Genomic DNA, 285,004 nt, shown 5'->3' with positions numbered 1-285,004 from the left:
TCCTCATACCTGCAGCCCAGCCTCGCACCCAAGGGTGCCAAGAAGCAAGGAGCAGGTGCAGAAAGGAGAGCTCATATTTTCCTTATTGCAGTTGTCCAGTTCCGTGTCAAAAACCACAGGAGGCCCAGGCCACTGCCCATGTCCTCCCAACAGCTGCCTCGTCTGACTCTCCTGCCTATAAGGAATGAGGAGTGGTTGAAATCGACTGTGCCTCCAGTTCTCAAAGCTCTCAGAAATGCCTGTCACAAAAGCAGTTTCAGCCCAGTGAAAGGGCAAGGCCCAGAGAGGTTAGCTGCTGCGCCCAAGGTTTCACAGCAGGCAGCTGAGATGCCTGCCAAGCAAGGTGGCTCCTCAAGTTGAGGGAAATGCTCTTGTACACTGAGGGCCATGCGCCTCTGGCAAGAGACCGGCCCCGTATTCACTCAGGCTCACACACAGCCCAGATGGGCAGCCACACAGGGGTGCACTACACCTCTGGATGCTTACCACCCATCTTCAGTAACAGCCTCCTTTCCTCCAGCTCCACCTTGGTAGTCAGTGGCAACTCCGGGAAGGGAGACAGGAAGTAGTGTTGGATACCTGCTCCCCAGGGCTCCCTTGAAGCATCCACAAGGCCCAGGGAAACACCTGCAAGGGGAACCTCAGAGGTGACCCCGGGGGAGAGAGTGGGTGACCGTATTAGATCCAGTGAGCCTTAGACCTACTTCTGGGTGCTGTGTGGGAGGGACTCAGTCTTGACATCCCCGCTAGCCTTGGACCCATGTCAGAAGGCTGTTCTGAGTTCTGTGCAGGGCTGGGGGCTGGGGTGTGGCTCCTTGGTAGAGCGCTCGCCTGGCATGCACCAAGTCCTGGGTAAACCCCCAGCAGCACATAATGCCTGGCCATGGTGGTGCCTGCCTGTAATTACAGCGCTTGGGAGCTGAGGCAAGAAGATCTGACGTTGAACACCATCCTACAGAGCAAATTAGCCCCAGCCTAGGCTACACAAGGCCCTGTCTCAAAAAACAAAAACAAAACGCACCGAGTTCTCTGTGGGTCTTGTGGCTTTTCTCTGCTCCCATAGCCCCAGTGCCCTGGGGTGCAAATCTGTGGGGTCCCGAGGATAAGGGAAGTGTGTGTTTGGACATGTGTGCAGTCTTAAGAATGAGCAAGGAAGACCCCAGCAGCCTGGGCCACACTCATGGCTCCTTCACCTGCTGCCTGGAGACAGGTTCCCTGGGTCTCTACCTGTGACAACTGAAGAACCAGGCAGGAACAAAGGGTAGGAGGCAATTCCAGTGATTTCTCAAAACTTGTGCAATCAGGGACCAGGCACAAGAGAGGGGCCTGTTTGTGCCCAGACAGTGCTGGGTGTGAGGGAGGCACAGCACCTAGAGACTGCTCAGAGCTCCTGTGCCTCTGGCCTCAGCCACTGGCCAGAGCATGCGGAGGAGTCCGAGGTCAGCAGCCATGCAGCTAAAGTCCACGCAGAGCAGGACACCTCGAAACGAGGTGACACATCAATCTCTGTATGCTCGTGCCCCTGTGCAGCCCTGGAAGTTGGGAAGACTGAGGGCCGTGGCAATAAGGACATTGCAGTCATCGCTACACAGGAGCCCAGACAGCGCCTCTGAACCCCAAGAGGGTGACATCCAGATGGCCAGTGTCAGCTGCCTCTGTCTTCCCTAAGGGCCTTCAGCAAAAGCGCCAGATGACAGGACTGTGTTGTGCAATGTGCCGGGCCTGTGGCCTGTGGGGCTGCAGCGTGCTGGGCCCAAACAGCTTGTGCAGGTCTGCACATAGTCAAGAGCCCTGAGCCGGCAAGAGGCGCCGATGGCCCTGGGCTCTTTCACAACTATCTCCTTTTGTTTTCAATTAGCAGAAGAAGTGGCGGCCTCCAGCGGGGCTGACAGCCAGAGGGGCTGTTTCCCCTCTTTCTCTCCATGATGCTGTGCTCTGCTGGCCCTGAGAAGAGGCCACTCCACAGACTCGCTCACTCGTTCCTGGCCACCCTGCTGAATCTCGGTCACTCTGGCTCTGATTCAGGTCACCCTTGGCGAAAGCCCGGTGACACTCCAGGTTTGACCTGAATGAAGCCAGGCAGGAACCTCTCGGCATTTGCCGACCTTCAGATGTGTATGTGGCATTATGAGAGCCCTTTACTGGTGACAAATGCCAGGTTCAACATAACAGAATGAGAAATCTCTGGTAGCGAGAGGCTCTGGGCTCTGTGTGATCACACAGTGCTCTGCCTCAGAGAGAGGAAGGGGGGTTGAGTGGGGTGGAGCCTGGGGCAGCCCTGCAAAACTGAGGGGCCCGCACTGTGTTGTCTGCATAGCCATGGCTAGGGGACGGAGACCTGCAGAAGAGAGGTCTCCACGGGAGCACCCCTCCAGGGGCTTCAGATGCTGGTCTCCCCATCATCTGGGTGTGTCCCAAGTGCCTGTGTATCAGGCCCTATCTGAGGGACGGACACTGAACACAAAGCTCTCTGGCATGCAAGGGAGAGCATATGGTGTCCACACACAGCAGCTGCTGGCAGATGACAAAGAGCACGGAAGATCTTTTCTCTGCAGTCCTGATGTCCAAGATGGAGCCATCAGGCAGGGCTCCGATGCCTCCAGGGCTCCTTGTCTTTGTCCCTGGATGCTGGGGCAGACACAGGGAAGGGGCAAGCCCCACTCTGAGAGGTTTTTTAATAGGAAAAATTCAAGCTATGTGCTTTCCTTGCAGATATCATCACTAAATGCTAAGGGAAACCATGGGAAAATAATCACTCTAACGAGACTGAGTCTTGCTCCGTCACACTGTTGCTGGGAGGGGTGTCTGGCTGACACCCCCACTTCTCCTCCTCCAGCCAGCTAATCACGGAAGGGACAGACGCCGATGAGCCCTAGAGTTCCTTCTAGGTTGGATAAGGTTGTGTGGACACTTAAGACATCCTGATTGATGCTCTGATGTGATGTGATTTCATTAAGTGGTTAATCAGAAGAATCGTCCCAAAGTCCATCAAATACATAGACCTAGCATAAGGAGCTTGCACATGCCTTGGAGCAGTGCTGTGGTGTGTCTGTGTGTGTGTGTATGTGTGTGTGTGTTTATGTGTATGTGATTATGTGTGTGTTTGTGTGTGTCTGTCCGTGTGTCTGTGTTTACATGTGTGTGATTGTATGTGTGTACGGTTTGTGTGTTTGTGTGTGTGTGTTTACATGTATGTGGGTTGGTACATGTGCAGACTAGAGGCCACCCTCAGGTATCACATGCTTCAAGCACCGTCTACCTGTATTTGTTTTGTGTGTTCTGTTTTGAGACAGGCTCTTTCACTATCCTGGAGCTCACCGAATACTCTAGCTGGCCACCAAGCCCCAGAAACCTACCTGTCTCTGCCACCCCACCCAGCCCCAGGACTGTGAGCACGCACAGGCCCCCATGCTTCCAGGCAAGCCCTGTACAGACTGTGACATCTCCCCAGCCTCCTTCTATGACTTTAACCTTTTCTAGTTCGCCACAGGGAAGAAAAACGAAGGTGAGCAGAATCTAATGAAGTGTTTTGTTTTGTTTTGTTGTTTTGTATTTGGTTTTGTATTTGTTTTTGTTTTTCGAGACAAGGTTTCTCTGTGTAGCCCTGGTTATCCTGTAGACCAGGCTGGCCTCTTGCTCAGAGATCTGCTTGCCTCTGCCTCCTGAGTCCCATTCGGCTCCTGAGGGGACTTAATTCCAAAGAGTGGCCATTCCCAACCTGAGTCAGGTAGCCTCCCTGGAACCAGCCAGTCCCAATTGAGGTCACACAGACACAGTAGGAATTCCCCTTTCTGGCTTTAAAAAAAAAAAAAAAAAAAGTCCTATGAGCTTCCCTGAGGGTCACCACCATTTTGTGAAGGTGGTGACCCCAGCATGCTGGAATTCTCTGCAGAATAAAGGCTCTTTGCTTTTCTATACAATTTGAGTCTGGGCCTTTCCTTCAGCCAATTCCAGACCCTAACACTCCAATAAAGTATCTTTGAAAGACTGCATTCATCAGCTGGGCGAGGTGACTCATGCCTCTGAGAAGCCAGCCTGGGCTACAAAGTGAGCCCAGGACAGCCAAGGCTGCACAGAGAAACCCTGTCTCAAAAAAAAAAAAAAAAAAGGAATTCAAAAGAAAGAAAAAAGAAAAGAAAGACCACATTCACATATATTTTACAGCATATCATTGCAATGTCCTTATCTTTGTGATTATTTTTAATTTCTCACAACATGCGCCTAATGTATTAAACTATACCGTGGTTCTGTTTTGTCTGCAGTTTTGAGCACCCTGTAGGGTCTTGGAACACGGCTGCACAGACCAAGGGTGAGAACTGTAATAGACAATTTTTTCCAATGGTACCTATAGCTCTCAGCCTTGAGACATCCCACCTCATTCTTCCCACCCTCCCGGACAACAGCTTGTACTTTCCTGTGCCTGGCTCAGGAGAGTTTGGAGGGTCTGGGCAAAAAAGAGGGGCTGCAGCCCTACGTGGCCGCTCACCACACTCAAGGCCAGCACACCACGCTCAAAGCCAGCACACACGCTCAAGGTCCAGAGGGCTTGAAAGAGGGGCAAGGGATCATAAAGATGATTTGATCAGTAAAGAAGCCGCCACGCAAGCATGATGACCCAAGCTCAGATTACCAGAACCCTTGTAAAATGCTGGGTGTGGTGGTGAATTTCTGTACCCCCCAGGGCTAGAGGGGGCGGGCAGAAGCAGGTGGATCTCGGCAGCTGGCTGGACAGCATGCCTACCCTGTGGGATGAGCTTCAGGTGCAGTGAGAAAGCTTATCAGAAAGAAAGAAAGAAAGAAAGAAAGAAAGAAAGAAAGAAAGAAAGAAAGAAAGAAAGAAAGAAAGAAAGAAAGAAAGAAAGAAAGAAAGAAAGAAAGAAGAAAGGGAATCAAAGAAGACACTCAGCATTGACCTCTGGCCTCTATACACTCACACGTGCTCACACTAATAAGAGTACGAAACACACACACACAATATACACACCTCCCAAAAAAGAAAGAAAAAAAGGGGGGGCGGTTGGTAGGATTTAAGGGTCTTATGCCAAAAGGACCTAGAACTCAGCCAAGGGACGTACAGGGACTTCTGGGAACCTCATCCCTCAGCATGGAGAAAGATTGAGCAGGGCCACGCAGGAGGCATGTCCACAGGAAGTGACCATATGTATCTGGTGAATCTGTGGAAAGCACGTCGGCTGAGCCTCCCAGGGCCTCTGACACCTCTCCATCAGGACGAAGGGAGCAATACAAGAGAAAACCACCCCACCCTGTGCACAGCCCCTTGGGGAAATCACACCAGGAAAGGGAAACCCCAGGACAGGCAATGTGGCCTTACTCGCATCTGGAGAAGTTGAGGCCACTAAGCAGGATACAAGCCTTTCTGCCTTAGAGCTGAACTCTGAATGCAGAGTACCAGGAAAAGGGAAGCTTTCTCTTGGCCAGCCAGAAACAGGGTCTGGAGACCATCTGGGATAGGACAAAGGGCCAGGGTGACCCTGCCTGCAGCCAACCCAGAGCCGGATCGGGTCAGTGTGCTGTTCTTGGAGCTGCCAGCCCTGGGTGATTGATGCTAAGCATTTGGGGCATTCAGGAAACGAGAAGCTACTCTGCCCTCATTCCAGGGGCCTCAGGAACCCATGGGTGTGGGTGTACATGTGTCCATGCCAGACCTTTCAGGAGACCCTGTCCTATGTCACCCTCTGCACCACCTGTCCTGTCCTCTGTGCGATTATTGGGTAGTGTATACAGCAGAGCTGTGTGGAAGCCAGAACTTTTTTTTTTTCCCCTGAGCTGCATGAGGCTCTGAAATTTGAAGACTAAACTGCGTTCTTTTACAAGGCAGCTGTGCAGGAACCAGGCCGGGCTTCCAGCCTGGAGCTCAGTAAATGTACTGCCTGATAAGAGCCATGGGCAGCTTGACCACCCCTCCAGTCCTCCCTGAGGCCACTGGCCATTCATCCTTCCAAATTCCCATCTGGCCTGGGCCTGTCTTCCTGAAATTGCTTCACAGCTGGATTCTCATCAAGGCCTTGCCACAAGTCAGACTCTGGGGTGAGGGAAGAAGCGAGGGCGGGGGGCAGCTCTAGGAGTTCAGGGTCTCCTAATCAACCTGCAGGAGAACAGCAGCATCTAGCCTGGGCAGGGGTGTGCCATGGGGTTGCATGTGAGACAGCAGAGTAAGACTCCATGCTGAGCAGCTTCGGACACCATAGAGGGATGCAAGTAAGTGGGCTGCTAAGGAAATGGGGCCGCTAGCCAGTCAAGGAAATCTGCCAACAGGATGAGGTAGTAAGGAGCCAGGTAGGGGGAGGCATGGGTGGTCTGGGTCAAGGGTCTCTTTGGAGACTCGGTGGAAAGTTCCGTTGTCACTAACTCCTCAGCAAGGACTGGGCTTCAGGAGATGGTGAAGATGGAAATGAACAGGGTGTGTTCCATGGTGAGGGTTGTAGCAAGGGGTCAGAGCGAGCAGATTTGGAGGGGAGAGGAATGTGGGCAAATGCCAGGGAGCCAGGCAGTAGATTGGAGGCTGGGAGGGCAGGCTGGAGCCAGGAGCACCAAGGGAACCATGGACATCTGTCGAGGACTCCTGGAGCCAGGTGGGAGAGAAGGGAATTAGGCACAAAGAGGAGAGCCTTAGGCGGTCTACAGAGCTGGAGGTGACAAGGAGCCAGCCAAGAGTCTTCATGGACCAGGCCAGGAAAGAGGTGGCAGCCGGAGTCATCCCCAAGAAAGAGCTGGGTTGCCATAGAGGGCAACTGAAGTGCACACAGATGCACCCCAGAACCTGTCACCGGGACAGCAGCAACAGGTTTAGCAGAAAGGTAAAAGCCGTTACAGAAATGCCACATCCCTAAGGACATTCATAAAAGCAAACACTAGGATTAAATTTCTAAAGCTGCGTTCAAAGCTCTGGGAAGTGTTGGTGAGGTGTTCAGGACCCTGGCAGGCATAACCTTGTTAAGCAGAGGTCAGGACTCTGAAGGCATCAGGAGAAGACGGGGACCAACAAGCCAGTCACACCAAAAGCATGCGTAGGCTCTGGCAGGCAAGAGCTATAAAATAAAGCAGAAAAGCTATATCCAGAGCCTTGTGCAATTAATAAGAAAAAGACTCCTCTGCGAAATGTAGGCAAAGCAAACCCTTGCCAGACGTTGCCTAACTTTGCAGCCATTGGCAAAGCAAGGCTTTACAGCAGAGACCAGCTCCACTGGCAGTAAGAGTGTCTAGCCTCCCGGCAGGTGACACATGGACCCACCAGCATTTTGTCACCTCTCAGCGTGTCAGATGACTCCAAGATCTGGGTCATCCCATACCAGGTGTCCCCCGACTCCTCCCTTCTCTGCTGCTGCCACCCCAAAGGCCACGGGCCCACGGTGCCCACGGTGCCCACGGTGCAGGTGCAGGATGGAGATCCAGAGGAAACAAGAAAGGAACCCTGGTCTTGTTTGGTTCTTTGGACTTTGAGGCTGTTTATTGAAGCTATTAGCCTAAATGCAGGTGATTAATTACTATAAGCACAGGAGGGGCCAGAGATGTAGCTTAGACGGTAGAGAGCCGTCGACCTCCACAAAGGCCTAGATTTGATCCCCTGCAATGAATAAGCAAAATGTGCTAGCATTCACCTGTAACCCCAGCACAGGCTGTGGAAACAGGACAGTGTTGGCTACATGGTGAGTTTAAAGGTACATAACCGTTTATGTCCCCCTGGCACTGTAGTTGTTTCTGCTTTGCTGCGTCAGGTGAGAGCGTCCACCTTACCATGTCATAGATTTTACTAAGAAATAAATTTGAATACGCTGTGTAGGGAAAATGCTTGGACTACATAAGACCCTGTCTCAAAACACACACACACACACACACACACAGAGAGAGAGAGAGAGAGAAAGAGAGAGAGACAACCCTACAAGAAACCAACAACTCTCAACAAAATAATAATAATAATAAATTGACTAAAAAGACACAAGTTTGCCCCACTTATATGAAGATTAAAGCAACCTTAATCTTTTATTTCTGTCCCAACTTCAATATTATTTAAAAATTATAAACACACGTGAAAACTGGTATCCCAATGTCCCATGAATGGACATATCAACTAGTAAACACTTCTAAAGAGTAACTTGACAATATTTTTTTCAAATGAAAATATGCGTACATTTGAATTAAGAGTTCTACTTCTAAGAATCTATTCTAGGGGCTGGAGAAATGGGTCAGTGATTAAAGTGCTTGTACACAAGCATGAGGACCAGGGTTCAAATCTCCAGAGCCCATGTGAAAGAAGAAGCATCAGCTCAGATCCCCCAAGACTATGTTCTCAGCACAAAGGAAATTAATTTGCCCCAGAGGAGCAGAGAACAGGGATAAGGGACAGAGACAGAAGATAGAGGGAGAGAAGGGAAGGAGAGTGAAGGGGTATTTATCTCAGAGGAGGACAAAAGACTGTCTCTGGATAGACAGAAGAAAGACACGGCCCATAGGCAAACGGTAGCTTATAAGAATAAAGGGGGAAACCCCACATCAAAATGAGGTGTTTACTTTTGATTGGGCATGTTAATTAGGTGAGTCAAAGAGAACTTTGATTACTAGACTTCAATACTGTGATAGCTGGACCTTGGTAGGCAGTCTCAGAAGGAGGAAGTGGCCAAATAAGGGAAGAGACCTTGAGAGCTAGCGTTAGGAATGTGATCTAACAGTTGTACCAAGGCAGAGGCAATCAGGGAGAAGGGCAAGGCCTGCCAGAGCCACGCCCACCGTGCTGGAGCTGGCCAGTCCCTCCACCATGTAAATCCCAGGTGGGTCTGGAAGCCTCACTGTAATTCAAGCCTCAGAAGGAAGAATCAGGGGATCCTCAGAGAAAGTTGGCTGGTGACACTAGGCATATCAATGAGCTCTGGATTTGACTGAGAAATGCTTCCTCAAAAAGTTGGAAGAGTAACTGAGTATTACTGACATCAACCTTTGGCTTCCACCTGTATGCATTCGCACGGGCACCTGCACACACACACACACACACACACAAAACACACACACATACTCACATACACACACATACATGCTCCGGTGCACAAAAATGAAAAAAGAAAAATCTATTCTATAGGCATATTCCCCACTGGTTATACGTACATGTATATACACACACACATACACATTCCTATAGATTGTGTGTGTGTGTGTGTGTGTGTGTGTGTGTGTTTACAAAACAAAAGTTCAAACAACCTTAATGGCCAGGAGCAAGGCCCCGTTTAAGTTAATGAAAATGCACTCATTCCAAAGAACATGTCAGAAACGACAAGAACCTGGATTCTGTGAATGATTCATCCTGTAGAAACCAGGCAGCAGAGAAGTTTTGCTGTGATCTACAATATGGACCCTGGGAAACAGGACAGTGTTGGCTACATGGTGAGTTTAAAGGTACATAACCGTTTATGTCCCCCTGGCACTGTAGTTGTTTCTGCTTTGCTGCGTCAGGTGAGAGCGTCACCTGAGAGATGGCTCAGTGGTTAAAAGCACACGATGTTCTTGCCGAAGACCCCAGTTCGGTTTCACAGCACCTACATAAGGCAGCTTGTAACCAAGTGTTAACTCCAGCTCCAGGGGATCTAATACTCCCCCTTCTGGCCTCCATGGTACCTGCACTCACGTGCACATACCTTCAGACACACAGAAGCACACATAATTCAAAGTAAAAATACATATTAAAGATAAAATATAGGTCATGTGAATGGGCTTTCTTAAACATACTACATGGCTATCAGATTGCATTGGTGTGAATCCTCTCACACTACAACCATAGATACAAGCGCATAATCGTAGACATATTTTAAAACTCTGGAAGTATCTATACTAACTATAAATCAAAACGCCCAAGGGAGAGTGCTCCAAGAGGGACACTTCTGAAAGAGGTGACTTTTTAAATTCCAAAGAATCCCCTGGACCTACAGAAGCACTAATATGTGAAACCTTGTCCTGAAATCTGGTTACACAGAAAAGCAGGCACAGGACCCTGAAAGTAGAACACACAGAAGGATGGGTTACACTTGAGATTAATGATATATCCAATGGGCTGAAATTCCTTTCTAAAGATTTCATGTTCATCTAAACCAAGAAGAATTTGGGCATTTTTGCAGGAAGTCAGCCAAGATTTCTATCAGCAAGTTTGCTTTTGTAGGTCACTTCTGTCACACAGTTTGGCTGGGTATAAAATTATGGGGTGTAGCTAATGTCTGGCTTGCTGTGCAAGACACAAGTCAGTCTTTACACAATTTCTGGAGTCTCCACTGTGCTGAGCACTTGGTGGCTCTTTGATCTGGAGATTTCTCTTCTTAGACTTTGATAAATGCCCATGATTATTCTTTCTTTTCTGGGATTCCTCTTTTGTCATGTGTACTCCCCTTTGATTTATTCCCTCATTTTTCTCTTGTATATGTGTCTTTCTGTTCTATTTTTTCTGGATGGTTTCCTCCACATTATTTTGGAAACTGCTATTATGCTTCTTTTTCCTCCTGCCACATAGTTTTGATTCTAAGAGTGCTTTCTTGTACTCTGAATGTCCTTTTTTGAGCATCCCAATATTATCTTCTGGGTATGTCTTTGTTTTTATGTTGCATCTGAGCTGTCTTGGTTTTTCTGCCCGGTTCTTCTTTCCCTGAATCTTTTTTTTTTAATTGTTTGTTGTTATTTCTGACAGTACCCCTCCTCCACTGCTCAAAGCTGACTGCCACTCCCTTCCTAGCAAGTCATCAGTGGCTGGTAGCGAGCTCTGTATGGGTGATGCATTTGTCCTGCTATGGCTTCTCTGGAGGATGCTCAGGTGCAGATTTGGCAAGCCTCTTGGGTGACCCAGCTGTTCATTCCACCAGTCTTTCACCAAAGAAGAGTCCTTCAGCTCTCTCCCTGAACTGCATGGGACAGATACAGTGTTCTAAGGGCCAGTATGATAAAAAAAATGGATGAAGGCATGGCCCCTTCTAGAAAGATTCGTATTTAATGCACATGCTTATAACCTGGGGCCAGTCCTCAGCACTGCTTGGTCCTCCTACTCAGAGTGAGATCTGCTTCTTCTCAAGGCCTGCAGAATCCATATCCTGGGGATCTGTGGGACCACAGCTGTAAGTGTATCTGTCATATGACTCTGAGGTCTTCCATTGAAAGTAGGGTTGCAGTCATTAATCCCAGTACTCAGGGAGGCAGAGGCAGATGGATTTCTGTGAGTTTGAGGCCAGCCCAATCTGTGAAGCAAGTCTAGGACAGCCAAGGCTACACAGAGAAACCCTGTCTGAAAGAGAGAGAGAGAGAGACAGACAGAGACAGAGACAGAGACAGAGACAGAGACAGAGAGAGAAAAGAAAGTAAGAAAGTAGGGTTGCTAGTCTCCCCTTAACCCCAACAGGTCTATGGTGGGGAAAAACAAGATACAGCAAAAGCAGGCCACCACAAAACTGAAGTGAGGTCCGACAGGCACACAGCAGACACCTAGAGGTGTGGGGTGCTCTCCACCCCACTGTGGGGGAGCCACAGCCACGGGAAGAGGCCATATCTGAGCTTGGAGTTCACGGTTGCTGCTGAACTGCCTTTCACCTCCTGTGTGAATCTCACACACAGGTGGGCCCCTGTGCTCCAGCTCTGGAGCACCCTGGATCACAGAGCAGGGAGCACAACAAATGCTTCTTCCACGCCTCTTGTTTGCTGTGCACCAACAGGAAGCGCAGCAACCATGAACTTCCTCCTCGCTACATCTTTATTCACAGTAGGTGTCTGCTCATGTGCATATGTTGTATCCCACATATGCCACACCATGTGGACAAAGACCACACATACCTCATGGACATCTACCAAATGCCACACAGCACCACACACTATACACACAGACAAAGATACCATATACCACACCACATGTACATACATACACACACATGCATACACACATACATACATACATACATACACACACACACATACATACATACACACATACATACACACATACATACATATACATACACACACATGCATACACACATACATACATACATATACATACACACACATACATACACACATACATACATACATATACATACATACACACATACATACACACATACATACATAGCATACCACATATCATACACACACTGCCTATCATATTCACACATGATGTACATACCACACTTAAACCACACGCCATAACACATCACACATACAATACACACCACATGCCTAGCATGTATGTATCACACACGTCACACAGTCATCCACCATACCATACGCAACACACATTCCCACCACACACACTCTCGCTTCGCACACTTGTGCACGCATTTCCCAAGGCGGAGGCTCCCACCAGCACACAGCTCTGTGTGTGACCACACTTCCCCTCCTCTGCTTTTGCTGGCCTGTCTGCTCTGCTGGGCTCAGACCTCCTGTCGGCCATGTACCGTGTGGTAACTCAGGCACGTGGGGAAGGTACACAACCAGTGTGCAGATCTTAGGAAAATATAGGGGGGCTCTCCATGTGTTTTTGAACTTGTGAACCTGGAGCCTCAGAAAATCTGAGACAGGAACTCAGGACATGAGTTTGCCCAATGCTACCCCTGAGCCTCATGAAGGGCAGCGGGGTCTTTTGGTCTGGGTAAGCTGTCACCTCTGGCTGCTTCTTGGCACATGGGGCCGGAAGCTGCTTTAGCGCACAGTGCTTACAGCTCACCCCTGGCTCACGGTGGAAGTCTGGTCCATCCTGTGACTACACAGTGTCCACCAGAAGCAGCTTCTCAGTGGGCCTCAGGAGGCTTCCGGAAAGCTGCAGGGTCTGGCTGGAAGGTGGGAGGACAGCTGTGACCTTTCAAAGCCAGGAATTAGCATAGGTGAGGTCTCTCTCGGCCACACAGCAGTGCCCACAGTGACCCAAGGGCTTGCCATTGGCTGGCTGGCCACCATGGTGAGGTCAAGCTAGGAAGTGGTGAACTCTCTGGTTTTATCACTGAGATGGGGACTCTTAGATTGAAAACAGTATTGCAAGTTCTCAGACCACATCATAAACCTGGCTCTCCTCAGCTTCTGCTCAGCTTGGGGTGACTCAGCAAAGCTCATCATGACTTCTGGACAAAACAACCCCAGCTCATCTCTCTTGACGGTGTCCTGGCCTCACTGGGAGAGAAAGCAGCCCACGTGATACTCAGTCGTTTAAGAGGTATGGAGAGGCCTTGCTGCAAGGCCCCCTGCTAGACTGGCTCACACATCCTCCACAGCCTTGAGACAAGCAGGAGAATAAAGAAAAAGCCAAGGTGGGGATTTGGGTCCTGAGGGCTCTAGGCTGCTGTGGCCACTTCCAGCCTGTGTGTTTTTCTCTTGGCCTCATGTTACCCCAGGTGGTATGACCCTCTCAGCCCTGTCGTGGTCTCTCTCACTGAGTGAAGGCTGATGTCTGGCAGCCTGTCAGTTCTTACCACAAGGAAGAGGAAAGAATCACATAGCAAGCCATTGGCCCCATTTGGCTGTTCAGCTATCCCGAGGGATATGCAGGGTTTGCTTCCAAAACTGGAATCTTGAGGATTCTCAAGCCTTAAACGCAGTGAGCCAGGGTTGTGCGTAACCAACACACATCTATTCTTCTTCATGCTTTAAATCATGTCTTTATTGTTCGTAATACCTTACCGTAACGGTTAATATTATCAGCTTGACAGTGTGTAAAATCACCTAAGGGACGAGCCTTCAAGCGTGTGTGTGTGAGGGGTTATCTGATGCGAGTCAGGGTGGAAAAACTAACCTTAAGTGTGGGAAGCGCCATTCTGTGGGCTGGGATCCTAGACTGCATAAAAAGGAGACAGTGACCTGGCTGCAGTGCTCTCTGTCTCCTGTGGACACAGCGTTACCAGCTGCTTCAAGCTCCTGCCATAGACTTCCCTGTACCCTCACACTGTGAGCCCAGAGAAACTCCTAAGTTGCTTTTGCTACCTCCATGAGAAAAGTAACTAATAACAAATACAATATTTTCTAGTTTCAGGGTAAGGGGACCACTTAGAAGCTGTCTCCATAAAAAAAGAATGTGGATTAACAAAGGATAGACTGTCTCAAAAAAGACCTTGGAGGTTACAAGTTGGATGGTGAGACGGCTGTAAAGTGTGGGGAAGAAGCATCAGCGCTGCACAGCAGAGGGAACAGAGAACAGCTTCAGCCCTGGCCACAGGAAAGAGAGGCAGAAGCTTCCTCCAAAGGTAAACCAGATGGCCCTGAAGAGAGACTGATGGTTCTGCACTCAGGACAAGAACAGGTTCTTGTATGTCTCCAGTCCGGTTGTAGGTTCTGGTGAAATGGGGGCTCCACCAGCATGATGGGTCAGTGATGGAAGGGGTGTTTGCTTTGTCTCAGAGGGCGTGGTCAGTGCCATCTTGATGGAGTGTCTATTGCTGAAGACTGGAGCACCCTGGAGGCCTGAGGGCAAGGAACAGTCCAAAGAGACAGGGACAGAAATACAAAGAGCCAATGAAACATGGAGCTGGTTCTTTGAGAAAATAAACAAGATCAACAAACCTCTACCCAAATTAACCAAAATATGGAAGGGGGTCCAAATTAACAAAAGTAGAGATAAAAAGGGGGACATTTCACTGGAGGCCATTGAAATCCAGAGACTTGTTAGGGAACACTTTGAAAACATATTCCAAAAGAGCTGGACAATGTAGAAGGGATGAACAAGCCTCTGGACACACGTGACCTACCAAAATTAAACCAACAGCACACCAACGACTGCAACAGGCCCATAAAAGCAAGGAGACTGAAGCAGTAATAAAAAGCCTCCCCACAGACCAAAGCACAAAACAGGAAGGCTGAATTCCATCGGCCGTTCACTCACTGTAGGCATACACACAAGAACACACATCGCACACACAGGAACAAACACATATCACACACATGCGTTCATGTGTGTACGCACATACCCACATATATACACACACAAGGACATATTTATGTATGTACATACCACCCACATACACACACAGAGAGCTATAATGAACATAGATGTAAAGACTGGCGATAAACACCAGCAAACCAAATTCAACCACATGTCAAAAAGTTTCAAAGATGCAAGGATGGTTCAAAATGCACAAATCAATAAATGGAGCACAGCAGCTAAGGAAACATAAGGTCTGACATCACATGATCGTCTCAGTAGCTGCAGAAAGGCCTTTGTCAGTGCTCAATGTCCTCTGAAGAAACTAGGACTAGAGGGAACATGCCTCAACATGGTAAGGGCACATGCAGCCCACCTGCAGGCAGCATGCCAATAAAGGGGGAAACAGCATCTCCTCTAAAATCAGGTGTCCACTCTCCAGGCAGCATGCCAGTAAGGGGGAAACAGCATCTCCTCTAAAATCAGGTGTCCACTCTCCACTGCTTACGTAACAGCGGCTGAAGTCTTAAGTACAACAATAGAGAGAAAGAGCCCAGAGAAGGAAAGGTAGAGCCACGAGCTCTAAACCACGCAGTCACTTTTTTAAATGGCAGGTTCTGGAACTGGAAACCTGACTGTTGAATATTATCCCAAGACAACCAGTAGAGAGCCTGGATTGAGCCAAACGCCAGTCCAGGCTGTCCTGGAGGTCTGTCGCAGCAGTGGTGAGACTGGCTCAGCCCGGGAAGAGGGAAGGGGACATTTTGAGGAGAGCTCTTTCCCCAAGCAGCAGGGAAGCTTGTGCTCTTGAGCTGCGCTAACCCAGCAGCCGCTAACAGGGAATCACCCTGACTAGGTACTCTTCCCAGGCAGGGCTAGTGTTTCTGCTGCCTCAACCAAGTACAGCTGTGTGTCAAAGGATGAAGGTCAGGACGCTTCCACAGGATGCTCCCACCTCACAACTACAGTTCCAGGTGAACACAATCCCCAGGAAAGACCCCAGGATTCGGTGTAGGTGAACACAATCCCCAGGAAAGACCCCAGGATTCGGTGTGGAAACCATGCATCTTCCATGGCTCAGGTTGGACCATCCTGGCTACGACTGCTCATTGCACAAGTTACCCACATATCCTGCAAGCCCCCAACCTGCTTAGAACCATAGAGGTCACCCTACAAAGTCTTTTCCTCCCTTCCTCCAAAGCCTGGCAGTGTTGGCCAGAAGCGTCTCTCCATCTTGATTTTGAGGAGGCCACTGGTTACATTGGTCCCCGTGGAACAGCCTTGAACATCTGGCCACATCAGAACCTTAGTTTGCCAAGGACTCCATGGAAGCTGATATTGAAGGTGTCCAGTTGCATGGAGCTGGCAAAGGGTAGGAAAGGAGGGTGGATACAGCAACTGCCTTCTGTTGAGGTTCAGAACCCAGCCTGGAGAGACAAAGCTGAGCTCTTCCCTGCTCCTCCTCCCTCCTCTTCCCGGTTCCCTCCTTGATGTAAACTTCCCCAGGGACCTCATGGATGGCGGACCTGCTGGGCAGCAGGCTTCAGAAGCATTTTTCACATGCAAAGGGTGGCTGGTGTAGGCCCCTGTCCCTGGCTGATCTGTCCGTCTCCTCCCACCCCACAGCCAGCCTTTAGAAAGATGGAGGGAAACAGAGAGCCGGTAAGTCTTAGGCAGTGTGGAGCACTGACCGGGTTTCACTGTATCCCCGCCCCCAACTGGGGACCACCACAGACTCAAACACTCACCGACCAGTCTCTCAGAACCCTCCTCTGAGGTCTCCTGGACCCTTGACCTCTGAGCAGAGTTAGCCTTGTTTGCCCCAGAGCCTGATCTGATGAAGGTGGAACTGAGCTGCTGCATCACACAGGGCCCTGGATCCAACACCCTCCTTCTTTGAAGAATCCCTGAGCCTGTCCGCTCCACTCTTTCACAGCCACGACGACAGCCTTGGCTCTTCTTGTACCAGTCTGGGGTGCTGGGCTCTGAAGCAGGGAGGATGCTGCAGACACTTCCTGGCCGAGCTGAGCATCCAGTCCTGGGGGCCCATGGCACAGGAGGTCGCCATGGGGTTCACAGCCTACCTGGCCGTGGCGTCCGGCAACCATACATAAGGCTAGGCTTGGGTGGGTATGGCAAGCTCACTGGGATTGACGCTCGCTATGGTTCAAACGCATGCCCAAAATCCCATATTGAGAACTCAGCACAAGACGTGAAGGTTTTGAAAGGTGGGTCCTTCCACCTTCCGCCATGGGGTGGCACAGCGTTCAGGCCCTCACCATAAGTATCTTGAGCCTCCCCAGCATCTAAAATAAAAATAAGTCTCAATTCTTTATGAACTGCTCTTCCTTGGGTATCACAAATGGACTACAGATAAGGACGCCTTGCTGGATCTAGAGAAAGACAGCTCTTTTCTCTGCATCCTCTTCCCTGTTGAGACCAGCCGTGCCTCTTTCTTCTGTCCTATGAGAGCCGCAGTCCAGACACCTCAGCAGGCCCAGTGGGGTAGGGTTTTAGTCAAAGAAACTGTCACCTACTCAAGCCACAGAGAGCTGTGTACCACCCAGAGGCTAGTCTTCTCTGTGTCTTGAGCTTGTGGAAGAAGAACCCAATCACAGCTGAAGATGGTCAGAGCGTTGGAAGTGTGTTTGCCAGGTGCCGGCGTGCCCCAGCCATGGGTTCGCTGCCCTGCTCAGGCCCTCCTCCAGATGACCCTGCCTAAGCTAAACAGTCTATTTTCCCTGTGTTTACCTTGGTTTTATGACTCCCAGGTCCAGGAAGGGGAAGGAGAGGAGGAAACTTGGGGCAACACAACCTTCTCAGCACAGACGTGACCACTGCCCCCACTGTCGAAGGCCTGAGCAAAACAAGTCTCCCCCGCCAAAGCCAGCAAAACCGAGCTCCGCAGCCAAACACACTCGCGTCTGGGAAAGGAATTGGTCTTTCACAGAAGACATTAGCAAACACAGCCATAAACTTGGAATCCACAGTCTGACATGTCAGGGGCTCACAAGAAAGCCTCAACTCCTGTGGGCCACTCTAAAACGTCATCTCTTGAACATCCAGAACTGAAATGTGGCCGGAGATGGCTGGGTGCCCGTCCCATTATGTGCAGACTTAGGCATGTGTGGTATGGTGTTTTCGCAATAAAACCTCTAACTCCAACCCGGCACCCCGGATAGAAAGGCACCCCAGATATCTCCTGGGGCTGAAAATAGATACACAGCACACTTCTGAATCACATCTATAAAGGGTACTGGATAATTTCTCAAGAGCCTGCTAATCGGCGGGTCACATCTGGGCACTTGTAGCTGCTAACTCTCATAAAGGCAATTTGAAGGGGGGCTTAGTAGACTGACCAGCACCCATGGCCAAGGCCAAAAACTAAGTAGGTGCACAGTTTTGGGCTTCTCCGTGTCTCAATTTTATTTGTGTACTTACGAACGCTGAGCCCCTAACAGTGTCTAAACTAGGCTGTCTCTTCTTTTATCTCACAAAGAAAACATTCACAGCTGTGGGTTGCCCTGTGATGGGGTACTTACAGCTCACTCCTGGGCTCCCATAAGCCCCCAGCTGTTGATACAATTGTCAGCAGCTGGACTCTGCAAAGACCAGAGAAACCAAGACTCGTACCTGTCCCCAAGGTGTCTGTAAACATGAGAACCGAAGGAACTCACCGCCTGTGGGAACAACACTGGACTCTCAGGGACTCAGCATGGTGGCCGCTTGCTTGTCCCTCTTCTAGTCCCTCGTGGGCCAGGGTAGATGGACCCTACTCCACACAGACGCTCAGAGCCTCTGGGGCCGGCAGATGTTTTGTTTTGTTGTTGCTGAGACAATACAGCCAGCTCATGAGCCCCTGCCTCAGCTTCCTCTGTGCTGGGATTACAGCTGGCTTTCAGACTCTCGTCACTAGGCCCAGAGATATGGGGAGAGAAGATAAAGGGAGACAGATAGCCAGAGTTTAGGGACCAGCCTCTTCCACCCACAGCCCAGAAGTGCATGGCAGCCCAGAGCCATGTCAACTGGCGGCTCTCAGGTGGGCGCTGTGCAGGTCAGCCGATGCCCATGGAGGAAAAGGCAAAGAAAGAGCGTGAACTCACACCATGTGCAAACACACTCCCCCTGCGTGTGAACACACCACACACATTACATGTGAGCTCGGCACTCATGCAGTGTGTGAAGCACACACCCCACTACACCATCTACGAGTTCACACCATGTGTGAACTGGTCCTTCAAATACACCATCTATGAACATGCCACTCGGGCCACATGTGAATGCACACGCTCCCACTGCACGAGAACTCAACATTGGTACCACACGTGAGCACACACGCATCATGTGTGAGCACTTAACACGTGTGACCAAACACTCCCACTCCTTGGGAATACACGCTCACAGCACCTGTGAACACACCCGTCACGGTGGTCTTGCAACCCCAATCCCAGTCCTCCGTGCTGCTTCAGCTGCTACCCCGCTCTTGCTTCTCAGAATCGTGAACAAATTTAGCAAGCACGTTTGTTTTTTTTAAATCTTTTACCAAGACAGCATGAATTGCAGAGCAGGCAGATAATTTCTCCACAGACAGTGTGAGGCAGGAAAGTGTTGTGTGTGTATGTGTGTGTGTGTGTTACCAGTCACTCAGTGATTGAGGCCACCCAAGGCAAATGTGCAATCCCCTGCAGACCAAATGTCAATATTTAAAGTCATTTCCAAATGTCCAGGAACAACTGCAGCTCAGGCCTCTCTGTCTGGCTCTCAGCACTGTTTTGAAGGGAGGAAGATGAGCCTGGGTCCGGTGTGGCAGGAGGCAGGTACTGTGTCCCAGCTGCGTTGAAGAGAAATTGAGCACACCCAAACCCCTCAGACGCTGGTACGTAAATGGTCAGTGGGCCCACACGCATTGCATTCGCACAGGGTCAAAGTTGAGCCACGTTAGCAGGCCGGCAGGATTCTGACTACCTGAAATACGTGATGGCTGTTTTATTCACTAAGTAGAATCCAGCCAGCAGGTTTCTGTCAGCCAGAGAGCTGAAATCGCACAACACAGCACGTTCCTGTTCATGGATGGTAGCTGAGAACTGAACTGCCCTGGCCTAGCTACCCGAAACAGAGAGCAATTTGGGTTGGGAATTTAAGTGGCTCATCTGCCCTGCCCAGCCTGCAGCAGTCGCTGGGATGACAGGCAGGTGAGGCTGACCGCTCCCAGTTTGCCTACTTGTTCCCATGATACATTGATGGCATCTTTTGGACCAAGAGGAAAGGGACACAGAACAAGCAGGGACTGTAATTTGCTGCCTTCTGTGACAGCAGTCACACAGCCTGGCCTGTCTCACAGTCCTCTATGAGGAGGCCAGGGAGCCTCAAGGCAAGAAACAGAGCCCAGGCTTTTCTCCACAGAGGGGTGCCACAGCAAGGGGCAGGGAAAACTGGCAGAGGAGATGGGAAGACTTTGAGAGCACAGTCTTGGAAAACAGAGACTTGGAAATGTGACTCCACCCAGTTGAGCTCACACAGAAGGTGAGGGAAATGAGAGCTGCTGGCTGAGCTATGCAGATCAGACCTAACACGCTACTTCTGGCCTAGTCCTCAACAGACAATTCAGCAGGATCGAAAAGCAGAGAAGGGAGATTTATGCAATGTGACAACACGGGGAAGAACACAGCGGTCCCATGACTCCCCGTGTCCAGCTTCTTCCGTGTTGACAAGGTGTGGTCCCGCCCATCATCATGTCCAAGCTCTGGTGTGACAGGTTGTCAGAACCCTGTGAAATCTCTTTCTGGGACTCTGGCTGACACCTTCAGCTTCAGCCTTTGCCTTCCTCAGGCACGAAACTCCTGGGGAAGTTCTAATTTCTGTGGGTACCATTGTTCCAAGGGTCTGATAGCTGAAGGAGGGGAGGAGTGGCAGCATCTCTCTGCAATAGCTTCATCCTTCCAGGACGGTTAGAGTCCAACTGCAGAGCCATCCTGTTCCCCACAGGAAGCACTGTGGCTTTTAAGGATACTGTCTAGAACCTACTGAGGTCAGAGCTTGAAAGTAGCCAAGGTCTGTTCTGTCCATGTGACCGGAAATGAGGCCAGGAAGTGAGACAAAGGCTACATATCTCATTAGTAATGTCTGTGTTGTCAATAGCAACATAGTAATAGAGAGGTAAACAAGCCCAGAGCCTAACATCTGCCCTCAGACTGACCTGCAGCCGAGGTCAAAGGTCTGATACATAATGACAAGTGCTTCAGAGCAAGAGGAAAAACTATACCTGGAGACTTTTTAGGAAGTGAGGTTTTTACAAGGCAGAGATTACCCAATAGCATCCTGCAAGGGCCAGTGCAAGTAGCCATGATATTGGTGATAGTGTGAATGGCACAGGGTCTTGTTTGTTTGTGACTTGGCCTTTTATCTCTCTCTCAGTCCCTTGGTACAGTCTCTTTCAGAGACTGTGAAAAAAACTGGTAGAAAGAGAACTTTTGGCCCTAAGCGCCCTTGCAACCCTGGAACAATAAGATTCAGAATCTGTAGTAAGTAGTGCTGGGGGTCACCTTGACAGACTCTAGAGTCACCTTGGAGACAGGCCTGTGGGCACTCCGTGGGAGAAGACTGGGATACTGTGGTGGCCCTGTTGCCCTGACTGGCATCCTGGACTGTCTAAAATGAAGGACATGAGCAAACCATTAGGAAGCATCTGCTTCCCTCTGCTTCTTGATTGTAGACGTGCGGTGACCAGCTCCCTCAAACTCCTGCTGTGACCGCCCTGCTGTGACAGACAGTAATCTGGAGTTGTGAGCCAAGTAAATCCTTTCGCCCTTAAATGGCTTTTGTCAGGGCATTTTATCACAGCAGCAGGAAAGGAAACTAAGACAGACTCCAAGGAGTACAGTCTCAAGAATGTTTCCCATCGGAGCAAAAAAAAAGGACCCAGCCACCTGTTAAGGGCTCTTCTTCCCTTCCCCACAGCTCCCCTTCCCCAGCAGCCCTCCTTGCCCCCCCCCCCCGCTTCGATTTTGAAAGCTACCACAGACTTGGAAAATGGCTTTAAATAATCACACTCAGTCAACTGCAAGCTTGCCTTGGGTGTCCTCAGTGACTGAGGACTGTCCCCCTTTCTGCCCACATGCCCATGATAGCACATGGGCAGAAAGGGGCCTAAGAGTCTTCCAGAAGAATAGCAACAGCCTTCAGAGGCTGGGCACAACATAATCTCTCTACCATCTGAACTTCAGCAAGGCAGCAGGCTCTGGCCTGCCAGGAAGCCAGTGGGTACTGGTTGTCAATACGAAGACCTCCAGTGAGCCTCCAGGAGCCTTGAGTAGTTCAAGATGGTCTCTAGCTGGTCAGCCTTGGGAACTTGGACCCTTTGCCATTACCTCTCCATAAAGGCTAATGTGTAAATGGGTGGGCCTGGGTCTCAAGGGTACTGTAGGCTGAGCCTCACTCCCCTGGAGCCAGGACAGGTACGGAGAGAACCAGCATGATAAGGATATCAGAAGAGGAAGAAAGAAAGATGGACGGAGTGGTGAGACAGCAGCTGCTCTGAGGATGAAGTCTGAAGAGAAAGTATTTCAGGCAGCCAAAGGGAATGTCACAGACCTCCGGCCTCAAAGCCATACACTTCCCTTCCCAGCCAAGGCTCGGTCGGACCAACGAGAGGACATTCGGTACAAATGCTGAGCTGTCAGCATGACCCTAAAAAAAGATGCCAGGTGCTGGCAACAGGGCTACTTAGAAAGCAAGGCTGGCCTGGGATGGAAAAGGAGCCCTATGCTACAGAGATGCAAACTGGTTGGAGCAAAATCTGCTTCTGCATGGCGAGGGTTTTGAGACAATGGCCAGTGTGACCACAGACAGCAGGCTACTGGAGGTAAGGCGTGCCTGGGGTCAGAGTGCGGCAGAAGGTGAGCATGCACACAGCAGCCCTTCCCAGAGCCACTCCCAACAGAACTTGTGCTGAAAAGCCACCTTCTCCTTTTCCTGCCCTGACCTTGCCTACTCCCGGCAGGGGTCCTGGGATCCCATGTGTGGTCGGTCAGCAGCCCACATCCCTTCTCCCTTCTTACAGCGTGAGGCTCCAGCCACACACTAGAGAGACCAGCCTTTCAGTAGGTTGACCCAGTCACATGAGGCTAGAGAGAAAGAGATTCTGAGTGGGAGGAGATGATAAAGAGGAAGGAATTCCTCGGCAGCTAAAAATGGCCGTGGAGTGGAGGAGAGTTGGCTGGGAATACACTGCGCAGTGTGGGCGCACACCTACACACTGGCATGCAAAAGAGGAGGCTGTTTGAGGGTGAAGAGAAGCCAGGTAACTGAGACTCTCCCACCCTTGCTGCCTGTGTCCTGGCCATGCCCCGCCCCAGGGTCTCATAGGACTGTCCTGGAATGAATGACTGTGTGCCTTTCCTCCAGACAGCAATGTCTGTCAAATAAAGAAACAGGAGTCCCCAGTGCTCTGGCAAAAGCCACGACCCTCAGTCACCTACTGACGCTGAAGACCTCAGGTCTTGCTCAGGGTGGCGGCAGCTGTTTAGACATTTCCACACTCACGTGCTTGCTCATTCACTCAATGAAGTGCTGCCCGTCTCCGCCAGGTCTGAGGGGGAGCACTGCCAAAGGAGGTCGGAGCCAGGGGGCTGAGCCACCTCAGCTCGACCCTTCAACACCTGAGGCTTTGAGGATAGTCCAAGGCCAAACTCTCAGAGCATGGTCATGGAAACCCTTCCTCTGGGTACGGACCACCGTGAAGGTCCCAAGATGGCACCTCTGCCGGGCACTGCAAGGTCCAGAGGAGCTCCAGGATGGAGGGCAAAGCTGGCAGAGAAACTTCCCTCAAGCCTTAACACTCAGGCTATGCTCCAGGCTCTCCTTATATGCCGAGGAAAACGTCAGAAACTTCCTTTAATGTTGGGTTTCTGATTCAAAGTAGGGATGTGAAAACTCTATCTACATGATTATGAAGGAGCCCCGTAGGTAGGCAATGAAGCCTAATGGAAGTCTTATTGGATGGAGATGAAGCCTATTGGATGGAGAGAGTCAGGTCAAAGTGAGGGTGGATGACCCTCCAGTCTCACTTCAGAGGGTGACAGCTCCCCCCTGGGAGCTCTGTTCATTGTCCCTCATTAGCCCTGAGGGTCTCCCTCAAATCACAGGGATGATGTGTGTAGGTTCTGCGTGCCGCCGAGGAGGTTCTGGGATAATGATGGGCACCGGGATGCCACTTAGCCCTTGCTCAGCATTACCATTGACCACACCCTTAGAGCTGCTGTCCGTGGGCACCCAGTGAAGCTCTGAGGGTTCGTTGTGGCTAGGCTGCTAATGCTGATGGCAGCTGCCAGTTCAAAGGAGGACATCAGCTACTCCATGTGGGAGCCAGGGCAACCCTCCCCCTGGGCTGGTGATTGTTCCTTACAGATGTGGCTCAGCAGGGCAAGGGCTCTGATGACTGCCCCAACTCACCTCCTTGATTTCTCTTGCTGTATAGTCAGTCTGCTGTTTCGGACCGTGGCGGGGGGGGGGGTCTTCATTGACCATGGACAGACCTTTCCCCTCATTCTGCCCTAGACTGTAAGACAGGACAAGTCTTCACTCCACATTAGCTGTTACACATCATCTAGAGATGTACTGAGTCTGCCTGAGCCCTCCTGGCCCCATCATGTTTCAGAAGCCCATCAGCTATCACTCAGCCTACAGCACATAAGCCTTTGCAGGAATAGCAAGTCCACACAGTGAAGACTCATGGTCCACCCACAGACATCATCTGAAGGGAGCAGGTCCATGAGGGCATGCCTTGTTCCTGACCCTTTCCTTGTGCTTCTGCTTCCCAATTGCCGTGAGTTAGATAGCTGTATCCCAACATGCTCTGCCCACCATGATGCTCAGCCTCGGCAACACAGCCAGCCAATCACAGAACAAGGCCTCATATCCTGTGAGCCAGAATAAACCTGCCTTCCCAAGCTCTGGCTCTCAGGTATTGGTCTGAGCCAAGGACCACAGCACAGCCAGCCTCTGGTGGACCCTATGAAAAGCAGACCATCCAGGGCGACTTGGGTTGTCTGTCTCCAGTCAGCCAGCAGCCGCTGGGTCTCTCCTGCCCCCGGAGAGGGCTCTGGGTGGCCCTGCACTACTTCTCCCTGCAGAGCTGTGGCTCTCCCGGTTGTTTTCAGAGAAGACTGCCGTCTGTTGTCAGCGAGGTGTCACCCCTGAAAACTGACCACAGCAACTTTCCCACACTCCTCCTTCCCACAACAAACACTAACAAAAGGGGAAGGGGAGGGGATCCCAGCCCAGGCTGTGGAAAGGAAGCTCTGGCCTCCTGAGCTCAATTACATTTGTTTCTCCTATTCAGAGCATGCCAAATGAATAATGGAAAGAGCGCAGGGTGGAGCCTGCGGGGAGTTAAGGTGGAGCCCGGGTTTTCTCGTGGATAATGGTGGGATTTGGGTCGAGGAGCTTTGACAGAACACCATGATGCTGGAAAGTCAGTTGCTATTTTGGGACACGGCTTTGTGGCCTGGCCTTCACTGCGGAGAACTATTTATATGCCTTGTGACTATAATTCCAAAGCTTTGCCCAAGAACATTCTGGGCTTTGTTTCCCATTTGTTAGCATTTGATCAAAGGCTGCTTCACCCTTGAGTTTGAAAACCCAGGGTGAAGATTCCATTTTAGATCCCATCTGGGCAAATTTTGCCCATAGATACAGATCTATTTATTTTCATGTTTTGATGCTGACACACTTCGAATTATGATCTCACCCACCTTTCCCTGCTGGAAATGGAGGCAGAACACAGACAGAAAAGGCTTGGCAGTCTTCATTTGTCTTAGATAGCAGGACACAGAATTTAAGAGGCTGCATACCAGAGTATTTTATTTTTGCTTAAAGACGTATGTGTGTGTGAGAGAGAGAAAGAGAAAGATGTGGGGGATCACATGTGTGGAAGGATATGTGTATGAGTGTCCATGAAAAGGAGACCAGAGCAACATCCAGCATCATTTTTCAGGTACTGTCTACCTACAGGCCACATAGGGTAGACTGGCTGGCCAGAGGCCCCCAAGAGATCCACCGGCTCCCCTGGAATTACAAGCATGGCCACTATGCCCGGCTTCCTCATGTGTGTTCTGGAGGTGGAACCCAGGTCCTGGCACTTATGTGGCAGGCACTTTACCAGCCAAGTGACTGCCTCAGCCCTTAAACATGTTCTCTAAAGTTTTTGGTAGTCGCAGTTAAAAGCAAAGAGAACATAAAAATCAATAAAGTAAAACAGGCAGGCCACACAGCTAAGAGAGATTTGACTGCTGCCTGGGACTCATGCCAGAGTTGAAGGTGTCAGAGACAGTGTCCACCTGTGTCCACCACAGCGCCCAGCATGACCCTGTTCGTGAGCATCATTGACCAGGATTGATGGTGGAGGAAACAAGACAGCGGTGGTTGTTTGTGCCTACAACAAACAAACAAACAAACAAACAAAAAACAGAAACAATGTCCTGGGGCTGAAGAGGTGGCTCAGCTGTCAAGAGCACTTGCTGTCCTTGCAAAGAACCTGAGTTCAGTTCCCAGCAACTGCACTGAGCAGCTTCCACCTGCCTTGGAACTCCAGCTGCAGTATATATGATGCACTCTTACAGCCTCCACGGGTGCCTGCACTCACGTGTACGCACTGAAACACAAACACGTGAGCATATGCATGTTTTCAAATAATAAAAAGAAAACCAAAGCCAATGTCCCAATAACGACACCTTCTGCTCACGGGATATTGCTTGCAGCGTAGACCTCTTAATTCCAAGAGCTGGATGACCCAAGAGAGTATATCTCAAGCTCTTTCCTGGTCATGATTGACATTTGCCATCATGTGAGTTAGCTAAGGGAGAGGTGTGGAGAGACCACACGTAGAGGTGCCTGGAACCCACAAGCACCTCTTCCCTCCTTATGCTGAAAAGTCTTGGGCAAGCTGCATAGCCCCATAGTTCAGCAGCTCATCGATCAAGGGGCCACAGAAAGCCATTTGGTGCCTATCAGTGGACATGAATTCCAAAGCAGTGGAAAGACAGGCTTCCCTTCTGGAATTCTCACCAAGGACACAGCCATCAGGGCCACATGGCACTGATGTCAACGTGATGGATTCAGTGTTCTGGAAATTCCAGAAAAAGACATAATTGAAAAAACAGAGCAGACAACACACAGAGAGATCACCAAGTCCAAATGCCAGGGCCCTCGCCAAGACACCAGGAATGTGTGTTTGCTGACATTGTCCCTACCGTTCGTCATTCCCTCCCTCAGCAAACACGTGTTTGGGTGTAGTTATCCACCACAGAGCAGCCTCAGAGCACAGCGTCACAGAAGACATGCAGCCATGACAGCAGGGGTAGCTGCCAGCGCCCATAGCTCACACTCTCCCCCATTTTACGTTCATAGGTGGGAGAATTGAATCCGGGTCATAGTCTGCTTGGCCAGGTCACAGTTGGCCAGGAGCATCTTAACACTAGAAGGCTGTGTGCAATGGTCAGCTTTGTGCCCTGTGAATACCTGACATGGGCTACCTGTTCATTAAAGAGGCTTTGCTCAGCTCTCTGTTCAATAAGGATTCCTGGTCCCAAGATGTCAGAGGATGCTGCGTCATGGCATGATGGGAGCAGGAGCAATTGGCTCCATTTAGAACTGGAGCAAAGATGAGGATCCCACCATCCCCATGGAGAACACCTCCCAGTGACCTAAGAAGGCGCCCCCTCTCTCTTGAGGCTCCCTCCCTCTGCCTCTGGAGTGCTGACATCACCGTGCCCAGCTGACCCACCTCTCAGAGGCACTCTGAGCCCCAAGAACCTTTACACACTGACATTCAACATCCCACACAGCAGCGTGCTTCCGCAGGCCCCGCTCTTCCCACCATGGGAAGCCTGCAATCAGGAAGGCCAGGGGACAAGAGGTCAGGAGATGCCATCACGGTCACGGGAGTCCCCTCTCTGCCTGGGAAGACTCAGGCAGGTCTAAGAATGTGTAGCCCCGGCTTTTTCCTTTGCAGGGTAGGGACATGAAACATAAGTTGGGTGACCAGGGGATTTACACACTGTGCCTCTCGGCAGCTATTTTGCCTTCGTTTAGAAGCCTGATGAGCTCAGAAGGAAGTGGCCATGACAGCAGGAATGAACCACAGGGCACAAGAACAGGATAGATGACACACGACAGTGGAAATGTCTATAGAGGCCTCGGTCAGAAACCAAGATGTCAGTAGAGCCACAGTGTCTGAAAGTCACCAGGTAGGACCCTCATGCCACTTCCTGGCTTCTGAGTGGTAGTCAGTCCATAGCATCCCCTTGCTCATAGATGGACACCTTCAACCTCTTCTTGTCTCCACACACCCCTTCTTCCTTTTCTTTTCTCGTGAGAATATCCGTTGCAACAGGTACCACCCTGGGGACCTCGTATTGACTTGATCAAGCCAGGTCACTTCCACCAGCCCTGCACAGAGGCAGGGATGCCCGGTTGCAGCTCTGGGGCCACACAGATCTGAGGATGCCTATGAATGTGGCCCCAAACACTTGTAGGTGCTGAGTTCATGTCACAGTAGCAAAAGGCTGGACACCCTGGACTAAGACATCAACCCATCCTCGGGGGAGGAGTAGCCCAAACTGTATCAGTAGGGAGTCTGCTGGCGTGCCTTGTTACTTGACAGACTTCAAGCCCCTCCAGGTGTCATTGGGTCCACAGAGGCCCCTGAGGGGGCAGGGAATGCCTGGGACACAACAGTTTATATTGGGTACTTGCCCATTGCTATAACAAAACACTCCCAGCAAAAGCAATTTAAGGATCCATTTGGCTCACAGGTCAAGGGTACAGTCCATCATGGGGGAGGGAGCCTGGGGCAGCCACAGTCATGAAGCAGAGAGAACACTGCTACTCAGCTCAGTTTCTCCCTTTTATCCTGTCTGGGACCCCGGGCCATGAGGCCATGTAGCCAACATCTGGGTCTCCCTCTTCAAATCTAGAAACTTTCTCACAGGTCCCTCGTGATTTTAAATCCTGCCGTGCTGACAATCCTAGCCACCACAGCATCTTTCCAAAGGGCGTCTCAGTCTTCCCCCATCCACTCTGTGCTAAAGGGGGACCCTTCCAAGGGACCTTCACCTTGTGGGAAGCCTTGGAGTAGGCCAGGACCCACTTCTGAGGACTGTGACCTGAACTTTGTTTTTCAGTCAAATGGCCTCTCTGAGGAACCCGCTGGGGTCAAAGAGACTAGGACACAGGCAAAGACAAAGCAGTCTTCCTGAGGTTCTAAATGCCAGACGGGGTCCATGGAGCCTGGTGGGTTTCCCCTGTGGCACTGATCTCCCCTCGGCCTTCCCGAGACATTGGTGCATCTGAACATAGCACGACCAGGCTGGAAGCAAGGGCTCCCCTCTCCTCACTCCTCACGCCCATCTAAGACGTGAAAATCAGTCCTTGCTATCAACAGGACTAGACTTCGAATCACCATGGAGACAAACAGGCATGTACCTGGGGGATTTTGTCGATGTGCTTTGCTGACGTGAAGGCGTGCCTCCCTCCTTCTGAAATCATGGACATTCCACAGAAGCCTGCCTGCTATTTTTCCATGTCCTTTCCTGCCCAGACCGTCCAGTAGCCTGGCTTAGCACCATCTGTGCACAAAGCTGCAATGGATGCCCTATACATGGCTGAGATAGACGGTCTGATGAACACTCCCAGGCCCATGTCTGCTGCTGCAGGTCTGGTCCCGGCAGTAGTGAAGGAATGGAAGGGACAACTTCCATAAAGTGCCCCCCGAGATGGTCAGTCTTTAAACACTGTAAACTCCCGGGGTGCCTTTCATCCTTGTGGACCGGACTCCATCAACCTAAGCTGCATCTCACGGGACCTTGGCCTCTGCCTCTGCTTCTTTCTCTTTTGCATTCATTTATAGCGAACAACTATATTGTTGTCCTAACCATTTGTGTGTCATAAGGATGACAGAATGTTCCCTGGCCATTTCATATTGATTCTTACATCTTTTTTTTTTTTTTTTGTAAGATTGATTGATTGATTGACTATATAGACAATGTTCTGACTACATGCCAGAAGCAGGCACCAGATCTCATTATAGATGGTTGGGAGCAACCATGTGCATGCTGGGAATTGAACTCAGGACCTCTGGAAGAGCAGCCAGTGCCCTTAACCTCTAAACCATCTCTCCAGCCCCGATGCTTAAGTCTTAAGCAGTGTATTTGTTCTTTGCATGGGTTATTGGTCACCCTTCCAGATGTACCTTCCTACTTTCTGGTTTTGGTTAAAGGCCAGATCCTCCCCACAAGTCACATAGCCAAAGCCTGAGGTTGCACCTGCAGACAAGAGAGGCCCCTTGATGCTTTGTTTGCTTGTTTGTCTGTGTCCCTGTGTGTCAGATCCAGCTTTCCTTCCATGCCAGGCAAGCGCTCTCTACCAGGTAGATCCCTGGCTACCCAAGGCCTCCTGCCTTGGGTAGAAGCAGCTGCCGCCTGGCAAGGCTGCAATCCCTGTGGCACCTGGCTGCAGACCCAGCCTCTTCCTCTTTCCTGTTCTGGATGCCCAGCTCCAGGAAGGCTGCCATCTGAGTCCAAAGGTTCCTGGGAATGTCTCTCTTCTTATTGGCAGGTTGCTGAGTTTTCTGAAAAGGAATCAGCTGTGTTGGCCTAGGATCGCGCTGGTGGCCGCAGGTGTCTGTGCCCCCGCTGAGCTGAGGGTTCTCCTCCGCTGCTTACAGGAAATGCTGAGGAGCCTCTCAGTGGTCCTCAGATGCCCCCACTGGTGTGAAGGAATCTGGGTGAGTGCTGTCCAGTTGGCCAAGCCACAGGATCAGTTCTGTAGACTGATGCTCCTGGCCAGAGTGGATGGTCCAGGCTGGCAGATCAAGGAAGTGTGTCTGCACAGGTAGGAGTGGCCAGAGCCTGCTCCCACTGAGCTCCTTGAGTGATAGCTTCCACGGCTCCTGGGAGCCTCCACTCAAGAGTGCACTAGGAGCTAGCTGCCAGAGGCCAATGGGCAAAGCAGAATTTCAGCCACTATTTGCCGAATGCCAAGTGGGGTAGAGGACACCTAGCCAGGTCCAGAGGGGAGGGGAGCTTGGTCCTACCCTAGGGGAAGTCACATGATAAGGGGAGTACCCGAAGGGAGACTGGACCAACCAGAGGCTGCCTTCGTGGTAGGATTTCCTGGGGCCCCGTCAGACCCGGTTCAGTGTCTGCCAGACCTACAGAGCCATACAGGAGGCCACCAGGCCCAGTCCTCCTGGAAGACTGCCCAAAAACAGCAGAAGAAAGCCATAGTATACGACTCTCCCAACACCGGGCCCCCAGGGCAGGATGACATCCCAATGGTCATTCCTCTCTATGAGCAGCAAACATGCATGAGTGTGACACACAGCTCGGTGACTGCAGAGGCTCATGCTGGAGTCTCCCACAACGTTCAAGGCTATCTCATGCATAAGAAACCCCATGTGGGGGCCTGGAGAGCTCCATGTATGTGACCAACCCACACTGATGTCCAGGCTGGTCTTTCCAAGGACAGGAGAACAGAGCCTCCTCTGACCCATTGTTCATATGACTTCAGGCCTCCCTAGAGGCTGTCATGGACAAGAAGGCATCTATAAGGAAAGCCCAGTCGTGCTAAGAAGAGGGGAAATCTGGACGCTGGATGGGGGACCACACTGAGCCTTCACCCTGCATCTCCTGTAGCTCCCTAATCTGTCCCAGAGTCCACTCCAGTCCCTTGGGGTTCTTTGTCCTAGACAGCAGACTGCATCAGAACGCTTTAACCTTTCCCCAGAGTTAAACTGTGGGCCACTGAGCTGCCAGAGAGGTCAGCAGGCAGGGAGCACGCCCGTCTCTAGGGCACTGGGCAGTTCTTCGTCGTGGCGTCATTCGGGCACATGTTCACAGCATCATGAATGGCTTTACTGAAAGTTAGCTTGGGCTGCAGCCAAACACACCAGAGTGCATGCTGGCAGACGAGCCCAGTGCCCAGCGGAAAGGGTTACACGTAAAGCCTTGGGTCCTGCTTGGAGCTAAAACAGCGTGCATCGCCGACAACTTGACGTAAGTCCTTACTGCCACATTGCTCTGAGCTCCAGAGAAAGCACTCACACTACTAGCAGGGGTCTACCCGCCACGTGGGGCTGTGAAAATCATGGAGCCCAAAGGGTGGGCGCCTACTCTGCTTCCACACCCCTTCATGCAATCGGTCAGTTGCCCTTCTCTGTGTCTATTAGGGTGACCATCTGGTCCTCTTGGCTAAAATGAATAGGAGGTAAACCCCAAGGGCTGTGTCCACCCCATGTTTGACTCTACATCCCAAACCTGGAAGAATGCAGCCACTGGACATGGTTGTTGGGTTGTCCTTCCCAACTGACATCCATAGCCAACCACAGGGTAGCCCACAGGCCGGTCCTTGAGCACCCCTCACCCCTCCACTCCTGGACTATCAGCAGGCTTCCAGCCTGCTCCAGGGACATCTTCAGACGCACCCCAATCCCCCCATCATTCAGCCCAGGCACCCAGCTGTACAGGAATCTTCCAAGTGCCTGAGACAGAGTCAGCCCTCATGGCTGTAAGTGTCCATTGAGAACAAACGAAATCCTTTGTCTGATCTTTAGGGAACATTCCACAGAGATGGCCAGTGCTTCTGGGGGCCACACGGAAAGAGCCGCTCAAACAGCCCCAAAAAAGCATAGCCCACTGGCTCCTTGTGCTCAGATCCTCTGTCGGTCCAATTGCTTGAGGTCTACATCCAAGCCTCTGTCCCCTTTCCTGCCCTCCTGGAGTGCTAAGGCTCCACTAGGTGCTTGGGGAAGGGGGCAGGTGGATTCATCAGGCTGGAAACACCGTCTAGCATCTGGAAGAAATGAGTGGGATTTCTGCACTGCCCATTCGGGTGTTCTTCCTTCTCATAAATATCAGGGCACACCTTGCTCCTGTTGAGTGCAGGATGTCGCTGGGAAGAACACGCGATGGGCCCTGTCCGCAAGGCTTCACGGCCCCTTGGGAAGAAATGCCGACGGATCCAGTGAGAACCGATGCACAGAACACACCCTGTAAGCACCCATCTGAACACTTCAGGGACTAGGAGAAGAGCAAGAAGGGGCTGGGAAGCAGAGATGGAGGATCTTCCTGCTAGATTAGGTCCAGATTAACTCTGAAGTTCAATGTGTGCTCTCAGAAACCATGCTGTGGTGCTCCACACCCTGAGCAGAGAACCCTGGGAGACACCCAGAGCAGGAATCCCCTGGCAGTCAATGTTCTTTCAGCTCTGCCCTCCTAGGTCAGGCCCAAAGGACAGACAGTCCTACACAGCAAAGTCAGTTTCTCCAGCAGAGGTCCAAAACAAGCTAACTTCAGACCTATACCTAAGGCTCCTGGCAAATAGCTTTTATTTTATATTTTGGATGGTGGGCAAGCCCTCGGAGAAGGGGAAGTGGGTGGAGGGGCTGCCATGCACTTTGAACTGACAGCATAATTATTCCAAGGAGAAAAAACACCCCCTCCAAGAAACAAAGATTCCCGGGGCTTCTGGTGCCAAGAAAGCTGCCTGTGGGGAGGTGGGGGAGGCAACGGCCTCAAAGCATCAGGTGGGCAGCAGCGCCCTCATCCATGGTAGGGGCACCTAGGCCCATTCCCCTCTCAGGTGCTTGTGCTGTCTGAGCAGAGGTGATTGTGAAGGGCTTAGAGGGCAGAGGGCTTTCCTTGGCCTCTTTTGCACCTTGTCAAACATCACAGCCCAACAAGCTGGAAAGACACACACACCCCCAACCTCACGCCCTCCTCCCTGAGCTGCCTGGAAAGAGCAGAAAAGCAGACAGGTGTCTGTCGTTTGCGCCAAGAAAGCAAGCAAGAGAGAGGGCCGAAAGCTGTGTTTACGGGGAAGCAGGGTTAAGAGTGAACTACAACCAGGCACCAGATAAAAATAGCGGCGGTACAGGAGGTCCTGCCAAAAGGAGGCTGTGCTCGCAAGCTCTAATCGCCTGGGAGCCTGAGGCTGAGACCTGGGCTGGGGACACAGCCGTGCCCAGGAAGCCGGGCAGCTGAGGGGCCTGCTTCCCCTCCCGGCTGAGTCTCTCCCTGCCTCCCACCAGGCTCCTTGGCTCCTTGGGAAGTTCAGCTGGGGCGCAGGACTCATGTACACTGCGGCCAGCCTTGTAAACAGCTGGCAGACCAGCTCTTGAGGACCACAAAGCAACATCTGGAATGTTCCACGCTGGGGGGTATCCCCAGCTGTGCGACCTTGACTCAGTCACCTTGCTCTGGGAGCCTCCCCGGGCAGCACTTCTCAGGATGAGGGGGTGTAGGGCCCTCAACACTGGCTCCTTGTGCTTCCAAGAAGACTGTTTACAGTGGAGCCGGGGTGTGGGCTCCTCCCATTAATCTCCAGCTGCAGTAGTCAGGACATCCCCACCCTGGCCTGGTGAGCAGAGCAGGCAGGGCGTCTAGACACGGGACCACCACCAGCCAAGGCCAAACACAGCTTGGGTCCAGGCAGGGAAACTGAGCCTGAAGGTTGAGCCTGCTTGTCCCAGTGATAGCTCTATTATGTCTGACAATTTAGCTGAGGGTTCTTGCTCTGCAGCTTGTATCCCCGAGTCCTTGTAAGCCCACTTGTAACTAAGCAAAACAGGATGTTCTCCCATGATTCTGTGCACCATCCACTTTCAGCCAGAAAGGTAATGAGGCCCTGCAGCTACCCCCGTTCTTTAGTGTTCTCTCCCTCCCCTCCCCCTTTCTCCTTGCATTTTAATTTTTAAAAGCAACGCCTCAACACATATCAAAAAGCATTCATCGCGTATGCAGCTCAGTTTGGGCTGCCTGAAGCCAAAATGTTCCTTGTGACAAGTGATGTATAGACACAGGTCCATGGTAGCTTCTGGGTGCCCATCTCCCCTAATTGCTGCTGGTGTGCTCCAATGGGAAAGATGGACCAGTGGCTTCCATGCACCTGTCTGCCTCCAGGGACTATAGGGAACCAAAATATGAACCCAACCCAGCCTTAAGGGATGGGTCAATTGAATAAAGTTACAGCTCACAGGTCCCTGCAGGTGGCAGAAACTTGAAACGTTCTCAGGCGGACTAGGGAGATGTATCCATCTGTTTCCTGTTGCTGTAACTGCAGGCCACAGACTGGGTGAGTTACACAGAAAAGACGTTCAGGACAGCATGCAGCTCCGTTGGTAGAATGCTTGTCTTGCACGCATGAAGCCGGCAGTTTGGTTCCCCCCCCCCCCCCCCAGCACTGTATACAATGGTGTTGCAGGCCCACCTGTGATTCCAGCACTGGCAGATAAAGGCAGGCTACCCAGAAGCTCAAGGTCGGTCTTGGCTCCAGAGTTCAAGGCCAGCCCAACATACATGTGACCCATCCCAAAAGCTTAAAAAATTCATTTAAAACATTTTAACCTTTTAAAATAAAGCTTTACTGCTTTCCAGAAACGTCCATGGGAGGAAGAGCAGGTGGAGTTGCTGGGACCCTGAGCAAGTGAGCTCATGGCATAGGGCTGTCTAGAGCAGATGGAGGGAGACTGGGAGGCTCAGGAGGTGAGGGTGCTTGCTACCAAGCCTGACAATCTGAGTTACTTTGGTCTTGTGGTTTGGGGATGCAGGTGCCTCATTAACTGATGGTCTAGTTGGCAGAATCCCAGCGCAGCCAGCGGATCTCAGGGTGAAAGACAGGAAGTTAGCATGTTTGTATTCTTTCTACTCTCTCTGTCTTCTTAGGAAACCACCAGTATCCCAACGTGGGTTTCACTCTAATGTCTTTATTTAATATTGATCACCTCCTAAAGGCCCATTCCAAGCTCCACAGACAGCAGGGACTCAATCCCAGCATGAGTTTCAGGGGAACAGCCCACACTCACACACAGAGGGGCAGGAAAATGAGTTTTGCTAGGCAGACTAGGAGAGCCCTTGGCAACACACCTCAGGACTTCTCCTTGCAACACCCTGTGAAGCACCTGCATGGGCTCAGGGGACAGGGGAGGAGCCTGAGATAGGTCAGAACCCACAATGGCAGGGTAAGGAGTGGAAGCCAGCCTTCCAGCAGGTACAACCTAGAAGGCAGTGTAAGCCAAAGATGCCTCTCCCAGAGCCAGCTTCTGGCAGATTTCTTGCTGAGGGCTGACATTTGCTCCCTGCTGCCAGGTCCAGGCCCAGCAGCAAATAACACCCAGCCCTGGGAGAACCTGAGAGCTGAAATTCTCCCCCACTAATTGCTGACATGTGCAAGACAGAGCAAAGGATGGAGCCACCAGGTTCCTGTTCAGAACAGAACATGCTGTATGCAGGCTGCATGCCCTTCACCTTGCCTGGGAATTCCTCAAGGCGCAATGTTCCCACAGCACGGCCATTTAGCAGCAACCAAAGCACTAGCCATTCTTTTTGTCTTGTTTATTTGAAGTAATTTTCAGCCTGGGACAAAAAGAGCAATAAATATCACAAATGCCAGGGACAGAAAGCTGTAAGAGGACTGCTTGGTTCATATTTATCCCTCTGCGAAATGCAAAGGCTCCTTCCACTTTGAAGGGGGGGCCCTCATCACATTCTTCTGTGACAAGTGTCATATAAGACAGGTGGCAAGAAGTCCAAAGACCACAACCACCTTTAATTTTTGTCCAGTGTTGGCTGGATGAGGACAGAATCTGAGGAAGATGGACGAAGCTCTGGCTGTCACCAGATGCTTGCAGAACTTCAGGGTACCCCCAAACAGAGACTTGGAGGACAAAAGAGGTAGAGAGAGCTACTGGCAGCACACTGACAGGCATGTCCAGAAGGCTATGAAAGGCATGGCCAGGCCCTCATGCTTGGCCACGAGGACCTCCTCGCAGCACCTTTGCTTCTCCAAAAGGTCACATCAGCACCACTTTTGCCCTCTCATCCTTGACCACCACTACTGATCTAATTCTTTTTTTCTCTCTTCTCTGACACCCAACAACAGCACATATTTAATCGACAATACTTGTGCATACTTACAGGATGTGCATTTAATAACGGCCAGCATGGGATCCTTGCCATTTCCATCCTTAAAGAGCATCCTTTTACCTTTAGAACCTTTGAACTCCCAACTTCCGGTTCTTTGCACAGTATTTCAAGAAGTTCTGTTGGGCCATGGCTCTCCACTTGTTGTTTAACTATACTTTGGTACCTGTTCTCAAGGCTCTGTTCCCCACCTCCTTACTCCTCCCAGTCTCCAGGGACTACTAGTCTCCTTTCTCCTTGACTAAGAACAACCTCACACAGAAAAAAAAATGCTTTGGGGCACACTAAAGAAGCCAGCGGAGAGACCACAATGCCTTGGACAGCCAGCCAGAGCCAGAGAGAAACAGAGAAACGTGTCTGGGAAGAAGGGACCACTCCTGGTCCCACTCTCCCAGCCCCTGGAAAAAGCTCTGGGCAGCACCCGGCCTTTCCCTTCTCTGGGTGCCACCCCCGAGAAGGCTACCACAGAAGGCCGCTGTGACTGTCACTGCAGTTGCTTCCGCTGATCTGGCTAGCAAGTGAAAGACTATTGGACTGCAGGGGCCTAGGGCCTAGACCCAACAGTCTTCTGCTTGCATCTGGCATGAGCCTTGGGGATCTTTTCACTTGGTTCCCATTTCTTTCCAAGTGTAAAGGGGTGCATGGAAGGGGCTGCCAGACACCCCAGTTCCAATCTTGTGTAAATGGACACACACATCCATCTCAACATTTCTTGACAGCAAGCACAGAAACCCGGAGCAGGTCTCACCAACTCAGCCTCAGCAGGTGTTGTCCCATTGGTCCCACGACGCTTGATAAAGGTGAGGTCTGCCTTACAGTCAGAGTTACGCAGCTAATGACCAACGGACCAGCCTCTCTCCTGAGAAGTCCCGGCAGCTGACAGCAGCTCCCCTGCCTGGTGCATTGCCCACTCTGTGGCTGCTGGTGTCATTCTGGTCAATGACTGTGGCTTCATGCAGCAGCATCCTACTTACCCACCACAAAAGGCTCCCAGGAGTCTGGCTTTGATCAGAACCTGTTGGAGTTGTCCCGTTGAGTCCTACTGAGTGTGCTGCTAGGACAAAATACTCCAAGGTGAGTAACTTACAAACTACATTTGTGTCCCCCCAACTCTGGACACTACAAATCCAGTATCAAGCAGCCACCAGGCGCTCTCTCTCTCTCTCTCTTTCTGCTTCCAATATGGTGCCCCACTGCTGGGGTGTCCAGAAGATAAACACTGTGTCTTTTTAGGGTGAGAGGGACAAGCATTAATAATTTTAAGTATCTGACGAGAAACATAAGGTAGGAATGACTTACTCTGACACTCAATTTGAGGGAGCTGCATTCCGTCCCACAGCAGCAGGTAAGGCATGTCAGCAGGGATGGGAGGCATCGCATTTGCAACCAGGAAACAGAAAGGGAATAGGAAGTGGGGCTACACTGTAAGACCTTAAGGCCCACCCCACTACCTACTTCCTCCAGTGAGATTCCGCCCCTTAAAGGTCCCACAACATTTCCAAAGAGCACCACCAGCTGGGAGACAAGTGTTGAAGTATGTGAGTATAGGGTGGGGGTGGGGAGCCACCAGGACAAGGAACAGGGGACCTATACATTTCACATTCAAACCATACCAGAGCAGAAAGGCAGAGAATGCACCAAGTTCTCTCCATCATGCTCTTCTTTAATGGCCATTAATCCCCATAAAAAGCTACCAAGAAGTCCCTCCTCCCATCATAGCCTAGGGGTTACAGGACTGGTTCTCAGCCTGTGGGTTGCGACCCCTTTGGGGGTGCTCAATGACTTTTTCTCAGGGTCATTGCCTAAGACGATCCTGCATATCAGATATTTACATCATGACTCATAACAGGAGCAAAACTGCAGTTTTGAAGTGGCAACAGAAACAGTTTTATGGTCGAGGGTCACCACAATGTGAAGAACTGTGTTAAAGGGTCCCAGCGACAGGAAGGTTGAGAACCGCTGCTTTAAGGTGCACATGCAAACCACGACGGGCAGCCTCTTCCAGGAACAGCTGACCTTTGAACTTGCTCTGACTGCCAATGAGTACCTGAGGTGAGGGGCTTTCAGAGTTCCACCCTGTGGTTCTCACTGAGCCCTGGAGGCCTTGCACCCTGCCATCTGGCCTCACTCATGCAGACTGCATGTGCACATGTGGCAGGTGGACTTGAACCAGAGAGTGAGGAGGCCCCACCCCACCGCCGGAACCTCCATGCTGTGGGGAGGGGCTCTGAGGTGAAGGGGGTCCCTAGCCTTCTCCAGTGATATCACCAGCATCAGGAACATCCTGGGGTGTGAATGGACAGCTACGGGTTCCTGCTTCTCCCCACCTTCCATGCCTGCTTCCGCTCTGTGTCTCTGGAGAAGCCGTGGCTCCACGAGGACTGAGGAGCAACAGGAAGGAAAGTGGCTGCCTGTCCGGCTGCCTCCTGAGAAGCAAGGTCAGCCTCCTGGCCTTGTCTGCCATACCCAGGAATCTTGCCTGTCTGCACTGCCTGGTGCTTCAGCCGTGTGCTGCCGTAAGGAAATACCTGAGGCAGCCAGCTTGTAAGGGAAGAAGGTCCATTTTGGCTCACAGCTTTGGTTCCTGGCTACGCTAGACTAGCCCCGTTGCTTTGGGCCTGTGGTGGGTACTTCACCATCAGAGAAAAGCTGTTCGTCCTTGCAACAGAAAAGCGAAAGGAGAGCTGAAGAGATGGCTCAGTGGGTGAGACCATTGTAACACAAGCATGAGAACCCGAGTTTGTACCCCCGTCACCCATATAACCAGGAAGGTACATCAGTGGTGAGAAGGTAGAGGGAGGAGGACCCCTGGGGATCGCTGGCCTGCCAGTCTAGCTGAATCAGCAGGCCCAGTGAGAAATCCTGTCTCAAAAAGTAAGGTGGGGGGCGGGGCACAGTCAGGCCCACAATGGTTTGATCCATGACTCAGGAGGCAGATGCAGGTAGAGCTCTGCGATTCAAGCTCATCTAAGTCTCCACAGCAAGTTTTACAGCAGCAGGACTACACAGTGAGATGCTACGTCAATGAAAATAGTTGGAGAGAAATTGAGGACGATGCTCGCTGTCAGCCTCTATCCTCTACATGTACACACACACACACCATACATACAAAGAAGAGAGAAAAAAGAGACAAAGGTCTCATAATAACCTTTGGAGGGCATGATCATCTCAGTGACCTAAATACCTTCCATGACACACTCCTCTCCCCAGAAGACCCAGTGCCTCCAAAAGCACCTCTATAGGGCCTGAGTCTCTAACACAGAGGGCTCTGGGGGACAGTCAGCCTCCACACCCCAGGGCCTTCCGAATCCCCAGCCAGCCCAGCAAGACCTTCTCACGACCTGGAGCCAACACAGGTTCCAGGACTTGGTCTCTGCTGTTTTGGCCTCCCAGAGTTAGGCAGGACTAGAGTGATTTGTGGAAATCCACCGACAGAAAGTGAGCGCTGATGGCTTTAAATGGACTGCTGACAGCTGAGCCCAGAACTGACATCTGCTTCCTGGAATCTTTGCATCAGACTCCTGCTCCGAGAAAGCCGTTCCCTGAATTGCTCCGCTGCCATGAGTCAGCCTGGCGCACTCCGATCTTGCCTTGAAGAACAGGCCTTCTGTAGGATGCCGCTCACTGTCTCTGTCACACTCCTGTTGAACCTCTCCACTCTGCTTGTTTGCAGTTCATGGCAAGGACGTTCCAGGTGATTTCGAGCTATCTGACTCTCCCCCTTCAGGAAGAACACACTGGAGCTAAAGAGACGGCTCGGTGAAGAGTGCTTGAAGTTCTCCCAGAGGACTAGAGCTCTGTTCCCAGCAACCACCCTGAGCGGCTCACAGCTGCCTGTAACTTTAGCCACAGAGGATCTGACTCCTTCTGACCTACAGAGAGAGCCTCGGATACTCACAAATAAAGATGCAACCTAAAAAGAAGAAAAAATGCAAACTGCTTTTGCAGGAGACCCAAGTTCAGCTCCCAGCACTCACACGAAGTGGATCGCAAGCAGGGTAACTCCAGTGCCAGGAATCTTTTTCTGACCTCTGATGACACTGCACTCAAACACATGCCTTCTATGTACACACACACACACACACACACACACACACACACACAAACATTTTAAAAATCGTCTCCAAAGAATCAAGACAAGTGAATATCCATCAGGCTACCATAATTGGGTGGGGACAGACCCTGACCCGATGTCAAAAATTAGAAGCAAAGGAACAACTGATGAAAGTACTAACCAGATGACCTGACTTGATCTCTGGAGTCTAGAAAAGAAAAAGAAAAAAGAGCAAATCCCACCAGAGTGGGTGATCATATCTATAAAGCCAGCATGTCTACGGAGACAGGAGACTCACCCAGAAGCTCACGAGGGTGTCAGTGAGAGAATGCTCAGTGTAGACACAGCCAGAAAGACGGCCTCCCAAAATTTGTCCTCTGACCTCCATATGTACAGTGCAGCACACACACGCAAACAACAGCAGTGACAATAATAATAATAAATTTATTAAAATGAGATCAAACTACCACACATGAGGCTCATAAACCTCAACCCACAAGCAGCTTTAAAGACTGAAAACTGAACTATAAAACAGGCGGTGAGTCCCTTCAAGTGACAGGGTAAAGAAAGCCACATCAGTGGCTCAGTACGTGTGCAGTTGGGTCAGTGGTTACAGGATCCGAGACGCACTTGGAGGAAGAGGAGAAAGTGCTGCCGTTCCTCTGTGAGTGTTCCCATAACTGTGCTCGGCCGCCCCGACTTCCAGACAGAGAGGCCTGGGCTCTTCCTGGATCTCATTGATCTACTTTCCCCACATCCAGGGACTGGAGAGCCAGGCAAATGCGTCTGTGCCTCGTCACAGGAAGCCGTGAGCGACAACGGTGCTGAGAGCTATTCTCTAACCCCATTATAGCACAAGAAAATTAGGCCAAGCTGCACACACCCGGGAAAGAGGGCCTGCCGTGTTCCATCTTTCCTCCCAGCCCCTTTCTTTCTCAGGAGAATTCCAAGCTCTGGGAACACCCTGGGGTGGCCCTCAGGGGCCAGCGTGTCCCTGGCAGGGTGCAGATGAGGATCGGATGGGCATGAGAGAAGCCCAGGCTGATGAGGAGACCTGGACCAGCCCGTAACTTACAGCTGCAGCAAGTGACCTCACCTGCAAAATGAGGACCCTGTAACATCCCCCACACCAGGAACCAAATTACAGCAATGAGCTGAGGGGGTTGAGGAAGAGAGCGGAGAAAAGGAAAAGGGGGAGAGACCGCCAACACAGGCAATCCTCACAGCACGTGGCTACCGTTTCTGTGCTTCCAGCGTGCTTGATCAGCCAGTGTCCAAAATGCTCAAAGCCAGTCTGTGAGTTTTTAAATGACTCTTATTATACAATAACATTAAAGTCGCTGGGCATTATTGGCTATGGTTATTCTTTCTGTGTCTAATTTCAAAATTGAACTTTACCACAGGGATGCATTCAGAAGATTCACCATATATAAAGTCGGGTGCTATCTGTGGATGCAGCATTCATTTCTTGGAACGCCACCCCACAGCCCAACACTCCTAAGAACACAGGCAATTGCTGTTTCTTGTAGGGGTGACTGGGCTCAGGGGCACACATCCCGGCAACCTCACAGTGATGTTGAAATATCACACCACACACACACTGAAAGAGGGAAGGAGGGAGGGAGGTAGGGAGGGAGGAAGAGGCTACCAACCCCTCCGCATATCAGATATTTACATTATGGTTTCAGCAAATTATCAGTTTCAAAGTAGCAACAAAATAATCTTGTGGCTGGGGGTCACCACAACATGAGGAACAGTATTTAAGGGACAGCAGCATTAGGATGGGGGATGTCAGGGACCGCCATTCCTTGGGCAGTAGTCCTGTATAGGGCTCTAGCTGACAATGGGCCAAGCTGAGCGAGAAAGCAGCATCCCCCAGGTGTCTGTTTGTGCTTCCTTGGCTGTGAGCAAGTTCCCTGAGTAGGAGTTATGCTACCTGGACTAGCAAGCCAGCCTGCTGCCAAGCTGTGACTTCCTACCCCGACTTCCCTTCCTTCGTGATGGACTGTGACCTGGAAGTATAGGCCAAATACCGCCCCCCCCCCCCGGTTTTCCAGCAACGGATCAAAACTGAAACAACTGCTATGAAGGAGCTAGCCCTGATGCTGGCCCAGGGCTGCTGCTGCCTTCCCTGTCACCTCCCTGGCTGGCTCTGAGCATCTCTTCTCCAAGCCGGTGATGGCTTAGATCTTAAGAGTGCTTGCTGCTTTTACAGAGAACCCGGGTTTGATTCCTGGCATCCATGTTGAGCCATTTACAACTGCTTTTAACTCCAGCTCCAAGGAATACGAGCACTCTTCTGGCCTGTGAAGGCTCTGCGCTCAAGCATACACACACATGCACACACATGTTTAAAGATAAAAAGGACACTGCTGCCTCTGGCCATACTGGGCCAAACGAACTACCACAGACTCAGTTTTGAACAGTACCTGTGCTGTTTCTAATAGAGCCCTGGGTCAGACTCCAGGCTGGGCAGGCGTACCTACACAGTGTCCTAGGGAAGACCAAGCTCCGGGGAATCTGAGGTAGAGCTCAGCTGTGGTATTGATAGGTACCGGTTCCCTGTATGGGTAAGAATCAGATCCTCTTCACGTTTCGGGCTATCAGCCAGAGTCCAGCCATCCTGCCTCTAAGGACCACCCATGCTTTGCTTCCTAGCTACCTTCATCTTCCAAACCAGCAGTGATGGATACAGGCTGCAGCACCCCGGCTCCCATGCCTTCTCCCACTGCTAGCTGAGCGCTTCTCTTTAGGGTGCACGTACAGCTATGGCCTTACTCACATCTGTCAAGCCCTTTAATCATCTGGGGAAGGACACACAGACTGGCTCTCATCCCAGGGTCAGGACAGAGCTCTGCCTCCTGGTGACTGTCACCTGGGTTGCCACTGAGGGCTCGGGGGTGACGGTGCTGTCTGTCCAATGGGGCCTGCAGGTGGGTTGTCCAGCAGATGCACAGGGCCAGCTGCCCTTTGCTTCCTGCTCAGAGGTTGTTACCTTCCTGATAAGGATGGGGCTGGAGAAACAGGCTCCCGGGCTCCAAGGACCTCCCCTGTGACATTTGTACAGGGACCTGCTCATCTCTGGACCAGATTCCATTGACTCTCTGTGCTCCTTGGCAGAGAGAACCCTGCCTGTGGCCTTGCCAGCCTGGTACTGTTAGCCAGGAACCAGGGTCTTGCTGAAAGATGCACTGTCAGCCTGAGACACACAGCCCTGGGTCCAGAAGGGCCTGTTCCTTGCGGGAAAGGGCCAGCAAGGAGGCCACTCTGTTCTCCCAGCAACACTGTGTTCTGTTCCTCTCAAGCTCACAGACTCACTTGGCAAGTGCAATATTGATTTTTACCTGGTGCTGCCTCAAGCCAGCACGGTCCTCTGTTTGCTTGCTACCTCATGCCTCTCGCAGAGGCTGACTGAGAGACTCCATCACCTCCCCTGGCACAGCCCTCCACCTGCCCTCCCTTACTCTGGCGCAGCCCTCTAACTGTCATCCCTTCCCTTGGCTCAACCCTCCATCTGCTACTCTCCCCAGCTCTGTACCTGCCTCGGCAGCTGTACACCCTGGAAGCCACCAGCCTCTGTCATGGGTAGGCCAAGGCCCAGAAGTCACCTCAGCAGCCCAGACCACCTCCCCTCAATATGCTCCTGTGGCTGCTTTCACCTGAAGACTTCTAGTTGCCTAGTAACCTAGGCAACCCTAAAAGTTGGGAGGGGGTCTGCAATCCTGGCCATTGTAGAAAGGGCAGGGACAGGGGCAGGAAGCAAGGAAGCAGACAGATTAAGCACACAGAATCCCGAAAGACCACTTCCTTCATGTCATTGTCACCACAGTGCTGCTGCTCTGCCCAGAGCCCAGCTCACAGGTCAGGATTCCAATCCTCAGAGGAGATTGTGGAGCAAGGGGAGACATGGAGAAAGGGTAAGTGTCCTCTCCACAGGAGGCCTTTGGCCAGGCAGGTCTGGGCCTGAGTCACTGTCTGTCCCAGCACAGGCTGGACCTCTCTCTATGGGCTGGGCTCACAGCACAAAGAAAGCCCTGGTGAGTCACAGGAGACAGCTCAGGAACACCGAGTGAAAAGAGTAGACAGGAGCAAGGAGGCTGGGAGGTCTCTAGGCAGGGGCAGGCTGGCATCCTCTGCCAGAGAGATGCCCAGAGCCAGGCTAGCTCAGAGCAGCAGCAGCCATGGCAGAAGAAATGCACTACGCAGGAGCCTGGCACCCAGCAGGAGGGGGGAGGGTGCTGAGCTAGAGGAAAGAGAAGGAGGGAGGGAGAGGGATTGCAAGGGAGGGAAATATCCGCTCCTGGGAAAGCACACGGCCACATTCTGGGAAGGGCTGGACTGCAGAGAAATCAGAGAGCAGAGAAAAATGGAAGATGGTGCTCAGGACACTAAAATGACAGGAATGCGGTGACATACTTTTCAGTGACCTGCAGGAATCTCACCCGGTTTGAAACTGTGTGGGGGAAAGGTCACCCTGAGGCTCTCACACTTCTCACTGCCTTCAGCCCGGTGCCTTCAAGTGAGATCAGTGAGGGACAGGTGGGCAGTGGACGCTGAAGCCTGCCCCCTCGCACCAATACTTTCTCTGTGCACGCTCCAGCCTGGCTAGGGACTGAAGGAAAGACCACACACTCCCAACCCTGAGCTAACGAAAGGCCAGCGGCATCCATCAAAGCCCAGATGCTGCAAATAGGAAAAAGAAATTATTTTAAACTCTGCTGCCCAGGTTGGCTGGATGCCAGGTGCCCTAAGCGTGGCCAACCTCCTCCTAGAACTCACTCCTCCGGGTCGCCTTCACCCTTTCCTGGAGAACCGAGAGAGGTGAAATCATTTGGCAAGTCTTAGAAGACAAAGAAAGGCTTGAGTTCAGCTTAAAAGCAGGGCAAGTTCCAGAGGCCAAACGTAAATTTGCTCTAAGTCAGAAACCAAAGCCTTGATACGGTTGCCAGAGCCCCACAGTCGCTGTCCCTGCTGTCTCTGCAGCCAGCCCAGCCACTCTCCCAACTGCACACAGCTGAGGCTTGCCATTCGAAATCACGCTTTGCTGGTCCCAGTCAAGACATATAGCTCCCGTGAGGCCTCTGGAAGGCCCATTTCCTTTGGGCCATTCGAAGTGGCCTGTTACTGGAGCCAGTAGAGTCAGAACCTGCCGCTGGGCCCCGCTCCCATCACTCTCACCCCCACCCTCAGTAGCCCCAACAAGCTGGGCTCAGCTACCTAGCTTCAGATCACTGTTTAAGTCAAGTGGTAGCGGAAAACAGAGAAAGGAAATTTTATTCAATGTGGCCACCTCAGAGAGAGGAACAAATAAAGAGGTCCAGTGTCCCCCCATTGTGCATTTTGGGGGTCTCGATGTGAGATTTAGAGTCCATGGAAGCCTAAAGTATGCATAGCTAAGCAGCCCTGACCTGGGTGAGGTCCCCCTATCATGGGCCCACGTCTAGGCTCCAGTCTGTCCTGCAAGGTGGTCTGATAAGTTATCAGAACTGTCTGAGATCTTTTCCTGGGAGGCAAGTTCCTTCTCTGGCATTAGGCCTTCAGCCTTCCCCTCCCCCAACAGGGAATTCTTGGGGAAATTTTACTTCTTTTGGGTCTGATGTTTCAGTAATCTGCTATCACGAGAATCTCTCTTATTTCAGTGTCTTCTATCCTGACAGCATAGCTGCATACCCAGGTGAAAAGTTCAGAGAGCTGACGCCCTAGAAAACCAATGGAAAACCCCCAAAATATTTTTTGAGAAAATAAATAAATAATTTAAAAACATAGTCTCTGGGTTGCCCTCCCCCCAGCCTCACTTGGTTTGTGAATGGCCTTGCTCTTCATCTGGAAAATTCAGGTTTGGTTTTGTTTTGTTTCTCAGCTGGCTCTTTGGAAATACCAGTAGCAATACACACTGAGCCACTAGGGTGAATGTTTTACTAACGTGCATAGTGCCAGAATTAAAGCCTTCAGAATTACAGCGAATGGCTGCGATCCTTCTGTCTGCCATCTTCCTGAGAAGGAGGCACTGGCTCCCTAAGCAGAAATTGCTCCATGTGGACAAGGCTGCCTGGCCTTCCCAGAAACTCCCGGGTCTGTTTTATTTTCAATTGTTTTCTTCTTCCTCTTCTTCTTCTTCTTCTTCTTCTTCTTCTTCTTCTTCTTCTTCTTTTAATTTATTTATCTTATGTGTGTGCCTATGGGGAGAAGTCTGCTCTCTCCTTCTGCCATGTGGGTCCTGGGGCTCAGATTCAGGCTTGCTGGCACTCACTCTCCCTGCTACACTGTCTCAGAGGTCCAGTGGCCAGTTCTGTATCCACCTCATCTTTGGGCAGTGTGCCAGAGCAAATTTTCCAGCAATCATCTAATATTAAAACATGTTTTGCAATAAACGACCAGCATGGTTGACTTTCCTGCAGCTGAGTGGTTTTCTTTAGACACTGGACATTTAGAATCCTGCATCAGGTCTCTGCAGCTGGAGCTCCAGGCAATCGGAAGCTTACCTGAGTAGACATTGCTAACCGCTAGGCCATCTATCCAGCCCCAGCCATCTTCTCTTTTTGAGCCAGGGTCTCTCACTGGCCTGCATTTCATCAGCGGCTAGGCTGGCTGAGCAACCAAACTCAGGGAGCCTCTGCTTCCGCCTACCCAGCGCTGGCAGTAGAAGCTCGTAGCACCATGTGCAGACATTTTAACCTGGGTTGTGGGCCTCAAACTCTTTGTCTGCAACGCTTCATTTACAGGGCCATATCCCCAGCTCCGGGTATCTGTCTTGTTTGGCAAAGACTACCAACAGGTGAAAAAGGACTCACAGCTGGGTCATGCATCTTCGCCCATGTGCTGACTGGAGTCTTCAAAGTTAACACTCTACAAGGGGTCTGCAAGAGGCGGCCCACAGGAAGGAGGAAGTAGCAAAAGCAGATACAGTGCACTTGTGTGTCTACAAGATGCAGGTGGCAGAGGGTAACCCAATATGTCTGTGCTGGGCTACAAGGTCTCTTACATAGTTTTTACATTGTGCAAGTTTTCTCCAAATGGAGTTGCAACTTTTATAAACGCAGACACTTCCTTCCCGAAAACAGGTGTCTTTCCAAAATCAGCCTGCAGCTTGCAAGCTGCCAGGGCCCGGGCACCCGGAAGTGTCGCACAGCAGCTCGAGGGTGGCCCAGGAACCACTCTGCTCACCCCTTTATTCTGTGGCTCCCTTGTTGTCGGTTTCCCTCTTCTTTTCGTCATTAGCTTGTAAGTCATAAACACTAGCTCAGTGCTCTCTAGACTCCACAGTTGTGTTCCTCCCCTGGACGTGCCTGTCACGCTTAGCATGTACCCAGGGTTTATCCATGCATATTCAACAATGGTCACCGCAAGGACGGAATGCAATGCGTTTACAAACACCACGCACTTGAGGGACGGGGGTGTGGTTTGGTTGGTAGAGTGCTTGCCTGGGTTTCATCCCCAGCCCACACTTGTAATCCCAGCACTTTGGAGCTGAAGGTGGCAGGATCAGGGAGGGGTTCAAGGTTACCCTCAGGCACACGGTGATTTTTGAGTCCAGAACCCTGCCTAAATAACTACACACCCTCCAACCGTCTCCTGCCCTCCCGGTTAGTTCATTACAATAATATTAACTTACATATATAAAGAAAAAGGAAAGAATTCAGCACAAACCTTGTGCTCCCATTCCCTCCCACCCACCCACTAGACATCCAAACCTGAATTCCTATCCCCCCAGCCCCTCCCCTGAAAATCCTTGTCTCCTAAAACCCTAACAGGTGGCCACAAAGAAGGGCCAATCAGAGAAAGCCAAGTTTTCTACCGGTTGCCCACTCCAAGGTTCTGCAAGGGTCGGCTGGCCTTGCAGCGCTCTGCTGGGTTCACGCATGTCAGGCCGCATGGTTCTGGAGTAGGTTCGCCCTCTTTGTTTTTGCTACAGCACACTACAGCAAGAGGTCATTTTTCAGCATGCAGCTCTGCTCCCCCACCTAAGCAAACAGAGAGAACCGCCTAAGCGAGGCAGCGATATTTGGGTACAAGGGGAACGGAAGTCTCCCTGCAGGCGGTTTGGAGCAGAATGGGCAAGCTTTCCTTACAGGAACCGTCCTTGCGTTCCTGCAGTTTTCCTGTTGCCTTGTGCAGGCTTCCAGAATGTGGAGTGGCGTTTTAAAAGTGGCACTCAACCGACAAACCAGCCTCCCTAAGCACTGCTGGTAAATCAGCCCAATGGCCTTCTTAGAAAAAACGGCACCCCGCCCCTCCCTTCCCCGAAGGCCCACAGGCTGCCGGGCAGCAGAGCTGAGGCAAGAAAGCCCCACACGGCTTCCCCCACAGGCCAGGCTGCACCGCCTGGCTCAGAGAAAGCCCCAGGCTAACAGAAAAAGTCCTCTCACTGGGCCGTTTCCCCCAGTTCCATCTCAAAAGATAATCTTGGCTCCCAAGCGTTTGTCCTCCGACTTTAAAAGGAATTGTGGACAGCAGTAGCGCGCACCGACGTGGGCAGCACTCAGAATAGGAACTGGCAGATGCTCACCCCACTCACACTGGCTCTCGCCCTATTTATACAGACGGTGCCTTCCAACTTCTGCTAAGATACTGTAACTTCCATCACGGCTGTGACAAAATGATGATTCATACTTAAAACGCAGTCACTGGTGTCATGTTTGATATTAGTGGCGCTGCTTTGTCAGAGCAATTAAAAGGAGAAAGTTCCTGAAAGCAAGAGCAACCCACCCCCAATCCACAGACGCCACCGAGGCAGAGCTGCAGAAGGCAAGCTCATTGTATGGGAGGGCGCGGGGCCTCCCGCAAGCTGTTCAGATAAGCAGCTGTCGGAGGCCGCGGCGGGGGAGGGGCCGAGGGGGCGGGGAGGTACTGGAAGCAGAAGTCACTGTTATCGGATGGGATTGCAAGCCCGGAGCTCCTGCACACTTATCTCAAGTATGCTCCTGTCTTGCGAGTTTAGAATCTTCCTGAAAGGACAAAACAGTTCTCAGGCCTAAGTTCTCTCCCTTACTGCTCGCCAGCATCCCCTCCCCCTCCGCCAGCCCCGGGACGCTGCACTCTCTGGCTCCACAGAAAGGTGGTCGGCCACAGGTTGCATATGCTCCATCAACCACCAGAAACACCCTTCGCCACCTCCCCCGGAGACAGGAATCCCCTACCCTCAAAAAAAGGCAGAAGTTTGTTTCAATAAGTTTATTGTGAAATTCAAAGCTTCCACGATAGCGTCCTTTGGAAAATGAAAGCATTGCCCGGGATCCGTTTTCCAAACAGCAGTGAAGCCTGCTGAAGTCCGGCTCGCTCCTGCAGCTGGCCACCCCTGCAGCTGTCCAAGTCCAGGCCGCCTGCGCTGCCTTTCCCCTCCTTTCACGGGAAGGCTGCTGAGTCACACCTGCCTCGCCAGTCGGCTCTTCCCGGCCCTGCGGCCACCGTCCCAGCCTAGGCCTTCCTGCGCGAGCAGCCTCTCCGGACCCTGGCAGAGTCCTGGGCTCGGAACAAGGGGTCCCCGCCGCCTCCAAGCCCCCTTCTTGGGAGGCCGCGCTCCTCGCTTTCCAGGCAACACCGCCTGCCAGTCTCCATGCGCACTCGAGCGCCCTCGGAGGGCCACTCCAGAGCCAGCAGAGCGCTAGAGCGTCACCAAGTCGATCAGACCAACGTCCTGCAGGGCTGTCACTCGGGAAGGGTGATGCTGGGCACCCAGTCGTTGAAGCTGCGGCTCTCCTCGCAGAACAAGCTGAGTTTCTCCAGGGCAGGGTCCTTCCACGTGTCCTCATTAGGGTTCTAGATTGAAGAAGAAAAAAAAAAAATACAGGGGTCAGCCATGCTCGTCGTCGGCCAGAAAGGTTTGCGGGGGGCGGGGGAGGGGGACGTGGGTGCGGAGAAGCAGCACCCACCGAAATGAGGATGCAGTGCAGGTCCCCCGGCGCGCCCGCCTCGTCGCCGGCGCCGACGATGGCGGCCAGGCGCTGCACGTCCCCCACGCGCACGATGTCAATGTCGTTCTCGCAGCAGAACGCCTGGATCAGCGTGAAGTGGATCTGCAAGGCTATGTCGCCCTCATCCTCCTCGTCGGCGGCCAGCACGCAAAAGGTCACGTTGTCAGGGTCCCTGCAGGGCAGACGGGGAAGGCCAAGGTCAGCGCCGCCGCCACCCCCGGCGCTCCCCGCCGCGCCCGAGCCCTGCACGCCGGCTGTACTCACACGTTGAGGACTTTGGCGGACTCGTAGACGCCAGCGGTCAGACAGCCCTGGCGCTGCGCCGACAGCAGCAGCTCGTGCAGCGCTTTCCCGGCGCCCTGCATCCTGTGAGGGAACGAGCGCCGTGAGCGGGGCCCGCCAGCACCGGGACGCGGCGGTCCCCGCCGCCTGACCCCCAGGTCCCAGCTGGCTCCCCAGCCCAGACCTGCCTGGCGCCAGCATTCCTGCTCCCAAGCCCAAGCCGGCGCCCGCACGCCCGGATCCCCGCTCCCGACCTGGCGCCCACAGCCCTGGCACCCTAGTCATGATCTGGCGCCCTCACTCCCCATCACCCAGTCTCGACCTGGCGCCGACACCACCGGTTCCCTAACTCCTGAGCTGGCGCCCGGCTTCCGGGCTCCCGGGTCCCGGCCAGGTCCCGGCACCCCAGACCCCACCTCTACGCATGAATCAAACGTAGTAACCTCGTTCCCCACCGCCTCGGCACCTCGCTGCCACACGGTGCCCGGCTCCCACCCCGCAAACTTCCGTCCAGAAACATCGCCCCACAAGCCCAGCTCTCGGCGCCCCGAAACCCACCTGGCTGTGCTCTCCGGAACTGTATCCTGGCCGCGGACCTCTTCCAGAGTCATCGTGCGGTGCACGAACGGCAAGTTATCCGGGAGCGGAGGGCGCGGAGGGGAGCCGAGCGCGGGGAGCGAAGCCCGGGAGCCGACGCGCGCGCCCAGCAGCAGCGAGTGTGCCCGGCGCCGCCGCGCGAGCCTCTTTATAGAGCGGCCGCGCGCGCCGCCGCCAGCTGGCGGGAGGCCGCGCGCCCATTGGCCGGCGCCCGCTTTCTCATGCAAATGAGGCGGCAGGCCCGCGGCTCGTGCCAGGAGGCCACGTGGGGAGGGGTGCGGGGGATGACACAGCCTCAAATCTGCCGCTTTTGTCAGGGTGTTACCAGGCAGACTGGAGCCTGCAGATTTCAGCCTCGCCTTTCCTTTTTTGTAAGTCCTTAAAAGGGAAAAGTTAAAAAAAAAACCACACACACACACAACGCTGTTTGCTAAGAGGATCCTGGAATTTGTAAAAATGCACACTTGGAGAACGGAAAAGCCTTTTTTTTTTTTTTGCATTTATTATATATTTTGCAACCTTTCTGATTGTTTTTTTCTTCTTTTTTCAATTGGAAGTTTTTGGGGCTGTTGCATTGAAACCGAAACTTTAAAGTCAGCTGCGGGTTTGCAACTGCAGCCGACCCCAGGCCGAGGCTGCCGCCCGGGCTGAGGACGCAGCGCCCTTTGGGGGTCGCGGCTGCAGGGTCTAACCCCTCCCGTCCCCCGCCCCCGCCCCTGGCGGGCCGCTGCGGGGCGCGGGCGGCGGGGACCAGCAGATTGCTGCCGGCACACGCGGCTCGTTTGCATTTCTATGCGAGGCACACAAAAGAGGAGGTCTGGCGTGTGGCGGTTCGCCGTGGGGACAATCGGCGCTTTCTCTTTCATAGCAACACTGTCCACCTGCCGCCGGTGGGGTGGGCAGAGCCCCGCCGCGCGCGGGGGGTCGCGGGGTTAGGCGGCGCGTGGGGGTCGGGGCCCCGGGCGCGCACCCCTCAGGCTCGTCCTGGCTGCTGGAATTCGGATGCACGCGTGCCGAGGCCGGGAGGGAGCCCCGGAGCCCACCGGGCTGCTGCACCCGAAGCCCTGGGGTTCCGGGGTTCAGCCTCCGGGGCCTCGGCACACGCTGTCCCGCAACGCTTTTCCCAGGGCGCCGCCTGCAGGCCGACGCGGGAAAACCCAGACCGCCCAGCCACCCACCCCAACAGCCTGGCGGTGGCCGCTCACGGGGTCTTGGCCTGGGGCACCCCAGGCACCCAGGACACTGTGCAGGGTGTGCATCAGGTAGAAGCGGGGTGAGCGCCTGCGCCCGGCGCCCCCGGGCTGGAGAGCCTGTACCCAGGACTGCTGGACCAAGAGTCTGTCTGATGAGATTGTGACGTGCTTCAGCTACTTTAAAAGGTTTCTGAGAGCACGGCACGACCGAAGGCGATCTGGGGAGATCCTCTGAACTCGTTTGTCCCGGGAGACCCGCACACCGGGCTTACAGACTGCTCATCCGCACAGCACGGCGCCGTGGGCGTCTGGGTCCCTCCGCGCTCCAGGGGCAAGTGCGGGTGTGAGCCTGGGGGACTGGCTAGGGCAGAGGGCGGACACCAGGCCGGCCAGGCAAGGGTCACACGCGCGCGGCGGACTCCTCCTCGCCACGGCAGCGGTCTCCAGGTGGGTGGTGAACACGTGCGTTCGGAAGTGTTAGCGTTGGCCTGAAGGACGTCTCCCTGCTGCGCGGGGAGGCTGCGTCTTTGCCAACGTCAAGGGCCCGGCGAGCGGCCGGCGTCTTGCGCCTCCCAGAGGCTGCATTGAGAACTGCAGCGGCCGGGCCTGTGGGTCCATGAAAGCGGGCAACGTGCAGTTTCTCAGAGCTCCTTCCTAGTAAAATACGGCCTTTTAAATTAATTGATTCGTTTACTACATCCCATCAAATACGTTACTAAGTGATTGAGACTTAAGTTGTTGCTCTTTTCAAAGTTTTAACTCCTCCTCCTCGAACTCAGAGATCCACCTGCCTCTGCCTCAGAGTTCTAACACTTAACTCTCATTAGTTGCAGATCCCGAGGAGACCTCGCAAATTATATCCATTTGATATCTTAGCACTCACCTGCCGCCGACACTTACAGCTAGAGGAGTGCTCACTTGTCAGGTTTCAGGAAACGTCCCCACCCCCACCCCGCTCCCAGTCTCTCCCCACAGGAAGGCCCTTACAGGTTACCGCAGGATTAAGCGCCAGCATTTCTAGACCCCGCCCCCAGCCCGTCTGGGCCAGAAGGGATGATTGACAAGCCCTGAAGGTAGTCTGCTCTGCCGACACTTTCGATGTATTCCATTACAGGAAACCAGCCTTTCTGCCGTGAGATGCGGGCCTCACACAGCTTCGCCATCTCAATTAGGAAAGGAAGGCTGGGGCCGGGTCGCGCGCCAGAGGTGGTGTTTCTGAACCCCAAACTCTCCGGTGGCTACGCCCTTACTACGTCCCCAAACCTTAACGATGCAGGCGCCAGCGAGTCTATTAAAAAGGGGAAGTTTCACTGACGCTCCGCTTTTGAAACCCTTTGGGGGTGGCATAGCTGGGTGGGTAGCGTGCCCACAGAGTGTGCATAAGACCTGGTTTTGTAAACCGTGCATATCAGCACATACCTGGAGCTCAAGGTCAGCCTTGAACCGAACAGTAGCAGCAGCCTAGCACACCTGAGGCCTTACCTCAGAACTGAATTAACATAAATGTGCGTAAACACTAGAATCCCAGCTACTGGGAATCCTCGGGCTCAGGGCCAGAGGATTCCTGAGCCCGGGGGTTAAAGGTTAGCCTGGGCAAACCAAAGGGTCAATCCTTCCACCCCACGCTCTCAAATAAACAAGCAAATACCCTCTGCAGGTGCCTGTTCTGTTAGCATGTTCTGTTAGTGAGCGTCTGCCAGCCTTTCCCGGGATGGGCCCCGGTGCAAGCATGCCTCATTTGGAGGAAGATGGAGGTGGGCCCCTGGGGAGTAATGTCTGTGAGGCCTTCACCCCCCTTTGCGTTCCTCATATGCATTTGGAGTGTGCGCAGATGCTGACCGGAAACAGCAGCTGTATGGCTGTCGCCACCCAAGCCATCACCCAGGACAGTTAGTCCAAGACCAAAGCTGGCTGAGGAGGCCCGGGGCCCAATGCAGGCGGCTGTCTTGAAAACAAGCAATTTCCTTGACACTTTTTCAAAGTCGGCAGCTTTCACAGAAAAATGTGAACTCTTGTCTTCTCTTGGTTAGTTAGCTTATCCAACGACAGAACAAGTCTTTGGTTGTTTTCAGAAGTGTGTTCCCCCAAGGTCTACTGATGATGGAATGGACAGTAGCCAGTCTGTGACCTCTGACGGCAGTAAGACTTTTTAAAGACAAAATGAAATCTTTAAGCAAGACATAAATGTCAGCAATGGCAGCGCCCCGGCATTTAAAGGGTCCACCAGCCCTTCTCACCTCTGACCCAACATCCCCGCCCCCTTCCCCGGGGTGAAACACAGAGCTACAGGTGGCAGCATCTCACCAGACAGCTGAGACAGGAAACAGGAAACAAGAGGGGAAGCCCTCGCACAGCAAGCCGGACATCCGTGGTGGGAGCTTTCTGGAAAGTGCAATTATTTCTGGCTGTGCCCTTGCAGAGCGTGGGGGTGACAGGAGCGAGGACAGAGCCCCGACTGGACTGTCAAGGGAGGTTTGCAAATCACCCCTGCATTCCCACTTTCCCTTTCAACAGTAGGGAAGGATTTGGGGCAACAAATCCACAGCCCTGCATAGGAACCCACAGCCCCGAGTGGGCTCACCCCTCCCCAGGCCTCGGGTGTCCCACCTTCCCAGTCAGACTATGCGTGCAAGCCGTCTGAGCTGCAGGCCCCACCGAGGAGCTGAGCTTTGCCCTACGTGCAGCAAACACCTTTGATCTTTGTGCAGCTCAGAGGGATTGTCCTCTGTTACTTTCCTTCTTTTTTCTTTCTTTTTCTTTTTCTTTTTTTTTTTTTTTTTTTTTGGGAGGGGATGGGCAGGGGTTGTGGTTGTTGTTTAATTGGATTTCCAGAGGAAAACACAACATGACAGGCACTGTAAATCCTGGCAGCTGCAGGGAGGAGGGAGGTGGAGGAGAGGAAGAGAGAGCCATTCCTCTTCGGTTAGAGATCAGGAGAGAAGGCAGGCTCAGCTGCAGTGCAAACCTGGAGCTGATGACTGGAGCAGGAGATGGGGAGAAAGAGACAGGAAGGCAGAGAGACAGCGAGAGAGACAGATGGACAGAGAGACACAAAGGGACAGAGACACAGAGAGACAGGGAGACAGAGAGACAGCATGTGTCTGGAGGCTGGAATGTGGGACAGCCTGGACCTTGAGGCCTGTGTCTGGAGAGAAGAGGTGGAAGGAGGCAGTCAGCCTTTTCTCGGGAAAGCTCCGCTCCAGGAGCCCCGTGCCAGCTGGAAAAGAGTGTGTTGCCTAGGCAGTCAGGCCTGGCTGGCCAGAAGGGCTGGGGGAGCACTGGTGGCAGGCATCTTCATGCCATCTTACCCACACCAAAGCGCCACGTCGCCCCTGTCACCCCCTGGACGGTTGAGGTCTGGTCTGACGCTCCATTCTGGGAGCAGAAGGTGTGCTGCAGCAGTGACAGCTGCTCCAGAGACTGTGACACAGTGTGTCGTGGTGACAGACAGAGCCGCAGCCATCCCGAGCTGCAGGCCTGCCTTCTGCCCCAAAAGACAAGCTAATAAAAATGTGCAAGGCCTCCCACCTCACGGGGGGTCAAGACTAGCAAAACTTCAAGCTGGGAAGACAGCTCCACAGGTAAAATGCTTGCTGCACGGGCTCCAGACCTGAGTTCGGTCCCCAGGCTGTGCAGAAGCCACTGAGGTGGCCGGGCTCAGGAGCCCAGCACTGGAGACAAGGGAGGGGCTCGCTGGCTGCTAGTCCAGCTTGACCAGTGAGCTCCGGACCAGTGAGCCGCTCTGTTTCCAAAGCCAAGGCGGGTGGCGGAGGAGTGGCACCTGAGGCTGGACTCTGCTTCCAAACGAAAGCACACACGCGTGCATCTGAATGTATACATGCACACGCACATGAACACATGCACACGCACATGAACACATGCACACATAGATACACACACACATGAACACATGCACACACACACACACACACACACACACACACACACGCGCGCGCGCGCGCGCACAGAAGCATTAACACTCATACAGACAGCCAAGACCCAAAGCTGGGCTCAGGGCTTCTTCACCCTGACCTATCGTGAAAGCCGAGGATATGGCTGTGGAGTTGGTTTGCTGTTGGTTGTGCCCGCCACCGTGCAGGGACCTAAGGGAGGGAGGGAGGCGCACGCCCCTCCACTGAGCCGCACCCCAGACCAGTGGCTGACAGCCGCTCTCCTCTGCAGACCTGCTCAGGCCACTCTGCCGAAGCTCCCCCAAAGAAGCAGCAGACAGGAAAACACAGAGATCCTGAGCGATGCCGGGGACCTCGGGGCGCAGGGTGAGGACAGCGGAGTACCGCCAGCTCCACATACGGCACACAAGCCGCCATGGGACCCTGATTCTGCGAGATCCTGAGCGTGTGGCTGCTGCTGCGCCAACGGTGAAGATAGAAACCGTGGCTGCGCCTCTCCGTGGTGGGAGGATTTTCTCCGTGGCAGGATGATTCAGGTGGCTCCTTGTCCTTGGCTTCCAGTGCTGGAGCACCCCACAGCTCCATGCAAATGAAAAGGCTGACGACCTCCGGCCAGAGGCCAGCCTCGCTCCTGCTCCAGCCCTGCGTTGGGCCCGGTGCCTACAGACCAGACAGGTCAGGAGGGCAGCCGTCGGTGGGGCTGGATTCTAGGGAGGGCGCCGAGGAGTGGGACCCCGCTTTCTGCACTGCCCCTTGGCAAAGCTGAGCATCGCCTGGCTGAGCAAATTCGCGTCATCGCTATTACCGTTTTCTCTACTGTGCTCTCACAGGGCTGGCTGGGTGCCGGGCGCTGTTGTAAGAACTACTTAAACCTCATAATACCCTGAGAGTTCAGCCCTGGCAGCAGCACTCTATAGACCGGTAAACTGGCGCGGAAGGTTCATCACCTCCACCGCGGCCACCCAGCCAGGATATTAACAGGCCCTGATCTGAGCTGCCCTCCTCTGGCTGTGTTTCTGCTCATTGCTTATAAGGACGAGATGGAGTTCCCCACAAAGCACTTTAAAAGATCTTTTTTATGTTTAGAACAAACTGTTTGGTTCACTAAGGACAAGATGATCGGGTACCTGAACTTTTTTTTGAAAATACTGACTCGCCTTAAATCGCCCCAAACCTAGGGTACCTGTCCAGGATGTGGTTATAGAGTGACCTCTTGTGGTCCAAGTGAGTATTGCACCCACAGAGGGCTGGGGCCGCTCTGGAATTCCCTGTGCGCAGCCTCTGACCCTCAGGGGCCAAAGGGATCCTCCATGTTCGGCTGTTACAAGTGAACCTGAGAAAGGTAGGGAGGTGGCTCAGTGAGTAAAAGCTCTTGCCAGGCACGCTTGAGGACCTGAGTTCGATACCTCGCATTCACATGAAAAGCCAGCATGGCTGTGTGTGCCATGTCCAGTGTGTTTGGAGGCAGACATGGGAGGATTCGGGGAGCATGCTGACCAGCCACTCTAGACTAAACAGCAAGCTTCCGGGGGACTCTAACTGCCTGCCCAGCAGCTAGCCTGGCCACAGCGAACACACCAGTCCTTCTGGGGAGAATCCCTGGCCAGAAGCCCCTGCTCTCCCTGCAAGACTAGCAATGCTCTGGGTCTCCTGTGGGCTTTGGCTGCACTACACTCATGACCTACAAGGTCACAGGAAAGAACAGCACACATGTTACGGGAGACTGAAGGGGTGTCCTTTACAGACTTTGTCAGTGGTGGTATGTGGGTGCACGCACACATCCATTTTGGCAGACACGGGATTAAACCCGTGCTGTGGGGTATCCACCAGGGAAGACTACTCAGACATGGGTTTAAGCCAATTAGAAGGCCTTTAGCTGGCTGGCCACTGCACTGGGTGTTTGGGATCCCACTACAGTCCTTTGCCTTTTTCAGGGTGAGCTTTTTAGCACACACACACACACAAAACAAAAACACATCCTGAGTTGACGCACCTCAGTTAGCAAAAAACTGAACTACAGAAGCCAAAAAGCAAGGTTGGTACATTCAGGGACTTTCCTGGAACTGTGGACTTTGAGGGATTAGGTCTCTGTTCTCATTCTGGTAGGCATGTGCTGACTATGTGCCCAGTTCCAAGGCCCGAATGGTATTTCCATCACAGCATCAATTGTGCTAAGGTCTGGGGAGGGTGGTGGGGGAGCAATCTTAAACACTAAAAACTTCTCCAGGAGAAATGTGGAAAAGAAGGCAGACACAAGAATAAGGACTGTAGTTTTATTCAGAGAGAAAACAAGGTATAAAAACTTAGACTCGGGGATTTCTTTCCTTCCTCTTCTTTTCTCAATCTTTCTTATGTAAGGAGAAAGGGATTGAAAAGAAAGAAAAGGGAATATAGAGACTGTTGTTGTAGATTATTAATATTTACTATTGATTTATCTTTTAGTTAAGCAGTAGCTATTCCTAAACCAGCTGTATACCCAAATCACCACACAGAGACCAAGATGTAATAGTTAACCTAGAGCACAGTGCTGGGCAATGATTACTCCATCCTAAACCTCCAAGCCCACATGGCTTCCTACCATTCAGATTTTACCCATTATACTTGCTTTTAGTCATCTCTTAGATCCAGTTCAATAATCTACCTTTTGTCTTATTATTCCTATAAGATATCCCTGTACTCCCCTTTCTTTCTTTTCAATCCTTTCTCTCCTTATCTAAGAAAGAAAGAGAAAAGAAAAAGGAAAAGAGAGAAATCCCTGAGTCTAACCTTGTTTTCTCGCTGAATAAGACCATTAATAATTTATAACCATCTTCCAATGACAATAAACATTCATAGCCACAGAAAACAACCAAAAACCTACTACCTACCAACACCCCTTAAAGGAAATTGGATGCATTTCTTCTAGCTGACATTTTGGACATGCAGAAATCCCGTTAGGGAGCCCAAAGGAAATTGGGAAAAATCATTACTTAAACAAGCATTAACATTTGTGGTCCAGTTTTTGAATGCTGAGAAATTTCAGGCTTATTAGAAGTCCTCTTTGGAACAGTCTAAAATGCTGGACCAATTGAGATTAGTAGCTTTCTTCAGAGCTCTCTTGGAAGCAGGCTTTGATGAGAAACAGCAATTGAACAAGCAGAATCCTGGAACATGGCAAGATACTGGAACAAATGTGTCAATGTCTCAGCATGCTGGAAAGGTGAATTCTGATAGATTTGATCCAACATCTCCAGTGTCTGGTCCTTTTGTTCTGCAAACATATAATTTCTCACAAGCATTATACAGTTCTAAAATTATAAATGCATGATATGTGCAGGATGAAACTAAACTGTAAATGAATTTTATCTATGCCAGTTAAAAGGATGGCATAATGAATTTTGAGGATATTATAGGCAAGGATTTATTGGCCATGTATAGTTGAAGTTTTGGCTGGAGATATTTTTTATGTCTTAATATCAGAGTAAAGGGATCAGCAATATAAGTTACCATTATTATTAAACATACAATCATTATCATGTTGAAATCAAAACAAGGTTGCATAGATCAAAATATTTGGGAGGGGGCTTTTGGGCCTCCCATTAGAGAGACAAGCTGGTTGCCTTGAGCAATAGAAAAAGCATGTTTTAAGTACATTTTATATAAACTTTTTAATTTAGAGTTTAAGCATACCCTAGGCATCTTGTACCTGTTTAGAGGTTTAGGCCTAGGTTTTTATATATGTTGTAGCTATTTTTGTCTTTTCTATATAGAATGGGCAGTTATGCCTCTATAGCCAGACTTTATATAAACTCTCTTTTCCCTTTAGCATTTAAGCATACCCTAGGCATCTTGTACCTGGATTTTCACATTGGTTGTGGCTATTCTTTGGCTTGTCCCCTTTTGATATGGGATGGACAGTTCCGATTTTAAACATATGGATTTTAATTTTTGAGTTTTTTAGGACTTAACTAGGCTGGCGTGTACTTTGCCACCTGTAAGCCCCCTGTGTCTTTTTTGCATCAGGCATGATCGACATTAGCTCCCGTGAAAATATCTCATGTCACATTTGAAAGGATAAGCCAGCTTCCAGAGCAGTGTGACACCTTAATTTAGTCAGCATTTAAAAGTTTTTTTACAGGGGAAGCATGCAGTTTGCATGTTTGTCTCCCAGCCTAATGTTGAGTCCTTACATTGACCAACAGAACATGTCACTTAAGCCAAAATCCCTAGTTCTATGGAAGTACCAGTTTTTTATATTGGCTGGCCTTTTTAGGGCATTGTGACATCATCTCTCTTTACATAATCCTAAAATTGATGTGAATCCAATCTTTAGAACAGTAAGGACATCACATCTACTATTAAGAAAAAAGAACTTACATGGTAACCTTAAAGAAAATTTTGTCATTTTGAATCTTAGACTATCTTTGCAAGTGGCTAAACAGCAGGATTTGCCATCCTGGCTTTATCTGCCTGTTTCTTTTTCTTTTGTATTGGGATTAAAGGCATGTGCCTTCACCAACTTTTTCAAATATTTTTTCTCAAATCAATATCACTGTAACTCAAAGCCTTTAAATGAAAATCAAGCAAAGAGACAAGAAAATTTTAAGTTTTGGGTCAGTTGTGCCAAGGTTGTAACAAGCAAAGCTCAGTTGGTTATTTTTTGGAATTTAGTTGTTGTTCCAGTGAATCGGCAGACCCTTATCAGAAAGAGCTAACAAGTGTCTTGCAGACAGAGAGCTTTGAATTTTAGCTGCTATTAATCTAACTTTTATTAGGAAGAGTGCCCTTTCTATTGTCTGTAACTTAGTATTCCATTCCTTGGCTTTCCCCCCACTTTCTCCTTGAACTTTCTTGGAGAAGCCATGGAGAAGAGCCATCACCATTAAACATATTGCAAACACATCCATGCTTATGACAACCAAAACAAAGCCAAAAGGGATTAAATACCCTCTGCCATGACACTTTTTTATTTTAGATGCAGTTTTAGGCCAACCTCTGTCTAGAGGTCTATCTGCCTCTCGTTCCTTTCTTTCCAGCCATGGCTGCTGAGCTGAGCCAGCCACAGCATAAGGAAGCCATGCGTGTACCCCTCCTGTTAGACTGTAGAGGCACCCGGTTTTGTTATGTTAAGTCTCAGGTCTGCCCACGGCAGGCTGTCTTCTGCCATGAAGTTCTGTTTACAGGGGCGGAGCTGCCACCTGAACCCAGAAACCAAAATAACCTTTCCAGCTTTTAAGTTGAAATTTTTTCCCCCAGAAATTTTGTCACAGCAACAGAAAGCTGGCTAGCAGCACTGTCCCTCCAGGGCATGTCCTGTGCCCTTCCCCATCAACTCGGACACACCATGGGCATGGGTATGTGTGGGCTCCCTGCCCCCGAAGATAAACTCAGCCATCAGATCTCACGGAGGCCCACCATGGCAGTGACAATGTCCTCTGTGTCTCCTAATTCACCGATCTACCCTCCAGGCCCCATCCCCACTCCGTCACTCCCCACCCCATCACACACACACACACACACACACAGGTACATACCATCTCCTCTCCTAGGTTCACTGCAGCTCCCACTGCAGCAGAGTCTAGCTGGAGCCAGCAGGCAGAGTCCATGCGTGCCACCAGAACAAACACATTTGCCTGCAAACCCTGGCCCCAGGTTGCACCACACAGGAGGGTTCTGTGGAACAGACCGGGCTGCTGACCTCGTGATCCTCTGGACTTTGTCTCCTCCAGGACAGGGATGTCTGTGCCTCTTCCTGAGCAACGGCACCAATTACATAGAACAAACCTAGGTCCCAAGACCGCCCTGGTTCCTGGAAAGGAGACACAGTTATGTTCTAGAACACCTCCCCTCACACCCATTGGGATTTTCATCAGTCACTGCCAGCTCAGTTCTGTGCTGCTCAGGAGGCTTCTCTACAAGACGACTGTTCTCGGCTGCCAGCATTCTCTGCAGGTACCTGACATCACCCGAGCCTGGCATAGTCCGTTATCTGACAGAGCAGGGGTGAGGTCCTCAGTCCCTGACCAGGTGCGTCAGTGAGCTGTGCCTGCAGCAAATCGAGCCAGATGCACAGAGGCTGTCCACTGCTGGTCTTCTGCCCGGGCCGGTGGTTACAGAGCTCCCAAAGGAAGGGAATGGGGGCACAGTTCAGCCAAGGGCAGGCAGGGGAGCCCAGAGACCAATGATGCCCCCCCAAGGAGGAGACCTGGAGACAGGCTAAAAGAGACATGCTAGAAGAAAGGGAAGAATGTAAGAGACTGCAAATTCAGAGCTAGAGATGGCTCAGAGGATAAGAGCACTGGCTGCCCTCCCGAAGGTCCTGAGTTCAATTCCCAGCAGCCACATAGTGGCTCACAACCATCTCTAGTGAGATCTGGTGCCCTCTTCTGTCATGTAGGCACACATGCAGGCAGAATGCTGTATAAATAATAAAGCAAGCAAGCAAGAAACTGCAAGTTCAACGGGCTGGTGAGATGGCACAGCTGCGCTCTCACCTTCCAAGCATGAAGACCTGATCTCAAATCCCCAGAACTCATGTAGAAGCTGGGCAGAATGGTGGTCATTCACAATTTCTATTGTGCAGGTTCTGGGAACAAGAGGATCCCTGGAAACACTAGCCAACCAGTCTGGTCTACTTGCCTAGTTCTAGGCCAGAGAGAGACGTCAGGGGAAAAGGAGAAGAGAAGGAGGGGGGAGGAAAAGGAGAGGAGAAGAGGAGGAGGCCAAGAAGAAGGCGAAGAAGGCGTAGCACACATGAAAAACAACAGAGGCATCCACGCACCATTGCACACACATATGCTCCATACACAGGAACACACACAGAGAAAATGCACGCTCAAAGCATGCTGGCCATGTCCCAGGCTGTCCCAGGCTGCCCCAGGCTGTGTCCTCACCTAACACTGGAGGAAAGGAACAGGCACAGTTGGGAAATCCCAGGGTTCTTCCGAGGTAAAAACACAAGGTTGTGAGAACACTCGTGGGCATGTGTGTTCTCACAACCACATGGAGTACACAGGTCTCAGAAGGGACTCTCTCTGTGGGTTCTGATCCAACTAAGCTCAGGTGGGGACAATCTTGAGTGGCAAGTAGCAGAGAGCCCCCTCCCCCCACCCCCACCCCGGCTGCCGCCATGCTGGGCCCCCATTTCTGCTTCCTTCTTCCCCTGTGCCTGGCTGTCACGCTCAGAAGGGCCCCCACACACTGAATGAATCCTACAGGGACTGTGGCTGGGGTCAGGGTCACAAAATCAGTATGAGCAGATGGGCCGGCCGGGCAGGCGGCCAGCCAGCACCCAGCAGCGTCTGAATGAATGTGAGGCTCAAGCTTGTGTGGGGCCAGGGGGAGGAGCAAGCCCGCAGGGCGAGCAGATGGCCCCAGCCACAGCCCTTCCCGGCCTGTACCCACGGAACTTTGATTGCTGGAAATGGGGCTGAAGTATGCAGAAGCCATGCGGGCGACCTCTGGCGGCAACCCCCTGGCCAGCTGCTTTTGTAGCAGCGGCTGGGGTCACACAAGCCAACAATTTCAGGCTGAGGCCAGCTGGCAGCTCCACGGGTGCCTGACCCCGCCGGCGCTGGCTCAGGCTGGCCCCTCAGATTGGGGGGACATCGAGGGGTCATATACGTTAAAGACACACACACCCCCGCACCGCGTTGGTGGTTTCTTAAATCTACAAGGCTTTGGTAACTGGACGGAGTTCCTTCCCCTGGAAAGCAGATGGAGGTGTGGGATTTGGGCGGGGGATTTGGGCGGGGTCCCCCGTGAGTTTGGTCTGAATATGCACGGACAAAGTTCCCCACAAAAGCGCAGGCTCAAGATTCCAAGGGTGTTTCCGGAAGTGCAGAGGTGGACCCGGAGCCGGTTGGACGTGGAGGCCATCCACACCGACCTGTCCATCACGGCAAAGAACAGAATGAGAGGCTAAGAAAGCCAGGCCCCACCTGCCCTACACAGTCTGCTCAGACACCAGTTTGACTGACAAGGGTGGCTCCCGGGATCCAGGCCAGGCAGCACGTGGAGCCCTGAGCTGATAGAGTGTGTACCAGAGTGGGATTTGGGAAGCTGGGTCAGAGCAGTCGGTTCTCCCAAGATCTGCAGAAGAGAAACAGAAATCCCGTGATCCCCAGCGACTGTTGTAAGAACTTGTAAATTCTTCCGTGATGCCCAGCTTGAACGTTCTGGGAGGAAATCTCATTGAGTGTTTATAGTGGCTGGCCTGTGGGCTTGTCAGGTTGGGCAGTAACTGATGGAGGACCATGAGGTCCCCTGTGGATGGCACCATTCCCCAGACAGTGTGAGCATGGAGACACCAAGCTGAGCATACAGGCAGGTGGACGAGCGAACACACGTGTGCGCTCACTTCTCTTCTGCTCTTGACAATGGGCATAACTGACCGGCTGTCTCGAGCCCCAGCTGTTGTGATTTTCCCGGAGTGGCGGACTATAACCTGGAATCGTGAGCGGAAATAAATGCTTCTTTCCCCGAGTTACGTTTTCCCAGGGTTTTCTTGTTACAGCCACAGAAGGAAACCAGAACAACTGATGGAATCACAGAACGACGTTAGCCCAGCATAAGCAGCTCATATCCGAGCCTTGTCTCTACTGTGTGTGCACATGCCTGTTTGTGTGTGCGCCTGTGAACTCATATGAGGTGGGTGCTCGCACCTGTGGGGGCCAGGGGCTGATGTTCAGGATCTTCCTCACTTGCTCCCTACCTTATTTGTGAGACAAGGTCTCTCACAGAACACGGAGCTCACCCACCTGGCCAGTTTGGCTAGCAGGTGCCTTCGGGGTCCTCCTTCCTCCATCCGCCAGGACTGGGGTCTCAGGCACACGACCACCCTAGCATTTTCCGTGGACTCTGAACTTGGTCCTCACAGTTTCACGGTGAACACTATATTGGCTGAGCCAACTCTTCACCTCCTTCATTTGCCTTTATTTCCACCTTACCCCAGAATCAAGATTCCCCTGACCGAGCAGGGGACAGCCACCAGCTATCCCTGCCCCCTGCCGGGCCAGGAAGGATTTGAGCCAAATACAGTGGCTTGGGCCCGTCTCTCTGAGGCGCCACACCTGCACCTTGAGTTTTATCGGTGGACCTAGCCCGAGGCACGTGGCGGGCTGCACGGGGCTGGCCTGACCGCTTGCAAGCGGCAGGTGGGCAGTGCCACCCTGAGTCTCCGCAGCTGAGGAGCGCATGCCTGCTCGCTTGAGTCCCACAAAGCTGGCACCGGAGCGTCAGAGGAGCATTTCCGGTCTAGGAACTACAGGCCAGGCTTTTCTTCCGTGAACTCACCTGGTTCCAGTGATGCGCGGATCCCGAAGTTCTGACTGTGGAATCTAACAGAATCCCACCGGCGCTGGTGTTTCTTGCCAGCCCTTACCACCTCCGGGTTAGAAGAACCCTCTCTGGGCCGGGGAGATGGCCCCGTGGGTAGAGTGTGTGCCACCGAAACCGGAGGACCCGAGCTTGATTCCCGGCTAGCGTGGGAAACGCGATGTGGTGCCTTGTGCTGGGGCTGAAGACAGGAGAGTCCTGGAGCTTTCCCGCCAGCCAGCTTGGCTAAAGTAGCAAGCACCGGGTAATGTGAGAGAAGACTCCTCAGGCTTCTGCTTCCAGGCACGGGTGGGCACAGCAGGTGGGAACGGGGAAGGAAGGGAGGAGGGGAGGGAAGGAGGAAGCCAGAGCAAGACAGGTGTGCAGAGAGAAGTGTAACAAATGTGCTGTGGTGGCACCTGGGTTTCGAGTGCTACTAACTGGGACCTGAAGGGGGGCGGCGGGGGGTAATACTTTGAGAGTTTAAAGGGTTTGTACTTGAGCAACGAAGCCCACTTAATGCTGTCAAAACGGAACAAACGTGGGTCCACATCGCCCTCTGGTGGTTGGATTGAGCACTTACAAGGTCGTTTTAGCTCACCACAGCAGGCAAGATTCACCCAAAAGATGAGTCTGTGATGACGGTAAAGGCTAAATGCATACCTAACACAAACCGCTCCAGTAAGCTTCCACCTAACTTTCAAGTGTTTTCTCACAGTTGCAAGCCTAGGATTCTGGAGGCTGAGACAGACAGGAGAATTGGGGAAAGTGTGAAGGCTCCCTGGGCTGTTGAGATACAATGCCCAACGCCCTCTTTTTAAAAATCACTTAAGGCCAAAAAGTAATTTTGTAACACTTAATATCTACCATTCTAGTGTTGATTTAAAAAAAAAAAGCAGAGACAGCAAGGAGAGCATTGCCTGTCTTTGACGCCTTCTAGGATGAAAGATATCATCATTTCAGGTTATTTATTTGGTGTGTGTGTTTGTAGGCACACATGCACACACACACACACACACACACACACACACACACACACACACACAGACAATTGTCAGGGGTGGTTCTGCCCTGTCATCTTGTTGGATCCAGGGTAGAACTCAGGCTGTCAGGCCTACACACAAGTGTTCCACCAGCCTACCCATAGCAGTTGGCCTGCTGACAATATAATGCACCTTCTTCTGCAAGTCTTGGCCAGTGGATGCAAAGATTAGAAATAGGTGACATAAAAGTGATATGTGTAATTATTCAGAAGGAGTAAATCATGAAAGAGTACAGTGGCGTGATGTGTTCTTTAAAGTTCTATAGAATCTTCCAAATCCTTCTAATAGGGCTCAGTGGTGAAGCCACCTGCTGCTGAGCTGGCAACCTGAGCTCCACTCCCAGGCCCCACATCATCAAAGGAGGGAAGTGACTCCCGCAAATTGTCCTCTGACCGCAGCACCCACCTGTAAGAGAATAAATAAAATGTAACACATTTTTTAAAAAATATTGTTACACGCCTAATCCAAAGTCCCTGACCCTTTGCTCACATAGCAGGTCATGTTGGGAAGTTGGAACATTAGTTCTGTGACCTGCCAATCCCTCCTCCTTCTCTCTAAGACAGAGATGATAACCCGCCGTGCAAAACTGCTTAAGATTGGGAGAGAGTGTTTGTAACGGGCATAGCATGGCAAGCCAGTCTTCAGTGAAGGATGGCTATGGCAGTGCTGGGGTGCCAGGGGGCAGGTTACCCCGAGGCGTCAGGAGGACATTTTACATTTGTGTATGCAGAGGTTGGTCTTGGCCTTATCCGTACTAAGATAAAAGACTCCACATTCTCTTGCTTAGTTAACAGCTCCATTGATTGCACCATTGTCTCGTGTACTTAGCTAGAAAATTAACTTCCTAAAAGGGAGATATGGGAACTTTGTTCATGGCTGTGAACATGTTTGCTCGAAATTATGTTTGTTTGATATGAAAGCAATGCTCGCCATAATTTATCAAGTACAGTAAAGGGAATGAAAGTTGTTTCTTTATCATTATTTGTCTTGAGTGGTTTTTCCTTTGTTTTAAGACTTATTTTCTTTATTATTTATATAATACTCTGCCTGCGTGCATGCTTACACACCATTAGAGGGCACCAGATTGCATTATGGATGTTTGTGAGCCACCTTGTGGTTGGCAGGATTTAAACTCAGGACTTTTGGAAGGGCCTCCAGTGCTCTTAACCACTGAGCCATCTCTCTAGCCCCCCTGCATGTTTTTTTCTAACCCAAAAGCTTGTTGAATTAAGAAAAGAAAGGAATAAAAAAACATTGTTATAATGCAGTGGAAAAGTTCTGCTCCTTACAGCAGCCACAAGAATATATTCAAAGCCTACCTCAGCGCAGGAGGAAAATCATTGAATGAGGTCCAGAAAAAAAGGATGAGATGAAGCAAAGTGGAATGACACCCAGGCGCCTCCCTTCCTCAGTTTACCTTAGCCCAGTCACAGTCACCCAGGGCTGCCTTTAGAACTTAACGCACTTGAAACGAATCTTCCTACTGCCATCTTCCTGTGCATAACCACTGCACATCCCAGCGCTGTGTGGTTGTCTGTGCTCTGCATCCTTGTCACTTTGCTATTTGCTTTCTTAAGCACAAAGTTTCCATTCTGAGGCGCGTTCACCCGATAGTGCATGCGATTCTGCAAAGAGCGAACATCTCAGCTCGGTCCTTTGCCCAAACCCAGGTGCAGTGGCACACCCTGGGGGTTCTAACACCAGGGTGGTGGGTCCCTGTGCTCAGTGACCAGCTGGTCTAGCCGAGTGGGTGAGCCCAAGGTCCCCAAGAGAGTCCCTGTCTCAAAAACTAGGGTTTCTTTTTTCAAGACAGGGACTCACTCTGTGGCCCAGACTAGCCTCAGATTCACAGGGATTCTCCTGCCTCGGCCTCCCAAGTGCCGAGATGGCAGGGGTGTGCCGTCATGTCCGGTCTGTCTCAGCCATTTGCCATAGGCAGACTAACATGCCCAGAGTCTAGAAAGCAATTCTCTGCCTGTTGCTTCCCTCTTGCTGTCACCAAAAAACACTGCGGGAAAGGTTTCTCTTGCCTTGTGGTTAAGAAGAAAGGGATGTGCCAGGTGGTGGTGGCACACGCCAGTACTCCCAGCGCTTTGGAAGCAGAGGAAGGAGGATCTCTGAGTTCAAGGCCAGCCTGCTCTACAACCAGATTCCAGTACAGCCAAGGCTACACAGAGAAACCCTGTCTCAAGAGAGAGAGAAAGAGAGCAGAAGGGAGGGATGCCGTCATCGTGGTGGAGGGTGGCAGGGTTGTGAGGAGGTGGTCCGTACTGGGATCCTAGTTCGGAAGCAAAGAGCACAGGATCTGAGGGCCGGATACAAAACCTCAAGGCCCCCCCTACAGTGACCATTTCCTCCAGTGAGGCTCCAACCGTCCAAAGCGGTGGTTCTCAATCTGTGGGTCTCCACCCTCCTGGTGGTCTGAGGATTTTCCACAGGGGTCTCCTAAGACCATCTGCACAGCAGGTATTTGCATTATGACTCGTAACAGCAGCAAAATTGCAGTTAGGGAAGAGCAGTGAAAATCATCTTATAGTTAGTGGGGGGGTCACCACAACACAGGGGACTGGATTAAAGGGCCGCAGCATTAGACAAAGGTTGAGAACCACTGCAGTAAAGGCTCCTCAACCTTTCATAAAACCACCAGCAGCTGAGGGGGGAATGAGCGTCAAACACACGAGCTGGGAGGCGGGGTCACACCCAAAGCACAAGTTTTGTTTTGAATTTTATTATTAAAAGAAGTGCAGGTTCTACAAAATTAATGAACTTCTTCCTTCAAATCCCCATACCTGCCCACGGGAGGGCGGGAGGGCACGGAAGGAAATATCCCTGTCTCGGCTAGCCTACTGCGTTGTTGTGAAGGCCCCACATGCCTGTCTGCCTGAGGTCCACAAGGACCTTGCAGAAACCAGTGCACCTGATTGCTGAGTCCCAAGGCCTTGTGACTGCCCCCTCCCACACTCAGCACTGAGACAGTCCTGAGGAATCAGGCTGAGCCTGTGACGGAGACCCAAGGACAGTCGCCTGACCCTGGGAGCTCTTGAGCCTAGCATCAAAATCTTCCAGTCAGGTGATAAATTGTCTGGGGAAGAAAAATGAAAAATTCCATTCCTCGAAGCAGCAAAAGCCAGTGTTCAAGGACGTTGAGAAAGCCAAGGGCACTGAAAGGAAGTGGCTTCCGACCTCTGGAATGGAGAAATGTCCCACTTGTCCACCTCCTCCACGCAGCTCTTCACCGAGGTCAAGATCATAGAGCAAAGCCCCGACAGGAAACTCCTTGAATGAGAGGGAGAGAAGCCTTGCTCAGCCCATGTCCAAAAGGACAGCTGGTGCTGAAAAGCGCAGCTTCTTTCATTTCACAAACTAATGCTTTTCATTTGTGTGTCTCAGTGCGTGTCAGTGTCCATATGGGTGGACACCTGTAAGTGTGGGCTGGAGCCCACAGAAGCCAGCGAGGGTGATGGCTCCTTTGGAGTTTGTGGACCATCTGATAAGGGAGCTGGGACGAAAGTCAGGCCTCAGCAACTGAGCAGCCGGCTCTCATGACTGCTGAGTCATCTATCCACACCAGGTTCCTTTGTTCTGATCTTAATTGCTAACATTTATTCCCTGATCACATGTCATACATCATGCTATAAATATATCCATGTGTGCATGTATGTCTGCAGACATGTGAGTAGTCCAGAATGGCTTCACAGGGGCTAAGGAGGCCACGGCAGAGCTTATGGGGGTTGAAGAAGCCCTGGGAGCCACAGAAGTAGGCAAGGGCCATGGAAACCTCGGGGGTCACACGCAGGACCACAGGATCATGGCTGCAAACTGCAGGAGCAGGGCCAGATGAATCAACAGATGGGCAGGTTTCCTGTATGCCATACCAGAGGTGCAGGCCACGCTGAGCTAAAACCCGAAGATAGTCGGGGTGGGGGGGCTTTGCCCTTGGTGTGAAGATCAGTGGGGGCCACTGCCACGGCAGAGTTAGGGGATCCAGGAGAGGGTTTCATACTTAGCAGGGCTGGTGTTTGTGGTGCACTCCCAGGCCTGGGTTATCTGATGCGGTCTTTTTTTTTTAATTGGTGGGTGGGGCTTGTTATTGCGCATGTGACTTCAGGTGCCCACAGAAAGGGGCATCCCATCTTCTGGAGCTGGAGTCACAGACGATCATGAGCGTCCTAGCCATAAATGAGCATCCTGGCCGTAAGAATGCAGCTGCTGCTTGGCAGCAATGCCTCCAGCAGCCCCGCCCCTTCCACAGACCCCCACAGGCACCCACTGAGACGCTCTGAGTCTTCAGCTTACAGACTTCTAAGAGCCAGGGTCTCATGCCTAGAAGATGAGTTTTCATCAAAGGGGGTATTGGGAGTTTGCACCCCGCCCCCTCCATGCCTCCTGCCTAGGAATCAAAGAGCCAGGATGTGGGCTAGTGCTGTGAAACCACCCCATCCTCAGGGAGCTATAAAACCATAACCCACCTCTGCTGTGTGGGCCCACTCCTCCCTTCAGATCTTCTGCCTCCTCAATCTATGTGTCTGATGCTGGGATCTGGACTCTCTTCAGAGCCTCCCTCCCCACTTGTCCCCCTTCCCTCTCACCACCTTGCTGTGTCTGCCCGCAGTAAATAACTCTTCCAGTACACTCCACCCAGGCAGAGCAGCAGCAGTAGCCATGTTATCTTGCCTCCTCCAGAACAAAAGAAGCAAAGGTCAGAGGTCATAATGTCTGAAAGGGAAAGAAGCATTTTGTAGGAAAAGCTTCAGGAAAATAAGGATTTGCCTGGGGTACCCTTGTTTCCTGCACTGAGAGCAATGTCTTCACTGGGGACTTTCTCTGATAGCTTGCTTTAAGTAGCTCATGTCTCCCCAGGAAGTAATGCTCCCCAAACTGAAGCTTCCATGAAACTTCTCCATCTTTGCCTCTCCCTGTCCCCGCCCCCTGACTCAGGGAAAACCCGAAAGATTCCCAGAGAGGGAAGAGGTGTGCAGTTTCCAAGACTGAATGAATGCCAAGAGCTTGGAAAGCCCAAAAGACAGACAACCCTGCTCAGCTGTGCCTTCCCGCTGAGGGTCCCTGAGATGCACTGTCCGGCATCTGCTGTGTGTGTGTGTGTGTGTGTGTGTGTGTGTGTGTGTGTGTGTCTGTATGTTTGTGTGTGTGTCTGTGTGTGTGTGTCTGTGTGTGTCTGTGTGTGTGTGTCTGTGTGTCTGTGTGTGTCTGTGTGTGTGTCTGTGTGATGTGTATGTGTGTCTGAGCACAGGGATGTGTATATATAGTGTATGGAGCTGTGGCTGCTCATGTGAACAGATGTCTTCAACAAGTGTCTCTCAGTATTATAATCCACTGCATTTTCTTAGTTCATTTTAGTCATGTGTACAGAGGTTTTGTGAGCATGTATGTCTGGTCACCACACGTGTACCGTGCCCACAGAGGTCAGAAGAGGGTGTCAGATGCCCAGAATTGGAGTTACCGATGGCTGTGAGCCATGTGGCTGTTGGGAATCAAACCTGGGCCGTCTGGAAGAGCAGCCTCTGCTCTCACCTGACCTCCCAGCTTCTCTGCCTAGTGTTTTTCTGAGACAAGGTTTCTCACTGAACCTAGATCTGGCCCATTCTGCTGGGCCGCCAGCCCCCAGAATCCCCCTGCCTCGGCGTTCCCGTTGCTGGGGTTACACATACAAGTGCCGCTATGCCAAGCTTTCACAGGGACCCTGGAAACCCAAACTCAGGTCCACATACGTGCATGACAAGCGCCCTCCCCACCGAGCCCTCTCACCTGCGCCCTCCCCACCGAGCCCTCTCACCTGCGCCCTCCCCACCGAGCCCTCTCACCTGCGCCCTCCCCACCGAGCCCTCTCACCTGCGCCCTCCCCACCGAGCCCTCTCACCTGCGCCCTCCCCACCGAGCCCTCTCACCTGCGCCCTCCCCACCGAGCCCTCTCACCTGCGCCCTCCCCACCGAGCCCTCTCACCTGCGCCCTCCCCACCGAGCCCTCTCACCTGCGCCCTCCCCACCGAGCCCTCTCACCTGCGCCCTCCCCACCGAGCCCTCTCACCTGCGCCCTCCCCACCGAGCCCTCTCACCTGCGCCCTCCCCACCGAGCCCTCTCACCTGCGCCCTCCCCACCGAGCCCTCTCACCTGCGCCCTCCCCACCGAGCCCTCTCACCTGCGCCCTCCCCACCGAGCCCTCTCACCTGCGCCCTCCCCACCGAGCCCTCTCACCTGCGCCCTCCCCGGTTAAACTCAGTGTGTTGCAGCAGAAGTCATCCCTGACAATTGCAATGGTGAGGCACTCAGTGACTGTCTGGCTTACGCCTTCTTGAGCCTCTGATTCCACCGGGTCCCGGAGAGGCAAGTACTAGAAACCCAGCTATCCAATAATTAGGAACTTCACAAGCTGATCATTAAACATGATTACCAAAAATCACATTATATAAACTTAGGATTAAGTAAGTTGCATTGTGAACAAATGTAAGTTGGGCTAGAGAGGTGGCTCCGCAGTCGAAAGCTCTAGCTGCTCTTCCAGAGAACCCACATTCAATTCCCAGAACCCACATGGCAGCTCACAGTCATCTGTAACTTCAGTTTCAGTGCCCCCTTCTGATCTCCTGGGGCACTGGGCACATATGTGGTACATGGCATATGTGCAGGTGAAACATCCACACACATAAAAGAAAAGAAATAAAACTTTTCAAAGAGAACAAATGTAGGAGCTACCGAAATAGCTCAGTGAGCAAAGGTGTTTGCTGCTAAGCTGACAGCCTGAGTCTGATCCCTGGGGCCTGCATTGTAGAAGGAGAGATCATACTCCCACAGACAGTCCTCTGACCTCCACAGGTGCTGTGCCGCGTGTGCCACACCCCACATATAAAATTTGATAAATATACATAATGAAAGAACAAAGGTAATAGACAGGCATGCTAGCAGATAAACCCAGCCTCAGGAAGATAAAGCTGGAAACCTTCTTAGATTGGCCTGGACCACATGATGAGACACAGAGAGGTAAGGAAGGAGGGGATGGGGAGGGAGAGACGAAGGGAGTAAACTTTCAGAGCCTTCCTGGTGCTAAAGAGACGGCTCAGAGGTTAAGAACACTGCTCTTGCTGAGGACCAGAGTTGCTGAGTCTCCATGTTGGTCGGTGCACACCCACCTGTAACTTCAGGTCCAGGATACCTGGCGCCCTCTTCTGGACTCTGCAGGCACCTGCACTCATGTGCATATACCCACACACAGACCTATGTACACACAATTAAAAGTACATCTTTTAAAACCCATTCCTTCCTGTTTACTTTACCATATCTATGCCTATGGCATACTTATTTCTATTGTATGTGTTCTGTGGATGGTGAGATTCGTGTGTGATGGGGAGTCCCTGGATCTCAGCATCACCCAGTGGCACTACAAGTGGGAAGATTTACACCACAGAAATGGGCAGGCTTCACAGATTGGCTCGCACACCCAGGCGACTATTAACAGTACCAGCACCACACAGATCCTATCACAAAGAGCACAGCCAGAAGTCTGCCTTCGTGATGAGTTGTCTTTAAAGCGCTTGCATGATGCATGCATGCCTACAGACTAAGAGCATAGTGGGTAAAGGCCAGAGAATCAGTTGGCATCCAAGGTCATTCTCAGCTACATATCAAGTTCAGCACCAGCCTGGGCTACACAAGAAAATAGAAGGATGAATGAATGAGTGAGTGAATGTCTATTACTTTAAAACCCCATGTGTTTTGTTTCTGTTTTAAGCAGAAACAAAGTGTGCATAAGCACTAGCTTGTTTTGCCACTGCTTCCTCCGGGCAGACACTGGCCATGTGATGTCCTGCTGTGGCCAAGTCCATTTACGTGGGGTCAGTTTGATTCCCTGGAACTTTGGCTTTTCTTCCTCATCCGCAACACGCCCCCCAAAAAAGATAAAGCGCCTGGGTTTCTCATATAGCTCCATCACAGGGCACAGGAGGGTGTGGGTAGGCATGGCTGCTGGGACAAGAGCTCTTCCTACGTGTTACCCAACTGTGCTCATCTTCAAAAGGGAGAGGATCCCTTCCTCAATGGCCCCATCAAGCCCAAGGGAGATGAGGGATGTGAGGATTGTAAGAAGGAGGCCCTCAGCTGTCTGACATCTACGTATTAGTGAAATACCCTTACAGAAACGGAAGAGAAGATGCCCAGTTTCCGAGTGAATACCCTTATAAAGCGGGAGGCGCCCCTTAACAGGCAACAGAATCATACCTAGCAATCCAGACATCAGACTTTGAAGTCAGACAGGATATCTGCTGGAGCAGAATGAAAACAAGCAGGCAGCTGTCTGTCTGTCTGCTGGTGAGTGGTCTGAGACCTATGAGCCACACGAATGTTCTAGAACTTGCCTGGCCCATGAACCAGAGAATATTCTCTGCTGTGATGAAAAGGGGAAAAGTGGTGGAGGGAGGGAGGTAGAAGGGGAGAAAGGAAGGAAATAAACAGAGGAGAGGTGAAAAGATGGACAGGGAGGAAGAGATCTAGTAAGGAAGAAGAAAAGGGGAGAGGGGAAGGAGGGAGGAAATATTAACAAAGAGAGGGAGAAAGAGGGGGGGAAGGAACCAGGAAAGAGAGAGAAGAAGATGGAAAGAGAGGAGGAGAAAAGAAGCGGAAGGAGGAAGGAAAGATGGATAGAGAGGGAGGGAAGGAAGGAAGAAAAAAAGAGAAGGAGAAAGGCAGAAAGAAATGGAGAGAGGAAAGCAAAAGGGAGGAAAAAGGAGAAAGAAGGAGGGAAGGGGGAGAGAAGAAGGGAAAGCAAGGGAGGAAGGAATATGGAAGGAGAAGATGGGAGGGAAGGAGAGAGAAAGGAAGGAGGAGAGGAGAGAAGACAAATAGCAAGGAAATAGGAAGGAAAATAAAGGGAGGAGAAAAACAAGACAGACAAAGAAAAGGAAAGTCACACAGTAATCAAAGAGAAAGTAGAAAAGATAAAGTAAGCCCTCTACTGACCCCAGTAAGCTGGAGGCCAGCCTGGTCTATGAAGCAAGTTTTGCGACAGCCTGGACTATCTAGAGAGACCCTGTGTCCAAAACAAAAACAAAAAACCAAACCACTGCATTCCTGCAAACAAACAGCATCTACCAAAACCACTTACGTGTGACCAGGAGACTAACCGCCCACAGCAGAGTTTCTCGCTGCTCCTGTGTCCCGGCAGGCTGCAAGCTCACAGGTTGCTTTTCTAGGTTGCTAGAATTGTGCAAATCACAGGCCTGGAACTCAGGCGGTCTCACAGGTGATGTGACGAAGGCTGTGGCTGTGGAGGCGTCACTTGACTCCTCACGGTGAACCTTTCAGGGTCCTTTGCTATAACATCTTGACTTCAGAAGTGCTAGAACCCTAGAGGATCCGTAGTTCCCGAGACTTCCCATGCTCTGACCATTTCCTAACCCCCGGTAGGTGATTCTTATCTGCCTGCCAGCTTTGTGCTGTTTTGGATAGCTGTATTTTGTAATTTTTTTTTTTTTTGCTCTGCCAATCCTCCTGCCCAGAGCAGTTCAAATCAGTACCTGACCCTCCACCATTAGAACCAGAGCCTTTTTTTTTCCTTTTCTTTTGAGAAAAGGTCTCACATCAAATTAGCTAAGTAGCCAAGTATGGCTTTGAACTTCTGCTCCTCCTGCACCTGTCCGGCCCGCCTATGCAGTGCTGGGGTTGTGCAGACAGGCGCGCACTCCAGCTCCTGCATCCCATCCCCATCCTCCGAGGCTATTTGTTTTAAATACGGTACAAATGATAAACGGTGAATCATTCCTTAAAGCATATACTGTGGATAAGTTATGGCTGTGGTGCAGGCTTTGGGAGCCTGGCTGCATACGTGCGTGCCTGCACACACACACACACACACACACACACACACACACACACACAGAATTTTCTGCCTCAGCAGCATAGGGCCTGAGATCTCCATGACCTTAGAGCACCCATCAGCATGTCTTCTTCCTGTAAGTCTTGTTCCTGACAGCTGCACGCTGGCAGCTTCCTGCCTGTGCTCTGTGGTCTCTGTTTCCCAGCTCATGAGGGTCACGTTTCCCCTACATCCTGGCCTCCCCTGGGCCTTGGCATCTGGACCTGTCACAAAGCCCCCTGGTCTAGGATTGCATTATTACCTGACATAGAGAGGAATGGCATCCTGGTTCAAGCTACTCAGTGGTCTTCTGCCCATGAAAGTCTGGACAGCTGGCAGATATGTTGCATTTGTAGAATTTAATACATCAGGGAGTGGACTGTCAGATCGCAAGCCTCCTTGCTTGCACCAGGTAGAAGCAGTCTTAAGGGAGAAAGGAGTTTTGCAGAAGAACATTTGGATACAAGCAAGAGCATCTTTGGACAGGTTGTCAGTGACAGTGCCAGCCTCCTGTGTTCTCTGCTCTTCTGCTCTCATCTGTCCCCATTTTAACCTGTCCAGGCTTCTGCCTCAGAGGATGGGGAGAACTCCCATCTGGGCAGTGTGGCCACCCCACCACCTGGCTCAACTGTTGTCACACGGATCTCGGGATGGTTGGCACAGGCTCATTATTAGAGCCTGTGAGGCCTATGCTAGCGATAGAGAGGATAGAACAGGAATTCCTGGGGAGGATTCGTGCCCATTTCCCTCATCAGCATAAGACAAAAGGTAACTCATAACTCATACATCCTTTTGGCCTGCCCACACCATTCACCTGGAGCTCAGCCTAGGGGAATCTTTTGGGTGAATTGTTTCTGTTCTGTACGGTCATGTACATGCCTGCAGGTCCCACTGACACTTGGTCATGCATAGCTTTAATTCAAAAGCAGGACACCAAAACTCAAATCGGGGGTGCTCTCCATATTTCCTCTTCATCAAGGGCGTGCTACACAGTGAAATGATGATGCGCACCACAGATATTATATGAAGGAGGTTTATTGGATGGAGAGAGAGAAGGAGAGAGAGAGAGATAGGGGGACAGAGAAAGAGGAGAGGTCAGGAGACAGCAGGAGAGCACAAGAGCGAGAAGGCAAGAGAGAGATGCTTTTGCCAATGGCTTAATTCCTTTAGAAAGCAATGGGTTCTTTGTTCAAGAAATGGTCTCAAATGAGGCTGGGAAGAGTGTTCAGTCAGTAAAGCACTTGCCTTGCCAGCCTGAGGGCCTAAATTCAGCTCCGGCAGCTACAGAAAAAAAAAAAAAAAACAAAACAAAACAAAAAATAAAACAGACAAGGTGCTGGCCTTGCAAGCCCAGCACTGGAGAAGCCAGCCTAATCAATGAGCCCAGGCTTAGTGAGAAACCTGCCTCAAGAAACAAACTAGAGAGCTCCTGGGTTGTTCTCTAGCATGCACACACACACTTTTGTACACACACAGACATGTAAACACAAACAAAACAGTATATATTCACAAAAAAAAAAAAAAAAAAAAGAAAAAGAAAAAAAGGAAAATGGTTGCGGGAAGTAGAATGGAAACCCTGACACTGCGGCCATGGTCAAGTCTGGAAGAGGCCAGACCCTGAGACAGCAGTGCACGAAGTGACCCAAAGCCCATGGTTTTCTGAAGAATCTGATGCAGGCATGGTTGTTCCTGGCAAGTCCCTAGAGCTGCTTCAGAGAGGCCCTATGCTCACACTGGCTGGAACTCCCTAAGCAAGTCCCAGGGTGTAAACGAAAACAAACAAACACTGTTCCTGTAGCTGGAGTACTCTGAGGCTTTCGTGCCCATCTTGGAGCTTCAAGCACAGAAACAGGCAGCCCCACAGAACATGCTCAGCAGTGGGCTGGTGAGCCCATTTCATCTTGGACTTGGCTTGCTTCTATTTCAAGGACCAGGTAGAAATGCGTGTCTGAACTATCTTTCCTCCAGTCGTGTAACTGACATCATGGCGTAGAAGCACACTTGCGTTCTTTTAGAAAGAGCAGGAATTGTATTCCCGCCCCCTCAACATGACGAATGCCATCTTAGGAAAACCTGGCCCAGAGCAGCCATCTGGAAAGCTTTATTATTATGCATGGCCCAACCGCATGCGCGTCCTTCTGAGCGTGAACACGCATGTTGTGTTTACAGCAGGAGCCCTCTAAGCCGCTCTCTCGCCTTGAAGACAGGAAGTAAAGGGATGGGTCTGAATCACAGCCCTATTCTACCCGTGCAAAGCGGTATCTCTCAACAGCATGTCCCTGATTTGAGGTCTCACCAGTTATAATCCCCAAACACGCTGCACTGAGCCCAGCAAGGATGGGGGGGGCAGCCCTCTCTGCTGGAGAAAATGGCTATCCCCACCAGGCCTTCAGCTGCATCCTACCTGGCAACCTTCAGCTAGCTTCTCTGCAGATGGTCCAAGTTACCAGATAGGCCCAGACTCACAACTACCAGAGGACCTGAGATGACTTCTCCCTGACCTGTTCTTCTGGGCGCCTGCCTCCAGAAAGATCCATCAGTTCGCACCTGAGGTCCCATAAATCCTTGCAGCGAGTTCCTATGGATGGCATCCTCCGGTCTCACTGTCATATCAGACATCTCTCAACACGATAGGACCCCCTTCCTATCCCTTGGGAACGGGAAGCACCATTGTGTCAGCGTCTCCCATTCCTGCCAGATGGGATGGATCACATTATTTTCTAACCGACAGACATAATGCTTTAAAGTCAGAAGTCCTTCACCTAAGGAGAACGAGGCAGCACAAGGAAATAGAATGCTGGAAATCATTAAAGAATGGATCTGAAGACAAAAGAAACACAGCTATGAGAGAGAGAAAAAATAAAGGAAATTGAGGCCAGTGCTATCTATGTATGTGCCCTGTAGTCCCGGCTACCGTGGAGGCCGGAGGCTCTATTGAGTGGGGTGTGTAAGTCTAGCTGAGATATGATATGATAAGACTCCTGAAATGCATGAAAAGGGAGGGTGAAGAGTTGTTAAAGCTCTTGCTGCTCAAGTGTGAATATCAGCATCTGGATCGCTGCAACCCTCATAAATGTCAAGGGGGCAGACCTGTGATTCTGACCTCACAAGGAGGAGGCAGGAGACCTCAGAATAAGCGCCCTGGTAAGACTAGCCTGATCAGTGAGCTCTGGGTTTGATTGAGAAACTCCAAGAGTGATGGAGGGTGATTGCCCACATCCCCTTGGTCCCCTACACATGCCGGCTCCGTCCTCTGAAGCAATTTCTCAACTCTCTCTTCTTCAGAGGCTGTAGAGATTTCTCATTAAAGCCAGGCTGCCTTTCACGGATGATGTACCAAAGCCTTGAGAACATCTCTCTCACAGAGCAACCTGCCACATGGCCGCTTTGTCTCCCCCTCCCCCGTGTGTGAACTGGCACAGTGCCACTGAGGGGCTGTTGGGGCAGTGAGACCCTTTCCACCCCCATATCAGTCTGTCTTTCGTCACCATAACAAAACACCTGGGAAACTTTTCTTATAAAGGTGCATTTGGGCCCCTAGTTTTGGATGGTCTAATCTGGGATCAGTGGACGGCACTGCTTTGGGCCAGAGATGAGAAGCAGGTCACGGCAGTAGACATATGACAAGAAAGGATGCTCAGTTCATGGCCTGGAAGCTATAAGGAAGCAAGAGCCTGGGGCCCTCAATCCCTTCTGAGGATATACCCCTCCACCATGGGCCTGGAGACTTCCCAATAGGCCTCTCCTCTTAAATGGTCGACCAGAAATGTCTGCCTCCCTGGAAATCAGCCTTTAACACGTGAACATTTGGGGGATACTGACCCGAATAATAGCAACGGCCTTCTGGAACCCACCCTCTGAGTACCGCTCCACACGCACATCAGTTGGAAAGGCGCCACGCTGGGCATGCCCTGCCTCAAACCGCACCCTGTCATTACCGTTTTTGGCGATTGCCATGGCAACTGGGAAATTCAAGTATATTTCCACATTCTGAGCAGCAGCAATGCTTCCTGCCGACTTGTCAGGCCGGGCAGCTGGAGACAGGCTGCAGGTTGCTGATGACACAGAGCTGCAACCTTCGGAGAAATGAGGTTGCTCTCTAATACTGAAGAGGGGGCAGATCTGTCTTATCCTGTGGGGAGGGGGGTCCTGAAGATGAAGGTCAGCTGATATCCAATAGGAAATAAGCAAGGGAAGTAAGTGCTCAGGATGTGTATGGATGGCTCCACGCTGTGCTGGTGGCATACCAGGCATGAAGGGGCCATTAGCCCGACGCCGTACTCTGCTCCACCCGGGAGCACATGATGAGAGACAGCCTTCCCTCCCAGGAGTAATAAAGCCACTCTGGTCCGGCCAGACCATTGCCTAAGTGGGAAAAAAAACATGGCCCAGAGATGAACTGGGCTAAGCCTGGCTCTGCGGAGTCATCCTTTGTATCCCTGACGGGAGGAGGGGTTCCCCTCTTCGAATGCTCAGGTTCCTTAACTAAAATAGCATGAAGTTTCTGTAGAACACACATATACCCTCCTGTGTAGCAGAAAGCCACCTGTGGCGGTCAATTTTAAAACTCTTCTTTATTTGGGGTGTTTAGACCTCAACCTCCCTTCAACCAAACCCCCAACCTTAAGAGAGAGAAGGTTAGTGGGCAGAGGGGGCCCAGACCCCTTTACTTCTTCCAGCTAGGTAGGGTCAAGGTTCTTTTAGGGCTCTACACCAATCTCTGTCAACCGCAGACGCAGCCAGCAGGCTCCTCCACGCCGTTGCTCCCCGAAGCCTTCCTCTCCATCTGTCTGCTCCAAACCACCACACCGTCTCTGTTCTCTGGTCTCTCCAAATTGCAGCACAACACACGCCAACACCGAACGCCACACTGTCCCTTTTTCGCTCTCACGTTTATACTCCCAGAGTCTTAGACCACATCCCTCTCTGTGACACAGGTGGAAGGCCGTCACCAGCTGGCAAAGATCACGTGCCGAATGTGAAAATTAACAGGTATGGACAAACTAGCCCAAGTAAACCCCACCCTTGGGATGAATACAACAGCATATTTACATAACATACAAACCAAAACTTCCAGTACGCTCCTGTGTGCTTTAAATCGTCTCTCTGCTGCTTCTAACCAGTGAGTGTTGCTGTGTACATACCGCTTTGACTGCACTGTGAAGGGAACCGTGGGAAGAGTTGGCACATGCTCAGTATAGACACCTAGGTATAGTATAGACAGACCATGCAGAACACGATCTTCAGTGGTTGGATCTAGAGAGTGGAGCCTGTGTATACAGAGGGCCACCTGTCGATCCACAGTGGCCTTTTAGCCTTGGCTGTCCTAGACTGGCTTTGTAGACCAGGCTGACCTCGAACTCACAGAGATCCAGCTGCCTCTGCCTCCCCAGTGCTGGGATTAAAGGTGTGTGCCACCACACCCATCACCACAGTGGTCTTTCTGGATCTGACAGGTGAAGCCTGGATTCCCAGCCATGGTCTGAGATGGCTCAGGGTCTCTCAGAACTACTCCTTGTCACAGGAACTCCCAGCCCAATCCTGTTCTCTGCAGAAGAAAGTTTTAAAGACTCGTTTGCCACAGAGAACTGTTTTCTCTTTTGTTGTTGCTCTTTTGGCTTTCTGAGGCAGATTCTCACCAGTAGGCCTGTGGCTTGTCTGGGAGAATTGTCTTGAGTGTTAACTGATAGAAGGGGGTCCAGCCTCCTATGGGTGGCGCCATTCTCTACGCAGATGATCCTGGACTTGTAAGAAAGCCAAAGGGCCAGCAAGTAAGAGGCATCCTCCACAGTTCTGCAGTACCTTGCCTGTGATTTGAGTTCCTGGTCAGAGGTAATGAGGTGTGGACTAGAAAGCAAGCCTGCCTTCAGCTTCCTGCTTGAGTTCCTTCGATGATAGACTGTGGCCTAGAACTGTAAGCTAATTAAAACCTTTCTTCTCCCATGATGCTTTTGGGCAGAGTGTTTTACCACGGCAACAGAAAGAAAACTAGAATATTTATGTTGAATGTTGAGCCTATCCACCCTAGCTCTGCCTCCTTCGTCTCTTTTCCCACCCCTTCCATTAATAGCCCCTTTTACTCCAAGACAACCTGACTATGTTCCCTGACAGTGAGGGACTTCCGTTCCATGGGGGGAACCCAACCAAACAGATGAACAGACCCAAGCCAAAATCAGCGAAGCAGGATCCCGGGTCCCCCGCCTCGCTGCCTACAACTCAAGCTCTAGGGGACCCCAGCTGCCCTGAGCCTAGGTTCTGAGGGAGGCACTCAGGATTGTGCTTCTGAGGGAGGTAGGAAGCCGCATAATGACCCACCTGGTTGCTTAGAAACAGAATAATTACCCCAGTGGGACAGCTTGCTTTTTGCTTTATGGAAAGCTTTCAACGTCCACACATTTGCAAGCATGTATTTGCATATGTTCCTCTGCTCCCGTGGCTATCTCCTTATAAACCCAGCATACAAAAGCATTATATGTTGAAAATGATTTTTCTACCTGTGTCCTACTGGGCATCATTGCTCAGCTTTGCCTGCCCCTTTCTTTCTTTCTTTCTTTCTTTCTTTCTTTCTTTCTTTCTTTCTTTCTTTCTTTTTCTTTCTTTCATGTGGAGTTATAGATTGAAACAAGAGCCTTGTGCATGTTGGTGTGGAAGAACATTTCTGGGAAGAACAGCAGCTTCTCCTGAGCCTTCCACAGGGATGGTCAACCAATGAGAACTTCAAAGATTGTGTTGAGTTTGGAATGTGATAAGTCCAGATGCTCTGGAACCACCTTTAGCCTCTTAGTAGCCATCTATTGCCCTTCTCTCTGTGCGTGAACATCTTTGTGACCATTAGGTAAATCCTTTGGAGTGATCAGATAGCATCTGAGGTCTATCACAGAAATTTCCCCACTTGGCGTAAATCCGCCTATGCCTGTCAAACATTCTCACTAATGTATGTGAAGAGACGTATGACTTTCTTTGTTCTGCTACCATAAAAAACTTTACCAATCTGTTACCACCTTGGAACATGGAATTTGGGGTAACCTAAATATGTTCTCACAGGCCGTGTTCACCCCTATTTGGCTCCATAAAAAAAAAAAAAAAACTATCTTTTTCCCCCTGTGGTGAGAGCTGACATTGAAATGAGGCCAACACTCCACCACTGAGCTATGTCCCCAGCACTTGTTCTGCCCTCTGAAAGGCACCTGGGATGTGTGCGTTTTTCTTCATCTCGATAATATCTGACACAAATCTGTTCTTTAATAAGGCATTGAGGGGCTCACATAATTGGTGGAATACCGAAGTGAAGCACGGAAAGATTGCACAGGTAGCACCGGCACCAGGCTAAAGGCAGGAACCCATGCAGTTGGGTTAAGAGTGAACTCAGGTGGCAGGGCGCTTGCTTGGCATGCACAGAGCACTGGGTTCTACCCCGGCACTACACAAACCGGCTATGGTAGTGTACAGCTGTGATCCCAGCGCTCATCAGACGGGGTCAGGAGGATGAAAAGTTCAAGTTCATCCTTGGCTAATAAGGAATTTGAGTCCAGCCTAGGACTCCATGAGATCTTGTTTCAAATAAATAAACAAATTTTAAAGTTGCACCATGGCAAGTCAGAAATTGCGTATGTTCCATGCATGCAGACACTGTCTACGCGTATTTTACACATAAGAGAGACACAGGGTCTTCCAAGGAAGGTAGGAGCTAAGAGAACGTGTTAAAAGTTCTGCTATACACACTGGTTTCAAGCAATCCAGCTGGCAGAGACGGACCCATCAGTGACTCGGACTGTCAGCGCCTCCTTTGGTCTTCTTGCTCTTGTCACTGGAAGTGTGTTGGGGGTTTGTGGGGGGGAGGCACCTGTGACACCTAGTTGACAGTGATTGCTTCTGCCTGTTACAGCCGCCAGCTTCTCCTCGTCTGTGAAATGGCCAGTATGATTCCTGGTCCACAGGCTCTCAGCAAGAGTCTTGGTAAACCATCTGCCTCAGCAGGAGAGTGCGTAGTCAGGATAGATTTCCCATCACGGGGTATGAAGTGACAAATGTCTGCAAAGCAGATGCACGCAATGGCATTAGTATGGGGCAAGATTTGCATGGTTTTAGATTGAAAAAAAATGGAAGTGCTGACATGTTATCCTAGCACTTCTACTGTGGGGTCCGGGGACCCAGCAGGTGGAAGGCCAGGAGAAAAGTCACACACATGGCCTGAAAGGGATCCCTTTCTGGGATCATGTGACATTGACTGGTGTCCACTGATGCCAGCACCTGTAGCACTTAAGAGGCAAGAGTTTACAAATCACTAGGTGGTCTGTGGGGCTGGTTCCCCAGAGCATCCTCCTGCCTGGGTTCCCGTGGTTACAGCGTAGCCTGCTGAGACCTAGTGACCCTCTACCAGGCTCCGCCTCTTAAAGAAGCCACTACATCTCAAATTGCTGTGGAGGACCAAATTTCCAACTCAGGAACTGTGGCAAAGCAGAGTGCCTCCTGAGGACTGAGTATGAGAGTCAGACCGCTCCTCCTTCTGTTCTCTGGGGGAGAGTGGACATTTTGCTGCATGCCTGTCCTTTCCCCGGTGGCATGGGAGAAATCCCTGCCCTCTCACCCTGGCCTTTCCGTTCCTAGGCTACCCTCCTAGGCACCTCCCCAGGGGCAGAAAGGCTGACGATCTTTTGTGGACCTCAGAAAATCTTCGACATCTTGAGGAGTGGCTGTCACCATGGTGATAAGTCTGCTTCAGGGGAGACACATATGCTCTTGTTGTGTGTAGGCAGAAATACTGGGAGAAAAGATTGGAAAACAAGCCCTCAGATGAAAAGCTTGTGCTCAAGCCAGGCATTCAGGGAGGTGCAGTTCCCCGCACGGCCTCAAGGGGTCAGCATTCTAGGTACTCGGCCCTGGAAGGTCTCTGGGCAACTGTGCAGGCTAATGGGTGACTAAAAGGTCAGGAAACAAGAGGAAGAAAAGGACACGGCCTAGCACAGGCTGGCAGCAGTCCCACACCCGTAAATGAAAGCAAGAGGAAGAAAGCGCAAGCACCACGGGAAAAATAAAACTGCAAAGTACCTGAGTATGTTAGCCCCCAAAACAGGACCAGCAAGATGGCTCAGCCACTTAAGGGTGCCTGCTGCCAAGGCTGATGGCCTGAGTTCAATCCCCAGGCCTTACAGGATGGAATACCCCTCCCCTACCCCCGCCACCAAGTTCCATGTTACACATGTGTGCCATGGCATGCTTGTGAGAGCAAGCACGCACTCACGTGTGCACAGGCACACTAACTAAATATATAAATATATAAACAAATAAGTAAATAATTTTTAATTGAAGAAACAAACATGAGTTTTCACAATCTACTACCAAAAGTTAAAGCAATACTTACTTGAAGTACATTTGTGAGAGGGGCCTGTGTCCCTTTGTCCCGTTAAGTAGCATCATAGAGACGGTCTGGGCCTCGAGGATGGAAGCCGATGGAAGGGCATGGTGTGTGGGGGCCCCCTTCCCTCATGGCCGATGATGAAGGCCCCCGTCTTTCCTAGGGCATGCATTTAAGCCAGCACCTCCGTCCTCTTCCCTTATGAGGCAGCCTCTTTCTGCCTTCTGTATCTGGCACATGGAATTATGCCTGTAAAAGACAGTTCTGGCCAGGAATGGTGGAACACACCTGCAATCTCAGCACTCTAGAGGCCCATTACAAGGTGGGGTAGCTATCGTCAACAACAAAGGTCATATTTCTAAACATAAAAGTTAAAAATATTTATTTTATTTCTTTACTCTGTGTGTGTGTATGTATGTGTGTGCATATATGTGTGCATGGCATGCGTCATTGTGGGTGCCTTAGGAGGGTGGGGGTGGGGTCCACATCTCTCCAGGGCCACAGTTCCAGGCAGTGGTGAGCCACAGGATGAAGTTGGGAACTGAACTTCTGAACTAAGGACCTCTGCAAGGCTAGTATATGCTGTTAATGCTGAGCCATTTCCCCCCAAGCCAGAAGATACTTTAATATTCATGACACAGAGAAACAGTAAAAGTTTAGGGTGCTGAATATGCTGTGGACCCTGCTTGGCCATTATGCAAATGTCACGAATCAGTAAATCACATAGTGACCCAATCAATAGGCACACATGCGTGTCCATCACTCCTCCACTCAAGGCAAACCAAATCAAGATCGCTGATACCATATTACGTTACAGGAAAGTCTTGGGGCCAGGAAGGTGGCTTATTCAGTGAAGCGCTTACCTCACAAACAGGAATACCTGCATTTGGAGCCCAGATCCCTCGTAAAAAGCCAGTGGTCATGACACACACTTGTAATGTCAGCAATGGGTTGGAGAGGCGTAGACGGGAGAATCCCTGGCCTTTGCTGGTCAGCAGCCTAGACAATGGGAGATCCTGTCTCTAAGAGCAAGATGGACAGCACCTGAAAAATAGTACCCAAGGTTGATCTCTGGCCTCTACATGTACACACACACACACACACTCACACACTCAAAGCTTTACCAGAGTCACTTACCATGACTTTGCTTCAGTCTCCTGGTTACATGCCAAGCAGCTGCCTGGCGACCTCTCAGCCCTAATGCCATTAGCACCTGCTGCAGGGGCTCTTCAGACCTCTTTCCTTAATGAAGAAGAACCTCTGCTCCCTGCAAACAGGATGGGCTCCTAATGGGAGCCACTCTGCCTGCATGAAATGCCTTGAGAGTGGAGCCCTTTCCTCCCACTGCTGCTGAGTGGTGTTGCTAGCCTTTCAAACCTAATACACATGCTGCTGAGCTCTGGTTTTCCTCCTGAGCTGAGAGCATTTGCGGTTGAAAAGAAAGGCTGGGGCTGGAGGTCATTTATTAAACATTACTCTGCTGTGGAGAAAGAATATTTTGAGGGTGTCAGAATTTACCCCATTCCCCCATGTCTCACCATTGTTTTCTGTGGTGCCTAGCATGGGCACTGGAGGAAAACAGCAATTTTTCTGAATTAATTATTATATAAGAAGATTCCCCTATACTATTCGACTCTGCAGACCAAAACCCTGGCAACTGAGCAGAGCTGAAGCACTTTCATCCTCTTTTTAGATGAGGCAATTTCCTGCGAGCTCTTTCAAGTGATGGATTGAACAGATTGTGGCAACAGATGGGGAAAAATAACCATCTGATTGTGACATAACGCCAAGAAATAGGCCCCATGAACAATAATTAGAAGAAGCCATTCTCAGCCAGAGCAGACAATACCAAAACAGCAAGCTCTGGGGCTGGACATAGGGCTCAGTGAATCGCTCGTGATGCAAGCATGAGGATGTAAGCTTAGATTTCTAGCACTCCCTGGCAGTGTGCATCTACAATCCCAGCCCTGGGGTTGGGGGAAGCTCTGAGGCAGGAGTATCCTTGGGGCTTGCTGGCTAGCCAGTTACCCGAATCACTGAGTTCCAGGTCCAGTGAGAGGCTCTATGTAAGAGAAAAGATCTAGAGGGTTGGAAAGACGGGTGAAGTGCCTGCCGGACACACATAAGGGCCTGAATTTGAATCTCCACCACTTGTATAAAAGCTGGATCCCGTGGCCTGAACCTGTGACCCCAATACTGTGGGTCAGGGGACAGAGACAGAGGGAACCTGGGGCCTTACTGGCCAGCCTCAAAAGATAAGGTGTAGAATAAGCAATGGAGACACTTGATATTGGCCTCTGTCCTCTACGTGTGTCCACATGGGTACTGTCTTAGGGCTCCTATTGCTGCAGTGAAACTCAGTGACTGAAAGCAAGTTGGGGAGAAATGGGTTTATTCTGCTTCCTCTTCCTCATTGTAGTCCATCATTGAAGGAAGTCAGGCCAGGAACTCAAACAGGGGAGGAACCTGGAGGCAGGAGCTGATGCAGAGGCCACGAAGGGTGCTGCTTACTGGCTTGCTCCTTGTGACCTACTCAACCTGCTTTCTTTTAGAACCCAGGACTGCCAGCCCAGGGATGGTACCACCCACAGTGGGCTGGGCCCTCGCCTTTCAATCACTAATTAAGAAAATGCCCCACAGGCTTGCCTCCAGCCCCATCTTATAAAGGCATTTTCTCAGTTGAGGTCCCCTCCTCTCAGATGACTTTAGCTTATGTCAAGTTGACATAAAGCTATCCAACTATCCAGCACAGGTACTCACATAGAGCAAACACACACACACACACACACACACACACAGTCACAGTGACAGAGCAATGAGCAGATGAGAAATGCCTGGCTGTGCTGCCATGATGAGGGCAGGCAGAGGCAGGGGCACCAGAGCAGCCTGTCTGGACTGGAACCATTGTCCCTCAGTCTTGTTTGTTCTGTTCACTGTCCACGCAGCATGGTCACTCTTAAATAACGTGAGATGGTATTTAGCCTGCCGCATGGCCCCCGGTAAGGGCTCACGTGGAATACAGGAGTATCTGCGGCCACCACGAGGAGGCCGCAGTGGCGTGACTGCCCTGGTGGCCTGTAGATGATGGCTGAAAGGCCCATAGCTGGAAGACTTGGTCCCCAGTCTGTGCTGCTACTGGTGTGACCCTCAAGGGGTGGGGAAGTGGGAGGAAGCTATGTCCTCCAGTGTGGTGATTTGAATGAGAACAGCCCCTATCGGCTCATATAGTTGAATCCTTGGTCCCGTTTGGTGGAGCTGTTTGGGGAGGGTTAGACACAGCCTTGTTGGAGGAGGTGTGTCACTGCGGTGGGCTTTGGGGTTTCAAAAAGCCCACCCCATTCCCAGTTAGTGCTCCCTGCCTCTCCATCTCCCTGCCTCTACCCTGTCATGTGTGGATGAAGATTCAAGCTCTCAGCTCAGGCTCCCGTACCACACCTGCCTGCTTGCTGCCATGCCCCACCCCATGATGGCGATGGGTTCACTCTCTGCACTGTGAGCCCCTCACAAACTCCTTCTTCTGTAGGTTGCCTTGGTCATGTTCTCACAGCAGCAACAGAAAAAAGTGACTAAGATAGGGGAATTGTTGGAGGCTGGGCTGATGCTCGTTACTGGCCCTCTGTGTAAACCTGCCTAAGTCATTATACCTGATTGGCTGATTAAACAGCCTATACCTGGGCAGGGCAGAATGGGGTGGGTGTGGCTAAGGTTCCTGGGCTTTGGAGAATCCCATGAGGAATCATGGGAATGACCAATGGATGGAAAGAGGGGAAAATGAAGGACCCCAGTATGGGTTAGCCTGGAGAAAACACGATGTGGGCTGAGGAAGGACTCCAATAATGGCATAAAAGGGCCCACCCAGATGGAGAAAATAAGTACCATGGGATTATGGATGGAAGGTCGTCCAGCTGAGGAGGATTAAGGCGGATGGCATTGGATGGGGGGCTGGGAGACGGATGGTGAGGATATTGAGACTATAAGTAAAATATCTGCCCGGCCCAAGGCAAATAAAGCAATTATAAATCTAATAGGTGTCTGTATCTCATTATTTGTGATAGCAGGTTAAATAATACCACTGTGAAAATATTAGGGCAAATGATAAATAATTCATAGCCCAACAGCCAGTATTTATTTTACTACAACAGGGTGTGCTCTGCAAACCACTTTCTGTCTCTCTGCATCTGGCTTCCATGATGTGAGCCGTGCTGCTTAACACTAGGCAAATGTGGACTAAAATCCAGGAAACACAAGCCCAAACCACCAAAACAAAAAACCCTTTCATCCTTGTAAGCTGGCTCTCTCAAGTATTTTATTACAGTAGCAGAATGCTGTTGAACACCTTCTAAGATCGCTAAGGTTCCTAGGTAAGCCCTTGGTTGAGGCGCTGGTGACCCTGAGAGACAGAGCCAGGGAGAAGGGAGGAGCTGAGATCACCCACTCAGGGCTGTGACATAGGAAGAGCAGAGACAAACAGGGTGGCTCTCTTGGCTTGTCTCCGAGCTTGGAGCCTGAGACACATCTCCTTAGAGTATGATTGAGGTTTACAATCAAATAAACAGACCTTCAGTTTCACCTGGCAGGTACACACCTGGAGTCATTAAGTAGCATTAAGAGTGTTTAATTAATATAATTACAACACAACAGGAACAAGGCCATCCATGTTATGTCTAAAGAACTCATAAAAACCAAGAAATCAAGATGAGAAATTCTTATTTTGAAATCTCTGAGTGCTGAGAGGTACTTCCATTGATGAAATGCTTACTATGCAAGCACAAGCATCACTTACATAAAAAAAAATCTGGGTGCAGCAGTGTGCTTCAGTTCCTAGGCCTGGAACAGTGGAGACAGGTGGATCCCTAAGTAGGCCGGGCTTGCCTCCTCAGTGAGCTCCAGTGGGAGACCCTGAGTAAAAACACCAATTGAGGATCAAAGCCCTCTGCTGACCTCCAGCCGGCAGACACATGTGGACACATCCCATTCACCCTGGCTTCGAAGCTTCCTTGTGAGTCTTACTGCTACAGTAGGTTACATCAGAACCCAGAACCAGCCATCATTATTTTGAGAGAGGGTCTCTCCCTGACCGGCAATTCTACATTTAGGCTGGAGTAGCCGGCTATGCGCTTTAGGGATCTGCCTGTCTCCGACGCCCCAGGCCTGAGAGATTATACGCACACATGATGGCTCTTATTTTTGTCAACCTGACAACATCTGAAATTAACCAAAACCCAGGAGGCTGGCTACACCTGGGAGGGACTTTCCTTAATGACCGGGTTTGAGTTGGGAAGACCCACCTCTAATCTGGATCTTTTGAGGTGAGGAGCTCCACCTTTAACCTGGGCCACACTCCCTGTGGTTGTCTATGCAAGAGACATGAAAGAAGGAAGTTTTAGCTCCTTGCCTGCCTGCCCTTGCTGGCAAGTTGATTCCTTTACTGGCCTACTTCTTTGGGATTCTGGGGTATACTGAAGACCAGCTCAGACATTCACCCTTGTTCATTGAACACCTAATGGATTCTTGGGCTTTCTGTTGATAGACAGCCAGTTTGGGGCTTGCTAGACCACGGCCTTTAAGCCACTCTAATAAGTCACACACACACACACAACCTATACATGAATACATAAACACACATGATATATATTCACATATTTACTCCATCAGCTCTGTTCTGTTCCTTTAATACAGCATGCACCACCATTGGCTTTTTACTTGGCTTCTGAAGCTTGAACTTGGATCCTTATGCTTTCAGGGCAAGTGCGTTACTGACTGAGCCATCTTCCCAGCCTTGCATGCGGAGTTTTCATTCAAAGCATTCCATTTCCTCTACTGTATCTTGTCACACATGTAAAGAGTCTTGATTGAAGAGCGGCTGGCTTGGAGACTCTGTGGCACAGAAGGTAGGCAGAGCTTGCAGATTCTGGCATGAGAGATTACCAGGCAGCCTGTGAGTCACAGACAGAAGAAAAACCGTAGGCTGTGGGAAGACAAGGCCCTCCATGTTTCTCTTCAGAAAAGCATCCTCTTCAAATGGCGCCGTGACCACAGGAGGCAGAGTACCAGTGCCTCTGGGTCTCCGGCAGCCCCTGCCAGGAAGACCACAGGCTGCTGAATCCATCCACTGAGGGCCAGCCTGGGCTCCTAGAGTAGGGGCTTAGCACATACCTGCTCTGTGGTTGCCTCCCGATGCATAGTGGAAATTTAGAAAAATATTAACACACTCGTAGAAAGCCTGTATGGAAAGCTCAGATGGTAGGTCTGAACCCTCCCTAGATGTGGCCAGCCAGTGCAGGAGCTCAACTGTCATAGCCCCTCCTCTGTAAAAACAAACAAACAAACAACCCGCGAGAGCAGCACAACCCCATACACGGAGTTTCTACTGGGTAACTGAAGCCTGTGCACTGCTGGAGCAGAGGTCAGGTTGGGGGCAGCATCTTTCCACCAGAAAATGAGAGAGACACAGAGACAGACAGAGAGAGTACAGAGAGAGGGAGAGGGAGAAAGGAAGAGAGAGAGAGACACGGAGCCAGCAAGCGTGCATGCATGCGTATGTATGGCCAGGAGGACAATTCACATACCCTCTGCCTCATTTTTGAGACAGGATCTTTTACAGGCCTTGAACTTGTCAAATAGGCTAGGGTGACCAGACACCTGTACTGCACTGTGATTACAAGCCTGCCTTTTTTTTTTTTTTTTTTTTTTTTTTTTTTTTACCATGGGTTTTAGAGGCTTGAATTCCCACCTTTCTGACTGAACTATCACCCAACCAGCAGGATATTTCCTTCAAAGACTTATTTTATTTTTTTATTGTGTTTGGGGAGAGGGAGTGGAATGTGCTGTGTTTTTGGAGTTCAGAAGAAGATGTCATATCCCCAGAGCCAAAGTCACAGGTAGTTGTGACCCACCCAACATGGGTGCTTGGAAGGTCTTCTGGAAGAGCAGTGAGGGCCCTTAGCTGTCAAGACATCTCTCCAGCCCGAATTCAAAGCATGGAGTAGGCCCTCTGCTGAGAGAATGAGAGTCAAACATGCCCTTCTTTTTAAAACTTTTTTTTTCTAGTGAATATGCCTTCCTGTCCTCTCTTGAACTGCAGTATTGTTTAATTAATTCATTATTTATTCACTTTACTTTGTAGTGTTTTCTGGTTGTTAGAACGCAGTTGTGGAAGTAAGCTCCAGAGGTGGAACAGAGTGATTGCACCACTGCGCGCTCAAAGCAAAGGTGAGTTGTGGCCGCTCCGCGTGCTTGCCAGTGCTGGGGGTTTAGATTTTAATTTGATGTATTTTTTGAGACCTGGCCTCCATCTGTAGCCCAGGCTGGCCTTGAACTCATGGTGATTCTCCTGCCTTAGCTCCTCAAGTGGTTGGAACACAGGCACAAGCTGCCTCATTTCAGACAGTCTCCTCCGTGAGTCCGTTTCCTCTTCGGTTCCAGCGAGAGCGACACCACAGTGTCCTTAGCAGTTTTCCAATCACTTCCTTAATATGAATGGCTCTTAGTGGGTCACATGCTCACTCAGCTGGTGACAGAGTCATCAAACTTTCCTCACACAAAAGGCTTGCAACGCAGAGAGAGCTTGAGCGGTCAGCATTGTGGATTTGGGATGCCAGCGGCCTTGAGCCAGGCATGGTGACGCCAACCTCTAAATGGAACCAGAGTAGATTAGAGGATGAGGAGAGAGAGTCAGAGAAGGGAAGAGTCCCTAATGGTGGTGGCCTGACGCACCAGGAAGCCTTCAGCTGTCAGTGAACAAGGAGAGTGGGCACAACAATCACTGCCTGTGGCCGTGACTCCCGTTTGAGGGAAAAGCCACATGAGCATTATGTGAGAAGTTGGAGGGCAAAGAACCCTTTAGAAAAAAGTAACCCAGGACTTGGGGTGTGGGTCCATGTCTGTATTTGTCTACAGGGCATGAGGCTCAGGGTCCACCCCAGGCAAGCCAAAAAAAAAAAAAGTCTCCCTTGATCAGCTGAGGTTGGCAGGATTCATCCACATTGGATGGTTGAGCAGAACATTTTTAAAAAACAAACAGCCTCCTCCAAGACGGAGGGAACAGGGTAGTAGGAGAGGGAACAGAAAGAGCCAGAGCATGAGGGAGAGCTGTGAGATGATGATTTCCGGACACGGCCATGGCTCTCGTGAAGTCACTGCCCTTACACTTGTCTGCACAAGACCTGTACACAAATAAGTCAACCAGGCCCGTCAAAACTCCAGCTGCTTGCACTAACTGGACTCAGTGGGTTTTTTAAAAAAAAGAGGTGGTGGGGGTGTGAAGACAGGAGGGGTCTAGGCGGAAGGGGAGACAGGAGGCCGTGGCGGATATGACTCAGATTGCATGTGCAATTGTTGCAAGAATAAGCAGATATGTCTACAAATTGAATATATTTCCTCACAAAATCACGCATAGTCACATCTGTCGTGTGTTTAATGTTAGCCAGTGGGAGTCACAGTGGCCCCCGTATGTCAGTGGCCACTGAGCCGGGCAGGTAGTTTATTGTGACCCCAGAACAGTGATGTTCTGGTTCTGCTGCTTCTGAAGACGTGAAGAGACCACACTTAGCAACACTGGGCTAACTGCTTTCCCTTGAGCCTGGAGACATCTGCAGCCTTGACCAGACTGGGGAAATACCAAACAGCTCAGAGAAGGGAGAAAAACACCCAGAAGCAATTCTGGTGGAAGCTGACATCAGCTCCAACTGGTGGTGAGAGGCAGTGGGGTGACATCCTGGCTGCTGGATAGAGTGGGGGTACTTAGCCCCACTGGGGAGTATTGGGAGGAAGTGACGGCAGGTCTCAGACAGCAGGGGTGGGGGGAGGAAGAAAGGGCAGGGAGGCCCCATGGCTCTGGCAGCTGATGGCAGAGATGCCTTGAAGGTCACAAAAGGCTTTGCTAATGCTGAGGTCGCTCTTGCTGCCAACCCCCTGTCTTGTCTGCCCTCGCCGTCACTGACTCAGTTCTCCTGTGGCTGCACTGGAGCAAGGCACAGCCTCTTTGGAAGATGGCAGGGAACAGAGTGGCCCACGCTGCAATGAGAGCGCACCCGAGGGCTAGATTATAGGCCTCAAGCCGATTTAGTTAGTACTCAGGCTTGACAACTGAGATGCAGGGAGCAGAAAGCAGCAGTGCCATCCACAGCAGCTCAGCGGGTCCTCACTCAACACTCTGCAACCAGAGCAGCTCTGAGTTTAGGGAAAGAGGGATATGGGAATGCAGGGGGTGGGGCTTCAGGAGGCCTCGGACAGTCCCCAGGGACGATGGCTGCTTTGAAGAGGCTCTCCAGGAAAGGGTGATCCTGAGCTTGTGGAGGGGAAGAAACAGAGACAGGGTGGGGGTGGCGGCTACTGTGGAGGTAGAATAATTAAAACACTGTCCCTTGTTGCAGATTCCATTCAGAAGACATCTCCCTGGGGGCTGGGGAGATGTCTGTATCAGGATTCTAGTCCCAGAATCTAGTTACAAACCATAACAAAACTGGTGTGGTTGGATATGTCTGTAATCCTGGGCTGGGGAGGCAGAGGCAGGTGGAGCTCCTGAGTATTTGGGGCTCACCAGGCTGGCCTGCTCTGAATGCTCCAAGCTAGCAAGAGACCCTCTCTCAAACAAGAACAAAATGAAGATGGGCAGGTGTCCTAGGAATGACCCTCAAGGTTGTCCTTTGGCTTCTGTATACAGGCATCCACATGCACCTACATGCATAACCCCCGCAACACACACACACACACACATACACACACACACACACTCATGTTTCCTGAGGCAGATGTCAAGCGTGCAGGGGGGTAGGCATCTCTCTGTCCAGTGTGGTCACCGTGGTCACTGTGCTGACCTGCTCCCCTATGCCCCCCTTGGGTGGCTGGACACAGCCTCCAGCCAGCCTTAGGTACCTCCTACTTCAGGCTGTGAGGCAGAAGCCTGGGGGCCCAGGGATCCATGTGTTTGCTCAGAGGACGGGCCAAGGCAAGTCTGGACTGTGCCACCGAAGCTACCACACCTGAGAGGCTTTCTCCTGTGACACTCCAGTCTCATCTCTGCAGGTAGCTTGTGCATCTAGCCATTAGAGGATGCCAACGCTGTTGCAGAAAAATGTAGAGAACTATCTTATAGCTCGGCCTAAGCGTCAAACACTTGGCGTTTCTGGACAAACAATATGCTTCGGGGAGGAAGCTGGTTAGAGCGAATGTGGGATTGGGTCCATTTTGTGATCACACACATCTATTCAAAATGTGCAACGATAAAACGTTGGTTGGGGAGAGAGATGGCTCAGTGGGGAAACAGTGCTTGCTGCTCTCGCAAAGAAAGGATTTGGTTCCCAGCACCCGTGTAGAGCAGTTCACAGGCATCTGTAACTCTAGCTCCAGGGAGTCTGACCGTCTCTGTTGGTCTCCGCAGGTACTGCATGGATGTGGTGGACATATACACACGTACACATATATATGTATATATACATATGCACGAAAAGTATATGTAAATATATTCGTAAAAAAAATAACCAAAATGCTAACAGCAATAAAAAGACAGACACAATCAGGGTCCCAGTCTATCAAAGGGACCAGGATATGCAGCCCTGACTGCAGGTTGGGCTTGCTGGAGAGCAATTAAATGGTTCTGGTTTTTTTTTTGTTTTTTTTTTTTCTTCTCACCCATCCCCTCTGGCTCCAGGACAGCCACGCTACGGTTTCTGCTGAGCTCTGGGCTGCCCTCTCTCATGGGCCTATCAGCCAGGAGAGGTCTCAGCCTTTCTGATGACCCTGTAGCTGCAGCCCCTCCGGCCGGTTCCCTCCTGCCCAGACTGAGATCTGAGGGCAGGCTCCCACGGGGACAGTCAGCTCAGCAATCACTCAGAACCTCGCTCAGCAGGTGCAAAGCTGCTTTCTCCTTTAATTGGCACCCTTGTGTCCGGTTCTGCTGTTCATGATCCTGTAGGGCCCTAATGCTCTAGGCAATTTGCAGCCACGTGGGTCCTACTGCCTTGTGCTGTGCAGGGTGATTTTCCAGGCTGGAGGCATCTAGAGTGTCCCCTGCCCCACCCCCACCCCCAGGCTGCTGCTGGCTAGCGAAGCAAGGGGGCAATGTTCTAGACATTCATCCCCTGTGAAGAATGAGGGAGTCTCTCCTGCCTCTAACACTTGCATTTATGTTGGTATCCACATCCTAAGTGTACCTTCCTTCCTGGGTACAAGATGCAGGCCTAGGACTAGCCTGTTCCTGAGGCACTGTGACAGGGGCGCAGCAACTCTCAGAACAGGAGGAGAGCCTAGAGCAGCCGCCTCTCTTTTTCTCTGTAATGGTCGCCTTGAACCAGGGCCGGGGCTGTACATGCTCCGCCCGCTGTTCCCTGGCCATCCTCCTGCAGCACTCCCCAAGGCTGCTCATATGTTTCTCTCATGGAGAGCTGAGGCCTAAGATCAACCTGGAGGCAAAGGAAGCAAGAGTCCAGCTGAGTCACGACCTGGGGCAGTGGCTCTCCACCTCCCTTTAACGCCGTTCCGCACATCGCGGTGACCCCAACCATGAAATCACTTCCCTTGCTACTTCATCACTGTAATTTTGCTGCTGTTATGAATCGTAACGTGAATGTCTGTTTTCCTGTGGTCTTAGGCGACCCCTGTGAAAGGGTTGTTGATCCCCCAAAGGGGTTGCGACCCACAGGTTAAGAGTTATAGAGCCAGGACAACCCACCCGGCTCTGGTTAGTTCTGCTCTGGTTGGCTGAGCCAGGCACTGCCAGGTAGAACGACCCTGGAGAAGCCTCCTGACCCTTACTTACTGTCACCTGGACCTTCTGACCTTTAGGACAGGCTCAGTCAGTTTAGCTGCTGTCAGCTGCCTGCCTTCCCAACAGCCCCAACCCTGCTGAAAGCCCCTAAGGACCTTGTTGTAATTGAGGAAGCCATGGCCTCACCTGGAGTCTGGCCCTGATTGTTTCTGATGTACCTCTGGCAGGAACTTGGCTTCCTGCAGGGGAGAGGGGGCGACTGTGTCTCTCTGGGCAGCACTTCCCACCTGGCTGTTCGTGTGTGAACAGAGGGTCACTTCTCTCTTCAAGGGAGAAGCAGCCTGTGGCTGGTGTGTGTGTGTCTGTTTCCATGCCCAAACGTGCTTACCGATGCATGTATGTCATGAGAGCAACCTGTTGTTGTCCACGTAAGTTTTGTTTTCATTTTTTAAAGGTTTATTTATTTATTTTGTATACAATATTCTGCCTCGTCCTCTTAGCTTTAGGGGACAGCGTCTCTTCCTGGAATCTGAGACTAATCTGAGTGATGAAGTGAGGCAGGCTGGCCAGACAGTAAGCTCCACCAGTATCCTCTGCCTCAACACTAGGATTACAAGAAAGCACCACTGTTCCGGGCTGTTTTTAAAATGTGGGTTCTGAGGCACCAACCTCGGTAAACAGGTTAAGGATGCGGCCATGTCCCGCCCTCTGCAGCAACTTCGGAAAGCCCAGAATAAGTGCAGGAGACTTTGGGGACCTGGAGGGGCAAGTTGGCTCATTAGGAGACTGAAAGGAAGGAACAGGCTCCTTTTGCTGGGAATCTCCTTTTCCAAGAAATCAGGCTAGGGTAGGAAAGAGCCCCTGGGCCAAGACCTCCAGGCCTGAGGTGGAGCTGGGTGAGAGGTGGAAGGAGGATAGGGAGGAAAAGGAGGAAGAGGGAGTTGGGGAAAAGAGGAAGACGTGGTGGAAGGTGGATGGGGAAGGAAAGGAAGGGAGGGAATCAGCGGGGCTGGAGAGAGAGATTAGGGAAGGTGAAGACAGAGGCGGGGCACGGTAGGGCAAGGAAGGAGAGAGAGAGAGAGAGAGAGGTTGGGGGTGAGAGGAGGGAGGAGGAGGAAGGGGGAGGGGCGAGGGGAGGGCAGAGCTGGGAGGGGGAGGGGAGGAGGCGGGAAGGGAGGGAAAGGGGGTGGGGCCTGCACGCTCGGCCCGCGCCCTCCGTCCCCACGCCGGCCTCCGCGCCCTCGCGCGCCGCAGCATCTCCGCGCCGCCCGGCCTCCCCGCCGCAAACCTCCCGGCGCTGTCTGCCTCTGTCGTCGCTGCCACCAACGCCGCCGCCATTCTTGGCGCGGAGCTAGCCCGGCCGGCCCCCGCCGAGAGCGGCCGCGGCTCGGACGCGCGCTCCAGGTAAGCGACTGGGCCGGCGCGGGAGGAGCGCGCGCGGGGCTGGGCAGGTGCGCGGGTCACCGGGACCCCCCCGCGGGAAACCTAGGGAACCCTGTTGGAGGCTCTCCTGCGACCCCCCGGGACCCCCAGGATCCCTTTCCGAGCTTCCTTCCCTGATCCTCCTACACCGCCGGGACCCGGTCTGCATTTCCACCTGCATGCCCCCGGACTCCCTCTGCACTTGCACCCGGCTCTTCTGGACCCCTCTGGTTCTCACCTGGATCCCTCAGATCCCCTCTGCATTCCCACCGCGTTCCCGGGACCCTCTTTGCAGTCCCACCCCAGCCCGATCCCTCCCCGGCCTCCCCTTCCCTGGCTCCCGCCGGGCCCTGGCAGGCAGGTGGCTGCTCTGGGGCAGGGACGCTGGACGCGCAGCCTGTCGCCACTTGCCTGGCCAGGTCCTGCGCGCTGGGACCCCCCAGGTGCTGGCTCCTTGGGCCGCGACTGCCAAGTCAGGCCCCGTGCCCCTAGCCGGGCTCCCAGCCCCGGCCTAACCGGCTTCTATTTCGGTCTCCTAGGCCCTGGCTCGGGTGCACCGGATGTGGCGCGCTGCACTCAGACAGGTGCGGCTCGCAGGGAAGGTCGCCACCGCCGGGCGCTGCTAGGCCGTGGCTTCCTGGAAGATTCGGGATGCATTATTCTAGAACCGCCCGGAACCACAAGCTTTAGCCCGAGCTGCACCTGTTGCAGGCGCCCGATGGGTTTGCAGGGGGCTGGTTCTGTTGGGGCGCTGCCAGTCGTGGCGTGAAAAACAGAGCCGAGCACGTCGCTGTCTTCTCAGTTAATTCGGTTTATCTCTCTGTGGGTGGATGGGGGAGTCTTGCTTCAAATGAAGCGTGTGTTGGAAGGCCTGCCCCTCCATTCTGGGGCGTTTGCCACAGGAACTTGTCCTGCTTTTGTTTTGAAAACCTCACTGTGTTGAGCACAGCCCAGGCCCGTGGGTGGTCGACCTCTCACTGGACTGGGGGCCTGTAGCCAGCCATCTGACCCTGCTGTAGGTCTGCTAGGCGCTACCAAAGGGAAGTTTCCTTCCCAGGAGGGTGTAGTGACACCAGCGGCCTTTCACTTCATATGTGTCCCTGGCGTCCGACTTGTCTCTTGGCTGCCCAGGCTGGGCTATTTGGGAATGTTTACAGTGTCCCAGAAGCAGGCAGCCTTGGGCAGTGGTGGGGGTAGATCCTGGTCGGGACTATAATGGCCTGATTGTCATTTTGACCGTTGCTGTCTGTGCACATCACGTCAGAGCGATCATCTGTTGAGAAGTAGAAAGGACAGAATGGTGAGCGGAATGTTTGTGTGGGCACGAACTGTCCTTCTGGATCTCAAGACTCAGGTGGCTGTCTGGTCCACACAGCAAGTAAAACAAAGAGAGAGAAGCATGCTGGCTGTACCAGTTGCAGCTCTGCCTAGGATCCCTTTCTTGCTTGGGGTTGTGAGACCCGGAGCCCGGACAAGAGTCAGAGGCTACATTCCTGTGATCGGCTTGTTTAAGCCTGTCTGTCCTCCGAAATGGAGCCACAAAGTCCTGTCTACAGACTCCAGTGACTTCTAGCTGGCGCATAGTCTGCCTTGCAGAGACCCTTCCCTAGTGGCTGGAGTTTTGGCAGGTGGTCGGCCGCCTGCCTGGACTGAGGGTCGAGGTGCCTGAGATGGACCGTGTTACCTCAGGGGTCTGGGGCCGGGGCAGTGTTCCCGGTGACATCATCCACTTGTGGATGGTTGCTCCTCTATAGGCTGCCCTTTATGGATGGTGTCCAGAGAGGCCTTCCCCACCCCAGGCATGGTGTGTTGGGCCGGTGCTGTGGGGCTGTGTGCTAATGGACAGTGCAATCAATAATGCATCTCAGAGATCAATGGTTTTCTCCAGCTATTTGAGGTGCTTCTGGAAGGAGCCTGTCCTGGGAGGGCAGGAGGGGGTACGCAGCTTCCTTTCTCTTGATTCCTCTGTGTGTGGGGTGAGCCTAGAGCTGGAGCTCCTGGCTGAGGGGACCTTGCTCCCCCGTCAGGGCATCCCCACTATGGGGTTAACTGCAGCATCCTAGAAGGAAATTTGGAATTTCCTGATCGTTGTCACTTAAAGCAAACTGCTCCCTCATGTTTAGAATTTGCTGGGATCAGAGAACTCTTGGAAAAGGTGCTGCTCTGGTCCCCTCAGGTTCCCTCAGGCTCCCTGTCCCCTTGTCTCCCACTGTCCAGGGAGCCATAGCGCGAGCAAGCTGATTGCCAAGGTGGTCTTGGGAGAAAGCAGCTGCAGGGGTGGTCCCTCCCTTGCTTGCTTCCTCCCTCCCGTCTTCAGGCGGGGACTCACTGTCTAGTTCAGGATGCTCTCTGACTCCCTACGTCAGCCTCTCGAAAGCTGGGGTTACAGGTGTGGGCCAGCTCACTTCTCTCCAGCGGAGACAGTCCAGAAGACCGCCAGAAGGCTAGAGGTACCCATAAGATGCACTGAGGCTGTGGGGGAGGGTCCTTTTTCTTCCCTTGGCTAGGAGCCATCCTGAGCTTGGCAGTGGCATCTGGGCAGCCTGTCTCTGCAATCTCAGTTGAGGACGTGGCTGTCCCTGGGCGACTCAGGGTGTGGCCCAGAGCTAGGCTGGTCAGGCAAGGCCTTGTGCACTCGTCGGGAGAGGTTTGCTGGACCGCAGTGCAATTGTCTTGCCCAGAGGACATGAAGAAAGAAATGGCAATCTGTTAGGAGATACGGGCTGACCTTGTGTCAAGGGGGGAGCTGCTGCCCCCCCCTGCAAAGAACCAATTGGTGGCTTTACTCTTGGACTTGCTTTCCAGCTGCGCCCCTCCCTGAATCCCTTTGCACTTTCCTGGGATGTACCATGTACCATGGCACATATTCTGTTGCTGACCCTGGCCTGGACAGCAGCCCCGGTCTACTTGCAGGGCCCTGTCATTTGGTTTGAACTCTCACAGACTACCCATGAGGGCCCTGATTGCATATCTTGTCTGATTGATTTCTAGGAGGCACTTGGAGGCCACAGGCTTCCCAAAGCCTCCAATAGGAGGTTCTGTCAGAGCTAGGCTGTGAGACAGGTATTTGCTGCATGAACAGTGGCAGGAGGGTCTTCTTTATGACCACATATTAGGACTACACAGGATGTTTGGGATCAGAGGAGGGGTTATGGCGGACTGTTGCGCACGTTAGAGTCTGGGTGAGGGCCCCTGGGCTCACTGCTCTTTTTCTGGCTTCTGGTGTGTTCCATTGAAGGCACTCAATAATTTAAAGCTAATAGTTCGGGGCTGTGCCCGTTGCTTATACGAAGCAGCTGCTCAAGGGTTTGTTTGAAACTCCAGCCTCCGGTGCAGCGCATTGAATGGTCCTGTTTACACAAGCAGGCACGCACTCGTGGAAGTTGCCTCCTGCGTGTGCACAGACCGCACAGCTGTGTCGGCGAGGATGGTCCCCGGATGTTGAGAAGGCAGCGAGTGGAGGGGCATCTATCTCATGTACCAGGGCCGGGCACTGCCCGTAAGAGAAGAAAGCTGAGTTGGTGGGCTTTGGGGTGGGGTCTGCCTGTATGCACATATGTGCAAATGTGTGTGAGTAACAGAGTCGGTGTGGAAGTCTGTGACAGTTGTGTGAGGCTGTCAGATGGACAGGGTAAAAATGGAAGCCTGCGATGGTGTGCCTGAAGGGTGAGTGGAGGCCTTGTGCGAACGATCATGTAAACAGGAGAATGTGAGGGGGTGCGGGTGCAGTGGAAGCGTGAGCATGCCTGGGGTAGCCCGACAGCCCTGTGCCCCAGTGAGTGTAGCATACAGTGTGTGGATACTCTGGCAAAAAGGAAGCTGACAGCGCTACAGGGTGGAATTGGACCACCTACCCAGGAATGGTGCTGTCCGGAGCCGGCTGGGCCCTCTCACATCAATTCACGATCCAGACAGACCCTTACAGACATGCCCACGGGCCAGTCTGTCCTGGGTGATCCCTCCAGGGAGACTCCCTTTCCGAGAGACTATGTCAGGTTGCAGCTAACTCAGACACGTGCCTTCCGTGACATTGTGAAAGTGTCCTCGTTTGCTGAGAGGTCTTACCATGAGTGGATGCTGGGATTTCGTCTTAGGCTTTCTCTGTGTCTGTTGAACTAGTTGTGGCTGTACTCATTTTGTTTATAAACATTGTGAATGACGTAGGCAAAGCTTAGAGTGTTAAAACAGCCTTGCATTTCAGACACTCTACTCTCTCTCGTTATGTTACAGTCTTTCCTTTCAGCGTTGGGTCTGAACCTAGGACCTTCCACATGCTTGCCAGGCACTGCCCCACCAAGCTGGCCCTCTTTCTGTTTATTTGTTTGGAGACAGGGTCTCCCTAAGTTGCTTGAACTGTTGGTGTTCAATCCTCTCAAGTGGCTGGAGTTATAGGCCTGGTGTTTGTATTACGCTTTTTAGATCCTGTAGTCCTCTTACACAAGGTGGTGAGTTCGAGGATTCTGTGGGTGCCTGGAATTACCGTGGTATGCCTCTCTAAGTCTACTTTTATGTATACACTTATGAAGAAGTTCAGCTGCTGCGTTAGACACAGTAATTGACACGGTGAATAAAATCTCCCCAGTTTTAACACTGAGCTTTCTTGGCAGTTAGGAGAACGTAGTCCTTTCTCAAGGTGTCTTGTGTAGAAGGAGCACTCTCAGCTGGGTGCTGACCACACCTGTAACCCCAGCATCCAAGAAACTGAGGCCGAGAGATTCCTGTGAGGTCTGGCACGTCACTGCTGGTGAGGACCGTTGCTGAATGAAGGCCCTGGGCGACGTAATGGTTGATTGATAGCCGACACCACTGCAAAGTGACTGCCAGGAGGGTACTGTACGAAGTGTGGATGCACCGGACAAACGAATGTGGCTCCTGCTCCGATTGGCCAGATCCGGATGGTGTGAGAGCATCGTACAGTGTAATGTTGGTGAATAATTGATCCCGGAACTTTCCATGTAGTACGTCTAGACTCTGGTTGAAGGTGGGTAACAGAAACTTTGGAAAGCAGAGCCATGGTTAAGAGCGAGTTTGTATTGCTGGATTTAAGATTCATAGCCCTTTTCATGGGGACAGATGTTTTTGTGGGATCAATATCATTTTTTTTTTCTTGAAAGTATGGATTTATTAGTGAAGCCGCCGGAGCCTGAGGTTTTCTTCTTGGTGAGGCTTTTAATTATGAAATCGATTTCTTACTCTTAGGATTGTCTGTTTCTGCTAGGTTGGGTTCTGGTAACTTAGGTGGTTTGTTGTGGTTTAAAACATGAGCACAGGGCAGCCTACCCCGTGAAAGTTCTGTCCCGGAGTCTCCATAAATGCCTGGCATCACCCGATTCTGGGAATTCTAGAAGCCTTCCTGGGCACCTTTACAGTGAGATCCTGCCCCGGTGCGGGCACCTGGGTTTGTTTTCTTGGAGAGTCTCCAGTGTGTCTCAGGTGAGTGCAGCCGACAGTTTGTGGCACGGAGTCTGGCTCCGGTCACTCCTGCACTTATCTTAGAGTGACTGAGGTGATTGGGTCTATGTCTGAAAAGGGCCAGCCAGGTGGCTCAGTGGGTAAAAGCGCTTGCCAGGGAAGCATGATGACCAGCGTTCCATCCCCAGAAGCCACGTGGAAAGAGAATTGACTCCTGACACCCCTTCACATGTTCAATGCGATGACACACACACACACACACACACACACCCATCGTCCGTCTGTCCGTCCATCCATCCATCATTTCTTGGAAAAGAACCTGTGCTTCTGTTCATTGACTCGTAAAGGTGGGACAGAAATGGAGCACCAGGAATACGGCAAGAATGATCCTGTGGTTCACGGTGGCTTTTGTGGGTGGCACACCCAGTGCTTTTTTACACATTCTGTGGAATCCCTACCTCACCTCTGAACCTGGCCCTGCTCTTTCCCAGCCTTTACAACTGAAGCACTTGAGAACAGGCAGCTTACTCTTGGGGCCCCTCAGGCAGGAAGTGGAGGGACAGATTTTCACAGGGACCCTGAGGCCCTGTGTGCAAGCAGCCCATCCGTCTGTGCCATTGTTGCTCAGTTGCCAAACACCTGTTTTTGAGACAGGGTCTCTCACTGGCTGGGGGCCTTGCCAGGTTAGACCAGACTGTCTGGCCAGCAGGCCTGAGGGATCCATCTGGCTCTACCTCCTCAGTGCTAGGTTTACAAGCATGTGCCGGCCACCATGTACAGGTTTTTTTTTTTTTTTTTTTTTTTTTTTTTATATGTGGGTTCTGGGGATCGAACTTGGGTCCTTGTGTTTACAAAGCAAGTGTTTTTTCAGCGGCCTCCCCAGCCCCTTCCATTGCGTTTTGTTTTAAAAACTGTTTTCATCCGTCAGTGTGGCATGTGGACAGGTTCTGCAGAGTCAGCGTGCACATGCTGGGCACAAGTCTCTGATTCCTGTGGAGGCTCACCCAGATCCTGCACCCTGGTTTTCTCCTCATGTGGCTCTTCCTTGGACTCTCCGGTGCCCCCAACGCCCGGAGCCTGCGGCAGTAGCTGAGCTGTGCACACTTGGGCTTGGACCACACTGCAGAAACTGGGTCATGGCTGAGCTCTGAGCAGGCGGAATTGGATCTCTGCTTGTGTTTGGAAGCAGAGGGCAGCCAGCGGCTTGGGTTTCAAGTGTGGAATCTGGAGAAATCACCAGCTCCTGGCTCCCGCCCCCGTGAGCCCCTAGCTTTGTCTGTCGTGTCTGGCAAGGAGAAGATCATCTGTCCCCGGGGTGCCGTTGGCTGGCCTGCTGCCCCACAGCTGGGGAGGAGCTCAGAGCCCGTCTTTAAGCGGATCCCCACCTTGGGGGCCTGTGGGCAGTCAGATTCCCGTTTATACACCAGCCAGCGCTGGGCTCTGTGAGCCGGCGGGCGAGGGTCTCTTCCCTCGGAGAGCGCGCAAGGCCCAGACTCCTCTCTGTGAACATGGTAGAGAAGGAACTCAGGCTGGGGTGTGTGTATGTTGGGGCGGGGTGGCTCAGTGTGAGTCGGAGCCTTGACTTTGACCCCTAGAACCTACCCAGTTTGTGCAGTGTGGTCCCAGCCCAAGTGTGCATAGCTCAGCTGCTGCTGGGGGCTCTGGTGTCCGGGGCTTGCTGCCCAGCTCCCCAGCGTCGCCCCGGGTCCCAGTGACGCGCTCCAAGCTCAGTGTGAGCAGCGCGGCAGGGAGATGGCTCAGCAGTTACCCGAGGGCTGTCCCTCACACACTTCCCAGCTGTGTCCTCTGACTCCCGCACACTGATAAACACACAAGAGGTAGCGTGCATTTGTAATTAAAAGATGGCAGAGACTGAGCAGCGACCCCAAGGTTGACCTTCAGAGCTCTCTCCCCAGCACACGCATGTGTACACACACACGCATATATCTACACTCATACATGCAGACACATGCACACATACGTACACACGTATACACATAACACACGCATGTGCGCGGTTGGGTGCACACACATATACATACACACATGTATATGTGCATACACACGTGTACCATACACATACATAATACACAGACATACACACAAATAGACACACATGCATGTACACATACATGCACATACACACATGTGCACACACATATACACATGTGCACACATACATAATATGCACTCACATATGCACATATATACACACTCACACAAACACACTACACATGCACACACACACACACAGGAGAATGGTGGGGCACGGAGGACTTGGATGTATGTTACCCAGCAGGGACCCGGTTCCCGCCTCTGGAGTGAGCGCTGATGTCATTAGTCTGTTTCTGCCTGGATCACCTGGGTCTGGACTATTCTGAGGCGTTTTCTCACACTTACGTTAGAGCTGCTAAGGATGAAGTGGCTTTTTCTGTGCAGCGGCCTGGGTGCTGTGCTCCTGGTGCCCGTTCCCCGGGTGATGGGCTGAGGACATAGCCTGGCTGCTGCCACCCTCGGCCTTGTGTGGTGGCTTTCACCTGAGGGGAAGGGGTGCGTCCTCTGGGGCGAGCTGCCATGCTGGACGTCATGTCCCTGGGAGCCGCAGGAGCTGCAGGTGGCTGCCACAGCAGCTGGTCTCTCCCCTGGGGCCGGGGCATGCGAGCTAGGCCGCTCGAGCTTCCGGCCGCTCACCCACAGAGCCCTCTCTGCGGCCCCTTCCCAGCCGACAGGAAGGGCAGATGTCATGGTGAGACCTTGGCCTTGTGGTTGTCCTCTGCTGGAGAGTGATGGGGGGTGGCTGGCTGTCCCCGGGTCCGGTCACAAGCTCATGGGGGCCATAGTCCCTGGCCTGGGAGGGCCTCGTGCTTCTCGCTGCATCTTCATGCCTAACCTGTGAGCCCCCGTGGCTTCACAGTGACTTCCTGTCCCCACATCCAGGTGAAGCCTGCCCTCGCTGCCTCTCCCGTCTTGGGATCCAGGAAATGGCACCTGCTGCCCTTGCCAACGACCAGAGTTTCTTGCACCCCACATTGGGTAGCTCACAGCCACTGTAACCCTAGCTCCAGGGTCTCTGACAGCCTTTGTGATCTGGGAACCCACTCACATGTGATGTGCACCCCACATGTACATCGTTAAAAAACTAAAAATCTTTCAAAAGCAAAACCAGGACACGAGTAGATTGTGCAGATCCCGTTGTTGACGAGCTTCATTCTTGGTGTTCGTCTTCCCATCTCCTCCTCCTCCACCCAGGAGACGCTCGTACAGTTGGCCCCGGAGTGCAGCCAGTGTCAGTGGCCAAACACAGCCCAGTGCACAAACACAGCCTAGTGTGACGTTTGTAGATCCAAGGTGAGCACCGCGGCCCCTGGCCCCCTCCAACAGCAGCGTTCAAAACTGACCTCTCTACAGACAGTTCTGGAGGTTTGGTCTTTCTGTGCGACCAACACCAGCCTTGAGTGCACAATCCCCTGCCCTGCCTCCGGAGTGCTGGGCTCACAAGTGTGTGTCATTGTGCACCGTGTGTTGCAGATCCTGTAGCATGCCCCTGCATTGTGCCCCCGGGGCATCTCTCCGTCTGTGTCATTTCCCGGAGCACGAAAAGAGCTTTCTGAAACCTTGTCTTCTCTCATATAAGTTGGTATCCCTGACCCAACGTTCCGAAGTACCCCAGCTTCTGAAACTTCCACCTGTCTGCATGACAGCACAAGTGGGACCCTGGGGGAGGGGGGACCCAAGCGTGTGCAGGTTCTGTGTGTGAAGTGTGTTTTACGTTCGGACTTGGTCCCGTCCACAGGTAAGATGTGGTGTTTCACAGCAGGAAGTCTGCAGTCTGAGGCCAGCCCCAGGCGTTGGAGTGTGTGTCCACATGTGTGTGTGTTCGTGTAGACACGGGAGCCTGCCTTAGTTTCCATCCCTCAGTTTGGAGTTTTGAATGTCCTCTTAGGGCCCCCAGGGAGAGGCTCTTTCAGTTTGGTGAGGATAGCTGCGCTGCTGCTTTTGGCACTCTGTGTCTCTTCCTGTTATGAAAGCAGCTTAAGAGAGAGTGGGCTCGTTTTGGCTTACAGGTCAAGGTGTAGCTCATTCTGGGGTGGGAGGAGCCACGGGCAGCTGGTCCCATCATGTCCACCGTTGGACAGAGACTGAGGGATGCTTGTTAGTGCCCGGCTCCCTGTCTCCTCTTTGTACGGTCCAGGGAACGTGCCTACCCCATTAAGACGGTTTTGCCACGTCAACTCAAGTGATCAGGCTCACGTCCCCCGGAGTCACGTCCAGAGGCCTGGCTCCTCCGTCTGCTCACACCAACAGCACTCACCACCTCACACCCGTGTCTGGAGCAGGAATGAGCCATTCATGCTCTTGGCACACAAGTGCTGAGTGTGGTGACACGTGGGATGTTTCTTCCCCAGCCTTCGTGACTGAGACCAGAGCAGTGGCAGCAGCTCCCAGAGTGGGGAAAGGGTGTTGGGGTGGGAGGTAGTCACCGTGACACACGGTAGACACCGTGACACGCCCGCGTGGGGCGTGAACACGCAGAAGACCCTCCGCAGGCTGCAGGGCAGGGGACTGAGTTTGTATCATGCCGCATGTTATTTTGGCCTGTATACTGGAACCTCCCAGCGACACTGACCTCGAAGGCAAGGTCTGCCATGCCAGGTCATGCCAGCTGAAGGGCCGTAGTGTCTGTCGCTGGTTCTGCAGGCAAGGGCAAGGTCTGAGCAGGGCAGCGAGCTGTCCCGCCTGCCACCATCCCATGGCCTCAGGTATCGCTGGCTGATGGCTAGGTCACGGTAGCCTCTGCCTTGGCACATAGCTCTTTTTGTGTGTAATGAGGATACTTGTCTGGTCTTACGACCCACTCAGGTGACCCACTCTGAGATCTTTCACTGAGGCACATCTGAAAAGACCCTCGCTGGAAAAGGAGACTGGCATGCTCACTGGGGCTGGACTGCAGGCGTGCAGCCTGGGAGGTGGGAACTGGGGCTGGCACAGGCCCTGGAGGGCTGTCACCCACCCTGGGTTCACTCCAGTGGCGCTTTATCTGCAGGAAAATGGAAACCACGGCTCCTCCTGCGCGAGTGGGGAGCTGTGGAAACAAAGGGCATGGAGTATCACCTCTGGGGGAGACAGGAAGGGAGTCCTCTGTCTGCTTAGGGTCAGCTTCTCCCTGGGGATGGGGTCTCTGCTGAAGTTCTGGCAGAATCTTCAGTGTGAGCAGGAAGTGAGAGTTGCTGACTCACTTTTCCTTTATTTTCATGGTGTGTGTGTTTTTCCCTCTTGTTTAGAAAAGGAAGAAAGAAAGCAGAGCGTTTTCTCACTGACCTGGGTCCTTGCCATGAACACCTTGCTTTTCTGACATTTCCCCCCTTTTACTGCTGTTTTCAGACATGGGTGTGTGCTACTGATGCACACACACTCTCTCTCTCTTTCACACACACACACACACACTCTCTCTCTCTCTCTCTTTCTTACACACACACACACACACACACACACACACACTCTCTCTCTTTCACACACACACACACACACACACACTCTCTCTCTCTCTCTTTCTTACACACACACACACACACACACACACACACACACACACACAGGCTCCTGGTCATGCTGTAGTGGTTTCCATAGCTTGTTCTCTTTGCTCACTGCTCTGCCATAGATGTGTGTGTTCTTTTGCACGCTGGACAGCTGTACCTGACCCTCAGAGGTCCCCGTGTCCCCCTGTGCCTGCACCCCACATCTGTTGGTGGGTGTCTGCCCAATCTGCTGCCTCCCTGACTGTTTTTCTTAGTGCATTTTGCTCTTCAGGCATTGCTCGGCTGATAAGGAGTGGATCCTGGAAATGGTAGAGCTTCCCTAAAGTGGCTTCTGTGGTGTAGTGGGCTTTCCTGTGCCTGCAGCAAAGTATGCACACTTGGGTAACAGTGTGTGTGTGAGTACTGGCGTGGCTACCCGCCTAGGTCATGTAGGGAGCCTGCTTAAGGTGGACGAGGCAGGGAGTTGGCCCACTCTTGATGCCTGTCCCAGGAGCAGGCAGAGCTCACCCTCGTCCGCACATGTCACCAGACCATCAAGGCGTGGATGAAGGTTGCTGTCTGGCTGCTGGAGGGGTCACACTCGGGGGCCGTTGTAGGCTGAGCCTCTCGTTGGCTGACGGTTGCTTCAGCCTGTCACCCCAGCCTTATGTTCGGGGGCTGATAACCGCCGCATGTAGTGAGTAACTCCTTTGGTGCCACTTTGAGCGAATCTTTTGTCCTTCCCGGACACGGCTTCATTTTCCTGACTGGCATGCCAAGGCTACACACAGCAGGGCCAGTTAGCAAAGAGCCACTGAGCTTGGCTATTCTGTATCCTTTTTTTGGGGGGGAAATGTTTATGGAAGTTGCAGTCTTTCCTCCTGTTGAGAGCTGCTGAAATTGGCCTCTTGCTCCCTGGCATGCTCTTATCTGACCTTTACACTGGTTGGTTCATCCAACCATAAATAATCCCCTCTGAACGGAGAGACAGAGAGAGCCTGGTGTGCTGGCATCTGCAGAAGCTGGGAGTGGAGCTGCCAGGAGAACAGAGGGCTGAGAGCGTGGAGGGTGCCAGGGCCTACGGGGGAGGGGCAGCTGCCTGCCTTCCCATCAGGCCCGATTTGGGGGAAGAATAATTAGATGATAAGGAATGAGCTGAGTGGGTGGAGCTGGTCCTGGAGGCTGGCTGGGGAGGGCTCAGTGTTACCAGAGTGGGAGAGGGGAGGACCCTGGGGGCTCCATACCAGGGCTGTGAGCAGGTGGCTCGCAGCACCAGACCTCTGCTCGCAGACTGCAGTAGCCTTCCTGAGTCACAGATGAAGAACCTGGGGTCTGAGGTCTGCCCTAGCCCATAGATGTCTTGGGGTGCAGGCTTCAGGGTTCCCAGTTTCCCGGTCTCTGGGGCATCCTGCCAAGCCTCAGCGTAGCTGTTTCTCAGGAAGCCAGGTCTTTCTGGGTAGCCTGGGGTTGGTGAGGTTTGTGGCTAGCCCATCTCCAGCCCAGGGGTTCTGGGAAACTGACAGGACCACCAAGGACTTCCTGTATCTTGACCCAAGGGTTTCTTTGGGTGACAGTGGGGTGTTAGTGTGACAGAGCCATTTGCTCGGACAGTGCCTTCCCCTCAGGTCCTGAAGCAAGGGCTGCTGATCTTACTGCCTGGTACTTTCAAAGTCAGGGTGCTACCTCTGACTGGAAACCAGAATCTCCAGCTTGGCTTCTCAATGAAGGAAGGTTTACCCACAAGCATTTGGCAGTTAGGGGGACAATCCTACCCCCCATTTTCTGTTCTTCAAGGGTCAGGAGAGGCCTGAGAGCCATGGCCTGACCGTTTACATGTCTGAGCCTTTGCCCTGGGCTGGGATGTTCTAGGAATTGTCCAACTTGAAGATACACAAGTGTAGCCGTTTAAGAAAGCTGTACATGGTTTCTGAAGCTCCTTGGCTTCCATGGACAGCTTCAGTGTGTGTCTGATCTTGGAAAAAGAAAAACAGCTCGAAATGTGGTTTATGGAGCTCATTTTCCAGACTCTTCCATTGCTGTGTACGGAGGAGGGTGGTTGGCCACCAGGAGCGTGGGAGAGCGGATCTGTTTATGTTTATGTGTCCGGTGTAATCTTGCAGATGCTCTTATTTAGATTAAAATGCAAGTGATTTCTTAACCCAACCTCAGGCACGCAGTTGAAGTGAAGGATCCTCAGGGCTGACAAGCCTGAAATGCAGAGCAGTGAGGCTTTGGGCCGAGTTTATCCTCAGTGTTTATTGGGCCAGGTGTTGAAAGCTGCGCTTTGCATCTGGACATCACTGGAGAAAGGTTTCTTGGCAACTAGCAAGGCACAGTGTGGCAGTGGGGAGGGGACCACTGTGTGCAGGACTTGGTGCCCACGTGTTAGCAGTGTGGCTAGAGTGCTACTGGGACAGAGGCCATCTTCCCATCCCTGTGAAACCCTAAGTAATTACTGTGGGTTTGAGTATGAGGCTCCATCTTTCTGCCTGCCTTTTCTGGGCAGTGCCCAGGAAGGACCTAAGTAAGAGGATCTTCTTTTTCTTCTTCCTCTTTTTGTGTGTGTACTGTGTGTGTGTGTGTGTGTGTGTGTGTGTGTGTGTGCATGTGACATGTAGAGGCCTGAGGTTGGTTCAGAAATCATTCTGGGTTGCTGTTCCACCTTCCTTATTGAGACTGGGTCTTTCAACCAAACTCACAGTTTCTGGGGGATCCCGTCTTTGCCTTCAGAGGCTGCCGTGTCCACCCAGCATTTAGATGGGCTCTGAGGATTCGATTTCCAGACCTCAGTCACGAGCAACAAACTGTAATTTCCTTGATCGGCCCTTGGGTCCATCTTTTGTAACTGAAAGATGAAAGTGTCTGCATTCGTTTCTTTTTAAGGTCATGGTCAGCTCAAGATCTGGTACTACCATCTCTGTGTATTACAGGAGAAATGGTTGAAGACTCCCCTGATGGCTGAGCCCACGGACAGTGCTGATCTGTACTGTAGATCTGAGCAGTCTTGGCATGTCTGATGTCTTTCCTCAGGTTCTTAAAAGAAGCTCTTTTAGGGCCTTCTCTTTTGCAGACCCAAATCCCCACAGCCCACTCGCTGTGCTCTAGAGCCATTATTATATAAAACAGGGGTTCCAGGACCTCAAGCCCTTCGATGCTGAATAAGCCAGGCTGATGACAGAGACAGCTGTTAGGTGACTCAGGAGTGGGGAGCGAATACATGGTGGGTACACTTGGGCAAGAGGATGGCTCATAGCCCGTAGGATGGGGCAAGGTGAAAGGGTTTTGTTTTTTCTTTTTTTTTTCATGCTACAAAGAACATCATGCAGTTACAAACTTCGAACAAGTCCTATAGATATTTTTGGACAGTGATTGATGGTAGGTAACTGAAACTATGTAGGATTAAGTTTCAGGTGACAGGGCTATTGTGTGGCCAAGAATGTGAGCCACACATCCAGGGCCTGGGATTGGTTACATTACACTCTGGTTGCTGTAGGGCATTTGCTACTTTGTTGGCTTTTTGTTTGTTTGTTTGTTTTCTTCCAAGTTCCTCCACCTTTTTAACCCCCTAACACTAGGTAGTAGAGAATAAAAATGATAGAGAGGAAATGGGGCATCCTTTGCTGTTAGAGTACTCCTGCTGATTAGGAATTCCAAGCTCCTTGGGGCAAGGATTTTTGTTTATTTGTTACTTTGTTTCAGTTTTTTCCAGACGGGCTCTCTGTGTAACAGAACCCTCACTGTCCTGGACTCATTTCGTAGATCCCCTTGCTTCTGCCTGGAGAGTGCTTGGGTTATAGACAGTATGCCAGGCCTCCTTGGGGCAAGTTTGATCTTCTCTGTCGGGGTAGCTAATTTCTTCTTGTTGTTGTTTCTTCTTTGTGAACAACTACTTAACAAACGAAGACTAGCAGCATCCAATCACCAATCAGCAACCCACCAATCAGCAAACCTAGCATTACGGTGCTAGGTTTATGTATTTCTGAAAAGTTTCCAGAGTTCCAAATGTCACACAGTCATAGAAACTATCTGCAGCTGGCAAAATCATGCCTCTGCTGGAGCAGGAGGCAAATCTGTTTTGGCTACTTCGAAACAGCACAATGTCCCCACACCTGGATTAATACGAAACCATAGTCCCATAATATTTGTATTTTTTAAAGCAAATGAAAATTACAGAATTCTTACTACGGATTGCCTTTCTCTCAGGGAGGTAGGTAAAAGGCATGATTCCTTGAAGTTCCAAAGGAGTGGATTGATTTGCCTTTGAACCTCAGTTGTATGTGAAGGAAACACAGACGGTGAATGTTCTGAAAAGACTGATCTGGAGCACATATCTGCAGTGGATGGCTAGGAACTGCTTCAGTTGTCTACATTATTTTGAACTTTTATTGCTTCTTTATTATTATTACTTGATAGTTTCATAAATGAATATAATGCTTTTTAGTAGTTTGTACACTTTTTGTTTTTCGGAACAGGGTTTCTAGGTGTACCCTTGGCCGTCCTGGACTGTCTTTGTAGACCAGGCTGGCCTCGAACTCACAGCAGTCCGTCTGTCTCTGCCTCCGGAGTGCTGGGATTAAAGGTGTGTGCCACCTTCCCACTTAGGGTTTGATGTTTTAATCTATATGTCATTTTTAAGTTTTGGTATATGTGCTTGTGTGTGTGTGTGTGTGTGTGTGTGTTCTCACAGGTGTGTAGGCTTCTGATGTGTGTGTGGGTACATATGCACGTATTGAGGCCTGAGAATGATTTTGGAGGAACATGCTGAGATCCAGTCTCTGACCTAGAGCTTGTCATTTTGACTATTCTGGCCAGGCAGCTTGCTCTGGGGGCGCCTCGTCTCCATGCCCTCCCTCCCACTTTTATGTGGGTACGGGGGTCTGAGGTGCTTCAAGGTAGGTGCTTTCCCTGCTGAGGCACCTCCACAGCCTGAGCAAAGCAGTTGTTTTCTTACTGTGTGTGGTAAAAACGCAGAGTAAAGCTCCCCATCGGACTTGTATGTGAGAAGGTGGCTCAGCAGCACACACACATAGGGCCATCACTTCTCACCCTACCATGGGATTGAATTCATGTATGTCATCAGGCCTGGAGACAAGCAGCATTGCCTGCCGAGCTGTGTAGCCATTCCCGGGAGAGATAGCTTTAAAAAAATTTTTTTTCCCTAGAAAAGATCGATCTGCAATATAAAATTTTATCCCAGTTTGTCCAAATTTATTTCCAAGGGTGCCACATTATTTGTCCTAGTGACAGTCATAGCACCAAAGTAAAATTTCACGATGCAGTTAAATAGGCACAGTCGTTTTATTCCTTTCTGTTGTATTCCTTTGTTTCTGAAATTAACACACTGGAAATGATTGTTTTGCCAGCAAGGCAATGCCAGTGTCATCATTTCTCCCTCCTGTTTTCTATATACAATTGTTAACTTCTTTCTTATCACATGGGATAGATTTTTCCAACCAAACTGTCAGAGACCTTTCAGTTATATATATTTTTTCTAGGCTTTTAATTGTGTTTTCAATATCTTTAATATTGATGAGGCTGTCTGTCACCTTGGGTGAGTTTGGGTTGTTTTCGCTTCCTTAAGAATTGGGTATTTTCTTCCCAGCCAGGCATTTTGTGTTGATGGTTGTCTACAGTCTTCCTGTTTAGTGTCTGTGGAGTGTGTGGTGGTGACTGCCTCTCTTTTTGCTGATGGTGGGAGTTGGACATTTGCTCATGCAGTGTGTGTTTTTTTTAGGTCTGGTGTAGTTACCACTTGCCTCTCGGGTAGGGGGCCGTCTCCTCTTTGGGACTAGCCGGTGGTGGGTGTCAGGATGAGCGCCCACACTCTGCAGCCCTGGCGGCAGATGGTGTTGCACCAGCCAATTAACACACAGGCCCCAGTGATCTGTGCGTCTTCAGTGTCTCCAGGAGGGCCAGCTTGCTACCTAGGAGTAGTCCCGAGGGATGCTACCTGAAGTTGGCTCATTCCGTGGTGAGAGGAAACTTGTAGGCCAGAAGGTGGAGGAGATTGTCACTCCTCCGTGAAGGCTGTCCAGGTAACTGTTCCAAGGAACGGATTCATTTATGTTTTGTCTGCTTCATAAATGCTGCTTGTTAGCCTGCTTGAAAAGCCCAGACAAGACTGCCAAGCCGAGTGAGGCGGGAGAGGAAGATGAAAAATGAGAGGGCTGTGAGGAAGGAAGGCTTATTCTCTGGAATCTAGCTTTGAGCTAGAAGCTGGATCAAGGCTGAAAACAAAAAATTAAAATTGCCGACGGAATAGTGCTTGTCTTCCTAAGGACAGGATGTTGAAAACAGCTAGCAAAGGGGCTGGGAATGTGGATGTGTTGGTAGAGTGCTTGCCTAACAGGCCCAAGGTGCTGGGTTGAATCCCCAGCATCATGTAAAGCGGGTGTGGTAGCACACACCTGTGATCCTGGCACTGCCGAGGTGAAGGCATGAGGACAGGGAAGGACAGCCATCTTCAACTGTGTAGTGAGTGTGTGGCCGGTCTGTCTTAGAAAATGAGCTGGGCATGGGCACACACCTTTAATCCCAGCACTTGGGAGGAGGCAGAGGCAGGTGGGTCTCTGAGTTTGAGGCCAGCCTAGTCTACAAAGAGAGTCCAGGACAGCCAGGGCTACACAGAGAAACCCTGTCTCAAAAAAACAAAAATAAAACAAAGCAAAAGAGAGAGAGAGAGAGAGAGAGAGAGAGAAAATGACAACAAAGAAGGCAGCTGTGCTTTCTCAGCTGGAACGCTTGCAGCCTTACGTTTGCCTGGGTCAGCTCTTCTATCTGCCTGGGTCGGCACTCCTCTGCCATCCCTGTAAGGAAGTAGTGCACCTGACAATTCCATTCACAAAGGAAAATCCATAAGATTTTGAAATAAATAAGCTAGCTCGTCTATCCTAACTGAAGTTTAACATGTAGCGGAGGGACTGGAGAGATGGCTCGGCAGTTAAGAACACTGGCTTTTCTTTTAGAGGACCCCGGTTCTGTTCCCACCACCCACATGGTGGCTCACAGCCTTCTTAGCTCCAGTTCCAGGGGACTTGATGCCCTCTTCTGCCCTCCTCGGGTATGCATAGGGGGATACCCGTGATGCACAGACACACACACACTGACAAAACACCTCCACATATAAAATAATAAAGTAAGTTAAAAAATTTAGCTTAAGTTTAGATCTTGTTGTAAATTAGATTCTTAGCCACAACATGTTTATTTATGTGTATGTACATACATATACACCTATATAAACAGACATTATATATGTAAAACTATTGCAAGGATACCCAAGTATGACTCAGTACCAGAGCTCAAGTGTACCTTATCTCTAGTCACTAAATGTGCTGATTTGTTGAACGTGTGTCTTGCCCTGAAATCCTTTCCTGCAGTGTTAGTCCAGGAGGTTCTGAGGGTGGGACTTTTCGAGGCTGCTCTTGGCAGCTCTGGCTGTGTCTCCGAGCACCCCTGTCCTTTGCTTCTGCTAAGTGGGGTTGAAGATGATTGTGTCCTTCTGTAGGGCACATTGTCCCTTTTGCCCTGTTTGGATGGTGGAAGCTGTGGATTTTGCTTCCTACCCTGAAACGGTGGAGCATCAGGGGTGAGGAAAGAGCACCCCCACTCCTTTCTTTTTAGTAATTCCTCGGGCAAGTCATTTTGCTTCATTTAATTAAAAAAATCTGTGTCATGCTGGGCTCTCTGACAGGAGAATGACTTTTAAGGAATAAAAAGAAAGAAGGTTGAGGCTGGCCCTGTGGCTCTCTGCACTGCCCGCTCTTGTAGAGGACTTGGAGTTTGGTCCCCAACACCCAAATGCTGGTCACAGCCTGTGACCCCCAGGTCCAGCGGCTCTGACACCTCTTCTAACCTCTGTGGGTTCTTGCAGGCGTGTGGTTCACGTACATACACATAAAAATATCTTTAAAAGAAAGAGAGGGGGGAAGTCTTTGAATCTGCAGAGGGTTTGGAAATCCCCATCACAGCGGGAAGCAGGGGCCTGTGGGGACCCAGGTTATGGCTGGGCACCAAGTTGATATAACAGAGTTGTGGGACAAACAGTGACTGTCCTGGCCTGTGTTGTTCCGAGGATGGTCCCTGTGCCTGCCGTCCCTTGCTGTTCAGCCTCAGGCTGCCCCCAGCCTTCTGCAGCCACATGCTGCCACTTTGTGTCTCGTGGCTGTGCAGTTGTGTGACAGAGCGTCAGTGGTCTGCTTAGGTGAGGACTTGGCAGAGCTGTAGCTCTGCGCCAGGCGCCTCACAGCTCTAGGGACCACATCCAGACAAGGGTTTCTGAGAACCATGTCTTTCCTCCCTTCATAAAGTAGCTCATGCTTTTTGTTTGTGGAGAGAGTCACGAAGAGTTCAGACTGGTCTCAAAATACAGTTGTGTTGTGGGGAGACATTCGGTGTTAAAGTAGCAATGACCCAGCAGCTGAAGAGATGCCTGATGCAGTGGTGAAAGCTCTTCCCGTGCAAGCGTGAGGACCTGGGTTTGGATCCCCAGGACCCAAGTAAATGCCCAACGAAATGGTGACTTGCCTGTAGTTCCACTCATGGAAGGTAGAGACAGGGGATCCCTGAAAAGCAAGCTGTCTAGGGAGGGTGCTGTAATGAGGAGTTCTGGGCTCGATTGAGAGACCTTGCCTCAGTAAGAGTGATTGAGGATGATTCCCAAATAAACCTTGGGCATCTGTGTGCGTGAGCTCACACTTGGAAAGCGCACACACAGAGAAATGAAGGAGTAAAGAAGGGCATGAAAATCGGCTCCTCCCCCAGATGACTTGAACCGGTGTGCACAGTTGTACATGTGTCTGAGTGGACAGCATGGGCTCTAGAACCCTCCGACAGGTGCTGGAATTTGTAGGCGCTCAGGTCTTTTCATGAGGGTGTGGCGCTTGCGCAAAACAGTGAGCAGCCTTCCGTGCACCAGCATCTCCAGATGCCTCGCGTGTCAGTCGGTGCAAGGACTGCGTGTGCACAGAGCTTCCTTTTCTGAATGTATGTGGAGCCCATGTGTTCGGAGGCCGGCATGAGCCTGAGCCATGGGCACGGAGGGACCAGGACCTCTGAGGATGCTGAGCCATGTCATAGATAGCGGACTTATTGTGTTTTATCTTCCAGGACCCCGGGTGTCTCCCTGGAGCACCTTGGTCCCGGGGTGTTGGGTAGTGAGGGCAGGGTGGCACTGGGCCATGTGCTCAGGTCACACGTGGTGCTGGAAGGAGGCAGGAGCGTGTTGTTCAGGAGAGTGCTGCTAGGGCTCTGCTTATGGAAACTTTTGAGCCCCAGCAAGCAGGGGAACCCCAGCTAACCTTTACGTGGGGGCTGAGAGCCGGAAGGTTCTTTCGGTTTCCCTCCAGCGGGCTGGTGATGGTTCAGTTTCTTCTCTGATCCTTGCAAAGGCGTAACAAAGCCCTTCTGGGGGCCGGCCCCCTGGAGCTTTGGACATAATCCTCAGGTTATGTAGTAACAGGGAGTGCTTGGGACTGAGTCACATCCTCCAAGAAGGTTCTGTAACTGCTGTCTGCTTCACGTTTGTGCTCAGGACGTGGCTGCACACATGATGCCCCACCCTCATTCTTACCATGTTTGCAAGCAGCGCATACATGCTTGCAGTACTGGCTGCAGAAAAGGGTAGAGGGAAAGGCTGGAGGAGGTGCATGCTGACAAGAGCTGGCAAAACCAGGGTGAGTGTCACCTTACCAACACTCAGCATGTGTTCGGGGCAGTTGTGACCCTCCTTGAGGTGCTGAGGTACTGAGCAATCCTGTGAGGGCCCCCGTGCACGTGCTCATGTGCTCTCTGACTGTTAGTGTATCTGAACGTGACCACACATGTAGCAGAAGCCTTAGGTGGGACGCCAAGGCAGCACACTGGCACTTCTGGCAGTGCTGTGGTAGCTCAGGGAGAGAAAGGGCTTGGGCAGCCCCAGCCCATTTCCCTGCCGTGGGCTTTTAGAGGTGTTGTGTCAGCCCCGAAGAGAATCCAGATTGACAGAAACAGAAATGGACTTGTGTCACAGTGATTTTTTTCCCAGTTTTTCAGAAATGTGTGTGTATATGTGTGTTCATGTGCACCCATATGCTTTACCATTGAACCACTCATCTCCTCAGCCCCAGAGTCAGGAAATGGTTTTGAACTTCCTGTTCTCAGTGGATGTCTGGTCCATTGGCTCATGCCCCAATGCTGTGACACAGGCGGGGTCGCCTCACAGCCGACAGGGCACTGTTAGAAGTCAGGCTGCAACCGGGAAGAGCCTCTCCCCTTTGCTGAGGTTCTTACCGTCATGGTTTGGTAAGCACCTCACTCGTGCTTCTCCGGCACACCCACTTCCTTACCTCCCCAGAAATACAGGGCCGCTCCCAGCTCTCCTTCCGTTCGTGGGTCCCCCCCCAGGCCATCCCCTGAGCCTCCTGAACCTTGGTATTGTGTCCCTTCCTTTCTTCTGGTCTCAGGCTTTGCTTTGGGGTGAGCTGGAAGGGCTCCTGGCTGGCTGTGTGCCAATCCGTAAGTCAAGGGCCACTGAGGCCAGCACTGACTATCCTCTGTGGAGGTGCGAACGGCTCCAGGACATCGGAAAGGTAACTGATGCCCTGCCATGGGAAGGGCCAGCCTGTGTCCACCCCAGTATTCCTTTACTTCCTGTAGCTTTCGTCCACTTCACAGAACGGGGTGGTGTACAGAGACATTCTGGCACTGTGTTCTGCAGCTCGGGAATTGTCAGCGCTCCCGGAACTTCCCTTCCCAACCAAACCAGTTTAATGAGCTGCTAGAGAGAGTTGCAACACCTCATCACAGATGCCTTCTGGAATCTGTCCAGTAATTCGCTTGTCATCCAGGAAGTGCTTTGGCTCCAGGACCCTGAGATGCCTAGGATACCTCAGTGTCCACCCGTATGCTGCTCTTCCAGGGGTGGATAAAACCTCTGGGTACTTTTGGATTTATACAAGTTCAAGATAAAAACAAGGCCCTGAGTACTCAACGTGGTGGCAGAGGGCCACCTTAGCATGCTCAGGAGGCAGGGTGCCATCTCCCGCCACTGCAAGGAAGGTAAACAACAATAAAAACCGAATGGGGGCTTAGTAGGAGCCCTTGGTTAGGGGTGTAGAGGGCTCTGCACACTTTGGCCATGAGGACCCAGTACCCCAGGGTCAGGCCAGTGGAGCATGGGGTCTTGAAGGGTATGGAGTCTGCAGGGAAGGGCTAGGTATGGCAGAGGGGGGACTTGTCCTAGGAGTGTCCCAGGAGTGGCGTGGGGACCTAAGAATGAGGGGAGCCTAAGGTTTGGTCTTTATGGTCTGTTGTGACTGACAGCCCCCCCCCGGGGGGGTACCAGGGAGACCTGGAGCCTGTTGTGCTTGGTCCTGTCTGGGGAGACTGGCTTCATGGATCCTGGCATTGGGAAGGAGCTTCTTTGCAGGGGCCTCTCTGGAAGCCAGCGTGGGCTCCTACCCATCATTGTTCTTAGGAGCTCAGGGGTTATGTGACGCTAGCATGGTCGTCAGTGTGGTCGCCATTGTCTCTTGCAGTTCTTCAGGGTGTGCCGCAGCATTGGAGGCTTGCTGGCCCGGCCTGTCCTTTCACCCAGGTGGGCCTGACAAGCTTTGCCAGGCTTTCCTCCTAGGGGACCCCTCCCCTGCTTCAAGCCGCAGGAGGCTTGGGATGGGGCACCCCTGGTTATCAGGGCCTCTTGGGGGTGTTAGTAACGGGGCTCCCCGCTGATGTTCTTGAGTTTCTAAGGGTACATCTCACCTGGAGTTATGTGAGGGACTTCTTTGTCCCTCACTTCTTTTGTGAGGGACAAAGCGTTCTTCATCAGAGTCGCTGACCTTTTCACTTGATGCTGCTCCCTGGGCAAACAGCTTCTCGGGGGTGGCCTCAGAGGCCTCCAGCAGCACGGGCCCGGAATCCATTAGGAATGTGCTTTCTTGGGTTCCCCTCCACTCTAAAGATCAGCTTTTCATTCACCAGTGGCAGTTTCACTATGTGTAGGCTCCGGGGTCTCCAGGAAGCCACAGTAGCTAAGAATGCGAATCTCAGAGTTGGTGGCTCAGGGGCTTCTGGGGGAAGGAGAAGGGCCTCAGTGTATATGGGTGTGTGCACTTGGAGTGTATATAGATACCGAGGCATGAATGAGTGAGTACGTGCGTGTGTGCGTGCATGCGTGTGAATGTGGTGTGCATTTATAGGGATGCGTATGTACAGGTTGAAAGTTCTCTTTTGGCATGTGTCTGCTGGAGCGTGCGTGGTAAAAATGTCACTAGCAGAGAAATGACCAAGTTGTCTTCCCTGTGGCTGCTGACTTGACTATCTCCTTCCTGCCACCCATTCCCACACTCGAGTGAAGCATGCCTGAAGTCTCTGTCCCACTCTGGCTATCTCTGTCCAGCCCTGTTCTGTCTCAGGCAGTTTCAGTCAGGGTGACTGCCGCCTTCTTTACAGCCGCCTGGTATGCGGACAGTTGGACAAACTGCAACCCCCTCTTTGGTCACCTGTGGATGGTCCTTGAAGCTGTTTCCGTGGCCTTGCTGTGATGCAGAGGATGTCCTTTGACACATCTTTATGTCTGACTGGGAACTGGTTGTGGTCCCTTTTCTGTTGCATTGGCTGGGTAATTTATAAAGAGAGAGGGGTGCTTTATCCGGCTTACAGTTTGCAGTTAGGATGTCCAGGGCCAGGCTGCTGGCATCCATTGAATACCTTTTGATGTGGGGTATCATGGCAAGGGTGAGACAGACAGCATGTCAGTGTGGGTCTCTGCATATTCTTCTAATGCCATCATGGAGGCCATATCCTCATGACTTCATCTAAGTGCTTGCAGAAGTCCCACCTCCAGATGCCAGCCACACAGGAATATAGAGATGTTTCTCCCTCCTGATGCTGGTGGAGTGGGGCCACCAAATTTCAACACACGCATCTGGGCAGTGTTCTTCCTACAGTAGCAGGAAAGATGGCGGGAAATTTCTAACATCAGGCCTGGCGACTGTTGTTCCTTCTTCCTACCGTGTTAGGAGTCCCTGGGCCATCCCCATCACTGGCCCTGGCGATGGTCACCTCACATCCCTGCCCACCTGGAAGAGAGGCAGTTAGACCCTGAACCCCCCACCAGCTCTGATTTGCCCTCTGGTTGGGGAGTTTGGGGTCTCCCAGGAGCCCCAAGGAAGGGCGGCCTTGGCATTTTCTGCCTGCTGTTTCTATGCCTCTTTGTGTGTGTGTTGCATAGTAAAACTCTTTCTGCTTTGATGTTGAAAAACCACAAACAAACCCACAAATTCTGGTGCTCCTGGTTTCTTATTTCCCCTATCTTCTACTTAAAATGGTTGACTGTGTACTAACACCAACATTTTTTGCTGTGTGGTTCTAGTTCAGGGGCCTGATTGGGAGTGTTACATTAAAATGTCATCCGTTCCAAAAGCCTTTAAAATGTTTGTTTGTCCTTTGTGTGTGGGCACCATGGCATACATGTGGAAGTCGAAGGGCACCTTGGTGAGACGCGTTTCCCTCTTCCCAATCATGGGCACCAGGGATCAAGACCAGGGATCAAGATCAGACTGTCAGACTTCCCCTGCCCGCGCCTTTACCCAGCGAACCATTTCTCCTGGGGACTGGGTTATCCTTCACAGTCTGTGCGCTCCTGCCTCCCTCCACAAACCTGGAGTCTCCTAGTTCATGCTGGGGACACCCTGATGCTACGGTTAGCCCAGAGGGGACAAGTCAGGGAGGGGCAGGCTCTGCCACCACCCGTCCTGTTCCTGGTAAGGGTTATCCAGCAACAGTCACCTAACACATATGTTTTGTGCCGTGACAGACTGCTCTGTATGTGTGTGAGAGAGAGACTGTCTCTGTCTGACTCACTTTAGCTCTGCTAATTCCCTGTTTCCAATCCTCATTTCAGACTCTGTTGACACCATTGGAACCCAGCCCAGTGCTGGATGCTGACATGTATGAATACTGGTCCCTAGGTGAGTAACAGAATCTACCTGCCAAAGAAGACTCTCTTGGGAGGTGACTCCATGAGTCAGCATTGGTTCTGCTCTGTACCTGGCCCTGGGAAGTGACAAGAGAACCAAGAAAAGTCTGGCCATGAAAACTGAGCCATTCCTGCTGAAGAGGTCACTGTCTGAATGAAGGATGTGCTTTTAGTGGCATTGAAGGCCCCGTGTGGAGGGAGGTGGGTAGGCTGTCACCAAGGAGTTTCTGAGTGAAGCCCATTTGGATGCTGAATTCCTCACTTTTCCCGTTGTGACGTAATACCCAACCAAAGCAACTTGAAGGAAGGGGGCAGTTCATTCTGTCCCGGTTTAAGGCCTGTTGTAGCCGGCGTGGCTGCCGGAGCTTGAGGCAGTCAGTCAGGAGGCAGAGGGAACTGTGGCGGTGCTCAGCTTGCGTTCTTTGTATTCAGCCTGCAACCCCAGCCTGTAGGGACAGAGCAACCTCGCATTCAGGGCAGGTCTTCCAGGCTCAGCCAACCTCTGTGGAAACACAGTCCCAGACACACCCAATGGTGTGTGCTTCTGTATGACTAAACCCAGTCAGTTGACAATGGAGATTTACCATCACAGCCCCTACGTCAGCACCAGCTTCCCACTTTCAGGCAAGACAGGAGGGCACTGGGGTTGAGTCCTAGCATAGGACACCCTTACCGGTACCCCTGAAAAATCCCCTGGGGATTCTGTGCGCAGGAGTGCCCACTGGGTCTTTGAAGGTTCTTGGGGTTAAAGGTCATGGCTGAAGGACCACCTCGGGTCCTACAGCAGGCTCCTAGGTGGCCTGTCTCCCCTTCTAGAGAGCTTCAGGATCCATGGACCCCGCTTTTCTCTGTCCTCCCAGCTTGACCCTGGGGTAGGGAAGTCTGGGGGGGTAGCAGCTGGGAGGGTGACATGCCAGCCCTTTGTGGTCACTATGCTTGTGTCTTCAGGGTGATGGACGGCAGAGGCTGTCTGGGTTGGCCTCAGGCTCAGGAAGGCATCCATCTCCCACTGCTCTGTGACCTTACTGGGCCAACCCCACCCCACCCCCAAGTGCCTGCCACTTCGTGGTTGATCAAGTCATGGCTACAGGGCTGAGGGGAGCAGCCATCTGGCCCAAGTACCTACCACGGCTAGGCCCGGAGACTCTGAAGGCCTGTAAGAGGACACACCTGTGCTCAGTGAACTTTGTCATCTTAACCTTCGTTCCTCGAGTGTCTGGGTCCTGTCTGGATGCCCTGTTGGGCCGGCCAGCTGTCCGCACAGCACTCTGGCTGGTGGCTCTGAGATTTTCCAAGCCCAGCTTTCACATTGCGGAGACAGTAGTCCCCCTTATGTGCTGTTTCACTGTGTGCGTGTTTTGTTCCCTGAGATCAACAAGGAGCGAGAGCGCAGTGCAGGGAGGCATCTCGAGAGCAAGGGGAGGGCTCACGCTTGCATGGCCCTCTGCTGTGCAGCCCTGTAACTGGCTGCTGCTGCTATCTGAGTGTCAGTTTTTTAGAAAGGAACCCTGCGTGGTTTCTGTGTGCTTGGGAAAGCTTGGTGCGCTCTGCATACTGTCCGTCACCCCCGGAGGTATTAGAGGGGGCAGGCCCTCGAGGATCAGGGGACTGCTATAGTTTGTATATAAAAGGCCGCCTGGAAAGGAAATACTTAGGAATATTAAGCTGGATATTGTAGGGTTTGCATCGAGGTGGTAGCTGAAATAAGTTTTCGGGATCTTTCCCAATGTGAAGTGGCCCATGCAAGCAGCTTTGCCTTTGGTGGGTCCTCACAGTGGGGACAAAGCAGGCATTGTCCTTACAGTTCGCCCCTGGGGGCCCCTTGTCTCTATGACGCCATACTGGAAATCTAGCCAAGAATCCAAGAGTGGCCTCTGGGAGAAGCCGGTATGTCCAGGCTGGGAAGGCAGCAGCCAGGAGGCTGGGCGGCATGGTCCAGGGGTGCTTTGCTGTCCCTTGGGTCTGTTGGGAATACTGAGCATATGACAAGGCGAATGTCAGGATTAGGGACAGGCCTTGCTTGGTGGCAAGTTACACAGCTGTATGTCACCTGTAGTTCTGTTCTTAGAGCCATTCTCCTGCCTTTGGCTGTGCTGAGGGGACACATGGATCTGGGGAGTAAAGGGCTTTGGGTCTTACTGCATTTTTGAAGCTGCCTGAGCTTTAAAATCCTGTCTTTTCTGTGTTCTGGCTGGCTTGTCACAGTTCTGTAGTCTTTCTTGTGTTTTGTTTGTTTGTCTGTTTTGTTTTGTTGAGACAGGGTCTCATTGTGTAGCTCTGGCTGTCCTGGAACTCATTATGTAGACCAGGCTGGCCTTAAACACATAGATATCTGCCTGCCTCTGCCGTTCAAGTGTTGGGATTAAAGGTGTGCATCACTATTCCCAGCTTCATTTTTCTTGTTTTTGAAGATGTGTTTATTTATTATAGCTACGTGTCTGTGTTTATATGTATGTGTATGCCACATGTGTACAGGTGCCCAAGGGGGTCAGAAGAGGGCATTGGATTCCCTGGACCCATGCTTACAGGTGGATGTGAGCAGGTGGGTGCTGAGAACTGGATTCCGGTTCTCTGCAAGAGCAAGAAGTATTTGTAACCTCGGAGCCATTCCTTCTCTCTCCAGCCCCAGCCGTGAGGTCTTAACCAGGCTCATGTGTGCATGTGACACCGCCCGAGTGTGCCCAGTCCTGGAGTAGGCTCAGCTTAATGTACCGACCAAGTGTGCCCAACCCCTGAGTGTGCCTAGTACTCAAGTATGCTACCCTCATGTGTGCTCATCCGCCTTGGGGCTGACAACTTGAATATAGGAGGGGTGGCTTATTTTTAGCACGTGTCTAAGATACAAGCGTTGAGTGGGGCCACTGTAGATTTAGTTAAATGACACTGAAGCAAGAGATGATTACTTCCATGTGTTTCATGAGAGGGCTTCTCTGGTCCTGTGGGTGCAGTACTGAGAACCTATGACCTGGAATAGTGCCCAGCCCCTTTCCCCGGTGGGCATCCAAGGTCTAGAAGGTGCTGATCCAAAAGCTCAGAACTCTTGCCTGCGCGGCATCAGCCAGACACTAGGCCCACAGCGCACATCACCGGCAGGCATTGCATGGGAGATGTTCAAGATGCCAGGTCCTCCAGGGTCTCTGGTGTGACAGGAGGTGTGGAAGTTCAGCACTACCTAGCCACTTCAAGCACAGAGAAGGCATCGAGCAGTGCCCCTTTCTGAAGAGAGTCCAGTACACCCTAGAAGGTTGTGTCAAACTTGTGTGTGTCCTGGATTAAATGAAGTCCGATTATTAGAGAGTATCTACCCTCCTGACGTGGCCCTCCATTCGATCAGTGGCGCGTGCCTTCTGTGTGTGTTGGGCAGTGTGGATCTGGGGTGCTGTGGCTGCACCAGCCTGCCTTGCCTGAGGTGAGCCCTCACCCTGAAGACTAAGTGTCAGGCAGGCCTCCTGTGCTGCTCCTTTCTGTTGGGGTGAAGATACAGTGCACGCGTTTGTAGCCGACTTTTCCACATCATGGTCGTGTCCTGAATGGTGGCCTGCTCGGCCTGCCAGTCATGTTTATGTGAACCCAGTGCCATACCTCTGTGGGAGGAGAGCCACCTCTTAAATACCTGCCCCACCCCCCAATACCACGTGACTTGCTTTAGTAGCCTGAGCTGAAGGGCTGATGCTTGTGCAGCTGTGGGGACCCGGCACAGGCCTAGGAAAAGACCCCAGGCACTCCCACATCTGGCCAGGCTATTAATATCCCACAAAGGGCTCCTTTTTCCCTGTGGAGCGCCTGCACGTGGTGATGCCGTGATGCTCGTGAGCGGAGCCTATGACACGAGCCTTGGAGTGTGCGGCTTTCTGGAGGCACTGCTGGGTTCCCATCTACAAGCCTGGGTCGCGCAGTTTTCTGCCTCCCCTTCTGTAGTACATGGATGCCGGTTCCCAGAGGGCAGGTGGAGCTGTGGGCCCCCAGGTGGCCTGTGGCCAAGAAGCTGGCCCTCCTCATCTGTTTATACTCACACAACTTAGGAAGACTTCTCTCTGTAAGCCCAGGAACCTGGGCCTCAGTGAACGGGCAATATTAAACTGCTAAGGAAGACAGACTCCAGGTGGGGTCGCTCAGTCGGGGGAGAGATGGTATATGGAGAGATCTGACATCCTGTTAAAAAGGAGGGCCTGTCAGGACGTAGGCCATGTGTCTTGCCTCTTTTGGCTTCATGTGTGGAGCTGGTCCCACAGGCATACCCTCCATCTGAACCCGGTCCTCTGAGCTGAACATACAGGTTGGGAGTTGAATGCCCACCCCAGATAACCCATGTCTGCCGTCCTCCTCCCTCTCCTCCCTTTCCTCTTCTTCCCCTCCCCTCTTCCTCCTGCTGCCTCATGTTTAGGAGTCACGGCCATCAGGATCCTAGATGGTGTACATTTGACTGAATCAGGGGACTGCTTATTTGCCCAGAACACTGTAGACTGATGTCCTCTCTTCCCTGAGAACCTGGGAGGCCTGGGGGCGTTAGTCGTGGTGGTGGGTGGTGCAGGCAGCGGTAAATACAGGGGGCAGACCCCTCTCAGGAGACCCGCACTCAGCCGTTGTGCGTTTCTTTGCTTGCGACAGCTGGTATAGCTCCCTTAGGGATGCCAGGTTCTGACCCTGGCACCTTGTTGCTGTGGTCTTGTGTGATAGCTCCTGTGGGTGTGAGCAGATTGAAGATCTTTTAGTGGAGAGCTCATTTGGGCCTATGTGGACCTGACTACACAGATGTAGTTACGGGCGCCCTCACGGGAAGGGAGGGACAGGGGAATCCAGACATTTAGAAGCAAAGGCTCCATGGGCATGAGCTGGACCCTGGGTGGTGGGCTGCCAGGATGCGTTATTCCAACATGCCTGGGCCCTGTGGTTCATAATGTCCCATCAGTCATTGCTCTGCGTGTCTGGAGGGCACCCTGATTTTTTTCCTCTAACTTGTGTTTATGCGTGCGTGTACTTAAGCATGTTGTGTGTGAATGTGTACACAAGCCTGCCAGGACATGGTTGTGCCATACAAGCTTGTGGAGGTCAGAAAACCACCTCAGTTTTGGGTCTCTGCTTTCCACCTTATTTGAAACAGGTTCTGTTTGTTGATTCATTTGTTTATTTCTGTCAGGTGTGCCAGGCTGGTTAAGCCATCGTCTCCAGGGCCTTCTCCTGTGTCCACCTCTCATCTCCCTGGATGAGAATTGGGGTTGCAGAGAGATACTCCTTCACTTGTGGGTTCTGGGGACTCCAGCCCAGGTAGATTCCCGTGCTGCCGAAGCGAGCCATCTTTACCCACTGAGATGTCTCCTGGGCCCCAGATGGGGCTCTGATGATGATGTTCTAATCCGAGGACCAATTAAGACAGAATGCCTCCTTTTGGTGGTCTTACAAAGAAGGAAATGGCTGCAGATTTCGTGGGATCTAAGGGGATTCAGTTGCAAGTTATAGACAGAAGCCTCGTCAGCCACAGGGTCCAGGCCTGGCAAGGACCCTTTGTAGCTACCGCACCCGAGAAGAGCCTGGATGTAGTTGTTGGGGGTCTGTGGAGGGAGTGGGTCTAACAGCATCCCTGACTTTGGCCCAGTGACACTGACTTCTAGCCTCCACAGATGTGGGAGAGTTATTTCCTGTTGTTTTAAGCCTCTGGGCTTTAGTAATTGGTGAGAGCAGCCACAGGAAAACAGGAAGCTGGGATAAACTGCGCTTCCACAGATACCCTCAGCTGCATCAGACCTGTCATTCAGAGGCCTTGACCTCAGGGCGGGGCACTGCTGGGTCACAGGGTGTGTGGCTTTTTGGTAGAACTTGCTGGCCTAGTTTCTGGAAAAAAAAAAAAATCCAACTTGGATTTGGTAGTGGATCCTTCCTGGTTCCCTCCTTCTGCTGTGGCAGGTGTCTGCTGGAGAGTGACCCTGCGGTCACACTGCCTGTCCCTGAGCCCTGGTGAGTGGTTCCAGTCTTGGGTCCTGGGCCTCTTGAGCTGTGTCCTTTGCTACCACTTCTGCTGGGTTGTCCGCTCACTGGTAGGAGCTGAGTGTTCCAGACACTTCTGCTTTGAAGCACTGGCTCCCCATTCTTTTTTTTTCCTTTTTCTTTTTCCTTTATTTATTCTCTCCGTGTGGAGGTGGGAAGTGGGGTACACAGCTACCAAGGCGCATTTGTGGAGCTCACAGGACAGCTTGAGAGAGGGTTCATTCTGGAGCTTGAAGTCAGGCTCCTCAGCAGGCGCCTTTCCCACCAGAGCCAACTTGCTGAGTCCCTGTTCCGCCTTCTGCTGGCTGCTTTTAGTGGCTTCTCATTTGTCAGCTCTTTTTCTTTGTTCTTAGGGTTTGTGGTGTCGGTGTTGAGCTACAGTGGCTATGCAGGAGTTTCATTCTGTGAGTGTGAATAGCTTAGATAAAGGTGTCTGAGGAAGGGCTTTGTGCGGTGACTTCAAGCAGATGGGTGGTGCTACAGCCAAAAAAAATATGAGAAGATTTTTTCCTTTTTAAGAATTATTTTTTTAATGTGTGTGTACATGTGTACTATGGCTTGGGTGGGGGTCAAAGGTCAACTCGGTGGACTAAGTTCTCTGCTTCTACCATGTGGTTCTCAGGCGTGGTGGCGGCCGTCTTCACTTACAAGGCCAGCTCTGGCCCTAAAAGGCACTTTAGAGGGAGGGCGGAGTCCCGTCTCGGGTCCTTGCAGTGTGCTGGCAGTAAGCAACAACCATTCCTGTCTGTCTGTCTGGTTTTGGTTCTGTTTTGCTGTTTGAATGCACGAGTTGAGGTTCAGCCCAGTGGTCGCCCGTGTTTCTCGTAGGGGGGTGTTCTACTGCTCCTCAGTGGCCTGCAGTGGCCTGTCTGCCTTGTCACGTCGTGAGTCGTACGGGTGACGGTTCCGTGGAGTGTGCGTGCGGACAGCAGTGAAGTTGTCCCCTCTCTGTGCTCGGCACATGCTGTTTTAGCCCAGCGGTGAGAGAAGGTCCCTCTGTGTGTGTGGGGGGGGTGGTGGTGATGTGTGCTTCCTCTGCAGAGGCCTGTCGGGGTGGACCATGGCTGTGGGGAAGGGGCTGTGCAGCGAAGGCCAGGGTGAAAGGGAAAGCGTTTACTCTCCGTGTGTCGCCTGTGAACAGAGAACCGAGGCAGTAGCTACCTCAGTCGGAGGAATGATGGCGTGAGGCCCCGGGTTTGATCTTCAGCTCTGCATAAAACTAGGCACGATGGCACATACCTGTAATCTCAGGAGGCTCAGTAGTTCAGGGTTGTTTTTTTGGGATATACATTGGCTTGAGGCCAGGCCAGGCCAGGCTCCCTTTGATCCTGTTTCAAAAACAAACACGCACAACAAAAGCCCAACTATGAAATTAGTAAAGTCAACGTAAAGCAACAGGCACCCACTGGAAACAGCCCTCGGTGGGCATGGCCATGGGCTGCAGCGTCTGTGCGGGGGACTCGCCCTCCTCCTGTTTCCTTTAGGTGTCGGTGGTCTGGCCCTGTCCAGGATGGGTGGTGCGTGCGTGGGGTGGAGTGTGTGCACCCACAGTTGGTTGTTGCGTGCCCATATCCACACGATAGGGTGTGTGTCACCATGCTCCCAGTTTGTGTGCCTGACTTTGAACTGCCAGGCCGGGCTCTCCTTCTGAGTCTTGTCCTTAGACACTGTCCGCCCCTCTGGTGGCTGCTGAGCTTGCCAGGCTCCACCGCTGCGGGGAGCACATTGAGGTCAGGCCTGCGTTTGCCTGTGTGTGATCCAGCCGCACCTGAGCTGTGGGTGGAGATTCCGAGTGCTGCAGGTGTCCGGTCCCACATAGGAGGAACAGCCTGGGCCCCCACCTCCAGGGTAGCTGGAGGGTGAAGCAGGCCCAGGTGTCCCTGGGCTGGATCTGGCCTGGGCAGGCAAGGTCCTTCTCAGTAGCTGCTGGGCTGGCTGCTTCATGGAGGCAGTGATGTCACTGGGCCTTGGCTCTGCTATGCATGGGTGAGCGCCCCCTTCCCATCACCCCACATTCAGCAGGAACAGCAGCTGCCACATTGCCTCAAGGTCCATCAAAGGATGGATCTAGGTCTAAGGAACAGGTAGACAGGGTCAGGGCTTGGGGGTAGGTGGATGGAGCAGTAGGTTTGGGGGCGGGGCAGATGGTCTGATTAAATGTACTAACAAGACCCTGTGGGTCCACTGGGTGTCAGGGTGCTCCTTCTTAACATTTTTTTTTTCAGCCCCTCTATGGAGCACGGACTCCCACCTCTTTCCAGGGCTTTTCATTTTGTAAGCGTGAATAGGGTCACGCTCCAGCTGTCGCCTGGCAAATCTCTCTCTGGAAAGTGGTGGGGAGTTTCCCAGGGGTGCCCGGTACAGGTGGTCCTTCTAGACTGTGAGTCATGGTGTGGGGAGAAGCAGCTTCCTGGGTGCATAGGAAGTGACCAGACACGTGATGTGTAGGTCTTCCTGCCTGCTCTTCGCCATCTGTGTCTTGGACGCCTGTGGGGCCGAGCCTTCCCCTACTGGGGTCTGTTGAAAGGCTGTCTTTTCAGAGCTTCCCATGAACAGCAGGTGGAGAAGCTGGCCCAAGCTAGGCACGTGTTTTATTTCTGTATATGTTTTTCTGACACCCTCCCGCCCCCGAACAGGTCAGCTCTGTGACACCTTGCTGTCTCTAGGTTTCCTCATTCCTCTTTTTGTGCTCTTGTGACACAAGGGACCAGCTCCACACTGTCCTTGCAGAGGTGCTTGGGTTGAGTCAGGCAGGAAGGCCGGGGGCTGGGCTAGGGCACTGCAGCCCCTCCCTTGGCCTTCATGGTTGTACAAGCCCTTCCCATGGCTCTACCCACTGGCCTTGACTCAGGCAGGTAGACAGCAAAGTTTCTTGAGAGCATGGCCTGACCCCTGGGAAGGGAGGAGGCCAGCCGCCGCTCACTGGGTACCATGGTTGGGGGGGAGACACAGCCTCCCTCTCAGACTTGCTGGGTGTTGATCCACACAGAATGCTGTGTGTGGGCTGCTGGTGTGGTCAATAAATAATGGCGAAGCCCTATGGGCTTTGTCATAGGCATTTCTGTGGCCTCTTGGTTACTCTAGAGGAGGATGGACACACACACCCCTTCCTCCTGTCGCCAGCCCCTCTTCCACAGTGACTGCCCCCTCTCGTTGTTGGAGGCTAACATTTAATAGATCAGAAGCAAAGCGATGGAGCTGGTGTTGTGAGGAGCCGAGCAGCCAGGCACCAGGCGGCCCTAGTCCTGGAAGTAGCCATTGTTGCTCTGCTGGGGTGGGGTGAGGTGTGTGTGTGTGGGGGTTGAAGCCCTTGGGAATGATCTGCAGGGCAGGGGGATGAGTCCTCTGGCCTCTGCCTTTTCTCTTTCCCCTTCTTGGGAACATCATGTCACTTGGACATGATCTGCCATATGCCTCAGTTGAGACCTGGCCTTATGGTCATTTGTCATGCCCAGAGGCCTGGTCCTGCAGATCACCACTAGAGTTCTCTGCTGTACAGAATGGCAGCTTGCCTGCCGGCATGAAGGAGAATGCTCCCAACTGAGTCCTCACGTCCTGCGTGAGAGGGGCTATCGTTGAGGCTGATGTGGCTTAAGGCATTTCTTTCGGTATGGTGGCAGGTTGGACCACACGCAGGAGGTGAGGGTTGGGGCTTACAGGAGCGCTGACAGGGCGCTGAGGAAGCAGTTTGCTGTGGGAGGTGGCTGTTGTTCTTAAGGCCGAGCTTTTGTAAGTGGGCAGGAAAGCAGGCTGCTGATCAGGCGGGACAACTTTTGGGAGCTTGCACCCAGCAAATCTCCGCACTGCTTTGTCAGTCTTGGGAAACACTACTAGACTGGAGAAGTCTTAGGGTAACCATGGGCTGGCTGACCCCTGCTGGCCCACGTTTCCACGAAGGATCACCAGGCCCCCACCCAAGCCGGCTCATCTCCAGCTCCCTAGGTCTGACCACCACATGTCACACCCAGGCACACAGCTTACACAGATTCTGAGGCATGTCTCCATCCCTGTCCTGCCCCCTTCGTGGTTCCCCTGCTGAGGTTTGCTGTACTGCCTGACGGCAGCGGGTGCCAGGGAGTGTGCAGGTGGGCATGAGTAGGTTTTAAATGTACTACCGGGGTGGATGACTCCTTTTTTCCGATCAGGGGTCATGCCTTCAGAGGGCCTGGCTGCTTTGAAGTGGAAGGCAAGACTGAGAGAGTCAAAGTGGAGAGAAACAAATAAGAGTGTCGTTGGGAAACAGAACAGGTAGCCAAGTGCAGTATTTTGAGGTACAGAACTGGGATTTTAACCTGAAGGTAGCAGAGAGCTGTTGCTGTTCTGTGTGTTCTTTCTTACTGCATCTTTGCCTGTGTTTGTGTGCACATGCGTGCATGTGTGTGCTTCTTCATATGGAGGCTGGTTTTGGCTAGACTGGCTAGCCAGTGAATTCCTGAGGGCTGCCTGCCTGTCTCCATTCCCCTGGGGAGTGCTGGGGTTATATGCATGTCACCTGCTTGACTTTACATGGATGCTGGGGACCCCTACTTGGGTCGTCTTGCTTGTGCAGTGAGCACTTGTATCAGCTGAGCCACCTCCCGAGTCCCTGATGGCGTCAGTCAGAGCTGGACTCGGATTGCTGTGCAGCTGTACTGAGGCTGAGTGGTGTGGAGCAAGGCTCAGGGGCATAACGGAGGGAAGTGACCAGTCAGCCATCTTGATTGCTTGACAGCCTCAAGCCCTCAAGTGTTGAAGTCCTGCCTGTGGGCAGCCTCAACCGCCTATTTCTGAGTCTGAGGAGTAGAGGGTTCTCTTGCTCCTGACTCTAGAGGCCAGAGGCATAGGGTTGTGGGTGCTCGGGCTGGAAGCTTATTCCTCTGTGCTTCAGCTGCCAGTGTTTGGCACTGGGCACACGGTGCCACCCTTGGCTCTTAGCAGCAGCGTATGGCAGCAGTAGTCGTTGCAAGCTAGTGTTGCAGTGCCGCGCCTTGGGTGTTGGGACCTGTGGCTCCTACCAAGCAGCTGGTGTTAGAACTCGGAAGCCTGGGTGTCTCCAGGACGTGGCAGCTCATGGAACTCTGTGACCAAGGCCTGCGGTCCTTCATCATTGACTCTCTGCTGGGTGTGGTGGCCCACGTCTTTATCCTAGCACACGCTCAGGAGGCAGAGACAGGTGGCTCTCTGTGAGGGCAGCCCGGTCTACATAGAGTTCTGTCAGGCAAAACTAAACAGTGAGACCCAGGTCATGCGCAGAGACCAGAGGACAGCCTTTGGTGGTCCTTACCTTCTGCCTTGTTCAAGGCAGGGTCTCTCTTGTTTGCCTGCGTACACCAGGCTAGCTGGCCTATGACTTCTCAGCATTTACCTGTCTCTGCCTCTCACCTCATGGGGGGGGGGGGGTTACAGGCACACACCGCTGTGGGCACAGCTGTACATGGGCTCTGAGGATCTGGATGCAAGCCGAGCCATCCTCCACCCCCTCCGGCCACTCTTGCTGTTATGGCCGCTGGTGGTAGCACTGTCACTGCCACAGCTGTTGCTGCTCCATTGTCTCCTGTTGGTGCTACCAGCCCAGCCCCTTCTGCTTATGAGAAAAACCTGAAGGAGGCAAAGACGTCGGAGGAAGTAGCCTGTCGTTGGGCCTAAAGTTTCGAGATCAGAGGACAGCACAGGAAAGAGTCTCCTAAGTTGAAAAGTGAGCGTGGTTACACGGCCAGGAGCAGTGTGTGGCAAGGGTGTTTGTGCCAGTTTTGGCACAACCCTTCGTACAAGTGAAAGATTGTATTTGCTCCAGCAACAGGCCTTCTGCCGAGCCCTCTGGGAAGGTGTGCTCTTTCCAAGTGAGAATATCTATTTGAGAAGCTGGTGATTTCTCAGGCTTGTGTTGCTGTGGAGTGCTGATTGCCAGGCTGGTCCCGGCTCTATCTGGAATGGGTATGAGAGGAACATGCTGTTTTCAGCCGTGGTTGGAGTGGTCCTCTGCAGCTGCTGGAGTGTCTTCAGAGTGACTTAGAAGTGTCCAGAACAGCCTGGCTGACGAAGGGAACCTAGCTGTTTCTTGGGCTCGTGGTTCCCTGTTCAAAGCCTGCCAGATGCCTTCTCCAAGCAATTTTAATCAGTTACAGACAGCCCTGGAAGGATGTTTTCAGTGAAGGCTGGGGAAAGCCCAATTCTGAACTCCAAATTCTAGTATCGTCTGACAGTGCTTGATAGTGTGTTCCATCATACTTAACACTGCCTAGCTTTTCCTCATCCTCCGTTCACCAGGGAGAGAGATGGTCCCCTGACCTGGGAGGGGGATGAGAAACCAACCTAACATAGGCTTGTTCCTGGTGGATGTGGATAGGGGCGCCACAGCCCGACAGCTCCGGGGCATGGTGGGTTCAGAGGGCACCCACCGACCTGCATGGTCCATTCTCGGGGAGCCACACACAGATCGGGTGGCCTTTGTGTCTTTGGTGAGGATGACCCACGGAGGCCCACGCTGGTGTAGCGTATCATGTGACATGGTCTAAACAGGATGAGTTAATGCCCGTGAGTGGTGCCGAAATGCGGTACGTTTGGTCACGGGCTGGCCAGCTGGTTTTCATTTGGCTGTAGCTTGTGCAGTAAATTCCTAGAGAGCTTTTTTCTTTTTAGGTTTTGTTCTGTTGTAAGGAAAATTACACATCATTTTGAAAATAGATGCTCGCTCTCCCTCTTTCCCTTGAAACAGACTGCTGCATTGTTTTGTGGGGTCCGGGTTGGCTGCAGAGCCCTTCGCTGTCTGCTGTGCTAGTGTCTCAGACAGTCGAACGGAGCTCTTCATATTCAGGGGTGCAGGTGTTGGGCAGCCGTGGGCCTCTGCTAGTGAAAAGCCTTCAGGGTTTTTTTACTAAGTCACTAATCTCAGAAGAAATAGTTTGCTTTGTGGATGAGCTGTTCTCTGAAGGTGACTGCTGATGCGCCCCGGGTCACCCTTGCATTCAGGTCTGGCCTAGGGTTTTATAGGGCCATGTGCAGGTTCCACTGGCGTGTCTGTCTCCTCAGGCCCTCCAGTGCTGGGGGTGCGGAAAGCTTGTCTGCGCTTGCCTCCAGGCTGCTGGTGATTGATGAAACTGTGTCCCCTGGGTCAAGAAGGTGGCCCTTGGCTGTGCCTGGTGGGCAGTGGCCTGCAGAGCGTGGGTGCTGGGCCTGGTAGTCTTCTCTCCTCAGGTCTAAGGCAGCCTTTCTCCTTGCTTAGCTTGCCCGTGTCCCTGAATGAGACCACATAGGGGAACAATTAGTCCCACATTATAGAACAGCCCTGCTATTTACAGAGCAGAGAATGGGGACAGCCTTGTCCCACGACCTGCAGAGAAGGCTCACCACAGAGCCTTGTCTCCGTGCTGAAGGGTGCCTTGTTGGAACAAAAGTGGACCCAGCTGCCTGCGGCACGTACCCCCTTGCCCCATCCCAGACTGTACCCCCAACTCATGACAGAGACCCATGGTCAAGACAGACATCTCAGGCAGGCAGAGGCCCCATGTGAGGCAAGAGTGGCCGGAGCAGAGGAGTCCTGAATGCCGATCCTGCTAGCAGCCAGGGACACAGTGGCCAGAGCAGGGCGGGGAGCCCAGGTGCAGAAAGGTACTCGGGGCTAATAATGGGGTTCAGTGTTCCCTCTTGCCTTTGCAAATGGCCTGGGGCTAAGAGTGTATCTTCCTTCCAGGAGCCCAGGTGGCTGGTGCCCAAGAACGGAGGAAAAAGGCACCTGGGCAGAGGATGGAGTGTTGGTCTGAGCTCCTGGCTGTCATGCACCATGAAGGCAGTGGGCATGGCCCGGCCACAGAGTCAGTGCGTCACTCCCTGGTTGGTCGGTGCTACCTGGCCTGGAGCTAACCCTGGGTCCTTCTGCTAGGTAGCCAGTTGCATCCACGCGTTCTGATGATGGCCTGGGTCATGCTCCTCTTTGTTGTTTGAAGTCATTTATCTCAGGTTTCTGTCTCACAAACACTCCATGGGGAAGGAGTGGTGGCCTAGAGCGGCTGGCTTGCTGCCTGTGGGTGTGGCCCTGGCAGCGTCTCGCCTGCCGTCAGCCCAGGGAGGGAAGCCCTTGGTGCTTGCTTCGGCAGGGCTGTAGGTGCGGCTGCTGTGTAGTGCAGTAGCACAGCCGTGGTGGCCTCATGTCCCTGGAGTCTGTAAATCAAAGGGCTTTGACGGCCCATGTATGTATATGCTCTCCTAAGGATGGGGATAGGGAGGGGCCAAAAATTCCAAGCCTGGAACCCCGGGACAGAAACCCTGGAACCAGAGCCCAGAGATTGCTTTAGAACGGGGGCTTCCAGTGGAGTAGGGACACTCCCAGAGTCAGCGACGTTGGATCTGACTATGTTTTCCTGCCACTTCCCATGTTCCCCAGGTTCCTGAGGCTCTTACTCCGCCCACGGCCCATAGTCGTTGCTCATAGCCCTTGAACTGCCCCTTCTCTTGACCCCCTTGGCGTTTCTGCCGCCCACGTGCTGAAGCAGGTGTGCTGGGAGGCGTCCTGGGGAACACAGCTGGCTCAGGCAGCTGACTCAGGCAGGAGGAGGACGGACTTCCCCTGGTTAAAATACCAATCCATGCTTCCCGGCAGGAACAGGCTTCACCTGGAACAGCAGCAAACAAACATGTACCTGTCCTGGGTATCTTCCCGGAGGCTGCAGCTGCTCTTGAGACAGGGCCTCAGCCCTACCTTAGCTGCCACAACCCACCTCCCCCCCGCCCTCTCTGCTTCCATTCTCTCTCACTGGGCCCCACGGAGTCCATGGATGTATGGATGGACGTTTCAGGGCCATTCTCCATAGCCGTGGTTTCCCTGAATTCCAAAAGAAATCAGGAGACAGACATTGGCAAAGAAGAAAAGATTAATTTACGGTTTAGCCTAATTAGAGAGAGAAGCTATGGCCATCTTATAATTTCTGGAAACCGTGAGACAAAAGCCAAGGGCAGGCTGAGCCGTGAGAGAGCTTAAGGGGGCCTTCCTGCAGCAGGGTCCGGGCGGGGGTGCGCAGAGTGGGAGCCCACACAGGTTGCTTCCACCCGGCAAACCACGCCTCCACCTCAGCTGGTGGAGCTGTTATTTATATATTCTTTTTACTGGTGAGGCCATTAACTGACGCCTTCATTTACTTATTTGTCTTTTCAATGAGTTTATAAAGTAATCCATTGCCTTATGGTATTGTGATACAGCCTTAGTTTTGGTTGATTCTCCTCCTACCTTGGTCTCCCTGCTTGTACTCCTGATGTATCCTGTCCTCCAAATATGGAGAGGCTTTGTTTTTGTTTTTGTTTTTGTTTCCTAAGTGTGGCCCAGGAGAAAAGGGTTGGCATTTTGTCTCAACGCTTCCCATTTACGAAAGAGAAAGAGTCTCCGTGAGTTTTCTGGGGCGGCAAGTGGAAAGCTCCTACCTGTCCTGGGCCCTCAGTTCCTTCCTGGGCCCATTCCTTGCATGAATATTGACTGCTGATGACAGGTTTTCCAGCTTCAAGCTGGCTCCTGCTGGACTGTCAAACGTATTGATTTTGTAAATGGAAAAAGGGTCATCCAATGGGTGGGGCACGAATGTCCGCTCTGTCACCAGGGTCCAGCCCCTTCTCTCTGTTTTGGGTACTAGTGGCAAGTGTGCTATTCTGGGGATCTGCGGGGGAAGAGGGGCTGAATAAGTGTCCCTCAAGACGTTTGCATCAGAGCCTGTGACTGTTAGGTGACATGGCAAGGGGGCCCAGCAGAAGTTGTCATGATCTGGTGTGGGGCCTTGAGGTGGGGAGACTGTCCCTGATGATTCGGGTGACCCAGAATGTAACCATCAGGGAACTGCCTGAGGTGCAGCCCATTGCTGCTGTGGGGGTGGGAGGGGGATGGGACCGCCCTCTACCTTCCAGGCCCTGTTCCCTGGGGCCTGTGAACTAAACCCGTAAGAGGCAGATCAAGGGGAGACAAGCGGGCTGCTTTTAAATCTTCATGTATGATGGAGCCTGACAGAAGAGAAGTCCAAAGAAGCAGACGCTGGCTTCAGATCCATTTAAATGAATGGTGATAAATCACAGAGAAGGGATTAGACAAAGGAGGGTGTGTATGTCTGTGTAAAATGTGTGTGAATTGTGTAACAGTGAGGTAGAAATGTGGTAGAGGACAGTTGATTTCTTCCAGCCTCACCTCCATTCCTTCTGGTGTGGGATAGACAGTACGGGTACAGATGAAAATGGATGTCATGTCACTTGGCCCAGCTTTTGTTACTGGAACAGTTGGGGTCAGAGCCTGGGGCTTGGCAGCCTCAGCAAGCCAGGCATAACCACCTGTCCTCAAAAGCCAATTAAAAAACAAATAATGGTGAGAAGCAGAGAAAGGAGGTGTATTCAGTGTAACCACCCTGGGAGGAAGGATGAAGCGGTCCATTGGTGTGACTTCACGTACGCACCAGGACCTCTTCAGGGCCCTGAGAGGTCCCTGCAGCAGCCCTGGTCAAATGTGGTCCCAGCCATTGAGGACCCACCATGGTCTTAGCTCTAGTCTCCTCTGCAGGGTGTTCTGACAAGTTAGGGGTCTGTATGAGATCTCTTCCTGGGAGAGAAGTCCCCTGGCTGGCCCAGGCTTCTGGCTTGTCCTTCCCTCAACATGAGATTCCCGGGGCAATTCTCATTTCCTAGGGTCTGAGGCCATAACCAGAGGGGGCCACTGGGGTCTCTTTAGAATGTCTTCATTCCAGCCAGGACTGGGCAGAGTCCGCCCCTCTTTCGGATCTCAGCAGGCCTGGTGATAGAGCCCTGGTTGGCCTGGACACTGGGATCCCACATGCTGGCTGTGGCAGTGGAGGACGGTCTCTGGTGCAGCAGAAAGTCTGCAGAGCTGAGAGAAGCACAGTGGTTCATCCAGGAGCCAGGGCAGCCCCGAGAAAGTCTGTGGAGCTGAGGGAAACACAGTGGTCCATCCAGGAGCTTGGGCAGCCCTGAGATTTCAGCCGGCCTTCTGCGTGCCTGCCCCCTGGAGCTGTTCTATAATGTCTCTGTGCTGTTTCAAACCAGCAAGTTTGGAGTCCGTTTTAATGGCAGTCTCAGGGAGACATCAGTGGCCCCTAAGCTGATGTGGTCCTCAGGAGGAACGGCTGTGCCATTGAGAGACAGACGGGGTCGGTGATGGCGCTACTGAGCAGGGAGGCAGAAACTCTGTCCCTGCCAGTGTTAGTGTCCAAAGGGCACAAGTATGCCCACCTGCTGCCACTGCCATTGGCCCAGCAGGCACTTGCAGGGGCACCATGGACCTGGACCACGGGTGCTGCTGACCCTGGATAGAGGCAACAGAGAGGGGCTGGACAGATGGCAGCCCGTGGAGGGTAGGTGAGATTTTAAGGACCAGGGAAAGGTCAGCAAGGTGGGGAGTGTAGTGGGCATCACCAGGCCTCTGTATCCCCAAAAGGAAGTTCCTTGTGAGGGATGGGCACGGCGAGATGTGGCTAGCCGGAAGCCTGGCTCTGTCAGATGTGCCAGGAGTCTTAGCTGCACAGGGAGTTAAGGCAGGAGAATCATTTGAGCCCAGTAGTTCAGGGCCACCTTTGGCAAGACACAGCCCCTTCCACACCCCCCTCTTAAACAAGGCAAAATAAACTGAAAAGATAGGCCATATTGGTCAGCCGCAAAATAGGCCCTTTGTCAGCCCCGGGGACCTGTCCGGGGCGTGCTCTTTGTGTGAGTCTCCTGTGAGTTAGGCAAGCAGCCACAGGTCGGAGCAGAGAGGTCAGCATGAACGGAGCTTGAAACGAAACATTTTCCTGGTGCTTCTGTTGGGTGTGTCCAGGAAGTGGAACCAGCCAGCAGGGTGAGCTTAGGCAGAGGCTTGGTGGCTTTGGTTGCTCTTCTGCCTTCTCTGGGCGGCAGTGGTTTCAGGTCCCGGATGCTTAAGGTGCCACAGGCGCACGGCACAGGCAGGAATGCATTTCCCTGTTCTCCTCTCAAAGTGTCATCGCTGCAATGCTGGTCTGCCAAGCTTGGATCCTGTGGGCTGGTCCCGAGCCCAGAGCGATGCCACTGCTGCCACTGTGGGCTACTCTACGCCAGGCACCTGCCTCTGTGGCCTCGCAGCCTTTCCCAGCCGCCTCTGCGAGTATTCTCTGCCCACAGGCTGGCCCTGGAAACCTCTCTCTAGTGCTTAGAAGGCGTCTGTCTTAGTTACTGTGAAGAGACACTACGACCAAGGCAACTTATGAAAGAGCATTTAGTTGGGGCCTTGGAGTTACAGAGGGTTAGAGTCCAGGATTGTTACGGTGGGGAGCGAGGCAGCCGGTGAGCACACACGACCCTGGACCAGGAGCTGAGAGCTTACATCTGATCCAAAAGTTGGAGTCAGAAAGAGCAAGACTGGGCCCAGAGTGGGCCCAGTCCACACCAACAACACACCTCCTCCAACAAGGCCATACTTCACAATCCTTCCCAAACAGTTCCACTAACTTGCCGAGAGCTGCTAGCATTCAAATGTAAGAGCCTGTGGGGGCCATTCTCACTCAGAGCACCTTGGCTACCTTGGGACTTGGCGCACCTTCTCAGCTTACAAGTTTGCGGGAGTCTGAGCGTTGTGGCGCCTGTTTTAACATGGGACTTAAGGCCCACTTGGGTTCTGGCCTCCCTCCCTTTGTGGGTGGTCTTTGATAGGGTGTTGCACTCTTTTTTTAATTTTCTTTTTGCTAGGCAGGGACTCCTTGTAGCCCAGGCTGCCCTTTAGTGATTGCTCCTCCTGTTTCCTCCTCTTGAGTACGGAGACAATAGTGAACCACACCATGTTTGGTTTGCACAGTGCTGGAGGTTGAATTCAGGGCCTCAAGTGCGTTCAGCAGGCCCACTGCCAACAGTGCCACCTTTCCAAGTGCTCCTTCTTCTTTTGGTTGAGAGAGAGTCTTGCTCTGTTGCCTAGACTGGCCCTTGAAATCATGGGCTCCATTCACCCTTCTGAGCGCACTCAGTCTCTGAATGGCCAAGACTGCCCATGAGTGGAGAGAGCCCTTGCCTCGAACATCCCTGAAAGGCAGTGACCGACAGAAGTCGGCGAGGTGGCCAGGCGGTCAGCAGTTGCTGTCGCTGCTGGAGAGATGCTTGTAGATTTCAGTCTCTGCCACCTTGAGGGGTCACTCCCCAGGGTTGGGGTGCAGATCATCTGGGACAGCTCTGCTCCCCAGGCATACACGGTGGCAGAGCCACTCGGCCCGGCTATAGCTCCCACAGGCCAGCTGCGTACTGCCCTGACTCTTTTCCCTATGGTCTTTCCCTTTTTAGAGATAGTAGCTATCCGGCTGAGCAGGTGCTGCTGGGAGATGGATTCCCTTGAGCATCAGCGACAACTTCTTCCTGTCTTAAATGGTTGGGGGGGGGTTGGGAGGGGCTCCCTAGTCATCGTAGACAGAACAAAATGTCCTAAACCGAGGTGACGTTTCATTCTTCTAAAGATTTTTTTTTTACTGTGCATGTGTGTATGTGTGAGAGAGAGAGACTGCATGTCGTGTATATGGGTGCCCGTGGAGGCTGGGGTTTGTCGGATCCCCCTGTGGCTGGCGTTACGGCCGTTGCTTTGCCTCGTGTGGGCGCGTGGATCTGGGTGCCTGCAAACGCAGCAGGTGCTTTTAACCGCTGAGCCGTCCTTACCAACTGGAGAGTTGGTTTCTAAGTTGCTTCCCCTTCAGGCTTGTCCAGACTTTTTTCATCTCATGCAATGTTGTCATATATAGAACTTGCACTCAAGCACCGCCCGACCTAGTAAGCTAACCTCATCATGCTCTAAGTGAGCTTACAGGTTTTTTGTTTGTTTTGAAACAGGGTCTCCCTGTGTGGCATTAGCTGGCCTCGAACTCGCTTTGTAGCTCAGGCTGGCCTCGAACCACAGAGATCTGCTTGTCTCTGCCTCCCAAGTACCAGGAAGCTTACAGGTTTTTATCGGGCCACGTCTATTGCTCGCCTGGGTCACATGTGCATCAGATAGCGGTAGTCTATTTTAGTAACCCTTGGAGGCCAGCACTGCCAGGTAGTGGAGGCTAAGCTAGGCCCAGGTTGCAGCTGGTACACTTAGTCTAACTGACTCTGGGAGTGGGGGGAGATAATGGACCTGGGAGCACGCGTGTGAAGATGGTGGAGGCCCAGGTCAGAGCTGAACAGCGTAGCTGTGATGATAACAGAAGCCCCAGCCTAAGTTGATAAGTACCTGTGAGGTGAGCGTGAGTGTGCACCTGGGCTTTGCAGTTCTGAGGTGTGGATCTCGGTTTGGATGAGGCTAAGGCTCTGAAGGTGTCAGGAATGCCTGCGGGGATACCGAGGCAAGATGCATGTGAAGAGAGGGTGCAAAGGTGGGAAGCCGCTGTGGTTGGAAAGGGTGTGCTTGGTGCTAAGGCAGTACTGACCGAGGACCCGGAGGAGTGCAGAGAGGGTGCTGACGATGCTGCCGAAGCTCTACCTTCCGGAACTGACCGTAGGTCATTCCACGTGTGTGCAGGCGCCCCTGCACCTCAACAGCAGGAGCCACTGCCCCTCCAGGCATGGGGAGTCTGTGTGGAGTCTGGCCCAGCCTCCCGGCTTCATCCTTGGGCCTGTGATTATAGCCCTGCATTTCCGTGTTCTTACATCGTTTCGCATTTAATACCGCATTGTGTCTTTCTGCGCTTGCCGAGAGCTGCCAGCATGCCTGGCTGCTGCTCGCTCCACACGCCCCGCTGCTCTCCTTCACTCAGCCCTTCCTGATGGGGGAGCATGTGGTAGGAGGAGAATTTTTTGTTCTGAAGCCACCTTAGAGATAAATGCCTCCAAGATGGCATTGCCTTGAACTTGAGGGATTCCACAGGCCAAGGAAGTAAGCGTAGCAAAGCCGTCAGGCCCCAGCTCACTGCCCCCTCCGCAGGGGACTGTGTACCGCTGGGTCCAGAGGGCACGCAGGCCTCTCTGCTTGTTTGTGGTGAGATGGGCATACCTGGTGGATGGGTTGGGTGGGGCTGGGCAGGGCTTGCTTGTTGGCATTGTAGCCAGATGTGTTCTTCCTGTGCTGGAATCCCCTTCCCAAGACTGAACTAGTCCCTGGACCCCAGTCAGAATTTCCCCTGTGTCTGATCATTCCTGGGCCCCTCCCCAAAGGCTGCCTGGCGCTCGGCCTGTGGCCTTCCCACCTTTTCTTTGTGGAGATCAGTTCTAGTTGGCCTACCACGATCAAGGTTCTTACGGAAGATGCAGTGTCTGTGCAGAAACTACTCACCCCCACACGGACTTAGTCTTCTTGGGGTTGCTCCTGTGAATACAGCATATAACCAGAAGTGTAAGGAATATGGATGAGTGTGTGCAAGTTCGGCCCAGACCCGGTGTCTTTGTTTTAGTTTTGTTCTTTTGCGTGTGTCTTTGTATGTGCTATGCGTATGTGCACACTTAAATATGTTAGTATGGTGTGCAGCTGTGGAAGCCTGAGGCCCATGCCGACGGTCACACTTCCATTGCACCGCCATGGGTAGGTTCCCCCCCCCCCCCACAGGGGCTCTGCAGACTGAACATAAGTCCTCAGCTTTGCAAGGCAAGGGCCTTACCCACTGAGCTGCCTGCCCCAGCCCTGACTTGCTGTGCCTTTAAACACACCGATATTCAACAGTCCTGGCACCATGGGTGCCCCCGTGGTTCTAAGCTCTTGCACAGCTGCCTCTGGTCCACATTCGGGTCCTTAAGTCCTGCCAGCTGCCCTCTCCTGCCTGTCGATGGCGGAAGAGGCCGGGCGGATACTCGGGAGGAGTCGTCTCCTCGTCACGGCCATCGGCGTGGAAGGGCTGGGATGCCCCTGGCCTCCGGAGCGGGCACTGAGCTCAGTTAAGGACAAATCATTGTCTTGAGACCGAGGTGAGGCTGCAGGACTGCCTGCTCACCTGTGTGTGCAGCCTAGCTTATCTTGAAAGAACGTTCTAGAATCCTGGCTTTTCCAGCTGATGTGGGTTCCTGGACGTTGTGAGGTTTGATGCTGCAGGTTCATCGGGAGGCCGTTCTGCGTGCCCACCCGGCATTCCTTCCCTGTACTTAGGGTTGGGTCCGTCTCCCTCCCCTGCCCTGAGAGATGCAGCTGTGCCCGCATCACTGCAGCAGCTGTGCCCCTGGCAGTACGTTGGTGTCTGCTGCCAGTGACTCACCGGCTCTCTCGTGCTCCCTGTGACTGACCCACCGTGCCTCACCGTCTGAATCATCCAGGAGTGGACACAGCGCAGAACAGGGGACCTCTCACCCGCTCTGGCATTCCTGGCGCGCTGGCAGGACAGTCCTGTTGTAAGACTTCAGGGTCTTCAGGTCAGCCAAGAGCTCCGGACTCTGGTGCTCTATACTGGGAATTCTAGGCCGCCGGGCTGAGGGGATCTCGCTGGTGGGCCAGTGAGGCTTGGGTCGCTCCTTTCCTGCAGGAGTGTGCTGCTCATTCTCTGACTTCCGGATTTCCTTTGGTCTAATGGTGGTGAGTCCTCCCTGGCTCCATTTCCTACTGCAAGATCGGTTCCTGGATCCTGCCTGCTGCCTCAGGGACACAGTGAATGTAGTTCTGATGGGAGCCGTCTTTCTAGATCATTTTCCACCTCGAGGGACTTTAGCTGTCAGTAGCAGCTGCAAGGAGCGCCTCTCCGGGTCATGGACTTAAAGTTGTTTCCTGATGCTTGTGTCTCCCTAGAGCAATGGTTCTCAACCTGTGGGTCATGACCCATTTGGGGTCACCGAAACATGAGGAACCGTATTAAAGGGTCACAGCACGAGGAAGGTTGAGAGTCACTGTGCTAGAGGAAGTCAAGAAGAAATGGCTTTTGTGAGAGGCTTGAGAGAATGGGTGAAGGGAGTTGGAGGTTTGTAATTTGTGGATCACAGTGAGCCAGCCTCTAGACTGTTCTTCTGTGTGTATGTATTGTGAGGGTGCATGTACAAGCTTTTGTTCCACAGCTCGTGTCAGAGGTCAGTAGGCACCTTTACTTGCTGAGTCGTCTTGACAGCCTGTTGCATCTTGCCTGAGGGCCATTTTGGTGTTTGGAGAGTAGAAATTCGTAGAGATTCTAGCTGTTACAAAAAAAAAAGAAAAGAAAAAGTGGCAACAGTTGCATCATAACTGTCTTGGGGCAGAGGGTACCTGGCGCCCTCACAGCTCTTGCTCTTCCTGTCACAGCCATGAGTGAGGTAGCCATCTTGTCTCCCAGCTCTCACTGTGGTGATCAGCCCACTCATCCACAGTGACCACATGCTGAGAGTCAATTTAAAAAGGTAGGTGACTTTGTTCCCATTGCTGTTAAGAAGCAGAAACACTGAGCTGGGCAGTGGTGGCCCAGGTCTTTAATCCCAGCACTTGGGAGGCAGAGGTTCTCTGAGTTCGAGGCCAGCCTGGTCTACAGAGAGAGGTCAAGATAGCCAGGGCTCCACAGAGAAGTTCTAACTCAAAAACAAAACAAACAAAAACAAATTAAAACAAACAAACAAAAAAAGAAGCAGGCATTCGTTGTCTTGTGTTGTCTTGAGGCTGGAGCAGGAAGGAGGAAGATAGCTTGTATTTAGGAGTTAAGAGGCCATGCTGAGAGAGAAATAGAGGGAGAGAGGAGAGAACCATATGATTGCAGTGAAGTTGCTGAGGTGTGGTTTGGGGGTCCCTGGAGGGAGGCAGGAATCCATTCATTGGTCAAGGTGCCCCCCACAGCCTGACAGTTAACAGTTGGCAGTTAGAGGAGATGATGATGAGACAAACTAGGGTTGCATGGACTTGCCATTAGGGAGAACAGACAGCCCCTCTCATGGGTGTGCCGCGTCCATAGAAAGGAGCCAGGAGATAACCTCCCACTGACCCAGGCCCCCCTGTCTAGTGAGTCTTGATTATGACCCTTGTCAAGCTGGCCTGACCTTGTAATTTTTGCCGTGCATCTCTGAGGAATTGCTAGAGATGAAAGGAATTTGCCAGGGTAGCAGTTTATGGTTTGGGGACTTAGAAAACAAATCCCAGTTGGCCATGGCCCCGTCCTCTGAGTGTGTGCGTTCATCCATCACTGCATGAACTGAGTCCGAGAGCAGCAGAGCCGAAGGACCCCAGAGCCCAGAAAGAACTGGCGCTTTGGGCTTTTGGTCCCTTCACTGTAGAGACCTGGCAGGGACCAGGAGGAAGCCCACAGTCCATAGCCTGGGACAAAGCCAGAGATTTTTGGATTCTACTACATTCCACGTCTTCCTGTGCTTTAGCCAGTCCACGCTAGCCGCTGAGCATGATGGGTATTCTGGAGTTAAAGATATGCCATCCTAGTCTATGGTCACTGCAAGACTCGGTGGTTCAGAACCCTTGTTGCATATAGGGAAGGGGGCTGAGTCAGACTCGCCTGGGCTGGGCTTGAATTTGCTGTCTGGCTGAGGATAACATTGAACTTCTGACCTGCTTGCTTTTGCCTCCACAGCTAGGATTATGTGCGTTCATCCACCACCAAAGCCAGTTTAAACCGTGTGGGTGACACACAGACTATACACATGCTCGTCAGGCATTCGACCCCCCCTTAAAGTGCTTATGCTCTTTCTGTGTGTGGCTGAGCCATCTCAGGGAGGCCTTTGTGACTGGCCTCAATAGCAAGCTCGCCGTCCAGCTAACCCTCACCAGCCAGAGCTTCACTGGGCACCAGGCTCAGGATTGAGCTCTTCACAGGGATCAGCTTCAGATTCTCAAACTTGAAGGCGAGGCAGTGACCGTCTGAGGCGCTGCTCTTGGTCAGCTCATCTTCTGAAGGAAGAAACAGGCCCAGCAGCTTCCTTTAGGCCACCCAGCTTGGAGGAGCCAGACTTTGGGGTAGTTTTGAACTTACGGCCTCCGCAATCTAGTCATTTCTGGATGTGTGGCCACCCTAGCTACTGACCTAGATGTGAGAAAGGAAGGCTTCTGGCTTCTGAGAATGGAAAGCCTTGTCTCCTCTGAGGAGTGTCCTCCTCCATGCTGTAAGCCACCAGCGCCTGCTTTGTTAAGGAGGAGCCTCATGTGCCATGTTAGACCCGTGCAGGGGGCTCCAGGGGTAGGGTGACTGGCTGAGAGGACTAATTATAACTTGTGCGGTTTTGTGTTGCGGAAGCAGAAGGAAACGGTCTGAGTGAGCAGTGAGCGCAAGCTGGAGACCCAGGGTCTGGGCGGCTGCTGTCCCCAGAAGCCTGCTTTGACTTGAATTTGGAGCTGGCTGAGGTCAGAAACTGGATCGGGACACAGGAGCCTTGGAGGGCAGGAAGTGGGCCCAGTGAGCCCAGCTGTCAGTACGTATTAGAGGGCCACAGACAGCGTAGCCACACTGTCTTCCCTGCCCGGCCACGATGGCGTCTGGTCAGGCCATACCAAGCAGCCCTGGCCGTTCCTTCATTCGTGAAGTAACGAGCATATAGGGTTCCTATAGAATGCCATTTCATAATTCTAGGCCTTGACATTGCTAGCGAAACCTCCCTCCCCCAGTATCAGTCGCTTCCTTTGTTCCCCTGAACTGTTTTCTAGCTTGACCCCAGGAGATTGCTCCGTCTTTCTGCCCCTGTGACAGGCGAGACCATTTGAACGGGGTACCTTGTATGGTTTGCAGACTCCCACCGGGAGTGGCGTGTGACTCCCATGCGAGGGGAGCCAGGGCTGGGCTCCGTGTGGCCTGCGTCCGAACCGTCTTTGGTTGTCCACGGTGTAGGTTATGCCTCTGTGCTTGGTGGTGTGGGGACACTGGGCTCAGACAGCCTGCTTGGAGGGCGCTGTCCCCGATGCTGATGGGTGAGCTACAGAAGCGGCACCACTCTACAGTGGCTACTTGTTTCTCTTGAGCTTTAGAACTACCATGAGAGGTGAGAGGGGCTGAGGCAGATTGCTGGCCCAGAGTGAGCCAGTCTCTGGGTTCTGACCCAGCACCCCCTAAAATCAAACAAGACAGAGGGTAAGCACCCATTTAATTCCTGTGAATATGTCATCAGGTTTTTCCTTGACTTCCTTAGCCTCCTAAGGAAAGGGGCAGAAGTCTGAGATTAGTACTGACGAGCCGGTAAGAGTGCTCACTGCCTCCCTCAGTGACCTGAACTGAATCCCTGGGTCCCACACGGTAGAATGAGAAACTCAGCTCCTGTGAATTCTTGCATTTCCACGCATGCTGTTGTATGAACACCCTCCCAATAAATAAATAAAGTCTTATTTGCATTTTTAAAAATCTGAAAAGAATAAGGCAACTAGGTTATACTTGGTTTCGTTTTTAAGGCTGGGTCTGGTGTAGTCTGGGCTGGCCTTGAATTCACTCTGTAGCCACAGAGGATATTGCGTTTCTGTGCTGGGATTACACGCTCACACCAGCATGCCCGGTTTATGCAGAGCCGGGGATAGATCGCAGGGCCTTTTGCGTGCCAGGCAAGCTTTCTGTCAGCCTACTGATGCTTTCTCTGCTCTGTCTGGTGAAGCGTGTACATGTTCACGTTGCGGTGGCTGGCCATCATGGCACACCCGAAATCACAACAACGGAGAGGCTGAGGCAGTAGGATGCCGAGTTGGAAGCTAGTCTGGGCTACAGAGCAACAGCCCGAGCAAAACTGATTTTTCCTCCCAAGTTTATTTTTATATTAATGTGCGTTGGTGTTTTGCCTGCATACATATCTGTGTTGGTATGTATCTGCATACATACTTGAGCTGTAGACAGTTGGGGGCTGTTGTGTGGGTGCTGGGAATTGAACCCAGGTCCTCTGGAAGAGCAGCCAGTGCTCTAAACCTCTGAGCCACCTCTCCAGCCTGAATTTTTTTTTTTTTAGGAGAAGAAAAGAGAAGTGGTTGTGTGTGGTGGGGTCGGCGCTAGCCAACCCGAGCCGCGCTTCCCTTTGCTCCCCAGCACCTACTTCCTTTACGGGGCACAACCCCAGTAGTCCTGGATAGAAAGGCCATCCGCCTGGGGCCGTGAGCTTACGAAGGTGGAAGGGACTTGTGTTCCGTGTCTGTCTGGAAGCTAGGCTGAGTGCGAGGGTGGAGGACCCAGGGTTTTGACTCTTTGTTTCTTTCCTTCCAGGGATGTCTTCCTGAAGGTTCCTCTCAGGAGGTGGCAGGAAGGACTCCAGAGGCCCACGGCACAGGTAAGGCCCTTTGTGATTGTGTGTGCCCAGGTTAGTGGCTGATCCCTTCTAGAATGCTCCATTGGGTCTGGTGGCCCGTTGGGCGTCTTGCTTCTGTGTGTTCGTTGGAGACAGGACTGAGACATCCATGGCTGCTCTTCCTCGGGGCAGCGTGGGGCTTTGATGCTAGACAGTGAGCCTTGGAGGGCCTGTCTCCCTATTCTCCAACTTGCATCCTTCCTGGCGGTGCCTGATGATGGCATGATGGCCCGTGTGTACCCCGTGTGTGCTTGCTCTTCTCCTCAGAGGTGTAGGAACATGTGTCCGTGTCCCTGTGTGTTGCGCGTGTGCGTTCATGGCTCCACATCTGTGTGTATGAGCTTGTCTGTGTACCTGCGTCTTCCACATGGCCATGCTTGACTGTGTGTTTGTGAATGTGTGTCCCGTGTCAGTTGTGGAGGACCAGCAACTTCCTCTCAGCATGGGTCGTAGCACCATACTGGCCTTCTGCTTCCTGCCATGCAGAGGCATGGCACTCGAGAGGGCAAGTTTATCAAATTTGTGATACATTTTAATTGGACAAGCTAAGAGAAATGACCAGAATAGAGTATAAAAACCCCTCTTTCCTTATCCCTCTCCTCTTCCTGCGTGTGCAGTGATACAGGTAGCAGCTTTGCTTCCTCTCGCAGAGGCAGCCTGGCAGGGCTGTGGCGGGTAGGGAGGCCCTCACTGGGAGAGTGAGAGCTGATTACACACATTCAGTTTTAACAGGTATGTGGGTGCAGTTTGGGCAGGGCCTTATTTGTGTGAGTCCAGGCCCATGCATACCACGGCTTACCTGTGGAGGTCAAAAGATAACTTTCAAAGTTGCTTCGCTGTCTCCACCATGGGTACCGGGGCTTGAACTCCAGCCATCAGCTTGCACGGCCAGTGAGTCAGCTCACTGGACTGAGACCTCATCTTTCCTGAGGAAGTCTACTTTGGCGCTGGGGTTCCAGGCATGATCTTGCTGTTGCTTTTTTTCCCCCCTTCTTCCTTTTTCCTCTGTGACTATTTGTCTTTAAATCTTGTTGGTCTCTGGAACATTTCTCGCGTTTCTTGGATCTGAGGAATTTTAAAGTACGGGCAAGGGCGTGCACAGGGTGCCATGTCAAGTGTAGGAGCCCTGCCCACCTGAACACCAGCCCGAGAGAGGGGAGTCTGTCTAGTGTAGACCAACACTTCCTCTTGACGGTGTGGGCCCCAGCTCCCCTGTTGACCTGCATCTTCCTTCCCGTGCAGTGGAGGATGCCACAGGCACACCCTCCCTGGTCTCTGAGTGTGCAGTGTATTCCTGGGTGCACCTGCTGGCCTGCTCCAGCCAGGGCATCTGGCAGTTTCTGTAGTCCCAACCCTGTAGGGTGGCCTAAAGCCACCAAGGGTAGGAGTGTTGCCATGGCTTGATTTCTGTTGTCCGAAATCTTTTGACCTCGCACATCACTAGCACTAGCGGATGGGGACTTAGGGTTTGATTTCTACATTTCGTTAGAGCTGCGCACCGTGGAGTCACTTCTGCAGCTAGAAAATGTTTTTTTTTTTTCTCTTTTTCTTCTTTTTTTAATAAGAAAGGAATGTTAAGGATGCAAATGAGGCTCACTGTAGCATCTTTAACGGAAATTTCCTTTCTCACTTTGGGGACTAGAGAACGTGTCAGTGACCTCCTGGGTAAGGGCTGTCTGCTAGTGTGTCTGCTCCTGACCTTTCGGACTGGGTTTCAGTCTTAATTGGCTGTCTGGTGATGAGCAGCACAGCTGCCTCTGTTCTGCAGGCTGCAGCCCAGGACTGAAGCCTCTGCAGAGTCAGTGTGGCTCCTGGCTGTCTGCTGTGCTTCCTCATGCCCCTGCCTGGTGGGAAGGGAGAGGGAGACAGTCCTGTGGAACAGCCACCCTCATGACCTCAGAACCTTGAAAAGGTGCCCACCTGCCTCCTGTCACCCCAGGGCCCAAGGAGGTGACAGAATGCCACTCTCATACCACAAAACCTGTAGAAAGAGGTGATGGTGTCAGGATCGATCCAAAGTGTAAGCCACATCCTACCAATGACATGCCTTTGCCCGGGTCTCTGCTGGTGGCACTGGTCCCCCATGGAACCCCACTTCACTCCTGGCGCTACCTGCCTCTCCTTAGTGCACACTGTCACCAGTGCTGTTCAGTAGGCACTGTGGCTGTCACTCCCGTGCCCTGCCTTGCACACTGGCTTCCAGCCCAATATGGCATCTACCCATGCTCGGGCTGAGGCCTTGGGCTGGGGAAAGAGCCCATGTGAGGCGATTGTCGCCTGCTCTGCGAAGTGCCTTGAGATTGAATGTTGACCCAGATGGCGATACCCAGCTGCTCCTACTAGCTGTGCTTTGCCAGTGTAACCACAGTGGAGCATGTCCCTGCCAACTGCAGACCTTGGCTCCAGAGATAGGCCCCGAGGCCTGGGAACACCAAAGCTGGGACAGTGGCTCCATATTAGGGAGCCACTCGGGAGCTCCTGGACCCTTCCTGGAACTCTCAGGGGTCAAGCTGGTGGCATCAGCACTATCTGGGGTGCCAGGTCATACCCAGAGGCAGGAAAGGGGTAGCGGACTATCCTCTTTCCTGTAGTAGCCAGAGTTTTACCTTCCTGTCTGAGCAGATGGACAGGTAGGAAGTAGACAGAGCAGGCTAGCATCCCTAGGGGTCTGGAGTCCAGGGGACAGTCTGCCTGCCACAGCCACCCAAGATCCCCTATTGTGTTTGCTGTGGTATCCAGGAGGGCGCTTGAAAGTCTGTGTAGCATCTTGTCCCCACAGGAGCACCTAGTGGTACCCCCTCCCCCGTGATCTGATCAGTACCAGTGAGGAGCCTTATGTTTAAGATGCAGTGTACACACACACACACACACACACACAGAGAGAGAGAGAGAGAGAGAGAGAAATGCATGCATAGGAACATATCTGCAGATGCATGTACACACAGACATACAGACTTATGTGTTTGAACACATCTGCAGATACATAGATATGTGTGTGCATGTGCATGTTACACACAGAGATACACATTTAACTTGGCCTTTTCAGGTGTGCCTATATATATACACATATACATACATATATATATATATATATATATATATATACAAGCTTGTATATATATATATACAAGCACATATAGCATCTATACACATACATGTGCATGGGTGTGGTGCCTGGGTAAACACAGGTCACTGCTTGACATGCTGACACAGATACACACAGGTTCACTTGCACAGTGTATGCACTGAGACACACACATACACACACAGTGCTCTCAAGGCCATGAGTGTTCTTAGGCCTGAGCTGGGTGCTCACAACTTGGCTAGGCTGGGTGCTGTTTTCATTTTAGCCCCTGCTGAGATTTCCAAGGTTCCCTGGAGGTGGAGCCGCCCTCTGCCAGCCGAGGCAGGCTGGAGGGAGAGACTGCAGCTCCTTATCCTGGGTTTGGATAGGCAGGTCTTCTCTCTTAGTCGTGGGGCCTATGTGACCCTGTCTCTAGTGGGGTGCCAGGCCTTCTGAATACATAGATTGACAATTCACTGTCACCGACATAAATGGGAGGGCCTCAGCTGTTACTTGGGAGACCTCAGCTTCCCCTGGGGAAAGGGTGTTACATCCATCTGTTTAAATTTAGACAGAGAGCCAGGTCCTGAACTTGGCATTCAAGGATGAGTGTGGAGGCGTTCCTCGAAGGCCCTGTGGCAGTCTGTCTGTGTGGGCGTGGCAGGCACTTTGTTTAAAGTGAGTTTTAAATTACACCAAACAGTGAGTAGTGTAGAGGAAAAAGAAAAGGAAGGAAAATAAAAAGTCAAACCCAACAGCCTTTCTCCTTACTTTCCCTCCACTTCTCTGCTCCCTCTTCCCCTCCAGGCCTATGGCTGTTCCCGTGGGCTTGTTTCAAAGAGCATCGGGGTCTGGGCGAGGCCATTGTCCTTGTGTCCTCCCATGAAGTACCTACGTGTTGCATGGTGGGGTTGAGCCTGCAGGGCAGGAGCATGCAGCTGTAGTTGGGGCCCAGCCTGGCTGAGCATGCTCTCTGCTTCTGTAGGCAGTGTCAGGGTCATCCCAGAGTGGGTATGTTTAAGGACCCCAGTGAACCCCGCAGTTCCTGTAGTCTTCACAGTTAGTCAGGGTTGGCCGAGGAATGGCTGCTGGCTGCTGCTGCTGGACCCCTGGAATTGGAGTTTCAGATGGTTGCGAGCTGCCTATGGGGGTTGTGAATGGAGCCCAGGTTCTTCAAGTACAACAGCAGCAACCGCCGGTAACAGCTGAGCCATCTCTCCAGCCCGAGCTGATACATTGTATACAATTTACATCCCCTGGCAGTCCCAGCCAGACGACCCTGGGCAGTGAAGAGTTTCAGTTATTTCAGCTCCTTTTCTTTTTTTTTTTTTTTCTTTTTTTATATTCGCCTTAAAATTTGTTTTAGCCTTGAGTACTGGCATTTCCATTCCAGGCACTGTGTTAGGGCACAAGCTATGGCTACTGTTCTCTGCCCCTTGTCTTGCACCTCCACCCCCTCTCTGTGGCTTCCTGCCTCATTCTAGGTAACGGGATTCTGAGCTTTCTGAGGTGGGCAGACTGCCCAGGTCAAACCATTTATAAGCTGCCCGGGTTCTGCTGAAGAAATACCAGTGGAAAGAACGAGAAACAATTCCACGAAATTGGCTACCAATAGCATTTTGACCCTGAGCTCGTCTTCATGTTGCTACCTGAAACCCAGGCTTGATGTCTGCAGATCTAACAGCCATTCTGCAAACATAAAAATAAGGATCTCATTTTATGAACTGCAGAGCAGGGAGCCTCAGAGCCTGGGCCCTGACAGCACAGCTAAGGTGCTGCACCAGCATTCTTCTGTAGCCTGGGAATAAATTATTATCAAACACATTCAAAATGGAACAACTAGAGCCCCAGGGGAAGAGACCGGTCCACAGCAGAAATGTAATGAGAATATGCTACCATGGCCCAGTGTGCAGCTGAGGAGTGGTGATTGACCCTACCTGCACGACCTTCTTCCAAATGGGGGTGGGGGAGCTCTGAGGAGGGAAGACACATCCATCCTGTGCCAACTGACCCTCAGACAGCTGGAACTGTGTGTACACTGGACCCTCACAGCTGGAACCTTGTGCACACAAATCAGGGCCTCCTGCCGGTCACAGCTCCCTTGCCCTGGCCATCTCCATTTTTTTCAAACCCCAGGGTCTTCTGAGCTTAGACCCATACCACTGTACCTCGGGCATGCTGCAGACACTCTGCACCCAGAGGGGCTTGAGGTCAGGGTGGCATCGCTTTGCTGGCTTTCATTAGCAATGTGATGCTCAGTGCTGGAGGGAGCTGGTGGCCCTGGCTTTAGGAGGATTCCCATGGTCTGGGCTGTAGCAACCCACAGCCCCATTCCTTACTGTGGCAGGAGAACGGGCTCTTGCAAGGCGGGGTGCATTGTGAACTTGCTTAGCAGAACCCAGAGTTCATAATTGGGTCACCAATGTCTATTTCCCAACCACTGCTTCAGTCCTTGGCTTCCTGCTCCTCTGGTTGGATGAGGGTTGGAGTCACCCTTGTGAATCTCTAGGGTGGGGTGGGGCCAGGCTGACCCTTGTTTTGGAAAGCTACTGCCCTTACGCATGACTGTGTCTGCTTTTCAGCTGTGGCGACAGTCAGTTGAGGAAAAAGGCCAGCTGCAGCAGGCTAGACTATTCTTGAAGTAAGGAGGGGTTCAGGCTGTCCTGGCATTAGGAAGCTTCTACATGGATTGGGATAGAGACCAAGCAGCCCGTCAGGTCTGCACTTAAGGACAGGAGAGAGGGCTGGATGGAGAGGCAGGAGCAGCTGGCCCCACCCTCTGTGGGAGGAATTGTGGACAGGGGAGGTCTGGCAGGGGGGTAGATGCTGTGCCAGCACTGGGGCCATGTCTGGGGATATTGTAACCCTTCATCTCCTAGTGGCCACACCCAAAGGTGAGGCCTGCACGTGTAGCCGGGCAGCTGGTGCGGCACAGCGCTCGGCTCCGCTGGCCAGGGTCATTAGGTTCATGACAGGGGTGCTGATGTGTGCTGGGCCTCAGGCTTAGCTGGGGCAGCTGAGGACAGGGTCAGAGGCTCAAGAGAGCTTTGACGAGGATTTCATCAAACAGCGAGGCCTGGCCTTCTGTTTCTTGTTTGGACAAATGAGAGTTAATTGCTACTGTTTCCATGGCAATTAACCTCTTCCTGGTGAGGCAGGAAGATCTCGGGTTGCCTCCTGGGCTGGTTGTGTCCTCTGTGGTGGCCAGACACTCCTGCGGACGAGGCCCCGAGGGTACGTTTTCATGGGTATGAATGTGTGTTTGCATACCGTCTGTGTGTGGGTATCCGTGTACGTTTATGGCTGCAAGCACTTCTGTGTGTCTGCCCACGAACGTGCACTTCTGTATGTGTTCTCAGGCGTGCACCTTGTCACTGCAGCCATCTGGTGTCTGGTAATCTTCCTGGGTTGGCATGTCAGAAATTGGGAAGTGAGCCTCTCAGGGAAACTGAAAGCCAGCTTGTTCCTTTCATCTGTGGCATGTCTTCCCCTCTAGCTAGTCACTTCGTGATCCATCTTGGTGAGTCCATCTTGGGATGTAGCCTTGTCGTCTCTCTGTCTGGCAGCCGCACAAATCCTGGGTGCCCTCCATGCCCCTCAGGAGGCAGACTCAGACAGGATAGGAAGCGAGAAAGGTTGGAGGGGACTGAGAACCAGTTGGAGCTCTTGTGACCAGTGGCCACCTTCTTTTCTTCCTTTGCAGGTTGGAAGGGAGCATCGGTAGCCTTTGGCATGAGGCAGTGAAAGTGGCCACTGCTGACTGGATATGCGGGAACTCTGGAACCCCACTCATGGGCTCTGCTCTGTGCTGCTGGCCCCAGCCCTGGGGCTCTGAGAGGTCCTTGCTGCCACAAAACAGCAGGCTGCTGCCATCCATGTGTGTCCACTGCTGAAGGCCCCAGCGGCCCCTGTCCAGGAGGATGTGCGCCCCCGTGAGGAGCCTGTTCTTGGCCCTGATGGTAGTGTTGAGGACAGTGGTGGCATTTGCACCCGTGCCTCGGATCACCTGGGAGCACGGAGGTGAGTTCTAAAGCTGTGAACGCCAATGCCTCTGGAGAGTGTTGTGGGATTAGGGGAGCCATGCTTCAGATGCTTTGCAGGGTCAGTCAGGGCAGGCTTAAGCCACCGGGATGTCCAAAGGATGCTGTGTGAGTGGGAGGCCCTGGTGGGTGCATCCTCGGGTACCAAGCTCTAGTCCGACTGCCTGTGTGACCTCAACAGCTCACTGGCACTTCAGCTGCACTGCTGAGATTAGCTCAGTGCCAGACGGGTCTCCAGGTCAGACTCCCAGGCCGGGGCCACACAGGCTGCGCTGCACACAGGGAGGGAACGGTGTGAGGAATGCCCAACGCCGAAGCCACCTGGACTGCAGGCCCGCTCAGAGCGCTCACCGATGCCAGTTCATGCTGAGCCCAGTGTCACAGTACACTGTGGAAGCCCCACACTCAAGAGGCAGAGGCAGGAGGATTGAGTCCCAGGCCTCCCCAGGCCACTTAGTGAGACCCTGTCAAGAAAACCAGGACTGCTTATGTCCTTCTGTGTTACCACATTCTGAACTGCTGAGGGTGTGAAAGTGTGTCACTTGTCTCTGGAAGTTGTTAACAAGCGTTACTTGTCTCTCTGGCGATGACTGGAAATTGTTTAGGAGAGAGATGTGTTCGCCCATCTTGTCCTCCCACCCCCTTTTTAAGGGAGACCTGGGGAAAGGGCATGGGCCCTGTGTATCCTAGGCAACTGCTCTACAACTGAGCTACAACCTCAGCCCCTAAACACTGAATTGTTGTTGTTGGGGGTTTCAAATAAGGCATTCAGTTCCTGAGTGAGAAAGTTCTAAACCATCACATTCTTTCTAAGCCTAAAGTGGATGGTTGAAGTCACACTAAAGAGGGAGAGCGTAGACCAAGGGTCTGGGCTGTGATGTGCTGGAAGCACCAGTGTGAGAGGTTTGGGACTCAACAGGACCTAGCCGACAGAAGAGGACACCAAGGGGTTAGCCTAGGGATGGAGGCCAGCCCCAGGGCTCCAGCTTTGGACCAGCCCCTCTCTTGCACTTGGTGATGCATTGAGGTTATCTAGGGGTCCTGAGTTCTGCTCCATGCCGGAGCAGCATGGCACAGTTGGTCCTTGTGACAGGTCTGCCTCTGACCCTGAGGTGGCACTGGGGTGGTGCACACAGGCTGAGCTGTGACTGCCTGGCTCTTCTTTTCCTTCCATCCTCTGCTACCCACAGAGGTAGGTCTGCTGCAGTTTCACGAGCCAGGCATCTTCAACTACTCGGCCCTGCTGATGAGTGAGGACAAAGACACCCTGTATGTGGGTGCCCGGGAAGCTGTCTTTGCACTGAATGCCCTGGACGTCTCGGAGAAGCAGCAGGAGGTAGCCCCTCCCTTCCCCCCGCCCCTCAGAGTGGGGCTCCCTTCTGCTCCTACTTCTACACAGGCCTGGCTCAGGATGCCACCAGCAAGCTCACCCAAGAAAACTCGAGGCTGTTTCTATGTCTGATCTTGTAGGGTACTCTGTGGTCACGTTGAAAAGGATGAGAGAGTGCCAGAGGCTCAAATGACTGAAATTCACTATATGCATGTATAAAACTGTCAGGGGAAAAAAGTTAGGTTGAGAAGGGTCTGAAGAGATGGCTCAGCAGATCAGTGCACCTGTTGCCCAGCCTGATGAGTTCAGCCTGCCACCCCACCCCCACTCATCCCAACACATTCGGAAGAGAGAACCATCTCCCAACTCCCACAAGTTGCCCTCTGACCTCCACTCTTGCACTGTCACACATATACATATAATAAACGTAATAACAAAGGTTAAAAAAATAACAGCTCAGAGCCCCTGCTTTTGGATATAATTAAAATGATTATACTTGCATTATTCGTGTGTTGGGGGGGGTGTCATAGGACAACCTTGGGTGTCTTTCCTTGGGTGCTGTCCACTTTTAAATTTTTATTTTTGATAACATGGTCTGGCCTGGAGCTTGTCAGATAGGCTGGCAGCCAGCAAGCCACACAGACCCTCCCGTCTCTGCCTCCCCAGTGCTGAGATTCCAAGTGCACAGGGCCACCCCTGGCCTTTTCCTATGAATTCCGGGGGTTGAATTAGGTCTTCATGCTCAGTGGCAGGCCCTTTACCCACCGAGCCATCTCCCCAGCCCTCTGCTGATCTTCTGTAGCACGTCCAGGCCTGCGCTGTGCCTGCCGGCTTTGGGATGATGGCTCCCGGCTCTCAGCACCTGCCTGATCCCTGAGCCCCTCCCCGGACTGACTTTACCCTGGCTGCAGGCCTCTGCTCTGAGCTGAGCTGTGTGCCTTCTTTGGTGTCTGTTTATCCCAGCTCCTTTTCAAGGGGGGCTGCAGGGAACTGGGCCCTCATACGTTCCCCTTTCCTCACAGGTGTACTGGAAGGTCTCTGAGGACAAAAAAGCAAAGTGCGCAGAGAAGGGGAAATCAAAGCAGGTAATCTGACCACACGTCACGGAGAACCCGCACTGGCATTTCTGAGTTATTTGGGTCTTCTCAAGTACCAGGGCTTCTTTCTGCATGCCCGCCGGGCACCACGTAATTCTGCTGGACTCAGTCCCGCTGTGTCGACACACATGGCAGCTCTGCCTGCGCCCTGGCATCAGGATTGGTGCCCTCAGAGCTGGTACTCACATCCTCAGCCCTGGAGGAGCTTACTCAAATAGCCTGGCAGTGTGACTACAGAAAATAGTCTCTGCTGCCTGCTGGTGCCTGGCGTAACTGGCCACCTCGCTGTATTCTGCGCTTCCCCTACACCTGAGGCTGAGGCGTGAGAGGCCACAGGGATTTGGTTAGCTTTTGTTTTGGTTTTATTAATTATTTTTGTTGTTTGTTTGTTTGATTTAGTCTTTATATATCAGTGTGGTGCTCGCTCAGGGTTACTGGTCCTTGTAACTCTTTCCTCGGGAGCTCTGGGTATCCTCGGGGTGCCCCCTGGTGCCTCACGGATGTTTTCAGACCACAAGAGCCCGGTTGTCCTTGATAGTGGTCGTGATGGCTGAGTGATGGCAGAGTTATTAGTTGTCTTTTCAAAACAAAAGATTAAAAAAGTAACCCACAATTTTTTGTTTTGTTTTGTTTTAATTAAACTTGGTTAAATGCTTTTAATGTCCTACTGGTCTGTAACTTCGGTGTTAACTCAGGAACCGAGGGCCGGGCCGGCAGGCATGCAGGCAGGCATTGTGATGGGTTCACTGTGCTGCTGGCAAACTGTGGAGCTGAGCGAGCTAATGCCTCACACTGCCACACATGGGCACCCAGAGTGAACTTGGTAGGGAGCCCTCCTGTGAATGACACCCCCCCCCATCCATTTGAAAACAGTTGTTGAAAAAAAAAACTTTTCTGATTTGAGATAATGTCAGGGTATAGCCCATATAATCTAAGCACTGTTCTCCTAAATTAGCACATGGGTTCCAAAAGGCCATCTTGTTTTTCTACTGGATCCTCAGGGATGGACAGCTGGATATGCCCTTTGGGCCAGACTCTCTCTCAGACTCTACTAGTCGTCGCTATTTCTAGTTCTGTGCTGGTTGCCATGTAGGGTGGGGCTCCCAGGAAAGCGCAAGTTTGTACAGTGTCTGCTCTGGCGACACAGGCGCCAAAGCAAATGGATTGTGTTTAGCAAGGGTAAATATATTGCTGTCTGTAGTGGGTTCCCTAGTACAATTTGAGGTCAGCTCTTGGTTGGTCTTGGCTTTGTCTGGTCACCAGATACAGGCCGAGCATCTATTAGGGACAGAGCTAACGTCGTGCCTGGCACCTGAACTGCCTGTGGAGCACAGAGATAAGTAAAGTTCACATTGCAGAGCTTGGCTCACCATGCTGTGTGCCCCATCTGGGGGCACAGACAGACTAGCCTGAGAGGGGAGAGAGCAGGGCGGAGGACTGCTGTCCTTTAGCCTGTGGGCAGGAAGGATTCCTGTGTAGCCTTTGATAGAATGTGTGTGCATTTCCCTTGCAGACCGAGTGCCTCAACTATATCCGAGTGCTGCAGCCGCTCGGCTCCACCTCCCTCTATGTGTGCGGGACCAACGCGTTCCAGCCCACTTGTGACCACCTGGTAAGGCCACAGTGTATCCCTTTTATCAGTGCTCACGTCCCCCCCTAGCTGAGGATTACAGCAGAGCCAGACTCTCCCGTGCTTTCTGCAGGCTGTAAGGACTAAGAACTGGGTGACAGCAGCCCTGTCCCTCTTGACCAGTGTTCTGTGATGGGCAGAGAGTGATCTGCAGGGGCCATACTTTATGAAGGAGTAAATACCAAAAGATGGATAGATGGCAGAACACCAAATCGGGTGCTCAGAAACCCAGCGGGAATCAAAGAAGTTTCATTAAGGTAGCTGGGGTTCCCAGCAGAGTCCTGGGAAGAGGAGAGTGTCTGTGTAGGTGAGGCTTCTAAATAAAAGAGCAAGCAGCAACAGGGAAATAACATCAGACATCCCTCAGGAACTGGCAGGGGAAGTTGAGGCAGTTAGCTGGAGTCTCTCTCCATGGCTGGGCTTCCCATGGGCCGTGCTTTTGGCTCCACCCCTCCTCCCTGTAGGCACTTTTATATCGTGAGTTAAATACTAGTAACCCATTTTGCAAATGATTCACCTTCTAGCTGCTCTCAAGGGCAGTGCTTTTACCCTTGGATTCTTTGCTGGTCTCTCCTCCCTGTCACAGAATTAGACGGCAGCTCATCCCCTCACAAGGCGCCTTAGAGGACACTGAAAAACATGCTTGGGTCTGAAGTCGGGGAGGGGCGGCTCTGCTTCAGAGCCAGCTCCTCCTTGAGCTCAGTGCATGAAAGTTCAGCAGCATGGTGTATATTACAAGTTACTCACCCTTGTCCTTGCTGGGACCAAATTTTTGACAAAAAGCAAGTTAAGGGAGAAAAGAGTAGAGCAGGTGCCTCAGCCAAGCAGAAGGCAGAGCAGGGCCAAGAAACAGGGCTGTCCTATAAACATGAAGGCAACCCCACCCTAAACCACTTCCTCGGGTCTCACCTTTACATCCTCCACCAAACAGCACCACCTGGAGACAAACCCACCAGCCCACAGGGAGCCATTCTACAAATAAACTGTGACAGATCTGAAACATGCTCCATGCTTTCCCCTCTTCTCTGCTGGGCATAGATCCCAGATCTCCACCGGGTACCAAAACCTCGGCTCTTAGCAAACCTTATATTGTGTATGTGATGACCGTGAGGCTCAGCATCCAAGGAAGGGTAGTATGTACTGTGTGTCTGCTGAGCAGGGGTGAGTGACAGTGTAGGGCAGGGAGGCAGGGCACGTAGTTAGTTCATCGCTCTGCTGCAGTTGGCTGCGGGTGACTGGAACCACGGATGGGGCAAGACTCCCAAGATGAAACGTTTCATTCACCTAAACCCTCAATTAACTGAAATTTCAAACCTGCTCCCGGTTACAGTTCAGTTAGAGGCTTGCCTAGCATTCACTTGATGCTGGGTTTTGATCCCCAGTACCACACGCACAGAAATACCTACCACATGAATATACACCATACATATAGAACTCTCTCTCTCTCTCTTTCACACACACACACACACACACACACACACACACACAGGATTGGGGATATAACTAGACAAAACACAGAATTAGAAAATCATGTAGGCAGCTAGATGTGGTGAGGCAAACCAGAAATCCCCAGCACTTTTGGGAGGCTCCTGAGGATGAGGTCAGCATAGGTTATTACATTATAAGAAACAGCACAAAAGAGTCTCTCAAAAGGAAAACAAAAACGAGAGAATTAAGAAACCAAATATTTATATAGATGTCTAGGGAGAGCGCCGCTGCACAGGTTTTCCTGGCTAACTGTATTCTCTGATGCAACTGAAATTGCTACTGTGTTTGTGCATGTGTGTGTGTTGGGGGAGGGAAAGTTGTGGGATATAAAGACCCTTGGTCCTCAAAGATAGACACCTTAAGTGGAAAACAAGGAAGGCAAACAGAGAAGGAGGAAATGAAGAGAGTGGTTACGCTAGAGGCGTTTCCACGTCATCACCCCCTGACTAAATCCTCGCTGGTCCAGTTGAGGGCTTCGAGACTATTGTTGGGGTTTACACTCCAAAGCAGTATCTGGGTGTGAGATAGGAGAGAGGAAATTCTGAGTACATTTGTGCGTCTGGACCACACGGTGGATTATATGTGTCACTTGTGCATGTGCGTAGGGATGTGTGATTGTAATTATGTGATAAAGTGTGGCCTATCGTTCCCAGAGGCCTTTGCAAGTGTCTTTTAAGAATGGAGCCCTTCTCTGCACAACTGATTTCATCATCACAGTTAAAGCGATTGCCAGGATCCTCCATCTCTCCTCTCATCGCAGTAGTGTAGAGCAGGACCCAGCCCCAGCCCCAGCCCCAGCAGCCTCCAGGCCTCCAGGCCTCCATGTGAGGTATGATGACAGATGGGTCTTATCAAGTGGGCCACAGTCACCCCAGCTCACACTTCCTCCCCTGACCGGTGACCTTTATTGTTTTAACTGGCCTGTGGCTTCCAGCCAGCCGTCTCTGGCAGGACTGGTAGCTCCCGAGTGTGGTGGGCAGCCTTGCCCCGCTCAACCTCTCCACTCTGCAAAGTGCCCGCTTGGATTTTCCCTGTGCTCCTGGAGTTCTGGCAGGCTGCCCTGTGGGTGGCTCCTGTCTCTTTAACACTTCGGCCTGTCTGTCATCTGCTACACTCTTGTGTTTCTGTCTGCACGCCTCGTGCATATTCAGCGCTGGAAATTCTTCATCATCTTTTTGTGGGCATTTCCCCCAGTTTGCCACCTGCTGTCTAATTGTCTCGTTTTTTTTTCCCTGTATGAGAACATTCTGATTCATCATATATTAGTGTTAGGACATATCTCTTTTTCTCCTTGTATGGTGTCCTGTTGTTTGTTTTATTTTTGTCAGCTTGGCAGAGGCTAGAGTTATCTGGGAAGAGGGAACCACAGTTTGGAAAATGCCTCTGTGAGATTGGTCTGCAGAAAAGCTGCTAGGGTGTTTTCATATTACTGTGGGAGGACCCAGCCCGCTGTGGGCGTGTAAGATAGCAGGCTGAGCAAGCCATGAGGAGCAAGTCGGTAAGCAGCATTCCTCTGTGGCCTCTGCTGGCCTCTGCTTCAGTCCCTGCCTTCAAATTGCTGCCTTGATTGCCTGCCTGACTCCCCTGATTGGTGGCCTGTAAACTGTGCTTTCCTCCGCAAGGTACTTTTGGTCATGGTGTTCATTACAGCAAAGCGAAGGCATACAAAATAGGTTTTCTTGTCTGGTACAAAGAGGTTATCCCAAGACTGTTACCTACTGACTCTCGTGAGCACACGATGCCAGACACGTGGACACCGAACATATTTGAGTCTTCCCATAATGCCAGAGTTTATTCAGTAACACTGAATTCACATCAGTTTACGGTATAAGCTTGCCTACCTTGGTGATTCGGCTGAGGCAAATGCAGACTCTTTTATTCTAATCTTTTGTTTGTTGAGACTGGATTTCTCTGTGTAGACCAGGCTGCCCTCAAACTCAGAGATCCGCTTGCCTCTGCTTCCCAAGTGCTAAGATGAAAGGGGTGCACTACCGTTCCCTGCTTATTTGAATCTTACTTAGTAATGTTAACTGTCATGTCGCACAGCAAATGTATGTGTATGCCATGTGTATGGTTATAGAATGAATACAGGTTAAAGAAGCTGAGGTTTCAGACCTGGGCGCAGAGAGTCTGATAATTTCAAACCAGACCAGTGCTGGGAGGGAGCAGCTGCAGCCAAGGGTTTGAAAGCAAAGCTTTAGAGACCAGCTCCAAGGTCGAAGGCTGTCCTTGATGCACACACCAGGTATCAGTTGAGAAGATGTTTGGCATGGGGCCGTCCATCACACTATTAGCCCATCACTTTATGGGGGGTAGATGAGGAAGGTACACCTACTTTCTCCTCGGCCTGTTAATTCGTGGACCTGGTTTCCCCAGCATTTTTAATACAACCAAGTGCCCTGACATTCAACTTTGATGAATTTGTGGGGTGGCTCCCCTTTCTTTTCCCAGAAATAAGTAGTTTCTCCATCCGTTCTGGGTGGGTCAGTTCGTGGCAGACGCTGTGGTTTGCAGACCCAAGCAGGGTCCTTTTCCCCACCGTGGAAGCGTGGAATCAAAAGCTGCCTGTAAAGTAAAATCTCCTGGGACGAGGCACAGCCTAGGGACGACTGTTTTACACAGTATGGGGCGGGTTAGAGCCGGGCGCAGCCTGTCCACACGTTGCCTGTGTTGTGGTGAGCTCTGTTTAGCGGTGAGAATGGCTCTTCTTGGAGCTGCTGGTGGCGCCTGAGCAGCAGTACAGATTCTGTGGCTTGTCTTTGTTTGGTTTGCGTTGCCTGTTTCTTGGGTGGTGTGGCTGAGCAACCTGAGCCTCTGTGACCCTGCACATCCCAGGCTCTGTCATACACTTTAGATATATGTCAGGCGTCATTGCTTCCAGGGCGGGACCCACATGGGGCAGGGCCCACTTGCTCCAAACTCTTGGTCTCCTCAAACGAAGGAATCTGTACCTTTAAATGGTGGCGCAGTTAGGTGTTTTCTTTTTCGTTTCACTGTAGAACTTGACGTCCTTCAAGTTTCTGGGGAAAAATGAAGACGGCAAAGGAAGATGCCCCTTCGACCCCGCCCACAGCTACACATCAGTCATGGTTGGTGAGTCCTGCGTCTGGGGCTCCTTCACTCTCCGAGTTTACGGTGGCATGTCATGTTCGCACCTGGGACACTCAGCGCCTCCCTCCTCAGTCCTGCCTTCCTTGGCTTCCTTTTGAGTTCATCATTCAGAGGGACGCTTGGGCCTCCTGCAGCACACACACTTCTGTCTGTCAGTCTCTGTGCACGCTGTGTGGCTACTCCTGTGCCTGTGTGCCTCCTGCTCTGCTCTTGCACAGCCGAGGCAAGTGGGCGTGTGCTGTGCTGTTGTGCAGAGAGCTCACGCTGGGGTCTTTCAGCCAGTATGCAGGTTCCGTCTTCACAATCAGTATATGGTATCGGGTGAACTTTGTGAGCTATTCAATACTGTATTGAACATAGACGCTCCTGCAGAGTCGGAGGCTAAAGTATGTCTTCTGGGTGTATTTAAAGTAGGTGAGGCCGAGCCAGGCCGCCTGGCAGGGTAGGCACCTCAGCATCTTTTTTGACTTCCAGTGCTTTCTGCTTAAGATGGTTTTCAGGTTGTCGAACACTGAGGGGTGTCTGTCTGTCACTGGCTGTGGGATATTTTCATTTGTGGTTAGCTATTACCCTTTAACCTGGAAAAACACCATTAAATTTGGTAACTGTGATTGGCCTGATAAAAGAAAGGTGGTTGATGTAGGAAGCAGAAATACATATCACAGAAGACAGGGAGGCCCCTCTTTCTACAAGAAATTAATGAGGGCATAAATAGATTATGATCGCCTGCTGGAGGTGGAAGCATGAGGCTTGCTTATGGGCCAGCCTGGGCTAGTGTTGAGAACAGCTGTGCCCAGCCTCCATCAGAGGCAGAATGCTGACTGGGTCCCCTTCTCTGCTCCCTTTCCACCACTGCAGGGGGAGAGCTGTACTCTGGGACATCGTATAATTTCTTGGGCAGTGAACCCATCATCTCTCGAAACTCTTCCCACAGTCCCCTGAGGACAGAGTATGCCATCCCGTGGCTGAATGGTAAGAAGTGCGTGCTGCCAGCCGCATGGGTGTGCCATTTTGTTTTTCCTCTGGCTGTCCCCAAACCATGGGGCACTGGGGCTCATGTTACATCCAAACTCTTTGGAACTGTGCTCTAACAGCATTGTGTAAATCTGCTTCTGTCATGCTGCACGTACCCCCACCCCGTTACACACAAAAAAAAAAACAATTTGGGAGGCTTTAATAAAATAAAGTTCTGATGGGAAGTTGAGAATGCAGACATGGTGTTTGGGAATGTGATCTTAGGGGTGGAGCCTTTGGGGTCTGGTCAGTTGGTGTTTACTGCCAAGCAAGCATGTCTGCTGTCTGACCTCAGGATGTGGGTGATGGGGAGCTGCTTTTGGATGTCTTAGGGATGCTGGCCAGTGAGATTCTGGGCTTTTTTGAGGCCCCTTGATCTGCAGTCAGACCCTGGCGTCTAAGATACGAGACAGCCCGTTTCTCCTTGGGCCTCCCCAGGAGTCTGAGTCTTGGAATCCTTTCGGTGGCTGATAGTGGCCGATTTGGCCCTCGTTTAAGTCAGCAGATACTCTGGCTCTGCAGAGCACGTGCCAGCAGGGAGGCCCCACCTGGCTTCCTCTGTACACCATTGGTGCTACCTCAGTGAGGCAGAGGAGGGTGGCAGGCGTCATCCTGGGTTGACAAGGGGGACATGTGCACACCGTAGATGTCCTGGGAGGGAAGCTTCCAGGGTCAAGGCACTAGCCCGCCTGTGGCACGCTAGGGAGCAGGCAGAGGTGGCATGGTGGCTTCGTGTTCAGAAACGACCCTGTGACGCCGCTCCACAGAGCCTAGCTTCGTCTACGCCGACGTGATCCAGAAAAGCCCAGAAGGTGCGGAGGGTGAGGACGACAAGGTGTACTTCTTCTTCACGGAGGTGTCCGTGGAGTACGAGTTCGTCTTCAAGTTAATGATCCCACGAGTTGCCAGGGTGTGCAAGGTGAGTCCTGCGCCCCGCCCCCACCCGCCCACGGTCCTGGCGCGGATGCTGCTGCTCCAGGCTTCCGAGCTCTGGAATTGCAGCAATATTTGGTAAAGTTTGATAGGCAGCTGAGGAGACTAAGAGGCTGCACAGTGACTGGTGATGGAAGTTACAGAGATGTGGGAAGGGTTTCTCTTGAGGCTCCAAGGAGGATCGGGGAGCTGGCTTAGTGGTTAAAACGCTTGCCCTGAAAACAAAGGGACAGGAGGTTGGATCTCCTAGCCTTTAAATGCTGAGTAGACCCCCTGTAATTCTACATAGGAAAGCGGAGACGGGGGCTCCCTGGGGCAAGCCTGCTGATAGGACTGTCCTCATCGGCAAGCTCTGAGTTTGATTATGAGCCCTGGCCTCAAAGACTACGGTGGAAGGTTCTGAACTAACATTGACTTTTTGGCCTCGAAGTGCAACTGCCTGTGCACACCCGTACAGAGGCACAGCATGCACCACAGCCGCATAAAAGGAAGAAAAGGAAGGGGAAGAAAGAGTCAAAGCGAGCGCTAATATTCTCAGTGTGTGACTAATCACAGGTAGCTGAACCCGCAGAAACCAGACCTCAGTCCCACGGCCCTGGCTGTCCTTCTCTCCAGCCCAGAGTGTGTGCAGCCCGTGCTTGTCTCAGTGGTTGGCTCACTGAGCATGATGAAAGGGCCCTAAGACGTTATCTGGAATTGGGCAGGCAGAGAGGAAATGAAAGGAGCCGGTCTGCAGGGTTGGGGTCTGCTGAGGAGGCAGCCACCCATTACTTCCCTGACTCCTGTGTTCTCCTTCACGGGTCACCGCTGGGAGAAGCTGCAGCAGGCGAGGCCAGTGGCTCACCAGGGTGACACAGGTGTGGTGGTTTTGGTTGTCAACGCACGTGCCTGGCTCCTTTCGTATTCTGTGATCCCAGCCCCCGTGGCTACAGGAGTCTGCAGCCATCGTGGGCTGGCCTGGTGGCTGGGGGCATATGGACTGCCCGCTTCTCTGGTTGCTGCCCCTACCGTATGCTGTCTTTGGCATTCCAGGGGGACCAGGGCGGCCTGAGGACTTTGCAAAAGAAGTGGACCTCCTTCCTGAAGGCCAGGCTGATCTGCTCCAGGCCAGATAGCGGCCTGGTCTTCAACGTGCTTCAGGATGTCTTCGTGCTGAGGGCCCCGGGCCTCAGGGAGCCTGTGTTCTATGCAGTCTTCACCCCACAGCTGTGAGTTAGTTCCCTTGGCAGTTGGGGCCCGCCCACCCCGATGACCCACTGCCCTCCTGACGCTCTCATGGACTCCCCTCCGCAGGAACAATGTGGGTCTGTCAGCAGTTTGTGCCTACACACTGGCCGCGGTGGAGGCAGTCTTCTCCCGGGGCAAATACATGCAGAGCGCCACAGTGGAACAGTCTCACACCAAGTGGGTGCGCTACAATGGCTTGGTGCCCACACCCCGGCCTGGAGCGGTAAGCGGGGTTGAACCTTCCAGGGGGGATCGTCTTCCCTGTGGGTCTCCAGGCCCCACGCACGAGACCACAGAGATCCAGAGCTCCCTTGAACAGGTTCATGGGCACAGGAGTCTCGGCACTGGGCTGAGTGGCTGCTGGGCCTGGGGAGGAGAGCAAAGCTTGTTCCTTTCCTGGTCTCTTGTGTGTGGTGGGTAACAGGTCTCCTTACACACTGCCCAGGGAGAGTGTACCACTGGGCTCTCTAGAGAGACTGGCACTGCGCAATGGCAGGCTTGCTCCGTTGCCTGTTTCCTCCAGAGAAAGCCGTTTGTCAGCGTAGCCTAGGCTGTCTCCTGAGGTAGCCTGTCCACCAGGCGATGGGAGTCACCTTCTTTAAGAAATTTAGTAAATTAGTACGGGAAATTCTAGGGTTGCCTGCACGTTGCTGTCATGTGGTGAATGGGTGTGTGGCTCTGGCTCTGGCAGCTCTCCCCAGGACCAACGTCTCCGTAGGTGTCTGGCCTTGACACCTGGTTATTCTTTGTTCAGTAGGGAGGTGGGCCAAAAGAAAAATCTCTCCAACCTTCTTTTATGTTTTTGTATTACTTAGAATTTGTGTGTCTGTGTGTGTGTGTGTGTGTGTATGTGTGTGTGTTAAACAGTGTTTAGGGTGCTTTCTTATAGGAAAGCTGTTTTCTTTAATTTGAGAAGTTTGCTGAGTGTTTTCATTGACAACTGATTCCTCTCCTGGGTCCTAAGACAATTATGCCATGTGGCTGTGCTTTAAAACCACGGCTCCTTGTCCCTGGTGAGGCCACCTCAGTCCTGTTCCTCTTGGAGAAGTGTGACTGACCCTGTAGGGCCTCTCTTCTGTGCTGGGTTGGAGCTACTCGGGTGTGCGCATGACCACGGTGCTCTTGCCCCACAGTGCATCGACAGTGAGGCTCGGGCAGCCAACTACACCAGCTCCTTGAATCTCCCAGACAAAACGCTGCAGTTTGTAAAAGACCACCCTCTGATGGATGACTCTGTGACCCCGATAGACAACAGGCCCAAGCTGATCAAAAAAGACGTAAACTACACCCAGATAGTGGTGGACAGGGTCCAGGCTCTGGATGGGACCTTTTACGACGTCATGTTCATCAGCACAGGTGGGCCCCCTGGGAAGACTGGGAAATTCGCTTACTTGTTTGTAGGTAGCTCTGGCATCTCCAGGTGACAGAGAGGGTTGTGCCAACCCGAGAGGAGTGCTGAGCCATCCCTGCACCCCTCTGAGTCTCTGACTCACACAGGCACCTGGGGTGCGGGTTGCTAATACAAGTCCTGACTGGTCCCTGGGTTGGTGCTGAAGGAAGGAAGCAGCCCCTGGTGTCTTGGGATCAGTGCCGCTGGCTGGTTTTTCCTGATTAGTGGTTGGAGACCCTGCCCCCTTCTGGGAGGAGCCAGCTCGGTCCTGCCCTGTGGGTCTTAGGAAGCACATCTCTAGGATGGAGAGTTGGAGCTCGGCAGTCAGCAGAGACCCAGGGGCCACACTGAGAGCTTCCCAGATGACATGAACATTTTGCCCCTGTCTGCTCCTCTGGGCACCTAACTTCCCTGGAGGAGTAGTGGAGTGTCAAGGCCACCTCACATTTTTTTGTGGCTTGAGGGTCCACATGTGACCTTGTTGGTACCCACCGTGGGGCAGAAGTGTCCCCTGCTGGGCATCCCGTAGAGGGGATGATTTGAGTGTTCGCAGGTGTGAGTGGTTGCCATCAAGGTTAGGACCTGTCCTGGTTTCATTTCTGTTGCTGTGTTGAAACACTCGACCAAAAGCAGCTTAGGGGAAGAGGGTTTCTCGAGCTTGTGTTGTGGCTTATGGTCCGTCACTTTCGGGAAGCCGGGGCAAGAGCTTGAACGTCTAGTCACATCACATTTACAGTCGAGAGCAGAGGGCAGTGCACGCACCCATGCTGCCTGCTGGCTGGGCTGCTTGCTGAGTTTCCCTCGCGTAGCCAGCCAGCTCTGTTCACTTACGCAGTCCAGGACTGCCTGTCCAAGGGATGGTGCCTTCCATAGCGCCTTCAGTCTTCCCCCACCAGAAAACAGTCAAGACAGCTCCTCCACAGAGAGTGCTGCAGGCCAGACCAGCTGATTCGGAGCTGCACTAAGTTGATACTTAAAGTGAGCCAGTGCGACATCCTCGGTGTGTCCCTCTGGGGCCTTCATGCTAACCTGAGCTTTTGACCCTGCAGACCGGGGGGCCCTGCATAAAGCTGTCATCCTTGGGAAGGAAGTGCATGTTGTGGAGGAGACCCAGCTCTTCCAGGACTCTGAGCCGGTCCAGACCCTGCTGCTGTCATCCAAGAAGGTAGTGTGCTCTCGGGGGCAGACCCTGGCGGTTGTCGTACTCCGTAGCTCCTCTGTGGCTGGGACGCTCTCTCCCTGTTTGGCAGCCTCTGGTCTTCCTGGTCCAGACGAGCTGGCCTTTAGACTGTCACAGCATTCTCCCTCGGGAAGGAGGCATGGCAGAGCCAGGGAGGTTGAACGACGTACTTAGCCCCTAGAGCAGGTGGCTGGAATTTTGGGTGGTCACTAGCCTGAGACAGTATGTCCTGAGAGAATTCGGACTATGCTGGCGGGTGATGGCCCTTTGGTTGATTTGCAAGAAAAACTAACAGGCCACCCGATAAAGCTTCCACCACATTGACACCGGGCAGGCTTTGCAGGCTGGAAGCCTCGGCCCCAGGCACTCAGCTTCTTGCACTGTGGCTCCCACGAGCTGAGGAAACACATAGGTGACTGGGCCTACCTGTAAGAGTCCAGCTAGGCATTGCCTAAAGTTCTTAAAAATAAAAAAATACTAATTTTAAAATTTATTTTTAAGCATTTAAAAATGTGAAGCTCTACTGGGCATGATGGTACATGCCTTTAATCCCAGCACTCAGGAGGCAAAGGCAGGTGGATCTCTGTGAGTTCCAGGCCAGACTGGTCTACGTAGTGTATTCCAGGACAGCTAGAGCTGCATAGGGAGACCCTGTCTAAGAATAGTAAGTAAGTAACATTTTTTTAAGCCCGAGTAGGGTGTGGTTCTTCACACCTTTAGTCCCAGGCCTTCCGAGGTAGAGGCAGGAGGATCAGGAGTTCATGACTAGCCTTAGCCACTTAGCAAAGTCAAGGCCAGCCTGAGGTAAGTGAGAAGCCATTGCAAAAATAAAATAGGTGTAAAGTCCTTTGTGGACAGTGCAGAAATGGCTGGGTGCTGGGTTTGGTCCACTGCCTGGAACTCGTTGTTCCTTGTCCTCTGGCCCTGGGAAGAGGTGACCACCACATTTCACAGTTAGGATAGGGCAGTTAGGTGGCATGTGACCCCTGGGCACTGTTGCATGCTCCTCAAAAGGTAGTCACGGTGTGTGTGTTTGTAAGCACATTATTTCATTATTGTGAAGGTTATGAGAACGTGTGAGCCTCCTGGGGGCTGAGGATGGGCTGTGAGCAGCACAGCACCCGTGGAAAAGCCGGAGCAGGACCAGCACTTCCCGAGATAGATGCCACCTGCCCTCACCATGCCTGTTGGCCATAGGTGCCCCCTCTCCTTGCCAGGACTCTGCCATGACCTGCTGAGTGGCTAGGTCCTGGGTCATGCTTTTGGCTTCAGGCTTGCCATCCCCTTGTCTCTGGTGCCTAGCTCTGTGATACTGCTGGACTTTGTGGCCTGATGTTGTCCTTCCCTGTGGACTGCACCTCTGGGCTCCATGTCTGCGACATGGCCGCACTTCACATTTCTTTAGGTAGCCACTGCAGATACTAAGGGACCATCAGTCCTACCTACTGGTGTGCTGGGTTTCTGCCAGCGCCAAGTGGGCTGCTGGACCTGGCCTGTGGCCAACGCCATGACACGCTCCTGGCCTGGAAGTCAGAGCCTGGCATGTGCTACCCATGGGGGGCCATGGTGTGTTTCTGTGGCTCTTCCCTTATAAATACAGGCTAGTAGGAAGCACGTGGCATTATCTTCTGCTGCATTAAATCTGCTGGCCTTCTATTTGTTCTTTGAGAGGTGTTGATGGGTGTGGTCTCGCTGGCATGCTGGATTCAGAGATAGAGGATAAGGAATGTTCTTATCACAGGTGCCTACTTTCTGGCAGGGGACACAAACTGGCATTTGGAAGCTGTGCCCTTTGGCTTCCACCTACAGTGGGTCTGGGAGAGCAGTGGGGGTGTCAAGTTAGAGTGGGAAGTGGCCGAAGAGAACTGTTATGAGTTTTCTCTAGACACAAATACAAATCTATTCACCCCAGGTAGGGCACCGAGGACACAGAAGTCGCGCTTAGTGAGTTTTGGGGAGTTAGCTACGGGGGATGAATGAGGGATTATTTACTAGAGCGTGGGTGGCCAGAGGCAGCTGATCAACAGCCAGCCTACCCCAGCACAAGTGGCATTCACAAAAGCGGCATCCACGGTGCTCCCAGGACAACAAGCCGGCAGCTCGGCAGAGCGGAGTTCCCTCTCGCCAGCAACTGGGTACTGCTTATGTAACTCTGGGGGGAGTGGATTTAATGCCTTTTTGAGCTTCCTAAGTTTCCTTTGAGTCTTGTGAGCTCCCTCCCCCTTCCAGGAGGGCGTGTTTCAGTTGGGTGGAAACAAGGACAGAATTGCCTTTTTTTTTCTCGGAAGAGAAGCTGATGCAAGCATATACTGCACTCAGCCAGAGGTCCAGCCCCAGATGTGATAGGGTGGTGTCAGATCCTAGGCCCTGCGATTTCTTGAGTTTTTTGACTCCTCCTGGGACATGGAACACCTGCCTGTGTTTTCATAACACTATTTCTTTCTTGGTTTGCTCTTCTGTTCCCGTCCGTGATAAACCACTCTGAGCAAAAGCAACCTGGGGAGGAAAAGATTTGGGTCATCTCATGCTTCTAGGTCCGACAGTCCATCACTGAAGAAAGCCAGGGCAGGAACCGGAGCAGAGACCACGGAGAAGAGCTGCGTCTTGGCCTGCCCTCTGGCTTCTGCTTAGCTAGTATCTGCCTGCCCAGGGGTAGCATCCATGGGCAGAACCCACCTACATTCTTAGCGAATAAGAAAACGTCCCACAGCCATGTCCACAGGCCAGTCTGATGGAGGCCATTCCTCAGCTGCGGTTCCCTCCCGCAAGTGTGTCAAGTTGACAATGAAAACTGATGAGGACGCTGTCACTTAGGTCTTGGTGGTCAGGCCTTGTGGCCTGTTCTGAGTCATGGAGCCCTCCCTGTCATACCCCAGGAGCAGGAGGAAAAGTGGGCAGCTCCAACCAGTGCCCAGGTCCTCCTCACACCACCTGTTTGTCTTTCTCGCACAGGGGAGGAGGTTTGTGTATGCTGGCTCCAACTCGGGAGTGGTCCAGGCTCCCCTGGCCTTCTGCGGAAAGCACGCCAGCTGTGAGGATTGTGTGCTGGCCCGGGACCCCTACTGCGCCTGGAACCCCGCCACCAAGGCCTGTGGTGCCCTGCACCAGGCAGAGGGCACTGGCAGGTACGGGAATGGACGGGACTGTGCACATGGGCCCTGTGCATGGGCCAGAGAGTGACGTGTGCCCATTGTCTTCCAGGGGTTGGATTCAGGAGATGAGCGGCGACACATCCTTGTGCCTGGGTGAGTGGCTCCTTTGCTCTCCCCAATGGGGTGGCGGAGTTCCTGGTGCTTCTGTTCCGTGGTGTTCGTGTGCAGCTTGTTTCCCTTTCTCCTCTCTTCTCTCTCCTCTCATGTCAGGTGATCTGTGACCTGTTCTTGTGGTGGACCTGTGATCTTTCTCTGTCCCTTTGATTACAGAAAGAAAGCCACTTGGGATGTCAGCTCGCTGAAAGCATGCCCTGTCCCACACCAGGCTCTTCTGTTCTGCTTAGCCAGGCTCCTTAGGCCAAACCTGAGCCTGCTGAGAATGGGGAGGAAGGAGCCTTGGGTATGGCCAAGTGGCCCTCATCTAACAATGCTGACTCAGGAACATTTTGGAGCAGGGTCATGCTTTCAGGAGAAAAACCTTACACTAGAAAAGGTAGCTTCATTCATAAGATATTATTTCAGGTATTTTAAAGCTAGGGAGATAGATCATTTGGTAGGACCTGAGTTCAGTCCCCAGAACCCATGCAGCAGCTGGGCATGGTGGTTCGTGCTTATGATCCTGGCCAGAAGGAGAGTGAGACAGATGGACCCCTGGAGTTTCTGGCCCTAGACAGCCTTGATGACTTGGCAAGTACCAGACAAATGAAAGGCCCTCACACACACACACACACACACACACACACACACACACACACCACACGGTAACTGTTACCCAAGGGATAACATTTGGTACATCTCTGCTTCTCTGGCCGCTTTCTATATAAACACACATTCACACACAGAAAATTGTATAAAATTCCCTTTGGGCTATATGTGTATGGTGTCATTGAAGTATAAATGAATTTCATGTTTAGACTTTGATCTCCTTTCAAAGATAGTTGTCTCATTATATATGCAAATAATTCCTAGACACAAATTGTATCCCACCTCTGGTTTTCCAGACAGAAGACACAGCTGTAATTAGTTCTGGTGTCCTCTTGGGGGGGTGGGGTCCCACTGCTGATGGCTGGCCATCAGGGAATAGCTGTGAGCAGAGGTAGGCATAGAATCTTGCCAGGATTATAGTCTGCCTTCCCGGCACACATGGACAGAGGGCCCCGCCCTGTCCTCTCACCTCCAACCAGCCACGTCAGAGTAAGAGATGTGTAAGAAGAGGGTTCCTGGTTGCTAGCCGGCCTGCCTCTGCCATTAGCAAAAGCATTTGACAAGTTGACTCTGGGTGCCCCGCAGGTTGGGGAGCTGACTAGTGCCCAGCCCCCAAGGCCACTGAGTCTTCTCCAGGGACAGGGTGAGCACAGGACTCCTCTGTCACGGATTCCTTCATTTCGGGGGGCCGCTGTCGGGTCGTGAATGTCTCTTTCTTGGTCCTGAAGATTCCGTCCAGCTCCAGTGGGTGAAAGTCTCCTGCCGTCTGTGGGTAGTAACCTGTTCTTGAGAGCAGTTGAGTGACAGACGGAGTTGTTGATGCTGAGCACATTTATTTTGATGTTCCAGATAAGAGTAAAGAAAGTTCCCACCAGCATTTTTTCAAGCACGGTGGCACAGCAGAACTCAAATGCTTCCAAAAGTCTAACCTGGCCCGGGTGGTGTGGAAGTTCCAGAACGGAGAGCTGAAGGCTGTGAGTCCCAAGTATGGCTTTGTGGGCAGGAAGCACCTGCTCATCTTCAACCTTTCGGATGGAGACAGTGGCGTGTACCAGTGCCTGTCAGAGGAGAGGGTGAAGAATAAGACCATCTCCCAACTGCTTGCCAAGCACGTCCTGGAAGTGAAGGTGATACCTCGGACCCCAACCTCGCCTGCCTCACAGGCTGCTCAGACAGAAGGTAGTAGGATCACTTCCAAAGTGCCGGTGGCATCTACCCAGGGGTCCTCTCCCCCTACCCCGGCCCTGTGGGCCACCTCCCCCAGAGCTGCTACCCTACCTCCCAAGTCCTCCCCCACCGGCACGCCCTGTGAACCAAAGATGGTCATCAACACGGTCCCGCAGCTCCATTCAGAAAAGACGATGTATCTCAAGTCGAGCGACAACCGCCTGCTCATGTCCCTCCTCCTCTTCATCTTTGTCCTCTTCCTCTGCCTCTTCTCCTACAACTGCTACAAGGGCTATCTGCCTGGACAGTGCTTAAAATTCCGCTCAGCCTTGTTGCTTGGAAAGAAGAAACCCAAGTCAGACTTCTCTGACCTGGAGCAGAGTGTGAAGGAGACGCTGGTGGAGCCTGGGAGCTTCTCCCAGCAGAATGGTGACCAGCCCAAGCCAGCCCTGGACACCGGCTACGAAACGGAGCAGGACACCATCACCAGCAAAGTGCCCACAGACCGCGAGGACTCGCAGCGGATCGATGAGCTCTCTGCCAGGGACAAACCGTTCGATGTCAAGTGTGAACTGAAGTTTGCAGATTCGGATGCTGATGGGGACTGAGGCCAGCGTGTCCCGGCCCGTGCCCCGAGTCCTCCGTGGAGAGTGTTGTGTTGCGCCCATTCAGTAGCTGAGTCTTGTCAAATCGTGTACCGACCTCAGTCCTTTGTCTCTCCTCTCTTGGGTTGAACCTGTGACTCGCCCCTTTTGTCCTTTTGGGAAACAAGTATCTATTCCAGTCTCAAGTCCTGCAGTCGCTGGAGCGCTTATTTAAGATGCACCTGAGCCCTTTGTATCCTGGGGAAGAGATGGCCGCCTCTGCGGGCCGAGAAGAGCCACCCTCCTCTCCCCTTCTTGTAGCAGCCACTAAAAGATAATTTAATTCCAGATTGGAAGTGACGTTTTAGTTTATCAGATTGGTAACTTATCACTTGCTGTCCAGATCGGCACGGACTTTTTCTTTCCCTTAATTATTTTTTTAGGAGTTTTGCTCTGATTATGTTGATGTTTTAGGTCATTTTTTTTTAATTACTGAAGGAGATGTTTTAATATTCATGAGAAGATGAACATTTTCTAGATTTTTGTTACATATTGAGATACAATATGGATATGTTGCTTAAGATTCTCAGGGATAGACTTATTTTTGCTAAATTCATTCTTTCCTGCTGTTAGGTATGTAAGCCTAAAACTGTCTCTTGAACTCACCTTTTTTATTTTGGTGGGATTTTTTTTTGTTATTATTTGTTTGTTTTTTTAATCTTACTCATTTTGAAGGAAGTACCGTTTTTCCAAGATTTTCTTTCTGTACTTTTTTCCTACCGTACATCTACAAGGTGGGTTTTGAGCGAGGGCAGGTAGCCTAGTGGCTGGTGGCAATTGAGCTGCTCCTGTGAGGGGAGGGGGGCTTGTACCCCAACAGTCCTGCTCCTTCCTGGCACCTCCTGCCCCGACGGGTGGCATCTTCACGAGAACAACTTTGGTTCTTGGTTACATGCTGTCTCTCCTCGCTTCCGTCTCACATCACTGCCTTTGGACTTCCACCTTGACTGTCCACACAAGACAGAAAAGGGTTGGGCAGCGGGCTCCCAGCCTCGGACAGTGACTACAGCGTCCCGAGTGGCCAGCCGCTGCTGCAGCCTGTCTTCCGCCAGTGTCTTTTAGGATGTTAACGGGTGGTACGACTCTAACATTTGTTCTTCACGTATTGTGTGTGGGACACTCATCCCATGTACAGTGATGAGCTCTGGATCCCTTGAGCCGTGTAGACATTCATCTTCAGCATGACATGATCTCACCTTTCCGTGTAAACATTTGTGTTTATAAGATTTACGTTGTTTTTATTTTTCTACTTTGAACTGTACACATTTGAAAAGTACCCAAATAAACCAGAAGCTTTATCGTTGACTGGGCCAGCCCTTCCTTAGTGGAGGCTGCATGGGCCTCCCATCACTGTGTGATGGCCCGGGTGGGGGTTAGGCCTGGGCTCTTTTCTTTTCTCATTCCCATGTGTCTGGTTTCTTGCTTTTCCTTCTCTGGCATGGGACTTGTTCTGATGACTTCTCCTTAGTGCCTTCTTTTCTGTCCTCTGTCTCACAGCCTCATCTCCTAAGTCCTTCCCTTCTCCTGGCTCCTCTCTGTCCTGTCTGGGCCCTGGTTCATCTCCCAGAAGCCCTTGGCCGGCCTTGGCCTCAGGGCCCAACAGCCGTAAGCCGGTTACCTTGCTGCCACCCTTCCTGAGTGACCAGGCACAGCAGGTGCAGGCGCTGGGGACCTTCTACCTCTTCTGCCAGGCCACAGGTGAGTTGAGGGCCGGAGTGTCCATGGCTGTCCCCGTATTCTGCCCTTACTGCTCACTGCTTTCCCAGCTGTGCCTGAGGTTCAGCTGTCTGCTTTCAGCCCTGTTGATCCTGAGATAAACTGTGAACAGTGTGAGACTGTTGCTAGGGCAACAGCAGGGGTCATCCAGCTTATTGCTGTAAAGGTACAGGTGTGAGATTGCCTGTGCTTGCAGGTTCTCTGCTGTAGAAGCAGCCATCAGGGTAGCGTGGGCACCACTGTATGTCAGAAAACTGGACCTACAGGACCGCAGAGAGCCAGGATGAGGTCAGGATTGCTAACCTGGGTTATGGAGAGAATTTAAAGCCAGCCTGGGCAACTTAGCAAGGCCCTGTTTGGGAATTTTAAAGTAGGAACAGGGATATACCTCAATGGTAGAATGCGTGACTAGAATGTACCAGGTCCCGGACATAAAAAATTAAAATAATAAGTAAGAGCATAAAATTCACAAGGTGGAGGGTTTCTTCTACGCTGAACATTAGGAACATACTCTTGCAAAATGAGTTTACCAAAACCATTCTTCAGCTCGGGAACTCCCTGAGCTCTGTCTCTACCTGTGGGCTTTGGCCTTCATACAGAGGCCAGGCATGGAGCTGACTGCAGGAAAACCAAACCCAGCTTATCTTAAAAATTGCTTTTTAATTATCAAAGCTGTGGAAGGACTTGAAAGTGCCACTTACCTTGTTTAATTAGCTCTAGGATCCTGGAGCCTGTGTTGTCTGCTGTGAATACAACATGTGGTTGGCAGCTGGTGACCCCGTCCACAGAGGGTGGGCAAAGTTGCTGTGGGCCTGACTCTGTGACAGGTCATCAGCGGATTTGTGATGCTGATTGCCCTTCTGAGTAGGGGTCTTACTCTGGATGCCCAGGATGCCCCTGGGCTCTTGGGCTCCGGTAACACCCCTGCCTAAGCCTCCCGAGTTGCTGTGTCTCTCGGTGTGTGTCACTGGGCCCAGTGGTCTTGGGCTTGGTGCTGCGGGTCAAGCCTTCATGTAGACACCTGCATGTTCTTCAGTTAGGTATTTTAAGATTTATCATTTATTTGTGTGTATGTGTGCATATGTGTGAGTGCATGGGGGGCCTGAAGCTGGAGTCACGCACGCTTGTGTATCACCTGATGTAGATGCTGGGGACTAAACCTGGGTCCTGTGCAAGAGAAGCAAGTGGTCTTAACTGCTGAGCCATCTCTCCAGCCCTCTTTTCAAGTATTTTAGACTCAGGCAGCTGATGGAAAATCCCTTGTCTTCAAGGGGTTTGTGTTCTGTGAAACTGTTACCTCATTCTTGCCAGGCCTCTGAGGCTGGGCCTACATGACCCACATGTAGCCCTGCCACAATGCAGCCACCTCAGCACTCCTGAGAGGTGCCGAGAGAGGCTGGAGATGTGCTCTTCATGCTTTTCTGGTCAGCCTTCTCACAGCCAGACTCAAGAGAACGTTGGAGGTCAGGGACTGAGGAACCACAGCTGGGGACCCAGTGGGGACCAGAAGTGTGTAGAGAGGAAGTGGGAGCCGAAGTATGTGGAGTGGGAGGAGGGGGTGCCTTTCCCAGCCCCTCAGAATGGATTGAGCATAGACTGGGGAGATGGCTCGGTGATGAAAGTGCTTGTCGAAAAAGCCTAAGAACTGGGGTTCTCACCCCAGAACCCACCTAAGTGCTGGGCAACCTCTGGGTTTGATTGACAGGCTCTGTCTATGAATAAAGCAGAAGAGTGATTAAGAGTGATCCTGATAGCCTCAGGCCTACATGTGCACTCATACAGCGTTCTCTCTTTCTCTACTCTCTCTCACACACAGAGTGTGTGGGTCTTGAATAGATGTGGGGCCACACCTCCTCCCTTACCCTCTTTGTCCTGACAGTATTCTCTTCTATAAACATTTGACCACATCTGGGGCCTTCTTTTCGGTCCTGTCCCCCACTGAGGCCGGGCAGCTTAGGGAAAGGCACTGCAGGCTTTGGTTGTGGGCATGGCTGGTTACCGCCAGGCAGGCTTTAGTGGTGTGAGCATGCAGGGGCCTCTGCTGTCCCTCAGCAGGTGGCAGGGTTGGGTCTGGGTCTGAAGACTGTCTGAAGCAGAGGCCCATGGCTTTGAACTGAATACCCTGCAGCTTTTCTACAAGAAGCAGTGTGTCTTCACACTCTGTCTCCGGTGTCTGCTGAAGAGGCGAAGGCAGCTGTCCCAGATGAGATGCCAGACGCCTCTCCTAGCCCAACCACAGCCCCATCCTGCGTGCCCAGGGCAGGGCAGGGCAGGGCAAGTTGGGTGCCTTGACTTGGGTTTCTCTCCTTCCTAAAACAGCTGTTCGAATGATGGTTGCTGTAAGTGGCTTGGGGCTGGCTGATTAAAGGCCTAGCAAGCTGTTTTTAGAAGATGAGATTTAAGGAGAGGGTGGACAGGGACTCTTCAGCCCCTGGCTTGTATTCTGTACCCACTCTTGACTCTGCCTGTGACTCCGAGCTACCCTGGGGAGCCTCTCCCCTCCAAAGGGTTGGTCAGAGGTCAGAAAGCTAGGCTTGTACTCAGGCTTGGCTGTAGGCCCTGCGCCCACCCAGGGTATCATCTGGGTTGGATGAGTGTTTCCTAGGGAATGAGGTGATGGGGACACACCCTTCAGCAGCACCCAAGTAACAGGACCAGAGCAGGTGGCATCAGGCCACACCAGAGCTGCCCTAGGCATGGCTGCTGAGGAGGGCATGGCCTCAAGTCTTCGTGTCTGAGTCTGAGGTCCCTATGCACGCCCAGCCGGTGCCTGAGGGACTGCAGTCACTGCACTGCCCCACGATACACTCTAGTTCCTTCCCATGCCACACCACACCACACAACTTCATACACACCACATACGCCATGCCACACTACACACCCCCATACACATCACATACACCATGCCACACCACACCACACACCCTCACACACACCACATTCACCACGCCACACCACACCACACCACATACACCATGCCGCACCACACACCCCCATACACATCACATACACCACGCCACACCACACACCCCCATACACATCACATACACCACGCCACGCCACACCACACACCCTCACACACACCACATTCACCACGCCACACCACAGCCCCCACACACACCACATACACCATGCCACACCACAGCCCCCACACACACCACATACACCATGCCACACCACACCACACCACACCACATACACCATGCCGCACCACACACCCCCATACACACCACATACACCACGCCACACCACACACCCCCATACACACCACATACACCACACCACACTACAGCCCCCACACACACCACATACACCACGACACACCACATACACCACGACACACCACATACACCACGACACACCACATACACCATGCCACACCACACCACACACCCTCACACACACCACATTCACCACGCCACACTACAGCCCCCACACACACCACATACACCACACCACACCATACACCCCCATACACATCACATACACCACGCCACGCCACACCACACACCCCCATACACACCACATACACCATGCCGCACCACACACCCTCACACACACCACATTCACCACGCCACACTACAGCCCCCACACACACCACATACACCACACCACACCACATACACCATGCCACACTACAGCCCCCATACACACCACATACACCATGCCACACCACACCACACCACACCCCCATACACACCACATACACCACGCCACACCACACCACACCACACCCCCATACGCACCACATACACCACGCCACGCCACACCACACACCACATACACACCACATACACCACGCCACACCACACCACACCCCCCCTACACACCACATACACCATGCCGCACCACACCACACACCCCCATACACATCACATACACCACGCCACACCACACCACACACCACATACACCATGCCACACCACACCACACACCCTCACACACACCACATACACCACACCACACCACACCCCCATACACACCACATACACCACACCACACCACACCCCCATACACACCACATACACCACGCCACACCACACCCCCATACACACCACATACACCACGCCACACCACACCCCCATACACACCACATACACCACGCCACACCACACCACACCCCCATACGCACCACATACACCACGCCACGCCACACCACACACCACATACACACCACATACACCACGCCACACCACACCACACCCCCCCTACACACCACATACACCATGCTGCACCACACCACACACCCCCATACACACCACATACACCATGCCGCACCACACCACACCCCCATACACACCACATACACCATGCCGCACCACACACCCCCATACACATCACATACACCATGCCACACCACACCACACCCCACACCCCCATACACACCACACACCATACACCACACCACACACACCACGTATCCCACATACCACACATAACCCCCAGCAGTACTCCCCACTGCACACACACACCACATGCATCACACACCATACACCACACCTCGTCACCCCACATATACTCCCACCACAGACGTTCACATGCACATCACGTGTACCACATCCACACCCCACACCACGTAGCATGCCACATACATCACATGAACACCATATGTGTCACAGCACACTTAACACAAGGCCCTACTGTGGAGACCACGATGTCCTCCAGTTCACAGAAATGCCCCTGCCTTTGCCTCCTGAGTGCTGAGATTAAAGGCATGCCCAGCACCCCCAACTCTTTAGGACCCCAGTCAAGATAAAATCCTCACAGGCACTCCTAGGTATCTCCTAGGTGACTTTAGATCCTGTCAAACTGACAGTATTTGCCATCACATGAAGGGATTTGCAGCAGGTAGCCCAGGAGACACGGCTGTCAGCTTCAGTAACACCCTAGCTGGGAGCCTGTATGTGGATGTGCCTGGGCATCCCATGATGCACAGGTTCAGTTCTGGGTCTAGCACCCAGTGCCATATGGCACAGCACTGATGGAGTGCTACTGCCCGCTGCTGCTAATGCTTTCTCCCTCTCTTTAATTCCTGCACTCTGAAGGAATTGGATAAAGAACGGACAAAGAGTAAGTACCTTTTCGGTGTCTTTCATGTCTGACAGTTCAGCCACATTAACGTTTATAGGTGCTTAACTCTGTGCTCATGGTGTGGGGCGTGGCCAGTATGTCCTAGTTGTGTCTGCCTCCTCATACCTGATCGTTGAGGAGCTTTGCAGTTGAAGGTTCCTGTTCATGGGTTAGCCCCAACTCAGGTTACCTGGATTCTCTGCCTAAGGGTTTGGTGATGAGAGTTCTTCAGGGTCTCCCATGTCAGACAGAGCTGGTGGGTGTGGGGAGGCTGGGCTTCAATCACCGAAACACTGGAGTTACTGCCTCCTGTTCCTTTCCTGGTCGTACCTCGGGAATGAGTCCTTTAAGTTGGATTCTAGGGTGATGCCCATGCGCAGAGGAACATCTAAACAGTTCCATGACAAGCACTCAGAAGGAAAGGCTGGGCCTCAGAGCTGCACTCCCAGGATCCTGCCTGCTGTGGATCTGATTCCACAAAGCTGCACCTGTTCTGGACATGTGCAGGCTCTGCCATGCCACTGTTCCCTAAACAAACTGTTTCACAGCTCTTTAACCAGTGTCTGCATAGTATCAGGTGTTATAAGAAATCTAGAAATGACTCAGAGCCTTCAGGAGGAGGCATGTATAGGTTTCTGCGAACATGTCTCTGGCTGTCCTCAAGGCTCTGAAGCTGGTACCCTGCAGATACTACAGGATGACTCCATTTGCGCAATCCAGGTGGTGGACATCTACATATATGCAGATGTGTGGAAGTCCATGGGGCTTTCTGTGGCTAGAACTGAAAACGCCTAAATGGAAAACAAATTATAGAATTGTTTAAGTCCACAGGGCTTGTCCACTAATCTGCAGCCAGGTGGGTAGCCACAAGTGCTGCTGGAACACCTTTGGAATATCCCTCAGAGATTGGCACATTCCTGGTTTATGTATGTTTGTTTGCTTGCTTTTTATTTTTTTAAATTTACTTTGAGAGAGAGCCTCAGCGTGTGGCCTTGCCTAACCTGGAACTATGGGACTTGCTATAGCTCGGGTTGGCCTTGATCTTTTGGTTAGCCCTCTATCTCTGCCTCCTGAGTACTGGGATTACAGCTAACCCTGCTTCAAACAGCCCGATTCTGTCTCAGATAGTGGCTTTTTAAATTATAAAAGTACCATTTATGGGCTGGAAAGATAGCTTAGTGATTAAGAGCATTGTCTGCTCTTCTAGAGGTCCTGAGTTCAATTCCCAGCAACCACATGGTGGCTCCCAACCATCTGTAATGAGATCTGATGCCCTCCTCTGGCATGCAGGTGTACAGGTTGATAGAGCACTCATAATACATAAAATAAATCTTTGGAAAAAAACAATTAAAAAGTACCATTTATATTTATTTATAAGGTCTTAGAAATATATTTTAAAATTTTCAAGGGACTGGTGAGATGGACGAGCGACTAAGCGTCCTTGTTCTCGGAAAGGTCACAGGTTTGATTCCAAGCACCCACATGGTGGTTCACACTACCTACAGCTCCAGTGCTAGTGGATCCAGTGCCCTCCTCTGGCCTCCTCTGGCACAGATGCATGCAAGTGAAACACCCATACACATAAAACAAATGTAAAAAGTCAACCCCATTCCTGTGCTCATGGGGAGGTATTTCAGTGGGCAAAGCATTTGTTGTGCAAGTGCACGGCCCAGAGTTTTGGTCCCCAGCATGCACGTAATGCCCAGGTCCAATAGGCCACCTATAATCCCAGCGATCCAGAGGTGGGAAAGGAGATCCCTGGAGCAAGCTGGCTAGCTAGACGACCTGATTCGGTGAGCTCAGGGTTTAGTTGAGAGACATTGCTTCAGTAGATACAGTGATGAGCAACAGAGGAAGACACTTGACACCACCCTCCAAACCACATGCACGAGCACGCACATGAATATACCCCCAACACACACACACACACACATACACACACCATTCTGTTAACCCTCTGGAACCCCAATAAACACCATGTGCAGTACGTGTTTTTCATTTCAATTTTTTAAGACTCAATTTCCCTGAGTTTCCTCATGACTGTCAGCATAGTGGTGTCCCACCCCAGGACATTTCCTGATTGGTACTGACAGAAACAGCCTGTGGCCCTTCAGGTGTGCTGCTATCTCGGATTCATCAATGGAGTGTTTGTACTTGATCCAGCTTGGGAGGAAAGCCTCTGACATCAGCACAGGGGTAACTGATGTAGGGGCCAGATAAAGGTGCCTAGATACCAAGGTTGATGAATCGGGGAGAATCCATGCCCAAAGCAATAAACTAGAAATGTCTTCAAAAGTTCAGTCTGTGAGGCTGAGCCTGTGTTGGTAGAATGGTCGGGAAGCCCTAGGTTAGAGTCTCAGTCCATCAACTTGTTCACAGGTGCATGCCGACAATCCCAGTACTTGGGAGGTGAAGGCAGGAGGATCACAAGCTCAAGGTCATCCTTAGCTATGTATAAAGTTCAAGGCTAGTTTGGGCTACAATGAGATCCCATCTTAAAAAGAAAAAAAACAATGTATGTCCTGTGCCAGAGAAGCACCAACTCCTTGGCTAGCACCATTCCTTCCCCAGGGCAGGGTGGGAATTCTCCCACCCTCAGCCAGTCACACACCCTTGGCCTCACAGCTGTGGACAATGCCAGATGTTTCTTAAGCGTCCTCAGGCTCTGCCTTGTTTTGTTTCCTGGTCAGTGTTCTGAGCCCCAGCTGGGGATGCCATTTCCTTTCTTCCCTGCATGTCTTCCACCAAGCCAGCCTTCTGTTCTTGGCTGGCTAGCCAAGACTCATCCTCATGAGGTGTTCTGGCCAAGCAAGGGCTGCCCTTGGGGATGTGCTATTATCACATATGTCCAGGGGACCCCAGCCTGTCTGGAGTCGGGAGGCTGAAGGGAGTGTAGGTACTATCAGAAACCAGCTGCCCCACCCTCAGACATACACCTGTAAGGTGTACTTGTTCATGCTGCTTGTGTGCTTAGGCAGACCTGCCCATGGTGTATGTGTCAGATGATGACAAGAAGGTAGCAGTACCTGGCTGGAGGGTTCTGGCCTGCCCAGCTCAGCTTGGTGTAGCACATACCTGGCAACAGTAGCAGACAAAACATAGCTGGTTTAAACCACTGGGCCACTTTCAGCCAAGTCCAGGGTAGAGCCAGGGAGTGAACCATCTGTAAGTATAGCTGCTTTGTTTTGCCTTCTCCTTGGTGGAGGGAGTAGAGCCTGTCCTGGCATGGCCCAAAGCTCTGGGGTTCTGAGGTGAAGTCTGAGACCCAGACTGTACATACCCATAAGTCAGCACCAAGAGGGAGGTGACGTGTTGCCGTCACAACTGATTTTGGCACTGGGACCAGAATGCAGCATCTGTTTACGATTGCCCAGAAATGACAGTCCCCAGACACCTTATAAGGAATTGAGGGTCTGAGGTTAGTCTAGCCTCTGCCTGCTTGGGGATCTTCATTTTAGAATCACAGGTCTCCCTGCCTTGCCCACTTTCCAGGACCCAGTCTGTCAGACAAGTTGGAGCCACCCATAGGTGACCCATTGAATGGGTTACTTCATGTGGTGGAAATAGGTGGCCTTAGTCTTGATTTTCTTTTTCAAGACAGAGTCTCATTATGTAGACCAGGCTGACCTTGAACTCAAATCTGGCTGCCTCTGCCTTCTGGGAGCTAAAGATTAAGGTGTGTGCCACCACACCCTGTGTCAGGGGTCTTCCTCAGGCAAGGAGGTATGATTCCTTAGTAGAAGGAGCCAAGTTCTCCTGCTTCCTGTTACCTAGAAGGGCACTAGGGACTTCGGAGGCCACCAACCTGGCAAGTGAGTACCATTTCAAGCACACAGAGGTGTCAAATCCAGGCCTTCACTTATCTGTGTGGCATTTGGCAGCCTCTGGATTCCAGTCTGGAGGGCCAAGAATGTGCTCCTACCCCTGGCTGAGGCGTTTCTGGCCAGTTCTCTGGATCCAAAGCTCAGAGGTGTACAGTTAGCCTGACCTTTCATTTTGCAGATACAGACGGTCAACCCCCTGGACCTAGTCTAGAATTTTTATGTTTATGGTGAGATGGTCTCACCATATAGCCCTAGATGGCTTGAAACTCATCATGAAAACCTTATGGCCTCAAACTCATGTTGATCCTCCTCTTACAGTGCTATAGCTGCAAGAGTGCTCCACCACACTTGGCTACAGTCTTTGTTTTCAATAATTACCATAAAAAAGCCTAAGAACTCCGGGCATGGTGGAGCATACCTTTAATCCCAACACTCAGGAGAGGAAGAGGCAGGCGGATCTCTATGAGTCTCTTCTACAAAGTGGACCCAGGACAGCCAGGGCTACAAAGAGAAACCCTGAACCGGAGGTTGGGGAGGGGGAAGCCTAAGAACCAAGCATGGTGAGGTGATACACACATGTCATCTTGGCACTTGGAAAGTAGAGCCAGGCACATCAGGAGTTCAAAGTCATGTGGAACCAGGGCTAAAAACACCTGCAGAAAGGGTGCCACACCTCCAAACACCGAGTATTTCACTTAGTAAGGGGTGCACAGTGCAACAAGGAGTAGGAGGTTGAGGCTGTGCACTCTGGGAGGTACAGGCCATGTGAATGTGCTCTGAGTGAAGTCACCTGATTGCAAGAGTCAGGAGCCTACAAAGAAGTCTAAGGGCAGATGTGGCACTTTGTGGCTTAGCTCTTCCAGGAGAGACTGGTACAGAACTGGACGCTGTCCCATGTCACAACTAAGGCATTTGAGACCAAGGTGGCCCTTCATCTGGCCAGCTCCCTTGAGTCTTAGTGGAGATGTTGAGATCTCCCATGTGCCTACAGGTCCAGCAGATGTCCGCTTCATCTGGGAGAAGAACAGGCGTGCCCTGGAGACATGTGTACCTATGCAGACCCACACGCTGCCCGATGGCAGGGCCCATGCCCTCAGCTGGCTTCGGGACACCATCCAAGAAACCACCGAATACAGCTGCTCTGTCCTCTCCTCAGCAGGGAACCAGACCTCCAAGGTTCGAATTACTGTGATGAGACACGGTAAGTGGTCATTTGGCAGCAACACTTCTAGGGCTGGTTGTCACTATTTGGCCTGTCTAAAGACTGAGGAGTTTCAGTTGGAGGACTAACCTATTTGCCTCCTTCTGAGGAAGATGAGTTAGCTTTTCACTGCTTTATGGTGAACTGCTGCACACATGCACAAACACTACAGAATATACCACACACGTGTACATATGCCGTGTGCACGTATGCCTGTACCTTCATGCGCATGCCATGAGGTTACATGAGCAGACCACTCTGGCAGCACACACTACACACTGCCTTCCCCCACTTTCCTATATGGGAAGTTGTGTCTAAGAAGACAGTGAGGCTCTTAAGACGAGACTGTTGACAACGTGCTTGTCACGCAAGACCAGTTTGATCCCCAGAACCCAAGTAAAAAACTTGAGTGTGAGGTTTGTAAAGCTTAATGGGTAAAAGTGCTTGCCAGATGCCTTACTTTGATCCCTTGGACCCATGTTGTAGAAACAGAACTGACTCCACGTTGTTCTCAGATTCCCACACACAGGTCAATACAATTTTGTGTGCTCCCAATAGAAGAATGTAATAGTAAAAACAAAACACACACACAAAACTCTGGGTGTGATGGTATGCAATTGTGATCCCATTGCTGGGGAGGCAGAGGCAGGCAGATCCCAAACAGCCTAGCCAAGCCAGCAGGCTCCAAGACACAGGGAGACCTTGTCTCACCAAACACGGTAGCTGGCTCCTGAGAAATGACATCTAGCTTCACTATGCCCAGGGGTCCACCTACCCACCCACCCTCACTTCAGCATTAAACACAGTGGCTTGTAACTAACCTACAATCTTAGCTGTCCTCAGAAGAGCCAAGGGGTCACTTTGGGGTCTTTTTGAGAGACAATCCCTCACTCTGCAGCCTAAACTGGCTTTCTTGTGATCCTCCTACCTCAGCTTCCTGAGTGCTGGGACCACAGGTATGCAACACAGCTTGGGGCTAAGAAGCCAGTGGTCAGAACAGCAGGGCTGAGGAGCTCAGAAGTCCCCTGCATGTGATGGCACAGATGGTGCTGAGGGAACAGGCTGGACCAGCTCTTCTCAGCCTGAGCTGCGATCCTGGCCTTCCCCCAGCTCTTACAGAATGCAAGTTCTGTCTTCCCAGAGATGGGACTCAGTATCAAAACTGAGCAGTAGCTGAGACTTAGAATAAGTAACAGGGAACAGCAGGGCTTAGCTGGGCTGGAGATCTAGAAATTTAACTGGGCAAAGAGGACAGGGCTTTCCACTTCTGTGTTGAATGTCTACTGAACCTTCTTGCTATGTACCCAACCCAGAGAACTTTGGTTATGTGCTAGGACTGAGGGAGGGTTATCCCTGGTGGGGCAGTCTTCTCAGCCACATACACCTTAACATGCCACTTCCTCCAACCCCTAGAGGATTTAGCACTGTACCACAGGCCTTGCTGTGAGGTGGTCCTGGGACAGCAGCTGTGTCCCACAGCTTTCCACTTTCCAGGTCCCCTACAGCTTCCTCTATTACTTTGTTTTACACACATATAATAGAAAGTTCCTTTGCTGTCCATTAGTGGGTACTGTCTACGTCTGAGCAATGGCCATCAGGATGAACCAGAACTATCAGAAGAAGGGACCCGTGGCCTTCAAATTCTCACCAGGAGTTAGGGCAGCACTAGCAAGCACCTACAGAGTCACCTAGTGCACATGAGCACGGAGGAGCAAAGATACAGTCATGCTCACACAGTAGAGAATTAATCTGTCCCACCCAAAGTGGTTCTAGTCCAGCAAAGCTGCAGCAAGGTGAAGTGATTGTTAGCTTCGGTGTGTGTGTGTGTGCGCGTGCGTGTGCAATGCTCACCTGTGCTGTTAGAATCAGTCTGCAGGGCCCCAGGGGTTGCTGGGAAGAACCACCTTCCCCACTTTGGCCAGCAGGTCTAAGCTTCAAGTTAGGGCCTCCTATGGCACTCTGAATGACCACCTGGACATTATTAGTTGTTCTTCACATCAGATGGGCTCATGTTCATGGCACTATTTCTGACATTGGCATAAGCAACAGTTCAAGGACATGGTGTACTTCACCCTAGCATGCTGTTGGGTTGTTTTCAGAATCCAAGAGAAAGCACACTTAGGGAGAGGCAAGAGAAACCTCCCAACATACAGCCTTCCTAACTCTCCCAACTTTGTTGAGAGCTAAACTGAATTTTGAGGTTAAGCATCTATTCTTACTGAAGGGATCTACAGGCTCACCTGCAAAGTAGGGGTCTCTGTTACCTGACACAGCTACGGGAACAGGGCCCCTGCCACCCAGGAAATGGCAGTGGAATGGGAGGCCAGGTCCACTAGGGCCCTGGTCCACTAGGGCCCTGGTCCACTGGAGCCCTGGGGAGCAGTTACCAACAGAGCTGTGGCTGGGAGAAAGGTGTGAGTGTGGTGGCACATACTAAGAATCCCAGAACCAAAAACACAGAAGAAAGATCTCAAATTTATTCCAGCCTGAACTACAGAGTTCAAGGCCAACTAGATCAACGAGGCAAAACTGTCTCAAAAATAAACCAGGCAACTAGTAATGAAGTGCAAAATCCACTGATTCCTCAGAGCTCTTCTGGGACTCATCCACCCCACTCTGCCCATGGGGTGGTCCTAATGGGCAGTGGGCACCAATAGCAACCTGAGGTATGCAAAGCTGTAACCTGGACTCTGCCTGTCTTCCAGACGCATTCCAGCAAGAAAAGTGGAGCCAGGAGCTTGCTGCATGGCGTGCTGTGGCTGTGGAGCATGACCAACTGATGCAGGGCTGGAGGAAGGCATGGGTACGTACCTGGCCACCAGGGAGCCTTTTCAGGTGACCCCTATTTTGCCAGTGGGCCCCTCCGACTTCCTCTTGGCCTGTAGAGCACTTCTGCTTCTGTTGCCCTGTGGAGTTCTGGGCTGTCGCTATGGCTAGTAGAATCATGGACACTATAATGATGGTGCAGGAATCCGTAGGTCACACATAGGCCCTAGCTTTCTTCTAGGTCCCAAGGCTGCCCCAGCCCCTAGACAGATTTCCTGGAGCTCACTGCTTTCATGAGAGCAGGAAACTATCTGCTGCTCAGCAACATGGAGAGATAGGGTTGTCACAACCTACAGCCTGTAGGGCAAGGGCATCCTCAGGAAGGGTGACCCACACAGGCTCAAGTCACTGTGCTGCCCTTCGGCCAGGATTTACCTTGCGATGAACTGCTACACACAAGTGGAGAGTTCCGACTTTGGGGAGGCCCAAGTATGTGGGTTAAAGGGTTGCCAGCCCTCTCTCATCAGAGATGATGCATGCTAGCAGATGCCACAGCCCCTTTCTGAAGGCAGGGTACCTGGCTAAGTAGCATGGGCTCACAAAGCACCTGTCTCAACCAGGAGGAACAGAAGCTAGAGTACAATCTGCTGCTGTTACCTCCAGAATCCTTGAAGAAATCACTGAGTACTGTTAACCTTAAGCCTTGGATGGGTGGGTTCCACCCCAGAACAAGCAAGGCCAAGAACACAAACACTACCTTGTTTTTGTTTTTAGGAAAGCTGCAGCAAGGATACCTTCTAGCTGCCTGAGACAGTTCTCGACAGATCCCAAGTGACCTTGTGGACCCCAGCTGCAGACTTACCTGGTGAAGGCACAGCACCTATCTCACCACGCTGTTTTGTCTTGGCTGGCTCCACACAGCCTTTGCCACTGCCTGAGTGTCCCCTCCTAGAGGTTTGGAATCTGTAGCCTGAACCCCAGTCTGCCTGAGACAGAGAGCAGGAAGCTTTTACATTAGCTGCTTACGTAGAACAAGGATCAGTCTGCCCAGCAGAAACAGGCAGCTGAGCTGTTGAGGAGGCTCCACACCCAAGGGGTGATAGAGCAGCATGTGATGGCGGCCACCCCGCATTATTCCCAGGACTTCACTGCACACTCATGCCCCTCCCCCAGCGTCAGCACAACTAATCTCCATTCTGGTCCTGTAGAGCTAAGTCAACTCTGCTGATGTGGCCACATAGTAAATAGGTCATTCATTTTGTTCCAGGGTCCACTCTGGGACAGGGGAGGTGAGATTCCGTGTGAGACTGTTTTGCCTTAAACCTTGAGTGAAGATGAGGAAGTTGCTCTTCACTTATCTCAAAACGAAAGGCTGTTTTCCAAAGCACAGTGGTTTCCACCCACATTTACCCTGTCAGCGCTCCGCTTCCAAGGTAGAAAAGCCAAACAGGTCAATTATGCAAACCTTCTGGTGCCGTATTAAACTGTTTTGCCAGTGCTGAGTAAGCAAGCGTGTCTTGTAGGTGCTTCCAAGTCTTTATATTACAATCTCTGAAGCTTGTGGGTGTGTGACCTGGGGAGGTGTGGCCCACAACTTGCTTGGCCTTTAATCTTGGCAGACATGTCTCATCTTGTGAACCATAAAACCTAAAACTCTGTTCAAAACAAAGCTACACTTCTCTATGATCCCTGGAGACACTGCCTTGCTCAGTTCAATGTCCCTTCTTTCTGGGACAAATGAGTCAGGTGACCTTCCAGATGTGGGGTTCACTGGTCCCTCCTGGGCCCAGTATGAAAAGGATCCTGAGGCCAGTTCTGGTGAGACCCCTGGTGGTCATATGCACCTACTCACCCACCTTCCCAGTGCACACTAACTATGCTTACTGCACCATCATACCTTTGCAACAGAATTCAAAAACAAACAAACAAAACTCAACTTTCACTGGTTATATTTAAGGTGTGGTTTCAACAAACTGCCCAGTCCCTTACCTTATCAATGCTTCCTGTATCTTCCCTGAAGTCTGGATCTGTCAGGACCTGCCAGCAACCATCCACTTGAGGTTGTAGTGGATTGTCTGCCAGCAAGTATGCTTATTAAGATTCGCTGTTTAGAGGGCTGTAGAGAAGATGGCTCTGTGGTTAAGAGCACTGTCTGTGTTTCCAGAGATCTTGAGTTCAATTCCTGGAACCACATGGTGGCTCACTCCCATCTGTAATGTGATCTGATGTCCTCTTGTGGCCCGCAGGTATATATGCAGATAGAGCACTCATACATAAATTTTTAAAAATTAAAATTTATTTTATGTGCATTAATGTGAAGGTGTCAGATCACTTAGAATAGGGGTTACAGACAGTTGTGAGCTGACATGTGGGTGCTAGGAATTGAACCCAGGTCCTTTGGAAGAGCAGACAGTGCTCTTAACTACTGAACCATCTCTCCAGCCCCATATAAAATAAACATCTTAAAACAAACAAACAAGATTCCCTATCCAGCTGCACAAGAGCAGCCACCTGCACTCGTGTTCAGTCTGGTGCTCACTCCTGTGACCCTACTGCCCTGGGTACCCTTGGCACAGTAAGGGGGAGGCGAGCTGACTTCATGTGAAGCTCTCAACAGGACTTCTGAAGTCCTCAATAGAAGTCTCAACAGAGGACTCGTCAACAAAGTGGCAGCACAACCAACCAGGGCACCAGGAGGGGACCCAGTGAGGTCAAATGTGAAGGACTTCTGGAAGCAGAACAAGAAGTCAGAAACCCACCAAGGGCTCCTACATGGCCCTAGCTTAGCAAACATATGCCACAGACAAGGCAACCTCAGGGCAGAAGGCTGTCAGATCAGGAGACTTTTCAGATCATTTTTTTGCCTTATCAAATGTCAGCATTCTAGCTGCTGGATATAGCTGACAGAGCACTTAAAACTCTGATATTAGTACAAACTAATATCAGAGCTTTTTTTTTTCTCTCTCAAACAATCTATTTCCAAACTTACTACAACCAGCTTTCAGTCTACTGACATAAGCGAGCTGCTGAGCTATTCCACCAATCCACTTCCCACGATGAAACAGTCAGCACCAGTGTCAGCAAGGGGCAAGAAGTAGCCACAAACTACAGTCGGCAGGCCACTGGTGTTACAGGCACCCATTTCTGACTCAGTCTTGTACTTTCACTTCACCTCCACAGGCCACACACTCCTCAGAGGCATTGTTGACTGCAACTGAATACTGCCACAGGGTTCCCAGATCAAGCACACATTTGGTTGGCAAGCAGGCAGTAAAAATCTTTCCTGACATGGGGCAAACTCAGACAGGTCTGAGTTTGGCAGTCCCTGGTTCTGGAGCTGGCCATGGTAACTGAGCCCGCCAGACCACAGCAGTGTGAAAGAGGAACAACTCAGTAAGGAACTCCAGTGGTAACAACCAGTAAGACTGATACCACTCACCTAAGATCACCAGAGTCTCAGATGAAATTAAATAATCACTCTTTATTCAAAATAAATAAGCCCTCTTACTTGCAGGAAAAATATGCAAGTAAGCTCTGTCCTATAAGACAGAAACCACATTCATCGTATGCTCATTAAAAAGATTTGTAGACCTCAAACTCAATCTACAAATTTGATATATACTGCTTCTTTGGAAAATAAAAACTAAACACGTTAATTTATGTCAAAAAGTCATGTTAGAAACTAATTTTCTTCTGAGGCTCATTTTAGCAAATTCTTGGCAGCACAAAGTGGCTGGGCTCCATCCCTAAGGAAGGGCCCTTCACGCCTGGAGCACAGCTCCTGTTCCACCATCCCCAAACTTGGTTGAGTAGCACTGTAATAGTGTTTCCTAGGCAGCCACGGTACCCGGGACACGTTCTCCAGAATTTCCCAGATTCCGTGAATCACCAGGCGCTTAGAAAAGGCCCCACAGGTGTTCTGAGTGTCCATCTGATGGACTCAGGGTTACACCAGCTGCTTCCTTTGCCCTTAGGCCAGTGCATTTCCAACTCAACAGTCACATAAACTACATCAGGTCAGTAAAGAAGTGAGAAGGAAGTCTTTTTCCTGCCTCCCCATCTTACCCAATACAGACACACAGGCAAGAACTCTTGTTATAAATTCAAGTTCATCATCTGAGAAGTTGACACCTCCAGTGAGTCTTCCAGCTCCAGGGTCCGCTGACTGTACGCTTCCAGGTGCTTCCTCCAAATCTCAACTGAAATGGGAAAACAGCCCAAATGACAGACCCTGACAGGTCACAACACTCTTTAAGAGGCAGGAGTGGGGTGGCAGGAGTTACTGATGCCAGCTATTCACTCTGCTCAGGTATCCCTGGCCATATCTATTCACCCTTCCCCACCTGATAAACTAGCTCTCCCCTTAATGACCAGCATCAGTCACAGCCCCTAGAGCACATTTCAGTGGACAATGGCCCTGAGAATTCAACTCACCCCTGCCCCGGCAAGTTTGTCTTAGATATAGCTGCCCTTCAGCCGCCACTGTTCCCGTGTGGCTCAAAGTCTAATTAAGACCATCAATGATGGATGACCTTGCAGCTTCTGGCGTCAGTTGACTAAGATCTCAGAAATAATGGGCAAGAGTAAAAGACTCAGCACATTGCTGCTGGTGTTAAGGCATCAGTGCCATGCTGTTCTCCTACCCCACAAGGTCCTAATTAACACTGATGACCCAGAGTACTCACTATAGTGTGGCTCTTCTCCAGTGGAGGCTAGGGTGTCTGCTTCAGTGGATTGGACGGGGCCCTGCAAGGGTGGGTCGGGAGGGGTCTGTGGCCCAGGCTCTCCTGACAGCTCCTGCCGCATTGTCTCCAACATGGTCTTGTAGGCCTGACGGGCTGCCATGGTCAGCTCAACCATCTTGTGGAACTGGTCCTTGAGCACAAGAGAGCACATTGTAGACAGACCCTTCACAGCAAGGCAGAGGTAACATGGGCTGTGGGGTCTCTGCCTATGGGTGCTGCCAGCTGCCCATGGTGATTCTCTGTTGGCAATAAACCTACAGTCAAATTCAGGAACTTTATTCGGTGCTCTTATGGAGACAAAGGCTACTGGTTTCCGAGAAGGTTCTCCTTTGGGATGAATTCTCCTTAGGGCCATCATAACAGAGGCTATGGGGGCTAGAGAGATGGCTCACTGGCTACTCTTCCAGAGACCCTGAGTTCAATATCCAACAACCACATGGTGGCTTACAACCATCTATAGTGAGATCTGGTGCCCTCTTCTGGTATGCAGATGTACATGCAGACAGATCATTACACATAACAAACAAACAAGCAAGCAAATAAAATAACAGGGGCTATGGTTGGTGAGTTTGTTACATCATAGGGCATGACCCCAGCTTTTCCCCATGGACAAGGAGCTAAGAGGCTGGGGCCCAGCTCACCTGTGCCCCATCATAGCTGAAGATCCCCACAATGCTGACAGGAACGGCCTTGTTCAGACTACGCCCTAGTGCCTTGCGGTTGAGTGCAAACACAAAGGGGATGTTCTGCTCACAGGCGCAATCAATGATGGTGTGCAGTGTGTCATCCAGCCCACCTGGTCAAACAAGCACAGGTCCACATGACACAGGGTTGGTGTGACACAGCCCACCAATATCTGTTCATACCAAATTCCACTGGGAAAGAGTTCAGACACCAGGAAGAATCAATTCTCTAAGGCAGAAACTCCAAGACTTAGCTAGAACCACTCTGTGACAGGCCACTGCAGCACCTCATACTTGGCAGCTCTGTATCATGCCCAAAGTCCTTAAAAGACAGGGGCTAAGCCCCCACTTACAGAATGAGAACCGGAAGCTGAGATGGGCACCTAGTCTACTGTGCAGGCCCAGCTGACTGGCTTGCATGGGCTCCTTGCTCTTTACTACCTTGGGCCTGGTTCTGGTGAGGTACCAGCAAGGCCAACACAGGAGGAGCTGAAGGAGCACCTTGCAAGGTGACATACTTGGTCACTGGGCGCCCAACAGCACCTGAGGATCACTCCCAACAGAGATGAAGTCAAGGTGCGGGGGGCACAAACCTCTATGCTCCAACAAGAGCAGAAGGAATGAAAAAAAAAAAAACAAAAAAAAAAAAAACCTATTTACTTCAGAAACAGAAGATCGAAGGAATAAACTAAGAAAGCCCACGAACAATTTTCATAACACGAACGTGCTAACAAAGCAGAACTCCTGACCCCTGCTCTTTCACATACTTAATAAAAGTGACTAAATGTGAACTGTACATTGACCTTGAACTGTAAAACATTATAGCTTACTACAACCAAGATTTCAGCATTTTTGAAAAGAGTGTGGCTAAGGGACGGGACACACTGCACACACTGCCCTGAGCAGTTCTACCTGGACAGTGTGGACCTGGGCCCTCAGGCTCCCTGTATGCCTGTCCTCACACTGCCACTGTTCCACAGCTTTACCTTAGGAAACTACAGGAGCAGAGACACCAGCTCTCCTTACAGCCTTCTGCCAAGGCAGGGCGAGGCATGTAGGACCGCCATCCTACACCTCTGACAGTGGCATCAGGAAGGGCTGAGAGGTAGAGCTGACAGGCAAACCTGCCGCAGAGGCAGGATGCAGAAAGAGCTTTCCAGGGAGCAGATGACTTGCCCCTACTGGGAAGCAGGGCTGTTAAAAAGCTAAAAACACTTCAGGAGTGGTACCCACTAAACCATTTGCTTGTTGCTGTGGAAGGAAATACTCCAAGGTTTGCCTAAGGGCCAACTGCTGAGGTGTCTGCAGGGCAGGAAGCCCAGGCTTGCCTTTCCCATAAGCAGGCCTTGCGTGACCACTTCAAAGTTTAGTCTGTACAGATGTACACTGTGGACAACAGCCAGAAAACAGTCTGTTCCTTCTCTATCATGACCTGCAGAGGCCACCGGGCACTACCAGACACACAGTCAGCCAAGTAGGTCACTAGAAGCCTGCCATGTTTTGGCTGGTGGTAATGCTGGAGTAGCACTAGGCTAGTACAGACGTGAGCTACTGGGTTACACACGAGGAGGTCTAGCTGCTGCTGCTCCAAGGTCTGGGTGCCTCAGGTCTATTAGGGAGCCTCCAGGTTTGGCATGTACAATGTTAACTGGAGATCATGGTTTAGGACTCGGCACCAGGATCTGGACCTGTTACTTCATAGTGTGACTTTGGCGGAGTTGAAGGTTACACACAGGAGAAAAGAATGGGGCAGGGAGATGGCTCAGGTATTCGAAGATATTCCCCTCACTGGCATTTCTACCTGGACATGCCACGACAGGGTAAAGAGGGTGTGTGAGAGTGACAGCACTTTCTAATGACTCCTCCCACCACTGAATGTAGGACACAACATGGACAGGCAAGTCTTCCCAGAGTCATGAGGGAGGGCAGACGTGTTTACCATCCCTCACACACGGCCCTCTTACAGCCACGCCAACTGTTGGAATATTGTGACAAACCCGCATTTGCAACAAGGGAGCAGGAGTTAACCAGACTGAACAACTCTGCAAACAGGACCAAAGCCCCTGCAAGGTCTCTAGCAACCCCACTGAGCTCTAGCTGCAGCTTGGATAGTAGAGGCTTGCCCTAGCCTGCTGTCAGAGAATGGTCCTTGGTCTGGGTTAGGGTTACAGTTAGCGTTAGGTAGGGCTCAGCTGGCAGCAGACTGGGAAACAACTGCTCTGTTAAAACTGAAAGCAAGCTGCCAAGGTATCCACTGAGCATGTGCACAGCTGACTGTGCAGCAGATTACTGGGCACCGGCACAGGAGCCTTGTGCTGCAGGGTGCTATGGGACTGTCACCTTTGGATTGTGTCTTCTCACAGTTGGGAGAGATGATGATGCACTTCAGCTTCCTGAGCTTCAGGTGTTTCAGGACTTCCCTCAGGCCCAACACAAGCCGGCGTTTGGTCTTGGCCTTGACAGGATCCTTCTGGTACATCCGGTCTTGGAAACGCACCAGTTCCTTAAGCAGACCCGTGACACAAGCATCTACTTCTTTACTAAGCATCTGGCTGCAGTAGCTGAAAGGAACCCGAGGTAAAGGGAATGCAGTCAGCATCAGACAAAAGCCATGGACACACTAAGCACTCACCAGGACCATGCGACTCCCTCCACTACAAGGGAGGAATGCTAGGGGGACCCTGCCCTCCAAGACTTGTGCAGACCCGAGTCACCCTGCTCTGAACATGGGCACCTGATGGGCTGTTCTGAGGAGCCCTGGGAAAGAGGCATGAACAATGCTGAGTGGTGCATCATACCCTGGGGAACTGAACTGAAGCCAGGTATGGTGGGCTACACCTGTAGTCCCAGAATTCAGAGCTGAGGAAGCAGGAGTGTGAGTTTAGGGCCAAAGCTAGCCTGGACCACTCAGTAAGTCTGTCTCCAAAAAAGGTAAATATACAAAAAGGAAGGAAGGAAGAAAAGAGGAAAACACTGGGGGGAAAAAGAAACTGCTGTGGAACTGAAACATGGAAGGCCCAGTTATCATCACAGCCACCTTACCCTATCCTGACTTCAAAAGTGGACTAAGGACACCTATTCAGTCACTATCAGCAGAACAGACCCACAGAACCAGCAGTCACACATAGGCATAGATGCCCACCCCACCCCCCAACTACCCAGCTCATCTCAAGCACAGGACTGAAACACATTGTGTATTCAGCCATGCCAGCCTATGCTGGTGCACATACACAGGCGGGAGAAGTCAGAGCCAGCCCCCACCCGAGCCCTAGCAGCAAGTGCTCACTCACTCCCGGAACCTTCGGCTGTGGATCTTGGGGAAGCTGCCACTGTCAGGGGCAGGCTGGCAGGCCTCTGCGTCCCTCTGGAACTCTGTGCCAGCTGGCTCTTCTGACTCACCCTCAACCACAGGTATAGAAAACACTGATTCTTCTGTCTTCTCTGGACCTTCAGAGAGGGGGAAATCACTGTGCACCTCTGCAGGGCCTTGCAGAGAAGACAGCCTCTTGGTGCCAGTGACACACCAGTAATCTACCAACTTATAGAGCTGGGCAAAGGAGCAACAGTCTTGGAGGAGGCACAAAGCCTGGCAAGGGGAGCTTTCTGGTCTTTCCTAATAAACGGCACCTCCCCTCTCCATGTCTCTTCACTTCCTCATTTTCACTATGGTGAAATACAGAAAAGTTACCATTAAGTGTTAAGTTCAGTGGCAAAATCTACCTTTTACATTTGGAATCTAAAGATTACCATATTAGGAAAACTTAAAGAGCAGGGTTAGTTGCCAAACATAGTGGAGCACACTTTTAATGCCAGCACTCAGGAGACAGAGGCAGTGACCTCTATGTGTTTAGGGCTGACTGGTCTGCATACTGAATTTAAGGCTAGCCAGGGCCACAAAGTGAGACTCAAACAACAAAAACCTTTAGGGTTAGCAGCACACAGGAGGCTGAGGCAGAAGGACTGCCATGGCCAGACACAAGGAAGGCCTAAGCTACAGTCAATTTGAGGCTAGCAACCTCAGCAAAAACCAAAGCAACACAGAAAACCAAAACCAAAACAACTAACACAAACCGTAACAAAACGCCTACGATGTTGGACTAGGTAATGTATAACGTACCAGGTGGAGTCAGTAACAGCTTGGCATCTCCACAGAGCACCAGAATGAAAGCAAGGTAACATCACAAGGGATGGAATTCAAGAGCACACTCCTCACCCTCTGTTGCGGCAAGCACAAAAAGACATTACTCCGGGACAAGGGTGGGAGCGCCTATAAGGCTTATCCGCTCAGCTGTTGATGGCAGAACACCTGTAGATGTGTGGCAGGGCCTCCAACAGCAAGCTTGCTCCAGGAAGTACTTCTGTCTTCCTAGAGACACCAGTAACACTGTCGAGGGCAGACTCACTTCTACCAGCTACCCTGGTGTCCTCCCACACTGGGCACACTTAATCAGCCATACATTATTCAGAACTCAAAACAGTACTGCTCCACATGCCAGGAAGGGAGCAGAGTCAGTGTGGCACACACCACAGCTGCACTGCAAAAGGTAACAGCCCTGCAGCTGGTACCATGCTGGGGCAGGAACCCTGGGGGAGTCCTCTGACTACACATCCTGAAGAAGGTGACTGGGCTGTTCTCTCATGCTGTGAAAAGTCCTTGAGCTATACACATTTGCACTATGAACACTCCCTGAACATACAACTCCACAGAAAGTCTTCTGGAAAGCCATACACATTAATTTTTTTGATACCAGGTCTCACACACTTGGTAAATAGCCATGTGGTTGGAGATCCCAGCATCACGCAAGACCAAACCTCTGCCTGTAAAGCTCGACTGTGGAAACCATGTCTTCTAGGTTCTATGCTGACTTGCATTTTGCCACAGGCCTGTGTGGGGTTGACACAGTCCCAGTTTCTACCACAGCTCACCATTCTCAAGGTAGCTCCCTCCTGAAAGATTATTTCAGATCCACATAAACTGGTACCTGTGGGGTTGACCTTGTTGGGGGCTTGGTCACTGGCACCACTGTCCACATCCTGTGCATCGCTGTTGGCGACAGTCAGGCTCACAGCACTTTCTTGGAGTCGCTGCTGCATTCTCTCTTGACGTTCTTTCAAAATTATCTAAAAAACAAAATAAAACAAAACAATTAAAACACCTAAATTCTCGTACCTAAAAGATAAGCTCTTCTGCCTGGGAATGCCCAGGTTCAGGTTGCCGAAAACACCTAGTCATGCCTTGCTTTGATGATGGCCCCTCCATGACACATCTGACATGAGCAATGCATAAGGCTCAGAGGCCACTGTGTGGTACAAGAGTCACCCACCACGGCATTTAAATGGACACAGCACACACTGCAGGGCCACCTGGAGAAAAGGTCTTCAGAGAAGCCTTCACAGTCATTTGCAGAGTCCCAGGGGAGAAGCAGAGTATGTGAGGAAAGAAAAGGCAACTCCCCCATGTCTGGGTTTCTTGACTGCCACAAGGGAACAAGAAGACATTTTTCTTTGCCTCCCAGTCTTGTTATAAGGAGAGGGTGAAGGATCATTTGCTAGGGAAAACTGACACAATTTGGTACAACACTGATTTGCAACATAAACCTTAAAAGCCAAGGAGTGAGCCTGGGCTATAGCTCAGTGGTAGAATGCTTACATAAACAATCCCCCAGTTTCAAGCCCCAGAACAACAAAACGAAAAGCAAAAGGGCAGACAGCGCACAGTCCATCAGTCTCCCAGTGCCTTGCTTTCATGGAAACAGTCCACATACCTTCTTCAGTGAGGTGGGCTTCTTGGCCTTAGGGATCTCCCTCTGCTTCCCCTTCTTCATCAGTGGGGCACTGGAGTCCAAGGGATTGTGCGGGGTCTTCACCTGACTGGAGCGGCGACCCCTCTCACCCGAGGAGGCGTCCTTTGAAAGGACTGGTACTGCTCCAACTGCAACACAGTGGGAATGCCACATGGTCCCTGCCTGGAGGCCCTGGCCACCTCAGGGCAGTCCGAGGACCCGGAGGAGTCTCCCACGTACCCGGGATCCACCACCTTTCTGACTTTAGTCAAACCACCTTTTCATGGGCATGGGTTCCAACAGTGTTTATTCTTAGCCTGCAATCACTCTGGGAAGGCCTGTCCTCTAGCCTTCTCACACAGGCTGTGCCTCAGTATAGTCTAAAACTGCAAGGATCACATGGCTTGATCTGGGTGGTCTTGTCTTTACTACAAGTAGCTCCTGGGAAACTGTTCATCACCATACACTCAACTGGTACTACCTCTGTACAAGATGACCAGTACTTTCTTAGTAACATTGTTTGTCTAGTTATGTTACAGGGCTCCCATAAATTTCAAGTCATGCTTCTAGTTGTTCTTGAGTTTTCTGTATATAAACATGTTCTGAATCCCAGTGGGCAGTTGGGAACAATTTCTCCAATCAATAACTGCAATAACTACTCAACACTAGAGTTTAACTTTTCCACTCCACCCACCTTCCTGCCACAGTGCTGTTTTAAGGCAATACTTAGCCCTTCTGTGCTCTACCCCTCCCATGTGTGAACACAAAGTATGCTGAGCATACTTCTCCTCACTACACCCTTTTTTTGCCCCTCCCTGCTCCTGTCAGCCCCTTTGATTTCCCAGATGATTTTTATGATTTTGATTTCTAAAATGCCAAGTAAAAAGGAATGGTAACCAACAAACCCCCATGCGCCCACCACCTTGTTCCCAGAACTCTCAAAATCTGTCTAAGCATGTCTTGGCCACTCCCTCATGGAGTATCATCTTAAAATAACTAGTATTTCATCCACCCAATCTCATGTGTGCAATCCCCAGTCACTTAGACAACTTGTGCAGATAGGTGACCCTATCTCTTCTAGGCTTCTCACTCTACAGCACAGCGGCTTACATCTACAAACCCTTATTCTCATGGTGTTTGGAACAGACATGTGGCTTACAAGGCCCCTATTTATACCCACTTGCTTGCCTGACAACTAATGACATCACTGAATCCAGCCTCTCAGCTGAAAAAAGTTGAACTTCACATCAACAAACCAAAGGGGCTGGAGAGATGGCTCAGCATTTGAGTGCTTGCTCTGTAATCACGAGAACTGCAATTTGGATCCCAGCACCCATGGACCAAGCCACGCATCCTTTGCACAGCTGTAATCCCAGCTCCAAGGGTATCAGAGAGGAAGATGGCTGAGGCTTGATGGTTTTCAGCCTAGCTGAGAAGTGCCCCAGGCTCTGGGAGAAAGCCTGACTTAACAGGAATGAAGAGAATGAGAGAATACCCAATGCCCTCTTCCAGCCACCCTACTTGCACATCCACAGACTTCTCAGAGATCCCCTACGTACTGACTATTCATATCCACAGTGCTGTCCGTAGTGGTCTGAAGAATGGTCCCATAGACTCATGTATTTGAATGTTTGGTCCCATGTTAATGAAACTGTATGGGAAGGATTAGGAGATGTGGCCTTTCTGGAGAAGGTGTGTCATTAGGGTGGGCTTGAAGTTTCAAAAGCCCTTGACAGGTCCAGTGTCTCTCTCTCTGCCTGCTGCCTGTAGATCAGGGTATAAAGCTCTCAGCTACTGCTCCAGCACCATGTCTGCCTCCCCAGGATCATTATGGAGTAACCCTCTAAGGCTATAAGACGGTCCCCACGTAAATGCTTTCTTTAGTAGGAGCTGCCTTGGTCAAAGTGTCTCTTCACAACAATAGAACAGTAACTAGGACAGTACCTGACCCACCCACACAAGAGGATCCATGAAAGCAGAATATAGTGAAGGCCCTGGAAAAGCAGCACCTCACAAGGACATTTTCTGCCACACAATCTCATCATCACATAAAGGGGTAACTGGGCCAGCAAATGGTTCAGCTAGTAGTAGCACTTGCCCTGAAAGCCTAACAAAGTAAGTTCTCCCTGGAACCCATGGTAGGCGAAAGGGGAGCACCTCTTAACTTAAAATATGATGATTCTTAATGCTTTTTGTTTTCCAAGACAGAAATGGTTTCTCAGTATAGCCCTGGCCATCCTGGAACTCGGTTCTTGACTCTTAAAGATTATACTTAAATATATTTGAAATTTTTTTTTTTTTTTTTGAGACAAGACTCACCATGTAGCCTTGGCTGGCCTAGAACTCTCTATAGACCCCACTGGTTCATTTGAGCTTGTTTTCCTCTAGGGATGAGTAGACTCTGTTCTCCTATACCACATCATCCCAGCATCTTTCTGAAGAGAATGTTCTGTTTTCAAATGGACTTGGCACTCCTGTCAATTATCAACTGGCATAAATGTTCAGGTTCATTTCTGGACTTTCCATTCCCCTTCACTGTCCTGTTCCTGTTTATCCCAGCACCCTCTGTGGTGATGGTAAGTAACTTTGACGAACAAGGAAACATGTAGAGAACAGCCTCTTGGAAGCAGCAAAGGTCCCTACCTGAGAACACAACGGGTCTGGAGGACGGCTTGGCACGCGGGGCTTGCTGCTGCTTCTCCAGCGCTGCCAGCATGCCCCCCAGGTCCAGCTGCACTGGGATCTGGCTCTTCTTTCCACTAGTTTTAAATTCATTCTACAAAGTACAAATTTACTCCTAATACTGTCTCTTATTCATCAAGAGTTACATTTTGCAAAAAGTAAGATAAAATGAGCAGACTAAAATGTTATAAAAAACATTAAAGCTTCTTTGGTTTTGTTAAATCAAGTAATTAAAAAAATTCCTATCTCTTGCCAGCATTACTGGGGTTGGTTACGCCTTTCCATCTCTGTTTGCACCTCCATTGTGGACTTGCAGCACAGAATGACAGGTAAAAGACCAAAGCTTATGTGACATCTTTGGCTACAGGAGTCTGCGAAGATGGGAAAGGAGGCATTCTCCTGCAACTCCAGCCTATAGGAGGAGGAGGCAGAAAGACTGCTGCTTGATCTCTAGTGTGAGACCTTGTCTCAAAAACAAAAACAAACAACCCACTCCCCACCCCAAAACCCCTAAAATAAAAGTTTTTCTGTGAGGCACCCTGGTTAGAACTATGGCCTCCCTGGCTCATTACTGTCTAGGCTGGGTAAAAGAGTGTTCCCCTCTTCAATTTCTAGGCAGTGTGCCCCCTCCTGACAGCAACTGTAATTACCAAGCCTTTTTTCAAAAGGGACAAAATGCTTCAAATAAGCAAAGATTCAGTTGTTCTCCCTGGAAGAGTACATCAAAAGAAAACCCTACACGAAGACACTTGGAGAGCAGATTCTCTCAATAGTTTGTGTAGCAGAACACTTATATAAAAAGCAAATGTGGCTGTAATCTTACACTAACCTGCACCTGCTGTTTACTTTGAAGTTTCGGTGATTCTACTCTGTGTCTTCTTTCAGATGCAACTGACAGGTTGGGGAATTCCTCGGCATCCTGAGGAAGAAAGCACATGGTCGGCTTCCTATGTGGTGATGAGGAGCTGCACATAGGCTCTCCCTGACTCACACTTTTTCCTAGTTAAGGCCACAAAAGTTTGAAAAGGTGATTATACAACATCTCCAAAATGCTATCATGGCGAACACTTTTTAAGACCACAGTTCTATCGCTCCTGTCCAGATACAGAGGAATTGCTGCTCAGGACCTAGATACTGCAGGAGTCCCCAGAACTGACCATGCTTCCTTAACATGAGTCTATCAAAACATGTTCTTTAAAAAGACTCATGTTTTTCAACAGAGAAACACAGAAATCCAAAATCAGTATACTTAAGTACTCTAGGACTTACGCCAAAGAGACAAAGGCAATAAGCCTGCTAAAAATAATTAAAAATATCTTACACCATTTTGTTAGAATTTTGTTAGCATTTTGGGTGCTTTGGGGCAAAGTCACATGGGAATTAAGGCAGAAGCACACGCAGTTCACTGGCCTAACCACAGTACTTTGACTTACACCTAACTGCTCTTCTGGAATGTTACAAGACTCCTGGGAATGACCTTTCCAGTTCTGTGGGGATGTCCTGGGCAGTGCCCCTGGGAGATCTTGTGCCTGTGTAAACAGCAAGGCTCCGAAGACTGCTAGGGGAGTATGAAAAGATAAAAAGGCCAGTGTGAAATGCAGTCAGAACTCAGGCTGGCTCTTTAGTGTATGTGAACACAAATACAGGGATCTACAGACAACAATTACTATTTCTGGAAGTTATTTCATGTGATTCTCTTGCTGGGTGTCTACAAGAAACCTATGGCATTCTACACTTCTCTTTAATATCGAAGAACTTCACAAGACACTTAACCAGAAAAGGAAGCCTAGTAAAAGCTGGCACTGAAAAGTGTGTAGCTCAGTGAGGAGCAGAATGGAAGGAAAATGAGTAGCACGGAACAGCAGATATTAAACTCCAGCCAGATTATTCAACCATTAGCCTACTCATGAGCTTACCAAGAGCCGGCAAGGAGATAGCCTGGGAACAGGAGAAAAAAGGTGACAGACAATGCTGTTCTTTTTGTTGTTGTTGACAGGTTCTTAAGTAGCCCTTCAAACTGTGTAGCTGAGGAGACTTTGCCAGTTACCTTGGGTTTATTTGGGGTTTTTTTTTGGTCATTTTCTCCCCGCCCCGAGCTGAGGACTGAAGCCAGAGCCTTGCAAACGCTCTACCACTGAGCTAAATCCCCAACCCCTGAGGATGACTTTGAACTCCCAATCCTAACTCTGCCTCCCATTGCTGGGAGCACAGGCATGCACTAGCACTCTGGAGGACTGTTACATTCTTTAGCAGTAGGAAAAAGCTTGCTAATGAGGGCATCAGAGATCTTCGATTCAGAAGCCTAAGAAAACCCTGCACTTTCCCCACACAAAGCTTGTAGTAAATATACATACTTCAATTCGTGGTGGCTCCTGAACTGTCACGATTTCATAACTTGATTTAGACTTGTCTTTCTTTTTCTTATTCTTTCTTGAGCTTTCATTTTGTTCAAGTTCATCTCCATGTGATGTTTTGGCCTAGATAAAAACACAGAAAGGGACTGAAGAGATGGCTCAGTGGTTAAGAGCACTGGCTGCTCTTCCTGGAGTCCCGCGTTCAATTCCCAGCAGATAGCTCATAACCATCTTTAACCGGGTCTGGTCCCTCCTCTGGCATGCAGGTGTACATACAGAAATTCACATAAATAATTTTTTTTTTAAGCACAAAGAAAAACCTGTATTTAGTAGAGTCTTTGACCTGTGTCAAAACAAAATTAAAATAGCAAGTATAGAACTTTTCCAGAGATTTTTGGGCCTAGACAATGAGTGCTCAGCTTGAGGTCAGCCTCTGAGGGAGCTGCTCAGTCAGGTGTACCGTCTGGCCAGCAGAGGCAGGTTCCTGTCATCTGCATGGGCGTCAGACTCCTAGGAGCCTCTGAACAAATCCCATCCTAGCCTGTAGGCTGTCTACCGGTACCAGACCCTAAGCCTTCTCCCCTTGCCTGAGGCTGATGTGCACTTAACACTTAGGCGAGAACTGCATTCTGTATGACCTAGCTCATTTCTAACTGCTCTTCCATCTGTCTGGTGTCTAGAGAATACTAATGACCATGCTGTGTTCGGTACCTGCATTCTTTCAGCCTTTTTCCAGTAGGCTGAACCCTATCAGCACAAGGATGTTTTACAGTTTTGGAACTGCTCAAAGAAAGTTCAGCTGTCAGAAGTAAAAGGCTCCGCAGCCATAGAAAGGATGAGTAATCTTATCACCTAAACGACTACCTGTTATGTTTAAGTGAAAAGGTCCAGTTTTAAGGAATTTTGTATACATGCCCAATGCCAATTTTGTTTTTTGTTTGTTTGTTTTAGTTATAAACTGGGATGCAGTTTGATGGCAGTGCATGTGCTAAGCCCTGGGGTTGATTACCAGTTCCCAAGGAGGGAGGGTACAAAAGTAAAATGAAGCTGAGAAAAACAACAGAGCTCCTTCTCGAGGCATTTATTTTTTGAAGCCTGCAGCAGGGCATACAATAACCTACTGTATACTGTATGCTGGCTTCGCTGAGGGCTGGAAACTGAGAACTACAGACAAGGGCCTGGGCTCAGGATTCACTCCCAGAACCAACCTGAAAAAGCAAACATAATTTTAAAAAATTCAATACAGAAGAGACTAACGTCCAGATGACTAGCCTCTTCTACTAACACTTATCATTTGCATAGGAAGATTTCATAACAGAGACAGTGCCAAAGAGGAAAAGTGTACCATTCAAACCACTACTGTTCCTCCTTTTAAGGTGCAAAGCCACCTCTCTGATATCCGATTCCCAGATAGGGTCTCACTCTGACTGTGTGCAGCCGATGCTGACCTGGTACTAGGTATATGCCTCACTGGCTTCAAATTTGTGACAATCCTCCCATCTCTGCCTCCCATGTTGCTGGAACTGTAAGCATCAGCCATCATGTTTTATCAAACAAGTTTTGTTTTTTCAAGACAGGGTTTCCCTTTGTAGTCTTGGCTGTCCTGGACTTGCTTTGTAGACCAGGATGGCCTTGGTCGGCCTGCCTCAGCCTCCTGGAGCACCGTGATTATAGACGTTCGAAACCACATCCAGTGTCGAACCAGATTTTAACTCTCTTACTTAGAATTTTCCTAAAATACTTTGTTTGGTTTCTTTCTTTTCTTTTTTGAGACAGGGTTTCACTATGTAACTCTGGCTGTCCCGTAACTCACTCTGTAGACCAGACTGCCCTCACATCACAGAAATCTGACTGCCTCCTAAGTGTTGGGATTAAAGGTATGCACAATGATGTGAGAAACAGTTACAGTAAATATTCTGAGACAGAGCTGGGCTGGTGGCCCACTTTTAGTTCCAGCGCTCCAGAGGCAGAGGCAGGCAGATCTCTGTGAGTATGAGGCCAGACTGGTCGAAGGCAGCCATGGCTACACATAAAAACCTTGTCTTGAAACACCAAAATAAAATAAGAAATAATAATAATAAAAAAAAATCTGAAACAGATTCATTCTTCTGTGTTGCCTCACCACGGATGCAACCTGAGCAGGCAGCCACCTATCTCTCCAGCCACCATGCCCTTCCTGCCAGGATGCTCCCGGAACTCTGAGCCAAAGCAAACCCTCCTTCTTTTAAAGGAAAGCTCAATAAAAACCTGTTAATCTACAGGACACAGATCCCTCTCCTATTAGGACAGTGGCTTGAATGGCAACCTAGAAGTTATAACCAATAACTAGACAGAAGGTTGCTATGTCACCTGTACTCAGTTACTGGAAAAGGCATTTAAAAAAAAGGGGGCACACGTGCTCATACTGGAACCCCAGCTCTTGAAGACTGTTGAGTTCTAGGCCAGCCTGAGCTACCATGTGTAGCCTCCACCAAAAAGAATCAATACAAAACAAGACTCCTTAAAAACAAACAAACAAACAAACAAACAAACAACTACATAAATTTAAGGAGGACAAAACTCTATTTTGAACTACTACCTTGTAAAAGGTAAACTAAAATTAATATGTGATCACAGTATCTGAAATTCAATTATGTTACTACCATTACTTTGGTCATATAACAGTTATTTAAATGCAACTGAAAAAAGTCTGAAGGAAAAAGGTACATTAAATACATATCAGAACAGAGGCAGGCAGATCCCCGAGTTCGAGGCCACCCTGGTCTACAGAGCAAGTTCCACAACAGCCAAGGCTACACAGAGAAACCCTGTCTCAAAAAAAAACCAAACCAAACCAAACCAAACCAACCAACCAACCAAACCAAGAGCAGTGAGAACTGCTGTGGCAGAGCACTAGCATATATAAGGGATGCACACATAACTCACACTCTCTCTCTAAATGAAAATATAAACACCCAACACAGGTCCAGTGTTTTACGACACCTTCTCTCACATACAAAAGCTCTCTTATTTCCTGACTAACATCCCATTCTTTTGTCAAGGCTCAAGTTCAAAAAAGCTCAGACTGGCTCACTGTCCCTTTTCCCTGCTGTGGCACACTGTATGTAACATAAACTCAACCATCCAGCCATGCTTAAGGGCTCAGTGGCTTGCATCTAGGCCCACATTACATTAATGTTGCCAGGCAACTCCAGACCTCTCCCCAGATCTGTCACCAGTAAGCACAAACTGCCCATTCTTTTCCCATGTTAAAATTTAACATTTTAACTGGTTTTTTTGGAGACAAGAATTCACTATGTAGCCCAGGCTGGCCTTGAATTTACATTTCTTCTACCTCAGCCTCTCAAGTGCTGAATTACAGTCTTTGCCACCATACCCAGACCCATCCTTGCCCTAGCGATGCGTACCTTTGTAGCAGGGTGAACACGCTTCTCCCTGTTGTGGGAAGGATCTGAAGATAGAGCCTCAGGCGTCACACTGACATTTTTAGCATCAGCTGATGAAGCAGTCTTCTTTAGGTTTATCAAGGAAGTGACATTTTCAGTCACGGTTGCTGAATCTGAGGACAATGTCTGCCGAACAATATAACCCATTGGTGTCCAAGATAACTCTGCTTAAAGATAAGCATAATTACGGATCAATCTCAACAGTAAATACATTTCTTGATTACTCAAACATGCACTTCATGTGGTAATTAACAATTAATAGTCACAGCATAGCAAATTGACTGTGTCTGCTGGGTGGTGGAGGCACATGTCTTTAATTCCAGTACTTGGGTAGCAGAGGCAGGAAGATTTCTATGAGTTCAAGGCCAGCCTGGTCTATGGAGCTAGTTCCAGGAAAGCAAAGGCTACACTAAGAAACTTATCTTGAGAAACAAACAAACAACAAACATACGGTGTCTAGAACACCATCTTGGGAGACTACAGTGTCTACCAACCAGCTGTCCAGAACAGCCTCTAGAACTGATATTACTCACTGACTGTCCAAAACACCACCTCAGAACGTCAGTATTCACTGTGTTCATTTTTCTTCTATAAGAACGCATGCTCAGTCTCTTCCCCTTTAACTCATAAATGAACTATTTGCCTAGGTTTCTTAATCTGGGAAACACAGATGGATAGGCAAATAAGTCTGGTTCAAACAACAACCCACAAAATATCCACATGGCAAACACATAGCTGAAGAGTGAAGATCCACTTTGGGCCTACTAATCTTGCTCTGTGCCTTTTACAGCAGACTCAAAGGATCCACAGACGTGTGCTGTCACTGCTGTCACAGTGACTGTCAACTTATTTCATTACAACACAGTGAAAGCACACTAAGGCTATTAGCTGCCCATGAAGCTCTACAGTAGACCAAACAAAAGGACATCCATCATGACAGGGACAACAAATGCCTGTCCCACATATAGAGCTACTGAGACAGCCTAGGCAGGAAGAACTGCCCTGGGGTACACCATACTAAGCACAAGAACACAGGACCCTTGTATCAAGGAATGGTTTCGCCTTTTTGCTAGGGCAAGCTTCCTCTCAGAAATACAGTCCCCTCACACTCTCTGAATGCTTCCTGAGGCTCCTGAAATGCCCACTGTTGCCCCCATTTTTCACTCTAAGGAATATACTAAAGGCTGATGGCAGTAACAGTGAAAGAGCCAAATGCCAAAGCAGACCCACAGAGCTACATGCTAGAAGTACAAAATTGAAATGCAAGTCTGCTCTAGTAAGCCTTTTAATCTTGGAAAAGATTGGTTTGTTGTTGTTGTTTTGTTTTTTTATAAAATTAAACTGTGTTTAAAACGCAATACACTTAATGTTTTTAAGTGGAGGATATGTTGTTTAATGAGACAGAGTCTCACTGTAAAGACTAGCATATCCCAGAACTGTATGTAGCTCTGGTCTTAAACTCTGGCAAAACTCTTGCCCCAGTCTCCTAAATGATGGTGTATAGGCCTGGCAATAAAATGGTATTTACTTTAAAACTTGATCTAAGGCACAGTGCAAATATTGTTATCACTTAAATATATAGATGCTCTGGGACTCTGACATTTTAAAAGTATAATGCATTCTACAGTGCTGGAAGAAGTCCTCTTTTTTAGATTCATAAAGCTCTCTCTTACCAGGGCTTCCATTCATGGCCTCTCATTTTACACTGCTATCACGGATATGGGCTCCTACATTCTATACTAACACCGATGCTGGTTTTTCAAAACTCACTAGCTGTCTTAAAGGCAGCTTCAGAGGAGAAAACACTTAACTACACTGGTGTTAAAAGTGCTTAGAAAACAGCATTTTGTGATCACTCTTACCTTGTGTACACGAAGGAGAACTGGTAGCAGCATTATCAGTCACAGCTCTGTCAGTGTGACTGGTCTTCACCATTTCGCCCTAAAGAGAGCCCATCCAATATCATTAGGGGAAAGCCATTTAAAACAACACAGAATCGCACACCTTTTAGAATGGCCAAATTATACAACCATGACAATCTGGTGTGAGGATGCAAAGCATCAGGATGCTCACTCATTGCTGGGGAGGCTCCACATGCGGCAAGTGTGGAGAAAAGGTTAACGGCCTACAACTGAGCTGACAAACCATGAAAACACACCAGTGCATGTTACCAAGCAAAAGCAGCTACAGGACACATGATTCCAACTCTACGCTGCTCCAGGAAAGACAGATGAGCGGAGACTACAGGTGCTGGGGAGAGATTACAGGCGAAAGATCTTCAGGGCACCAATACTACACTAATGACATAATGATGGACACCTGTCATTCTTTGTCCACCTGGAATGACACAGATGTCAATTTGGAATGCCAGGGGTAAGAAGCATGCCCACAAAGCTGCCTAACTATAACAAACCATGGAAGCTGGGGTGGATATGATAAGCAGCATATAAGAAAGACTCTGTCCCTACCTCTCAATTTGCTGATTCTAAAACTGCTCTAAGATAGTGTAAAAAGTAGACAAACCCAGCTTCCTATTGTTTGAAATATTTCTTATTTCAAACAGAAAGGAATCATTTAATTTTTATGGACAGCTTTCCCTGAATCTAAACTCTATAACTACATGCTAATTAAAAATCCAAATGTCGGCTGGATGGTGGTGGCGCATACCTTTACTCCCAGCACTCAGGCAGGGACAGGAGAAAATCTGAGTTCGAGGCCAGCTGGTCTACAGAACACGTTCTAGCACAGCCAGGGCAACACAGAGGAACCCTGTCTGGGAAAGTAAACAAAAGATTCCAAATATCTAAGTATACAACAGAAAAAGTTTACTTTTTTCCCAGCAAACTCCCCTACAGTGAAAAACAAACAAACAAACAAACAAAAACCCCACCCGCTGTCTACGGCTTAGGCAATACCTTTCAACTGTTTTTATATAAGCAGAACTTTTATATATCAACAGAAGAGGTACAGTGTGTAAAAAGAGTTACAGTGGTGATGTATGTCCACATACTCTCTCTCACACACAAATAAAATGTGAAAAATCAAATAAACAAATTATATACCCACACACTCCATAAACAACTTTTCAGGACAGTATCCCTACACATCTATAATTCACAAATTCCAACAGTCCAGCTAGGTGTGCTGGCAAAGGGCTTTAACCCCAGCACTCAGGTGGAGGAGACAGGTGGATCTCCACAGTGACTTCCAGGGCAGCCAGGGCTATATTAATAGACCTTGCCTCACAAAACAAACAAATAAACAAACAAACAACACCCCTAAAACTCATTGGTCCTAAAGAATGTTCACATACCAAGACACAAAAGAATCATCACATCAAAATAAAGCATACACAAAGTCAAGAGGTGCATGTGCCTCCCAGGAAGCGGCTGCCTCGCCTCCTGCCTGTGGGGCATGTGATGGCGAGGCAGGATGCAGGGACATACAAACACAGCCCAGAGGGACTGCAGTACCAGCAGAGGCAAGCAGACATGCTGAATCTGTGCTTGTTACACAGACAACAGAGTCTAAATGATTTTTTTAATTATGTTTTATTTGTTTATATGTTTTATGTATATGAGTGCTTGTCTGCATGTACACCTGCACATCAGAAGAGGGCATCAGATCTCAGTATAGATGGTTGGGAGCCACCATGTGGTTGCTGGAAATTGACTCAGGACCTCTGGTAGAGCAGATAGTGCCCTTAACCTCTGAGCCATTTCTCCAGCCCGATTTTAAATGATTAAAATGATATTTTTGTGTATATGAGTGATTTGCTTACATGTATGTCTGTGAACCATCTGCATGCCTGGTGCCCACAGAACTCAACAGAGGACATTAGATTTCCTAGAACTGGAGTTACATATGGTTGTTAGCTGCTATGTAAGTGCTGGGAAATGGACCCAGGTCCTCTAAGAGAGCAGCTAGTGCTCTTAACCTCTGAGCCACTGCTCCAACCCTTAAATATATATATTTTTAGGTTTAAATGATTTTTAGGTTATATACTTTACAAATTTATCCACTTGCCATTTTATTATTTCATTATGTTCAGCAGCCTAAACTACAATTACTAAAATGTAGCCTAGGACTGGGGCTATAGCTCAGCAGGTGGGCATTTGCCTAGCACTTGGCAGTACCTATTCGTATCCTTAACAACATATACACCAAAACAAAACACCTGTTTATGAAATATATATTTCATAAATATAACTGCCAGTTCACAAAGACCAATGAAAACTACAAACAGCTTACTTATTCAGAATAGTTTAAATAAATTATAGCTAGCAACAGAACAGATCCAAAAGCAGTTGTTGTGAAAAAAACTATTTTGTGAAAAAAATAGTTAATAAAATGGAAAAAAGCCCCAAAGGATTTTAAATATTAAAAACATGCATGCATAACCTCTAATTGAGGGAACGCTTGTACTTCCACTGTGTATTATCATCCTAGCCCTGTCTGTGTGTTGCTGAGGCTATGCATTTGAGGAGGGGTCAGAGGACAAGGTCTGGCTTGGGTTCCTGTTCTGCAGCCTCTTTGAGACAGGGTTTCTTGCTCGTCACTGGAAACCTACCCCAGGCTGGCGGGTACAAGCTTTGGGTGATTCTGTTTCCCTTCTTCCCAAGAAAGTCCTGGAATGACGGACATGGGCTGTGCTTGACTTTTTCAGGGGTTTTGGGGATGCACTAAGGTCCTCATTCTGGCATAACAAGCCTTTACCCACTCAGCCAGCTCCACAGCTTCACCAAGGTGCAGCACTCTCAAAAACCATTAAGCTGAAAAGATGGCTCAGCAATTAATATTACGTACAACAATGCAGAAAACCTGAGTTTGGTTCCCAGCACCCTTGCAGGTAGCTCCCCAATCACATATAACTCCAACTCCTGGAGACCTTATGCACCTGCACTCACAAATGCACAATTCTGCCACTCACATGCACACTTAAAAATAAATCTTTTTTAAAAAGCTTAAGTGCCAGCATAGTGCTTCATAGTATTTCAGACAATTACTTTCAAAAACTTTTTTTTTCTGTCATTTACAAATATTAGTGATATAAAAAGGGGGGTTTTAGAAGAATAAAAGGCCCTTAAATTAACTCAATATAGTAGGGCAATCAGTGTGTAAATCATCTTCCATTAACAAAAGAACTTCACTTCATGTTCAGATATGTAACACTATGTACAGGTGACCTTGATGTCGGTCAGTCCCTCCCTGCTGCTCTCTGTCCATTACAGCTGGCATAGTACCCTGCACTACTTTGAGGCACGGAACAGCCACTGCCTAATTCAGAGAGGCTCAGGAGGAAGCCACACACCTACTAGGTGAACTGTACCTTGAACTATAATTTTTAGACAACCAGTAATCTGCTTTACTGTGCACATACCTGACACTGTGATAATGCAGTAAGGGTCCACACATAGGAAAGGAAACAGAATGGCATATTTTCTCATGAGTCAGCCACTGAAGAGCCTTAGGCCTTTGGATAAGGTGCCTAAGAATGCCAAAAACAGGAAGGGATGCATGGCTTTACCCTTCTTCTTCCTGTTTCCATGCTGTCTGGTACCCTTTCCTTGGGTAGGAATCTGCCACAAGTCATTTTAGTGATTTACTTATGGTTGGGATCCGAAATGTCATCCCAGAGGCTCATGTGTTTGAACACACTCCCTGAGCTGGTGTTTCTGTTTTAGGAAACTGTGGAACTTATAGCACATGGAAACTAAACGCTGGAAGCAGGTCACACTTTCTGGGGGTTACAACTGCTTGCGGTTCAGATGTGGTTTCTTGTCCATTCAACGTAGATGAACAAGCTACCACTTTACATCCCTTCCCATTTCGATGCCCCGCACCCTCGGAAACCAAGAGCCAAACAAGTCCTCTCTCCCTATCTTGGTCACAGCCATAAAGAGTGACTCACAAAAGAATCCACTTTTACTCCCTAGAATTATGAGTCAGTCTTTGGGGAAAAATGGTTTAATTTGGTGGACTAAAACTTTGAGACTATTGTTGAATAGTCTGAATTTACTGTTGTTAATGAGGTGGGGGAGGGTGGTGCTGGAAAGATGGCTCAGCAGTTAAGGACACCTACTGCTTTTCCAGAGGACCCAGGTTCAAATCCCAGCACCCACATGGCAGCTAACAACTGTCTGTAACTCCAAGATCTGACACTCTCAATAGACATACATGCAGGCAAAGCAATAATGCTCATAAAAAGTAAATAATAGTAATAATAGATAAAACCGAGAAGTAAAAAGCCTAGAAATTCCAGAGAAGCTTTATCAGGTAAGTTTTAAATACAACTATTCTATATTGCACATTATTTACTGATCTGTGTGTGTGGGAGGTGGTATGCAAGGGCCAGGGCTTGTTTGGAGGTCAAGGGACAAAAGGTTACTGTCTCTTTAAATACTGTAAGAATGCAGTGCTTTAGGTTGACACTATCAGGCCCTTTGTCTCCTTTGAGCTATCAGGTTTAAAAGAAGCACATTCAGAAAACAGCAGCAAACACTAGATGTTACAATCTTGTTAACAGTCAGGCTGGCCTGGTGCAAAGCAAGGCCTCTCCCCATACCTATTCCGTAACAATGTGTTTGGTAGTCACAGGCCATAGCAGCTTTTAATACACAAAGTATTTAAAGTGGTAGAACACAGAGTCCTGTGTGGGGGATAGAGAAAACAGACAAACAAGCCCGTTGACTCACCTCTACCATCTGTGCAACCGGCTTGCTTACTTCTCCCAGCAGAGACATGTTACTAGCAGCAGAGCCAAGAGGCCCCCACCTGGGCGGCTTCGGTGTCTCTGGCACATTACTGTTCTTTGGACTCTGCAATTCAGGAAAGTCCAACCTGCTAAATTCAAATTCAGGTTTGGAGGTAGATGTGTTTTTTGCAAGGATTCTGGACTTCCGGTCTGTTCGTTTGTGATAACCATCTGTAATGACAGAATGAGAAGTTGGGATTAAAAGTCAAGATATACCTTGCTCATTAGCACTCAAACCTGAACTTCAGAGAATCAAGTGGATGCAGGTGGCTGCTGTTAACAGCCTCAAGCTTGTTCCTACTGCTGTCCTTTTTACAGCAGCACGAGCTAACAAATGACAACAGGCATCCACCTGAACGCACACTTCTGGATAGCTCCAAAGCTGGTGAAAGGCGCTAAGCCTGACTGCACAGCTGGGCGTCTTCATCACTCAGCTTTCAAGTGAGGCAAGCCTAAGGGGAGATTTCCTGTGAGTAATCAGCTTCCCCCCTTTTATCTGCTAGAGCAAAAGGAATGGAGGTTGTTGTATGAAGCGTGTAGCCTCTTTCCCATAGTTCAATGTCACAGACAGTGAAATGCAGTTCCATGAAGCTCCTCATCAAGTTATAAGGCTTTCATGTGCCAGGTGGCTCATGAGTAGTGTAGATGTGAATTGAAAACAATACTAAACCAAATGAGAGAATTACATATGGACTTTCAAAGCCCCAAGCTGTAAGCCAGGTAGAGTGGTGCACAACTCTGATCTATTTGGGAGGCAGCGACAGATGATCTCCATGAGTTCAAGGCCAACCTGGTCTACGTAGTAAGTTCCAGGATACAAGAGGTACACAGTGAGACCCTGTCTCAAAACAAAACAAAAACCAACCAAACCAAAACAAACCAAGCCAAAACTGTAAATCATTATAGAAATAGTGGAGGCAGTTAAAAGCACTGGCTGTTCTTACAGAGGACCTAGGTTCAACTCCCAGAAGCCAAAAGCTCACCAATGTCTCTAACTCCAACTCTAAGATACCTAATATCTTCACACTGACAATCATGCAGACAAAATACCGCCGCACATAAAATAAAAAGAAGTCCTTAAAAAAGAACTGTGTCTGTGATCAAACAGTACTAGGAAATAATTGACAGAAAGAAAGAACACATGCAGCTGGGAGCATGGCTCCCCAAATACTGCAAAGACTTGGAGGCATAAGAGAACTTAGAAGTAGCTCTTCCTAAGCAGAGTGGCACGTGTCAATAATCGCAGCACTTAGGAGGTTGGAGGCAGGAGAATGGAAAGTTCAGGCCAGTCTGCTCTATTTAATAGGCCTGGTCTCGAAATTAAAAACCACGTAGGTACCAGGTAGATGGCCTCACTTTCAGTCAGGTGGGAACAGCAGCTTAGGAGCCAGGAGAGATACATGTATCTCCAGTAACCAGAGTGCCTGGCTTTGGTACCATTTAGCACGGGCTTTTAACTAGAGTCAAATCTTTCTACTACTTCAAGTGTCTCCTCAGACTGAAAAGAAGCAAGTTCAGGAACGAGCATGGACACACACTGTAAAGAGATTTTGGCTGTGACTTGTTTTGAAGGGCATGTTCTGAAATTTGAGGTCACGACCTGCATACTATGTGACAGTCCTGACAGGCTACGGAACCTGAGTATGCAATGCAACACGTGGCACACTGTGACAACCCATCCCCATGCCCATGCCCACAACTGCCTCAGAAAAACAACATCCAGAAACCACAGTAAGTTTGATGGGCTGAGTGAGGCCAGGCTCCAGGGCACTTTTCTTGGGGCAATCATGATGTGCAAGCCCACAGGAACAGTACTGTTTGGGGAAGTTGAGAAAGACTGGTATTACACTAGAGTTTGTCAGTTTTACCTGACTTCAAACTACTCTCAGCACGAGCAGACAGGTGGTATGAACCTCGCCCTGCTCTCATCTCAGACGGCACTGCACCGTCAGCCCTTCTATTGTTTGACTTCTGCTCTTCACATGTTCTTCTCTCATCAGAGGACTTTTTCTGTAGGAGAGATTAAAAAAAAATAGTATGAAAGAAAACCACTACCACACTGATAATGAAACTTTGACATACCCAGTACATATTTACAATTCAAACACTTAAGGAAAGAATAGAGCAATCTATTTGTAAAAAAGGCTGATCATCACAAAATGGTAAGCCATCTTAAATATCACACAACACACTAACATAGTGTATTTTAAACAATCAAATGGCCAAAGTCAAGACACCACAAACTACAGTATTTCCTCACCTTAAATACACCTTTCACTTCCTGAGGAGGAGGGCACATGTGCTCACTCCTGGGCTTTGCTGTCCGAAAGCCTGGGTGGCCCTGGGCTTGGCTGTAATCATACTGCAGGGCTGGCACTGAGCAAACACTCTGTGCAGACTCAAGAGCATAAGCGGAATAGGCAAACGGATGCAGCGCTATCTCAGAAGGTACATACTGTGCTGGAAAGGCAGGGGCTCCAAAGGCCATGTCTTCAGGATACTTTTGTCTAAAAAGTATAAATTTCAGTTGTAGACTTTATAACACAAATCAACGGGAGTAATTGTTAAGACACTGGTTTGAACTTTTTAATATTAAGCATTTACTCTAGCAAGCCCACAGGAACAGTACTGTTTGGAGAGTCCCCTATCAACAAGCAAATGAGGGCTGGAGAGATGGCTCAGTCAGGACAGTGCCTATTTCACCAGCACAAGCCTGGGCTCTGGAGCCTATGTGAACAGCAGTGCAAGGCAGTGTGCATCTGTAACTCCAGCCTAGAACAGGGGAGACAGGTCCTTGAAGCTCACTGACCTATCCAGCTGAATAATGCGTCTCAGGCTTAGTGAGACCCCTTCTCAAAGAATAAAAAAAAAACGGAACAGTCTCAGGCTTCTGCAAACATGTGCACATTCTCTCACATGCACATGGGCACATGCTACACACATACACCACAACCATGTGCATGCACACACATATACACAGCCAAATAGAACCTCTTTTTCTTCCTGCAAAGGATGCTGCTGACCTTTTGTTTAAAACTAATGAACTAGGGCTGGGTAATTGAGCTCAATGATAGACAGCTTTCAGAAAATGCACAGGCCATGGGTTCAATCCATAGCACCACAAAAAAGTAATCTGAAGTTGAAAAGAAGTCTATTTGTGATGCCAGCATAGCAAGAACGTGTGCCAACAGTTTAGGAGCCTACTGCTGGTCAAGCACCTGACAATGTCTCGGCTGCCCCACACCGTAGCCAAAAGTCGCTTCCTTTGCTGAGGAGTTGCCCTTCACAACCTCCTTCCAGGACCTCAAGATCCTGCACTGTGCTGTGACAGCCAGAGTTGCACAGCAGAGGCCAGGAGCCTTACAAGATGTGCACACAACCTCCTTCCAGGACCTCAAGATCCTGCACTGTGCTGTGACAGCCAGAGTTGCACAGCAGAGGCCAGGAGCCTTACAAGATGTGCACCTTCGTAATTATTCGGTAGGATGAGCCTCAGGCCTTGTGTATGACAGAGCTTTACCACTAAGCTATGAAACTCCAGTCTATTTTTTTACTTTTGAGACAGGGTCTTACTAAATTGTCCAGCCTGGCATGTTATCTATTTGATCTTTCCTTCTTGCCATTCATTTTTCCAACACAAATGTGAATTTGTTTGGTTCAGTTTTGCTCTGGTGACTCTGAGGATCAAGCCAAGGGCCTGACAAATGGCAAACAAGCACTCTACTGAGGGACATCCTCAGTCCCTAAAGTGTGAAATCGTATCAAGTGTAAACAATTAAATCCTGTAACTGTACTTTCTTTTGTGTTTCTTTTCTTTTTCTTTTGGGTTTTGAGACAGGGTTTCTCTATGTAGCCTTGGCTGTCCTGGACTGGCTTTGTAGAGCAGGCTGGCCTTGAATACACAGATAATTGCCTGCCTCTGCCTCTCTGAGTGCTGGGATTACAGGCATGTGCCACTGAGCCTGGCTCAACTGTCCTTTCTCAGTACAGTAGAGTCTGTCCTTTCTAAGATGACTTTTTAGCACAGACCCAGATCTCTGCTGGTTGAACAGCCTCCTTTTCTCACCTGCAAGATGTTAATGTCAGTGTTTCGGAGTATGTGAAGGTCTAGTCACTATCTGCGGGAAATAAACCTTTCACATAAGGCAAGGCATTTAGAAAATACATACTCAGTCACCGGTGATTCCTGCACAAATGGATAGTAAGTGGTTGCACAGCCTGGGAAGACACATGCTTCTGAGGCCTCTGACCAAGCCATATTGAGCCCAGCAAACTTAGGAACAAATGGTTTGACATCAGCTGACAACTTGATGCTATCCTGAGGAAGAAAGGGTGCAGGGGTTGGGCTACAGAGATCCGCCATAGTCAGATAAACAAAAAAATAAAAGAAAGGCCTTCATTCCAAGAGGCCCAATGCTGACTAAAAGGTGCATTGACAAAAATTTGTTTGGCAACAATATCTCTCTAATACTGTCTTCTTTTTTAGAAAAAGAAGTTTCCTGGACCTTAAAAGTAAAAAGGGACAACGAGTTAAAAGTCGCAGTAAAATCCAACCTCGTTATGTAACAAGAATCACAATTTGCAACGTTTCTGAGGCTTTAAACTGAGAAAGATTCTACTTCTCTCACCTTTATATATGAGAGATATAAGAATCCTGAACCTGCTATAACCAAATATACCATGAGAATGCTCAAAACTGTAGTTTAAAACACATTGCTAGAATTTACTGCCATTTAATTTCTCCACAAAAAAGTACCAAATATTTGATTTGTACCAAGTACACCACACAGAACCTTTGCGAGAAAATCATCCCATGGTTATGAGCCCTTGGGACTCAAAATAGAGCTGTCTTGCAATACGGGGTAAGGTTATTTTGACAACTTCATCACCGTGTTTGGGCAATTTAGAGTGAATTTCCGTGACGGCCGGCGCGCCATCTAGCGGTCACGTAGGGAGCGGACGCGGGGCTGAGGCGCCCGAGGCCGCAGAGGCCTCTGTGGCATCATTTCGCTGCGGAGCCGTAGGAGAGTCAAGCCGCCCCACCCCCGGACCCCAGCCCTGGCTGCCCCGCGAGTCTGCCCAAACCCGCAGCCCGCCCCTTACCTCGCCTACGGGCTCCCGCGGCCGCTCCGACGCCATGGCGGCCACGGAAGAGCCCGCGCCGTGAAGCCAGCGGCGCGCCCAGCCAACGACTCGGCTTTTCCGCCTTCCGGCGCGGCGGCGCCAGGATGTACGTCACCGAAAGGCGACGGAGGCCCTTTCTGCCGGAAGCGCTCGGCGTCGCAGGTCTATGGGGCCGCACGTGCAAGTCTGGTACAGCTGCAACTTCCGGCGGTGGCTACTGGAGGGCCAGTAAGGGTGCGGCTGAGCTCTGCTTGCGTGGCCCGGCCTCGCGATGTGACCTCAGGAGGGAGGCCAGGCTCGCCCTAAGATAGGCCCTCACTGAGGCTATGCTGGCCCGAGGAGAGGGAGACTAGGCCGGGTGTGGTGGGGCATACCTTTCATCCCAACCCTTGAGAGGCAGAGGCCAGCCTAGTCCAGGATAGCGAGGGCAATTACTCAGAAAAATTGTCTAGAAAAACCAAAAGGAGAAAAAAAAAAAAAAAGAAGAAACTAGAATAGGGCCCTGTTTTGTTGTCTGAGAAACATGTGCTACAGAGAACAGGCCAACTTAAAAGGTCGCCTGCAATGTGGGGCATTTGGCACACAGGCCTTGATTCAAACTGTAGGTTTAGAATTAAACACCAGCCCCTCATTTCAACCAAGAGACCAAGTCAGCTCCGGTGCTCGTTGAGGTTCGCCCCACAGCTTTAGTACTCCACCCAACAAAGGCTGGGGCGCAGTAGTGATCACTGTGCTCAGTGTGGTCACCGTTGCTGACCTTATGCCTTATGTTACTGGCATTTCACGGCAAACCACAAATGTGTCAGTACCCAATTTCTTGGCTCGCAAAAACCATCCACACAGGTGCATACATGTGGCCTTCCAGTGCCTGTGACCTAACAAGTACTTTTCTCTGGAACCACTAGTGTTTTGTAGACATGGGGACACCATCAAGTAGTATTAAGTAGGGTTTTCCTGTTAACTTGAAGGATCTAGTTATCTAGGAAGTAGACTAGCAATAGCTATAAAATCTTTGACTTTAGCTTTAGATTAACGACTTTAGATTAACTATCCCCAGTAACCCCAACATTTGGAACTTAATATTTCTTTTACAAGTATGTTTACTTCCTCCCGGGGGTAAAATTATTGAAGAAGTCAAATTAATTTCAACAACAGTGATAAATGCAACATACAAACTTTATTTAACAAAAGTAACAGGTAAAGTAAAACAGGCACTTATATTAAGAAAAAAACTACAAGAAAATCTATCTTTAACAACATAAAACAACCTACTTGCAGTTGCATTTAACTGAGCTCTGTTGCTGTGAAGAATACAGCTCATGCACAGGTATGGATGAAAGATTTGTACATTTTAAGTATTCACTGAATACTACCTTATATACACATATACATTAAATTTGAAAAAGATTAGATGATCCCAGCTGTACTTCATTTTTGTTGTTCTTTTGGAAGAGGTCGTCTAAAAAGAAGAATATGCGGTTCTGTGGAAAGGAAATATTTATCATTAAGTTTCATGTCAAAACAACCAGTAAACTCTTTGAAGTGTTTAAAATTACTTCTCAATATAATAAACACTAAACACAGGCAAACCATATAATAGCACTGCTCCACTACTTTAATCTTTGGCCTACACTGGAAAGAATGGTTTCTACCTGTAAAGTCATTTCTAGTGAAAAGGGAAAGTTATGTCTTTGGGAAAAGAACACCTCATTCAAATCAGCTACTAGGCCTCATGCTAATCAAAACCGCCACAAAGTTTAAACTGCCTAGCAAATACAAAATTTCAATCTCAGTACACAAGACAAGCCTACAAGACAAGACTAAAAGCAAGGTGTGGTCTCATATACTTGTAACCCCTGCCTCAGCTTAAAGGATAAAAATAAATCAGGAGAGTACACCCAATACCTCGAAGTTCAGTGTGAGGAAGGTGAGGAATCCATAGTTGAGTTCCTCTGCTGCTTTTCTAATAGAATTTTAGAACTCTAAAAGTCTATGTGTCAGCCCCAAGAACACAGGCTCAAAGAGTTTAACAATGTTTAACTTTTCTTTACAAGTATAAAAAATAGCATCAACTTCTATATATTTGCAGAATTTAACACATGTTTTACGTTGAATAAGCAAGTATCTAAGTCAGTTTTACAGGTAGAAAGAATAATGTAGGGTGCTGGAGAAATGGCTCAGAGGATAAGAGCACTGATTGCTCTTCCCAAAGGTCCTGAGTTCAATTCCCAGCAACCACATGGTGGCTCACAACCATCTAAACATGAAATCTGGTTCCCTCTTCTGGCATGCAGGTGTACATGCTAACACACATTGCATAAGTAATAAATAAATAAATCTTTAAAAAAAAAAAGAATAATGTATTACTTTCATTCTTTTATTATATTACTATAAAACAATATCCAACCAGTCATTTAAAAAAAGTTGAGGCGCTCAGTGAACACCAAATGTTCAAGTTATTAAAAAGTTAACCCTCAACAACTATTTTTTAGCTAGCACTTCATAGCATAGCTTACCTGGCTCATGAATCATGTAATGAACCCATCCTAGACTCTGTTGGACACCAAGTCTCCTCCACTCCTCTTCAGACATCAGATGAGTTTTTGGTACTTGCTTAGAGAGTTCTCTGGGCAACATGACATGCCTATTAAAAGATTCAGCCAAAGATTAGTCTTTCCAACTGTCATCATTTTATACAGGCACCTTTTGAGAAATTTGAAGGGTTTTTTTTATCCTCAAAACAAACATTTCAGCCAGGCGTGGTGGCTCCCAGCACTCTGGCAGGTGGATCAGTGTGAGTTCAAGGCCAGCCTGGTTTACAGAGTGAGTCTAAGACGGCCAACCCTACACAGAGAAACCCCGTCTTGAAAAATCAAAATACAAACAAATACACATTTCTCTAAAGCAACTCTAGATTACAATATTTGTACCAATCTTGGGTGAGAACTTATGTTTAAGTATTAGTCCAATAGAAAGCTGCACAAAAATGAAAGGCATTTTTTGTTGTTTTTTTTTCAAGACAAGGTTTCTCTGTGTAGCCTTGGCTGTCCTGGACTAGCTTAGTAGAGCAGGCTGGCCTCAAAAAAAAAAAAAAAAAAAAAAAAAAAAAAGAACTCAAGAGATCCGCCTGCTTCTGGGATTCCAGGTGTGTACCATGGTGCCCAGCTTGGCATTTTATTCTTTAGGGCTAACAGGATATTTGCCTTTGAGGAATCTTCCAGAATAGAAGCTTAAAATCTATTTCGGGCACATTATTATAGAGCCCACCCTCTCCTTTAGCTTCCTTTGGCCATGAAGCAAATCTTGGTTTACAAGATATAGGCAGAAACTACTCGAGTACTGAAAAGCACATACCAGGGTAAAGAACATGCCCACTCTCACTTGTTAGACACAGACTCACACTATCAGGATAGCCAGAGCAGCGAGCTAAAGCTGTAGGCAGCTATAAAATGGAGTTAGAAAGAAAGGGGCCTAGTACCAGGGTCAGTTATCACTTCAACCCGGGATTACTAAACTTTGAATATGGGGGAAGAATGTACAAACTAAGACAGTTAATGTGCGTCCTGTTACTCTAAAGAGCTACCTGTAGCTGTAGCTCTTTATAGAATATTCCATAGTTTGTTTCATGTCTCAAAATCAAATGCAAAAAATATTAACGGTTAGTATTCACGCTCTTGGAACTACTTCATATAGACCTTCAGTTTCCCGGGAAGTTACTGATACTTTTCCAGAACTTTCAACAGGCATCTAATAGTCTTTAATACCACGCCATTATAATTTTTTTCCTTGTTTTGTGTGGAAAATCCACAATCATCTTTCTTCTTAGTTAACAGATTTATAACATAATTGAATGAATAATAAGATAATCTGCAAAGTAGAAGTATTATACAGAAATCTTGGAGTCCCATTATTAAGACTTACCAGACACCAATGACTCTGCTATTTCTTTGCCCCTGCACCCTTCTGCTATGGCTAGCTGGCTTCAAACCCACTATCTTTTTGCCTTAGGCTCCCAAGTGCTACAATTACATAACTGGGTACAACACTCAGCCAGATGTTTCTTTCTAATGAATTGACCATTAGATTTACAAATTTCTGAAATGGCCAACAGACCATAGAAAGACATTCATTTAGGCTCCTGCTTGAAACCAACAGCTTCAGCAAACTGCTGGCCTTGATTCAGGGCCAAAACAAACACACAAATATAAGCACAAACAACTCTTTACCTTGCCTGCATAAAACATTCAATTACCACAAAGTGTCTTTCTAAAATTCTAACTGTCAGACTCACTTTACATTTTCTGGTAAGTTTATGTAAAATTAGTAATTATCAAATTTTAAACATCATAGGGCTGAGATGATGGAGATGCAAATTCAGTTCTGTATTTTTAGAATTGGAACAGCTCAATCCATAAGCACCAAGCTGTCCATAACATAAGATTTTAGGCTGTGCAAATAATCCTTAAAACAATTTTATGATGTAAATTTAATGGCTACAAAATTATGGTTACCACCATGGCACGACCTCCCCCCCCCATTTCCTGGCAAATGTACAAATATTCTTATGCATACCAGCCAACAAGCATTCTTGAAGTGCTGCTTAGTGGTTTTATTTTGATGCTATAGATCATACGGGGGACAGGAAGTTCTGCCAAGTTTCACGGCCCCTTGGGCTACATATTTTTGAGATGGGGTCTTTCTCTGAAACCCAGGGAAACCCTGCGGACCTCATCCTCAACATCCAAATTTTAAGACTGTACAAATACCCTGTGATCTTAAATTTCCACTGATATCAGTCTCAAAAGACAATTGTAATGCTTGTCTATTTGCTCTCACAAATACATTAATGTACCTACACAGGCATTCAGATAGAGGTGCTCCTATCTTCTACAGAAGTTGTGTCAACAGGTTTCATTCAGGGTAGCAATTATAATGCAAACTCTAAGTAGTGTGAGACCCACCGATTTTACCTGTATTTTATTACTGACCACAAATTTGATATTTGGAACACTATTTCCAAAACGCAGTTTCTGTTGGACCACAAAGAGTGCCATGTATCACAACTCTATTAAAGTACCCATGGAAATCCTCAATTTTCCTTCTGTAAATACAGGTTCCCAGGCTGGGTATGGTGGCACACTCCTTTCCTCCCAGGACTTTGGAGGCAGATGCAGCCAGATCCTGTCTAAATACAGAGTTCCAGGAAGCCAGAGCTGTAGAGACATCTCAAAAATGTAAAAATGCCAAGAGCGAAAAACAAAAAAAGACTCCAAACTGGTATTAGAAGAGGAGCAGCCTACTGTTTGTAGTAATCACTCTGAAATTTACCCAACACACACAGTTCTACTACATAAACCACCCCAGACTCCACCTGTCTTACACTAGCACAGTCCCTTTAAACACCTCTCTCACTCTTGTGCTGTAAAGGATAGTCAATGAAGCCAGGCGTGGCGACACACCCATGATCTTTAGTAACTGGGAAGGCTGAAGCAGAAGGGCAAATTTGAAAAACCGCTTAACATTTCAAAATAAAATCTCTTGACCTCTAGATTTCGTAACTAATACAGCAGTGAGTGGTAGATTAGCTCCTAATTTTTATTGGAATAAATTACTTCAGATAGACCAGCAGTTGCTCCCCCAACTTATATAGCCCAAGTTTAAAAACTGTCTCACTCTGGCAACAAGTCTTAAAGAAATGTATATAAACCCATAAGCCCTTATGCTAAACACTTGGACCCAAAACCTATCTACCAAGTTTAGAAAGGTAGTACAATTCCTTTCTGTCATTATTCGATATTCCTAAACTGGGCTCTGGATTACTATAACCACCGAACATTATGCCAACTTGTCACAAGCTTACAATTGTGAAGTTTGTAATTACCATGTAAAGATATATTTAAGCTTTATAGTTAAAGTGTTTTATTTCTCAAACAGCATGCTGGAGGCTAACCTAAACGGGCAACAAAGAGAAAACAAGGTCACTATTTGGCCAAAGGCGGCATAGGTTTTACCCACCTGGCTTTCTTGACCTTGTCCCAGAATGCAACGCTCTAGTCCCAACTCAGAACCACCCAGCGGCGGAAAGGCCTTTGAAACCACACCCCAATTCAGCATGATTACAATAAAGTTAACTGTTATAATCCCCTACTTGCCACAACCCCACCTGCTAATTATATTAACGTAGGTACTGCTCCTCAGCGCATCTCAGGGTTTAAAATCCAAAAACTTTCTCAAAAGCCCCAAACGTAGCCAAAATACACTAGCTGTTGAGAGTTAACTTAAAAAAACAAAACTTCCCAGGGCGATCCCGAGTGCTCTAATCGTGAAGCTCTTTAATACAGCCCCGAACTTATGCGGCTGGAGCGTTACCCTAAGACAGTCGCAAACGCCCGTCGGGTGCGTTTCCGGGGACTTCCCCTCCAGGCCGGTCCGGGCGAGTGCCAAACCTGGCCGTGAACTCCGGCTGAGGAGCTGCCGAGCATCTACCCTGGCCCTGCTAACCCCGCAAGGCTACCCAAGGCGCGGCTGCCCTGACGGACAAGAGCCCCGAGGGACCCCGACCACCGGGTCCGCCCTCCCGGCGCGGCCGTTCTCCGCGGGCGCTGCTCACCGGTACTCGTAGTGCTCGTCGAAGTATTTGTCCGAGTAGTAGATCTGCTTGTGGGCCATCTTGCCGGCGCGGAGGAGAACACGGGGCCGCAGGAAAGCAAGCGCGGGGAGCTGCACGTCCGCCTATGGCCGGCGCAACGACTCGAATGAGGCCAACGACCGCAGGCCCAACGCTCTGGATTTGAATCCGACAGCCCGCCGCCGATTGGACGAAGCCGCCGACCAATCACGCTCCGCGCAGACAAATGACCAATCAGAGGCCTACTCCGGGCTGCGGGGGCGGGAGTTGGGCGTGGAGAGCGCTCTGGGAAGGAGCTCCCGGCGCTCCCCGGAGTTTCGGAGAGAAGGGCGGAGCCGAATCGTTGTGGGCCGCACGGCGCGTGCGCAGTGGCTTGGAACCGGCCTCGGGGCAGAGCCGTTGGCCGGGGAGGCGGAGCCGAGCCGAGGCATCGCGGGCTTTGAGGGCTGGGCGCACCACGCGCGCGGGCCGGGGCGCAGTCGGCTCTCCGGGCCGCCGGGCGGTGGGCGGGATCGCCTGCGGAGGAGGCCCCGCGCTGGCCCTGCCCGGCGCCCTCGCCCTGCCCGGCCGGCTCCGCGGAGACGGGCGCTCAGCTCCTCCGCCGCGCCGCGCAGGGCTGGTTACTGTTCGCAGCCGCCTAGTCCCCGCTTTAAAAGACGTTCGCGTAAAAGAAAGTCAGCGGATGAAGACGTGCCAGGACGTTGGTGCTTTGGCGAAGCAAGTTACAAATAACAACCATTCCCTGCAACGAGCGGGTGTCATCTCTCTGTTCGATTCAGTTGGGTGTGAATTGTTAGTTGCAGCACCAGGCGGAGCATAACCGCTCCCCGTGACCCCTCATGTTCTCATGGGCTGCTAGCAAAAGGAACCAACTGTGGCATCTGGGCGTGGTCACCCACGCCTTTAATCCAAGGCCAGCTCCTCCCCCCCCCCCCCCACGACAGGATTTCTCTGTAGCCCTGACTGTCCTGGAACTCTCTGTTGACGAGGCTGGAACTCACAGAGAACCCCCTGTCTCTCCCCTCCTGAAGTGCTGGGATGACAGGTGTTCGCCACCACCGCCAGGCGTTAGCCCCGGATCGTTGATGGGTTGTAGGGCTACAAAATGTGTGACCCTTTATAAAACAAACACGGTAGTCAACACGATAGGGTGCCACCTCATTGCAATTTTTATTTCTTATGGCGTTGGGTGATCAGGTGCTTGCCTGGTCATCCTAACGACAGTTTTCCCGACTTCACTTGGCCCTCAGTTAAAGAGAACAAAGCTCTTCTGCCTTCTTACACAACTTCAACGTTATTGTTGGCACTATAAAAAATAAAGGTACCAATTGCCTCCCAAAGCTACCACATGTCAGGTGGGATTAAAATTTCAACATGTAGCCGGGCGGTGGTGGCGCACGCCTTTAATCCCAGCACTCGGGAAGCAGAGGCAGATTTCTGAATACGAGGCCAGCCTAGTCTATACTACAAATCGAGTTCCAGGACAGCCAAGGCTACACAGAGAACCCGGTCTCAAAAACAAAACAAAAAACAGTAACAAAAAAATTCAACATGTAAATAGGAAGAGGATGTAACACAAATGTACTTGCGGTCTGAGTGTCTTGTTCTGGAAGGTCTTCCTTAATTACTTTTGAGAGCAGCGGTCCTCAACCTTCCTAACGCTGCAGCCATCTAACAGAGTGCCTCATGCTGTGGTTATCTCATATCATAAAATTATTATAGCTGATAAATAAATATCTGATATGTGACCCCTCCTGGGGGTCACGACTCAGACTGAGAACAGCTGATCTAGAGAAAGTTACCTTGTTTTTCCCAAGTCTCTATTGATAGAATCCTTTAGATTTCCTGCCTTCTGTTTAATGGACATTTAGTTATTGTTTCTCCGTTTGCACTATTTACTCTCCATGCAATGAATGTAGAGAGCATATTTTATGGTGAATACTCATTAATGCTGTTTTGTTTGTTTTTTCAAGACAAGGTTTCTCTATGTACTGTTCTGGAACTCACTCTGTAGATCAGGCTGGCCTTCAACTCCTATTTACACACACACACACACACACACACTTATCTCTTAAGAGGTTTGGAATGTTTTAGTATTATATGCTAAAAGTCAGGGACAGCAAATGTATATTTTACAATTTCACTGTGTAATTTATTATATAAATACTATAAAGCAAAAGCTCATTTTAATAGGTGCAGGAAAATAATAAAATTCACACACTTATAATTTAAACTCAATAAATCTACCAGGCACTGATAAACACTACTCAGAAATCAGAAATCTGTTATCTGGTAAGAGTATCCATAAAAAATACGAATATAATTCTTACAGAGAAACATTCAAAGTAATCAAAGTTAGTTTGTTTAATTAGCTTTGTCAACAGTAGGAAACTCCGCTGACCATTGCAGAGAGCGTGTCCTCGGTCCCTCAGAAATAACGGCAGGGCCCTGACATCCAGCACAGTAACGGGTTTCAGGGTGTGTGAAAGTGAAGAGTCACGTGTGGGTGGTACTGCTACCCCGGTGGAGCGGTCTGAGCAACACCTGACGTCCCGTGCGCGTTCTAGGAGGCACAGCTTCCGCCTTCTCCAGCGGTGCTTTCCTCGGAGGACACAGGAGCGAATGTCACCCGCCTTCCATTAGGACCAGCCGTCCGGAACACAGCAGGAACCAAGAGAAATGAAGCAGTGGCCCGAGCCGGTGAGGGTCTGGGTTCAAATATCCAACACCCATGTAAAAAGCCAGCGTGGCCACGCACAGCTGTAACGCCCGCGCTGTAGTGGGAGCGGAGGAGAGGGGACGAGGGTATTGCTGAGGCTTGCTTGCGTACAGCCTAGTACTAGGTTCTTAGAGATGCCCCAAATGTTTCTTATTCAGGGGAATAAGACCAAGAATAACGGCAAGACACTCAGCACCCTCCTTTGGCTCCCATGTGAACGCTACTACCACACCACAGCACACACACACACACACACACACACACACAGAGGCTGGAATGATTGCTCACTAGTGTTTGCCACTAAGCCAGATAACCTGAGTCCAGACTGGGAACACACATGGTGAAAAGAGATAATTGACTCCACAAAGTCTCCTCAGACGTTTCCTGATCCCATAGCACAAGCCTGTGAGGGGTTGGTCCGGTGCTATGTGTTCCGATGTGCTAATTACTGGGCCCCAAGCTCTGGTTGCTGCCCAGACAAGCACATTCTCATGTACACCTGTCTTTGTTGTGTAATCCTTGCTTCACTTAATTTAAAGTTGATTGGTTGATTTAAAAAAATGCTGAAGTTTGGGAAGTGACAGAAGAGAGGGAGGTAGAGTTTGAGGTTCTGAGGCCTGAGGTTGGGGGGGGTGGCGAGGAAAGAGAGATCAGGAGGAGATGAGAATGGATGGATTCCAGAGAAGACAATCACCAAAGTACCTGGCACCCTAAATGGGAGGAAGAGAAATTGATAGTGGGATAATAGATTAGTTATCATGTTCACTTCTGTGCCCAGCTTTGACTGAAGCATAGTCTCAGTGTGTGGTTATTTGGGGAAATTGTTGACTAATGAATAAATGTGGATTTACTAAATATATGACAGATATTAATTACTAATATTCGCCAGCACATGCCCCTCCCAATAGAAAAATATAAATAATTAAAGCTCTCCCCTGTGTGCCTGCTAACAGTAGTCTTTGCCTTCTGTTCATTAGAGTGTGAGTGAGATTGGCTCCCTGCCATGAGATTCACTGCTCTTGCCCTTTGGTGTATGAGATATTAATTGTACATAATGATGGGCTTCATCATATTTTCATACTTGCTATTTTGCTCATATTCACTAAAAAGAATAATAAAAGCTAAAATTAGAACTGTTCCATGATCTTGAGACACTTGACAAGATGCAACTTAAGATAAATGTTATGTTTAACTTAGATAAATTAATGTCATTTAACATCAAACTGATTAGTTTTCTTTTTTTGTAGTTTTCCCTTTTCTAGTCTAAATGAATTGTACTGTTTTTTCCTCATTTTTTAGTATTCAGACCAATCGGCTTAGGGATATAATTTACTTTGGTTTTATATCAGGATATAACTAATTTTTTTGTGTTGTTGTTGTTGTTGAGACAAGATCTCTCTATGTAGCCATAGCTATCCTGGAACTCTCTCTGTAGATTAGACCCACCTCCTGTCTCTGCCTCCCACGTGCTAGGATTAAAGGCATATGTCACCACTCCTGGTTTAGCTCAAAAAATTTAAATGATCTCTTCCAATACCTTTAAAGCTACAGAGTTTGGAATGAGTCATGGATCTCATCACACCTGTGAGTGTATTCGCATAGTAGTATATTACCTGTCAGAAGGCTTCTATAACACTTAAATTAAGCATAAAGATGGAGCAGAGAGCTAAAATTGTTTTTATTGCCATGTAACAACTACCTCCCAAGAGTACTGACTTTAAAAAGATTTTTTTTTCCCTTTCACAGTACTCCCACCTGAGCCATCTCCCCAGCTTCTTACAAAACATAGCTCTGAGCCAGGCAGTGGTGGCGCGTGCCTTTAATTCCAGAACTAGGCTGCAGAGGCAGGCAGATCTTTGAGTTCAAGGCCAGCCAGATCTACAAAGCCAAGGCTACCCAGAGGAAACCCTGTCTCAAAAACAAACAAAACAAAACAAAAACCAAACAACAACAACAAAAAACAGAGCTCTGGGGTATAATAAGCATTATCAGAACTCTGGGGAAAAGGAGCCATGGGTAACACTTGGAGAGCCTTCTCTATGTCCACTTTAAAACTGGAGACCACCTTAAGCCATCTGTTGCTGCTGTGGACAAATAATCTGTTGCTGCTGTGGACAAATATCAAATCCCATGTGCTGTGATCTGGAAATGATTTCAAGACTGCTACAGCATGTAACCCAACCGAGAGCACCCCAGATCTTTGTGGAGAAAGGTGGTGGTTAACTCAACTTGACTGGATTTAAAAACCTTGGGCATGAGCAGGGAAGAATATTGGGGATGTCTGTGAGGGTTTTCCCAGATTAACTAGGCAAGACTTGCTACAAATGTAGGCCAATCAAAACCGCATTAAGTTTTATTTCATCCCCATGAGAAAAAAGTCAAAATAACAAATGCTGGCCAAATGGGGGCATGTTTTGCTAGGGTTATACACACAGATGTTGGTAACAGAGATTAGCCACTATGGAAATCAATATGGTAATTAAAAAAAAAAACTCAACTAAAAATAGAACTGTTCTATGATCCAGTTGAATCTTGCTGGCTATTTACCTAAGGACTAATTTAGCATATGGCAGGGACACCTGCCCACTCATGTGTGACACATGTGTGACACCGTTCACAACAGTCAAGACATGGAATCGGAGTAAGTGTCCATTATACACATGTGGTGAGAGAGAGAGAAATTTTATTCATAGCAAAGAAATTATGTACTTTTTAGGAAAATGGATGGAACTAGAGACTGTGACCTTAAGTGAACTGAGGCAGAGTCATAAGGATACACGCCCATGCTTTCTCTCAGATGAATCTAGATGTCTCAGAAAGGTATGTATGACATGAAAGTAGAAAGGAAACTACTTGGGGAGAAGGGCAGGACTTGGGGGTACAAAAAAAAAGTAATGGGGAGTGGAAAGGAACAAATTACACATTGTGAAGATCAAAATGAAACCTGTTGTTGTGTATGCTCAATTAAAAAATAAAAATAAAATTTTCTGAGAAGACGCTTTTCAAAGGGTTATGGAGGTGCGTGCTGTAGTCCAGCACTCCAGAAGCTGAAGAAGGAAGTAGACAGTCAGTGAATAGCCACTAAAGCACTGCGCATGCACCAGGATGATTTAGCCCTGGATTGCCACATTGCAACTTTGCACTCTCAGAATTCTAACCAGGCAACAGCCCAGTTAACCTTGTAGAATCTTTAACCTTGAGCTATTTTCTTCCGCCTGAAAATCGGAGTGATGAGTAGTGGTGGGGGAGGGGAGAGACTGGAGGTTGACCCCAGGGCCCGGCGCATGCTAACCAGCACTGTCACTAAGCGAGTTCCCCGTCCTGATTCCGGTAGATGTTCAGGAGAAGTAGTTTTGTATACTCGCCCCCGATTGTGTTTTCGTAGTGTCCTTCTGGAACTCATCTTATCGACATAGACAAGTGTATCTGGAAAAGTTTGTCTTCATAACCATTACTTTGCTCTGGAGCTGCAGAAGGAGCAAGAGGCAAAGGACATAACTAACAAAGCATATCCTCACCATTCTGGTCTGCTTGGAGACCAGACACCAGGAGCTACTGGTGCCAAGAAGAAAGCAGCCATCAAATTAGGCACACCTTCTGATGGAAGCCTAGAAAAAAGAGTGGAAGAAGGCAGCTTTGCTTTTTGCCTGCTTGCCCTCACTCTCCTTGCCTCATTATTCACTTGTCCTGCGACATCCCTTTGCTGGTATTAGAACCTACTTCTTCAGGATTCCAACTTAGACTGAAGAGCAGCAGCTTAGGGAACCAGTGCCAGATTAGCACTGCTGAAATATCCAGTCTTAGCTAGAAGTGATGGTACACACTCTTAGTCCAACTCTGAGTTTGAGGCCAGCCTGATCTACAGAGCAAGTCCCAGGACAGCCAGGGCTACACAGAGAAACCCTGTCTTGAAAAAACAAAACAAAACAAACAAACAAACAAATATCCAGTCCTTTGGCCTGAACAACTACTGGCCTTTCCATCAGGAGACAAGCGTTGTTGTGCTATCCAGACCACAGCCTGTAAGCCTCTCTGATAAACCCCACGTAAATTAAACTTTTAAGAAGCAGTTTGGGGCAGACGACTCAGTGTTCAGGAGCTCTTACAGAGGACCCAGGCTTGATTCCTAGTACCCACATGTTGGTTCATAATCAACCATCCACAGCTCCAGATTCAGGAGATCCAGTGCTCTCTCTGCAGACAGTGGGCACACACTGGTACACGTAAAACACTCATAAGTAAATCTAATACAGTTTTAAAGTGGTGACAGACAAGAATTTAAAAATAAGATGACTTTTAGCTTCCCTCCCCTACTCCACCTCAGCTAGGGCTTTGACACTTCCCGGGTCGCAGCTGGAAGCCTCCCATTCACAGCCCTTTCGCATGAGCGCAGGGGAGTTCTGGAGGAACACTGTGACTCTTACAGAGACAAGCGGAACCAGGACTGATGGGGCGTGTCAACTGTGCTGCTCTTGAGACCCTGTGTGCCAGTGAGTGGACAGACATGGGGGTGGACTGACACATAACCCTGATTGCTGTCTCAAGGTCCTGCTTATGGATCCAGGATTACTATGTATTTTAATTATTTTGTAGAGTCTTAACACTCTTAACCTGCCCTGGAACTTGGGAACTCCTTGCCTTAAGACTCTCAGGTGCTGGGATTATAGACACATATCACCAATCTTAGTTTATTTTATTATTATTATTATTATTAGTGTGTGTGTGTGTGTGTGTGTGTGTGTGTGGTATTGTGTTCAGAATTTCCTTTTGCATGGCAGCTTCTTAGTGTAACCAGAGGTTTTTAAGTGGCAAAGCTCAGGCTTTAGCAACCTCCAAAAAAACCTACTTGGCAAACCATCCCGACATGGCAACCAGAGGAAAACAGTGTTGAAAAGGCAAGAGACTCTGATGTGTACTGGACCAAGAAGAGGCTTCACACACCCCAGGCTCACCTTCGGCGTCTGGATGAGAACATTGGGTTTCAATGGAGGGAGAACTGGGGCAGGAGCATAAGCCACACGTACCTAAGCAGCCCTGGCCAATGACTGCAGATCTTCAGTAAGACCGGAACCCGACTCTGTAAACCACTGATAGCCCCGAGGTGCTCTGATCTTAGTGCTTTAGGCTTGCATGGGGAGTGAGGTTAGGATGCTTGTTATTTGTCTGATGGCTTCGACAAAGTGCCTGGCAGAGGTTCCTAGAAGAGGAAGGGTTTGTAGGACTCAGTTGCAGGCTGTGGTCTGTCGAGATGGGGAAGGTGTGGCAGCAGGAGGCGGAGACAGCTCCTCACACTACGTCCACACTCGGGGCACAGAGGACAGAGAATGCTGCTGCTTGGCTTCGGATGGGTCTTCCTACCTCAGCTAACCTAGATTGTTCATTCAATAGTTCGTGGGCTTGCTCAGTGTTTTGACTCCATAGTGGTTTTTAAATCCCGTTGGGTTGACAGTCAAGGTTAACTATCACAGATACCGTTAGTTTCTAAGGAGATACCCTGAGTGGTTTACACGCCTGCAGATGAAGCAAGGCAAGAGGACAGGTGCGGAATAAAGATGTGCCCGGCTTTCATCCTGCTTTTGCTTGCTGCGTAGACTACAGTGAGTGCCCAGTGCCTTCCAGCCAAAGCAGTCTCTTAAGTGCCAATACACGAACTCTTCCTGTTAGCCGATGTCGTCTTGTAGTTTCACTAAGGCCCATTGTCTTAGAGTTTCTGTTGCTGCAACAAAACACTGAGACCAAAAATCAACGTGGGGTGTTATGGGTTCAGGAATAGCCACACACTGACCACTCAGGCAGCAGCCTCTGTCATTTTAATTGATATATAGGCCGTTTGAAATATCCTTCTCAGGTCTCTGATATGTTTGAGGACTAGACTAAAATAATAATAACTTTTTATTTGTTGTCATTTTATCTAAAAGAAACTCATTTTACTGCTCCTGGTAATCTACCTATGTCTCATGAACTAGGTAAACTAGCTATGTCTCATGAACATTAATCAAGTTTTAAATTGTTTCCCAAGCTGACTTGTCTCCTTTTCTATAAGCTTCAAAAAAATGACTTGAACCCAACTGCTGCAAGTCAAATGAACTCCAGGTGTGTACACCTACCTTTTCCTGAAAATGGGATTTTTTCCCTGGTCTTGGGATTCATCACATTTCCCAGTTACTAAGAAAAATTTTAATTCTGTCCCTAGTCTATATTTATCTCAGTAGATTTTCACTTGGCTGACAGACTCTATCCAGGGATCACCAATGGACTGACCTCCAAACTTCCTGAAAGCTGATGCAAACCAGTCCAGCCGATGTGCTTGCTCCCTGTCTTTTGAGTGGATTCAACTAATCAGATGCTTCTGATAAATGCCCCATTGCCCAGCCTTTGATTGGCAATTCAGTCTTCCTGGGCCTCGATAACTCTTGTCCTATGTCAGTTGGAAGTAGTTATGGAAGAGAATTCATCATCATAGTCTGGCTCCTGAGTCCTGATTATGGCCCTGACCAGTCAGTTTTTGTTCAGCATTCAATGAACCTCCATCAATCTGAGTTTATTTGGCTTACATTTCCACATCACTCTTTATTGAAGGAAGTCAGGACAGGAACTCCCACAGAGGAGGAACCTGTTGGTGGAACAGCTTCCACAGAGCTGGTGGAAGAGTGCTGCTTACTGGCTTGCTTCTCATAGCTTCCTCAGTCTGCCTTTTTATAGAGCCCAGGAGCACCTGACCAGGGATGGCACCACTGTAGGACAGTTTAGTATGCTGGGACCCCCATTTGGTATTGGGCTATGCACTCTCCTCTTGTAATAATGCGTTCTGCAGCCCCACTCCTTCCGCATGTCCTGTTCACACACACCTCTACAAACAAGGCATGTAGCAATGTCAGAAACCATCAACCCCTGCCCACTCTTCAGGATACTTGATCACACTGTGAACCCCAAGACTGTGCTGTTTACTGACAAAACTGTTTCTACTTATGATGTGGCTCAGCCCTAGTACACACCTTTAAATCCAAGAGCAAGAGGATGAGGAAGTCAGGAGGCTGGATAGAGAGATGCAGAGGAAAGAGAAGGTAGGAACACTGAATTTGAGGGGTATTTGAGATGGCACAGGAAAGGAGCATTCTTTCTTTGGGGATATAGCCAGAGGAGGAAGATCAACTGGATGCTTTCTCTGCCTTTCTGAGCAAACAGGCCTTCACCCCAGCATCTGGCTCCCGAGTCTTTATTGGTAAAATCGAACGTTTGGGATTTTGTTAAAAAAACAAAACATGATCAACTAGATGTTTAAGAAGAAAACCAGAAAAGTGTGTGTGAAGATGGGGCCATTAAGAAAGTAAGCAGTGAGGTGGCCCACTTGACTGAGGTGGCTTTGATGGATGACGTAGAAGGGGAAACTATCTTAGGGTAAGATCAGCTTGAATGGAATGTCTCAGACTGAAAACCACAATTGCCAGAGTTGCAGACCTAAGCAACCCTCATACGAAAAAGAATCGAGGGAAGAAGTAAAGTGGCAAAATTAGTTGTCATCACTGTCCTTGGCTTCAGCGTCTGTGTCAGGTGTGTGTCACGCATGTCAGGAGTGGTTGTCTGGCCTCCAGTACCTCTTCAGCAACACTTAGAGAATACAAGCCTTGCTGTGCTTTTCATCTATTTTATTGGGGGTTCTTATACCCCTACCTCCCTTAATCCCAGTCCCTTCCGACACCCCAACACCATGTAGGAGAAAAAGGTTAGTGGGGACAGACAGGGTCATAGGGCTCTTGGCTGCTTCCTACTGGTTAGGGTCCTGGGGTTCCTGGGGTCAAGTCCAATCTTCATTTCAGGAGATCTCCAGCAGCAACCAGGAGCATCAGCTGCCTTCTTTCAAGCGCGCCATCCGTCTATGGGCATTTATTCCTTCTCAAGAGTCCCCAGAACTAAACTATCTGCAGCTGGCAAAGATCATTGCCCCCTCTCAGGGCCCATACATTCCTTAAATCTATGAAAACACAAACCGTGGAAGGAAATAAATAAAGCTATTCAAGGACAGGGAAGTGGAAATGTAATCAGTAATGAACACCCAGACTGAGGGAGAACTGGAAAGAAAAACAGCAGCTGAGACAGAACCACAGATTCAGGCTTCACCAACAACACAAGAGATGGGAGAGAGAATCGCAGCCATTGAAGACATAACAAAAGACATGGATAACTTGGTCAAAAAATGTTAAATTGAAAAAACTCCTGGCACAAAATCTAAAGAAAATTTAGGACACTATGAAAAGACCAAGTCTAAGAATAATAAGAATAGAGGAAATAGAAGAAACACAGGTCAACAGCATAGAAAATATGAAAACATTTTCAACAGCAAAAAGAAACTTTCCCTAACCTAAAGGAGATGCCTATAAAGGGACAAGAAGCCTACAGAACATCAAGTAGACTGAACCAGAAAAGAAAATCCCCTTAGCACATGATAGTCAGAACACTAAGCATGCAAACAAATAAATAAAGAGAGAGAGACTATTAAAAGCAGCAAGCGGAAATGATCAAGTATCATGTGAGGGCATACCGATTAGAATTGCTCCTTATTTCTCAATGGATACTCTAAAAACCAGAAGGCCTGGACAGATGTGATACAGACTCTAAGAGACCACAAATTCCAGCCCAGACTACTTTACCCAGTCAAACTTTCAATCACCATAGACACAGAAAATAAGACATTCCATGATAAAACCAAAGTTAATCAATATCCATCTACAAATACAGCCCTACACAAGGTGCTAGAAAGTAAAGTCCAACCTAAAGAGGTTAAATAAACTGAAAAAAACACAAGTAATAAATAATTCCACACCAAAAAAAAAAAAAAAAAAAAAAAGGGACACACAGACACATACCACCACCACCACCAAAAACGACAGGTACAAACAATTTTTGGTCCTTGATAGCCCTCAACCTCAACGGTCTCAATTCCCAAGTAAGAAGGCACAGACTAACAGGATGGATAAAACCAGGCTCCATACTTCTGCTGTATCCTATAAACACACCTTAACATCTTTCTTCTCTTTTGTTTCATCCATGGGTCCAGCCTTCGGGCTGGTGCCCTGGACCAAACAAGGTACTGCGGGCTTTCCCTGCCGTCCAGGCTCCTCTACCCTGCTCCTAATGGTGTGATCACCCAGAATCACAACCAGTGGCTTTGAAGGGAAGTGAAGCAGGAATGGCTGGGTGGGGAGAGACAGGTAAACGTGACTATGGAGAGAAACTGACTTGGGTGAGACAGCTGGCTCAATTCCGGGGAACAAAGGCTATTTAAATCTCCGGGAGAGCGGGGCCCGGGTGTGAGGATGCCTCATTTGCATAAGGAGGAATTCAGGTGCTGCTGGACATTACCTTATAAGGGGAGAGGAAGTTTAACTTGGCTGCCAGGCTACCTCGACCTCCTCTGGAGGGCACAGGGCTACCTGCTCCAGGCCACGCAGGTCCAGGGTAGGGGGAGCAGTCCTACACCTGCCGACCTCAGGATGAGATTTCCAGGGTTTGAACACACTTTCTTGATGATCCCAGCCATCTCTCCCAGCCCCACAGTTCTCTGGCTCCACCTTTCCCCACAGTTAGTCCTCTCTGAAACACCCTCACTGGCCTCGCAGTGATTCTAAATCCAGTCATGTTGACAATGAAGATCACCCATCACAGGGTGATTTTCCTTCCTTCTTTCCTTCCTTCCTTCCTTCCTTCCTTCCCTCCCTCTTTCCCTCCCTCCCTCCCTCCCTTCCTTCCTTCCTTCCTTCCTTCCTTCCTTCCTTCCTTCCTTTCTCTCTCTTTTTCTTTTTTCTTTTTCTTCCCTCCTTCCTTCCTTCCTTTCTTTCTTTCCTTCTTCTTTCTCCTTGTTAAAAAAAAAGATTGATTTATTTTTAATTGTGTGTGTGTGTGTGTGTGTGTGTGTTATGTACTACCAATGGAGGTCCCTGTAGAGGCCAAAAAAAAAGAAAAAGTATCAGAGTCCCTGGAGTGGGGGTTATAGTAGTTGTCAGCCACTGTAGGTACGGATGCTGGAATCTGAACTCAGATCCTCAGGCAGAGAGTCTGTGCTCTTACATACTGAGCCGTCGCTCCAGCCCAGTGAATGCCTTTCTGTGTGAGTTCTTGCTCTGCTGCGTCTGGATCAGTTTCCTGTGAGGTGTGTTGGTTATAAAGTGAGTCTGGCTTCCCTTAGCTCTTATGCTCCGCTCTGCAATGTGATCAGTGGACAAGTGGGTGGGGCCATACTGGTTCACAGCAGCTGCACAGCGTGTTAGTCACGTCACGGACACACTGCTATGACAAAATGCCGGACACAAGCAGCTTAAAGAAGGAAAGGAATCCTTTTGGTTCACAGGAGTATAGTGGGGAAGCCGCCATGGTCGGAGCTGCTGGTCACATGGTATCCAGTCAGGAAGCAGACACACACACAGAGAAATGTTCACATTCTCCTTTTTATTCATCCCAAAACCTCAGCCTGTGGGGTGGCGGTGGTAATGGCGGTGTTTATATTGGGCCTTTACACCTCACCTAACCCCTCCAGCTATGCCCAGAGCCTTGTTTCCTGTCCAGCTGACAAGGTTAACCTCACAGGAAGCAGAGGCTGTGGTGTGGCCTTTGAACTGTCACCTGGAAACCAGCAGGCACCATCCAGGGAAGGAAGAGTGGGAGCTAGGCTGCTAGGACCAGGTCACTTGGCGAAGGGTCTGGGTTTGAGACACAAAGAAGCTATCGTGGGTCTGAGGTGGAATAGTGGCTCGACGGGATTTGACCTTTACTATGCAGAGACCAGGGGCTTTTGTTCCTCTGGGGCACCACTGTGCACATGAAGGACATAGATGACCTCGGGTCTTGATGTTTCCTTTGAAGTGGCCCCAGCCAACAATAGAAGTCCAGTCCTAACAATAAACGTCTTTGCAAGACAAACAAAGGTGTTTACAATTCTTAGTATTTAAATCATGTTTCTTGGATCCCTTTAGTAAAACCTAGTCAGAGTCGGGTGACCTTTAATGACAAAAACAGCACCAGCAGGGGTTCTAGGTTATCTCCATGAATAGTCCTTGGTTGGAGTATGAGTCTCTGGGAAGTTCCCTATGTTCAAATTTTCTTGTTCTGTTGCTCTCCTTGTGGAGACCCTGTCCTCTCCAGCTCTTACTATTTCCCAGTTCTTACCTAAAATTCCGTTCACTCTGCCCAACCTAGAACCCCTGCACAGATGTAGCCCAGGGCAGTTCAGAGTCCAATTGGGTTACATAGTAATGTGAAGAGGGACTGCCTCTGACATACTCTGATTGGCCTGCTCTTTGATCACCTCCCTCTGGGGAGGGGAGCAGCCTTACCAGGCCACAGTAGAGGACAATACAGCCACTTTTGATGTGAACTGACAGACTAAGATCAGAAAGGAGAGGAGAACCTCCCCTATCAGTGGACTTGGGGAGTGGCATGCAAGCAGAGGGAGGAGGGAGGGTGGGATTGGGATGGGGGAGGGAGGGGCTTATGGGGGGATGCAGAATGAATAAAGTGTAATTGATGAAAAATTTAAGAAAAAAAAAACAAAAAACAAAAAAACAGCACCAGCATCCTAAAGCCTCAAATGTTTGGGATGAAATACTGATCTTCAGCTATCCATTCTCTGCAACCCTGAAAATAGCCACAAGGGGGCGTACTGCTCCTAATGTTTATCAGCAGCTAACTTTAAAACTAGAATGGTCTACCCTTCCCTCCCTCCTCCACCTTCCTCTCCCTCCCTCCTCGGGGCCCTCTTCCCTCCCTGTTTCCTCTGAAGCGTGGACTAACCCCTAGCAGTACCCTTCCCTCCCTGCACCAGATTCCAGCCAACAGATGTATAGCCATAGGCTCACCAGATTCCTCCTGGTTTAGCCACTCGGAAAGCCTCCTGGGCTGGGCTATCTCCAAAAGATGCTGGAGTGGAAGAAAAGAACCAGATTCTGCTGACCAGGAAGCAGAGAATCCTAATGGCTATCCTTCATGTTGGCTTGTCTAACAGCTTTTCAAGTAGCAAACAAACAAACCACAATAAACAAACAAACAAACAAACAAATAAATAAATAACATAGCCAGCAGGCAGAAAAATAGAAAAATAATAAGGTCTAATAAGGTATGTTTAACTGTGTGCTCTTCCTAGGGATAAGTATATTAAAACATTGAATTATGTGCATTTAATAGCAATATATTGCAAAGTTTAACATGGTTTTGATTTGTTAGTACATGGTAGTTGGATTATTCCAGAATTTTAGTGGCTTGGAAAGAAGTTAATCTACAGAGTTTCAGCTAATGGAATGTCTGTTCACTTTGGGGTGTGTGTGTGTGTGTGTGTGTGTGTGTGTGTTTGTGTTTGTTATTTCAGGATAAATATAAAGTCTTTAGTTTTCTGGGAAGAAAGAAAGTGAATTGTGTTTTGTTTTATTTTATTTGAGAGACAGTCTCACTCTAACCCAGACTGACACTGCCAGTGTGGCCCAGACTGGTCTTGAACTCATGATCCTCCCACCTTAGTGACCAAAGAGTTGGGTTTTCGGGCATACACCTCCACTCTCCACTAAGAAAAATCTCCCTGTTCTATTTTTTAACAATTGGATCCTGTAAATTATGTATGCATGCAATTTAAAACAAACACAATGAGAATTAAAGAACACCAGGATGAAAGTAAGGCATAGTCATTCATCTCGTGACTCACAAAGCAATGCGCAGAGAAGAACTGTCAGCACGGCACGGCAGAAGACCGCAGTCCTCGGCATCCCACAGGCACTCTGACTTTGGCAACCACCCATGGATGTGGATGCCTTCGTGGGAGGCTGGGAGTTCAGCAGAGAGGCTCCAGTACCTCATTAGAGTAAGAAAATAAAAGACACGAGTGTCTCCGAGAGAGAACAAGAAGCAGGGTCAGCCTCAGAGGCTTGCCCAAGAGCACAACTCAGTGACAAGAGCCCCCCCCATCCACAACTTCTCCCACCGAGGAAAACATGAGCATAATGAGTGTCTGGTTTTTGGGTCCCCCTCCCCACTCAAACACTGATGTCCTGCCCTAAATAAATAGTCTGGAGTTAGCTAGGAACAGGGAAGAGGCGTGGGGTTCATAATGACTGGGTTGTGGAACTCAACGAAGAATGATTGGTCTACAGATGCCTTGGAAGCTCTGTCAAGAGGCTCAGGCACCCACCTCGAAAGTGTCCCTTGTAGATGCCCCTGCTCAAAGCCTAGTGGGCCTTCGGCAACTCTGTACGACCCAATAGCTAGTGCTCTCCTGTAAACTAGCACTGATATTCAACGACAGGATCTAGTTTCTAGATGATCCTCCAGGCATGCCTATGAGAGACTGTGTTAGCTTAGTGGGAAATTCGTAAATACAGCAAAAACTCAACTTGATAGCGAAACTCACACAAACTAATTATGACGGGACAAGGTTTGACAATACTTTTCCCCCAAAGACATGCTTACGATACCACTAATCAGAGAATGCATACCCAAACTACACACACTAGGATAGCTTTTACCACTATGACGAAGGGTAATAGCATGTAAATGTAAAGAAAAAGGGTGTTAGCTCACAGTTCTGGGTGGTCAAGAACTTGGTGCAGCATCTGCTTGACTGGAGATGGCCTCCTGGTGGTGAAATCATGTACTACAACACAGGAAGCAGGGGACTGGAGGGAGACCAGGCTTACTTTAAGGAGTCTTGGGGACTAATCCTCTCCTGTGAGACTCAGCCAACTTTGTGGCATCCGGATCCACCATCACAGTGGTGGAACCCCAAGGCCCACTCACCTACTACATCCTCCCCTTTCTTAGAGCTTCTGCCTCCTCACGGCCACAGAGGGACTAAGCTTGATGGAGACCAACCATAGCAGATGCCAAGCTTTGGTGGGGAAACCAACTTTTGTGCCCTGTTGGTGGGAAGGTGGATACCATTATAGAAAACAGTATGAAGAGTTCTTAAAAGGTTAGAAAAAGAATTGCCACGAGACCCTAGAAAGCTCCAAGAAAATGACTTTGGGGATCTGATTCCTGCAACCTGTGTCTACTTAGTATTGTACTCAGTAGCTGGAGTACGGACTTGTGTCAACAGATGACTGCATGAGAAAATATCCCAAGAAATATTATTCAGCCTTGAAAACGGAGAAACGTTTCTCTGCATGAAGACATGGCTAAGTGTCCACTAAGTGACCACTGTTAAATAAGCCTGACACAGAAAAGATACAGGAGCTTGGCTATGCGTTGAATCAGAATATATCGGGTAAAATGATAGCTTCGAGGGACTGGAGAGGAAGGATGAGGTTGGGACTGAGGGCCATCCATTGTCAGGCGTGCAAGAGGACTGCATTCTGGACACCATGACCAGACGGCTGTCTGTGGCTGGCACTGCTGGACCGAGCGCTTGAACTTGGCTGAGAGAGACGGTCTCAGGTGTTCTTACCACCTACAAAGAAACAGCAGCTACGTGAAGTAGTGGCCGCGGTAATGGCTTCACTTGTTTCAGAATGTGCGCACACACCCATCGAAATGCGGCAGTGCCCAGATCAGACATATACAAGTTTTGTCAAGTACATTTAAATAAACCTCAAAAGCACACTGGGTTGGAAAACAGAAGCTAGCTTGGTGCAGTGTCTAATCAGTGTGATCCAACACAGTGAAAGAGCAGAGCAAAAAAAGATGGCAGAGCAGATGCCAGTTGGAGTGAATGGCTCGGAGAATAGGCTCCCAAAGAGAGTTCCCCAGAGCGGCATCAGTGTCGGGCTCCTCAGGATGCCCAGATCTTCTGGAGCAGGAACTTCCCGGCAGTAGGTGTTTTAACAAGCCTCTGTGTGGGCAGGGATGGTCTGAGAGTCATCACTAAGAACAGGATAGAGCATCTCTCCCACTCTGGGTCATCCTAAGCTCAATCCTTGTGTTCAGAATAGGGAACTATTTGCTCTTCTTTTTAAATAATTTTTTTTGGAATAAATCTCATAAGCCTTATTTAATGTAGGTATACAATTAAAGGGGAAGGATGTCCAGGCATGCTTTCTGCACCCAGTTTAGCAAGTAGCAGGTACTGAGTATTAGAAGGCAAGTTACACTGTTACATCTCAAAGCTATTGCTTTTAGGGATAGAGCCCATTGGGCAGGGAGATTGTTTTTCTTTTTCATAAAGTCTCTCTTCCGGGTGAGAGGGCTCAGTGGTTAGGAGCACTGGGGGCTCTTGCAGAGGTCCTGACACCCACACAGTGGCTCACAACCACCTGCAACTCCATTCTCAGGGGGACCTTATGTCCTCCCTGGCCTCCTCCGGCACTGCACACATGTGGTGCACAGACATACATGCAGGTAACACACGCACACATATAAAAAGTCTTGCTCTCTTTAAATAGTAGCCCATGCTACTGGTTAGGCTTAAACCGTCTGGAAGCTGAAGCACAGCTTTAATCCAGTGCATAACGCCGGGTTGTTCTTTCCAGCTTCCTCATCCTCGTCTACGTCTTCCAAGCGCCAGACCTCCCTAAAAATCTTCACACTCCAGAAGCTGGCTTTAAGGTTGAAGCAGATTAGCTTCAATTGTCCAGAGCTTTGGTTTCTTTTCGTTTTCTTCCTTTAATTCATAGGGTTCCCATTTAAATTCCCTGATTCACGTCTTCCTTTAACTTTTTTCTTTTTTTGCAGAAATGTCTGGCACACAGGCGAAGACTGATTAAACTAGCTATACAAGCATTAAAAGTTAATGCCTTTGTTTCATTTTCACCCACATACCAGTGGTTACCATGGTTACCAAGAAAGGTTCAGGTGGTGCCAACTTGCAGATGTGCTAAAACGTTTTCCTGGCTCAGTCTCTTAGTTACTACAACATTATAGTCTATAGTTTTCAGGGAAAACATTTTTTTCCCCTAACATCCCAGGCTAGTTTCGGGGAGCTTATCTCCAGCTTTACATCCTTCATTCAGCCAGCTCACTGTGAATAAAGCTTTTGTTATGTCTACGGGGGAACAGAACAGATGCCCAAAGCTGGGGAGAACTTTGGAGCCTTTTCTGTACTTCCCTCTCCCTCTCATCAGGAGTCTCATTTCAAAGGTGAGGTGGCGTCCTGTTGTCCAAAGCCTGCAGTCTCTGTTGGAGTCTTAGAATTACCCGAGGTGAAAGCAGCAGAAACCAGGGAGAGCAATAGCTGTCTCATAGACTGGGGACCCGGAGCAGGGGCATAGCCAGAGCCAGACACTGAATGCTCCCAAGTGCTCTCTTCTCCTGGTTGTTTCCTGTAATGTGTTTTGAATTTAACGTGTAGAATAAACATGGTCGACAGCCGACCTTAAAGCATTTGTAGTGGCCCACCACACTAAGTATACATGTGTCTTTCACAGCCTCCATTACCATCCACTTTCAGAACTCTGTCTTCTCCTGCTGTTTCCTGGCAGCCTTTTTTTTTTTTTTTTTTTTTTTTTTTTTTGAGACAGGATTTCTCTCTGTTGCCTTGGCTTTCCTGGACTCACTTTGTAGACCAGGCTGGCCTCGAACTCACAGAGATCCACCTGCTTCTGCCTCCCTGAGTGTTGGGATTACAGGCATGAGCCACCATTCCTGGCTTTTATTTTTGTTGAGACAAGAGTCTTACGTATCCCAGGCTATCTTCAGATTCACAATGTAGCCAGAGGTGGGCTTGAAGCTCTCATCTTCCTGCCCCCACCTCGCACATGTCGGGGCTACAGGAGGGGACACCGTACCCAGCTTTATGTGGTGCTGGGTATTGAAGCTGGGGTCTGCTGCATGCTAGGCCGGCACTCCAACCAACTTGTCAGGTCCCCAGCCAAGGTTTTAAGGCTGAACGCTATCCCGTTTGTGGAAGTCCCTCATTTCGTCGATTGATTCTTCTATCAAGAACACTGCGGCCCTTTCTCCAGTGCAGTGGCAAACAAAGTTGCCGTATATTTGGGTGTGAGGATCTCTTGGAAGCCCTGCTCTCAGTGGTTCTGGGTGTACATCCAGAAGGGGAATTACATTCGTTGCCATAGGTAATTTTATTGTGTGTTGCTGTTTTTGTTGTTGTTTTTCAAGAGAAACCCTGTCTGTGTAGCCCTGACTGTCCTGGAATTCTGTCTGTAGATCAGCCAAGCTCAAACTCAGAGATCTGCATGCCTCTGCCTTCTAAGCACTGAGAAGAAAGACATGCCACCGTCTGCCAACCTCCACGCCTGGTGTATTTTGAGGAGCTGCTGTGCCGTTTTTCACATTGGCTCATGCTTCTCTGCATCCTCACCAACCCTTAGCGTTTTGCCTTTTGCTGCTATGCTAATCTTGACCATTCTCATGGGTGTGAAAGCGTAAGTGGTTCTGACTGACCTAGCCCTAATTGTTAGTGACGCCGCCGAATGGATTCCAGGCACTGATTGCGTCTGCAGAGGTGTCTGACAGGACCTTCCCCAGCGTGAATTGTGTTGCTACTGCATTGAAGTTTTTCTATGTATTCCTTATCAGATACACAAGTGACCAGCGCTTTCCCCCACTTTGAGATACATTTTCATTCTGTTCATAGTATCATTTAGTAAGCACCAGCTTTTACTTTTGATGAAATTAACTTACCTATTTCCTTTCCCAGGTCACATTTTTCATTCATAGTTAGGAAATCATCACCAAATTCAATGTCACTGCTTCCTCCCATTTTCCTTTAAAAATAAATTTATTATTGTTGCTATTATCATTATCATTAGGTTTATTCTTATTTCATGTGTATGGATGTTTCGCCGTCATGCTTGTCTGTGCATCACGCATGTGCGCTGGAACCCGGAAGAGGGTACCAAATCCTCTGGAACGGCACTTGCAGATGGCTGCGATCTGCCATGTGGGTGCTGGGAATCTAACTCCCGTTCTCTGCAAAAGCAAAAGCGCCCTTAACCGCCGAGCCATTTTCCAGCCCCTATCATTAATATCACTATTAATAATATTAATTAGTCTGTGTGTGTGTGTGTGTGTGTGTGTGTGTGTGTGTCTACTTGGGAGGGGGGAAAACCAGGTGTCTTGCTGAGACAAGGTCTCTCACTGAATTCACCAGTTCCTCAGCGAGCTCTCACCTAGCCCACCGGTTCCTCTGGTCTAGCTCGCCGCCTTGCTCTGGCGATCTTCTATCTCTGCCCGCCGGTGCTGGGTAACAGGCAGGCTGTCACACACGCCTAGCTCTGAAGAAATTCTGGGGATCCGAACTCGGCCCTTATGCTTGCTATCTGAGCCATCTACTCAGAAAAAAAAAAAATTTTTTTTCACAGTTCTGCTGTGTGGTAGACTCAGCTCTAACACGGCTACACCTCAGCCTGAACACTGCTGTCCTGTGTACACTCAGTGGCCAGGGTTGAGGCCGCTGGACCATTGGGACACCTTACTCAAAATCTATTAAAATGTTTTCGTTATTATTATTAGCTACGGTTGTTTTGGGACAATCTTGCTACGTACCTCAGCTTGCCTCAAACTGGTAATCCTCCTGCCTCATCCTCCCTCCCACCCCCCTGGAAATTATAGGTGTGTAACACCACATTCAATTTAACTTTTTTTTTTCTTTTATGGTCTCAAGCATGAAATTTACCAGATCTTCTACTGGCTCTTTGGCCAAAGTCACACTTTGGAGGTCTTAAAACTCTTCATGCTCCCAGAACCCTCCACAGTCTACACAAACAAATGTGATATTCCTAACACGATCCTTCCGTACAAACCGTACATACTCTCACACTCCACACACCCATATCCCATGCCCCACGCTCACACACCCCATGGCCACCCCACTCACACTTCATCCTCACATACGCACCACACACACTCAGCTCCCATGCTCTTGCAGCTCTCCTATTCCTACAGGCCTTCGACAGACACTCACGTATCTCCATTCTCACCCATCCCACATGCTCACGTTCACTGTGTGTTCACATAGCCTATACACACGCCACACACCCACACAGGCATGCACCCCACACGCTCACAGCCTGACCCACACACTCCCGACACTAACACACTAACGCACACTCTCACACTCGCACCTCCATGAGACTCACGCTTGAGCACTGCAACACACAGACTTTACGCAGGAGAGACTGCGTCAGCTTGACTCATTCACCGGCTTATGCTTGCGCTCGGCGATGTCTGAGGATGGTAACTCTCACTCCGTGGCACCTTTGAAAATGACTGCCATGTTGTTCCTGAGCTTGGGAGCTGCTCCTTCCCTTTGGGGTGTCCAGGCACCAGCGCATAGAGGTGCTGGACCCGAAGGAATGCCGCTTCGCTGGGCTGGTGGGGGTGCAGGATCCAGATGTGTGAGTGAGTGCCAGGGGTGGGGCGGAGGATCACTGTTTCAGGCGCCGCTCTTCCAGGCACACAGCTCTCTTGACTGGGGGGATAAGGGCTTAGTTAACCTTGGGGAAGTGGGGAGGGGCTCTTGGGTGAGTGGACAGCACTGGCTGGGGCAGAGGTGCTGGGAATGCTTCATTTGCCTGGAGAGGAATTCTGAGCTTTGAGCAGTGCGGAGGTGGAGGTCACAAGACTCCATGTAGGGGGAAGGCACAGGACACTGAGGGAAGCAAGCCTTGCTCCTGCCTCTCTTAAGGTCGAGATTTTGGGGGTTTGGACACGTCTCCACCTCACTCTAGCTACAGGCCAGTTTTCCCAGTCACACAGTTTCCATGCCCCGTGCTGCCTGCAACTTCAGAACAGTAATACAGAATAATTTTTTTTTAAACAAACTCTGCTTTGGACATGTTATTAATCAAAAACTCTCCCTCTGGATATTATTGCTTTAAAATATTTAAGCACATGCCAAATTGTTTCCATGGAATGTTTCCAGAATTAGAGTATCAAGCAAAGCACTGGCTATCTATCACGGGAGTGACAGCCATCCCCATCATTGGTGCCCCTCACTGGTTTCTAGGCATGCTTACGTTACTAGTTAATTCTGCAGATTTTTGTTAAGGCAAAAAAATAATAATAATAAGGAATAAAGTTATGGGACAAAGTGTGTTCCCTCAAGAATGTTTACATTTTCCATATCTGTAAATGGGGATGGAAAGTCTAGTGGGACCATGAGGGCAGAGCCCTAATCTGGTGAAGACCGTAATAATACCAAGACACCAGAGCGCTTCTCTGTCTCTTTCTCTCTCTGTCTCCGTCTGTGAAAAGAGCACACATGAGGACGGGGACAGAGACTGAGAATCCAGGGCTTGTCAATTCTGTTAGTCTGTTAGTGGTGGCCACAACTACCCAGAAGCCCTCACGACTGTGTATGTGATGAGATTTGAGGGGAGCTGGATTAGGACACTCTGGGAACGTAGAACAGGGCTGCACCCATACCTTTCTGAGGTCCCAGTCTCTTCACCCCGTCCCCGAGGCCTCCTTCCCTTGGAATCTCCTTGTGGGAGCAGGACATAGGGGAGGGGAGCTGGCTGCTGCAGGGTGATCCAAGACTTTGCCCCCTGAATGAGGGTCCAGGGCTGTCACAGCTGCCATGTCACAGCCCCATAGCACTGGGCCAGACTCCAGGGCTCCCAGGGCCACTCTTGAAAAGTCTCTAGAGCAAAGTCTTCTAGGCGCTACAGGAGGAGAGAGACCTCATCCTCCTTCTACCAGTCCAACCACTGAAGAGGAAGCTGCTAGGGATTTTTCTTTTCTTTTTCTGAGACACAGGGACTGAGGAAGGAACATGGACAGTACCGTTGCAGTTGAGATGGCCTGGGTACTGATGTTGGTGAGAAGGGATCATTGGGAACGGGATGGGGTAGGGGTGGGACAGGGTTCAGTGGTAAGTCACTTCTTGCAAAAGCATGAGGAGTAGAGGTTGGACGCCTAGAACCTACATCAGCACAGTGATCCATCTATAATCCTAGCCCCCACAGGGCGGAGACAGGGCATGCCTGGGCGAGCTGGACAGCCAAATTAGCCAAATTGGTGGTCTGGGGGTTAAATGACAGACCATGGCTCAGTGTAGAAGGTGAAGAGTGATTGAGAAAGATGTCAGATGTCAGTCTGTGGCCTCCACACTGGCACATACAGGCATGCTCACTCACAAACACTTGTGCCCCATGCGTGTACATGCATATGTATACCCCATTCACACACAAAAGAAGAGTTCCTTGGCGTCAACTGCTGGCCTTCACACACACTTGCATGGGAGCAAACCTATATACATATGAGCACACACACATACACACACATGGACACACACACAAAGAATGGGATGATACATGTTCTGAAATACATGAGCAGTGCCAAAAGCATGCACTCAAAGAAGAATCAGAGAACTGTTTATTGTCAACGAACATGAACACACATATGACTTTCTACACACAGAGCAGATCAGGCACCTCTAAGCCTGTTACAGCCCTTGTGGAGGGACTTGAGGTAGATGAGGGAGGAGGGAATAGAGAGGCAGGTGGCTCTGAAGGCTACGGCAACACGAGGAAAGAGCTCCTTCCTCACAGATGGACTCTAATTATATCCCAATACCAGAGAGTGTACAGACCTGAGCTCCCTCCCCTGGAGGCTCAAAAGCATGCCCTTGGTAAAAGCTGTTAGGTGCCGTTTGGAGAAGGGGTCAGCCACAAATGCCTGTGATTTTCTTATGGTCTGCTTTTTCCAGGACTGTCACTGCCTTTGTGTTTTGCAGAAGGCTTCGTGCTGCCCAGAGAAACTGGAACGGATTCTCTCACTCTGTGTTATGGCAAAACATGTGTTACCATGGTTTCTGAAAACAAAATTCCAATGAGCAGATGGAGGGGCTGAGGGGAGAGTGTCTCATTGGTGTGGAAACAGGAGCAGAACTCAAGCTAAAATAGACGCATTTTAAGAAGTCCTGCCATGTAGAATACACTGAATCCCTGCCAACAGTATGGCGGTGTGCTAATTATTGTGTTAAACATTCTTAATTGATATATATCTCATAAAAAATTAGCAAATTCAGTACCAAAGTTTAGTGTACAATATGCTCTATTTTAGTCAGTAATATTTTTAAACTTAGAGAGTGTTGGATAGGCGGAGACGGAAAGAAGGGATTGATTTAGAATTCACTGTGAATGCTGATGGAAACTTTTTGAAATGTTGTAACGAAGCGAGGGAGACTGTCTAAGTCACCACTAGGGTCTGAATTGTTACTCTGGTAGAGAACTTGGAATATTCAGAAGTCACCATGTGAGAAGGACGGTCAGGAGCCGGTTGTCATCCACTCTGCTTCCTTAGGTTTCATTTACTTTTGGCACACAAGGGTATTTCACCTTGGTATTTTTTGAGCTTTCTCTCTCTGTGTATGTTATATACTTGTGTTTGTATTTCTGTTTGTGCACACATGTGTGGTGTATGTTTGTGCATGTATGCGGAGGACAGAAGTCATCATCTGGTGTCTTGTGTCACGCTCCACCTTAATTAATTAATTAGCTAATTAATTAATAATTATTAATTAACTAACTGATAGCTTCTTGTGACAGGGTCTTTCTATTATGAAGCCTTGGCTGTCCTGCAGCTTTCTATGGAGACCAGACTAGCCTCAAACTCACAGAGATTCACTGGCCTCTGTCTCCTAAGTGCTGGGATTAAAGGAGTGGGTCACTGTGCATGGCCTGCCACCTTATCTTTTGAGATACAGTCTCTCAAAAGGTACTGAACCTCAAGTGTACTGATTTGGCTAGGCTGGGTAGCATCAAGTCCTCGAAATCCTCCTGTCTCCATCTCCTTGTATACCACCACACCCACCTAGCAGGTTTATTATTATTTATTTATTTATTTTTTTGCTTTGACAGGATTTCTCTGTGTAGTCTCGGCTGTTCTGGACTTGCTTTGTAGACCAAGCTGGCCTTGAACTCTCAGAGATCTACCTGCCTCTGCCTCCCTGAGTGCTGGGATTACAGGAGTGTGCTACTGCGCCTGGCCAGTTTTTATTTTTAATGTGGCTCCTGGAACTCAAACTCCGGTCCTCAGACACCATTCTGACTGCGTCATCTCCCTATCCATGTTTTGTTTGGTTGTTTTGAGACAGGATCTCACTATACAGCCCAGGTTGGCCCTGAACTTGTGATCCCCCTGTCTCAGCCTCCCTGAGTCCTGGAATTACAGGCGTGTACCATCATTCCTCCCTCTCTCTTCCTTAAGCCCGAGCAGCCTGTGCTCCTGGCTGTCTTGTTGATGCTTCCTGTTCGGTTTCTGTGACATGGGTGCTGCTCAAGCTTCTGGGCTTGGTTTTGGGTGAGAAGAACCTGTTTCTGTCTACAGTGAGTGGGAACTGCTTGGCGTTTGCTTGCCATTTGCAGGGGATCCTCACTCCAACCGATGAGTCAGGGCCGGGGGCGTGGCTGGGGGTGACTGTGTTGGTAACGTACTAGTCTTGCAAGCTTGAGGACCTGGCTTTGATCCCCAGAACCTGCGTTATTAGCGGTGCAAACTTGAAAGCCCAGCATGTGGTGGGAACAGGTCCCTGGGGCTCGTTGGCCAGCCACCCCTGCCTAATTGCCAAGTCCCAGGACAGTGACAAGCGTGACAGATTGATCAGGAGGAACCATACCTGAGACTGGACACACACACACACACACTGGGAGAGGGGAGCTATCATAGAAGAACACTGCTCTTATCACACCTACAAGTGTCAGTAGTGAAACTCATATTTCACATCCCCGGTGGCAGCCCCAGCCTTCAGGAACCAGCCCAGGGTACACCGAGACTCACAGGAGGCAGCCAGACCTACACACACAGGCACGCAGGCACGCAGGCACGCACGCACGCACGCACGCACGCACGCAGGCATGCACGCAGGACTAGGAAGTGCAGCTTGCTGGGGTCTTACGGACCGAAGCTTGTCTCGGGCAAGCCCAGTGGATTCCTGTGATCTGGGTGAGAGGGAAGGCGAGTCAAAGGTGACCAGTTCCAGGCTGGAACTAGAACGTAGCTGGCGTCCTTACAGTTAACATTTGGAGTAGCAGGCAGGGTCCAGCGTGCCGGTGGAAGTTCTGTTTTCCATCCTGATAGTTTCGTTTATTAATAGGGTGCCGGGAAATGGAATGGTGGGGTGGAGAGACTAAACCAGGGCTGCCGCGTGGCGGTCACGGTTGTTACAAATCAAGATGGCTTCGTCAAGCCAGTTCTTTGACATGCATGCTGTTCTCTGGCCGTCTCTGACATGCACTAGGATGGGAAGGAGTTAACTATGGAGCATGGGGCACAGTTGTGTAAGAAGCAATTAGCTTCCCCCTTGGGAAGGACCCTCTCTCAGTGACAGAGTCCTTTTTTTTTTTTTTAGATTTATTTATTTATTATGTATACAATGTTCTGTCTGCATGTACGTGTGTGTGGTACTAGAGGGTACTAGATCTCACTATAGATGGTTGTGAGCCACCATGTGGTCGTTGGGAATTGAACTCAGGACCTCTGGAAGGGCAGCCTGTGCTCTTAACCCCTGAGCCATCATCTCTCTGCCTTCCCCCATCCTTCTCCTGTTACTTAGCAGAGTCTTCGCCTTCCTGCAGTGTCACAATTGGGCCTTCCAACACCCTGAATCTGAAGCACCCCTCTTCTCCAAGGGTCCTCCCCAGTGGTCCTCCAGCTAGCATAGAGCATAGCAGCCTGCCCAGGTGTCACCCTTGACCTGTCTTAACCATAACTTCCCCTTCTTACACATGACTCCCCCTCCCCCAGAGCCCACTCCTTCTCTCCCTTTGGGTTCAGGACCTGGGCGGCTGGGCACCTGCCTCCCGACAGGCTCCTTGCACGCGCTCTTGTCCATGTCCGGCCTGTCACAGTGGCCATGCTGCTTTCTGCTCGGAAGGCTTCCACTAGCCATCAGGTTCCACACTCCACTGCGTCCAAGAGTTCTGGGCACGGCTTGTTCTTCCAACGTTGCTGGACTTCCTCGGCTTTTCTCTCCCTGGTCAGCTTTTCAGCAAGTGGTGCTTTTCAGCTCTTCCTACACCCGAGGGCCTTTGTGCGTTCTGCTCTATCGTCCAGAAACACTGACTCTCTTCTTCCCTGTCTTCACAGCTTACGGGTTTCACTTCTAACATCTCCTCAGCGACTCTGCCCAGCTCTTTCTGTTGAGGTATGGCCCCACTGTTAAGCTTTCAGAGACAGTATATGGTGATTAATTTTGATGTCAGCCTGGCATCTCTCTCCCTCTGCGTTTTTCTTAACTGATGTCCTCGGACACCAGGCTTTCAGGTTCCGCTGCCTTTGGAACCCAAGACCCCCACAGTGCATCAAGTGCCAGCATGTCCTGGAGCATGCCTGCGGCTTCCAGCTTCCTGCGCTAAGCTGCTGTTGGTCACTCTAGCTCTGCAGCCTGCAGATGCTCAGGGTGGAACCTCTCAGCCTCTGTGATCCTGCAGGCTGGTCTAATAACCTTTCTCCTGTTTATTATTATTAGGAGTTGTTAACTCCTCCTACAGTGCATGCCAGTCATTGTTCTTCCGGCAAGCGCTGACGATCACAAACCGGAGCCATTTTTGCTTGTCGTCTTCCCGGGATGCAGCCCAGACCCAGGCTCTTAACTCATGCTAAGGGATACATTTGGAAACTCTAGGATGGTGCCCACAGTAGAGCCCAGTTGCCCACATCTTAAATGATCCTGAGGGGCTAGATAGAAGTAATGTGTTCAGCTGCCATGCTGGAGTTTAATTCCAGCCTCTGTGCTTTGTGGAAACGTAGCTTGGCACATATAACACACAGTTCTTCATCTCGGAGTTCCGATACACACAAACACTGGGAGGAGTTTCTGGAGACGTGCATCACCATGGAATATAACTCCAAAACACGGCCCAGATCCCATCTTGATGGAACAGATGTCCGGATAATTATTAAACCTGGTGGTGTCACTGCAGCTGAGACATGCACTGATCTGAGAAAGGACAGCCCCAAACCAAGGGGTTCGGACCCGGCTTTAGGTCCCCTTTGATTTCTGGGTCAGCATCGTGCTGGCCCCACGTCGGACACGCAGTAGATTGCTTCAATCAATTTAATGATTGGAGGAAGCAGGCTACAGACTATCCTGTGTATGTTATCATCCATTACTGACGTACCTGAGTCATCTATCATCTATCTATTATCTACTTGGCTCTCAAATACCTATAAATTACCTAGACCCTAGGTTTATCACCTATCTATTATTCTCTATATCACTTATCAGTCTATCCATCTGCTAACTACCTATCCATCTATTATTGGTCTTTCTAGCATCTCTGTCTATGTATGTATGTATGTATGTATGTATGTATCTATCCATCCATCTATCTATCATCCATAATCTATCAGACAGCTTTCTTTGTCCAGCCATCTGTCCTGTGTGCTTTCTGTGGCTGTGGCTCTAGTCATTGGCTTTAATAAAACAAACACAAAAACAACCCCCCCAAAACAAACAAACCCATTGGACTTAAGCCGGAAGCAGCTGTTTCTGTTTGCATGGACTGATTGCCCCTGGCACCTGGGGTGATCTTGGCAGATGGCACTAGTGAGTCACCTGAGGCTTCATGAGTTTGGCCCCAGTAGGTTTATTTATTTGCGCACTTGGTCTCCAGTGCTGTTTGGGAATGTTATGGAACCTTTGAGGGTGTTGGGCCTCACTCTACTTCCAGCTCTTTTAACTCTGCTTCCTGTGTGGAAAGACATGTCATCAGCCAGCTCCTGGCTCCTGCTACCTGCGGCTGTGCCTCTGCCACTGTTATAGACTCTCCCTCTGGAACTGTAAGGGAAAAGGAGCTTTCTTCTAAGTCTTTCTTGATTGTTGGTGTGTGATCGCAGCAACTAAAAGGTCATAGAGCCATGGCTTCTAGTATGAGAGAAGAAAGGCCATCAGAGCCACACTGAGCTGGTAGGAACGCCCAGAAGCAAGGCTGTCTACTCCTGTTCTGTCGGGTGGCTCAGCTGAGTCCAGGCTACTCAGGGTGTCACCTCAGAACTCAAGGCCTGGCGGAAAGTGACCTCAACTTGGCCTTAGGCAGTGGGGAGCATCTGCATTTGAGATCAAAGCTGGGGACCCCCAGCCACCTCCACCCTGCACGATTGCTTGTCAGGATATATCAGGGAGGGACTCAATTCAGGGCATGTCCCCTTCTTTGCTAGCCATGTTGCCTGTGTGTGCACGTGTGTGTGCGTGCAGGTGCACGTGTGCAGTCAGAGGTCTACCCAGAGGGTCTTTCCTCAGGAGCTATTCACCTCAAGTCCTGAGACAGGAGCTTTGAATGGGGCCTGATATTCACCAGGCTGGTTGGCCGGGGGGCTCTAGGTATCTAACTGTGCCTGTGTGGCCTGCTGGGGTCACAAGCACCTGGCACCACGCCTGCTTCCCTCAACATAGGTTCTGGGGCCTGAACTCACATGGATCCTTGCATCTCCCAGCCTTCAGTGTTTCTCCGAGGACATCTCCTGTGAGATTCAGGCTTCCTATCAGAGGCTTCATTGTTTTACAGGCACCTTTCCCTCCCCCCCCCCTTTTATTCTGAAAACAGGAAGCAAATTTAGAATAGGTCTAATCTGGGAGAACAAGAAGCAGAATTCAATGGCATCAATGGTGTGAAGCAGCTTCCAAATGAGGAACGTTTAAGGCAGCGTTTAAAATAGAGGTAACTGGTCACAGAAAGTGAAGACCGAAGACGGATTTCTTTTTCTTTTTTGCCTGATGGAATCTGTCAAAACCAACTTGTTTTCAAGCCTTTCTTTGCTGCATCACAGGGAAATGATTCCATCTATTTTGAGCTGTAGTTTGAGAGAAGGTTGGGGTGTGTTAGAATGCCAACACTTTGGTGTGTGTGCAATTCTGGGGTTCAGTGAAAAACCTTGGGCATCAGAGGAGCGCTGCTGGACTGGGAGAGTGGCCTGTGGGCACAAGGTAGCTCAGCTCTGAGGAACAGACCCCAAGCCAGTCTCCAGGGCGAGGACTGGGGCTGTGTCCAAGGGCACAAATTTGTGGTTGAGTTGGTCCAGCTCATCACCAGGGAGACTTAAAAAATGCCTCCTGATATCCCCAAGCAGGGAGGCTAGCCAGTCCTGGGGAAAAGAGGCCAATGATGTGACCTATTTACGCAGCACCTGGGAAGTCAGGAAATTAAAAAGAGAAGTCCCTTTCGAAGATGTATCCCACAGCAGAACCCCTCCCCAGCCCTGCTAGCCAGCTTCTCAGGAGGCCTCTTTCCAGCCAGGCTTTGATTTCTTGGTTTCTCTGGAAACCCAAGATACAGGCAGCATCAGCATCCAAGAGGCTGCCTCGCCCTCCTTGCTCCACTCCTGGGTAATGCCCAGTCACCGGCACTTGCCTCCAGCAAGAATCCTTTGAGTGGGTTTAGCCAGAACTCCTGATGTTTCCTCTGAGAAACTTTCTATTCACTGACAGTTACCCCTTTCCCCCATCTTCTCTGTGCCACAAATTCTCGTCTTCTCTATCGGTGTTGGAAGGTACATCCTGGAGTCCGGTCTTTCTTCCCTATGCACTCCTTTGATGCTGTCCCTTCATCTTGCTTCCTCTAGCAGTCACTGACAAATGAGGTCACACGTGTGCTGTTTTGGTTCCTCCACAGGGGTTCCTGTGCTAGAAGCTTAGTCCTTAGTGTGCTAGATAGAGGTGCTGGAACTTGGGAGGAGGTGGGGCCTACTAGGAGCTGAATCTGCCATTAGGGACGCTGCTTGCAGAAAGAATTAGTGTGATTTTTGTGGGGTCTTGGTTGTTTTCTGGAGAGAGAGTTACAAAAGAGCACAACTGGTTCTCCCTCGGTCACGTGGGCATCACATCTAACCACGTAAGCTCACTGTCTTCTGAGCATGGCCACCGTGACGAGGTATGCCACGCTGCCATGAAGCCGAGTCCCTTGCCAGAGCCAGTACTGTGTTCTTTATGCCTGCAGCCTCCCAAAGCTGACTCCTGCCCTGCCCTGGCTTCCCTCAGTGACAGAGTATGGCCTGGGAGTTGTGAGCTGAAATAAGCTCTTTCCTCCCCAAGTTGCTTCTGGTCATAGTATTTTCTCACAGCAATAGAAACCTTAACTAAGAAACATTCCCATAATGACAGACCCTATGCCATCATGTGACTGTGAGCCAAAACCTTTCCTCCCTTGAGTCGCTCTGTCAGGTATGTGGCCACAGGGAGGAGAGAAGTAACTTTCCTAACCTGGCATGGCTTCTCATCTCCCTAGAATATCATATTCAACGCATACGCTTGGCAAAAGCTCCTTAGAGGCTGAGTAATGAAATAGGAGGGTGTCTTTGCAACCATGAATCTTTAGGGGCTGGAGCCCGTGGTGTTCTTGCAGGCCTGAACTCAGTTCTCAGCACTCACACCGGGCAGCTTTCACAACTGCCTGTAACTCCAGCTCTAGAGAATCGGACACCTTTGACCTCTGAGGTTACCTGCATCTGTGTACACATCCATATGTGCACACAAATACATGCACACGAACATGCACAGACGCACACACACACACACACACACACACACACACACGTTCCCCTGCTCCTTGAGGACAGCATCCTCAAGCCAGGTCCCTGCAGGCTGCTTCCAGGAGACTTTCTGAACAGTGTGAGGGGACTGTGTTAGAGACTCCATGCCAAATGCAGGACAGCACTGTTTGTGCTTTTTGGCTCTTGATTTTTGCCCTCTCACCATCTAGTGACCTAGTTATAGCCAGGGCACCTTCTACACATGTGTTCAGGTTCCCATTTGAGAGCCCACAGGCATGAGGGTTTGTTTCTTAAGGCCGTTTGACTGACCCTGTTGACATTTCTCACGGGGAGGGCTTGCATAGAGTGTGGGGCTGATGGGTGGGCTGCTAGAGGATCCTGGAGAGCATGTCTTCCGGGAGGTGCAAGCAGTTTGCAGGAGGCCGCTGGGAAGGTCAAAGGGGAGGTCAGGGAGAATCAGTGTTCTAGCAGATCTCCAGGGCATCTTCCTTGGGGTCTGAACATGGGTTCAGGGAGAGCATCTGCTCTGAGTCAGAGTTCAAGAGCCAGGGAGGTGAGCGTTATCCTGGTCTAGCTAAGGCTGGTTCAGGAGTTCAGAGCAAGGGGCAGGATTAGAGATGCTGAGCCAGGCCACTGGACAGCGACTTTTCCCAGGGGTAGTCTCCATGCTCAGTAGCATCCCACCTGCTTCCTAAAGACGCTGAATGAGGCTATTTTCTGTGGCTGTAACAAAACACTCCAGGCTTCCTACCATGTAAAGCGGTTTGTTTATCTTCTAATCCTAATCAGGCCCTCTCGTTGTCTTGTGGAGAAGGTGAAAGGATGCCTTCTGGGGTATGTGCACCAACAAGGAAGCCAGAGGCCCTGGAGGAGCCGTCCAGTGCTTTGTAACCTCCTGTTTCAGGAGAGTTAGCTGATCTGTTCCACACAGAACCCACCGCTACAAGACAGCATTAATCTCTCCCCAAAGGGAACGCCTCCGACCTGAGCATTTCCTTCCAGGCGCTACCTTTCAACATTCCCACACTGAGGGCCAGGTTCTCACCGACCACGGCACAGAAGGACAGAAATGTCCAGCACATCTTCCTGAGCACATCTCCCTGAGAAGGCCAGCCCTGTCTTGAGAGGATGAAGGTGAAAGGGCTGAGAGAGGCTACGGTGTGGACGGACATGCAGGGGAACTGAGTCAGGGGTGACTCTAGGGGAGCTGCCCATCCACCCTCACCCTCCTGGCATGTCCCTCTCCCTCCAGAATCTAATGTTTAGCTTCGGGATTTTCAAAAGCTCAAAAGAAAGAAAACACTTTTTTCCTCAGTCTTCACGCACTTCATCTTGTGGTGCAATACTGCTCAAAAGGCATCTTCTCTAGGCAGTTGTGTGTCAGGCACCTAAGGCGGCTAAAATGAACTGGTGTGGGCCACTGGCTGTAATCCCAGAACTTGGGAGGGAGAGGCTAGAAGGTCAGGAGTTCAAGGCCAGCCTAGGTTTCACCGTAAATTCAAGGATAACCTGGGCCGAGACCCTGTCTCACTACGACTACCCCAGCCTCTAAAAAAAAAAAAGTTAACCCTAACAAGAACAGCAAAAATAAACTCGCGGGACTCTGTTGGAATGTTTCAATGTCACTGCCGCAGGGGCTCATGGGAATGGTACTTCTGTGGAAGTGAAACGGAAGGAGCAGGGATTCTGTGTATGCAGACTTGATGTGGGAGCTAGAGAAGACCGTTAGTTGGTGGAGACAGGAGTCCTGACGCTCACTCACCGCGGTGGCCTTTCCCTTTCCTCTGGGGCTAGGTGTGCCGATTGGGAGTGGGCTGACCCGCTGGGGAAGTTTTACTCCCAGGATTGCAGTTCTCTTAGTGCCCATTTGAGTAAGCGAACCCCACATAATCTGGGCTGCCGAAAGGGGCATGGGCGGGTCTGACCTTGGCAGTGGATGCATGGCTTGCCCTCGACCTTTTCACTTCTAAGAAAAAGTCTGGTTGTCTGTCATCTTCCTTGGGTGAGGGTGATGGGGGTGGAGAAGGGGAGAATAGTGGGGGTGCGGTGGGTGCTTTAATGGCTGGTACGGCACTTGCTTGGCTAGCCCCAGGGTCCTCTACGGAGCCCCAATTCTTGGTCTTCATTTCCTTTTCCGTTTTGTTTTGGGCCCATGCCTTGCAGTCTGTACCCGGGGCTGCGGGTTTTACGGGTTGGGACAGGAAGCTCACTCGCTGCCCTTTTCTCTTGGGTTAGGACTCCTGATCTGATAGCGTCTGCATGCAGCACCCACGCCCCTGCAGCAGCCACGTGCCAGCAGCAGCCACGTGAGCCTGCAGCACCCACGCCCGAGCAGCAGCCACGCGCCCGCAGCCCCCGTACTTTTACAGCAGCCACGCGCCAGCAACACCCACGTGCACCTGCGACACCCACACACCGGCAGCACCCGCGCGCACCCACCTACGTGCGCCCAGCAGAGCGCGCCAGAGAGGATGCCAGGGTCTGCAAGAGTCATGCCGCGGCCGCGGTTCCAGAATAAGCCGTCAAACCACGGGGAGGAGGGGTGGTCGCGGTGCAGACGAGGGTCTCAGGATATGGAGTCAGTGAGAGCCTGCTCAGAGCCCAGGCGCCTGTCCCCCCTGAATTACAAAAGAATTTTAGGCTCCTGCAGATGAGGAGCTTGAGGGTGGGGCTGGAGCAGCCCAGATTTGGCTCAATTGGTGACTGGAGCCTCCCATTGCTCGAATTGAAAGCAGGCGAGAAGGGGAAGCAGACAGACCGGGTCTGAATGGGAGAGTGCCGTGTAGAAATGAGACTCAACAGTCGCTGCCTTTAGTAAACAGAAGCCACGGCGCTGCCATTAGCAGGAGAGAAGAGTCCAAACTGCTTGAGACGATTCAAACTGTTTCACATTCTCAAGTTTTTTATTCCTCTTCCTTTTAATGAGGTGCCTGGCGAAGCCCCTTTCGGCAATTTAAAAATAGGTTAGTGTTGAGAATGTACTTTGAAATGTTTGCCTTATGTAAACAGTGTTAGAATTTAGTACTATAAATAGCTTTGTGAATTATTTATACTTTCAAAAATTTTTTTTTTCTCATTGTAATCCTGGGGTTAGTCTGTTGGTTTTGGTAGGAAGAAAATAGGTAAAACACAAGTATTTCTGTTTAAAATTGAATACGAAATTACAGTATCAAAAACCCAAACAACATGTTAAGAGGTGACGTTCACCGGTGTGTTACAGTAGCAACCTGCCAGGCGAGACGTGCCCACTGCTAAAACAGCGGCACCAAGCTTAGCCACATTTCGGCTGTGCCCCAGGAGGGAATTCAGGCCTGGTCCTTGCGGAGGTGGTGGGGGAAGCCTGAACAGTCAGACAGGTCCCAGCAGAGGAGAGAGAGGAGATAAAGATCAGGCAGATGATAGCAATGGGTGAATGAGTCAGAGACCATGGCTGGGAGAAGCTTACATCTCTGACTGACTAGCAACCAGGAATTTTTTTTTTTTTTTTAATATATGTCCCACAAAAGAGGCAGACTTATGATTGCAAAAGAAAAACAGATGGTCTGCTTTTGTCCGTGGACAGTGTTAAAAGTACAGAGAGAATAGGTATTAGTCTCAAATTATTTTAGGCTATGTAAACATTTATGGCATATGACATTCTATTCTTCTGGAAAGTGAAACATTAAACAGAAAAAAATATCTGAGCCAGTCTAGGCGACTTCCCAAGCCCCGAAAGCAATGCATGGTGGCTGAGGCACAACTTGTGAGTAGCCTAGCTCAAAAATGTAAAGCTCTCCCAGGCTGCAGGCTGACTTGCTCTATTCATTTGTTTTCTAGTTAAAGACCCAGTGTAGCTTAACGTGAGCCAGTCTTCTTATGATTGGCAATTTCTTATATTTTTATACTAATTTTATATTATATATATTATATTTATATTATACATATCATCCAAGGTTGTTCTAGGCAAGCCAACTTTGTCATTGGAGTTCTTATATTCTGGGGGCAATGCCCTGTAGACCACATACAGGAGGACCCACGTAATCTGATCTGTTGCCAAATCCATTGTTTCTGAGTTTGTTTGGGGGCAGCTGTGCCAAGAGAACTCTGAGGCTATCCAACTTTTTTGTGCTTTTCACCATCTCCATGGCAAAAAAAGACTCCCCAGTAAGGCCAGATAAGGTTGCTTTTTTTGAGAGCAAAAATAACTTTCTGGGAAAACATATAAATGAATCATAATGTAAAAAACCTCCCCCCACAAACGTGGAGATCAGAAACCCAAAGCGAAAGACAGCACAATGGCAAAAGTATCATTTGGCTCAGCTTTGCTGGACTGTGTCAAGCAGATGTGCTGGCATCATGGCTCTCGCTGCTTTCACTAGTCATGGCTGCACCAGGTCCTGTACACCTGGTCAAAAGCTCAGGGGGTCATGGGTTCCAGGGAGGAGCCTCCTACTGTCGTTTTCCTGAACAACGTGTTGTCACGCTGTCTCTGCATTAGTGCTGGTCTCAGCCTTGGCTGAAGAAGTGTCTCTGCCATGTGCAGCACTTAATGCAGAGACGGACTCTCGGCTGGGCAAAGTGCTGAGAATAAGTGGCTGCTAAGTGCTCAGCCCTGAGCGGGACATCTGTACTGCCCTCGGGGACAAGGCTAACAGGAAAGCTGGGAAGAAGGGCTGGAAAGAATGTAAGAGCTAAAGGAGAGAGATGAAAGGTATCCAGTTCTGTATTGTGGAGGTGACAGGGCTGTTTGTGCTCATGAACTCACAGCAGCTATGGTAATCTGTGTAAGATTAGTTAGCAGCACAGCGGGCAGCACAACTGGACTCAGTGGGACACACACACACACACACACACACACACACACACACACACCATACATCTTTTGGAGTGCTTGAGGGAGTAGGAATAATAGGTAGATAAGATCAAGACTTGGTGGCACTCGCCTGTGATCCCAACACTCAGGGAAGCAGAGGCAGGTGAATCTCTGTGAGTTTGAGGCCAGCCTGGTCTACAAAGTGAGTCCAGGACAGCAAAGCTACACAGAGAAACCCTGTCTTGAAAAACAAAACAAAACAGAACAAAATCAAGACACATTGTTTACATGTATACAATTGTCAAAGAACAAATAAAAGATATTAATAACAAAGGTGAGGTTTAATCATGGACTTCTTTTCTTTAGCGTGTTGCTGTGGTGGGTTAAATTGCTTTCCAGATACGGACGTGGCCTTACATCCCTGTAATAAATCCCACTAGGTAGTATTACACAATTCTTTTGCTACATTGCTGGACCCAGTGGACTATTTTATTAAGGGGCTTTTCCTAAGACGAGGGAAGTTGGGTGTAGCTTTTCTGTACTGCTTTTGTCCAGTTTTGGTCTCAGGGCGATAGAATTAGTTAGAAACTGTTCATGCTCCTTAGTTTTCCTGAAGAATGTCTGAAGCACGGATGTTAGTTTAGTGACTGGGCCCTGGAAAGCATCTGCTTTGGTGGGCGCTTTTCTGCAAGCTTCATAACAGCCGATTCAAATTCTAACAGCTGTACATTCATCAATGATATTTGTCTTTTTACCCCTCTTCACATTCATTGTGGGTTTGAGGAATTGGTGTATTTGCTCGAAATCACTGAATGCACAGATCTAAAGTTGTCATAGCACGGCGTTATTTGCCTCCGGATGTGATCCCGTCACGCCCAGAATACAGCATTGTGAACCTTTCATCTTTCCCCTTCAGCTCTTACACTCTTTCCAACCCCTCTTCCTGTGTTTTCCCCTGCCTGTCCTCAAGGGAGGTGCAGGCTTGAGAATCGGTTGAGAGTGCCTCTGCCTCATGCCATATTAAGAATTTGTGTCTTTTGTTTTAACTCTGTCTTTGACTAGAAGTATACCAGTTCGAGGGGTTCTTTTTTATTTTTTCTGCGAAGATCTAGCATTTTGCTTCATTATTTTTCTCTACCACGTTCAGATTCATTGGCTTTGCATTTTCTCTTGATCACTTCTCTTACCCTGTCACCCTCACATTTGTTTTGACCTCTACTTTCTGATAAGTTTCTTGAGAGAGAAACCAGGATATGTAAGACTTTATTTTCTAAAGTAATCATTTAGTCCTATTATTTGACTTGACATTATTAGTCATGTGACACAAATTTTGCAGATTCTGTTGCTAATGCAACACGCAGCCTGGTCCAATTATACCCCAGCTACAGGAGCTTATGTGTGCCTTGCAGGCTGAACCTGAGAAAATCCTTACCCGGATGCCCTCTTTGAGCAAGGTATCCTTAAAGTTCTCTTTGTTCAGTCATTCTCTTGGGAGAATTCAGTGGGTGAGTTCTTTCTTCAGAGGAAATTTCCTCTTATCTCAGGGCAAGGCAAATGGCTTCTCATTAATGGTGCTAATATCTTTAATAATTACACATGACCTCTTTAATAATTAAAAGTGTTTTTACCTCACCAGTTTTTTCTGTGGCTGGATTTAAGCTCATTTCCTTGTCAGACTGCATCTTTCTGCTCCATTTTCTGCTTTTTTGTCACTGCAAATCTGACTAGGAGCTGTGAGCAGTAACAGTGCCACAGTCTAGCTATTATGCTATTTAAAAAAATAATTTCTTTATGACTTATACAGTATTCTGCCTGCATGTGCGCCTGCATGCCAGCTAAGGGCATCAGATCTCATTATAGATGTTTGTGAGCCACCATGTGGTTGCTGGGAATTGAACTCAGGACCTTTGGAAGAACAGCCAGTTCTCTTAACCTATGAGCCATCTCTCCATCCCCATGTTGTGCCATCTTAAAATTTCTTCTACCAAACAAATTCTATTTCTTTGGATTCAACCTTCCTCAAAAATTACAATAGCTTATTTATCTCTTTATTCATATTGTATGTGTGCGTGGTACGCCATGCTTGTGTGGAAGCCAGAGGTTGTGGAGACAAGAAGAGGGCTTGGGAATCCCATGGAGTTGAAGTTATTAGCAGTTGGAGCTGCGTGACGTAGGGGCTGGGGTCCAAACTCTTAATCACTAAAAGCCCAGTTCCTGACAGAACCCATGCAGCAGAATCTGGAGACTTCTTTAATGCTCCTTCCTAGGGTCCGGCCCACCTGAAGTGGTGTACTCCATCTGTGCACACTGAGCGTGTGTTTGTGTTTGGGTAGAGGCTTCCTCCACAGTGCTGTTGCTCCACCTGTTCTGTGCATTTTTTTTTCAGAGCTCAGAGACCCAGAAATGACCTAGCAGTGTGTGCACGTGTGGTGTGTGTGTGATATGTGTATGGTACATTATATGTGTTGAGTGTGTGTGCTTTGTGTGTAGAGTATATGTGATGTGTGTGAGTTGAGTATATGAATGTTGTGGTATGTGTGCACATATTTATGTGCACATATATGTGGCGTATATGCACGTGTGTGCTGTTTATATGGCACATGGTGTGTATGTAGTATATATAGATGTATAAGTCTGTGTGGGGTATGTGTGGTTATATGTAGTGTGTGTGTGTCCTATGTGCATGATGTGTTTGGTACATGGTCTGCATGAAGTTTGGGTAGCTGTGTGTGGTGTGTGTGCATATGTGTAACGTGTGCATGTGATATGTATGTGGTTTGTTCACGTATGTGTGGGGCATATGGGTGTGATATAGACTGTGTGTGTGGTATATGTTTTTGTGCTGTTTGTGTGTAGGGGTGCATATGGGCTGTGCATGTATTGCTTGTATGTATGTATATGCAGGGTGTATGTGGGAGTGTGTGTGCAGTGTGTATGTATGTAGAAGGTGTGTGCTGTCTATGTATGTGGGGGGTATATAAAAGTGTAAGTTGGTCTGTGTGATGTAAGTGTGATGGTGCACACAGGACGTGTCTGTGGCTCTGGATTGCTTCTTCTGAGTTATTTGAACTTGACCTTGAGCTTTTCTATCAGTTGCTGCCTCCTGCATGGGCCAGGTGCCCTGGCTTCCTCAGCACTGGCCCTCTGTAGTGTGGCCCCTTGACTAGGAGCTAATCTTATTTTGAGGAACAGTTAGAGCAAAGGTAGGCACTGGGCATGGTGGCACATGCGTGTAATCCCAGCATTTAGGAAGTTAAGGCAGAAGATGCTGAGTTCGAGGCCAGCCTGGGATGCCTGGTGGGCTCCATGGTGAGACTGCATCTTTAAAGGGGGCAAGGGAATGGTAATGGCCCAGTGCCATCACCTGCATTAACCTCTCAACCTCTTCAACAGATGACCAGCATCTAGGTAGGTACCCAGCTCAATGAGCCGTCGTCAGAGGACACGTTGGGCTCTCTGGCATGTGGGAATCCTGTGAGGCAGGCATGGGAAGGCCCCGCAGATCACCCGCTGTCTAGTCAGTTCTGCTCTTAGTTTTAGTTAGGGTTGCTGACAAGGTCATGAAAGAAGTGGGTTCTCAGACCCATGCCGGTTTGACCTGAGGCCCACCCCGTTCCCTTCTGCTCATCCAGGCTTCATACTGTAGGATGTGGCCAGTTGCAGCCCTGTCCTGAGGAAGCTTCATCCCTCCGATCGTTCATTGGGAAGGTGCTCCTGTCCTCCCTGAAGGTGAGCAGAGTTGGCCTGCGCTTGAGAGCTGGCGTCCAGTGCTGAGCACTTGCAGTGACCATGTACACCATGCCTGGAGTAGGGCAGTTCCACAGGACAGGCTTCCCACAGAGTGTTTTCCCTCTGCAAACAAGGAAAGCAAGGTGATTAAAAGAGAGCCCCCGGCTAGTTCTTTCCACCCTGTTCTTCACTTTGTTGCTGTGTAGGTATTGGGATCTGCGTGACACTGAGGAACAGCCCTAGGAACAGCCCTAGGAATAGCCATGCCGTAGCTGAGAAGAAAGGCTGGGCCACGGAATCACCAGCCCTGCCAAGCGCGGATTCATTTTCCAGCGTGAAAATCAGAGGGGACTCTGGAGTGAGGAGTTTGAAGCTTAGTGAGATAGTTGGCGTCCCCAAGAAAGAACCTCCTGCCATGTTGGCTGTCTGCTCTATTTTACACAGTCCACATCCCTGGTGGGGATGAGGTGAAGTAACAGTTCCTCAGGCAACAGAGAAGGAGGTGGGAGGAGCAAGGTCCTGGGAGTGAGTGTTCATGCTGGACCAAATGCGGGTCAGTCTTGGCATATGCCTTGCATCCCCGTGGTGGTGGTGGTGGTGGTGGTGGTAGGGTTTGGGCTTGCCTCAGTGTGTGGCTACTCCTTCTGGTCATATGCACCCTGCCTTCTCAAGTTGCATCATGGGACACAAGGCAGGCTCTATAAAGGACATGTGCTAGGTGCTGGATACTGTGGTTAACTCCTGTCGCTGAGGGAGGAGCCATAAATTTGAGGGCTGGGCCAGCATATCCCAGGGCAGTGTGCTTCCAAGACAAACAGCACCCTCCCCAGTCTGGGATGAGTTTTAAGGGTGCATCTGTCTGTTTTTCCTGTGCTGAGGTTACAGGCCCCTGTCCTGCCACGCCAGCTTTCTACATGGATTCTGGGCGTGTAAACTCAGGTACAGTTTGCATTTACATTTCTTTCAGGTCCCGTTCCTCCATCTCATAATGCATTCGATAGAAGGCTCATTCTCTCTCTGGACTAGAGAAGGGCTGTCCTCCATTATCTGCTGTGTTCTGTCCCGTTTGCTGTTGGGCAGCAAGTTCTTTGCTCACTGAGGATGCTCTGCTCTCCTCTCTGTTCTCCCTTTTTCTCCCCCTCTTCCCCCCAAAGTAGATCCCCCCAGGCCAAGGACAACTACGTTGGTACTGTCAGTATGGTCTTTTTACTTTATGTGGCATCCGGAGCTGAAGAAAGAGGACTCTGGATACAGGCCACTTAAAGGAATTCCAAACAACAAATAAAGCAGTGAAAGCTGGCTTGGTGGAAGGTTCTGGACTGCAATCAGGATTTCTGATGGAATGTTGCAGTCTGGCTGCCAGGATGTGATTTCAGAGACATTGAAAGGGAGACTTCAAAAATATTTTGATTTGCTTCAATTGGGGCTTTCTAAACATTTACTATTTAAAATCTTTCAGATTAATGATTCAAAACGCCGTTTGTTGCAACGACTTATGTTTAGTGTCTAGCTGCCATTTATAAATGTTCAACCAAACGGGTCTCATGTGGCATTTTGGTGATGTTCATGATTGCAGTTACTGGTTTGTCTCAGGATCCTAGTGTCTAAGGCAAAAGAGGATGAAGAAGGGCCTTTAAGGGAAAGTTCATGTTGTCAGGGGACAAAGCACAGCAGATGATGGAGGACGGTCCTCAAGCCCAAACACAGACCTTTCCAGTGAATGCGTCCTGAGATGGAGGAAGGGGCCTGAATGAAACGTAAATATGCCTGCCAACACGGCCTCTCAGGCTAACACCCTCTCCAGGCTGCAGACACCACACTGATGTACTTGTGGGGGTCCCCCCTTAGCAACAGAGTTGCCATGGAAACACATTGTGACTTGCTGAGAGGAAGCGGGCAGGAGGAGTCTGCAGGAATTTCTCATTGAAATAATTACAGTCGCACTCCGTGTGCCGGAGAGACAAACGCACCACGACTTGTTTTCCAAATTCCCTTTTAATGCATGTTTGTGACGGCCCTGCCCCCGGAGGCTTGGCCACAAATGCTCGCTATTTTAAACCTAGATCAGATTGTATTTTTTGGAAAAAGCACATTCACAAGCACTTGGTGGCCAATTAGCATTTTCCCCCTCGTATGGAGGGAGTCGTGTGAATTTAAACATTTGTCCTGTTAAGAAAAGAAAATCCTGCAGAGTGTTCTTCTTGCATTTGTGTGTGTGTGTGTGACAGAGAGAGAGAGAGAGAGAGAGAGAGGAAAGCCATGTGTGTGATCAACCCTAAAGAATTTGACATAGTTTTGTGCTTTGGTTCAAATACTGAGTATAATGATGATTTAAGACAAAACTTCATTTATTGCAGCAAAGTAGGTCCTATCAGTTCTGTAACTTTTGAATATTTAGTAATTTAAAAAAATTGGAGTCACTGTAAGATTTTGTTTGTATACTTAGACAATATCTGAAAATGGACTGAAAAGAGGAGGGGGACATTGGGGGCACTCGGTAGAAGGGGGCATTGGGGGCATTCAGTAATCACCCCAAGTCTCTGAGGTGAGCACTAGATTGTAATTTATGTTTGGACTCTTCCTCACCCCTCTCTTTCTGTGTGTGTGTGTGTACATACATGAACATGCACACACCTGTGTGTGCTGGTGCATTTGTGTTTGTGGGTGGACTTGCATTTGGAGGCCAGAGGTGGCGGTCTTCAGTGTCAAGTGGCTCAGAGCAGCTACCCATTGTCAGGATCTGCTTCTCTCTGCCCCCCCCCCATGCTGGACTACATGTATGCACCACCACACCTGACCCGTTCACATAGATTTTGGGGCATTAAACTTGGGTCCTCAGGCTTGCAAAACAAGCAGTTTACCAAAAGAGATATCTCTCCAGTCGGTAGATAGTTTAACATTTTTGCTTTATTCATTTTACCATATATCTGTGTGAGGTCAGACAAGCTTGTATATACTACGAGTGCGCGAGACCCCCTGAAAATGGAGCTACAGACAATTGTGAGCCACCATGTGGGTCCTTGGAACTGAGTCCAGGTCCTCTTCAAGAGCAGAACATACTCTTGACCACTGAGCCATCTCTCTAGCTTCAGATTTCTATTTTAGAAGAAGCTTTCTATGAAAGGTGAAAAGTGTAGATGTCTTTCTGGTAGAGCTTGCTATACATCTACAGCATCTGCAGACACGAGGCACCCTAGACATAGTGTTGAAGAACAGCCATCTTCAGTGTCCCAGCATCCTTTTAAAATCCTTATCTTAGGCTTTGGTGTTGCTGTTTTGCAGTTCTGTTTTGTGGGGTTCAGTAGCACCCCAGCACAGCTTCTGTATTAGCCTGGCCACTTGGCATCTCCACCTGGAGGTCTCAGGAGAGCCCAGACACCTAGCTAATTTCATTCCTGTTGTCCTTCTTCCTGAGCCGACCCTCTTGCCTCATGGATTGTTGCCAGTTCGGTGCTCTTGGCAGACATCCCCTCCCTGTTCTGGTTCCATTTCTGTTGCTGTGATAAAAACACTCTGACAAAAACAACTTAGGTGAAGAGAAGATTTTCCAGAGCTCATAAATCCAGGGTATAGTCTATCTGCGTGGGGAAGCCAAGGCAGGAGCTTCCACAGCCTGTTCTAGCACGTCCACGTATCCTCTTCTCTGCTTCAAACCATCACCGTGATTCACTCTGACATTTTACTTGCAGAAAGAAGAGAACATGCAGTACTGTTTGAATGTTCTGGAGGAATATCAGAGACTTCAGAACTTTGGACTAGAAAAGTGATTGACTGCTATAAGCAGAGCTTACGAGGCCATTCAAGCAGGAGCCTAGAAGAATATATTAATGAGGAGTGTGCAGGCCCAGCTCAAGAAGGTAGCAGCAGTTTGAACAGCAGGAAGGGTAGAGACCATTCCCATGATAGTTTGATCAAAAATATGGTCGCCTTCTGCCCTTATCCTAAGAACTTGCCTGAGGGAAAATTAAAAAGTAATGGGCGAATTTCTTTGACAGAGGAAATGTCAAGGCTGTGTAATGTTGAATCTGTGGGGGTGGTTGTAACTGACAATGCTTATGTCAATAGGTGTGCAGTAAGAGGAGCAAGTGGGGCAGAAAGAAATACAAACTGTACAATGTAAAGGGGGAAAAAACTAGGAAGCTTAATGTACAGCCAAGAGAAAGGAGAGAAGCTGTGACCATTAAGGAGATTTATGTCCTTATGGAGGGCCCCACTCTGCACTAGAGTAAAGAGAAGGGTGCTCTTGGGGTGAGACCCACCCCACTGAGCTCCCAACCTGTGAAAGAGAGATCAAGGTGCTTTCCCCTCCCAGGAAACATCAGAGTTAAAGCTCTGCTGCTAATGTGGTTCAAGGTGGCCAGTATTTACCCCAAGCTGGCAGATGAACTTGCTTGAGGAATGCAAGTGTGAAGGGGGCTTAGAGTCTTCCACTGTGGTTTCAGAGAGCTGCTAAGGCACTGTGAGGCAGGGGAGTACCTACAAGATCACGAGAGGCCATTTTGTGAGGCTGTGAAAGTGAAGCCTGGGTTGGACAAGAAGTAATAAAAAGACCAGGGTAGGATTTAATGAAATGGAGACTAAATGAAGAACACACAGAATCATTTGTGGATTTGTTAGAAAAATAGATGAGAGTGATAAACCCCAAGTTAACATCACCAGAAGAAAGAGAGAAGAACAGGACTGATAGTTGGTAGGTGAAATGGAGGGGCTGTTACAACAGACTCCAGTGGACTCAGAGGGTCATCAGTGAATACTTTAAAAACTTCGATTCTAAAATCCTAGGAGACCTAGAAGAAATGGGTAATTCCCACATGTGGCCTGCCAAAACTAAATTAGGATATAGACAACTCAAACTGATCTATAGCAAGCAACACAACTGCAGCAGTAATCAAGAGTCTCCCCCAAGAAGAAGAGCCCAGGACCAAACGGATTCACTGAATTCTACAGAGCCTTTAAAGAGGGCCTAGAAGCAATGTTTCATACAGTAAAAAGGGAGGAACATGACCAGACTCACTTCATGAAGCCAGCAGTGCCCTGATGCCACAGCTGGGTAAGGACACAGCAGGACAGAAAACCACGGTGGCCAGCAAAGTGGCTCAGGAGGAAAAGGCACTCGCCATCAAGCCTGAGGACTTGAATTCCCTCCCCAGAGCTCACGTGGTTGAAAGAGAGGACTGACTTTCTTAAGTTGCCCTTTGGCCTTCATGTGTGTACTTCTAGGGCATGCCTATGTGTGTGCACACTCAAATACCTGTGCACACACATGAGGAAATACAAACAAAAGAAAAAACTGTGTTTCAATTTCTCTAATAAACACAGATAGAAAAACCCTTAATAAAATATTTGAAAACTAAATTTTAGAGAACATTGAGGGTCTGAGGGATGGCTCGATGGTTACAAGCACTTACTGTTCTTCCAGAGGACCCTGGTTCAGTTCCCAGGTTGGGTATGTCACAGCCACCTGGAACTCCAGGGGACCTGATATCCTCTTCTGGTACTGGAAGTGCAGGCCAGCTAGCCTGGAGTGCAGAGTGCTTCAGAGGTAACAAAATGGAACGTGTGCCTGAAGCTGTTCTCTGATCTCCACATGTGTTCTGTGGCATGTGTGTTCCTACACACACACACACACACACACACACACACACACACACACAGAGAGAGAGAGAGAGAGAGAGAGAGAGAGAGAAAGAGAGGTGTGTGTTGGGGGAGAGATTCTTTGAAAAAACACATTGAAAAGATCATAAACTATGACCAAGTTGGTTTCATTCCTGGGATACAAAGATAGTTCAATATATGCAAAGCAATCAAAACAAACAGTAGGGCACAAACACTTTAGTACAGAGATGACATGGTCACTGAATAGATAGAGAAAGGCTCTTGGAAGTATAATATTCCTTAATGATAAAAGTCCTGGTGAAAATGAGACTGGAAGGAATATAACTCAACATAATAAAGAATGCAAACCTGTAGGCAACATTATCAATGGGGAAAAAATGAAAGAATTTCCTCTGAAATTCGGAATGAAACAATGCAGTGCTAAGTAGAAAGAGCAAATCTGTGGGTAGTTCAACACTTTATCTCAAACTACGTCCCAGGGCTACAGGGACAAAACGGCATGATACTGCTGCAAAAACAGACACAGGTCAGTGGACTAGAACAAAGGGACCAGACATAGCTACACATAGCTACATGCACATAGCTACAGCCATCTAGGGTTTGACAAAGGTGTCAAAAATATACATTGGAGAAAGGCCAGCTTCTTTAACAAGTGGTGCTGGAACAACAAAACAAAGCAGGCTATCCACATCTCAAAAAATGAAATGAGATCCATACATCTTACCCCATAGTCAAATAAATTACAAATGGACCAAAGATCTTAATGTAAGATCCCACACTTAAAGTGCTAGGGTGAAACATGTTGAGATACAGACATAGGGAAGGAAGCTCTAAAAAGGACTGCAGCAGCACAGGAAATTAATCCAAGAGTTGACAAGTGGGATTGGATGAAATTAGAAACCCCCCAAAAGGAAATAATTAGCAGAGTGAAAAGAAAACCCACAGAATGGGAGAAAATCCTTGCTAATATTCATTCAACATGGGTTTAATATTTGGAATACATCAAGAGCTCCAAAAATAAAACACCTCACAACCCACAAATCGAATCAATTATGGGATAATGTGTAGAATATTCTTGAAGGAAGGAGGAAAGATGGCCAACAAACATTTGAAAAAGTGCTCAATAGCCTTAGTCATCAGAGAAATGCAAATTAAAATTACTTTGAAATTTCATCCCTTTCCAGTCAGAATGGTCCTCATCACAAAATCAAATGACAACAAATTCTGCCAAGGATGTGGGGGAAAGAAAAACTCTTAGACTTTGATGAGAAGGCCAGCTGGTCTGGCCACTGTGGAGCGCAGTACAGGCGCTTCTAGAGAAGTAAGGTAGCACTGGCATGTAGACCAGTCATTTGCACATCCATGTTTATTCATGTTAGTTGTAGTGGTCAAGACATGGGCCCAACTAGACGTTCATCAGCAAATGAAAGGATTTAGTGTGGTACACAAAGAAACGGGATTCATCTGTGAAGAAGTAAGAAGTTGTGATATTACTGGACAGCGGACAGAGTGAGGTCCTTCTGTTAAGCATAATAATCCAAACTCAGAAAGACAAATATCCCTCTACTTTCTTTCACACACAGAGCTTGTGTTTAGATGTATATTTACACAGATGTAGATGGTGGATAAAAGGAGGACAAGCAAGGGAAGTGGAATACATCACATGAATTATTTGGGATAAGGATGAAGACCAGCAGGAGTGAGAAAAGGAGATGTGTGGGGAACAAGGACAAAGCATGATAACAATAATACTAATAAATGTATGTTTGTATGTATGTATTATGCATGAAAAGGCCACAATGAAACTTATTCCTTTGCACATTAACAAAAATATTTTAAAAAGATTTCTAGCATCTTGCTGAAAAACAGTGAACCGTTTCAAATTTATACTGCTAACTCAGTCAGACTGGGAGAATTCCTATTAGTCTCCTCACCCAGTTCTGAGCTCACTGCAGAAATTCAAACACAAAATATTAAGTTCAATTTTTGTTGCTATAGTGACACGCTGGGGACTTTGTAAGAAGAAGCTTATTTGGCTCATAATTTGGAGGGTGAAACTGCAAGATTGGGCTGCCTGTCTTTCTTTTATGAGGGCACAAACATTCTTTGGGGGTGGTATATAGCAGCTGGGCGGGCAAAAATATTGGTAAGGTGGAAGGTTTAATTATGGGAACATGGGGGTCCTGCAGTTTTGTGTGTCTGAAAGTTGTCCTAACAGAAAGTTAGTAAGCAACACAGAATCTCACTTACTGGGTTATTTTGTTTTAATTTGACATAAACTTACTGGAAGCTTCTCTGTGTATCTAGAGCAGCGGTTCCCAGCCTGTGGGTCGCGACTCCTTTGGAAAATCCTCATCTTGAAACATACCTACATTACAATTCATAAGGGTATCAGAGCATGATTTTATGGTTGGAGGTCACCACAGCACGAGGAACTGTATTAAAGGGTTGCAGCCTTAGGAAGGTTGAGAACCATTGTGTGGTGCTTAATCGTTTACCTCCTGTTCAGAAACAGGTTTTGAGAGTCTATTTCTGTTGTGTGTGGCCCAGTCTGAGACTGGGACGCAGTGCCCTCAGGTTCACAGACAAGGGTCATCTCTCTGGATTCGCATCCCCGTGCTCACGGCTAGGCACATTCAGACTCAGGGAAAGTGGTTTGCTCTCACAACTTGAACTCTGGGGTGCAGTGTTCTCTGTCGCTTTAGGGAGAATTCCCGAGACAGAGTATTTAGTTTTCCAGAAGCAGCACTTGCTGGTGTGTGTGCAGTCTGTCAGGAGCAGAGCCACATCCGGAGCCCAGGTTAACTGGAAATGTGAATGCCGGAGCACTTCCTACAACAGATGGGGTGGGCCTGAGAGTGACTTTAGAAGTCAGAGCCTCCAGGGGAGGCTGAACAGCCCTGGGGAGGGCAGAGTCGGCCCTGGTAAAATGCACAGTGCGGGTCCATCTCGCCCGTGCCACAGTGTCGCCGCGGTCACAGCAGCTGGCCACTTACTTCTCACATCATCCTGGCAGAGCCGCGCTGACCACAGGCTGTGCGGCCATCCCCAGATCACATGATTCTGTAGGAAGCCTCCCACGGACTCCGCTCCATTGGCTGTTCCCTAGCAACACGCCCACCACCCTGTCCACGAGCCCAGAGATGGCCCGACAGCAGCTCAGTGCAGACAGAAAAATCTGCCGCCTGGCATCTCAAGAGGGGCCCAGCAACCTTCTGCAAAGGTGGCTCAGTCCTCTCACTTCCTGGCAGCTCGCTGCAGCACTGTCAGAGCAATGCCAGGGCTCCTCCTTCCCGAATGCCAGTGTCTCTGATGGAGGCTGCTCTGCCTGTCCCATCCCCGAGAGCAGACAACGGGGCAGCAGAGCCCCAGGTGGCCTGGTGTGCTTGTGTGTGTGGTGTGTGCCATACAGAGTTGCCACAGTGTACGATAGTGTCCTGAAATACCACACCAGCCCCATCCACAGAGCCAACGCTTCCATCTATTAACGGGGCGTGTGTTAGAGGTGGTGTGGAGATCAGCCAGTAAGGCGGTCATGGTTATTTCCTCCAGGGTCACCACCCAAGAGCAAAGGTGTGATTCAGTGAGGCCAACAGAGGGCAAAGCTAGTGTGGTAATCACGACAAACAGTCCTCAATGGCATCTGTAGGCTTGGGGTGCAGACGTGTGTACGCCGGCCAGGAGGCTGTGACTGGGCTGTGTATCCTCATCAGTATCACAGATTATCACCAGCTGCTCTTCTGACACTCCCAGTGCCCGAGACAGATCCCCCACACCCCACCACACCCCGAAATCCATTTCAGTCTCTCAATCCACCTTTTTTTTTTCCTGGCCTGATAAAAATCTACCAGGAAAGCCAAGCTAAAGTGGTGAAAGGTGCAGTACCTAGAGGCTCTCTCTGCTGTGTGGCTGGTTCCTCCTGATTGAAATACTTCCTCACGGAGGGAGGGAAGCTAGAGAGAGACTTCCAGAAGATGTGAGTGCTCCCCTCCAGGCTGTCAAGGCAGCGGGCGACTGCTAGCAGGAGCCTACTCAGTGAAATCGCCTGAGAGCTCCTCCAGAATCCAGTTGTTCAGGCTGGGGTGGGGTTTTTGCTGATTAGTCGCTCCCTCAAGTAATCCCTCACCCATACTCACCCAAGCAAGCAACTCCAATAAACTCATTGGTTGACCAGGGGTTTTGGTTATTGCAAATTTCTGGTGGTCTCCATCCTTTTAGATTATATCCACAATTTTTTTTTTCATCTGAGCCACCTAAGGAAGGTGGGAAGACTCCTGTTTTCTACCGGATCCACTCATCAATCACTTCTGTCCTCCCGAGGGTGAGATGTTCCCTTTCCTCCAAAGGCAGTAGCTCCTCTCTCCCTCCTTCCTGTACCTCACACAACCCATTCTCTTCTACCCCCTTCTGCTCTGTAACACACACTAACTTCCTCTCTGTTGTATTCTATTACATCCTAAGATTTGTGTTTATGTGTTTGGTGTGAAGATGTGTGTGTGTGTGTGTGTGTGTGTGTGTGTGCGCGTGTGTGTGTGAAAGCAGAAGGATGTCTTTATTATTCTCTACCTTTCTTGGTTTTTTGCTTCTTCTTCTTCTTCTTCTTCTTCTTCTTCTTCTTCTTCTTCTTCTTCTTCAATTTCTGAGTCAGGGTCTCTCTGTGTAGCCCTGGCTGTCCTGGGAATCAGAGATTCACCTGCCTCTGCCTCCCAAGTGCTGGGATTAGAGGCTTGCACCACCATGGCCTGGCTGACTCTCTACCTTTCTTACTTTATTTTATGTGTATTGAGGTAACCTGCATGTGTGAGCCTAGTGTTGGAGGAATCCAGAAGTGGACATCAACTTCCCTGGAACTGCAGATGGCTGTGAGCCACCCTGTGGTGCTGGTACTCTGTGTCCTTGGGAAGAGCAGCCAGTGCCCTCAATCTCTGAGCCACCTCTCCAGCTCCCCACCTTAATTTTTGAGACAGGGTCTTTCACTGAAAACAGAGTTTATTAATCGGATAGGATTAGCTTCAGGGATCTTCCTGTCTCTTTGTCCCAGTGCTAAGATTTCAGTGCACACTCCCACACCTGGCTGTGATTGTGGGTTCTGGGGGATCTGACCCCCAGTTGTGCTTGTGTGTCAGCAACTGGACCATCTCCCTAGATCCTCTTTGTGATACAGCTTATCTTTTAAAAATTCCATTCTATCCCCTGGAAAGTCTGAGGATGTTCCATTCTATCCTCTGGAAAGAACAGTTTTTTTTTTTTTTTTTTGTTTTGTTTTCTGTCTCTGATTCCTTTGGCAGCACTGTCCTGTGATCCCTGGTGATAAACAATCACTGCCTGCAGGGAGAAGGCTCTCTGAGGCAGGGTTGTGTGTGGCATGAGCGTAGATGTGGGTCCTGGCACACTGTGTGGCCCGGATGACCCTTGTCTTCCATCTGTGTAAAATGGGATGTAAGCTGTGTGCGCAATGGATGCACATTTCCTCAAGGCTGTGATGGTGCTCACTGCCCCTCAGATGGGTCCTCCCCGGAAACCCGTCCTTCCACGGCATCCTTCAAGCTGGGCTTTTAAGACTTATATGCTACAATTTCTGATTAGTTTGTTTTCTGGAGAGGGTATCACCACGTAGCCCAGGCTGCCCTACTAGAGCCCGTGATTGTCCAGCCTCAACCACCCAACTGCTGGGATTATAAGCATGGACTGCCTACCTAATATCCTACCCATCCTTTTCTGTATCTCGTCTAGAGAATTCGAAATCTCCCCGTTTCAGCCTCTGCACTGGGTGTCTCCACGGGCAAGACGCCCAACCCCAGGCTGACCGCTCCGTGCACTTGTCCACCCCTGCTTTCCACTTCACCTGATTGGACTCTTCATCCCTTGACCTAGGTGGATTCTCCAGGCAGGAACTGCGGGCTTTGCCCTGTGCTTCTCCCAGTGGGAGATGCCAGGCGAGGGTGTCAGCTGTTCGGGCAGGGTGCTTCTGTGCATGGTTGTGGTGTCCCAGTCCTTTTCTCGCATTAGAAATGCAGTCCAGTAAACTAAATGAGTTACGAACAAAGGTGTTTCCCCTGGCTCCTTGGTCTGGTCTGGTTGAGAGAACAGAAGGCGTGATGATGGGCTTCTTGCTAGCAGAGCCTGGAGGGGCTCAGGGCTTCACACAGTGAGAGGCTGGGGACATGTATGCCTGTGTGCACACACATGAGTGTGTGTGTGCACACATGCAGGCGCACAGCACACATGTGTACTTTGTTCTCTCTCCTTTTGTGTGGGCATGTGTGTGCAGATGCATGTTTGTGCTGGTGTGCTTGTGTGGGGGGATGAAGACTCTCCTTCCTCAGATGACAGCCATACTTTTTAAAGAGAACTTTTCATAGACTGCAGGGTTGGGAGGCAGGTATGTTACAGCGTGCGTGTGGAAATCAGAGGACGACGTCATGAGTCTCTTTCCACCACATGGGTCCCGGAGATTGAATTTAGGTCATCAAGGCTGGCAGCAATCTTTCTGGCCCCATCCTGTGTTTTTTAGTGATAGGGTTTCTTCTTGGCTTAGAACTTGCTGTGTGGATTGGGCTGGCTGGCAGCAGCACCCCAGGAACCTGCCTGTCTCTGCCTAGGCAACATTGGGTCGCCAGCCCCTGCTTGGTTATTATTATTATTATTAATTATTTTTAATGTGAGGTTTGAGGATTGAATTCATTTCCCCACACTTGCAAGGCAAGCGCTTACGTGGCTGGGCTATTGCCTCAGCCTGCCCTCTTCCCACAAAGCCCCCCTCTCCAACCACTGAGGCTCCGCTCTGTTGGTTAAGTCCCACCACACCCCACAAGCCCCTCTGCTCAACGACGCGGATTAAGTTTCCGCCCTCTGACTTCAGCACGAGATTCGGAGCACAGCGCAGACGAACAAGGCATCTAGGCTTCTCTACCCAGCCGGCCCCTTTCTCACCAGCGCCAGTTTGTTGCGCGTGGGTAACCCAGGTGACTGGGCTTTGGAGTATGGTACCTAAAGTAAGCAAAGCCAGGCTCCCTGGCAGGAACAAAGGGTTCTCCTGGGCTCAGCGTGAGCTTGGTGAGCCGAGCTCCCCCGCAGGGCAGGAGCTGCGGAACTCCCTCGGACGCTCTTGGGCGCTCTTAACTCATTTTCGTCTCTCCTGCATACCAAAATATTCACACCGTTTTCCAGCTAACTGCAGCTCTCACTGTGCCACGTTACATTCTTGGAATGTTAATACCTAAGATCAACCAGTATAATTTTTGTATGTAAATTCACACCGCCATTCATATATATATATATTTTTTGTTCCCTCCGTTGATCCCACTGTATTATTCCCTCATAATGGAATGCAAAGTCTCGTGTTGGCTAACGGGTTAATGATGTAGCTTTGGGGTTCCCCTTTCCCCCCTCGGGAGACTTAGCGGGCACAGGTGCTCTTTATTCCTCCAG

General features: G+C 50.2%; 4 protein-coding genes, 2 long non-coding RNA genes and 1 other non-coding gene across 15 annotated transcripts; 1 reads left to right on the top strand and 6 right to left on the bottom strand.

Annotated features, from left to right (window-relative positions):
* Positions 1–50,065: 50,065 nt before the first annotated feature.
* Gadd45g (growth arrest and DNA damage inducible gamma) lies at positions 50,066–51,843 on the bottom strand. The gene is made up of 4 exons (XM_021654319.2): positions 51,661–51,843; positions 51,085–51,186; positions 50,779–50,992; positions 50,066–50,665 (listed from the first exon to the last, which is right to left on the bottom strand). Exons 1-4 carry the CDS (start codon positions 51,711–51,713, stop codon positions 50,555–50,557), a joined length of 480 nt encoding a protein of 159 aa, XP_021509994.1. The 5' UTR covers positions 51,714–51,843; the 3' UTR covers positions 50,066–50,554.
* Positions 51,844–84,278: 32,435 nt separating this feature from the next.
* LOC132649243 (uncharacterized) lies at positions 84,279–88,000 on the bottom strand. The gene is made up of 4 exons (XR_009587677.1): positions 87,493–88,000; positions 87,219–87,399; positions 86,362–86,604; positions 84,279–85,031 (listed from the first exon to the last, which is right to left on the bottom strand). It is a non-coding gene; the product is annotated as an uncharacterized LOC132649243 (long non-coding RNA).
* An 11,249-nt stretch (positions 88,001–99,249) lies between these two features.
* Positions 99,250–194,660, top strand: Sema4d (semaphorin 4D). 7 transcript variants are annotated; one of them, XM_060372413.1, is made up of 20 exons: positions 99,253–99,466; positions 124,292–124,358; positions 151,324–151,387; positions 158,173–158,489; positions 159,700–159,845; positions 160,862–160,924; positions 162,450–162,548; positions 167,054–167,147; positions 168,024–168,137; positions 168,947–169,098; positions 170,145–170,320; positions 170,406–170,562; positions 171,473–171,695; positions 172,779–172,894; positions 175,862–176,034; positions 176,111–176,154; positions 177,616–177,945; positions 180,075–180,275; positions 185,339–185,363; positions 190,179–190,318. In XM_060372413.1, exons 4-19 carry the CDS (start codon positions 158,390–158,392, stop codon positions 185,347–185,349), a joined length of 2,199 nt encoding a protein of 732 aa, XP_060228396.1. In that variant the 5' UTR covers positions 99,253–99,466; positions 124,292–124,358; positions 151,324–151,387; positions 158,173–158,389; the 3' UTR covers positions 185,350–185,363; positions 190,179–190,318. The 7 variants fall into 7 exon arrangements, with proteins under 7 accessions (XP_021509987.2, XP_060228396.1, XP_021509993.1 ...); XM_021654318.2 differs by lacking the exons at positions 177,616–177,945; positions 185,339–185,363 and adding exons at positions 193,094–193,191; positions 193,929–194,660 and having other exon boundaries at positions 99,256–99,466; positions 190,179–190,388; XM_060372412.1 differs by lacking the exons at positions 99,253–99,466; positions 124,292–124,358; positions 185,339–185,363 and adding exons at positions 137,782–137,935; positions 193,094–193,191; positions 193,929–194,660 and having other exon boundaries at positions 190,179–190,388.
* A 1,955-nt stretch (positions 194,661–196,615) lies between these two features.
* On the bottom strand, positions 196,616–224,830 carry Secisbp2 (SECIS binding protein 2). Of its 3 annotated transcripts, none has more exons than XM_021654309.2 (17): positions 224,705–224,830; positions 223,771–223,919; positions 221,862–222,108; positions 221,470–221,611; positions 219,543–219,772; positions 214,710–214,788; positions 212,809–213,014; positions 209,402–209,524; positions 207,877–207,966; positions 207,009–207,141; positions 204,348–204,514; positions 203,565–203,703; positions 201,873–202,029; positions 200,923–201,143; positions 198,541–198,695; positions 197,840–198,029; positions 196,616–197,353 (listed from the first exon to the last, which is right to left on the bottom strand). In XM_021654309.2, the coding sequence occupies exons 1-17, from the start codon at positions 224,738–224,740 to the stop codon at positions 197,250–197,252; spliced, it is 2,568 nt and encodes an 855-aa protein (XP_021509984.1). In that variant the 5' UTR covers positions 224,741–224,830; the 3' UTR covers positions 196,616–197,249. The 3 variants fall into 3 exon arrangements, with proteins under 3 accessions (XP_021509984.1, XP_021509985.1, XP_021509986.1); XM_021654310.2 differs by having other exon boundaries at positions 212,809–213,011; positions 224,705–224,818; XM_021654311.2 differs by lacking the exon at positions 223,771–223,919 and having other exon boundaries at positions 224,705–224,827.
* Positions 224,831–225,883: 1,053 nt separating this feature from the next.
* On the bottom strand, positions 225,884–231,576 carry Cks2 (CDC28 protein kinase regulatory subunit 2). The gene is made up of 3 exons (XM_021654320.2): positions 231,336–231,576; positions 227,242–227,369; positions 225,884–226,206 (listed from the first exon to the last, which is right to left on the bottom strand). The coding sequence occupies exons 1-3, from the start codon at positions 231,392–231,394 to the stop codon at positions 226,154–226,156; spliced, it is 240 nt and encodes a 79-aa protein (XP_021509995.1). The 5' UTR covers positions 231,395–231,576; the 3' UTR covers positions 225,884–226,153.
* LOC132649414 (small nucleolar RNA SNORA2/SNORA34 family) lies at positions 228,778–228,914 on the bottom strand. Its single transcript, XR_009587847.1, has one exon. It is a non-coding gene; the product is annotated as a small nucleolar RNA SNORA2/SNORA34 family (small nucleolar RNA).
* A 15,507-nt stretch (positions 231,577–247,083) lies between the features above and the next one.
* LOC132649236 (uncharacterized) lies at positions 247,084–266,189 on the bottom strand. Its single transcript, XR_009587668.1, has 3 exons — positions 265,876–266,189; positions 251,626–251,708; positions 247,084–248,497 (listed from the first exon to the last, which is right to left on the bottom strand). It is a non-coding gene; the product is annotated as an uncharacterized LOC132649236 (long non-coding RNA).
* Between the last annotated feature and the right edge of the window lie 18,815 nt (positions 266,190–285,004).

Source organism: Meriones unguiculatus, chromosome 19, assembly GCF_030254825.1.
Source record: "Meriones unguiculatus strain TT.TT164.6M chromosome 19, Bangor_MerUng_6.1, whole genome shotgun sequence".
Taxonomy (NCBI): domain Eukaryota; kingdom Metazoa; phylum Chordata; class Mammalia; order Rodentia; family Muridae; genus Meriones; species Meriones unguiculatus.
This window is presented reverse-complemented; position numbering and strand designations above follow the sequence as displayed.

Bases quoted from the DNA above. Each gene is read 5' to 3' on its own strand.
- Sema4d (XM_021654312.2), top strand. From the start codon at position 158,390: ATGTGCGCCCCCGTGAGGAGCCTGTTCTTGGCCCTGATGGTAGTGTTG. The intron at 158,490-159,699 runs GTGAGTTCTAAA...TGCTACCCACAG, and splicing joins GATCACCTGGGAGCACGGAG to AGGTAGGTCTGCTGCAGTTT. The intron at 168,138-168,946 runs GTAAGAAGTGCG...GCCGCTCCACAG, and splicing joins TGCCATCCCGTGGCTGAATG to AGCCTAGCTTCGTCTACGCC.
- Secisbp2 (XM_021654309.2), bottom strand. From the start codon at position 224,740: ATGGCGTCGGAGCGGCCGCGGGAGCCCGTAGGCGAG. The intron at 209,525-212,808 runs GTACGCATCGCT...GTTTTTATCTAG, and splicing joins GTGTTCACCCTGCTACAAAG to GCCAAAACATCACATGGAGA. The intron at 198,030-198,540 runs GTGAGCTGGGCC...CTTGTGCTCAAG, and splicing joins TCAGCTATGATGGGGCACAG to GACCAGTTCCACAAGATGGT.
- Cks2 (XM_021654320.2), bottom strand. From the start codon at position 231,394: ATGGCCCACAAGCAGATCTACTACTCGGACAAATACTTCGACGAGCAC. The intron at 227,370-231,335 runs GTGAGCAGCGCC...ATCTTTTAATAG, and splicing joins GACGAGCACTACGAGTACCG to GCATGTCATGTTGCCCAGAG. The intron at 226,207-227,241 runs GTAAGCTATGCT...TCCTTTCCACAG, and splicing joins TTACATGATTCATGAGCCAG to AACCGCATATTCTTCTTTTT.
- Gadd45g (XM_021654319.2), bottom strand. From the start codon at position 51,713: ATGACTCTGGAAGAGGTCCGCGGCCAGGATACAGTTCCGGAGAGCACA. The intron at 51,187-51,660 runs GTGGGTTTCGGG...GTTCCCTCACAG, and splicing joins GTTCCGGAGAGCACAGCCAG to GATGCAGGGCGCCGGGAAAG. The intron at 50,666-50,778 runs GTGGGTGCTGCT...TCTTCAATCTAG, and splicing joins TGCACTGCATCCTCATTTCG to AACCCTAATGAGGACACGTG.